Source organism: Colias croceus, chromosome Z (assembly GCF_905220415.1).
Source record: "Colias croceus chromosome Z, ilColCroc2.1".
Taxonomy (NCBI): domain Eukaryota; kingdom Metazoa; phylum Arthropoda; class Insecta; order Lepidoptera; family Pieridae; genus Colias; species Colias croceus.
In genome coordinates this window covers 15,175,813-15,399,165 of record NC_059568.1, presented here as the reverse complement: position 1 = coordinate 15,399,165, position 223,353 = coordinate 15,175,813, and the positions used below count along the sequence as shown (strand labels likewise).

The 223,353-nt window shown below is 35.5% G+C and overlaps 10 protein-coding genes across 17 annotated transcripts; 5 read left to right on the top strand and 5 right to left on the bottom strand.

Annotated features, from left to right (window-relative positions):
• The first annotated feature begins 3,643 nt into the window (after positions 1-3,643).
• Positions 3,644-49,575, top strand: LOC123705053 (F-actin-monooxygenase Mical-like). 3 transcript variants are annotated; one of them, XM_045653620.1, is made up of 26 exons: positions 3,644-3,725; positions 8,041-8,225; positions 13,417-13,593; positions 15,258-15,425; positions 16,000-16,084; positions 18,015-18,202; positions 18,447-18,617; positions 18,850-19,047; positions 19,292-19,496; positions 19,660-19,836; positions 20,363-20,557; positions 28,490-28,626; positions 29,367-29,436; positions 29,796-31,036; positions 31,633-31,905; positions 34,320-34,451; positions 34,532-34,606; positions 35,141-35,301; positions 35,582-35,815; positions 36,242-36,390; positions 36,879-36,985; positions 39,199-41,385; positions 41,721-41,750; positions 43,313-43,427; positions 45,617-45,701; positions 46,872-49,575. In XM_045653620.1, exons 2-26 carry the CDS (start codon positions 8,049-8,051, stop codon positions 46,903-46,905), a joined length of 6,771 nt encoding a protein of 2,256 aa, XP_045509576.1. In that variant the 5' UTR covers positions 3,644-3,725; positions 8,041-8,048; the 3' UTR covers positions 46,906-49,575. The 3 variants fall into 3 exon arrangements, with proteins under 3 accessions (XP_045509576.1, XP_045509577.1, XP_045509578.1); XM_045653621.1 differs by lacking the exon at positions 41,721-41,750; XM_045653622.1 differs by lacking the exons at positions 45,617-45,701; positions 46,872-49,575 and having other exon boundaries at positions 41,721-41,827; positions 43,313-43,409.
• Positions 49,576-61,715: 12,140 nt separating this feature from the next.
• LOC123705581 (sushi, von Willebrand factor type A, EGF and pentraxin domain-containing protein 1) lies at positions 61,716-100,092 on the bottom strand. Its single transcript, XM_045654435.1, has 11 exons — positions 99,924-100,092; positions 81,127-81,315; positions 75,365-75,577; positions 73,098-73,530; positions 68,436-68,644; positions 68,112-68,288; positions 67,721-67,900; positions 66,900-67,076; positions 66,067-66,395; positions 65,182-65,360; positions 61,716-62,001 (listed from the first exon to the last, which is right to left on the bottom strand). Exons 1-11 carry the CDS (start codon positions 99,964-99,966, stop codon positions 61,716-61,718), a joined length of 2,415 nt encoding a protein of 804 aa, XP_045510391.1. The 5' UTR covers positions 99,967-100,092.
• LOC123705311 lies at positions 81,569-82,360 on the top strand. The gene is made up of 2 exons (XM_045654045.1): positions 81,569-81,835; positions 82,103-82,360. Exons 1-2 carry the CDS (start codon positions 81,578-81,580, stop codon positions 82,352-82,354), a joined length of 510 nt encoding a protein of 169 aa, XP_045510001.1. The 5' UTR covers positions 81,569-81,577; the 3' UTR covers positions 82,355-82,360.
• A 6,753-nt stretch (positions 100,093-106,845) lies between the features above and the next one.
• LOC123705531 (SET and MYND domain-containing protein 4-like) lies at positions 106,846-123,523 on the top strand. The gene is made up of 15 exons (XM_045654357.1): positions 106,846-107,232; positions 107,881-108,139; positions 108,671-108,851; positions 109,156-109,303; positions 109,621-109,773; positions 110,035-110,172; positions 110,358-110,565; positions 110,883-111,078; positions 111,571-111,667; positions 118,612-118,795; positions 120,306-120,453; positions 120,770-120,907; positions 122,174-122,253; positions 122,367-122,443; positions 122,551-123,523. Exons 1-15 carry the CDS (start codon positions 107,087-107,089, stop codon positions 122,744-122,746), a joined length of 2,349 nt encoding a protein of 782 aa, XP_045510313.1. The 5' UTR covers positions 106,846-107,086; the 3' UTR covers positions 122,747-123,523.
• Positions 123,524-127,409: 3,886 nt separating this feature from the next.
• LOC123705530 (transcriptional repressor CTCFL-like) lies at positions 127,410-149,331 on the bottom strand. 4 transcript variants are annotated; one of them, XM_045654354.1, is made up of 17 exons: positions 149,231-149,331; positions 148,646-148,774; positions 148,155-148,282; positions 138,120-138,272; positions 137,418-137,516; positions 137,186-137,259; positions 136,859-137,028; positions 136,483-136,619; positions 136,140-136,290; positions 135,649-135,815; positions 135,246-135,382; positions 134,542-134,659; positions 134,032-134,148; positions 132,237-132,438; positions 131,883-132,034; positions 131,281-131,418; positions 127,410-130,315 (listed from the first exon to the last, which is right to left on the bottom strand). In XM_045654354.1, exons 2-16 carry the CDS (start codon positions 148,746-148,748, stop codon positions 131,287-131,289), a joined length of 2,040 nt encoding a protein of 679 aa, XP_045510310.1. In that variant the 5' UTR covers positions 148,749-148,774; positions 149,231-149,331; the 3' UTR covers positions 127,410-130,315; positions 131,281-131,286. The 4 variants fall into 4 exon arrangements, with proteins under 4 accessions (XP_045510310.1, XP_045510309.1, XP_045510312.1 ...); XM_045654353.1 differs by lacking the exon at positions 149,231-149,331 and adding an exon at positions 148,986-149,211; XM_045654356.1 differs by lacking the exon at positions 149,231-149,331 and adding an exon at positions 148,986-149,211 and having other exon boundaries at positions 138,129-138,272.
• An 11,522-nt stretch (positions 149,332-160,853) lies between these two features.
• LOC123705261 lies at positions 160,854-163,132 on the bottom strand. Its single transcript, XM_045653967.1, has 2 exons — positions 162,659-163,132; positions 160,854-161,148 (listed from the first exon to the last, which is right to left on the bottom strand). Exons 1-2 carry the CDS (start codon positions 163,026-163,028, stop codon positions 160,997-160,999), a joined length of 522 nt encoding a protein of 173 aa, XP_045509923.1. The 5' UTR covers positions 163,029-163,132; the 3' UTR covers positions 160,854-160,996.
• Positions 163,133-163,365: 233 nt separating this feature from the next.
• Positions 163,366-174,320, bottom strand: LOC123705337 (zinc finger and SCAN domain-containing protein 22-like). 2 transcript variants are annotated; one of them, XM_045654078.1, is made up of 2 exons: positions 174,154-174,320; positions 163,366-166,078 (listed from the first exon to the last, which is right to left on the bottom strand). In XM_045654078.1, the coding sequence occupies exons 1-2, from the start codon at positions 174,173-174,175 to the stop codon at positions 165,411-165,413; spliced, it is 690 nt and encodes a 229-aa protein (XP_045510034.1). In that variant the 5' UTR covers positions 174,176-174,320; the 3' UTR covers positions 163,366-165,410. The 2 variants fall into 2 exon arrangements, with proteins under 2 accessions (XP_045510034.1, XP_045510035.1); XM_045654079.1 differs by lacking the exon at positions 174,154-174,320 and adding an exon at positions 168,271-168,542.
• Positions 174,321-192,170: 17,850 nt separating this feature from the next.
• Positions 192,171-203,196, top strand: LOC123705296 (gamma-soluble NSF attachment protein). Of its 2 annotated transcripts, XM_045654032.1 has the most exons (8): positions 192,171-192,574; positions 192,871-192,936; positions 195,594-195,661; positions 196,422-196,576; positions 197,420-197,575; positions 200,805-201,023; positions 201,180-201,419; positions 202,354-203,196. In XM_045654032.1, the coding sequence occupies exons 4-8, from the start codon at positions 196,448-196,450 to the stop codon at positions 202,456-202,458; spliced, it is 849 nt and encodes a 282-aa protein (XP_045509988.1). In that variant the 5' UTR covers positions 192,171-192,574; positions 192,871-192,936; positions 195,594-195,661; positions 196,422-196,447; the 3' UTR covers positions 202,459-203,196. The 2 variants fall into 2 exon arrangements, with proteins under 2 accessions (XP_045509988.1, XP_045509987.1); XM_045654031.1 differs by lacking the exons at positions 192,171-192,574; positions 192,871-192,936 and adding an exon at positions 193,494-193,670.
• Positions 203,197-208,294: 5,098 nt separating this feature from the next.
• Positions 208,295-210,589, bottom strand: LOC123705371. The gene is made up of 2 exons (XM_045654117.1): positions 210,355-210,589; positions 208,295-210,010 (listed from the first exon to the last, which is right to left on the bottom strand). The coding sequence occupies exons 1-2, from the start codon at positions 210,485-210,487 to the stop codon at positions 209,598-209,600; spliced, it is 546 nt and encodes a 181-aa protein (XP_045510073.1). The 5' UTR covers positions 210,488-210,589; the 3' UTR covers positions 208,295-209,597.
• A 2,408-nt stretch (positions 210,590-212,997) lies between these two features.
• LOC123705580 (potassium/sodium hyperpolarization-activated cyclic nucleotide-gated channel 2-like) lies at positions 212,998-216,329 on the top strand. Its single transcript, XM_045654434.1, has 4 exons — positions 212,998-213,254; positions 213,826-214,939; positions 215,355-215,523; positions 216,203-216,329. The coding sequence occupies exons 1-4, from the start codon at positions 212,998-213,000 to the stop codon at positions 216,265-216,267; spliced, it is 1,605 nt and encodes a 534-aa protein (XP_045510390.1). The 3' UTR covers positions 216,268-216,329.
• The last annotated feature ends 7,024 nt before the right edge of the window (positions 216,330-223,353 follow it).

The following is a 223,353-nucleotide window of genomic DNA, read 5'->3' as shown; positions in this document are numbered from 1 at the left end:
CTGGCTATACTTTATAGGTACATACAATTTTAATTGGTATAGAATGATAGTTTTAAATAACTCTTGGCTACAAAGCCTGGATATGAACCGATATATAGCATTAACATCCTTTGTAAATAGAGGAAAGTTGTGTTTTGCATCAGATGCTGTTTACCAAATTGTAAGCTACTCAGATCTTTCTTCTTTCTTTTTAAACGCGTTGCTGCGACGGGTCAATTTCAAGCCAAAATCATCAAAGAAAAACTGTTTATAATAAACGCCTTGCACAACAAAGTTTATTTTTCAAAAGGTATTTTTTTCTGGGTCGTAATCCTCAGTAATTTTACCCTTGTTGGGCACGTATATATTTCTTTTTATTTTCCTTTTTGGAAAGCTGAAATACCTAAAACAAAAAATATGAGGTAAGTTAAAAAAGTATAAATTTCAATGTAAAAACGAACAATCTTAGAACACCATGTGAGTGCAATACCGATGTCGAGTGTTGTTTCATTACTAGTAAAAATCTTGAAAATGGTGTTTTAAATTTCATCATAATATTGTTATTACAATATATTCTCTTCACTATCCATAAAAACTCGTCATCATGGTTACCTTACTTGTTAATTTTGTTTATTGAAAACTTGTTGAAAAATGATAAAGTATTAGGAAAATAACAAATTTAACATGACTGCTTTCTAAAATGATGCAAAATTTTACAATTTTTGCCATTGAAATGATTCTAAACAGGTAAATGCAGCAGTATTGAGGAATATTGTAAATAACGTAAATTTACACTTGCCTGTGAAATTCTATGCCAGAATTTGGTGTCCAAACACTTCTGCAATTTTTCACAATGCAATACATTATTTATATTCGGAAAATATTTATTAAATACGCAACAATATTAACTTAAATATTCGAAGCGACGCAATTTTTTTGACACTTATGCCATATTGTCAAAGTGAGAGTTGCTACAATTTTATTATGGTAACTACCCATAATCAGGGAGTATCGCTTTTTAATAATTGGTCCGATACTTATTTTATTTAGCAGAAATAATAATTGTCTCATCCAACAATGCTTCTGAATGACGTTGTTGGCAATTTATCTCATCAAACTCATGTACAAAAACTAACCTTTTGCACAGAATATTACGGCATACATAGTAGCCTTGGGAAAACTTCGTATTAACAGTGGCAATACCAAGTTAGGTGTGAAAGTGATAAAACACAACAATTTTATTGTTACACGTCAAATGTTCATACCGAAATCTCCAGTGTATAGGGTAACGGGTACTAACCTTGGCACCCCCCCAGTGATTGGCACTTTGAGGTTTAACATGCAATTATTATGGTTCGCTGACTAATTACCAAAAATAAAATTTACCAAATAATGCCCCCATTATTTATGGGCAACACTAAATGGTAGTTATGAATTTTAATAACTCGTAACACGGAGAAAAAAAATCTTTTCTGTCATGGTTCCGAGCGCAACAACTTTATCGTGATTTTTTAACAAATTTTGCTAATACTGGGTAAGTTTGTAAGTAGTTTTTCTTTGTTACTAGATTAATAAATGATTGGTGTGTTGTTTGTACTTGTTAATGAGTTATTATATTACGGTTTTAAAGCAAAATTTGTCATAAAAATCTGTTGATTATTGAGTTCTTGGGGTGCCAATGACTATGAGCAATGTTTTGTATGAAAGTACAGTTTTTTGGCACGGGGGCCAATGAATAGATAACGGTTTAACAATTATCCATGTTAGATTTTGGACTTTTTATGACGTGCATTAAAAGTTCTATTCATAAAAAGCCATATTATGGTGATAGTGAGTCTGCATCCAAATTTTGGCAGGGCCAATTATTGTACTTTTAAGGCGATTGGCAGGGCCAATCATTATACTCGTATGGTGCCAATAATTATACCTACTTTTAATGAGGAGTAGTAGAGATGTGCTAACGTTCATGTGATTTATTAGGTAAATAATTATAATAACAATAACAGGCCTGATAGAAAGTAACATTGCCTCCTACGCAGAAGGTCCTGGATTTGATTTCTTCATAACAAAATCATGTTGTGTCTAAGGTGCTATAACATGTAGGTATATGTAATTAAAAAAAGGTATTTAATTTAGGTAGTAAACACAATGTTGGATGGTGCTATGTGAATTAAGCCAGATTTTTTTATTATTATTCAATTCAACAAAGATATTCAAGATAAATCATTTTACATCTTGCATTTTTTTCAATCTCTATTAGGAAGAGCGAGCACGTATATGAGAGGCGGACCAATCACGAAGCGAGCGGACGCCCATTTTCAATTCGATTCTTTAATCTTCATGGCTTATAACAGTTAATAGATACCTAGCTACTATTTGTTGCAGCATTTTATTATTACAAGCCTATTCCCAACACTATTTGTTTTCCGTCGTATTGATTGGCATACCACGTGTATAATTATTGGCAGTGCCAGTCATTGTACCTTTCACTATGTTAATCACTATACCACCGAGTGCCAATAATAGTGCCCTGGGGACTTTTTCAATATTTGTTTAATTTTATCATGTAAAGTCTTATTAATACAGCTAAATTTTGATTCGAAATGGTTCCTAATATATTTTACAATCAAATGTCATAAAGTGTAGGTCACTAGTATAAACGGTTGATTTTACACAAGCGTCAAAAGTCATTAAATTGCTTTAGGTGCCAATCATTGTACCTCTTACCTTACCTAAGATATAAGCTTCTTGGATAGGAAGAACAAGTTGACACAAAAAACGCTCGCACTTGGACCTTTTTGCTCCATGGTACGCAGTTTAGTAAAACTTCTTTGTATTCATGGCTAGCTAAAATCAAGCTAAAATCACAAGAACTCGCAATATGTGTAATGGTGTAATGTGTATTGTATTGTGAGCTACAACCTTGGCTACAACCTGTGGCTACAACATACAATGGGGGCCATTGAAAATCAGAACTGTGCTATTGAAGGCATAGCAAAATACTGAGTTGATCGCCTTTTTTCCAAAGCTAAAGGGCTGCCACATTTAAGTTTTTTATATTAAAGTGAAACTTTTATTACATCGCGCATCGTCTCAAACTTTTTGGTCTGTGTTGCGCATGTCGCATGACGCACGATACGTACAATAATTATCGTACAATTACGATAATTTTTAGTTAAATGTCTATAGTGTGAAAAAAAGTTTCACTTTTACCATGGTTTCATAAAACCACACAACATTATATTGTTTTTTTATACTGTTTGTTTTGTTTATTGACCTTAGGCAATGTATTTCTCTGTTCTTTTTTTTATAATAGCACTAGATTACATTTTTGTAAAATTATCCACATTTTCCACCTATAAAAACAATACAAAGGGTTTTGTTTAAAAGTTTTTTATAGTTACTTATCAACGCTTATAATTCGAAGAATTTTATTATCTTAATTTTACATAATTTTGTAACCACATTTTGTAACATAATAAACCATATTTATAAAATGGCAATGTATTCATTTGCCGCCGCGGCCGCGCCGTTTTAATTTTTGGGCGCATTAAGTCATTATTTGCGGCAACACTGGTCTGTTGTCTGTGCTGCGGCCTGCGACTATATTACTTGCTCTGTGGCCTGCGACAAAAGTGAACCATAGAGGAAGGATGTATAACTGAAAGTGAACTGTGAAGAGATTGGAAGAGATGATCGCGATGAAAGTTGGGTGGAAGAAAATTTGATTTATTTGTAATTTGCTAGTGAGTATTAAACAATTTTCTAAATATGGTTTAGTTGATAAATGTAACTTGTGTGTAATTGTTGTGTCGTGTTCATTAGTAATTAAGATGGTGTAACATGAACCTATAATTAACTATTTCTTTATACCCACCTACTTAGGTACGTTTTGATAATTATATTTCAATGTTGATATTTCTATTTATTGTTCTTATTGTTAGGTTTTATATTACAACGATGATTCATTAACGAAGATATAATTTATTCGTCAAGAGGTGATAAACAGATGAAAGGGAATTCACTATTCTATTAATATCAGTCCATTCACCCACTTGTAAGTTTTTAGACACCTACCTACCTACGTAATATTTATAAAAGCCGTTAGGGATACAACAAAATGTTATAGTTTAAACCAAGTAAAAATTTACGAAAATTTGCGTACATAAATAACTAGATAAAAGATATTAAAATACGACATTAAAGTTTGCATATTAGTATAAATTAGTATTGTTAAAATATAAACATCGACATTATCTTTTAATTGATACAATTAGGTATATTCAATGTTAATTTATAGTGTTGATTGCGAAGTTTTAATGTTGGTGCTTTTGTTGCACTTGCCCTTATTAAATATGTAAACTTGTAAACAATGGAACATGTTGTTGAACTTGTTGCCAAATTCAGATTAACGTTTTTGTTTTTTAATACTTTGTGTGATAAATAAAAGTTGTTTTTCTGATTTAAAAAAAGAAAAATAACTCCATTCCTGATTACATTTTTGTTAAACCCTTTGTTTGGAATAAAATTTTTTAAACAATCAATAACATAACATTGAGACAAGCATTATGAAAAAACGAAGTAATAAAACTTACTGCAATATTTTATTTTGTAATAAATATCAAAATATGAATTTTCATGCCAAATTAATTACTTGTAGTAGTTTCACAGGTAAATCATTTCATACAAACATGACTCACTAGTTAATACCTTTTTAACATAACAACAAATCCTTTTTAACATGCCTTCTTGAAATGTACCAGTATCTTTATCATAAGACTCTAATATTTATTTTCATAATACCTACATAACAAAGCAAAACTAGAAATAGACAGTCCATTATAGTACTACAGAAATGAAAAACACAACACATAGAAGTGTGCATCTTTTTGCTTAGAGAGATTTAATCCAGTATTTCCTTATTGTATAATACTTAAGCTTCTCTGAATCAATGCACTCATTATAATTTTTTTTTACTATTCACTTGAATGAAGGTGTCGTAGAAACTATTACATTGTTTATTCTATCTTTATGTCATGATATAACAACAGATTCTGGAAAATTCTAAAATACTGAAATTTATAAATAAGTTGTACTTACTTTTAACTTTTTGCGTCATTTTGATTGTGGAAAAGTAAAACCAGGCATAAATATAAGCTGCAATGTTTTGTGATAAATAAAACATAAATAATGTTTTTGTCATTCAAAATAAAGTAAATTCATAAACAAAAATAAGTACCTATTGCTTGAGATTATAAAAACAAGGAGTGGTACAATGACGTCTTTTAGCAATATTATTTCCAGTTTGAGAAAGTGATTGTGCTAGATGACATATATAGCGGAACCCGACATAACCCACACCTCCTACCCCGGAGGCCAAGGGTTATTAGCTATGCAAGATTTCCCCACTTAAAAAAAAAAGAAATATAAAGTTGACCTATATCACACTTCCACACCGAAATATATACTCCTCTGGACATCACTGTACAGGGGTAGATTTTATAATGACAGATCGGAGGTCCAAATTGTATAGGTACTTAAGTTCTAAAGAAATGTAGTAAAATGCTGTTGATCCACACACAATGTGCGTTTATAAATTAAATTTTGGAACAGAGAATAAAATGAAATAAAATTACATATATGTTTAAAAAAAAAGAAACATAAATGTTAATTCTTGTCTTTGTTAGAATTTAATAGTTTTGGGTTAATTAAAATAACGGTAATTAACATTTTCAGAATTATTAAGCACTAGCTTACCGCCCGCGGCTTCGCCCGCTTTGTCTAGAACCTAAAAAATTATAAAGCTTCCTCTTGAATCAATCTATCTATTAAAAAAACCGCATCATAATCCGTTGCGTAGTTTTAAAGATTTAAGCATTCAAAGGGACATAGGGACAGAGAAAGCGACTTTGTTTTATACTATGTAGTGAAGTAAAAAAAAATGATATGAAATTATTTTTAATAATGAAATTTTATAGCTCTAATGAAAGCTACTAAATGTATTAAATGTAAAAGTTTTAATACAATGAACTATTTTAACTACATGCTAATTGAACATAAAAATGTTGAACTAACTGTAACTTACTATTTCTATTTATTACTGTATACACAATACATAATACAATCAATATTTAACCACTTTTTTCTTAATTATGCCATTCTAATTAATTGAATACTTACACTTAAATAATGACTTATTATGAAGAAATGAATTGCAGAAATTACTAAGAGATGCATTTTAGAATAACTTTCTGTTACAGACTTTCACTGTAATGCAAATATGTTAATATTTTAAGTATAATTACGATTTAACCACCACTTTCTCTGAATGTTTTAGTTTATAATTTAATTTTGCAGAACATTTATCTTTAATGACAGTATGTATTTAATATAGAGTTGTCTATTTTTTAATTCTTGGATATCAATTAAAAAACCATTACCATTTATTATAATAACTAGGTCAAATATTTGTTCAAGTTATTATGATTTTAAATTAAACTAGTTCATGTATAGTTTAATTACAATGATAAATAGAAACATTATTAACATATTTTTTTAACTCAAACAAATGAGTAATATTTGATTTTAAGGTCACTATTAAAATCCAATTCAATTGTTTCTATCTGTTTAGTTTAAAAAGTATAATCTAGCCGCTCTGGAACCTATCTTTGTTTTTTTTTTAAAGTAGCTTTCTAATATTAAATTATAGAATTTTAACAATCCATCAATTTACTTTCGAATTAAATTAATACGGACAAACAACCTCATCTGTTAATAATCTATATATATAAAACTCAAAGGTGACTGATATAGTGATCTATCAACGCACAGCCCAAACCACTGGACGTATCGGGCTGAAATTTGGGATACAGATAGATGTCATAACGTAGGCGTCCCCTAAAAAAGGATTTTAGAAAATTCATCCCCTAAGGGGGTAAAAAAGGGGATGAAAACTTATACCATGAAAATTTATCTTTTCCACGCAAGCGAAGCTGCGGGCAATAGCTAGTGTTGTTAATATGTATGATGTATATTAGTATGGATAGCTAGATATAGCTACATTGGAGCAATATTGCACCAAGTTCCTCTCACAGCTGAAGGCCGTGTTACCTGATAGTAGTTATTGCGTTTCAGTTCATTGAGAATTGAAGGTCTATACTTAAGGTTTCAAGTCCTTAACCCAAAGTTCTGTTTACGTACTTAAGTCACAGTATTGAGTTTAAAATTAAGGAATTTCTGATAAAACTTGAGTATCTACAGTTTTGAAAATTTTATTCCATTTTTTGGTCAGGATCATAAATTTCATTAACAGTATACCTACAGGTATAAAGTACCACCATCTCGCGAGTAAAAGGAACTTCCATGTAACAAGATCTGAGCCTATTGTCATAATCCAATCAAAATTCCCAGCGCCGGGCTGCTAATCTGCCTGCCCGTCCTGTATATTTTACTCTATTTCCATTATACGCGTCCTCATTTGCAAGCGTTCTACCGCTTTTCAGCACTCATTTTTCTTCCTCCTACACGTTAATGTCGGTAGTCGGTACAAATCCGCGCTGTATAAATATCAAAATTGGTCTAGTGATTCACCCGTGTAATGATAACAAACGAGCAGAAAACGCACTTTCACAAACATTAGCATGAATGCCTGAAGCTGTGACGCCTTTTTTTAAGGAAATAAAGAGAAATGATCAGAGGTTACGTAGCTGAGTGTAACAACCGTAACGTATAGATATCCGTAATATGCTGTTATGAAAGTGGCCAATTTGCTCGTAATTGAATTACTAATGCTGGGTTAGGTTCATGCACAAGGAATGGAATGGGATAAGGTTGAGAATGCTGTTATTTTATTTCTCTAGTGAATTCGCGGGCCACGAGGAATTCCTAATGAGTAAAGGAATATTGAAAAAACATCTTGGTCCCTGGTGTATTTTATGAGTGTTCATTTTGTGACTGGGTTCGAAATTTCCTTTTTGAAAAACCGTTCTCTTGAGGTTCGTGATGTATACCCTCAGAAATATTATGTGCTCCAAGAGATTAACATTTATCTTTTTGTTCCAGCTACAGCCATGAATCGGGGGCCACGCGTGGAGCCCACTCCGCCCGAGTGCGCTCTCGCGGCGGAGATGTTCGACCACTTCTGCTCGGCGGGCACTATGAAACAGATACTGGCCCTACATAGAGAGATTTGCAACACGCTGAATTTGAAGCCGAATAGACTGCCGGATTTCTATCCTAAGTTAAAGGTGGGTAGAAATAAATACCACTATTGTAGCATAAAAAAATTAGTCCAACTGACAACTGTGTAATCAAACTTTAGGATCGATTCAGCTCCATTATGTGACACATGTTGTCATTTTAATTCATATGTAAGTTTAGCAGTACGCTTTTTATTTTTATTTCACGTAAGAATCAGTCAAAATTAAATATAGGTAGGTACCGATTTTGAAACGCAAAAGCGATTTTTCAGTAAATTAAATTGAAACTTAAAGGATAACGACATTCCTATTCCTAGTTGGATTGATTAGACATTATGTGCGATTCGCACGATCCGCTTCGCTTCGGTTCTGTAAAGCGTTTTAATATCTTTATAGGTGGACTTCCCTCTTGTACGACAGGTATACTGTGCGTAACAAACGCTGGATCTACTTATACGGTTGTAATGAATAATAATAACTCTTTCATCGCAACATTATATTTTATAATACTATGTTTTGCTCTATTTTCAAGTCTATATTATTCATTATCTATACTATTTGTATTATATACTAGAACTTATTTCGTAGGTACGTCTAATGTACCCAACATTAATACTATGTATATTATATTTGCATAAATAAAAATAAATTATATGAATATAGTTGCAGTATATTCACGACCTTCGTACTTAAAATACATAAATTGTTAACAAATACATAATCATAAGGAAAATACTTAAAAAAATGTATTTTTTATTTCGTAGTATTAACCTAGCAATATACGAATAAAATAATTATATGTAATAACAAGACATTTTTATTACAATTTGGACATATTCACAGTGAAGCATAAAATTATATTCGCGATACAAAGCCGATGACTTGCCAAGTTAAAGATTACACTCTTGTGTTACAAGAATTGCCCAAGTCGCAATTATATCTGGCTTATGTAATGAGCAAAAGATGCGACTGAATTCTGATATGGGTAAATGTTTTTTCGTCAGCAATTGTCTTACACTGCCTCCCACATTAAACAATAGTCGGCGTATTTACTCGTCGAGTGCTTGTCTGACTTTTATTAGATCTGTATTAGTGCCAAGGGTAACGATCGCCCTCTTTATAGGCGCCTTAAATTCACCGATATTTATATTTCAATCGAAGCTATACATCATTAGGCATCAAGCCAGCAATCGATTAATTATACGCAGAGTTTGTAGGCAACGCAAGGCTAATCTTTGCAGCGATTCATTTGGGAAAACTTATTTGTCAATGGTTGCAAAGTATTCCAAGTTTTATGTGATAATATAATTACGACTATATAATTACTAGGTTGATTGATAATGATACACGTGTTTAATTATGATTCTTACTAAGATGGATTTTATGAGAATGTTATATCCTGACTCCTTATAAGCATATACATAAGGTAGTCATCGCTTCACTTTGGCTTTTATAAAACGATCATTGAAGTAACCACTGCAGTGAGACCTCCTTTGTATATAACAATACGTATGTAATAGAGTTCAAGTACTAACTCCAGAAGTATTTATCCAATCTTTCTAAAGCGGATATCATGCAACATTGCAACCATGATTGTATCTAACACTTGTGTTATGTATTCAATCTCTCGAATATTCTAGGATACCTACGTTTTACAATATGTTTCATATGGAAGGAATAATAAAGTTGTTTAAAAGTGAATTTTGAAATTATCCATAAACAATAATTATGCATACCATTAAAAATGTAACATTCCATCAACGGTTAAATATTAGACGCAATCAAGGACGCAATGATACAAAGTGACTTTCGCTTTAAAAATATTAATATGGATGAGTTTAACTTGTGATCTTACAAAACTTGGTTCATGGTTGTACAGTGTTCACCAAGGCTGTAGAAATTTTATTTAATCAATGTTTTGCCATTTAAGTCGAAGCGGTCAATGGTACGACAGTAATGCCGTGAAAATATGGCTTTGTATTGCGATTTCGGTGGACGTCGATCGTATTAATGGTGCAAGCAACACACCCTGTGTTTGCGTGGATTCTTGTGTATGGTATTTTAAATGTTTAGTATAGACAGTTAGGTACTTACGTTTTTTTTTTTAGTGGAAAAATATAGTCTACTTTAGGAATAATTAGGTAACACGCATTCTAGTTTTTTTTTAATTTCGTTGTTGCATCACAATTCGCACGCCATACTACGTCTCAATGGGCAGATATAATCAACAAAATGTATCTTCATAAAGTATGGCCAATTTACATAAAATGTTTTTAATTGCCTCGTAAATCAGTCTGTATTGGTGAAAACTACGAAAATCTACAATAGTTTCTAAGCTTGGCGTGTAAACACAGTATTAAATTGTTTTTTATTAACTAAACACAAATAATAATTAATAATACTGACATGTATTTATATTTATATATTTCCGTCCGCGACGTCGCTCACGTAAACTTCTAAAGTCTAGTTTTTATATTTTATTTTCTGAAAGAAAAATCCTACGTCGATATTAATGACTAATTTATATTTATGATAACATTTATGAAGATCGATTGATCTATTTGGGTGTGAATTGTGAACACTTGCTTACACGCAAATACTTCTGAACCGATTACAATGAAATTTATCACACATATATTATATAGAGGGTAACTTGGATTAACACATAGGATACCGGAAATCCCACGGAAACGGGAACTATACGAGTTTTTCTATGAAAACGCGGGCGAAGCCGATGGCGGAAATCTAATCTAATATAAATAGTTTATAAAATCATTTCCAATTACGCTTCGAGACCGGAATTTAAATAACGTATCGTTTTGATGTGCTAGCTCTGAACCCGAGTATATTATTACGTATATAATATAAGGTTTCTAACTGTATAATATTATTTTGAAACTGATACTAGATCGTGTAATTCAAACGATTACGTATAAAGCATATAATCAATTAGATGACGTCGAAATGTATCGTATAGTAATTGTGGACTAAACAAAATATTTCCTGAATTTCCAGTTAGATAATGTTTGAAAAGAAACAATTATCGATAGCGATATGATTATACCAGCCTGTTGTGCTTATTAATTTTAATAATATAGGTAGTCTTTTTCGAGATAAAGAATACATTGTGTGTTGTATGGACAGGCTTTATTCATGACTTCCTATTTCGTATTACTTTAAATGTCCTGCATAAGGACATACAAAAATTCTTTGCCTTTAACAGAGTAGTTGTTCTGTGTAAGTGGGGATATTAATTTTTTTTTTTTAATCATCATCCAATGAAATATTTGGGTATTATTTGTTATTGTATGTATAAACCCGGTTAAGCCGTTAAATACGAGGTGTTTACACTTGCGACTGGTCCAGACATCGTCCATGTTTTGAGCCTATCTCGCCCTTATACCCTATTTCCTTCGCTAATTACATTTCGGACTTACAATATGAAGCATAGGTTCACTTGTTTATTAAACTTGATTCTGTAGAAATGTGTGCAAGTTTATAAATGAAAGCGTTTGGTGTTTATTTTTTGAGTAAAACTTTACAATATAATCTGTCTTGACTCAGTGTTGTAGGTACGATAGTAAATTTTGAAAGCACGTAGACTCGGTCGAATAAACTACATTGAATGTCAAATGAAGGATATTATTCCATTTGGAAATGAAAGGGCGTAACCGTCCTGGGAATAATTTTGTCGTACAGTCTGCAGACAAATATTTCGGACGAGTTATCGTACTTGTTATCGGTGATAATGATAATGCTAAACGGTAAACGTGAATGACTTTTAATTACTGCCAATTTCGAAATGGACTATCGCATGGTGAATCATTTGCGTTTTTAATTGGATTATTTCGTAATGACCTTGGGAATGGATTCTGTCAACTGGCGGTACATCGGTTAAATAAATTTATATCGTTACACTGATGATTCTTCGTAGCAATTAAAGGACTTGTTTTGTAGATTTTTGGAAGCCATATTTTCTACTATATTTAAAAGCATCACTACATAGTATAAAACAAAGTCGCTTTCTCTGTCCCTATGTCCCTTTGTATGCTTGAATCTTTAAAACTACGCAACGGATTTTGATGCGGTATTTTTTGATAGATAGAGTGATTCAAGAGGAAAGTATTAGTATATAAATTATTAGGTTTTAGACAAAGCGGGCGGTAAGCTAGTTACCTATAAAATGAAGAAACAGTAAAAAAATTTTAAAGGTAAAATTAAAAAGTTGACAACAGCTTAACTGGTTAAATACTATAACCACTAAAGGCGTATATCCTACTGTAATAAATAAACACTGCGACCGCAGAATACAGATGTGGTTAAAATGTTAATTGTTTATCGTTTATACGTTTGCCCGAAATTCAGCCTTATGTACGTGCGCCGGTCATTCTGTCACTTTCTAAAAATGGTTCTTAGGTATATATGTATGTTTATATTTCTGTTTTATTTATTCAAAATAAATACTCATTATAATACTTAACGAATTAGAACGTAGTGATATAATAATAATCTGCAGTTAGTCTTATCAACGTATATTTGTGTCACATTCTAAAACAATACATAATATAGACAAAATATAATGCAAATCTGGAAATCTAAAATAGAGTGCTTTTCCACCACTTTTCCACCAATAATATGCGAGGAATGTGTTTGTAAAAAACCTATCATATCGCTTGATTTAGTTAGAAGATTGGAGCGTTTGATGCGATACTAACTATTGGTTATTTACAAACACAGTCCTCGCTACACATCCAAGCACATTATTTGTGGAAAAACACCTTTATTATGATAGATATTATGTAATCCGTGTATCCCCTGTCCTATTGGTTTGCTTTATCAATAGGTACTCTAGATAAAAATTGTCAAAAACATATGATTTTGTACTTTTATCGACAAAATATTCTTAATTAAAAGTCATCTACATTTTTCGCACACACAATTTCCAACATATCTCTTAATAGAAAATAGAAAATAGATAACTGCGTTAAAAACAACCGACTTCAAACTTGCACTTGCAACATTTACAAAAACAGACAAAAATGCTCATAAAATAAAAACTACTGGGCCTGTACATACATAAAAAAAACATACCGGCCGAATTGATAACCTCCTCCTTTTTTTGAAGTCGGTTAAAAATAGAATAGTTCGTAATAGTTTAATTTGTAATATATAGTTTGTAATATCACTAGCAAAATTAAAACAAAACATTGCCTTTAAAGTATTTGTCCATTATTTCTAGGCGAAACTAGCGGCGTCATGGAAAGCTCAAGCCCTCTTCAAGAAGTTCGACGCGCGCGCAAACCACAAGGTGTACAATAAGGGGAGGATGTGTCCGCAGACCAAGGTGCTGATCATTGGAGCTGGGCCGTGCGGCTTGAGGGCTGCCATAGAGTGCCAATTGCTTGGAGCTAAAGTGGTATGTATTATGAACAAGTTATTTTAACAGTTTAATGTGGTGATATAGAAATTTATCCGAGGATTAAAGTGTGGACAATTGTTAATCTTCGGTTTGACGATTGTCATTGAGTGCCAATCACTGGCTCAGCTTCCTTTAAAGCATTGCTCTAATGAAAGAAAGGAAAGATTCACTTTTTAACCACTTGTACTGGTTAAAAGGTGAGTGAGCGTCTACTTAAAGTTTTGGTCATGATATTCTATCTATCCGGAGATAGAAGTGTTGATAACTAATTATTGATCATCAATTTGACGGTTGCCGTTGAATTTTCTGTGGGCTAATCCGAATCTTGGATAGACGGCCCCCTTAAATCAGGGTTTAAATATATGAGCTAGGTGTTGTTTTCCCTGGTGGAGTCTTAAGTCTGTAGTGTAGAAAGTGATCTCTTATTGCCCTACAATAAAGATGTGTCATAGTGAACCATGTACTTATTCTAAAGAATAGAATAAGTAACTTGCAATACTGTCGTTAATTTACGATAGCGCGCTAATATTCTGACCAAAGACTCTTCACTAATTGCAATATCACAGTATACTTTCGATTCTTAATATTTTTAGTACACTATCTCCTAGCGAATGAAACAATGATGTAAAATGTGTACTTAAATAATATTAGTTTTAACAGTGATTACTTGCATAGGTGCTCAACACGTGGTACGTGCCCCAATTCCGCTGAAACGTGCTCGCCTCCCACGTTTGGTTATAAATGCTATAAATAGTATAGTGAATATGACTTGTTAATTCGCATTCGAAATGTGCCAAACTATAAATACGCTTCCGTTGATATTATTATAATTTTCTATGTTGTTTACTTGGGGAATTGTTATTTCCCTACTGACCACATTTTATGAGATCTAAAAGTGATAGTGGTAGGGTAATGTCCACTTGTATGCTGGTACATTTAATTACATTTACTCGCTCATAAATCTTATGTTGTTAGAATGTTTGAGTCCAGACTTCTGTGTCATACCGAGATTACTTAATGCTCACTTCTAGGCAACTGCTCCACGACGTATATCAAATACTTTATCAAATTTTGACCAATCCAATCAACGGAGTGTTTTTATTTATAGCCAACAAGGAAAACATAATTATGCCGTATTTAATATTTGTTCCTGTATAATATCCATACTAATATTATAAATACGAAAGTAACTCTGTCTGTCTGTCTGTTACTCAATCATGCCTTAACTATTGAACCAATTTGCATTAAATTTGGTATAGACATATTTTGATGCCCGAGAAAGGACATAGGCTACTTTTTACCCCGGGAAATAGGATAGATTTTATCCCGGAAATCCCACGAGAACGGGAACTACCTATGCGGGTTTTTCTTTGACTGCGCGGGCGAAGCTGCGGGTGGAAGGTTAGTAATAACATAATTATGAATTAAAGTACAAAACAAATACAATAATATGTTAGGAGTTGCCTAAGAGTGTACAGACGAACGGCAAGTTGTGAACGGCAGAGGCTACTTCAGCCGTCGCCACATGTCGACCGTAGTAGTCGACGCGTCGGCGGCAGCAGTCAATTTTCTTTATCCGCGCGGGATATACTATTTAAGGACCCTGCAGTTTTTATTTATAAAAGGATAATGATAGTCATTATAATATTTTCCCTTTCCAGGTGATAGTAGAGAAACGGGACAGGATATCACGTAACAACGTGTTACACCTGTGGCCATTCGTCATACACGACCTCAAAGCGCTGGGCGCCAAGAAGTTTTTCGGGAAGTTCTGCGCAGGCTCCATAGATCACATCAGTATTAGACAACTGCAGTGTATATTGATGAAGGTAAATGGAATTATGGCTGATAAGCTGATAAAGGGCTCGATCAAACATTTTTGTATAATTTTTGTATGAAGTGACTCATGCCTGACCCTGACTCGGACGGGGCTTGGTGTTGAAATGTGTATGGATATTGTTTCATTTGTTTCCGGCCTTCGGCACGGTGTAGCGTGATTTATGGGTTATTCAATTTTAGGTAAAATATGAATTGAAAGTTGATTGCTAGGGTTGGTAGGAATAAAAAAAATAGCTTATCTCTCTGGAATACTTTTTTTTTATATTGTTGGATGAATTTTAATGGTAGGTTTAATTGAGTAAGGTCCCAAGATCGCTACGATACGATAGACTAGGATTTGAGTCCACCTTAATGATAGGATAATTCTTGATTTGATTTTTTTTATCTAAGAATTTTCTATAAATTTTCTTAAATTTTAATACAACAATGATATGAAAAACTGAAAGTAGAGCATTAGTCCCGTATAAAATATTTGTTTATTAAACTTAGAATATTTAAAAAAATCATAATAACCACTGTCATAAAACATTCTGTTTATTCTAACTCATATAATTGTATTTCTAGGTATCGTTGCTCCTTGGGGTTGAGATTCACGAAGGTGTTGGTTTTGAAGAGCTATTGGAGCCCACAGTGACGCGTAACTCAGAAAGTGAGTATTATAATTGTACTTACTAAAAATGCTTTGCGTTATTTTAATTTTGTGTGTTTCAGTTATACTATGCAATTAATCCATACTAATATTATAAATGCGAAAGTAACTCTGTCTGTATGTCTGTTACTCAATCACGCCTAAACTACTGAACCAATATTCATGAAATTTGGTATAGAGATATTTTGATACACGAGAAATGACATAGGCTACTTTTTATCCTGGTAAAATGTCGCAATCCCGGAAATCCCACGGGAACGGGAACTATGCGGGTTTTTCTTTGACTGCGCGGGCGAAGCTGTGGGCAGAAACCTAGTTTGTGTATATTTTCCTTATTAATTCTCCCATTAAACCTTTATTTGTCGCGTATTCTGATATGATGTTGCATTGCAAATGTTTATGTGTTAGTTTGTTCGCGTGAGCAATCAATTTTTTGGCAGCATGGCGATTTTGACAAAGAGCGAATCCATACTTCCATACTAATATTATAAATGCGAAAGTAACTGTCTGTCTGTCTGTTACTCAATCACGCCTTAACTACTGAACCAATTTGCATGCAATTAGGCTACTTTTTACCCCGGAAAATAGGATAGGTTTTATTCCGGAAATCCCACGGAAACGGAAACTATGCGGGTTTTTCTTTGACTGTGCGGGTGAAATTCTCAAATGTGTCTTAGTATGCGTGATTGTGTCTAATGTGTCTATGCTAAATTTAAACCAATGCTAATTCCCTACTAATATTATAAATGCGAAAGTAACTATGTCCGTCTGTCGGTTGGTCTGTATGTCTGTCTTTCTCTTTCTCGCTTTCCTATTCACGCCTAAACCAGTGACCCGACTTCGATGAAATATGATACAAAAGTAGACCACATAGGATAATTATATCCGCGAAATGTTTACTATGAATACGCGGACGAAGCTGCGGGTGGAAAGATGGTTTCAAAACATGTTTCCTTACTTACTTTAAATTTGAGGAGTTTGTTTGCATATTTACGAATACGTAGGCAAATTCACGGGCTTTTGCTAGTAAATGATAAGATAGTATACTGCTAATCTGTCATAATATTATCTGTGATGGCTGTACTGTGTTATAGTAGAGCCATTTTAATAGGCAACATTTGACAGTTCAACAAAATTCAACAACGTAACCTAGTAACGACGACATAGAATAACATGATATTTCGTTTTGTTAGAACTGCACATTTGCTTAACTTTTTTCAATTACGATTACATATTTATAATAATAATGACCGATACAAGTAATTTTAAGATTTCATTTTACTGATTAACCATCCTAAACATAATAAACAATTTCTGAATTGAAGAACTGACGTCGCTACAATTTTGTGTCAATAAACCTTTTTTCTTTTTAAATACTAGAGACGTTACTCTAAAAATCGAAATCTGACATCTAGAACCGAATGCATTGATTACTTGTGAATAAAAATCATCATAAATTAATAAATTCGATTGACAAATGTTTCAAATCCGTATCGATTAATACACTTTAATCGATGTTTTTAAGCAGGTTACCTCTCTTCGAAGATAAAATTGATAGACATCAAATGTTGCCTATTAAATTGGCTCGACTATAGAACTGTAATATTAGTTTAACAAGTTTTTTAGAGTGCAAGCTATATATTTGAATAAGTCCGCTTTTGCGAACGAAAATGCTTTGCAAGTGTATTCCGAGCGAGATTTTTCTTTGTAATGATTTTGTAACATATACAACATAATATTATTATTATAGTAAAATATAATATTGAAATGTGTGTGGATGAATTAGCTGATCCTTAAAAGATAATTACAACACTACACAACACGCACAACTGACTTGTTTAAATAATTGAGCTTTCAGCATACATAGTATTCATACATATTGCTCAGCATACATAACCAAATAAATTCTAACATATACATGGTGTCCCAGTTCTAGGCTGGCGTGCTCGTGTGTCTCCCCAAGAGCACCCTGTATCACAGTACGAGTTCGACGCGCTCATAGGAGCGGATGGGAAAAGGAACACCCTGCGGGGATTTAAAAGGAAGGAGTTCAGGGGAAAACTGGCCATGGCCATCACTGCCAATTTTATTAATCGACACACGGAGCAAGAGGCTGCGGTATGTAAAACGTTATGAATGATGGGACAAACAGAATATAATATAGAAAATAAACCAGTAATTGAAGATATTTTTTTAAACACTTGCAGTTTAAATAAGTTTTTATATTTTGTAGATTACAGTTGATTATCTGTCCGATCAAAAAATAAAATCTATTTACTAACATTTTAAAATCTATATATTTGATTTACAGTTTAATTAATTTATGTACTTTTATAATAATACAACATTGCATTTGTTACAGGTGCCTGAAATCAGCGGAGTCGCGTTTATTTTTAACCAAAAATTCTTCAAAGACTTGAACGAGATGACAGGGATCGATCTAGAGAATATAGTGTATTATAAGGACGATACTCATTATTTTGTTATGACAGCTAAGAAGCACAGTTTGCTGGACAAAGGAGTGCTGCTAAATGTAAGTTTTTAATTATTTTCTAAAGATTAATGTTATACTATCGACATGTTTGCGTTTGTATTGTAACAATTCAACATATTATTATGTACAACATTGTATGAAAAGTGCGAGCATTAATTCCCACTTTCGGTTATTTTGATAAGTTTAAGATATTATTTTTACATCATATGTGATTGAATTAAATGAAATTCAATCCACATTATATGAAATGTATATTGTATTTTTTTTTCAGGACTTCTCCGAAGTATCCCGTCTCCTCAGCGTGGAGAACGTGGACCGAGCCGCGTTGATGCGGTACGCGCAAGAGGCGGCCCGCTTCTCGACAGACGGCCGCTTGCCGCTGCGGGACTTCGCGCTCAACCACTACGGGGAGCCCGACGTGGCGCTGTTCGACTTCACGTCCATGTACGCGGCCGAGAACGCGAGCATTGTGAGTGTTGTGCAAGACGAGCGATAGTGTGCCTTGTGGTGTACGAGATAAGCGTCAATGTGGCCCGCCTCTCGACGGAAGGCCGCTTGCTACTAGCTAACAAGTTAGGTCTGGTAAAAGAAATGTTCCATTTCGTTTTAAGAGTTAAATTACAACAAATAAATTTAGTTTAGTTTATTTGGATTAAGGAGATCTATGTCTATATTCTACATATTTCAAATTATTAACCATACTTTTTCCGCAGGTATACGAGCGGCTCGGCCGTCGTCTGCTCTGCCAGCTAGTGGGGGACAGTTTATTAGAGCCGTTTTGGCCCACGGGCTCAGGGTGTGCGAGAGGGTTTCTATCCGCGTTGGACTCCGCGTGGGCGGTGAGGGCCTGGGGGCAGTCGCCGCACCCGCATCCCTTGCAAGTGATCGCTGAGAGGGAGAGCATTTATCGGCTGTTGGGTATGACTAAGTTTAAAATCTTACCATCATTAAGTGGGTAAAAATATATCTTGTCTAAATATTTAATTTTCTGCAAATAATTTAAACTCTAAGACATTGTAGATTGCATTTGTTTATTTCTTTAATATAACACGACGAATGTTAACTTGGTGTATATTATCAGCGCAAACAACGCCAGAGAACTTACACCGCGACTTCGGCGGGTACACGCTGGACCCGGGCACCAGGTACCCGAACCTCAACAGGACGGCCGTCACTCCGCACAGAGTTACGTCGTTCTACGATTCCGACGATCCCCTGTCTTTGGATACCTCTACGCTGCCCAAGAAACGACGTAGGGGTGAGTGTGCAATATTTGTATTCATATTAAGAAAACATTGGCATTTAACAAATAAGGAAATTTTATGTATGAGTGATTTTAATACATTCATCAATTAGTTTAAGAATAATCTAGTATGATTAAAAGCTTTATTTAATATTGGATCTCATTATGAACTACATATGATTATGCCTAAATTTCAGCATACATTTGTTGAATTTATGCCATTTTCACAATAAAAAATACCATAAAACTATGGTCATATTTCATTTATATTCTTACGTTCAAATAAGAATTTAGTGAGAAAACTGATAAAAAATAAATCGAATTCAATCATTTTTAGGTATCCATTTAACTCGAACATGCTTCATTTAATTGTTCCCCAACGAGTACAATATGGCGTATTCAAGCGTAGAGTGAAAAGGTACCTTCTAGGGAAGCGCGTTCCACCTTAGACCACATCTCAGCTTTACATCAGGCGAGATTATGGTCAAGCGCTTCCCTATTCAATATAAAAAAAACTAGCCTAACTTAAATTTTCCCACAGACCCAGAAATACCGGAAGAGGCTCTGATCGCGTGGGTGGGGTACCAGAAGCCGGGAATACGTGCGGCGGCTTCACCGGCCGCTCTATACGACCTGGTGAAGCGGTACAGGCCTGACCTGTTGGCCGACTTGTTGGTCGACCAGATGAGCGACGACGCCGAGTGGCCGATATACCACGTGCTGCAACGGGAGTTTGGTGAGATTTTGTGTTAAAATATATTATGTAGTACCTGTAGGGGTAGTGATCTTAATTATAAATGTGGTTTCATGTTCTGTGTGTGAGTGTGTGTGTGTACATGCGCAAGTGTTGAAATTTGTTAAATTAATTTTGAGCGTTCTTTTATGTCCGTACTCTGTGCAATAACACGCTCACCCTACAGGATGTATGGGATGTATTTCGCTTGTTTAGCATTTCTCGGCATTCCTGCCATAGCATCCATTTTTAGTCACTCTCCTATTTCTAATCCCGACGGACGGCTGTCCTATAAAACATACCATTTCGTTTTTTTTTAAAGCCTTATCCCGAAAGTCTTATAACATTTTGGTGGCATCGTTGGGATTTAAAAAGTAAATCCTCGGTCTGAATCGACATCGACGCGTGTGTATTGTGCGTGTAAAAAGTGAAAATAAAAACGTCTCTGAATCGACGTACATAATATATGTGTTGTGCGTGAAAAGTGAAAAACAAAGGTTAATCTTATTACACCAGTATTTTGTGGTAAATCTGCGTTTCTTCGAGTTACACGACAGGCAATTTGTGTTTAATATCACACTCCTAAGTCAAAACATGGTAGCGAGATAAGCCATCGGCCAAACCTTCAGGGACGAGATACAACATCCGGAGTCACATACATACTTCGCGAATAAAAAATAATATCATGTCTATCATTCTCTTAGTCTGCACTATCTAGTAAGTGGTTTGATTTGGTCATTGCGATTGATTTTTCTTTAATTGTGTATGGAATTCTATAACTGTGTAAAATTCCATATTATCTGTGATAATGTATGTATGATGTAAAACCTAAAATCATAAAACGTGTCAAACTTTCTAAATAGTTATTATTGTAATATTGTCCCTTTTTTATATACATAGACTATATAAATATAATTATACAAAATGACGGAAAGTAGAGCCGCGAGTCCGAATAAATTCATGTAACTGATACCGAGGACGATGGATTGTGCCCTTCTCTGTCTGGGCCTTCTACTCGATCAAAAAAGAAATACCCTGACAGTCCATCTATCAAATTAGAAATGGATTTATCAACTCTTTTAAAATTTATAAAACCATACGACGGGAGCCGTGAAACCTTAAACTCGTTTCTAGAAAATTGCAATAAGCTTAAGCTTAAGAATTTTCTTCAGAACCGCAGAAAGATATATTATTCAAATACATCCTTTGTCAGCTTCAGGGCAAAGCACAAAATGCTTGTTCAATAAAGGAATTCTCAAATTGGATTCAACTTAAAGAATTCCTCAAAACACAATTTAGAGTAAGGGAGCATTATGCTCAATTACTTACAGATTTACAGACTCCTGCACTTGCACTCGCAAGCAAGCATTCTCGGAACCCAATTTGCACTGAGAATAGAGATATGTTTATCTCAACTTTTAACTGAAATTTCAATTTCTCGTCATAAAAGTAGAGAAATGATAGGCCGAACGGCGGCAATGGAGGAGCTAGCCCTTCGGCCTTCACCATTTTCAGATAGGGTTGTTGCCCCGACTTTCAAATATTGTAAGGTGCAAATCAACAAAATCATTTCATGAAGCCGTCAATTTTGCTATATCATAAAAAAACAATCTTTTCTTAAACAAGGCCCATCGAGCTCGCAACTAGACAAGCCGTTTAACAATGCAAGACCTTCTCTAGCCCGGCGTAATGCAAATCCTAAATTTAACAACCAAAATTCGTTTAACCGTCAAAATTTATTTAATGACCAAAATTCGTTCAATCATCAAAATTCCACCAATATAATTTGTCGTTATTGCAAACACCCTGAGCAATGCCACAAAATTTAATAAATATTATTCGGTCACAAACCTCATATCCCTAGCTCAAATACTACTTACCCGGAATACGCAAAAATGCTACAACATAGAATGAAACATTCGAGAGATAAGGCTTTAGAGTTTATTAACAAATCCAAAATCAATTCCAATAATTACTATACACACACTCGTGTTGTTCAATATAAAGTAGGTGATTATGTGTTATTAAAAAAATCATTTAAGGCTCCGAAAAACCTTATCACCAATAAATGAAAAGTTTCTAACAAAGTTGTGAAAATTAACGGAAATCATTCACTAACATCTATACTAATATTATAAAGCTGAAGAGTTTGTTTGTTTGACCGCGCTAATCTCGGGAACTACTGGTCTGATTTGAAAAATTCTTTCGGTGTTAGAAAGATTTCATTTCATCCCATTTTTCGAGGAAGTCTATAAGGCTATATATCATCACGCTAAGACCAACTGGAGCGGAGCAATGCGGGTGAAACCGCGGGGAGCAGCTAGTTATTGATAAATAGGCCACGTAACCCATCATTATGATGAAGTCAAGCTAACTAATTGCCTCGGCGACGCGGACGTCTAAACCTTAGATCTTAATTATATCTTAGTTATATCAAAATATATTATTTTATCATTATGCGTAATTTAATTAAATCTGCGTGACGCATAAACGTACTTTATACTTAGTAATTAGATTTTATTCATCCTAGATATTAATATAATCGTCATAGATAAATACTAGATTTAATTATAAATATTAGACAATAGACAATAGATAATATTGTTTGTCTATAATTATAAATATTATATACTTTATTTCCAGTGCAATAGCTCATGGTCACCCCAAATATGTACATCGAATCAACTCCAATTCCGGTGTTTATTTTGACCCGATTGTGAAATTAAATATTAACGTAGGCTATTTAGATATAATAACTCCTTTAGATATATCTTATATGAATTAAATATAGCGAATATTAACTCATTTTAAGCACACTACGTTTCATATGCTACAAAATCCAGGCATATTATCCCAATAATACTGAATGTAGTTATATATTAGAACCTCTCAAAACTCGATATAATGGCATAGTATCCGAGTATTCTTTATTTTCTCATTTGATCAGTAGTAAGTTCAAACGAGGGGCTTGGTTTGCTTGTATTGGCACACTCTCAGAAACAATATTTGGTACTTTAGACGAAAATATTGCATTACAAGTAATAACTGCGTTAAAAACAACCGACTTCAAACTTGCACTTGCAAAATTCACAAATACCTACAGACAAAAATGCTCATAAAATAAAAACTACTGGGCCTATCCGAATAAAATTTTTATGGGACCAATTCGACACCATCCCGCATCGAACAAAAAAAGAATCACGTAAATCGGTTCAGAAACCTCGGAGTAATCGGTGTACATACATAAAAAAAAACATACCGGCCGAATTGATAACCTCCTCCTTTTTTGAAGTCGGTTAAAAATATGATAACGCTATACAAGCTGTACAGAATAATGAGAAAAAACTGAGTTCATTACTAAAAGAAAATATTTTAATCACATTCAAAATTTAATTCAACATTATGACATGAAAAGAAATGAGTTTCGCAAAAACATAGGATATATAACATATAAATTTGTAGATAGAACTCTGTTCTCAATTTCAAAATGTTTCAAATCTTTCAATTAACTTAAATATTAAATCAAAATTAATAGTTTAGTGGCTCGTCTCGAAGCGTCAATGCTGACGATATCATTCCGTGTAGAAGACATAACAAATTCCAATCTATTCAGAAAACAAAACATCTTACATACTATATTAACTCCCAAGCAATTGTACCAAGAGCTTGTCGATAACAATACTGACATATACCTGTAGATAGAATTAATTAATATACATTTGTTATTAAATATTTCTTAGGTCGTTTGTTATAGTTAATTTTAAAATAATTTTTGTATTACGTATTCCTTTATGCCCGGTTCCTATATTTGAAAAACGATCCGTTTTAGTTACGAATAGTAGTATAATTAACCAAGCGTAAGCGAAAATCGTTCCTATAAAAAACGTCTCGTCAAGCAACTTACCGACGGCTTCCTACTGACGGATGGGAGGGTTACTATTAACGAACGGTAAGCATATTGTATGGAGAAGACAGTTTATCGCGTTCCTATAAATATTTTTAATGTCATTATGCTGTCAAAGTTACTATTCGTATAGCATTTTGTTTACCCGTCGATTTCGGGCGGTTAAATTCTTACTATTTCATTGTTTCCGCTTCAATATCGAAATGTGGAGTTCAGATAGTGATAGAGAAGTGTTTAATATTATATCGAATTTCGGAAGAAGATAGTGGGCGTGAAAGAGTATATATTATAGAGAAGGAGTGGATTTTTTTGCGACCCTGGATTCTCACGAATTTCAATTGAGATTTCGACTTGATAAAGAATCTGTTGAACAATTACTTCTTGAAATTTATCCAGACGTACGAATAAAAGGAGCCAGGTTAGTTTAATGGAGGCATTAATATTATTATACCAAACACGTCTAACCTTATTACATACCTAATTTATGTTGTCATTTCAGGAATCATGGGGTATCTCCATAACATCAATTACTGTTGACGCTGAGGTTCTATGCTTTAGGCACAATATCGATATCAGTGGCAGACCTATTTCCCTTGGTCACGGCATCACGCGTGAACGGGTGGACCGATTTCGATAATTATTTTTTTATAATGTTCCTTGAAGTACGAGGATGGTTATTATGGAAAGAAAACATAAACATGTACCAAGGGCGAAGCCGGGGCGGACCACTAGTATATATATATGTATGTCTATGTTTGCAATGTAGAAATCAATTTTTTAAACATTGTATTGTAAATAATAAAAAATAAATAAAAGTACATAATAAAATGGAATAAAAGTTTTATTTCTTTATTACAGTTTAATTTTACATAGTAATATGTAACTACATAATATATGCCAAAGAACTGTCCTGTGATTCTTACCCGACAACCCTCCATCGATTATCATCTTCTATATTATATTCCTTAACGTTGTAATAGGCTCTCTGAACTAAATACATTTTTTACATAAGATTTACATTTAGCACTACCTAACAAATTATTTTTCTACTGTGTGTCTAGATATATTGCTTAATAATATACAAAAATTAATTAGTTATTGTGTGTTCAGTATTTCAAGGGCGAAGCCGGGGCGGACCACTAGTATATATATATGTATGTCTATGTTTGCAATGTAGAAATCAATTTTTTAAACATTGTATTGTAAATAATAAAAAATAAATAAAAGTATTTACATAATAAAATGGAATAAAAGTTTTATTTCTTTATTACAGTTTAATTTTATATAATAATATGTAACTACATAATATATGCCAAAGAACTGTCCTGTGATTCTTACACGACAACCCTCCATCGATTATCATCTTCTATATTATATTCCTTAACGCTGTAATAGGCTCTCTGAACTAAATACATTTTTTACATAAGATTTACATTTAGCACTACCTAACAAATTATTTTTCTACTGTGTGTCTAGATATATTGCTTAATAATATACAAAAATTAATTAGTTATTGTGTGTTCAGTATTTCAAGGGCGAAGCCGGGGCGGACCACTAGTATATATATATGTATGTCTATGTTTGCAATGTAGAAATCAATTTTTTAAACATTGTATTGTAAATAATAAAAAATAAATAAAAGTACATAATAAAATGGAATAAAAGTTTTATTTCTTTATTACAGTTTAATTTTATATAATAATATGTAACTACATAATATATGCCAAAGAACTGTCCTGTGATTCTTACACGACAACCCTCCATCGATTATCATCTTCTATATTATATTTCTTAACGCTGTAATAGGCTCTCTGAACTAAATACATTTTTTACATAAGATTTACATTTAGCACTACCTAACAAATTCTTTTTCTACCGTATGTCTAGATATATTGCTTAATAATATACAAAAATTAATTAGTTATTGTGTGTTCAGTATTTCAATTATTGTGTGTTCAGTATTTCAATTATTGTGTGTTCAGTATTTCAATTATTTCTTCATAATATTTGTCCATCATCCTTATTATGTTTGAATTTTTTGGTTGAAAATAAAAAGTTTTCCTGGTAGGTATTTGACAAATTTTTGCATTAAATGTGTTGGTCAACGAAGTCCAACATTCATCCTTTAATTTATTCGTAGAAGCATTAGTCTCCTTACTGGTTATAATAATTGAGCAATCTCGTCTTTACTCATAGCCTTCTTCGATTTCTGTAACAGAAATATATGTTTGACTTATTAGTGTCCGAAGCAAAAAGTAAGCGGCAGACGATTTTAAAGAAGAAATATAAAGGCGTACCTACTTACCGGCGTAATATCCATTGTTAATAAATATATAAACAGTGGTCGTTTGGTATTGTTATTCTTTAATTATAAAATGTTATAAAACTTGACAATGAATCATCAATCAACAATGAATGACAATAATTTGACAACTGACAAGCAATGCACGCATGCGCGAGAAAAACGTTCCGTTTTTGCTTTCTGTGTAACGCATTAGGTTGTTTAGAAGGAAAATTATCACGCAGATGTCTACAAATATATAGTTCTTTAGTATTAGTTCTTTATTAATAAGAAACTTTATTCTTAAAGTTTATAATTCGGCTGTATATTTAACTTATTTTGTCCTGAATTTTGTGTTATTTTAATTTCAATTTGGCTTATAACGAAACGCACATCTGTGAGTGAAGAGGGCTCGGTATTTTTATGACCAACGGATGTCCGTCGATAGCACGTCAAGAAATAAAATTGTGGAACGGTATTAACGACTCGTAGTTAGTTCTTGAAAAACGGATAGTAGCTTTGATACTATGACGATCCGTTGAATATAGGAACCGGGCATTAGTCGCCATACAAGATTACAGATTATTTCATTGTTTATTTAGCTTTGCCTACTCCGCATAATGGAGATAAGCCAAATCTTTTAGTTACGTAATTCCTAGTATTAAGTACATCGCAATGACCACTGACAACTTTTTATTCTGTGTGCTATTGAATATTGCACTGCTATAAAACCAAACGAATTCATATGTGACGTCACGAGTCATTCGATTCGATATTACAACTTCAAATCCCCTGTGTGAGAGCGAACTATAGACAAACGTCGTAAGTGCCCAACCAGTGCAGTGTCATACCGATTTTATATTCGGAAACATAACAATTTGGGAACCTATTTCAAATAATAACTGGATTTACGTGCAATGCCCAAAAAATAAACTAATTTTTGGGCATTGGGTAATTTGTAGAGTGCCGCAATAAAAATACTGTAATTATAAATATTTCAGGAACATCCCAAGTGACTGTACAGCTTATAATAAGAATATATTCGGCTTGTACCTCAGTTTAAAGATATTTTGTTAAATGTAACTTTTACTTATTCCGATTTTAACATAATCAATGACTCCTGTTGTAATATAAGTAAATTTAAATTAGAAAAGAATAATGAGCCTCCCATGGCATTAAAAGGTATAAATTTGGATATTTTCACAATTCAAACAAAATTAAAATTAGAAGCAATTTCGGATAACGTAGACAAAATTATTAATCAAGATCAGATCATAAAATACGAGACTCACTATTCAATTCTAATCATTGCAGTTGTTTGTGCGATAATTGTGTACCTTATTATTAAGGTTAACCTAACATTAGAATCAACGTTTGAGTTATCCTTCTTCCTAAACTTCAGGCTTTTCAACCCTGAAGTTTAGTCTACCTCGGGAAGGTGTTATGTCCGTACTCTGTACGCTAACATGCTCACCCTACAATCTAAATCCTATTCGCTTGTTCAGCATTTCTCAGCATTCCTGGCCTTTACCATAGCATCCATGTTCAGTCTCTCTCCAATTTCTAATCCCGACGGACGGCTCTCGTATAAAACGTAATATTTAGTTTTACAATAAAATTTATATAAATTCTAATATTTTTAGAGGAAAATACACAAACAGACAAAAATTGATTTCGCTGCTTGAAGTATTCTCTATTGCTGTTATTACACAAATTTGTGAACGTTACCTATTGTAATTTTTGTTATCAGGTATCCCTCCGTTCTCTACAAACCAGAAAATACAAGACGTGCCAGAAGCTAAGCTACGCTCGTATCTGACTCGTGTTTATTACGCGTTCAAGGGCGAAGTACCGCATATTCACCATGAGTCCAATATGTTTGATCAGGTATGAATAAATAAATATTTCAGGACATTTTCACACACTGCAAGATTGATCCCGTACTAAGCTCTTTGGTTGTTTTTTTGGAAACCAAATGGTGGATAAACATACATCTATACCATACTTACTATACTAATATTATAAAGAGGAAAGGTTTGTAATTATGTATGTATGTATGGTTTTCACGCATAAACTACTGGACCGATTTCATAAATTCTTTCACCATTAGAAAGCTGCATCTTCACTGAGCAACATAGGCTATATTGTTTTTTTTTTTTTTTTCAAAAAAATTAGAAATCTTTATCAAAAATGCAATAATGTAACCCAAGGTGTAAAAAATCCCTTAATAAAAATTATGTCATCGCGTGCGCTGCAGAATCTATTCCTCGAAGTACGAGAATGGTTCTTATCAAAAAAAAAAAACGTAAACATGTTGGTCCCACGGGTGAAGCCAGGGCGGACCGCTAGTATATTATTATTTTTAAATATATATTAATATAGATAAATAAGATCCAGACACAGAGCAAACATCGATGTTCATCGCACAAATATTTGCCCTGTGTGGGAATCGACTTCTGGCTTTGAAGGCAGTAAAAACTACAAAAAAAAATAGGCAGGAGATTATTTACTACATTACCATATTATAAGTTTTTAATGTTATCTGCAGATTGGATATAAAATTTTAATAAATATAACCGAAATATTTAATTTTCATTTTTATGACATGATATTTTTGTAAATTTTAGATAAAACAAAGCCAACAGAAGGATAAAAGCATACGCAACACAGCTGAACAGTCAATATCTGCTTATTCATGTAAGTATTAGTTATAATACTTACTTACCTTACTGTTCAATTATACCGTTACTCTTAAATCTAAACAAATAATAATATAGACCTTTGGACTATTTATTTATTTATTTATTTAACACTTTATTGTACAATAAACCAGGTACATAAAATAACAATTTACAATAAACAAAAGCACAAAGGGCGGCCTTATCACTATGCAGTGATTTCTGACTATTTTATTTTGCGCTTTTACTTGACATTATTATTTTATGCCTCAGCCCCCGGAATCACAGACACAATAGAAAATCTATTGTGTCTATTCCCGATCGGGCCGCTCGGTGGTCAATGGGTTATTTTGTTATTCATTATGATGTTTATTTCAGATGCCGCCGACATGGACAAATCGCACTCGACAAATAAGAAACGGCGCACCATTCACGTGGTTCAAGTAAGTAACGATCCAGCTGAGTACATTAGGAAACAGATTGGGAAGTTAGATCTTAATGATATCTCACAATTAGCTCGACTAATAGAAGGCCACGACGCCATATCGGACACGGAACACAATGCAGACAAACAAAAAGAACTGCAGGAACAGATATTGGCTTTGTTGGACCCAGAAGACTCACCAGACCCCACTTTGGTCAGGGCGTCTTTATCTCAATTACTTCAAGGCAGTTCTAAAATAAGAGTCAAGGAAACACCAGAAGAAGCTCATGTTAAACGATATTTTGTTAATGAACAATCTTCGGTGAAGAAACCTACACGTAAACTTAAAGGACTCGATCCGAGCACTATCGTAGTACCAGATTTTTCGTCCATATTCCAAAACGAATCTACTGATACAGATGACACGTTGATTGCAAGTAAGATGTCACCTAAAATAGGGCATACGAAACACGAAAAGATGCTTATTCGATCACGTTCTGCGGAATCACCAGATCTTGAACCGAGAAGATTGTCCGAAATCATGACACGCAGAAAAAATTCAGATTCGATGTTACAGTGTGGTCGGGCCAACTCTATAGGGTCTACAGAAACCGGATATAACATAAAAGAAATCACCAATTTGTTTGAAGGTCGCAAAAAGAGACAAACGTCCGGCTCGCTCACTCGTCACATGCGTTCTGAGCCTAAAGAAACACCAGAAAGGGTTTTACGCTGGCAACAAATGGCAGATATAATTGAAGGCAAGAAACAGGACACACAAGTGTATGATACCTCTAAACGGGTTGAATCCATTGGGAATCCGGAAATGGCGTTGCGCAGACAAAAGGTTGCGGAACTAATTGTAGGCAACAAACCTCGCCAAGTAACCGAGTCTGTGACGTCACAGCGAAGAAATTCGGGCGAATTAGCCTTCAGAATGCAGCGCGTATCAGATATGATGGAAAAGAAGAAGGAAGAAGCGAAGCGACATAAGGGCGGAGGTAAAAGGAAAGCGGCTCGGGAAATAATGAAACAACGATTCGAGAAAAGTCTGCAAATGTTAGCAGTTGAGCCACGTATGAACTTTACGCCGTCCACAGACTTAGAGAATGATTACGGTCTCCAGCAGTACAGAGCGAGCGCGCCGCAATTCGACGAACGCGTTAAAAAACTTGAGAAACAACTACAGCACTATGTGAGATTCGTGTGTGCGTGTTGCATGGACTAACGATATATACTTGGGAACATATACAGGATGTAAATATTCTACCCAATAAGCGTTCTATTTCGCAGAAGCTATTTAATATACCAACACCCTTTATGACGTGTGCTGTGCACTTTAAACACACATTTTCTTTTTCTAATGTTCGTTTTTTTGCACGATAAAACTCTTATTTCTTATAAAAAAATTAAAGTATAATGCATGTATTGAACGGAAACGAATGTCACTCACGTTTTTAACTAACTGTTTCTTTTTTAATTATGTTTTTTTGTTGTTGTATTTTAGTGCGTTTCTTTGACCTAAATTAAAATAATAAAACCCCCTTTCGCCATAGTGTTATATGTTTAACAAGTAACATTTTACATAATTATTTATAATGAAACCTGTTTATTTTGGAAGCGATCGAAATTTTTTGTGGATGGGTTTGTCTATTTATTTCAAGAGAATTTGTTTTTAGAATAATTTGATGTATAATCAACGCATAGAAAACCATTGACAGTTTCGATACCACGAAATGAACGGTTTCATTACAACAAATCATCCATATCTAAGACAAAACTATTTTTTAGGAGGAAGGCAAGGTGGTCAGCGGTAGGACTAGATTCTCAATAGGTGGTGGTGAGAGAGTCGCCAGGCTGGCCGCTGAGTTGGCGAACACAAGCAACGTGGCATCTACCCCATTACCCAAAGCTACGAAACCAAAAGATCTCATGAGATCCGTTGGCAAGATCAATAGAGAGGACTGGAATGTTAAGGAAATTGAAAGAAAAATAACTGAGAATAGGTTGGGCAGGCCCGAACCGAAAACCGCTGAAAAAGTGCCGAAGTGGGATAGAGAACAGGTATTTATTAGTTTATTTATTTGGGTTATGAGCATACATTAATGACGGAAGTTAAAATATATATTTAAAAGAATCGATAATAATGTTATACTTAATTTGAGTTCTATATTTAGAAATTAATAATTGTAGCGGCTTTATATGTTTCGGATAGCGGGAAATTAAACAACGGATTGACAACCTCTTTATATTGGAGCCAATTTAAGACTGAAGTACAATTAGTGACACAATACATATTAATATTATATGATGCATGACCTAATAAGTAAGCTGTAATGTGCTGACGGCACATAGCTTTCCCCTAAATCTGGAAAAAAATTATACATTGAAAATTTTTTTTTAACATTACTAGAATAATATAATAATCATCACAAACATAAAAAAATAATCTTTATACATCAATAAGCATGAACTTTAAATTTCAAATCACAAAATTGTAAAAAAAATCGAAAAAGGTATATAATAAAATGTATATAAAAGTGTATATAGCAAAAAACAACATACAGATAAAAATGTAAATAAAACAATAGAAATAAATGTAAAAATAAATTTGAAAAGTTAATATAAACATAATGCATTGATATAAAAAATAAAATAAACATGTACAATAAGTACTTCTAATTACAATTTAAATCTTACGACAGGTTTAACAATGCGCTGATCGTGTTACAGTCGGCAAGTTGTTTACATTAGGCGCTTGCGCTACCGTATTCGGACTATAATTGTCATCAATGTTTATTATAAAGGCTGGTTTAAGTTGATCAATACTAATTATGTTCTCTTTGTCTGCTTGTGATATTTTGAAATATTTATCATTTCTTTCCAAAACTTTGTAAGGTCCTTGATATGGAGGTGTCAGCGATTTAACAATTTTGTCACAACGTACAAATACGTGTGTGCATTTTTGCAATTCTGGGTGAACAAATATATTGCGTTTACTGGACTCTCTTTTAGGAACTGACGATTTGTTGTGTATTTTCTCACGCAGTTGGCTAAGGAATGTTTCATTCTCGGAAATATTAGGCTTTTGCAGCTGGAAAAAATCTCCGGGTAATCTTATTGCTTCACCATAAACCATTTCGGCGGCACTTGTCTGAGTGTCGTCTCGTAGACTTGCCCTTAGTCCAAACAAAACAGGTGGTAATTGTCCAACCCAGTCGACTGTATTACCTCTACACATAAGAGCTGTTTTTAATACTCTGTGCCATCTGTCTATAGCACCGTTCGCTTGCGGGTGATATGCACAAGTCCTTATCTTTTTAATACCCATTCGCTTTGATAAATTTGTAAATAAGCTTGACTCGAATTGTCGTCGTTGATCGGTAGTTATCCGTATAGGACATCCAAACCGACAAATCCATCCTGTATAGACAATTTCAGCTACAGTCTCTGCAGTTATATCTTTTATGGGAAAAGCTTCTGGCCAAGAGGTACTTCTGTCGATCATAGTTAGAATGTATCGATAACCATTGCAATATTGTAAAGGACCGACGATATCGATATGTAAATGCTCAAATCGGTCGCTTTTCGCGAAAGTTCCAGTAGGCGAAATAGTATGCCTATGCACTTTAGAACGTTGACACTCTATACATGCACGTGTCCAATTGGTAACATCTTTGTTTATAGATGTCCATATAAATCTGTCTCGCAAGTGTCTTCGTGTCGTACGTATGCTAGGATGACTAATTCCATGTATGGCGTTGTAAGCCGATATACGAAATTCTTCAGGCAAATATGGTCTTGCGTTCTGCATAGTTACATCACAATACACTGGCATGTTACTAGGCGGTAAAATTATCTTTTTAAAGTTTAGATTTTTCGATTGTAGTAATAATTTGAGTTCCTCGTCATTTTCTTGAGCTTATCAGCAATAGCTGCTAGTTTTTCCAAATTTTTCTCTTCACACACTGCTAAAACTGCTCGTACCGCTGAAGGAAGATGACCTTGCCATATTATCGATAACGTCTCGTCGCTGATATTTTCGTGAGCTAATTGACGCATACGGCGTAAAAGCTGTGAAGGCTTTTGATTGCCGAGCTGCATTTCATTCAATGTCTTCTGAATCTGGCTGATTTGTTGTTGCGAGTTGGTAAACATTTTTCAAAATTTCGGTTGAAGTCGAAGGTCACTAAATACGTTGCCAGGTTGTCGCTTTTTCGGGCGTTGTTGTTTGTCGGGCATAGTTGTTTGTCGGGTGTTGTTGTCGGGGTCACCAAATTGTAGCGGCTTTATATGTTTCGGATAGTGGGAAATAAAACAACGGATTGACAACCTCTTTATATTGGAGCCAATTTAAGACTTAAGTACAATTAGTGACACAATACATATTAATGTTATATTATGCATGACCTAATAAGTAAGCTGTAATGTGCTGACGGCACAATAATAAACATGTAAGTAACTTTGATTTGTTATAGTTTTTAGGCCGGCAAAGGAAGCTCAAAGAGGGAGATTCAAATGATGAAAAGTGGGGTGAGATCGATGAGACTATTCATAAAATCGACCAGCAATTGAAAGACTCTGGGAGACCTATGCTTGGAACGAAAAAGGTATACACAATTTATTTTTATAAGTGATATGTAATTTTATGTTTAAGTATGCAATAAATTTTAATAATTATGACTTTTAGGTAGCCAATTTAGCAACGAAATTTGTTAAAAAGGACGATCCTTCGCCTAATAAATCGCAGTCGAGTAGAAAGGAAGTAAGTAGAACCTTTTTTCTGTATTATTTATTTTGTCAAGTTTACGTATAAATATTATGAACTCTTGGTTACTTTTCAATGACCAGCCAAAATTTAAAATTAAGATCTAGATATTAAACCAAAGGTACATTTGAAATATTATTGTCGAATAAAAAAATAATAATAAGAGCATTCATTTGAAAATGTCTTAAAAATTTCCTAAATCGTAAACACGCGATAAGTTCAACGACCTCGCTCGTGCGAGCCGCCAGAATCAATGCACTTGTGTGCGTGCGCGCATCGCCAAATTTATGTGTGTGCTAACTTCTACCTATCTAGGTTGTTGAACTGAATTGTGCTTTTGTCCACACGTTCGCTTTTTAGTGGCGGACAGGAATGAAATCTAATTTAAAAAAAACGTTTTTTTTTTTCATTAGATCGAAAATGTTATCGATTCTGAACCATTTCTGAAAATTTGGCCGGTCATTGAAACTAACCGTGTATAAATAATACGAAACTTTTTCATTGAATTAAAATAATTTTCTGGTGGGGCAGTTGAAGGAGAAAAAAATATGGCGTGGGCCGACGTCCGCCGGCAAGCAGTGCACCGCGTGCGGGACGCGCGTGTTCGCTGCTGAGGGTGTGACAGCGGACGGGCTGAACTTGCACCGCGCGTGCTTCCGCTGCGCCGTGTGCAAAACGGTGCTGCGGCCCGGGTGAGTGCGCCCGAGACTACGGTGTGATGGGAGGACTGCCTCCACTAGTCGGACTTGGATGGGTGTAGTTAGATGCATTTTGATTTTGACGATCGTTTTTAACGTGACTCGGGTATATAGGATATCCCCTGGAATATATTGGGTTGAATGTTTATTTTTGCGAAACGTTGTGCCGTTTTTCAGGTTAAACAAATTTTTTTTAATAAAAATGGTAAACAGAAGGTCAGTTATAGCTACTAACATAATAATTCCAAAACACGACTAACACGACATTCCTCAGGAGTTACACCATGGAGCGTTACGGGACGCGGCTAGTGTGCCTCCGTCACTCCGGTGTGGATGTGCCCGAGGCCGGGTCGGCTGTGGCCACTAGGAACGAGTATAAATACGCGGCTTCCACGCCCGAGAGGATCAGTATAGAGCTGTCCGATGGCGGCGCGAGGGAGATCGACGAGGACGAGTGGACGGATAGGAACTTTTTAGCTTCGGAAACTTCGGGAGCTGGGGGATTGAGGTATTTTTATTATTGCCTTTTGCTCTTGTGTATTTCTTATTTTAAAGATGTGATCTTATTTATATAATCCATACTTAATATTATAAATGCGAAAGTAACTCTGTCTGTCTGTCTGTTACTCAATCACGCCTAAACTACTGAACCAATTTTCATGAAATTTGGTATGGAGATATTTTGATACCCGAGAAAGGACATAGGCTAATTTTTATCCCGGGAAAATGACGCAATCTCGGATATCCCACGGGAACGGGAACTATGGGGGTTTTTCTTTGAAAACGCGGGCAAAGACGCGGGCGAAAAACTAGTTAAGTATATTTTAGTTCCTTGATGGTTCTGAGGTGTTGGTGTCTTGATTTGTATGCTACATATTGAGATAGTCAAAAATTGTGGAAACTATTATATAACTTGTATAAAATTGTATAACAGCGACGACGACGACTCGAGCACGGACGAGTACGTGGACGTGGAGAGCGAAGCGGAGGCGGATCGTTCCGGCGAGCAAGCCCCGCCACCAGCGCACTCCAACATTTACTTCTCCGACGATTCCTTCGGATATGACGATTATTCGGATGATGGTAGGTCATTATACTTTAGTATTTGTGGAAATAACGTTAAATATTGTTGTTGTTGTATTTCTTTTTTATGTGTGGTATCGACGGTAAAATGAGGTCTAAAATAAGTACCTACTTAGTAGTATGAAGATGAAAAGTTTGTTTGAACGCGCTAATCTCAGGAACTACTTAGTGGTCCTATTTGAAAAAAAAGTTTTCGATGTTAGAAAGCTCATTTATCGAGGAAGGCTGGGCACAGTTAAGAAATAGAAGAAAGAACTTCATCAATATATTATATTTTTATAAACTAGTAGATTATTGTAATAAAAATCTAATTAAAGTGGAATTAGTGAAATGTGTTTCTTTACTATAAAATGCAGTTCCACAAAAAGGTAACAATACAAAGTATAAATTGCATTATATTTTTATTTAAAACATAAAAGTTTACACAAAAAGATATGAAAAGAATAAAGTTGACCACGCATAATAATACTGTTTCCACTGTCCCGTAGGCGGCGAGTCGTCCGGCGGCGAGTCGTGTTCGCGCATGCGCGAGGCCCGCGAGGCGCGCCGCCGCGAGGTGCCCGCGCACGCGCCGCCGCCCTCCGACAGCAGCGAGGTACAGGGCTGCTGCGTCTGCTAGGATAGGTAGGGGGTGCGTGCGTGCGTGCCCGTCGCCTTAACGACACTGACTAGGTGTAACTGCTGTGTAAGCGTGGCGGACCTTTTTAACCGACTTCAAAAAAAAGGAGGAGGTTATCAATTCGGCCGGTTTTTTTTTTTTTTTTTTTTATGTATGTACACCGATTACTCCGAGGTTTCTGAACCAATTTACGTGATTCTTTTTTTGTTCGATGCGGGATGGTGTCGAATTGGTCCCATAAAAATTTTATTCGGATAGGCCCAGTAGTTTTTATTTTATGAGCATTTTTGTCTGTAGGTATTTGTAAATTTTGCAAGTGCAAGTTTGAAGTCGGTTGTTTTTAGCGCAGTTATCACTTGTTAATAACTCAGGCCCCGGAACCACAGACACAATAGAAAATCTATTTCGTCTGGGACCGATCGGGCCGCTTGGGGCTCAATGGGTTATCTGACTTCTAAAAAAAGTGGATCTCAGTTCGGCTGGTAGCTTTTGCTGGGCTGCCGTTTTTTTGCTAGGATTCAAAGGTGTATAATGAACCCTATTCGCTATGGGCGAGTAGACTATAATCGGCTGTCATTGTAGATGTTCCTTCAGAATCGCTGTAATTCGATGTAATTGTGAACAGGGCCGGGATTTTGTTTGGCGATAGCATATTTGTTAGTGTATGTGGGAATTGTTGAAATCAATAATAATAGTTTCTTTAATTTTAAGCTATTGCATAGCTTCTATCGCGGGCCTTGAGCGCAGGGACCGAATCGAGAAATTCCGTAACGAAAAAACCTCACGCTCGCCACTCCTACGGGAATGACGACATTGAAGTTACTCATATTATGTGGTCTTCATTGAAAGTTATCAACCATTATATTAAAATAAAATTGATAAAACAAATCACATTTTAGTAATGAAAAACAAATAAACAAACGTAAAAGCGTTAAATAAATCAAATAGTCTTTTTTTCCAAAAAAAAGGTCCGCCAATACCAGAATAACGCTTTGTATATTTACGATACTCGTGTCAGTTTTAATCCAATATATATAAGTCATTCATTGTCACAGCATGAGTTAAGTAGAATTAACTTGAGGCGACGGCGCGAGGCACGTGAGTGATCCCACACTAACTTACTGTTTGTTTATGTTGTTTTATATCATGCAAGCTTATAGGTTACATAATTACAATGAATATGTCCATGTCTATGAAACGAATAAGAAATAAACATTATTATTAAAGTTCTGAGTTGGTGCATCTTCGACAGAAGTCAGAGTGCACAGCTAGTTTAATAAAGTGATTAATTAATTTAGTTGGACAGATTGGCACCTTGTGTCCCTGTATTCAGTATTGGGAACAAATGTGGACTGATATTGAAAATATTTAAATAATTTTTATTACTATCTATAAGCTATATTATGATGTCAGTTATTGAGACTCCAGTCTGGAACTCAAGGATATATGTATAATGAAATTTCCACATATTTCATATTGTATAAAATGAGTTAACCGAGTACATCACAATCGTTAAAAATTTTGTAAAAACAATGTGATGATGTTAAAATAATAAACAACAATTTTCTCTCTCTCACAATTTTAGGGTTTACCGTTACTACGTAATATTAGGAATATACCGTGTATTTTGCATTACTTTTTTAGAACAAAAAGCTTACAGCCCAGTGTCAATGTGTGTAATCTTCATAATTTGCTTAAAACATATTCAATGTGAAATTTAACGATACATCTTAACTTATAAATCATGTATGATATCTCTGAATGTCTTCGCCCGCTTGTTGCAAATATTTGGCGTTATAATTAATAATGCAAAATTAAACAATTAATTTACATTTTAGGTGTGCAATGGTAAGTTAGTGTGGACATTAAAACGCACCTTCCTAATGTATGTATTGTTATAATTAATGCTTTATTTACCTAGATATCAGAAAACTGGATTTGTTACTGCTTAGTAGTAACAAATACTGCTACGTTTAAAATAATTAATTATTTATTTTGTGGTAATCTTGATTTTATATTCCTAGAAGAAGTGTTATGTAGCTTTAAGTTACAATTTCGTATGTTTTTATAGTGATTTTATACCTTCAAAAATGTATTGAATGTGCCTTAGTTATAACCTATAGCATATTTTGTGTGCAAAGGTTTGTTCACGACCCAAAACTAATCCTTTGTCTAATTTCTGACTTTAGATCGAGTCTGATGAGGAGAGTGAGTCAAGTGATGAGGAAGTGTCGTCAGCGACTGAAGTATCCACCGATAGTGAGTTTGCTCGCGAAGAAAGTGCGCCGGTGCCTTCGCCCCCCGCCATATTGGTCACGGAGGCGCCGCCCCCGGCCCCGCCCCCTCCACAAGACTACCCCTTAAGCAGAACCAAATCAGCTGGCGGTCTAGCCACTAAACGAGCACTAGAACTCAAAAGGAAGTACTTGCTCGGGGAACCCTCGCCGCCAGCTGTCAGAAAATCAGACTCCACTTCCCAGCTAGATACCAAATTAGAAGCTTTTCGATCTAATATCACTGAATTCCAGAAAATGTTACACCCAGCGACTACGCCCACGCCACAAACGACTTCGCCCTACCTTTCCTTTCAATTTACACTCGACGAGAAGAAAGCTCAACCGGACATCCCAGATATAATCAAAAACTTATGCAATGATGTCCCCGTAGATTTACTCACGAAAGGTGATTCACCGATTTGTAAGAACGATTGGAGGACGCCTATCAAAGAAGATGAGAAACAACCAGATTTAGAAACGGACTCCTTATCAGATGACTCGTCTCATACGGAGACTCTGCCCAACCAATCTGTGCCGAGAGTCGAAGTCCACGACGAAGGTGGAGAGTTAATACAGTTAGATAGCTTAATTCTAGCCAATAATGAAACCGATGACGTAGATGAAAAAATATCAGGAACCGCCACCGCATCCGGCCCTACAGTTGTAGCAGTTGAATCGGAATCTTCCGAGTCATGTAAAGACGCGACCACTTTAGCCTTAACTGAAACAGAACTATCAGACTGGGCGGCAGAAAGTGCGGTGTTAGACGACTGCGGTATGGATGAAAATACAGAGAGAAAGAGAAATAAAAATCCTAGAACATTGAGCGGCCCTAAATTGATTCACGATGCCAAAAACATTGCAGCCATAGCGACACACGTTTGTGGCAGAAGTAGTCCCCCAGAAGTTGTTTATTCGAATGCGCCTGAACACTTTGAATTCGCCGATGAGGGAGATCAAGATCTTTCTATTGCGGCTCCAACTACACCTCGTAACGATGGTTACATGGAACTAGTAGATGATGATTATGAACCGTATTCCACGAGTAAAGATCGATCGATTAATTTCATAGAGAGAGCTTTTTCCGACACAACTATGAAATCTGATCCCAACGACACGTTAGACAAGATTACCTCAAACTTGTCCGAAACATTAGAATTTATAGACAGCCCCGATTCAAAATCGGAGAGTATATTGAATGACATCGAAGTTGTATCGAAACCTCCGTCTACTTCAAATACCAGTGAGAATGGCCAGAAAGCAGACTATATAGAAAACTCGAGCAGTATGTCTAATAACATAAGCAAAGATATCGAAGATAGTAGTATTAGTATGAATGAAGGACTGAATGTTGTACAATCCAAAATTGGCTCCCTGAGCCTGTCAGATATATCGCCACCGTTGGTGAGTATCGACGCTGATAAAAATGTAGCTATCGATAAAATTAAAGAAGACTCGATAGACGACATTTCGCCTCCATTGGCATCCGAAAAAGGATACAGTATTAAATCAGTGAATACTCCAAGAAAAATTACTCTACCGCCAAACTTAAGGACTTATTCGCCGGCTATATGTCGGTCTGCAAGCGAGACGTTCAATAGGTCGAACGTGCATATTACAAATTCGCCTTCGCAAAGTGTGAATTGGTCCCTATCTGGAAATTTCAGCTCTAGTCGATTGTCTCCCGAGACTCCTCCTATAGACGCCGGTAAAGTCGATAAGGTGCAAGAGTTGAAGCGTGAAAGAGAAGAACAGACTGAGGTGGTGAGAAGGCTGGTGCTGGAGAGACTCGGGGCGCCCAAGGTGTGCAGGAAGTCGACGCGGAGGAGTAGGATCTCGCCGTCGAGTTGTATCCCGCCGCCGGTGCCCCCGCCGCCCGTGATGGCCCCGCCCTCGCCCGTGCTGTCCGCCCCGCCCCCGCCCCCGCCCCCGCCGCCCCCCGTCTACCCCGAACTACCCCCCCGACCGGCTCCGCCACTAATGTCCTTATCCATTCAGTCTTCTTTTTCTGATCCAGAATTAACGAGACAGAGAAGGCCCAAGGGTTTCATGAAGAGTATATCCAATTATTTCAATAAACGCCTGGGACCTCGGCATAAGGTATTTTTTTCCATTGTTATCGTTTGAGTTGTATGAATATGAATAAAATTAACGTGCACAAGACATACCATTAATCGCAAACACGCATTATTAAAATATACATAAAAAAAGCTAATCGATTCATTGTGATCTCAATAATGTTAATAGTTTGTAAATAGAATACGAATTAATTTAATTTTAACATAGTATAAAGTTGGAGATGGTTGTAAAAAAAAATAACGAAGGTGTGTCCTATTTTTGGCGTTGAAATTGGGGATTATTTTGGGGGATTTTTGGCACGATTTGAAAACGAAAACGAGAGGACACAGGTAGACTAACACTAGTTGAATTTTCAGTGTGTATCGGAGCCGGACCTGACGACGCACGTAAGCAAAGCATATCAAATACAGTATCGTGAGTCGCATGCTGTGTTCATCTCTTTCGCACCAACCATCCGCTAATTGTACGTTGTCTTGTCTCGCTCAGTCACACGGCCGCCTCGCTTCAGTGTATTGCGATTCCTTGTTATTCAATGATGCTATTTTTAAAGGTGTTCAATTTTATTTCAGGCCCAGAAAACGAAAACGGTTGGATTTGTCTGATTTCAATTAAATTCATTTGATGACTTTTGGCTATGTTTTTGTTCAAAATCCATTTGTTTTGTGTTGTGTTATGTTGGGGGAATGCATGCTGTAAAATATAAATAACATTCAGTTCATGTTAAAGATCCTTAAAAACAAAAACAGACAAAACTTACGGACATTACTTTTATATTATTATATTGTAGCGTCAATATTGAAGAAATTAACAACTTGTTTATAACACCTTTAAATGCATAGTATCATTAGGGTATTTTGTTCCGACTGGATGATGAATGCTGTCTTTTATATTTGCCTTTTAATAATAAGTTATCAACAAACATATTTTTCGTCAAATGAACATATTTAACCCTAGAAAGATAATCATATTGAGTAGTACGGGAAAGATAGTCATGCGTCAAATTTACGCATGTTTTTTAGTTAGCTCTAAGTCGAGGTATATTGTTTTTTTTTTTCTATATATTGTAAGTTATTATATATTAACAGTTATATTAGAAAAATTAATATTACAAATAATTTATTTTTAATTATTTTTGTACGTATAAAATAACGAAAACATTAAACGTCTGCTTTAAATCTACAATTCTTGTAACACGTATTATCTGATATATAAAAATCAATGCCACTTTTCGTTGTAATTCCATAACTCGAGAACGGCTGAACCGATTTCGATAATTCTTTTTTTATTATATTCCTTGAAGTACGAGGATGGTTCTTATGTAGAGAAAACGTTAATATGTACCACGGGCGAAGCCGGGGCGGACCGCTAGTTTCTAATAAAAACTTATTTTATCTTTCTAGGGTTAAAGCACTATTTTTATAGCATACAAGAATTCACACAGTAGTGTGAGATGAGATATATCATATTTTGATGAAAAATATATCCTAAATATAAGTTTAATTTAAAGCGGTCCAGATATTGCTTGCTAATGTCTTGTCTTGTAGCAATCCAATCCACATTGGATAGATATTTGTCTAAAATTGCATGTTATTGGCTATTTTAATTATGCTAGTTTTGTTTACGAGCTCGTTCTTATACGCCACAGTAAATTGCATGATTGGCTTAAAATTTATATGGAATATTTGTTTTATGTGGTCTACTTTTTAGTAAACTATATAAAAAAAATGAAAATAAAAGAGATTTTAAGAGATATACATGTAAAACAATAATATGCTGTACATATATAATATATTATATAAATTTTAAAAACAGCAAGCGATATTATAACCAATAAAGAGACATTGCAATGGTCTAAAGTTTCGACAGTATATCTTTCGTATGTTCACAAGAGGTGTTCGACACAAAACTATTTTTGCCACAATATTAATACGTTCTCTTTCGATTGTAGCCCGTTAGTCATGGAGCTCATAAGTCTTTGGGAGCACTAGAGGCTCCCCCAGTGCCACCGCCGCCCGTGTGTTACAGTCCTCCTTGCGCGAGTAGGTCGCCTGAGAGGTCTTCAGGTAATAGAATAAACGATTTGACTCAAAATAAGTATCAAAAATAGTCCGAACTGACACACTGAACAGTACTGACTTTGTACATGTATATTAAACAGTTTTCTACAATAGACTTGGCTTTACTCTGCCACGAAATAAGGTGTTATTTTCAATGAAACTTGACATGACGCTGACATTTTTTGACGACCTTTTAATAGGCGATCGTGAGTCTAGTTTTTTTTTATTTAATTTCAATGAAATCTAACATATTTTATGTGCATGCTATATCGAATTAAATATTGCTATCTATACCATTTCAAATATTCATTTTTCCAAATGCAGTAATATCATTCGATTCATATTTTTTATTACTTTGCATTCATTTAAAAATAAAGTATTAACCGCATTTTATTTATGTTTATCGATGTCATGAGGTAAAGTGAATAATGATTAATCGTTAAGTATTTCGACTTAGCTTTAGTGTCAGACATCTGAATTTTCGCAATTTAAATACGCGTACAATAAGCCGAAAATTAAACGATATTATAATCCAATGTGAGAATTCGAAAACGTCGTCTACCGTCAGGGGCTCGACGTTTAACGCGATCGAAGTATTCACTTTACCTCCACCGCTCATAAGCTACGTATCGCTCGCATAACCGCATGGTCCCCAAGCTGTCGCGGCGAGCGTGGTGGTCGCGGCGGAGCGGGACGCGATGCAGCTGTGGTTCGAGGCGCGCTGGGCGCGGCTGGTGGCCCAGCGGCGCGCGCGCGAGGCGCCGGCCGAGCCCGCCGCGCGCCGCCTCGCGCGCCTCGAGCGCCGCCTCGCCAGGCCGCTCTCCGGTGAGACCGCGCTCCCTGCACCTTATGCCTCCGACCACACCACTCGCGAACTTCCTCGGCGAAGTCCGCGGTGCTACACCACACACTCGTTCAACTTCGCGAGGAGCGCATTCGTTCATATTCAGAACGCACAAAGGGTACGAAGTTACCCGAAGTGCGCAAAAACCGACAACAAACGGAAGTCAGCCGAGGCGAGGTAAAGTTGGACGAAGTAAGCCGAACTGCCTCTCTACGTTATTCTATTCGTCAACAACTTCGCGGGAAGTGTAGAGGAGACATTAGAGTTCTTACAGACGAACGGCAGAAGCTACTTCAGCCGTCGACGTATTAACTGCTGCCGCCGACGCGCCAACGACTGCGACTGTGGCGACGGCTGCAGTAGCCTCTACCGTCCACAACTTGCCGTTCGTCTGTCACAACGCTTAGTTGCTATCGTTAACGTCGACAACATTAACGCGTAGATCCTCGCGCGTAGCCAATCTCTTGTGAAACATGAGCGCTCACACTTTTTAAGTAGTAGTACCATCGTCTTAATATAACACTTCGAGTGTTACATTACCTCTAGGTCCATTTTCGATTTTCTTTTCGTCTTTTTCTAATCGTGTGAGTTATCGTGGTGGGCCATGCAGGGCGTTTTGTTTTCAACCAATCTCGATGTTAGCCTGAAAGGCAGCAAGGAAAGATATCTTAGCGTGTATGCTGGTAACGACTTGCCTAAAGGCATTCCCCCTAATTTTCGAAAAGTCTTGTCTCATATTTCTGATAAAGTCTTTCTTTATATCTTATATATCCTGCAGAGCAAATGAATTGTTTTGTCCAGGCGTTTTACCTGTGTATCTAAAAAAACAGAACAAAGCTTTCTTTTCCCATGTTATGTCATAATTCAAATTTATATTTTTTAGTTAAAATCCAAAGGTAAGTTTTCACTCATCTTTCCATTCATGTCATATTCATGATAATTTCAGAACTTCATTTATACGCTAAAATTGTTATGCCTCATTCACGCATGTATCGTTTGATTATTTTTGCAAACATTGGCTTGATAGAAATTTTATAGTATCTATTGTGACTTCGATTCCCTTATGGTGAACTGAATGTTTTGTTTTTCAAAAAGATATAATATAATGTATTATAATATATTGCACTATAAATTATATTTCTTTGGAGAATTATTCATATACATATATTTTTATTTGTGTCTCAAATCAATCACATAGTGCGCAGTGTTTAGTAGTATTTTATTAATTGTGATTGGTGGTTATTATCGAACCAGTAGTTCCTGAGATTAGCGCGTTCAAACAAACAAACTCATCAGTTTTATAATATCAGTACAGATTATGTTACAATAAATGTATTGGTGTCCGTTGCAGCGGAGCAACAGGCGGCGACAGTCGCAGAGATCGTACAGGTATCGGCGCAACGGGAGGCACATCAAGCACTAATGGCGGCGGACAGGTGGGTTCGCAAACATGTACATTTTTCTATATAAAAGCGTGATTTTTTTTTTTTACTATTTGCGAAAACTATTTTGCCATATTTTCTAACGGCTAACACGTGAGTACATCGGTAGTAGACATATTATAGTCTGCATATTTTTTTAATTTTTAATTCATTTTAAAATAATCTAAGTGACAAAACCAAGAAACCAAAAATCATTAACCGACTTCAAAAAAAAGGAGGAGGTTATCAATTCGGCCGGTATATTTTTTTTTTTTTTTTTTTTTTTTTGTATGTACACCGATTACTCCGAGGTTTCTGAACCGATTTACGTGATTCTTTTTTTGTTCGATGCAGGATGGTGTCGAATTGGTCCCATAAAATTTTTATTCGGCTAGGCCCAGTAGTTTTTATTTTATGAGCATTTTTGTCTGTACTCGATGACTTAATTGGAATGTAGCAAGTAACTTTGATTCACTTCCCGGTAACCGATTGAGCTGAAATTTTGTATAAGTGTGTAAATTGGATAGCGATTAAACATTATCATGACATAGAGCTGATTTGATGATGGAATCGGAAGGTGGCCATAGGAACTCAGTAATATATTGACTCAACTTTATCGAGTTTGGGCTCGTTTGATTCGTGTTGAAAATTACACTAAAAAGTATTAAATAAAATTAACTGCGTTAAAAACAACCGACTTCAAAAACGGAAAAGTAAAAAATAAAAAAGATTTGATATTATTAATTACTACATATTATTTAGATGTGCTATTTATTAAATAGGTTTGAAGTCGGTGCCAAACACTAAGCACTTAGTATTAAGCCCGTGCACCGACATCAAACCTATTTAATAAATAGCACATCTAAATAATATGTAGTAATTAATAATATCAAATCTTTTTTATTTTTTACTTTTCCGTTTTTGAAGTCGGTTGTTTTTAACGCAGTTAATTTTATTAAAACTATTCGGTTCGTTAAAATACTCGTTCAGCGTTCTTGAGTCATAAGTGGAGTAACCAAACTTTTTTTTTTATATTAATAATAGAAAATTACTTGACTTGTGGTTTCACCCAAGTCGTTCATGAATCATGATAGCCTAACTCAAGAAATGGACTGTCAACTAAAAACTGATTTCTATTCTATTTCAAAAATTAAAATAATTTTAATTATTGTTTTGCTTTTCCAGGAGGCGCAACGCTACAAACAGTGTGGGCGATTAAGGGCCAAGGACTCATCTGATATATTCATTCTGTATTTAAACACTCAAATTGTTACAATTGCAACAAAAGAAATTACGTCTCGGTGAAGCGCACGTATATTTTTGACGCAACCTGTTCAAATAGATGGAATTTCATTATGATTTATTTATTTTCAAAAAATGTCTCGGCAAAATGTAATACCACTGAGAGTTTTTGAAATAATAGAACATAATAGTAATATCTTTACGTTAGAAATGCATGATTTTTATTTTTAAGACTTTTTAATAACAAATTATATTATGAATATTTGACAAAATGTAACGTTGCTTACATGAAAAGCAGTTGACATATTGAATTTTTGAGATTTTTGCTTGGAAAATGTTTTGGAAGTATAAATGAACGTTTTAGGCAGACTGCTGACGCGCTTTGTGCGAAGGTGGCCAAGTGATCTATGCACTATTGGGTTACGTGACAATGCAATGTAAAACAAATATAAATGTCGTTCAATTTTGTACGCATATCTCTTGTGTTGCAACAACACTTGAATATGTATGTCGCCTTGTATTATAGAAATTATTAATGTTAAGATAAGTTTACCATTCAAATAGAGCTTTATTTATATTTTTTTAATTGATTAGTATGTACATGTATTTTTTCATGGTTAATTAGACGAGTATTAAATTGTTCTCAAATTTTTATTACAACCGCAACATCGACAATAGAATCGTTCGTTGAACATTTTTATACCTTTTTATAGTAATGATTATTTGTAATCGACAATGCTCCAAAGATACTGCACGCTGAGTTTCGTAGGGTCGTCGTGATCATCATAATATACTGAGCTAATCGTTTTATTTAGCATTTACAGTCTGTCTGTCTTCTGGTCCTCTTTCGGAATGCCAAAAGCTCATCGCATTTAAGTATTAATTGTTGCGGGTAGTTGTATGTGTAGGTACAAATTTTTGTCAGGTTTAACTGGGCGGTACACACGATCGGTTGGCTTCAGCGGTGTTAATTCATGTCACAAATCGAGATTCCAATGGAATTTAACGGTGTGCTAGATATGCCAAATAAGTTGCAGTGTTCGATGATTCATTCTATACTGGGATAATGGTTTGGGATCCCTTTTCTGTTCTGATGTCAATTATTTCATTTCTACCTTTTCTAATTGTGGGTTGGAAGAGGTCAAGGAGCTGTCTGTTTAACTCTCATGATCTGAGTTTCTGAAGTCTATATTCAGTAATTTGTCATAGCATTTTCATAGTTTTCATTTGCGTAGTTTTATAAAAATCGAAACTTGTAGTACAATTTCAAAAACAAATTATCCCAAACGTACATCATAAGCCATCGGACACTGCGATGTATGTAGAAATTAGTGGTAAAAATATTTTTGAATATAGAGTTGTATGTGCAAATATTTTCTGAATTGTGTAATATTTTTAATAATTATAGTGTATATTATGCCTAAATGCTTTCGCTTGATTGCCTAAGATTTATAGCCCTTTTTACATGTTTCGATCGAACTCGGTATATTAATGGAATGAAAAAAAAAATCGAAACTTTGATGTAATTTTAAAATTGTGCTTAAGCCATTGTTACGGCTCTGATTATGATTTTATCAAAATAAGTTAATTGGAATATACGCTCTCTTATTTCTAAGCAACTTAGTCAGTTAACAAAACACTTTGAATTTGAATGATTTATAATAATTGCTATATCATAACAGTGAATAGTTCGATACAATAACATTATAAATTTAGTGAACCGCGCGTTGTGACAGCACTTCAATTCGGAGTATTTTTATTTATATTAAGTATTTTATGGGGTACTTGGAAAAAGGGGATTTCTTAGAATTATTATTATTATTTTAGATTTTCCTTTTCTATCAGTAACAGAAAACAATTATTACCTTGGAACTATAATATATCTATATTACATAAGAGTTGCTAATAATTAATTTATGAGAAATACAACTTGTGAAATCGAGTTAAATAAACGAAATAATGATCACACAATAATATTTATTACTTTCTTATATCATTTTCTTTAAATAATAATAGTCTAAGAAATTCCCTTAAATAATTATTCAGTGAAAAATTAAGGCTATGATGTTTCTATGTTCGTTGAAATTTATATGGATAAGAATAAAACATATTATTATAATTTTATAAGTAATGGCAGACGTTCCTTACTGTAAAATATGCAATAATTATCAGAAATTATATGGATCCTGGGGGAAAACATTACTATAAAGTTAGATTCGAGTTTATCAACAAATTAGGCAGGCTAGAGTGCTGTCGGGTTTCTGGTGAAAGCTGGTGATGAGACATTATAATATTTCTAGTGTTTTCTATAGTGTGATGAAGTGTTGAAGCGAGGTTTACGGGCTTTGGTCTTCGTGTGCTCCGTTGAAACTTTATGAAAATATATTTTCTATTACAATTTTATGTATATTTAAAAAATAATGGACCGTTTGAAATTTAATCATCAACGTGAATTTGTACTCGTTCATATTTTGCATTTTCACTAAGTAATTTTAAGATATAAAAAAATTCTTGGAACTATTCTATATTGAACACACATTAATATTTTGTCCATTAATGTATGTGAATTATATAAATAATAAGCTGTGCATGTATATAATATTTTTCAATTATAAATTTTTATAATTTTATTATATACTAGCTTCCGCCCGCGACTCCGTCCGCGCGGATGTCGGTCTTCGCGTGGATGGTTTATTTCTCCATTTTGAGACCTCTGACAATAACATCTTATAAATATCTATTGGACCCAATTCCCAAATACGGTTAGGCCTATAATAATACGCAACGTGTGTTCGCGGTTCTACGGAACAACGTCTATGGATAAAACTGAAAAATTAAGATTAATTTTTTTCTACGTATTTTTCCAGGATAAAAAGTATCCTATTTTACGCCCAGGATAATAAGGTATAATTATACCAAGTTTCATCGAAATCGAACCACTAGTTTTCACGTGATGCCTTCACATACAGACAGACAGACAGACAGACAAAAATTTTTTTAATCACATATTTGGGTTTGGTATCGATCCAGTAACACCCCCTGCTATTTATTTTTTCAATATTTTCAATGTACAGAATTGACCCTTCTACAGATTTATTATATGTATAGATTCTTAAAAGATATAATTGGCTCAAGTTGATATGTATGATGAAAACGCAGGAAGAAATCATAAAGTTTGAACGGAGTGTTGGTTGATAGAGTGAATGTATATTTTTGTACTGAAGGGTCTGAGGGAGGTCATGTTGAGTCGATCTGTTCGTTGAAATTGTTGACTTTATTCGCATTTAACCGCACATTAGACATAATTTTTTATACAAGTGACAGATCGGTAGCTATTATATAAAACTACAATTTTCTTCGTTTCAACTATACCTTTCTATATGTTTTTACTTATATTTAAAAAAAAAGTCTCCTCACATATTTTCATGTTTTATATCTGGGAGTTCATACTTTAAGTTATGTCTTTCTTCATTTCTTGATCAAAACTTTCAATCCTTTTTTTTCTTTTTTTATGTTACCAAGTTATATTAAATCATATTTATTCCTGTAGATCAAAACATCACAGAATAACTATATTGTAGTTTTATACATCGGCGATGGCAAGATAATATGCGCAAGTTTTCTTAAAATTTTATTGCTTGACACGAAGGCGTTGTGATTTTTTTACTTTATACACTTCTATTATACGTAAAACACTTTTGGAAGTATTTTCAAATCAGTATTCATCATTCCCATGTTATTATTGTTTTTCTTGCAAAATTTCTTCCGATATGTTGTGGTCCATAAAATTGTTTACATTTAACATCAATATATTTTGCAAGTATTTTTAAATCACAATTATCAATTTTTAAACTTTGAATTAATGATTCGATTTTATTATTTGATTTATATATGATTCTATTAGGTATATTGAACTCTGCAATGTTTTCGCGTGGAGCGCAGCGTTTTATCGTCCTAAGTTGTCTTGTATTGTAACAATGCTATATTATAAACTTCGTATAACTCGCGGCAATAAAAAATCAAAAGGCAACTAACCTAGACCCATTTTAGAATTCAGTTTATTATTGACGCGGGTTATCTGTTTCGCCGCACAAAGTAACCTGTTTATTATGTTGTATTATTAGATCTACTGATGTTAGAATATTTGTTTTAAAATTCAATGCAACGTACCTTCTACTGTAATTCATAGACCATTTTATTTACTAATAAAGAAAAAATCATGAAACTATTGCTTTTTATTTATACTAATCCTTAGCTTACAAATACAATAAGTATAGGTATGCCCTCTTATATGTCATACAGATCGAAAAGCAGCAACGGCCAACGGCATTATAGAACGTAATGCCGTTACTGCTCATCTCATGCGTCATTGAATATTCTGTCTCATAATATGTATCTAAAATTCTGTCTCATAACATCCCTACTAATATTATAAATGCGAAAGTAACTCTGTCTTTTACTCAATCACGCCTAAACTACTGAACCAATTTGCATGAAATTTGGTACCTATGGAGATATTTTGATACCTGAAAAAGGACATAGGCTACCTTTTATTGCGTAATTGTACCACGAGCGAAGCCGGGGCAGACCGCTAGTCCAAAACAAATCTGAGGTATTTGGTACATAAATAGAACTTATATTAACAGAAAACACGTCACACAACATAGCATCGTCAATCGGTATTATAAATTTCTGAATGTTTCAAATACCCCAAAATATATCCTACCCTTGGGAACGAGTTGTCTCCTGGGCAAAAAGTAGTCGTAACTCGTAGTAGCCGCTCGCTGGCCTCTTAAATTTCTCGTGACACACGTTTTAGAGGTTCGAGAATTATAGTTACGTATATAAATAAATCAGTTGTCCTGGCAAAAGTAGTTCTTAGTCTTATTTTGTGTTCTTAGCCTTAATCTTATAATTTAGGGGAATTAAAAATAAATGTTCTACTCTCAATCCGCCTGCTCTCAATATGCTCACAAAATTTCATCAGATTCGGTAAAGCCATTCCGGAGAAGTTTTACTATTAACACCGCTACACGAGAATTTTATACGGGGTCACTTGATATAGGTTAATTTTAAAGTGATGAACGTATAGCTCATTTTGAGTAAAAAAAAATAATCACCCGAAACTTACATATTAGTTTCAGAAATATTATTATTTATTTAACTATATTTGAAAATTTAGGTACCAAATGTACCAACCAAAATGCAACTTGTTGTACAATGATGACACTTAATTCTGTGTTTGTTTAGCTTTCTACAAAGGTGTGAAGTACATATTATAAAAAAACATTAATAATTATTACTTATTAGAAGAAGCAAAATGACACACAGTGAGGGCTATAGAATGGCTAAAGGGCATCAACTGATAATCTATAATATAAAAATGAATCGCAAAATGTGTTGATAAGCGCATAACTCGAGTACAACTGAACCGATTTCGTTAATTCTTTTTTTATTACATTTCTTGAAGTACGAGGATGGTTCTTATGGAGAGAAAATGTAAAAATGTAGCACGGGCGAAGCCGGGGCGGACCGCTAGTCTATAATATAAAAATGAATCCCAAAATGTGTTGGTAAGCGCATAACTTTAGAACAGCTGAACCGATTTCTTTAATTCTTTTTATTATATTCATTGAAGTACGAGGATGGTTCTTATGAAGAGAAAACGTGAATATGTACCACGGGCGAAGCCGGGGCGGACCGCTAGTAATAAACGAGCAATAACTTGCAATTTAATTAAAACCGGACAAGTGCGAGTCGGATTCGCGAGGGCTCCCAAAAACCTATATTTTATTAATGTTGTTACTTTGAAAATTGTGTGCGTCAGGATTGCTCCGCCAAGTTATCAAATCAGAAAATGGTTTCAGCCAAAAATTTGTCAATATTTGTCAAAATCGAAAGAAACAAACCCCGTATTTGTCAAAGCAGAAATAAAGAAGTTATAAGCGTTTTAAGTTGGCCGCGCAATCCTGACGTCAAGGACTGCGCGGCCACGGAGATCTCAGCAACTACTTGGGATAGAGAAATAATTCCTTTTGTCAACTCAAGTCTGTATTTGTCAAGATTTGTCGAAAAATGAATCAAAGCTCTATATCAATATTATAATTAAATATTCGCCTTGAAAGTCATGGCCGCGCAGTCCTTGATTTGCTATTTTGTTTTTAGTATTTTTTTTTTATTAAAATTGAAGACTTCATATAGTATAGGAGTTAAAAGGAGAAAGGTCTTAATTTGTCGAAACTGACAAAAGCTTTAAAATACGACTAAAGTGTAATTAAACAGACGAAATCAATTTAAAACACAAAACTCGTGGCCGCGCAGTCCTGACGTTACTTTAAACCATGATATCTCAATAACTATAGTAGCTAGGATTTTGCTGTAGACGTCCATATAATCCTTATATTAACCCCATTAAAATGACATATCCTTTTACCCTCAATACTGTTTGGGACGCGAGTAATCTTAAGAATTATGTTACCCCATACAATGTTCTAGTAGAGTGACCATAATGTCGATTTGTTTTTAATCTTTGTCAAACTGGCTATGACAGCACAGTTCAAGGGCATTCTGTTCTGTTAGTCAAAAACTTAAATAAAATACTAAATAAGACGAAATAAAAAACTTGTTTAATATTTGAATATTTTTATTCATTGCACAAATATAAAGATTTCAAAAATCAACAAAATCATTATTCTTCAACTTTAAATGTTTTAATATTTTTTACAGATAAATCAGTAAAATTACTATTTTAACATTATTCTAAGTTGGTCTCTTCGGCCGCACTACAGGAGCATCGACGCGAGTTTGCCTATTGCGCTCTCTTTCTAATATTGCTTTTCATTCGCACAAAAATTGCTTTAAATTGTTTAAATAATTTCGCCGACATTGTAGACAAAAAGGAGAAAAACATTAAAAGAAAACGAGGTAAGACTAGGAAGCGAAAAATGTTACCATTTGAAAACAAATGCTGCAAAAAAGAAAAACCTAGTGTAACCAAAACGTTTTTAAATGATTCGGTATTCTCAGTAATTCCTACGTATGTTGAAAACTGGAGAGGCGAAGGTGTTCCTAAAGATGATTCTGCAAATAAATCTGTAAATATAATGTTTTTAAAAAATAGTAATTTTACTGTACAAGATATATCTGAAAAAAATATTAAATTAACAAACACTTGTGCATTTGATTCCGTATTTTTTTATTGGCCCACGGATTTAAAGAGTATTCATGCATACGCGATTTATTTGACAATAATTGCAGAAATAGGGATATAACAGCGTTTTTACAAATCCTCTGTAACTCTGATAATAACAGTTAAGAAGCAAACAAATTAAGAATAAGAATTGCTTCGATACATTTCAAAAACAATCATTATGATTGTGAATGTAACGCTGCATTTATTTATGAGCACGTCTTAAATGATATTATTTTTAGTGCTTCTTCTGTAAGTAACTGTTCAAATAGTGCGTGCATAAATTCTACCCCATCAAGAAGAAAACATGTGTTTATACCGTTAAATTTAGATATAATTAATATTTTCACCATCAGTAACTTGGAAGATTCTATTATTATTCATGATTGGGAAAACAAGCAATGCAGAAAATGCAATGAAGTAGTTCTATTTCATTATACCTTGTCAAAAATTGAACTACATTCGATTTAAATGGCACGCAAATGGTGTTTTTACATGAGGTACCTAAAAGTATAATAATTAAACAAAACATTTATAAATTATTAGGTGCCGTAGAATATGTTCCTCCAATACTTGGAACAATAGGGCATTATAAGTGTCATATTATAAGAAATAGCGGAATGCTTTGTTACGACGATAACAAGAGTAAATTAGAAGAGAGTACAAACGATTCTGTATATATCCATTTTTTAACTTATGTTTTAGTAGAGGTGTAAGAGCCGATGAAAAACATTTAAAGTTGAAGAATAATGATTTTGTTGATTTTTGAAATCTTTATATTTGTGCAATGAATAAAAATATTCAAATATTAAACAAGTTTTTTATTTCGTCTTATTTAGTATTTTATTTAAGTTTTTGACTAACAGAACAGAATGCCCTTGAACTGTGCTGTCATAGCCAGTTTGACAAAGATTAAAAACAAATCGACATTATGGTCACTCTACTAGAACATTGTATGGGGTAACATAATTCTTGAGATTACTCGCGTCCCAAACAGTGTTGAGGGTAAAAGGATATGTCATTTTAATGGGGTTAATATAAGGATTATATGGACGTCTACAGCAAAATCCTAGCTACTATAGTTATTGAGATATCATGGTTTAAAGTAACGTCAGGACTGCGCGGCCACGAGTTTTGTGTTTTAAATTGATTTCGTCTGTTTAATTACACTTTAGTCGTATTTTAAAGCTTTTGTCAGTTTCGACAAATTAAGACCTTTCTCCTTTTAACTCCTATACTATATGAAGTCTTCAATTTTAATAAAAAAAAAATACTAAAAACAAAATAGCAAATCAAGGACTGCGCGGCCATGACTTTCAAGGCGAATATTTAATTATAATATTGATATAGAGCTTTGATTCATTTTTCGACAAATCTTGACAAATACAGACTTGAGTTGACAAAAGGAATTATTTCTCTATCCCAAGTAGTTGCTGAGATCTCCGTGGCCGCGCAGTCCTTGACGTCAGGATTGCGCGGCCAACTTAAAACGCTTATAACTTCTTTATTTCTGCTTTGACAAATACGGGGTTTGTTTCTTTCGATTTTGACAAATATTGACAAATTTTTGGCTGAAACCATTTTCTGATTTGATAACTTGGCGGAGCAATCCTGACGCACACTGAAAATTTATGTTTTGATTTTTGAATATTTTTCTTTTATCATTGCTGTAACTTATAAGACGTGATTTTAATCAAATTTCAAGACTCTGTATTCACTAACTTGTAGATTTTGATTCTCCTGAAAGTGTCAAGTAGGTAGTTGCGACACTAGTAGTATTGTTATAAATTATCAGTGGCTTTATAATAATTCTTCTAATTCGTTGAAATAGAAGTTAGATTTTATTATAGCCTAAAGGTATTATAGACGAGATTTTGATGTGAATATCAATTTAATACATGTAGGTAGGCGTTCATTAGTAGAAAGGTTGTAAGTTTAAATTAGGATGTTTTTTATTTCATACTAGCTGTCCCGGCGAACTTTGTATCGCCCTGTCAATGAATGTTGTGTTACCTTTTAGCTGAACTAATTAAGGCTTTGATGAACGTAATACAATGATACAAAATAAATATTTATATGGGTTGATAGGTAATAGTATATTTTTATTTTATTACTTCAAACACGTCTCAGAGAAAAATGATTTAATTTTAATAAGTTGTGCAACATGGATTAACTCTTTTCATTCTTTAACTGTTGTCGACCACACCATCGTTTCGTTTCACTTTAGTTGTCATAATTCTACCATTATCATTGGGCGATCGACCCTGATACAGTGGGCAACCATCGTTGGCTGTGATGGTCTCTGCCATCAATTTTCGTGGATACCTTTAGGTACACTCGCTGTCAACCATGCATGGTGTTTGGTGGTTGATTGTTTCACACGGTCCATGATAACAACGTCATGTCGGTCTGGATCGGTTTCAGGATTATCAATCCCCGCACACTCATATATTTTATCTGCCCGAATCCTTTCGACTAATCAAATTATGTGCATGCTGCAAGCCAGATTGTTGTCATTCGATTGAATACATCCAGCGTTGAATAATCCCAAAGAATAATAACGTTTTAAGCAATTATTCCTTTACCTGTGTTATAACTTATATGACATTACTTTGTAATAAATTTCAAGATTCTGTTTTCATGGGAAGTATTCTATAGGTTTTATTTATTTCCTTGCGAATGTCGAAAAGGCTTCGAAAAATCTTTTTATCGAGTTTGATTTTTTTTACAGCATCAAGGGGGTTACCTATCTTAATCTCGAATTTTAATATTCCGAATATCATAATCCAGAAAACGTTTGGACATTTTTTCATAACCCCGAATTTCAAAATTTCGAAGTTTTGTTTGCCAAATAATCGTAACTCCGAATTTCATTTACCCATTTCTTCATTTGTACGACGTTTTACAATCCAGACGAATGAGTTCCAGACGTACGAAATCTAAATGCACAAAATCCAGATGACCGTAATCCATATGCACGAAAGCCAGATTTTTAAAACACAAATTTTTGAAATACAGTTAATTAAAATCCAGACAAACAATGTCCAGATTTTTGAAATTCAAATAAACGATATCCAGCGAAACGAAATCCTTCCAGGGGGTCACAGTTCAAACCTACCCTAACCTACTGAGTCGAATTTGACACTTAAGTCTTTCTGTAATGGGCAAGTAAAACAATAGCGAGTCGGTTCTGGCACTCGCCGGCCGCTGCCGCGGCACGCTCGCTTCGCTCGCTCGGCTCGTGCATGGGGGGTCACAGTTCAAACCTAACCTAACCTACTGAGTCGAATTTGACACTTAAGTCTTTCTGTAATGGGCAAGTAAAACAATAGCGAGTCGGTTCTGGCACTCGCCGGCCGCTGCCGCGGCACGCTCGCTTCGCTCGCTCGGCTCGTGCATGGGGGGTCACAGTTCAAACCTAACCTAACCTACTGAGTCGAATTTGACACTTAAGTCTTTCTGTAATGGGCAAGTAAAACAATAGCGAGTCGGTTCTGGCACTCGCCGGCCGCTGCCGCGGCACGCTCGCTTCGCTCGCTCGGCTCGTGCATGGGGGGTCACAGTTCAAACCTAACCTAACCTACTGAGTCGAATTTGACACTTAAACCTTTCTGTAATGGGCAAGTAAAACAATAAATTACCTTACTGACAATGTTTATTTTCAGTCGATAGTAAAGGTATAATCACGATTGTATGGAAATTAAATAAAAATATTATGAAAATCTGGCAATAGTTTATCTGTTATACGATTATATGGGAACCAAATAAAAAGATTATGAAAATTTGGCAATAGTTTATTTGGAAAATGGTACGATGGGAAACAAAAAAAGTATTCGGAGAATCTGGTATAATGAGATCTGTATTATGAGAATACGGGAAACAAAAAAAATACTTTTTAAGAATCTGGTTTTGGTGCATCTGGAAATCGATTCATCTGGGCAATTAAAAAAGGAATTTTAAAAATTTGTCATCCATTACATCTGTCTTTTAATAGTTCTAACAACCGTTTTCGGGGTTTTAAGATTCGGGTAATAGAAATTCGAGTTTTTAATAGGTTACCCATCAAGGGACCGTAGACTTGAATATTCTTTATTAAATTTCAGTTCGATACCTCCACACGTTCCTGAGAAAAAAGGGAATTGACAGACAGACAGAAGGACGTCCTAAGAAAGTAATAAGGGTTCCGTTTTTCCTTTAGATGTTCGGAACCCTAAAATTGCCCAATTCTCGTCTGATAGTGGTTATGTAACTGTTTTGGGTCTTCACTAGCCTATAGCTTATAGGTAAAGAATCAAACCCGTCTTTAGTTAGATTTTATACAAATAATTGGAACGGAAGCAACTGAATAAAGCAGTCGCTTTCTCTGCAAGATGTTTTGAAAACTTAATAAAATAAAAGGACAATAAAAATGCGTTTCCATTATCACAAACTTTTATTTATATTATGTGTACCTCAAAACAACATTATTTAAACTATATATATTTTTTGATACTTACAACATCACGTCACAATATTTCTAATGATACGAGCTAAACGATATTTACATAATATATTATAATTAACATTAAATAACGAAGAATGCTTACTTAAATATTTTTATCCTACATTATTCACTTGCCTGTTTAATGGCACATACCTACTTATAAAAGAGAAGTTTCTAGTTTTATAATTGTACTTACTCGACTCATATCAAAAGTTTATTTGTACCATTCGCAGGATAAATATGGACAAATAAATACCCATTTCGAGACATCGTTACTATATCGTTTGGAATTAAGAGAATTAGAAGTTATATTGGTAACATACATATAATTTTATTTGGTTTCAATGAAATAATTTTTGATAGTACACATCAAATAACTTTCTATCAATGATACACTTCAATCTTATCTTTAAATCTTAACTATTGTATGGAATTTTTCTATAATCAGGAGTTTCTTGGAAAATATGAATGTATTATCGCCTTTCGGCCGTGGTAGCGTGTATACTACCTATATGTTAAGTGTGTATTTGCAAGACAAGATCAAGGCGATCATAGGAATTCTATTAAATTTAATTTATATCAATTTTCGTCAGACAATTTTTTAGAGAATCACTTTTGTCTTGAAAACATGTCCAAAATATAATACTAATTACGAGTCATTATATACCTAAACTCTAAAATTATTCGTTTTAAATAAGTCTTTAAAATAATTACTTCGATCCGATTGTCGAATCAGTCTTTAATATAATTCGTATGAACATTCCGTGTTATTATTTATATTAACATTTTTTAAATATCGATTTTCTATCAAATGTTTGTCAATTAAAGAAAATAATACCTATTAATGAAGAGAGAGTAATAAGATCTGTGACGAATGAATGAATTAAATGAATGCATGCAAGTGGGCTACCCTATACAATTATACATGTTTGTTGTCCGAATTGTAATTCGGGCTCTTATTTTCCGCCATGTTGGACGTACGCGGTCTCAGGAAAAGTAAAGAAAAATAGAGAAGAAAGAAAAATGACAATTAGAAAGTTATTATATATCGAAATTCTTTTCCCGAGTCTGTCGTCATTTAAAGCAATATAGGCCGAAGCCTACTCTCAATACGCAATCAATCCGCATCTTATTACCTGTCATACCGGCAGATACTTCTCGAGAGCGAGAAGCTCCGGCTATTACATGAAATTAATAATTATATGAAATCAAATAATAATAATAATAATTAATCGAGCTAACTGAATATATTTAAACGCCCTCGTCTTCCATAATGCATGCACGTCAAAAGCATCGAGCTCAGCTCGATGAACAAAAAATAATTATAGTTACAACATTTTAGTCACGGGCCCCTTGGTGTCTCATAGCAGTATTTTAAACAGTGCTCCGAATAGGTCACTAATCCATACTAATATTATAAACGCGAAAGTAACTCTGTCTGTCTGTCTGTCTGTTACTCAATCACGCCTTAACTACTGAACCAATTTGCATGAAATTTGGTATAGAGATATTTTGATACCCGAGAAAGGACATAGGATAGGTTTTATCTCGGAAATCCCACGGGAACGGGAACTATGCGGGTTTTTCTTTCTTCTGCGCGGGCGATGCCGCGGGTGGAAAGCTAGTTGGTCATAATTGGTCAGTAGGTCCGACTAATTCGTCATTTATGCAGAAAATTACAAGGTCATCAAAAAAAATTTAACACCCCATTTTATCGTACAATCAAAATCATTGAATTGGTCACAATTTTTTTTATTTTTATTTTCTGTTTTTTTTTTTTACTTTTTATTTTTTTATATTTTTATTTGTTTTTTATTTTTTTGGTAGCGACATTCGCAAGGGCGTCCCCCTTTGACGTGCTAATTGGTCATGATTGGTCAGTACATTATAATAATTGGTCAGAGATATTAGCGGAGTTATTAGCAAAATAATGACATTCAGGGTCAACCAAATTTTGTTAGGGGCCCAAAATAAAAAAATTGCAATTTAAAAACTAAACTCTTATAGCTAAGAAGAATTGAAAAACCGTTTTTAACATTTGGTCGTGTACACAAAAAAATATATATATAACAGATTTAAAAATTTCAAGGTCATAAATTTGGAACCAAAATATAATTAGCACCCCATTATTAACATTTAGAACTCAACTGGGGGATAAATTAAATGGTCACTAATTGGTGATGATTGTAATATTTGTAATAATATTTTAATAATTATTGGTCAGTGTTATTAGCACAATTATTAACAAACTAATGACATTCAAGGTCGACCAAATTCAGTTAGCGGCACAAAATCTAAAATTTGTAATTTAAAAACTAAATTCTTATAGCTAAGAAGAATTGAAAAATTGGATCGAAGATCTTAAGATTTGGTTAAGTAAACAAAAAAATAAAGGGTTATAATTGCAAATTTATTAACAGCCCAATATTGAAATTTAGAGCTCCCCTGGGCATTAATCAATTGTCATTGAAAGACAATTATATTAAATATAGGTAATAAGCTCAGTGCCGAATGAATAAGCGCATGCAAGTAGGCTACCCTATACACAAAATGTCCTTACTGTACTACAATTCGGGCTCTTTTATGTCGCCATATTGTAATCAATATGCGCGTCAAGATTCGAAATATACTGGACGGTTGTTCATACGCGGTCTCAGGAAAAGTAAAGACAAAAGAGAAGAAGAAAGAAAAATGACAATTAGAAAGTTATTATATATCGAAATTCTTTTTTCGAGTCTGTCGTCATTTAAAACAATATAGGCCGAAGCCTACTCTCAATACGCAATCAATCCGCACTGATCTTATTACCTGTCATACCGGCATTTATTATGTACTTTGAAATTTTGTTGTACCTACACTGTATTCTTTTGGTTACTTGACCAAATGTGAAAATCTAAGTTTTAGATTTTGGGCCGCTAACCAAATTGAATATCATTAGTTTGTACACAAAAAATAATAATCCGCTAATAACGCTGACCAATAATTATTATAATATTATTACAAATATTACAATCATGACCAATTAGTGACCGAGTAATTTAGTTGAAATTGATCAATTAGGGATGGTAACTAGATGGAGCTGTGCCGGTGGTGGGCCGTGGGAGAGACGAGTGCGTCAGTAGACGAAGGGCTGCCGGGAGCTGTGGCCGAGCCGGTGGTGGTGGTGGTGGCGGCGCGGCTTGAAGCTGGGCTTGGGGTCCGCTACCTCCGCGGGGCCGTCCCTGGGCGGCGCGCGCTCGGGCGGCCCGTTCGACAACTCATTTAATTGATCCCACGCGTGTTGGTAATATTTGTTCAAACCGTTCCGGCACTCGGACGATGAAGTTTCTAGCGACACCTCTGTGAAACGGTCCTGGGCGGAATCGTGGTGCTGGTACCTATTGTCTTCATTGTGACGCCGGCTGTGGGGTACGAACTACTTTTAGTTTTGTGTTGGCGTCGGGCTCTTTCATGCGCCCCATAATCGTAGCCTCAAAGTATATACAAGATAGTTACTAGAAACAAGTATATTTTAAGTTTTATTTACAAGTAAGAGAAATGGGATGTGAAAAAGAATATGAACATGAATTCAGAAAATTTAAAAGTAAAAAAGAGTTTTAAGTTTTATTAATGCATTTAGGGCTATACAATAATTGGATTTTTGTTTCTCAGAAATAATAAAAATTTAAGATGTAAAAGAATTTCGCTAGAAAATACCTTATATGTACATATAATATATATATACAATGAAAAGAACCGTAAACAAAAATCATAAAAACCATCTCTTTGAAAACAGGTACATAGTGCTCAAATGATTCGAGGTGCTCCATCAATCGTGGTCAGTGCTCTGTGCTTTAAGCTTGTGAACTAATAACTTGTTTGTTCCAATGATCCGAGAAGCTGTGCTGTGTGTCCGCTTTCAATCATTTTCTGTATGAAAAATGATTATCGAATGCATGTTGATGAATGTATGCGTTGTGCTGTGTGCGATGAGGTGACACGGTGGCTACTCCTTCTACTTCTAATGTAGTTTGTATGAATGGGTTTGCTTTTTATGATTATTTTCCCTTTATTAAAATGTGCTACCATCTATTCCGTTAATGAATACTTAGCGCTTAATTAAAATATGTAATAATTAAAATATGTGCGCGTAATTAAAATATGTTATAAATTATAATCGTATTAAAAGTAATTTTAATTATTAATTACGTTAAAATGACGAGAGCCTTATTTGTGTACCGTAAAGAAGGAATAAAAATAAATTGAACTAACCAGTCCACATTATATTAATAGGTACGAGTTAGCCAAAAACAACATAATGTGAGGTATATAATAATTAATATTAAAAGCTTACCTAATATAATTTTACGCAGTTAGAGGTAAATTGTTTTTTTTCATTGGTAAAAGACTAGAACGTAAATAAAACAAACACAATTCTCCATGCAGTAATTTTGCTAAGCAAATAAAAAGCATGGAAGAATTGTGTGGTTTAGAGATTATAATATGGTATATATCAAGTAAATGGGTCGGTCTCGAACGTTCGAAAAGAGTTCCATAGGTTTCGCCACGTTTTCAAATCGAATGCGTTTCAAGAGCTCAGTCGAACTAATAAATACGTGCCGTTTATATCTTTCTAGGATACTGGAACTAAAGTCGGTCAGGGCGTTTGGTCACTAACAGTATTTACTTTCTAGGATATTGTAGTTAGAGTCGGATAGGTCAGGGCGTCTGCCGTCTGGTTGCTAACAAATATGTGATGACGATTCGAAAGTGCTTCTAAAAGAAGTCAAATTAAATATGTTTGAGTTTGAACAGAGATTCGGTTCGGCCACCGTGTCGCGGGTGGGAGTGTGGGGGTAGGGTGCGGTAAGTCGGTAGACGCACGCTAGAGCGGGTTGGAGAAGTGTCCGGCGCGCGTGTGGCGGGCTGCGCGGGCCAGCTCGCGGCGCCCCACTTGCTGGTCGGGGAAGGGCAGCGCGAGCAGCGTGCACCAGCGCGGCGCCAGCTCCGCCCGCTTGCGCTGCCCGAGCTGCCCGAGCTGCCCGAGCTGCCCGAGCTGCCCGAGCTGCCCGAGCTGCCCGAGCTGCCCGAGCTGCCCGAGCTGCCCGAGCTGCCCGTGCCGCCCGTGCTGCCCGCTGTGCCAAGCTCGCTCCGTTACACGTGTGCCGTGTGTGTGCTCTCTAAACCCTACGTACGGGCTAGCGACGTATACGTGGCTATGCAACAATGTAGTGTATTTGTAAACTTTTGTTTAGGATAGTCCTCTTTTTAAATTTACTAGGAGGACCCATCTGTCTGAATGGTGTGTATGAAATAAATACAGGGTTAGTTTTCAATGACCAGCCAAAATTTAAAATTAAGATCTAGATATTAAACCAAAGGTACGTTTGAAACATTATTGTCGAATAAAATAAAATAAAAATAATAGCATTCATTTGAAAATGTCTTAAAAATTTCCTAAATCGTAAACACCGCCAGAATCAATGCACTTGTGTGCGTGCGCGCATCGCCAAATTTATGTGTGTGCTAACTTCTACCTATCTAGGTTGTTGAACTGAATTGTGCTTTTGTCCACACGTTCGCTTTTTAGTGGCGGACAGGAATGAAATCTAATTTAAAAAAAACGTTTTTTTTTTTCATTAGATCGAAAATGTTATCGATTCTGAACCATTTCTGAAAATTTGGCCGGTCATTGAAAACTAACCCTGTATATTTTTCATTTTTTTTCAATGTAGTCTCTGTTGGTGTCTTGATCTTATCTGTATGTTGTGTTTATGACTCTGAGTCGGTGGGAATAGTTGTGTTGTAATAATGTTGAATAATCTGATAATTTTCAATTTATTTGAATTGGGGAAGAATGATTGTTGCGAATTACAATTGTCTTTTGTGATTTTGTATTGAGTGGAGATTTTTTCAACAATCCTTAGTAACCTAATACTATAAATTGTATTTTAATGTCTGGATAATATGACCAACACTGGACCTATTTGAGTATAATTAAAAAATACGTATATGAAATGAAAATGAATCGAACACTTTTTAATCTATGTCATCTCTGTTGGTAACCCTGTAGCTCAGGAATAAAGTACAGAGCACGGACACGATCGACATATTCTTATAACAAACATAATAACTAATATAAAATCCAAAAGCATACTAACTAAATGTTGATAAGCACAAAAAGTGATAAATGCAATGTTCTGGAAGCGTCATAGTTGATCAATTTACAATAATTATCTACTACACTATATTTGAACTCATGGAACTCATAATCCATGTCACCATTTAGGTGATCCAGAGGTCGGATCAACAAAGACAGCTTCCTAAACACAACAAAAGGATAAACCATACTATTAATATTATAAATGCGAAAGTAACTGTCTGTCTGTCTGTTACTCAATCACGCCTTAACTACTGAACCAATTTGCATGAAATTTGGTAGTTATATAGATATTTTGACACCCGAGAAAGGACATAGGTTACTTTGTACCCCGGGAAATAGGTTTTATCCCGGAAATCCCACAGGAACGGGAACTATGGGGGTTTTTCCTAGACTGCACGGAACGCTGCGGGTGGAAAGCAAGTTGAACAAATAAATGTACCTCTTGACCAACATGACGATGGCTACAATAATGGCGATGAGGAAGACAAGTGCCCCGAACGCCCCGAGCGCGACCACCGCGCCGATGTTGAGCCGCGCGCCGCGGGGGCCGTCCACGGGCGACGGGGCGTTCACGCGCGGCGTCTGCTCCGACCTTATGTTGTTGCCTGACCCGAATATCTGCAATTACATTTATAAATCTGTGTTAAATAAATTCGATTGAATTTTACGTGTTTTATTGATTTTACTCTAATAATAATTTTAATGTGCATACTATCAAATTTTAAATTTATTAATTTCACTAACATAAAATAAATTTTATATAGATCTCTGTGTCTAAAATAAATAAATTATTTATATATACATATATACGAAGGGGTGCGGTGGTTCTGTCATAAACTGAGTGGCCAGACGACTGGAGCCTAGAGCGATTGAGTGAGGAACCGATGAGATTTATTATTATTATTTAGGTATGTGAGGAGCAGGCTAACGAGCAGACGAGTCACCTGGGGCCGTATCATGACCCCTTATTTCCACAAAGTTTACGCCGTGAATTGAACTGACTGGCAAATTCAAATTATGATCGCAATAACCAACAAAAGTTAATTATGGTCAATTCAATTCACGGTGAAAACTGTCTGGAAATAAGGGGTCATAATACAGCCCCTGGTGTTAAGTTGTCGTCATCCACTTGTACCCACAATACCAGAGGTATGGCGAGTGTGCCGTCCTTAAGGTATGCTCTTTCCTTGTGCTTGTGTGTGCTTGTGCTTTTTAAAGGGCATTTAAAATATATCTCAGTTAAAAAAACAAATCTAATAATACATCCCAGCCATAAAAATAAATGATATTTAATAATTATTTTTCGTATAATGATGTTAATTACTTGATTCTCCTGTGGCAGGCTGGCCACTATGATATGTGGTACATGACTCGTCGACGAATTGTCCGAATCGGCGCCAGTCACTTTTTTGAAGGGCATCCTTGTCGTGCGTTCTGTTGTCGTCTTCGTTATGTTCGGTGTGACAGTTCTGGTCGTCTCCTGTTTCAGTTTGTCAGTGTCTGGGTACGTCGTAGACGGTTTCCGCCGTCTGGTCGGGAGAATCAGACGCGGTGTCGTCGTAATCGGCGCCGGAGTCGTCGTCGTCGTTGTTGTAGTGCTCGTTGTAGTTGTGGATGTCGTCGTTGATGATGTTGTAGTCGAAATTTCTTCCACTGAAATGCAGAGAATTGGTATTCAATAATACTACATAGTTAAAAATATAATCAAATAAGTTATTTATTCAGAAAATGGTGAACACAAGATGGCACATTCTGAAATCTCTAGAAATGTTTAATGATCTATTAATGCTTGAGACTTAAATATTCAAATATACTATTTAATAAATAAAGTAAAATACATAATAAAATCGTAGGAAAGTCAAATCTATATTGAATATTTTATTAAAAGTATGCGTGGCGTGATCTACTATCGATAACGAAGCCAAAAATACAGTTTAAAATTGTCCCAAGGTATGTAGGATACACCATTACTCTCTGGACAGGTAGTAATTGTATGTATCCAGGGGGGTTAGACAAGTGGCTTTCTATTAGCGTAAAGTTTGATAGAATAGATTATGAATGTATGAGATTGACGTAAGCTGGAGATACGTTTATCTACGAAACGAAACGAAGCCACTTGTCTAGAGGGGCTGTTAATTAATCTCCGGCAGTACTCACGATAGCAATGCGGTGGCGGGCTGTCCCACAAGCCGGACGCGAGGCACGTGATCGCGGCTGCTCCGCGCAGCTCGAAGCCGCGAGCGCACACGTACTGCACGACCGCGCCGTACGTGCTGCCGTTCATCATTATCACCCGCCCGTTGGATATGGTGGGCGGACGATCGCATTTGATCACTGGAATTAATTTTTTATTTATTAATTAATTAATAATTTCACAAATCAAAGTGTCTTCTCAGATACTTCTAGTAAAAACTGTGTAGTTTAAATTTTTGAACGTTTCATATAGGGTGATAGCGCGATCTATACATATAATAAAACCGTAGTCAAAACTGTACATTAATTAAAAGAATACTTGGGACGTGATCTACAATAAATACCGAAGCCAAATATATAATTTTTAGAATTTTTGTCTGTTGGTCTATATGTATGTCCGGGCTAATCTAAAAAAAATACTGCATGAATTAACTTCAAATTTGGTACACAGATATCTTAAGAACTAACTAAATAGGATAGGTTTTATCCCGGAAATCCCACGGGAACGGGAACTATGCGATTTTTTCTTTAACTTCGTAGGCGAAGCCGCTGCAGCTGGCGCTATCGCTACAAACCGTGCAGTTGACGGCTTGAAGCGGTCGCGACGGCTCGAGCAGTCCGTGTACGGCAGAGAATGAATGTCGTTCACCGGTCGCGGCTTCAAGCCGTCGGTCTCAGCTGCTTGAAGAGGTCTGTGCACGGCCTCGCACGCGTACTGCACGTGCGAGAGGTACGAAACAGAGCCGTTGAGCAGCGTGTGATTGTGAGTGTGGGTGTACAGTTACCGTCGCATCTCGGCGGGGGCCCATTCCAACGCTCGTCGATGTCGCAGACCAGCCGCGACCGGCCGGCCATCTCGTAGCCGGCCTCGCACGCGTACTGCACGTGCGAGAGGTACGACGCGGAGCCGTTGAGGAGTGTGTAGCTGCCGTGCGGGATTTCGGCGGGATAGCCGCAGTCTATACCTGTTTTAAGAGATTTGGTAAGATATATGTAGTATTAAATATATCAATTATTATAGCAAGATAGAACGGAATACATATCCTAGTGATTTTGGAATAGTTTCAATTTATGTGGATATTTTTATATTTTTCTGATGGAATAACGATCTATGATATTATAATGTTCAAATGATTACGAAAAGTGTGAGTAGAATTTGACAAAATAAATACTAACGTTTGCAAACAGGCGGGAACTCATCATAGAAGCCAGTTTCCAAGCAAGTACGGACCGTGGGCCCGACGAGCAAGTGCCCATCGTCACAGGCGTACTCAACACTCGCTCCCACTTCGAAATTCTCTGCCGTCATCGTTGAGTTCGGCGGTTGATCTGGTCTTCCGCACTCTTTGGGCTCTATGGACAATACATGGTTATGTAGACATGAAAATCGCCATGTACGCCGAATACATTAACCGCGAAGATTAAAAAAGAGAAATCGCTTGCCGTTCCAAATTCGCTGAGCATAAAAATCGCAACGCTATCATACCAAAGTGGACTTACGATGTTGGCAGATATAGTTCATTTTCGCGTGGCAGTCGGTGTCGGCCCAGAGCCAGCCCTTGCTGCCGTCGAAGCGGGCGCAGCCCTCGGTCCCGCCGGGCGCGTTCCAGAACGAGATGGTGACGTCCTTGCCGTTCACCCACTTCCAGTTGCTCGGCTCTTGCGGGTCTCGAACCGCGCCCAGCCAGTACTGGCTGCTGCTGTCGCTCCTGTTGAACATCACCCCGTTATACACCTATTTGCATACTACAACACAGTGTACAGCATACAGTAGTGCAACGCCGATAACAAATGGAAATGAAATGTCACAATTCAATAAAATCAATGACATAGTAAAACAAGCGCGCGGCAGCCTCAAAGTATCCCGAGCTGTGTGATGTGTCCCGACTCCCGATTGATATGTCTAAACGACTTTGTTGAGCTACTGTATGTACCTGGTGCATTCAATAAGTACCTAGCCTCATCACCAGGGGGCGCTATTGTTTCAAAATAGGTTTACCACAATGTAGCTCATTCTTTTTTAAGTATTTTTTTTAATTTTCATTCCAATCCCTTCATTTGTTTTAATTTGACAACCTATAGAAGCGAACGTATCGATCGGTTTTACAAAAATGGAAAAAGAGCAATATCGTTCGGTGATTTGATTCCTATTTTTGGACGGGAAAGAGCGTATCGAAATCAAAGGTCGCTTGGATGTTGTGTACGATGACTCTTCTCCATCGATAGCCACCCTCAAGAATTGGTTCAACGAGTTTGCACGTGGCCGTACGTCGGTTTTTGATGAACCACGTCCAGGTGCACCAAAAACAGCTGCTACGGAGGAAAACTTAAAAAAAATCCATGATCTCGTATTGACAAATCGCCGATTGAAGGTTCGGGAGCTAGCTGAGACTGTAGGCATTTCAGAAGGAACAGTCAATCATATTCTTCACGAGGAACTCGGCATGAGAAAGCTGTCGGCGCGATGGTTGCCGCATTTACTCACACCGGAAAACAAGCGCAACAGTGAGCCCACGTCGGAGACGTGTTTGGCGTTGTTTAAGCGGAATTCAGGGGAGTTTTTGCGTCGTTTTGTGACAGTCGATGAAACCTGGATTCACTGGTACACACCAGAGACCAAGAAGCAATCAAAACAATGGATCCAGACCGGGGAACGTACTCCAAAGAAGGCGAAAACTGTAAAATCGGCCACAAAAGTTATGGCCACCATTTTCTGGGATTCACATGGAGTTGTCTACATCGATTACCTCGAGAAGGGTAAACCAATTACAGGGCTTTACTATGCCAATTTATTGGACCGATTCGAAGCCGAATTAAAGAAAAAACGACCCCATCTGGCTAAGAAAAAGGTGCTGTTACACCACGACAACGCACTGGTTTACACGTCTGCCGTTGCCATGGCCAAATTGGTCGAATTATTCTACGAATTGCTGCTTTATCCACCGTATTCTCCAGATTTAGCCCCTGGTGACTTCTTTCTGTTTCCTAATCTGAAAAAATCCCTCGCCGGGAATAGATATGGATCAAATGAGGAGGTTATAGCTGTCACGGAGGCCTATTTTACAGAGTTTGAGAAAACATATTTTTCGGACGGGTTAAAAAAGTTGGAGCATCGCTGGACTAAGTATATCGAACTAAAAGGAGACTATGTTGAAAAATAAATTGCTACTCTTCCAAAATTTTCGTATACTTTTTCTAGGCTAAGTATTTATTGAATCTCGTATTATTACATTGTGCCACAAATATCAATATAATACAATCGTACAGCTGTATATTCCTCGTGTGAATCGTATTATCATTTATGTAATGATTAGAACAAATGTTAAGGTTGAATTCTCAGTGATTTCGCAAAGCAAAACAATAGCCGTAATTCAATGTAAGTCCGAACACAATGCAATATGTCGATTCACTTGTTTGAGAATGCTTATTATAAAATTTGCTTAATAAAAAAGTATCAATGTATTTTTTTAATATCTTAAAAAATTACACCATGTTAAGGTAAACAACACAAATTTAAAAATAATTAACGGCTTTGCGATTTTCTGAAATAAAAAACAATCCTTATAGAATAAATCATAAGCCACCATTCATAAATACTAAGTAAACATTAAACAATAAACATACAAAGTAATTGTAACGTTAGATTAAAAGCCACAACTACAGCAAAAATAACAATGGTTCAATTCTTATAAGCATTCGTATTATTAATAAGCTATAGATATATTAAGAAATTCCCAGAAATTAGCAGGTGTACCTCATAACTACTTCGTCGTCATTAATTGAATTTGATTACAACAATTACATCGCCTGTGTACCGGAAATACTGGGAAAAGCTTTTTATATAAGCACTTAATAGCTGTGTGCATTTATAAAAAATAGAAAGTTCGATGTGTACCTAAGTAGTAACAAAAATATTCAGTACATAGATGTAAAAGATTTGCTGTATACAACTTTGAATCTAAGATTATAAAAAGCAATAATTAATCATATCATAATAAACAAGCCGTCTGTGTGTCTATATGCGTAGATCAGCGTAGATCTTTAAAATTACGCAACCAATTTTTATATTTTTTTTCTAATAGATGGAGTGATTCAATTAGTCTTGTATTATAATTTATAAGATTTAAGACAAAGCTGGCGAAGCCGCAACCTAGTTTGTCTCTAGAGTATCCACAATATATTATAATATGACGATTGAAGTTTACTTTATGGAAAGATCAGTTGGCATACGTTTTAGTACTACCCTATACATCTACTAATGTAGGCAAATTCACCCTTGTAAACTTTCATACTTATAACTTGTCAATAGTTGTATTTAAATTACAATAAAGTACATAGTCATGTTTATAACAGCTATGTCTAACGGCGCACATTGAGTAACTGTGGTAGAAACCGAATTCACTCCAATCAACTTGCTGTTACGCGTAGCGGACCACAGATACTCTACTTTACTATACTTTCCAATAATTTGTCGTTATTATTGGCTATACAAGTATACAGGCTGTAATCGTAAAGTGTGCAAATGGGATTCATCCGTAACTTGAACAGATTTAAAAATCTTTCAACTGATATTGAACATAATATATAAATCTTATAGGATTTACCTAATTAGGTAGTAAAATGACCATATAATAACTTCTCAAAAATAAAACGAGATATGTTGAATTTATATTTTGGTTTTATGGCATTCAAATGCTTGATACTTAAATATAAATTTATAAAGAATAGAAAAAAAACGAGATACTTATATCCGAAAATTTTACATTTTTACATTTTACATTCTTTACAAAAAAATTTGCTGTACTTTCAATATTGAAATTTTACTATTACAAATAAATACTAATAATCACCTTTGCACACTTAACGATTATACCCTGTATAATTTGGCGTACTAGTTCATTTTTAAAAGATCGATTTAACGCCTTACGATGTTTTTGTCTTAAAATTTAGTTTTATAAACCTAATTTATCATCATATGTTTATAGTAAATGCCTTTATTTTTTATAGAGTTACTACTAACGCGACTAGTTAAGAATAACTGATTGGTGTGCAGTACAGACGTGTAACTTAAAATTGATCAATTCCCTTTAAATTCGTTGTCTTGCAATGTTGAAATGGAAGCAAGGTTTGAACGACAAGTGAATATTGAATGCGACGTGTTGCAAATGTGTTGCAAATGGCTGCATCTTCCCATTTGCTCTCGCAATGCTTAAGGTGTCTCCACATTGCGTTGCTACAGTAAAACGACAGGCAATTCCTGAATTGAGTAACTATTTCTTACGTAACTGTATGTATAGGACTGAATTTGCATATTTCGATGTACAGAATATTGAATTATTTTGATAAGTGTTTGAAAGGCTTTTCCTTTTTTACCATATTTTTAATGAAGAGTTGATACTGGATGGTTATTATAACTAAATTATAACTTAATATACTACTCAATGAAAAATAAAATATGTTCTACTCTATAATGATAATATTTATATTTGATGTTTATCATCGATGCTAGTTAACCTACTCAACATTGATTGTTTATAAATAATTCATAGATGAATAGAGATAATCTATTAAATGGAAATTAATAGGTTATCTCATGATTATGTCATTATTTGATGATAATCTAAAGTATTAAATAACAAATGAATACGAAATGAAATTGATCGATTCATATTATGGTAATCAATCACTCAACCATTTCATGAATATTCATCACCATATGAAAATATATTCCGAAAAGTCAACCTCCTTTTTTCATAGTCGGTTAAGTGCATCAACCCATCCAGTGTAAACAGGCCCTTACAAAAACTGTTACAAAAGCCTCCATCAATCACCATCACGCCATTACGCAAAGCTTAAGACATTCGCACAAGATCGAGTCATAACATGGCGGCGTGAGGCATCAACCTCGCATCAGCCGAGTTATTTGAAACAGTATCAAATTCATTGCAATCGAGTTGTAAAAAGACAAACGTGATCACATGGAAACACATACTTTAGACAAGCGAAATATATATAAAATCAAATTAAAAATATCGATTTTAAAACATATTATGTTATAGTTTAAACCCTTTACGCATTTTACCTAGTTGGAGATAATTGTAACAATTAGTCACAACTAGTTGTAACTAGGCTCCTGTAACAAACATTTGAACATAGACTCACCGGTGTCGCCTCCACAGCTCCCAGCTGATGAACCCTTGTAACGCGGGGTTGCTCTCATCGACCAGCGTCCCTCCCCTCGAGTGACAGAACGCTAGAGCATCTCGAAAGTTCGCCGGCTGCCGGTCGTAGAACACATAGCACTTCCCGTTATACGTGGCCGTGCTGCCGGGAGGCTGGTCTCTGAACTGAGGACATCTCTCTATGGGCAACGCTTGGTCTGTGTACACAAACGCCTCGCACAGCGATAACTGGCTTGGCACTGTTGACTTCAAGTGCACGCTCATGAACGCCCCCGGCATTGGAGGGTTGCAAGGCAAAAACAACGGCTGTCCCTCGATAAGGAAACCCGTGAAGCGGTTGCATATCGGATTCGTTCCTAGGTCGGGTCTATTGTTGCCGACGCGCACTTCTACTACCGCTGGTTTGTTTACTCCTGGAATGTGAAATGTTATCACTAGTAAGCTAAAAGTTAGAAATTAAACACTAACAGATTTTAAACGCGACTGATTCGTTATATTGGTCTTTACCCGTAACCACACTCGCTGCAAAGTGTACGAAACGTCCAAACAACAACAACAACAAATCGCGTTTAAAATCCGTTTAATTCTTTAATTTCTACTTGTATAATAATAGAAAAAAGCAAAATCAAGCAAGCAAGATAAAAGTTATCTGTAAAAAATGGTATTGAAAAGGGCACAATCAATATACGTTGGTGTTTTATAAGCTTAACAGAGATTATTTAAGAAAGTGTTGTATTTCGTACATTAATGTTCGTTGACCTCTTGATATAACAATAAAAAACAATATAAAAGTAAAAACTTATTCAACAACTTTTGCAAACAGACTGTTGTAGGTGAAAGTTAATATGTCATCATTGCATTTCTATAAACTTCAAAATCCATAGAACAAACTTTTCCTACAATCATCTAAATAGGGTCTTTGAAATTCAATCAATGCATCTTTAGTACAACTAACATAGAATTCGTCTCATTGAAACATATTAGAATATCTTTCAATTAAATTTGCACCTTTACCCGTCCAAGAAACATAGAATCGATCTCTTATCTAAATTCTAACTAGTAAATACTTATATATTATACTAGCGGTACGCCCGTGGTACATATTTCGCAATAAAAAGTAGCCTATGTTCTTTCTCAGGGTCTAAAGATTGTCTGTGCCAAATTTCATCAAAATCGGTTCAGTAGTTTATGCGTGAAAACCATACATATACATACATAATTACAATCTTTCCTCTTTATAATATTAGTATGGGAGTACGGTGTGAGAGCGGCGCGTTTTTGCAACGCTCGACACGACTCGTTACGGCCCGCGTTTGTTTGATTGTCTCAAACTTTCATCCCAAGGTTTCATTTGTAGTTACTGAGGCTGAACCGCTCCGTTTATAGTTCTATTATAAAATTATGGGGATCTCACATTCAATTACCATGGAAAGTTGGAAACGTTATTATAGTATTTATGAATTATTGTAAACGTACTGCATTATTTAAAAGCGATAGTGTTCATTGTTGTGTAATGAAATAGATCAGCCATTTTGATAGCAAATCGAAATTTAGTCGAATTATTTCAGACGGTTAAATAATAAACAAAGATGTTTTTACAGAGTAAAATTTGACTTGAGATCAATAGACGTGACCCCTGAACCGAAACTTCAATCATATATTTTAAGCTAGTTATCTTCTAACTACGAAACGGTAGGAAAATTAATAACAAAGAAATGAGCGACCGCTCCACTGCGTAAATAGGTAAGCTCGATGGTTGATCTTGATACGAGCATGTTCAGTGAAATAAGCGTTATCTATGCAGCATGCAGTGATTCCCGTACACATGAGGAAATACTGATACCGTGAATTATATAATCGCGTAAATGATTGTTCAGTTTCACTCATAATCGATTCTAGTTTACGCACTTTATTGATTATTGACCTAAATAACTTTTATGACAATCGACATCGACAATTGTCACTTTACTCATTATTTCAAACACCTATTAAAACAGTCTCCGATCAGCTAAAATAATTATAATAAACCTATATACCTACTATTTATATTATAAAAAAGATATCACAATGTTTACTATAAAAATGCCGAAAAATTCAAATTTCAGAGCTCAATAATTCATAAACAACCTTGAATTAATATTCAAGGTTGTTTAATATAACCTTCAAAGCAATCATTTCACAAAACTTAATCATAAAACAGTCATTAAATGCAATTCTAACGAAAAAAACTGGCCAAAATCCACTCACCACAGCAAGGCTTTCCGAAATCCAACCGCACCAGCTGAACCATGTACGGCTCCAGGAGATTCACGTACCACCAGGGCTCGATCTCCTTCTTAGTGAAAGTGCAGGTGTCCGCGCTGAAGGCCCCTGAGGTGCTGCCGTCTAAAGCCTTTTGGGGCACGCCCCCGTCCTCGGTGGAAACCTGCATTGGAGCCTTGCCTGCCGCTACGTTGAGAACTGCAAATGTATGGATCGTTAGAACAAACTTCAAATATATTATTGCTAATTTGTTTGGACGCGCTTAGTTCAAGTAATCGAAAATAAATGTTTTCATGATATACGAACGTAATCTTTAAGCGTATTGTATTTACCTTATTATAGTAATAAAGAAGAACTTTTATTGGTACTTAATTGTTATGTTGAATGAGATAGTAATTATTTACATGCAACAAAATAATAATCAACATTCATCAGTAATTTGTAATCTGCTGCACATGAAATTCATGCCAAAGAAAGATATAACACAGTCTCTGCGTAATGACTCGGGTACCAGAATACCTACATCACATTGTTTATGTCGTGGTTAGGGTTTGTGGTCATGTACACGTAAACCCCTATTTTGCGCCAACCACGAGAATCAAAGCAAGCAAATTTCATTACTTACACATCGCCTGATCACTTATACTTGGTATCTTATTAAAATATAACAATAATTATAATAGGTATGTCACAACGTACCTTCTATCAAACTGTTTCCATCATATGTATGATATATTAACCGAATCTAGTATAAATGAAAACACTTGTTATCATTGTCAGTTATAAAATACATACATATTTATATATTTTTGAAACCCGTACCTACGTGATCAGCGAAATGTTTGCGAATAAACACTCAGCGGGGAGTCCGCAGAGTGTGTATGTTGCGATATTCGCTACCCTCAACATTTTGATAATTTTGTTCTATCGCGCTAAATCTATACCTAGGTACTTGAATTAATTTACCTTTGTGGGTATTATTTGTTTATTACATATTATAAAATTTAGAACATAAACATAGCTTTGAATTTAAAACCTGATGAAGACGTAATTAAATATCAAAATAATTAAAAAATAATACAATGGATTGTAATTTAATTTTAAAGAGGCTTAATTCAATCAAACCAAAGGCTTTTACATACGACACTTGTAATTAAGTAATTTAAAAAATAAGAGTCTTATAGGTACCTACTATCATTTCGGTAATGTGTAACATTTTTGAGGAGTAGGTAATGCTAACTTACGGAAATTGAAACAGCAAATCGGATCTTCACGGTACGATATTCGCGGTCGAGGTAATCGTACAATTTATGATGCTCTAAGTGAAATATATCGTCTCAATTATCGTGACGGTCGTTCCGCACTACATACAGACACGACACGACGTTGCGACTATTTGTGAAACATTAAGTTCGCATTGTCACTTCCTTACTGTGTAGTGTTATTTTTAATGATTTGTGAGGAGATTTCGTTAGTGTTCTGTTGTTATATTTACCTTTCGAATTAAGTTTTTCTAAAAAAAAAAAGGAATCTGTGAAAACATCGATAACACAATATCCTGAAATTAATCAATCACAAATGGTTAACGTTTCATCAAATCGATATTTTCAGGTCAGATTCGTTTCGCAAGTTTTGTTACAGTTAAAGCTAGTAAGTACATATTAACAAAATATAAAAAAGTTTACTTTATTGACACTTTTATTTATCATCCGTATGTGATATTTACCAACTCGCACCTGTGTGGCGGATTTAGCCTAATTGTACGTCTATTGTATTGTTAGTAAAATAATAATAACAAGGGGCATGATGCTGAATCCAACGACTTTTCCCAATATCCAAACAATAACCTCAACGCATTTTCAAACAAACATTGATACATAGCCGGTATATAATATATAGGTGCGCATAATATAGGTTCCTTAACTTTCGACCAATCATAACCACGTCGAGTATTGATCAATTACCTGCTAGGGCGACGCGAAGTACCAGGCAATCATAAAACGTAAGATATAGGTAGTTCGACGCAGTCTATTTCTAAGGCACGCGCATGTCCCGTTAGACCGCTGACCGTGACATCTAAATTTGCATGCAATTATCGACTATTACTATCTGCTGCATCGCTGGTTGTGACGTGTAATAATCCCTTTACCTGACAAGCCGCAGTGAATTAGATAAATATTATTTGACCTGACATGTATATTTAAAGGGCCTTGGCATGGTGGTCACACAGCCTCTTAAAAGAAAGCATAGGTAATTGTACAAAAGAAAATAAAAACTAATTATTATGAGAATTTCCTAGATACCTACTAGTACCTAATTATTATTTGTTAAGGTCTATTAATCTGAACATTTTCATAACGTTGATATAATATAACCAAAGTTGTCTTTAACGTATGCTTTGCCCTAGTTCATTTTTATTTTATTTCTAAATTCGAACTATTTTCCCCTTATTTTCCCTATCTATATCCACCATGGTATTAAAATTAACAAATGAATGTCTTCCAATTAATTTTTAAGTATTTTTATTGCTCGTATTGAAGATAAATGTTGTCGAAAGCCTTATATCGAGAATGAAAGTGTAAGCAGCGGACCGGAACACATTGTGAAAAATACAAAAACTCAGGTGCATGGCCACTATTTTTAATTGCGTTATATCTGCATCACTAAATTATGTGCACAAAATCAAATTACATATTAACTATCTACTATATATAATAAATATCTCAAGAAATTATATTGTCAAAAAACTAAAAAAAGGTGAATTTTGGAGGGAAAACTGACAGTTTATTTTTTTATCAAGAGTATCATAAGAATGTGAAATATATTCATTTCGGAAGATTATAAAAAATTAATACTGTATAAAAAAGTTTTAAGATGAGTAAAAAAATAACAGAAATCACGATTGTATCAAATCTCCAATACCAAGAACTAGGTCATAAATATAGCTGTTAACTTGTATGTTAAATGAAATGTTCGTTATTTACCGCTAGAAGACACGGTTCAATCTTGAGTAGATTAAGTACTCAACATAAAATAGCATGACTCGATAATAGTAATTCAAGTAATACAATTTTAGTGTTAGTTTTCGTTCCTAGAAATAATCTAACCATTTAATTAAGTCAATAATTATGAAAATGATATATGCCTTATCATTTAATACGTTGTACTGTTTACAGTCTACATAATGGGTAGGTAATAAATTGAAATGGCAAAAAACAGGTATTTAAACTTTAAGGCAGTGCTCATTGCGCATCGTAATAAACAAAACATGATCGTGCGTACGCGCCTTCTTTTTAGGGCTGGTTCATAGTAGATGTAGCTTATATGATAGGAACAGTTTATTGAGTGTTAAAATAGTAAAGATTTTCTAGATCAATTTGCATAGCAAATCAAATTAATGTAGAAAAGCGAAAGACGATAATTACATTATTTACCTTCTTATTAAATCCTAGATTTTTTTAAGTGAAACTTATTTAGGGCTTTGGCGCATTGAGAGTAAAATTTCAAGGTCGCGTCATGGCAATAACATAATCATTATAATCATTAATATCGTTACGTCCTGGAGATTTTGGTATCTTTGAATCATGCCAGAGAAGTTTCACTTCTAACACGTGTGCTTGGCACAGAAGTTCTTTTTTAATTCATGATTTGCCAGCGAACATGAGCATGTTTTAAATGTAAATTACATATAATATATTAAATGGGTGATAAAAAAACAAGGCGTAAGCAGCCCTGAAGGTAACGGCTCGTAAAAGTGTGCCAGTGGCAACGCGTAACGGTGACGTTCAACTCGTCTTGCCGCTGCGGCCGTGTCATCGACACTCGATCGGGCTGATTTACATCTCGCTAAGGAATGTTTCTATTTTTGTATACTATGCCTAGGGCTGCCACTTCAGAAAAAGTGGGACGACATTTTTATAGAATACAAAATTAAATTAATTTGTTAAGCTTATATATAAAATATAATTCTATGTGCACATCTTAAGCACAGATTAATAATTTATAAACAATACATAATCACAAAACTTCATTATTTCTCACAGACAAAATTTATATATCTCTCGTATTACCACTTTTTATGAATCGAATTTTTAACGGCCTCTAAACACCTGTACACAATGAATTGTTCCATAATCGACTTCTTAGCATATCATTATAATTTGTTTACTAGTACAACAATAAGCTGTTGGATTCTAAGCTTTATTCTCAAGGCTAGAAGATAACAAATATTTTAACCGATTAAAAGAATAGGCTTAGGAACAATAATTTATATCCGAAACGCGTTTTACTGCTAAAGTAATAGTAACCCAGAGACCTTATAATCTTTGCAATGAAACCAGCGCTTCTTGTGGTTTAAAGTGGGTATGCTAAATAGAGAGAAGCTGTCATTCAAGATATCTTGTGTTTATTGCGGGAGGTTTAGAGATGGAAGATAAAATACTTGCAATAATATGTAATTTATAATATGACATTTCATTTTGTGATGATTAATGGTAATCTTGATTCTTGGAACAGATTGGGGAGCTTTTCTATGCCACCGACATTTTACGCATATTAATCTGACGTGATTTAGTTAGGATGTACGTAAAAAAATGACTGCCAGTGATGTTTTTATATCAAGACACGACCGACACAATATGTTGTAACTAAAACTTTTTTTTTCAATACAAAATAGGCATGTTCTTCTAGATACTAATTTCTACAAAACAGAATAATTATTGTTATTCGTCACGTCATAAACCGGCAACCAAAACGAACTCTATCCTATTCCATTTTATTCCTATTATTCATGGCCCATGATGCTACGATCTGTGTCAGTATATCAAAGCCACCTGTGCCAAACACCTGACGCATCTACAGACGCGCGCGGCGCGATCGTACCGTTAGTTATACCAGTGATAAGCGAATGCCTATCATTAATTCCCGAAGATTATACTTTTTATTAGCAATCATTGATGTATTGTTGACTGCGTTGTTTGTTTTTGTTTTAATATGATTTTTGTTGTTGAAAAAGCAAAATTTATTTTTATTTCAATTAATTAAATCTATGGATATCCCATGTTTTTCAAGCATATTCCATATCTATTATCTACACCAAATAGGGACATAAAAAAATGTTAAACAGAAACTAACTAAAACTTTAAATTTTAATTTAACATTTAAGTTGCAATATGTACTGGCAAAAAATATGAATATGAATCACAGATATGAATATTTAAAATTCGAACATATTATGCACATGAGCGAGATGAACTTGAACTCTTTACGCTGTCACAGTCGAAGCAACTTTCCGCGGGAGAGAGTCGTGGGAGTGAATGACAATGACTCTTCCGCTTTTTCGACTCCATTCACGGCTCATGTGAAGTAATTTCTCGACGAAGAAAGTAAAAGTGGGTCAGTAGAAGCGTTTTCGTGCGGAAATACGGCGCATAACATTATGGATTTTCTCGTAATACCTACTGATAACTAAAATATTTTTCACAACTGTTGTTTTGTACGATAATGCTATATTTTATCGTTACTAAATTCTCGAAAAGTCGCAAAAAAGTATTGTGAGACCAATTCTAAAAAATATCACATTTAACAGTATTTAGAGGTCGTAAAAAGGTGATAAATGATAGATACTATAGCACACGGCTTTCCCTGTGCGTCTAGCATAAGATTTTATTGTTAAATGTATGATATAAAATTCTAACGCCCCACATGCATATATACAATAATACATTATTAATGAATCATACACATACCACAAAAGGGGATTCCATCGGGCGTCCAGCGTCCGTGATCATTGCAGATACGTCTAGAAGGGCCGAGCAGCTCGAAGCCCCTGTCACAGGTGTAGGTAACCACGGTGCCCTCGGTGTGCACCTCCTCCGAGAACGACACGGAGCAGTGCGCTGGCACTCCGGGGAAGCCGCATGATGATACGGCGGATGCTGGAATTAAATGTCATTTATTAGTTTACAAATGTAAGTCATAAGATATGGATAGAACCACAGATAGAACCAATTCGTTAAAATATTAAGCTAATTAAAAATAAATATGTAATGATATATATATGTATTTCATAGTCAATTCAGCAGACCCCTGTATCCTGTGCCTGTGACATTATATTATCTATGACCGCATTGACAATACGAAAAAAGATGCTTCAAACAAACTTAACATTGAAATCAATGTCGTATTTTTTAAAACACAATGATAGGAAATGAATCTCACAATGTAGCTTTGATGGACAACACGCAGTATGGGGAAGAGGCGAGAGGTTCTCTACTGGCTTTGAGATTGATCACATTGATGATCATGGTGTCTTTGCTGACGCTACACTTGAGGTCGTTGAAGGTGTTCCGGTGGGAACTGTCGGTGTCTGGAGGTCTGTTGGTCACGTACTGTATAGCTGCCTTGGGACTAGCCTTGTGTGCGGGTGCCGCTCGCTGCGGGGGCAGTGCGTTGCAGGTATTTGACGTTCAAATGTGATTTTTATACCATACTAAATATAATAAAAATTGTCGTATATGGCAGATTAAAAGTTAATTTCATATAGTAATAATGCGTGTGTTTGATTTTTTTTGCGTTCACGAATTAATGTAATTTTCTAAACATATGAATGTAATTGTTATGGTAGGATATACAAACTAAAAACATACTTAATAAGAAAATTAGCAATGCTTTTGCTATTTCTTCAAACACTACATTTTCGCACAAACCGGCTGTCATTTTCAGACCTATTTGTGTGGCGTTGGGTCTGCATTGATGGCGATCAACGCAGCGGTGTTGTGGCAACGGTGGCGCTACGCGGGTGAGCTGACGCGAGTCGTGGCCGAGTTCCTCGTGGCCTTGGGAGTACCACTGCGACGACAGATTCTCACGAAAGTGATCCTTAGTTCAGCTGTTTCCTTTACGCTCTTACTGGATCTAGCGATTGTCCCGTTTTTAATTAAATTTCGAAATATGAATCAGACCAAACATGGCTAACGAATATACTTAAGTACTCGACAGAAATATATTTTTCTAGATTTTTTTTTTCAATTTCCACTATGCACTCATATATATTTTTTTATCAGTTGCAAGCAAAAGTAACATTTTTTTCAACCAACGTAACGAACTGATTATTATCATAAATAATACAGTTATTAAATGTTATCTACCTATATACATCTTATATCCTGCCGGCTGTTTCTGCTAAGCCCCACATTGGACTCGTTTAACCCACCTCAAGTGACTAATGACGCACCGAAAAGGCAAGTGATTCAGATGAAAGTCGTGACAAAGAAAGGCATTGCATGACGAATTAGTTAACGCGTCATCAGCGTTCAGATTTCCGTGAAACCTCTCAAATTCGAAATGATCAAAAATATACCGTGGTGATTGAAATTAGCGAAAGCGCGAACGGTGGTAATGACTTGCTCCGGGTTTTATAGCCTCGGCGTCTCTTAACAAGCGTTCAGATTTTATTTATTCCTATTAAATCCTGATCTAATTATTCGGTTTGATTAGTGCTGTAAGCAGAAGTTATCAATGTTCAATATTGTGCTAGTGTTTGATATGGGTGTATGGATATTAATTATATTTTTAATTACCAATACTGGGACTGAGTGAAAATATAAACAAGTTTTAAATTTACATCGACAAATCACTGACAATTTCCTATTTAAAAAGCAAAATTTAAAACGATTCATACCAATACAATACAAGCTAAATGTTCTATTGAAAATACGCATAAAATATATTTCTCGAAATGCTATTTGCTTATTTCTCACCTCAATATACATATAGTGACAAAAGCTAGAACAATAAAGCTTAGTCACTTGGAAGCCGAGCTTTACAAGCTCCGGTCAGATGTTAGTGAAAGTTGACCCAATGCATGACTAAACAACATTGCTACAATGCAATGGTATACCCATTGGTATTCTTCATTCTAGTATATTTATTGACTTAACTATAGATCTAAGGGTGAAAATGCTTATTATAAGGATTCAGAAAACTATGCAACTATTTGTATTAGATACTGTATCTTATAAGTTTGTTAAAATTATTAATGAAGCGGGAGAAAATTAAAAATGTATGTATTGTGAACATAATTACAAAATATTTGAACAAATCTTTGACGAATATAACTTTGTCAATAAGGACTGTACGAAATTAAAAGAACATCAGTCTTGCCTTTTAAACAATAAACACTATGAATTTTAACTACAATACAACCTTGTGTCGATTAAGAACATCCTGGCTGTCAGTGATATGAAGTCGAAAGAAATGCAATAATGAGCGCTTATCTGTCACTAGAACGCAATTACGTAGACCAAGAAAGCGTGGTGACCCGCACGGCGCGCCTGCTACGAGCGGATTCAATTCAGTCTATCTAACTAATAACTGCGAAACTGTGTGAAAATTTGTTACTTGCCTTCATCTACGCTTTGTATAGCACAAAGGCTAATATAGATATGTACGTAATAGAAGACATGGTGCATAGGCTATGAAATGTGTTAGGTATCTTTATAGTTTGGTAATGATAGATAGGTATGTAACAATATTAATTATTCAATAATAAAATAGATAATCGCATGATTAATTATAAAGTCAACCATGCGTTTCCACAGTGATAAGTTTATAGTTTTAAAATAAACATACCTCACAATAACAATTTACCCCTCTGTAAATGCCGTCTAAAAGGATTTTGTTTGAACTGCGTATCGGTCGTTCACCTTTTATTGTTAACAACGTAAAAATCATGAGCGGTAAGAATTGAGTATACCAAGATAATATTATGTACCTACCTATTAACTTAGCGTCTTTTTTACACGCCCCTGCAGATAATCAAATTATTTTTTATTATCTGCTACCTAACTACAAACAAATTATTTTAAAATAAAATAAAAAATTAATAATCTATGAACTTTTTATAGACTACACTGAATGCCACTTCTACTAGTTTCTATTGCTCATCATAGCTACATATAGTTAGATTTCTCTCCGTTACACTGTTACCACAAACTATGTCACAATATACAATGTTAGTAAACGATTTCAGGCACCTGTTATCGCCGCGGTACAATGACCCACTATTTTTTAATTTAAATTTTTCACCTCGAGGTAGAAAGCTACGAACTTTAGCATTAAGCCTTTATTAATTGTGTGTCAGATCAATTTTATCTTGTTTTGTGATCATCGAAAAGATTAATGTCCCTACATTGAAATTGGACAGTTTTGTTTGGCGCATTGAATAAATTAAAATATATACGTGGGTGTTGTCGATTGTTGATTAAACATTATTATCATCGGGACGCGATGTTAGAAACACGTTTAGAGTGATAATTATTATGTTCCGTTAACAGAGTTGTTTTCGCATAGTTTTGGCAGGAGTTATTAGAAATTCCGTTGCTTACTGCTATACTGCTAACATTTTAATATAAATAAATGCCTATAAGTTGTAAATATGTAAATCGATTAAATTAACCTAATAAAAAGCATAGATAAAGTACTAATCTTTAAACATTCATTATCTTAGTTATACTTTATAGTTTATACGATAGCGCATAATTAAATGTCTATGTGTTAGTAATAAATATAATACACCTCATACATCATTAATAGGCTGTAATAAATGATATAGAACCGTACACGATACGTTATCTGTACGAATTCTACAAAAAATAGGTATGTTAATATAACCTCCCTTTATTCTGAATATCCCCATACAATCATCGGGTCTTCCACGCAGGCCTTCACAGGCCTCGGGGTAACTGTTCGGGGCGACGGCCCCTTTCAGTGGTGGCAACGCCGCCTGCAACTACAGGCGGGGCACTGGGTGGGACCTATAGTGGTCCGAGGTGTCGTGTCCGGGAGGTGTCCTGCTGCAGTGCGATCGAGCCCGCGTGTATCGCGGGCGATCTGCTAGCTGCTGCAGGGAGGAATGTCCGTGGGTGAAGCCACCCGCCGCTTAGCGAGGTCGAGCCCGCCGGCGAGGTGCCGGGAGGCGCCCATCAGCCAGCGGCGAGGAAGCGGTCGTGTCCTAGGAGACTAGGTCACGTGGTAGGCCTCTTATGTCCGGCGGTCTCCGATGGTATGGCGCGATGCCCTGCAAATGCTGGGATCGCGCTCCGTCGGCGCGCGCGAACATAGAGGAACTCAGGCGACGAACGAAGTCGTCCAGGCTCTCCATGCGCAGGTCCCTGGAGATGACCTGATTCCGTACGAAGCGTGGTGCTCCGGAGATGGTGCGGAGCGCTAGCGACTGCTGCGCTCGCAGCGACTTGCGGTCTGTCTCTTTGGTTAACGCGAACCACGCTGGGGCCGCATAGGTGAGTCGCGTGCGAACGTACGCCTTGTAGATGCACAGCTTCGTACGGAGAGGCAGGTGAGATGCTAGCATGGGGCGGAGTATGTTCCGCACGGCACGCGTCTGGGCAACTACGTTCTTCACATGGGGCCGCATCGAGAGCGTCTTGTCAATGGTCACACCAAGGTACTTGGCCGTCGGTGACCATTCGACGTTCTCGCCCATGAGAGACACCGGGGGCGGCAGAAGGCGCGCCCGCCCGATGGAAATCGCCTGAGTTTTACCCACGTTGACCTTGAGTCTCCAGTCCTCCAGCCATGAGGGAAGCGCATCCAGTGCTCGCTGCATCTTTACCGATGCGTGCTTGGCGTTCAGCGAGGTGGTGATAAACGCAGCGTCGTCGGCATACAACGCTAAAATAGCTCCGCCAGCGACTGGAATGTCGTCCGTGTACCTGCTATAGCAGACGGGCGACAGGCAGCTTCCCTGGGGCACACCGGCTCGGATGGGGCGCTCTGTGGACAAAGCGTCTTCAACCGCCACTTGAAAACGCCTGTCTTGCAGGAAGGTGGCCACAGTCTTAACTACTCGACGCGGAGTAGTAGACGTGGACAGCTTGTAGATGAGTCCGGTGTGCCAGACGCGATCGAACGCCTTCTCCATATCAAGAAGTACTGCGACTGATTGTTCTCGCTTGTTGTAGGCGGTAGCGAGGTGGTGCAGTACTCTCGTCACTTGTAAAGTGGTGGAGTGTTCGGCGCGGAACCCGAACTGTTCGTCGCGTGGCTGAAGGTGGGGCGTAATGTGCAGCAACAGTAGTTTCTCGAAGACTTTCGAGGTCGAGGACAGAAGAGTGATGGGGCGATAGCTCTCAGGCAGCATGATGTTCTTGCCTTGCTTGGGAATCAGGATGACTCGGCCGAGCTTCCACGGGGATGGAAAGTGCCCGGTACGGAGGATTCCATTGAAGAGCCGCGTCAGCGTCGCGATGGCTCGCGGGGGTAGGTGACGCAGCGCTTCGTTGGTGACTCGGTCGGGACCGGGGGCTTTGCGCAGTTTAGTTCGGCGAATCATCCTTTGGACTCGACCAGGGGAGAACACGACGGGATCTTCTGTCGGCGGTATCGGCAATTCTAAGTAGTCCATCACATGTCGCTTGATGGTCTCTACGTGCTGCACATTCGCAGTCGGATTAGGCGTAAACTGCTTCTCCAGGAAGTCTGCGAAAATCTCCGCTCGATCCTCGGCGCGGTAACGTGGGGTTCCGTCACCGGCCATGAGGGGTCTAATCGGAGAGGGCTTCCTGGAGAGCTGGCGGCAAAGGCGGTGCATGCCGGACCAGTCATCGCCGGCTCGCTCGATGGCGGTGTGCCAAGATTCGACTGCTACCGTTTCCAGTGCGTCTGATATCTTGGCTGCCAGGGCGTTCAGCCGCGTCTTCATGGCCGGGCATCGCAGGTTTTGCCATAGTCTACGCAGCTTCCTCTTCTCCTCTAACATCGCTAGTATGTAGGCAGGAAGCTGGGGTTTTCTACGAGTAGTTGCAGCATCGAGTCTGGACTCTTGAAGCGCATTGGACATGACTGCGCTGAGGTCCGTTGCGAGTCGATCGACGTCTGCAGGGCTCTCTACTCTAAAGGACGGCGAGTGTTCGGCCATGTGTTTGGCGAAGATTCTCCAGTCCTGGCGATGCTTTGGAGAAGGCAGCGATGTCGTCAATGGAGTCATTGTCAGCGTCAGGAGGACGGCTTGGTGGTCGGAAATGAGGTGGTCATCCAGGACGTCAAGTGACGGTGCGGCAGCGAGGCCGCGGGCTACTGCTATGTCGATGACGTCCGGAGTGTGGGCTGCACAGTACGGGTAGTGCGTTGGGACCTCTGGTCCTAGCACTTCGTAGCCGTGGCGATCTGCATCGTCCAGTAGGCGTCTACCGTCCGGGCTCACGGTGTTGGAGTTCCACGCCGTGTGTTTTGCGTTGAAGTCGCCAGCGAGGATCGTGGGCAGTGGCGAGTCCAGCAAGGTTCGGACATCAGCCACTGCCAGTCGATTTTGCGGCGGCTTGTAAAAGGCGAACACACGGATGGGCTGGCGGTCTATGCAGATTTCTACGCCGAGGGCGTACGACGACTGCAACTGAGGTACTGGCAGCAGTTGGTGGATGAGGTTCCGACGGACCAGGACTGCTAATCCCCTGTAAGCAGTCCCGATCGGCGAGGTGTGGTCCTCCCGGTAGACATAGTATCCGGAAACCTTCAACTTGTCTGCTGGTCTGAGGTGTGTCTCGTTTACCAGGCCGATGTCCACCTGACGCTGGGAGAGCAATGTTTTAAAGAGACGGGCTTTTTGAGTTGAGAGCCCGTCGGCATTCCAAAAGGCGATACGGAGCTCAGCCATAAGAGGCGCAAAGCTCCGCGATACATCCCAAGATCAGCGGTACTGGGTCACGCTGCTCTTGGATGGCTATCAGCACCTGGTTAAGGGTGCTGATTACTTTGGTCAATCGGGGGTCCAGTGGCAATACTCGCTTCGCCTTCGTCCCCCGTACGGGGGCGGCGACCACGGTGGGCTTGGACGTTTTGCTACGCTGGGTAGGTTGCGGCGCGGCGGGCGGCGCAGAGCTTGGCCTAGAGGTGGGTGCTGCAGGCGGTACACTAGGCGGTGCAGTGACTGGCGCTGCAGTAAGTGGCGCGGAAGGCTGTGCAGCTGGGGGCCGCTTTTGTGTGCGTTTGCCACGTTTACGGCGGCGTTTGCCCGGCGGCCCTGGCTGATTGGCGGCAGCCATGAGCGAGCCAGGTGCATCGACTTCTGTTGCGGGCGCACGGGCATTTGTGGCAGTCCGTGCGACGGTGCCTGCTCGGCGGTTGCGCGTCTCCTTTCGGAAGATGGGGCAGTTCGCATTATTAGCCGTGTGGGCGCCGCCACAATTGGCGCACGTTGGTGGTTCCTCGCGCGGACGTTGACACTCCTTCGCCGAGTGGTTCTCACCGCACCGCACACAGGCTATTGGCCGGTGGCAGTTTTGGGAGGAGTGCCTAAATTGCTGGCAGCGATGGCATTGCGCGGGCCCCTTTCTGCCGCGCCAGGCCTCAATAGTGATCCCAGGCATACAGAGCAGTTCGCTCACCTCATAAATGCCTGGGATGAGATCCGGGGTCCGCTGCAATTGCGCGAACATTAAACAGCCCGGCCTACCTGGACGAGCGGGGATTGCGCGCACGTGCTCTGGGATGAACCCGAGCTCTCGCAGCTCTGTCTCCACTAGTGCCGGTTCTGTGTTAGCCGGCAGGCCGCGGATCGCTACTTTTACGCTTCTTTCAGCGGGCAGCGAGTAGCAAAACCAGGAGATTCCGGTATTGCTCTCCAGTTGCGTAAGGTAGCGCTGGATGAGTCGGAACTCCTGGTCCGTCTTTGGTATGAAGCGGACGCCCTTGCCAAATGGACGTCCGTTTGGGGTATGCCCGAGGACCTTCTTTAACTCTCTAAAGTGGGTGGGCCAGTCGGGCAGCGTCTCCACGATAAGCGGGGGGTAGCGGTTGGGCTGTTTGGTGGGGGGCGCGGCGCTTGTGGCGCCGGCAGCAGCAGAGGTGGAGGCATAGGCAGTAGTGTCGGTCGCAGTCGAGGTAGAGTTGGTCGCGGCGGGCGCAACGGCGGCGGAGGAGGTGGAGGGTGTAGGTGCTGGGGATTTTTGAGACGCGGCCACGTTCGCGTATGAAGTGCCGGTTGTCCCGGTTTCCATAGGAGAACCCGGTGACATCATCGGCATATTCAGCGTAGGCGGAGACGAGGATGCTGTGATGGCTTTCTCTCCTACTCTATGTGGAGGGGAGGGAAAGCGTCCCACGGGAATACCCGGTAAAGGGGCGGGGAAGCGCGGAGTGCGCGGCAGTGGTGCCTGTGCGGCGCGCTTCAAAGTGCCCGGCATTAGAGTGGCGGTGCATGCCGGGACCTGTCGACGGCTCGGTGTGATCGAGCGAGCACTTGATGTAATAGATTCGGTGGATCGGGCCGGCGACAACGTCAGTGGACTCGCCAGGAACGATTCATCGCCAGCTCCTGACTGAGGTTCCGACACCAACACAGGAAGCCGGCCGGTTGCAGTTGAACGGGCCACAATTGCGGCCTGGCCGGAAGCGGCAATGGCGTCCAGGCCCATTTCAAGTGCGGCAACCGACCGACTATAGACCCTGCGGCCCAGTGCGCGCGGACGAGTCGCGCGTCGCTGCGGCAGCGGCGGCACGCTCGGCGGCGGCATGACTGTAGGATGTGTTTATTTACATCCGGGGTTGCAATCGCAACTTTTAAAATTTCATAATTCAGAAATAAATAAATTATTTATTTCTGAATTACCAAATTATTCAATTAATTGATTTTAATTAATCAATTAATTAATTATTTATTGATCAGCGAGCAGAACGCTGAGAACGAGACCAAACGACCAAGAACAAACAACCAACGAATTCCTGAAAAGTCCCTCGCTATATCCCCATACACAGAATCACAGACCCTTATTAATACTGGAAAACATTTCGATAGCGCGATTTAAGGGAGCTTAGTGCCATCTAGTTTGTTTGCCTCATATAATGTAAAGCCCTCCGTGATGCCAAAGCCTGGAACTGTACACGAAGCGTCTTTTATTTCTGTATAAGTTCCTTTAAAACTGAATTTTTTATAACGGAATGTTATAAAATATACCCAGTGACCCCAGATGGTTGAATTGTTTATAACCTCTCTTTAAAAACAAAATCACTAAAAATAAACCGAACATTAACAATTAGTTCATTATCATTCATTCAAACAGAACAACTAAAATTAACGATTAATTATATTAATTCAGCTATTTACGATTCAATCGAGTTATCATCGATGCTAATTCGTTTAATTTACATATCAAGCTCAACGTATACGAGATGTTTGGTCGAGCGGGTCAAATGGCGACCCAGTTGTAAGGTTGGGCGGGAAAACGTGAACGGTAATACCATGTAATATTATAGCTTCACGTAAACCACTGCCGTTGGTACAGCTACGGTCGTTCAGTGTGTGTAAGTGTGTTGTATTTCCCGTAATTATATATTTATGGCTCAAAGATAAGTTAAATAGAAAAACCCTTGTTCTTAAGAAAAGCTTAACTTAAGTTATATACAAAGTAACAGAAATATTTTATACTTATTTAGGTATTTAGCAATCACTTTGATTTCTGAATGCAACAATGTGATAAATCGTCTGCTTTATACGATCAACCTGTATCAAATCTTTTAATCTTAGATGCATTAAACACCTCTGCACACTAGCCAATTATCCACTTACCAGACTTCGATAGTATTTTCCAATTATCAATACAAGTTATGCCACGCGAATTTCATCTATATATAATGAATAATAGAGATCATGGTAATAGGTGTGCACGTTTTTGCAACTCTGAGAAAGCGCTTTCTCGAATCACGCCTACTTAGTGTCATATTGCGTCAGTCCGTACCTTTTGTAGTTTTCTTGAGGAAAGTCATCAATTGAGATGGTGCTGTTTGTACATAATTAATAGATATGAAAGTGTGCTCGTTTGTCTGTCCTTACTGCAATTAAACTACGTAGATACTGATAATAGGTGAGATAGCATAAAGAAAAAAGTAAATTATTATGAGGGCTGTACATCTAAGTCTTTAGGAAATTAAACTGGTAATAAAATTAACTGCGTTAAAAACAACCGACTTCAAAAACGGAAAAGTAAAAAATAAAAAAGATTTGATATTATTAATTACTACATATTATTTAGATGTGCTATTTATTAAATAGGTTTGATGTCGGTGCACGGGCTTAATACTAAGTGCTTAGTGTTTGGCACCGACTTCAAACCTATTTAATAAATAGCACATCTAAATAATATGTAGTAATTAATAATATCAAATCTTTTTTTATTTTTTACTTTTCCGTTTTTGAAGTCGGTTGTTTTTAACGCAGTTAATTTTATTTAATACTTTTTAGTGTAATTTTCAACACGAATCAAACGAGCCCAAACTCGATAAAGTTGAGTCAATATATTACTGAGTTCCTATGGCCACCTTCCGATTCCATCATCAAATCAGCTCTATGTCATGATAATGTTTCATCGCTATCCAATTTACACACTTATACAAAATTTCAGCTCAATCGGTTACCGGGAAGTGAATCAAAGTTACTTGCTACATTCCAATTAAGTCATCGAGTACAGACAAAAATGCTCATAAAATAAAAACTACTGGGCCTAGCCGAATAAAATTTTTATGGGACCAATTCGACACCATCCTGCATCGAACAAAAAAAGAATCACGTAAATCGGTTCAGAAACCTCGGAGTAATCGGTGTACATACATAAAAAAAAAAAAAAAAAAAAAAATATACCGGCCGAATTGATAACCTCCTCCTTTTTTTTGAAGTCGGTTAAAAACTTTAAAACATTTTGTACATAACATGTACACTGATATAAAAGTGAGCTACGCTATACGGCATACACTCCATTGTAAAGATTGCTCCGTAATCCCATTTCATAGGTGATCTAGCGGACGACATTCTCTAACCGTTACCCACATCTTACAATGCGCAGTTACTTTACGTATAATCCAATTGCCTCCAATAAATGAAGTAATGTACGCCGTTTTTATGTAAGACATAAAACTGAGATGATCATGCGAAAGTTGTAACGGTCTATTACAGGTTCAAGGAAGTTAACAATATATAGACGTCAGTTTGTCTCGTATTGTTCGACTTTTTTGTTGTTTGTATATATGTATTTATATAATATATAAAGGTGGTATATAATGTATCTAATCTTCAGTACGTACATACTGAAAGTTGATATTTTTAAATATTGTAGAAATAAATATAAATTTATGAAGAATAGAAAAAATCATTTGAATGCCTTAAAACCAAAAATATGAAATCCATTGTAGAAATAATTTAAAAAATTCAAACTACTTGATATAATACTGAATTCTTTTCTACTCTTTAAAACACTATTAAATATATAAGGGTCTAAACTTAGGTATTTATGTGGCTAGTCTTTATAAAAGTTCATGGATTTCTTAAAGATCAGAAGTATTTTAAAGTAATAGAACTTATTTCATGAATAATATTCTTAAAAATACTAAATAAGGCCCTTCGAATGAATTTATAAATTGGTATGGTCAGATTTAAATTAAATTTTACTGAAATTTAAAAATAAATATGAAATTTATAATATAAAAAACATAACTTCAAAGTTCAGGCTCATCTTCGCAATTATTAACATTATATTACATAGGTTAAATTACTATTTATTTATTGAATAATTAATCGAAGTTTAAAATACTAAAAACATGTTTTAATGATAAATTCAAATAAATGTCTTCATAAACAAAGATAATAATGAATTAGTTCTTTCAATTTAATTACGTAAATTAAGTAACAATTTGCTTCTTTGCCCAGATATTATATAAATAACTTTAAAACTTATGTAAAAAATAAAAATATAATAGCTACCAGAAAAAGACCACACCTGTTCGAGTCCCTGAAATGTTGATTTCCCAATATGTTCTTTGGAAAATGACTTTAATTTACTTTCGTTTCTTAGCATCAGATAACACATTTTGTTTGTTTAGATATATAAGAATTTAGTGTAGCTTAAAAGTTATACTTCTATACATACTTCTACACTATAATTATCTCCAATATTATAATTTATAGTTATTTACTCTTTGTCTTTGAATGTTTTTACGTATCAATATTAAAATAAAGCAACATATTCAATTCAAGATTGTCTTGGACACGGTTAAGTTGATCAAATTAACCGTTATCCACAACATATTATGGTCAATTAACACATACGTTGTAGACCACTGCAAGCAACGAAACGATTGAGTACATTTGACATTACCTTTTTCTTCTGAGTCATCATATTAATATTATAAATACGAATTTTGATGAAAACTAGATAAAGAGTATAGACTAGCCATTATTGTGCATAACACTAATGCACTTTCTATACCAATTTTTTCATAGGTCTATGGACTGGAAGATCCGATACAAAACATAAGACATTGTAGGTATAGGTATATACATTCAACTTATAGGTACCGTGTAGTTTTAGTTTTACGTTATGGCTAAATGATAAATAAATAACTATATTATAATATTAGAGAAAAATAGCGAGTAATCAAAACTTTCACCCCACTGGATAGATTCACTTTTACTTCTCAACTATAACAAAATGTTCATCTACTTTATATCAACAGACGACACAAAAAGCTGATTTAAATATATGTACTATGTAGTAGCTAATTGTAATGACCCAAATATATATTGTGATCTACACACAACGTTTACAAACATTTTACGCTATTAAAAAATGTAGTTTCAAATTAAAATGTTCTATAAATTCTAAATAATACCTAGTCAATATTAATCGCTGTATAATTTTCCAAACGATGTAACTGTATGAACATTTTATTTATTGTTATAAGTACCTATAATTGCCTGTGATTTTTTATATATAGTTAACTATTTTGTTAACTTTACTATAATAGGAAACATACATCTTACTATGAATAATAGCAAACTGAATCAAACAAACAAACTGTTTAAACTCTAGCGAGGATACGCCTGAGGGCACATTGTGTGGAATAAAATTAACTGCGTTAAAAACAACCGACTTCAAAAACGGAAAAGTAAAAAATAAAAAAGATTTGATATTATTAATTACTACATATTATTTAGATGCGCTATTTATTAAATAGGTTTGATGTCGGTGCACGGGCTTAATACTAAGTGCTTAGTGTTTGGCACCGACTTCAAACCTATTTAATAAATAGCGCATCTAAATAATATGTAGTAATTAATAATATCAAATCTTTTTTATTTTTTACTTTTCCGTTTTTGAAGTCGGTTGTTTTTAACGCAGTTAATTTTATTTAATACTTTTTAGTGTAATTTTCAACACGAATCAAACGAGCCCAAACTCGATAAAGTTGAGTCAATATATTACTGAGTTCCTATGGCCACCTTCCGATTCCATCATCAAATCAGCTCTATGTCATGATAATGTTTCATCGCTATCCAATTTACATACGTATACAAAATTTCAGCTCAATCGGTTACCGGGAAGTGAATCAAAGTTACTTGCTACATTCCAATTAAGTCATCGAGTACAGACAAAAATGCTCATAAAATAAAAACTACTGGGCCTAGCCGAATAAAATTTTTATGGGACCAATTCGACACCATCCCGCATCGAACAAAAAAAGAATCACGTAAATCGGTTCAGAAACCTCGGAGTAATCGGTGTACATACATAAAAAAAAAAAAAAAAAAAAAAAAATATACCGGCCGAATTGATAACCTCCTCCTTTTTTTTGAAGTCGGTTAAAAAAGTTCTAAGCATGCCTCACGGATTGGGTCACGCACGCGCCAAAGAAGGTATCACGACTTCACAAACTATACATATTTTGAAGTACCTGAAGAGCAGAATGCAGTAAAAAATTTGAAAAGTATCAAGAAGTCTAAGTTTAACTAAAATATAATATCCGTTTAGTTAAAAATTGTGTGAAATTTAAAATACTAAAAAACATGTAATGATAAAGTCAAATTAATGTTAATATTTTTAGGGTTCCGTACCGAAAGGGTAAAACAGGACCCTACTACTACTGAGACTTCATAGTCTGTCTGTCTGTCTCAAGGCTGTATCTCGTAAATCCTGATAGCTAGAAAATTTAAAAAAGGGGGCGTTCCCATAGTACGGGACCCTTAGTGCACGAGTCCGACTCGCGCTTGGCCGGTTTTTTTAATATTATTCAGAATAATAAGATAAACTCTTAAAATAAAAATTGTTACCGACCCTTCATAAATGTACACAGTTTGAATTAAATCTGTCTGGTGAAGTGGGTCAAATTTGAGTCTAAAGCAGTTGTTTTCATACAAACGTACAGGTGAAGCTAATATACATAAGCGTGTTGAAAACGATACAATTTTGATCCAATAAACAAGGTAAAAAGGTAGAACTATTCCATTACCATAAACTCCTCAATGAAACATCTATTTTAAAATCGCTTCAAAAATATTCAATTGTTACCTTCTGTATGTAAATGTAAATTAAATTGGAAGGTGTTGGAAATGATGTTAATGACCTAATAACAACTTTGGCAACTTCCCTTAGAAATCTGACCTGATTTGTGGAACGACCTCTACGTATGAAGAAATGTTAAATAATAATTGCCTCAGAGATTCTTGTAAATAGATTACAATATGGTTAACACGTATTACTTTCAATAGCTTAGGATTATAATTGTGTATAATTCGCTTCCAAAAACATCTCCTATTTGATAACGTTTTTTTTAATTGTTTTACCTCTAGATTATAATCATTTATCTTCAATTTCATATTAAAAAGCAATTCTAATAAAATATGAAGGTGCCTATTGGCACTAAACGAGATAAGAAAATTCTAAGAGCTCAAAAAAATTTTCTTTATCTATATCTACTAATATTATAAAGCTGAAGAGTTTATTTGTTTGTTTGAACGCGCTAATCTCGGGAACTACTGGTCCGATTTGAAAAATGTTTTCGGTGTTAGATAGCCCATTTATCGAGGAAGGTTATAAGCTATATATCATCACGCTTCGACCAATAGGAGTGGAGCCAAGGGGGTGAAACCGTGCGGAGCAGCTAGTGATATATAAAATCACGACTCTTTCCTTTCTCAACTTCTAAAAATACAAATATTTAAGACACACATATAAAAACAAAATTTCAACTTGAGTATCGTTTCAGCTCGTAATAAATAGTTTAAAGTTGGTACATTTTCAACAAAAAGTAACCATTTTATATCATCTAAATTGCTAGACAGTTTTTTTTTTAAATATATGAAGTTAATGACGCAAAGGCTGCACGTATGTGGCCCAGGTCTCTCGTGAAGGAATGCAGCCTCATTACCTAACTTTCACTTTATACCTTTTTATTGCTTTTTTCACACGTTTTTGTCACATTTAATAGCGTTAAATTTAGACGTCGTTAGGTTTTTTGCGATGTAAAAGTCTAAAGCGTAAATAAACAACGTAATACAGACGGTACTAAAAGTTAAAAAGATTTAATAACTGTTTCATTGATTGAATAATGCACACAATATTACTAACTAGTTGGTCTTAGCGTGATGATATTGATGATATAGCCTTCATCAATAAACAGGCTATCCAACACCGAAATATTTTTTCAAATCGGACCAGTAGTTCTTAAGATTAGTGCGTTCATACAAACTCTTCAACTTTATAATATTAGTATAGATATAGATGGGCTTAAAACGGTTTGTATTTACTCTAAGTATGTACAATAATGTTATGGACTAACTCTTACTGTGTTTAAAAGGATGGACCAATATACAAAATCGAAGGTAATTTACTAAAAGCAGGCACGACTGTAAAACTATCCCATAATGCATTTACACACATAAAAACTACATTCCTTGAACGTCAGAATGATTGCCGCACCCTATACAACTCATCCTAATGCTACATTTTTTGTTACAACACAAGCTTAAGCGATTTTTTTCAACAAATTCTTAACAATAGGCCTGTATCATTTTGATACATTCATCCTTCTATAGTTTTAGAATATTATACCGAATTAACGATTTGAAAAAATAAATGCAATTCGCTATTACTCTGTAAGTATAAACTTTAACGAAATATTATAATATGATAGATGTTACATAAAAATGTAACTATTATCTGTACTAAGAAAGAAAGAAATAATTAATTCATGCTCCAACTTAAAAATGAAAAGTACAAAATTGTAATACCTACTTGTAAATAAATAAATAAAAATTAGCAGTAATTATATATAATATAGCCGTATCATCAAAGTAACTTGTAAAGCTTGCAAAGGTAATATCGTGAAGAAAACAAATATTTAGTTATTAAGTATTTAATAAACGTTGTTAATAATTTATATGTACTACTAGCTTACCGCCCGCGGCTTCGCCCGCTTTCCCTAAAACGATTTGAGATTTAAACTATCCTATCTCTCAAGTTGGATCGAATTGTACATGGTGTGCGAATTTTATTATAATGGGTTACGTGGTTTAGGAGTCCATTAAGGACAAACATTGTGACACGAGATTTATATATATTAAGATAATTTATTACAGTAACATTTGAGCAAATAAACATGGTAGCAAAGCGGATGGGGACTAACTTCCGCTGCAGGGAGGGGAAGCCCAAAAACTTATAAATTTATAATCGTACAACACATGTCATTTTTAGGGTTCCGTACCGTAGGTTAAAACGGGACCCTATTACTGAGACTTCGTTGTCTGTCTGTCTGTTGCCGCTATAACAAGAAATAAAAAATATATATATTAAGGACCCCCCTAGTACGGGAACCCTTCGTACGCGAGAGTCTGACTCGCACTTGGCCGGTTTATTTTAAGAAAATTATCACACATTTCGTATTGTATACGAGGCACCTACTGTAAATCATGTGTTTGATAATTTAATAGATAATAATATAAATAATCGGAGTAAAAGTATAAGGACTCGTAAATCTACACACACCGGCACAATTAGCGGAACAGAAACCTATACGCGAGAACATCATCTGGGATTTGAACGAATGGCAGCAGGTTCTCTTTACTGATGAGTGCAGAGTTCTTTTAAAACAGATCGATTGGAGACAGCGAATATGGAAACACAGAATAGAACGCCAAATATAGTCTAATTTTGAACACACAGTGGCTTATGAGCCCAGACGAATGGAAACCGTAGGTAATCAGAGCAAGAGGGGGAAACACTCGTTATTAATTTTAATTTAATTTTATTGTCAAATCATTTAATGCTTACTTTTTTATTTTTTTGTGATGGTTCATAATCATGTAAAAATTTCACTTATTTCAAATTTCTTTATTTTTCAATAAAAAATAACGAAGACTTTTCAAAGTCGTTGTTAAAAGACGTTAATCAACTTGTTATTTTGTGTCTAATTACATTTTCGTCAAATATATGCGTTATTATCTCATAGTCTCACTTTTTTTTCTGTTCCGCTAATTGTGCCGGTGTGTAGGTTGTTTTAAAAAAATATTGTAGCATTTTCACAATAAGAACTGTCAAAAAAGTAGTCTGTATGTGTAAATTAAGGTGTAAATGTAATCTGTATATGTAAAAATATTTTCAGTTCATCCTATCATTAAATTAAAGCGTGTAATACCTATTTAAAAATATGATCATGCTAGCTTTCAGCCCGCGGCTTCGCACGCGTTTTCAAAGAAAAACCCGCATAGTTCCCGTTCCCGTGGGATTTCCGGGATAAAACCTATTACATGTGTTAATCCAAGTTACACTCGATATGTGTGCTAAATTTCATTGTAATTGGTTCAGCAGTATTTGCGTGAAAGATTAACAAACACACACACATATGACATACACATCCTCACAAACTTTCGCATTTACAATATTAGTAGGATGGTAGAAATAAGAGGGTCAAATATCTACTCAAAATGTTTATCTAATATCTACTCAAATAAACGTATAAAATATCATGCACAATACGTATATCACTACATATCAACGCACATTATATTGTCAAGGTTTAATGGTCCGCCCCGGCTTCGCCCGTGGTACATATTTCTCAATAAACGGTAGCCTATGTCCTTTCTCGGGTATCAAAATATCTCCATACCAAATTTCATGCAAATAGGTTCAGTAGTTTAGGCGTGATTGAGTAACAGACAGACAGATAGAGTTACTTTCGCATTTATAATATTAGTATGGATTATTTGGCTGATATTCTAAAATAAACGGATTAGACGTTAGATAATTCACGCATTACAAACGCATGTAGAATAACCATTTGTACCAAGTCATAATCATCTTAGGTACCATGCAAGCGCAATAATATAGTCTTTCCTACATTACACGTGGGTAAATAAAAACAAATTAGTGAAGCAGTAAGTGTATTGCCCGGCGATGCACGCGATGCAAACGGAATTAATTTTTCCATCTCGAAAGTCGAAATATAAAATATTATACTATGAGGGTATCTTTATATGTTCCAACACGACACCTCGTGGTTAAGTATGTAAAGTATGTACATTAATATTAACGTAAAACGCACAATAGATACGAAAATTCATAGTAAAAGCACAGATTACTACGTGTAAAAGCATAAATTTCAACAATACAGAGAGAAAATCGTCGTAGGTTTATAAGATTGCTCTGAAAGTGGATCATCTCAACGCGAGAATTTTTACGTAGTAATTAAATAAATCGTTACATACCTTGCAGTAGAACGAAGACAGCAGAAAAATATAGTCCATCCATGATCAGGCGTAGTTCACGTTAATTTCACACACGTGGTTCGTATCCGTTGAAAAGTAAGGTCATGGCGCGTGCAGTACTCTTGGAAGATCGTGTTCGACTGAGGTGAGGTCTGTCTGTACGGGTCACGGTGCGCTGCGGAAGTGCGGACAAGTGCGCCGGCGCATCGCAGGTAGGACCACAGAGTAGAGCAGTACGGTAGGCAACGCAGGCCACAGAGTAAGTATACGCTGAAAACTTTCGCGTGCCTAATAATAAATTACAATCGCCCGCGTCGGTCGCGTCGCGTCACTCGCCCGTAGTACGTGTTATGCGTTACAATAATTATTGTCATCTACATAATATATCTGGCTATTGGGCCAGTGGGTGAATACATTTATTATTTATGATTGTAATTATGCGTGTCGTTTAAACATGTACAGAGTATTTAGTTAAATGTAAATATTTGTTCATGCTTTGTAAACGTAAATAATGAAAAAATTATATTAAATAGAAATAAAATATAATACTGAATACTGATCTTATGAACTCACCTTTTTATAAATTTCGTGTGTCCAAATCATTATATCTGTATTTTTCGTAAGTAGATAATAAATAATATTTTTATTTTTTTAAATTATTGTATGTTTAATGTAGTGTTTATATAATATTACATGCGTGTTAAAATAATTATATCCAATTTCTTAATTAATAAAATAATAAGCAATAGATTTTCGTACAAAATTTTGAATTTGTTTCATTTTTCATTTTCCGAACGAACGCAGTCATAATATCCTCACAAGAATAAAATTCTAATAAATTACCCGCATTTATTCTTTTATTTTTTAATGTCAACTTAAGTAACCCATTACATTATATTATTTTAGAATAAGTCAATTGTAAAGTTTTTTTTTAATATAGTTCATACAGTCATACACACCCGTTGAACTCTTTTGAATGAAAAATAGACTAGATATTTTTAATTTGTGATGTTTTAAATGGATTGTATGTATTTTTTAAGTAATAAGTAAGTATTTTCAGGTGTTTTTATGAAATAGAATAATTAAAATATTTAGAAACGTCATGCGTTAAATATCACGAAATAATAGTGAAATTCCGGCCTTATACGAAACATTGAGGCCGCCATAGAACCGATAATGGTCTCACAGAACCAAAAATGATATGAATGCCCCACAAATAACTTTGACAAAGAGTCATTGAGTAAAAGTGGATGGATTAATTTTAGGTGTCGATTTCCTGTAGAGAAATAGACACTACTATTATTATGTGACTTCAAAGAACGACCGAAAAAAGGTTACGCATCCGTATTTACGATTTAAAAAATGTGCTTACGCTTCATCGTAACTTTTGTTATTATTCTTTAACAATACTAAACATGCGAATATTTAAAAGGACATTCAAGGTATTTTTCTGCCATAACCTAAGGTCAATAACTTAAAATAATCTAGATGGATAATAACTACTACATGGATTTAGATACTTCATTAAAGAGAGATTTGGTACAGATAGCTACATGCAGATACCTAATGAAAGACTTAGTTTTATCCCACGGGAACGGAAACTATGCGGGTTTTTCTTTGAAAGATAGTAGGCTGTAGGGATGCAACTATTACGATTTGAGTAATTCTGAAATTTTCAATTAATTAAGCAGGTTATATCTATACATATAATAAATCTGTAGAAGAGTCAATTCTGTACATTGAAAATATTGAAAAAATAAATAGCAGGGGGTATTACTGGATCGATACCAAACCCAAATATGTGATTAAAAAAATTTTTGTCTGTCTGTCTGTATGTGAAGGTATCATGTGAAAACTAACGGTTCGATTTCGATGAAACTAATTACATCTTATTATCCTGGGCATAAAATAGGATACTTTTTATCCCGGATTTTTCCGGGAACGTAGAAAAAAAACTTAATTTTTCCGCGCGGACAGAGTCGCGGGCGGAAGCTAGTCTGACATAAAACTTATATACAAAATACATATAAAAGTATTGTAGTTATAATAGGAATAACAATAATTATGCATATTTACGCGAGAAAGTTGGTTGGTTCACGGAGAATTTAAAAAGCAAATAATAATTCTAATACATGAAAAGTTATTTAAATAAATGTATATTATTTTTGTTATGGGATAAATAATAAGTTTAGCTTTCTTATTTATACATGCGTTACATTTATATATAGTTCATAACTATAGAGTAAAGAATAATAGTGACATAAATCAACATCGTATAAAATTATTCAGTTTTTCCAGTAGCGTGTAAAAAATGTAGTATGTATGTTTATTATTTTTTTCTTTCGTTTATGTTTAATTGTATACCTACCTTTATTATTGCGAATGTTGTGTACACCTATAATTGATAAATATATTATATATACAATTATATAATTAGATTATGTCTTCCTATATACATATAATGTTATATGTATTTATTGATGTGTGTTTCATAAATAAATAGTAAAAGGCATACCTAATATACCATTCATAAAATTTTAGTGTAGGTTTGAACTAAAAAAATTGGACACGTGGAAATTATTGGATAAAAAAATAATTTTAAATATTTTAAGTAGTTTAAAAAGCAAACAAAAAATCACTTTCGTGATAGAGTCAACTGAAATATTTTTTTTATTATTGTTTTTACTATTAAGGGCTGATTTTTCAATCCTTGGTTAAAATTCATCCGTCCAATAAAGTATTACACGAACATTTTGAAATGTCACCTGTAAACTGTCATATACGGACAATTAGAATACATTTTTGAAATGGTAGTTTAATACGTTATTCGATGATTAAGTTTTAACCAAGGATTAAAAATCAGCCCTAAGAATAATAAGATAAAATGAAATTGTTGTATTGTCACCAGTTAAAAGTGTGTAAATAATTGAAATCGAGACTAAAGGGGTCTGTTATATTATAAAACAATAAACATTTAACATATATAATATACATGTGAAGTTAATATAAATGTGTTCAAAATTAGGTCTTCTTTAATAGTTTAAGTATTTCCTTTTAAATCAATAACTTGCGTGCAGAGGATATTTTTTAAGAATAATTTGGGCGTGAGCCAAAATAAAAAAACATAGAATTTTTGTCTGTTTGTCTGTATTATGTATGGGCTAAACTCGAAAAATAATCCTTTGACTACGCGGGCGAAGCCGCTGATTGAAAACTAATCTTAAATTTTTAAATATTGTTCTTATCAACATATATTTAGATTTTGCCGACGTATGTATGTATAATGTATTGTGCTGAAATTGTAATAATTAATCTCTACGGGTGTAAATATACTTATTTTAAAAATGTTACCTACTCCTAATTTAACGTGTTAACTACATTTTAAAATTAATTTGCGCTCTAATTAACAGTCATTGAGCTAGTATTCGTCGTCAGTCCCTCGTGATATCAATATATGCCTTAAATGGAACCGTACATGATTGATCATGTACGACATTCCTCAAAAATTGAATAAAGTGTGCCTTCATAATGCCAGACTGTATAGTGTCAGTGCCAATCCCAGTGCTCGCACACGGCAGTTATATCTTGTCGGAAAAAAATAACATTCGCGTGATTTACGAGGCATCTGATTTCAACATGTGTCCTCTAGAGTTGCCTCATGTAAATTATTTCGTGCACAAAACATTGTTACCTTTGACCACCTTTGACCTTATAGCGATTTAAATAGATTTAACGCCATCTATTTCAGCCTAATGTACAATATTTTGTCGTTGTTTAACGCCATCTATTTCAGCCTAATGTACATCGTTTAAAAAGATGCTGAAAGACTACTATGACTGTATCTATCTATATAAGTACTGTCTATGTATATTATGTTTATGTATATAATATATTCAATAAGTATGTATGAATAATATATTTAGTATAATATATATGTTTAGTATGTTTATGTAGGTTTATACTGTATATGTATATATTATATTGTAGTTATATACATATAGTGTTTTATGTATTATGCTTTGTTTTAATTCAGTTTTTTTTTTTTATAAGTTATTATTGCTAATTGGCTACCTTAAGTTATAATTTGTCCTTTGCCTGAAGGTTGCCTGGCAGAGATGGCTTTGAGCCATAAGGCCGCCATTTGTACATCTTAAATGGTTGTTTTTTTATGTACTTTCATTTTAATATGTTGTACAATAAAGAGTAAATAAATAAATAAATAAATATTTTGTAAGGTTCTGGGAGGGAAAACACTGTTTTATTTCTTCGAATATAAATGTTTTTTATTATGTATAATTATATTGGAAGTGTATGTGGGTGTATCAATTTTATTTTATGCTAGCGTTTGCCCGCAGCTTCGCCCGGCGACTCGCGGACTGCGAGGTCAAATAATTTTTTGTGGATATGAAACGCGGTAAAAAGTCCGCTACAACAATCTCCTTACCCTTTCCAGTCATAACCAAATGTTTGCGATACCTAGGAACATTACTAATATTTATTGTATTGCATACTTTTTGTTTTTATAGGGCGCAATAACGTTAGAACTACAGATTTATTAACCAATAATAAGAATATTAGAATATACCCTAAGCCTCAACCAAATCCTTTAGTTTTTTTTCACCAACATATCCAAACTTAATGTCGCGGCCACACTATGCTCCTCGCGCTGCTCATCGCTCTGCTCATCGCGCTGCCGTTATTCACCGCGACATTGCCCTATCTGGCCAAACCCTGCTCTACTCGCACGATTAATCGCGACGCTCCTAATTTCGCACTCGTATTGCCGGTCCTTTGACTCGCGCGCAAATACCGACAAAATAGGGAGCAGTGAGCAGGACGATGAGCACGACGAGTGGCACGACGAGTACGTGTCCACACTATGTCTCTGCCTACCTACTTAAAAAAAAACTCGTTACTTCCCATACCACTCGTCGAGTGTGTGGCCGCGCAGTTACAAAGCTCTTAACATTCCTGCGCATCGTGAAAGGATACATACACGTGTCACTGGCAATAATCAACACGAAAATGGTTCGTCACAGATAATCTATAATGTCCTCACCAGCTTTCACGCCATACCAAACCCTAAATCTAAAGAATAAAGCATATTTTCATTCTGCAAATAAATATTTGACGAGAACACGTATGGAATGTCGCTATATTTTAATACCGTCAATTTAAGGTAGGCTAACTTGCTAACTGCTAAGGTCCATAAACTCAATTGTTCCATGGGCTGATAGCTGTGAAAGCTATCCGCCTATTGTGTACAAGTACACGAAGAACAACTTGACTGCTTAAAATGTGTGATCAGGTTTTTAATTGTTCTGGATTCTGGCTAGCCGAATCAGGTGATGGTGAAAACTAATTACCGTACTTCTCAAAAAAATTTAAGGGGTGATGGATAAGTTAATAATGTAGAATCTAAATTATCAACGACATTACGCATCACGAAAAATAATCATAATAATAAAAAATAATATATACCTAATAACTGCGTTAAAAACAACGGACTTCAAAAACGGAAAAGGTTTCATGTTGGTGGTCTAGTGCTTTGTGTTTGGCACCGACTTCAAACCTATTTTATAAATAGCACATTTAAATAATAAGTAGTAATTAATAATATCAAATCTATTTTATTTTTTACTTTTCCGTTTTTGAAGTCGCTTGTAACGCAGTTACTTTTATTTAATAGGTACTTTTTAGTGTATTTTTCAACACACACTTAACAAAACTCGATAAAGTTGAGTCAATATAATATTATTACTGAGTTCCTATGGCCACCTTCCGATTCCATCATCTGATCAGCTCTATGTCATGATAATGTTTCATCGCTATCCAATTTACATACGACATACGTATACAAAATTTCAGCTCAATCGGTTACCGGGAAGTGAATCAAAGTTACTTACTACATTTCAATTAAGTCATCGAGTACAGATGCGAGACAAAAATGCGCATAAAATAAAAACTACTGGGCCTATCCAAATAAAATTTTTATGGCACCAAGACGAAACCCTCCTGCATCGAACAAAAATATAATCACGTAAATCGGTTTAGAAACCTCGGAGTAATCGTACATTGTACATACATAAAAAAATATACCGGCTGAAGTGATAACCTCCTCCTTTTTTTTAAACTAGTTAGTTAGGTACCTATATTATATACCTAGTTTAATACCTGTAAAAAATGATGAGTCGTTAAATTAAAGTTTATTGACTAGACTATTGTTTTTCTTTTTCTTGTTTTGTACCTAAAGTTTATGAACTTTTGGCGAGTATGTACTTACAATTTTGGGGGTTCTAACCCCCTTCGAACGGGATGCCTTTATTCTTGCTTGTAATCGTTTAAGCATTTGCAATAAATTAATGGACAAAATAATACCTTTATTCAGCTCGATGAAGGTCATTCTGAAGAGGATTTAATATTAACTTTTTGGTTCAGACGTTCTCACTTTTCATTATTTTCTCAAAGAACAGTGAACACGCAGACCGCAGTTCGTCCATGATAGCGATTTTCTTAATTATTCCTTTTTCTTACACTCTTTTCAAAAAAATTTTGGCGCCATCCGGTAATCCACAGATAACGATAACACTTACAGCATTAATTAAATCATTGGCTCTAGTATTCATAAAAATAAAATCCAACAATATTTTGATAAATGCTACAGCCAAAAATCTGATTATTACTGTGATGATTATTATTTATTATTCAAAATATTATATAACGCGCAATTTGCTTCAAAAATATATCTTTGGAACCATAGAATAAACACACGGGAAATGGAACGTTCCCGTCAAATGTAGTTATAATGCGACCAAAACAAAGAGTCTCTCAAAAAGATTGAATCTGGTTAGGTTTATTGATTACTTCAACTTACATGTATAATTCTAACCTCCTGCCGCCTGCAATATTTTAGCTGATTTTAGCTGAAAACATTATTTTTTTATGTATCAAAGTTGCAATGTAGACAAATAAATACTATTTTAAATCAATTTTAGGTTTCGTTCTAATTTCTATATTGACATCGAGTTCGTCATCGGTTTAATAGGATTTAAGAAGTTTCAAAATAGTGTTAATATTTTTCGCAAATTCATAAAAAAATTAAATACTAGTAGACACAAAACAAGCTTTCAACGTTGAAAAATAATATTTATAGGTATAATAATATGAGTAGCCCTAGTTTACCTGCGGATTGTTCAAAGCAATGGGAAATTTTGTTGTTGTTGTTATCGTCAGAAGAGAAAAAAATCGATAGAACTACAGAAAATGAAATCGATACTATGAATTATTACTACAACAATGAAGGTGTTAAGTAAGTAAACAATTTTTAATTTTCACACAGATATGATATTAGTTTATTAATTAATAATTAATTTGTAAATTAAAAAATTACCTACCTATGTTGATAAAATTATGAACAAGGTATAGGTTACACAGCTAATTTGCACTGTCTCAAACAGTATTTAATAGTCCGAGTATAGTAGGTATTGTTTTGTTTAATTATAATAGCACATACTAAGTTGTAGATGCTAAGTTTTACTATAAAATACCATGATTTCTTAAAAATAAAAACAACCAAATAGATGTCTTGATTTTTAGTGTGTAAATACTTATCCCTGTGACACAGTAAGTACTTCTTTACATTTTGAAATAGAACTTCATAGATAACTTGAAATCAAATTGAAACACAGTGCAATATTTTTTCAGATTTAAATTATGTTTACATGCATCGGAGCGTTCACATATTACGTAACACATTTTATGAATATTTTTGGGCCCCCTTCTCTTCTTGTAACGCACTTTTCTGTACCGCGATATTCATACATATCTCTAGACAAGGCTAAAATAATAGTGATTACCTAAAATAAAAAAAATAATTTCCAAATAATATATGTTAAAAATAATACAGTAGTCTTCACACAGTTCATAAATATTAACTAATTAAAAATACATTCAACAGGAAAATCCTATCTCAGTGGTTGCAGCAAATGAATTTAAGCTATGCCAGGAAAACAAGTGACAGCGATACAGCTTTAAAATGTAACCATGTGTCATTGCTCTGGAGGCAGAAAGGCAACGACAAATATCACGAAAATCTCATCGAAGAAAGCTACCAATGTTACTCAAAAAGTGTTATATATGCCAAGCAAAACGAAACAGAATATGCTTTGGCACTTGCAAATAGATCGGCCGCACTGTTACGGCTAAAAAGATTTAAGGTGATTTATTTATATGTTTTAATATATGTAGATATAGAACATTTTAATGCACTAAAGAAATTTTATGTGTGGAAGAACAATAATTATGGCAAATGTGCAAATTCAAATTGTCTTTATTTGCTGAATGTAGTTACATAGCTGAGGTACAAATTTTATAAGTTCTTAGACATTCTACTCGTAGTTGAGCGTGCAAATTGCCGTGCACTAATACATATACATACTTGTATTTCCATTCATGAAGTAATTCAATTTATAAATAAGCAAACTTTAATTATTGTTATATGTATATAATGGTGGATTTACATCAAACAAACAGAGACATAAAACTAGAGCAAGAGAACTCTTTCATGATCTTTAAATGTAAACAAAAACTTGTATTCAGTATTGTTTAGTATTAGAACATTGCTTAAAATATTTTCAAATGCACTACAAACAACGAAACAATGCTGTATAGTGGTGATAGAAGGAGCATTCGTTCGTCTGATGCAAATCCACCATTGCATATTAAAACAAATGACTTAACATTCGCAGGAGTGCCTCTCGGACATCAAACTATCAGTCAAGAATGGGTACAAGAGAGAACTCCTGCACAAGCTTATGTTACGTCGAGCTGATTGCTACATCGAACTTCGCCAACGAACGGAGGCCCAAGGGTCCATCAATGATGCCTCAGAACATGCACATTCGCTTAAACTATCAACTTCACAGATAGGTCTGGAAAGTAATCCATAAGCTCAATGTACATATTATATCTATACTAATATTATAAAGCTGAAGAGTTTGTATAGATGTATGCATGATTTTTAAGGAGAATTAATTTATACGCTACTCACTCAATCAAATAGCAGATTCAACTAGATGACTGCAACATAAGTATACATATTTGTGTAATCACCCCACTGATATGGTTTCTAATCCAATAAATATTGTTATAGTAAAACCCTTTTCTTATTATTTAGCTTTTATTATATTACAGCCTACGTCATTGATAGTAATTGTTATATTTATTTTGGTAGCCGAGTTTGAGCGTCACGTGAAGATGTTAGAGAGGAAGTTACTCGCTATAGAAGGGAATGAGGACGAAGATGATACGGTGGTGCTGCCTGAGTGCTACCAAGGGCTGAACCCTGAGTTCAACGCTGCCTCCAATGCTATTGAGCTGCGGTATAATTGCACTAATTTATAAACGCGAATATTGTCTTGGATGTATGTGTGTTATTCGAGCACTCGAAAACGGCTGAACGAATTTTGCAATGCAAATAGCAATACTATCAAATGTTTTACTTATTACAATATTTTTAAGGATTGAATCCTTTGGAAGCATAACTTCCCTATAAAGTATACAGGTCAAAACAAAAAAATATGCATTTCTGTTTTCATTTGCATTTAATAAGTGTTTTTTATTACAATATATTTAGATTGTATATTTATGCATTTAAGGATTAATAATATATTTTTTTTACATTATGTATCATTTTCAGACGCAGTGACACAGTGGGGAGGCACGTGGTAGCCAAAGAAGCGCTAAAACGCGGCGACGTGCTGTTCTCGGAGGAGCCCTACGCGTGGGTGACTCTGCCCTCCGAGGAGCCGGTGTGCGAGATGTGCTGCCAGCCGGACATCAACCCTCTGCCGTTAGTATTTAGAGCTAGTTTGCTTTGTAGTGACTGTCTCTTTGGTACAGTTATTGACGCGTGATCGTAGGACCTGGGTTCGATTCCCGGTGGAGACAAAGAAAAAAAAATGTCTCTGTCTGGCAGGGCACAGAAGGCTGATCACCTACTTGTCCCTAAAAAAATCGATCAGTGTAAACAGATGTATGAATAATGCATCTGCCCTTTACCCCACTTGGGGCCTGGGACTTCTTATCTGTTCACTGTGTTAATAACTTGCAGATGCAGCAGGTGTTCTCGCAGTGTGTATTGCAGCGAGGAATGTAGATCAAAAGCATACGCCATCTTCCATAGATACGAGTGTGTTGGGGCGCAGAGCGATCTGTTCCCTACTATCGGGATCGCGCATTTGGCTCTGAGGTGAGGGGAACAATCAAATAATCAATCAATCAGTTTGGTTAGATTGGTTGTTTGATAGGATTTGCTTTAGTTTGCTCTATTCAAATAATAGACGAATACAAAAAAGAAACACTTTGTAACTGAAAATTAAAAAGCTGTTTAACTTATCTAAGTCTCTTATTGTTCTTTATTATTTCTTAATACAGGGTGTTATTAATAAGCGCGTACAACGGCTTCCCCGCTCCACCTCAACGCTTACCGAGTTCGACAACCGCATCAGAATTGTTCAAGGGTTACGGGCGTGTGTGCAACATACAGATATACAAGAGCGACCAGCCAAACTTCTACAGGATGTTCAATTTGATCACCAACTTCGATAAGATGAACAACACGGATTATATACAGTATGCTCTGGTTAGTTGAAGGTTTATCTATACTAATATTATAAAGCTGAAGAGTTTTTTTTTTTTGTTTGTTTAAGCGCTAATCTCAAAAACTACTGGACCGATTTCTAGAGCACGTCTGCCTAGAAGAAGCCTATTCACTCTAGTCCTGAAGAGCTGCAGATTATAATGGTCCGGGAATACCGATAAGCTAAAACATTACATGGGCATAAAATGGTCAAATTCATGCAATTATTAAAATATATTAGTTACTCTTCATCTTCCTCACTTTGACTCTTTCCCTCGAATAAATTATTTATTTATTTTAAATAATTTTTCCATTTCCAGACAGCGACAATGCTAACGCTATACCTAGAAAGGTTCACGACATTCTTCGAGAGCTTTCCATCTAAAGTTCCGTGTACACTGAGCGAGTCGGAACTACGTTTGTTCGCGGCTTCTATTGTGTTGAGGAGCTTGGGCCAGCTTGTGTGCAATGGACATGCAGCTTTAAGTTTGAGTACTACGAGCGAAGATGGTAATGGTGAGTAAATCTATACTTAATAATATTGTAAAGCTCAAGAGTTTGTTTGTTCGTTTGAACGCGCTGATCTCGGGAACTATCGGTCTGATTTGAAAAATTCTTTCAGTGTTAGAATTAGCCCTTTTATCGAGGAAGGCTATATATCATTATGCTAAGACCAACAGGTACGGACCCACGCAGGTGAAACCGCGGAGCGCAGTTAGTAATTAATATATTATGTAGTTTAAAAAAAAACACGCTTTTTTTAGTTACATACAAACATGCAAGTGAAGCTAATAAAAACGTGTTAAAAATTAAGAATGTCTGTTTGTAATATAAAATATTCACATTTTACTAAATTGATAATATTCTAATATTATAATGTATATAGATAATAAATTTGACAGTTTTCCTTATTCACTACTTTATAACTGACAATAATTATATTATGAAATAAATATGTACTTATCTTATATAGAAAATATATTTATTATCTTACATTTATCTGTGTAGGTCGCACTTTCACTGAGCGAGAAGTGAGACGCGCTACAGCTATATACCCGTCGGCCGCCATGATGAATCATTCCTGTGATCCTAATATTATTAACAGGTACACACATACACATAACAAAGAAAGAAGAAACCTTTTTTTTTAAACGCCTGGAAGGAGTGAATCACACCGGAATGGCGGAAGACGCGGGTTCGAATCCCGCCTTATGATCGAATTTTTTCATAAATTTATATTTATAAAGCATTTGAATGCCATAAAACTAAAATATCAAATTCAAAACGACCTTATTTTGTAAAAGTAATACGCAGAAACGTAATATGAAGAACAGATAGACTATTATGTATACAGGGTGTAATCGTTAAGTGTGCACAGACGATTATTTCGTAAGTATTGCAGATATCAAAAATCTTTAAACTGATATCGAAAGCCTACCTAATGAATAAAATGACAATAATAACTTTATATCGATCTTAACAATCGATAATAAAATCTTAACGATTACACCCTGTATATAATGGTTTTTACAATCTCACGGTGGCATATGTAAAATAGGACACGATTTTTGTTATTATTTATATATATATATATATATATATATATATATATATCTCCACGGGCACTATGTTGATCAAACGTGCCATATAGTTAGTAATTATTTGATCCGTTTTCACTTGTTGATCCGGTTGGTATTTGTGGATCCATTGCCACACCACCGTCCGTATGTGGATCCGAACGGAGCCACAAGTGTCACCATCAGTAATAATAATAATTACGTGCTTTTTATACAAATCCACCTTTTTTGCGTTTTAGCTCTTGTTGATCCGATTCAAATGAGCCAATCAGAGCCCACCGAGCTCAGCCATTGGTCGCTTGCGGCCTTAGCCATTTGAAGGTTTAAAGACATTTATTCCCGTTATAGAAACGTATGTTGCCGTTCGCCTTCCATAATTTGTTCGGATCTTCGGGAGGGCAAGATAGCTAGCTCGTCTATTAGGATAGTGGCGATTTGATGTTGAGAATATAATATTTGTATTTATGTTTTTATGTAGCGCTTTGCGGATGAACATACACGTATTATAAAAGTATAATTATTTTAAATTCATTATTTTAGTGTCGTCGTAGATTTTTTTTAGTTAAAAGAGGATAGTAAAAGATAGTTTTAATGATTTTATTTTGTATAATTTGGAGTGGCGCTAATTTATTTTTGTAAGCACTCCCCCATACTTCTATTAAATACATTAGGTGCGGCTTTACTAACGTGTTGTAGATGGTGTGGCGTAATTTATGAGGAATGCAAGAAGTAATATTACGCAGAGATCTAAGAAGTGCTGATAATTTATTTTTTAGGTGGTCGATGTGATGATTCCATTTTAGAGAGCTGTCGTTTCGCAAACCTAGTAGATCGGGAGTCATTGACACAAAATTTCGAGTCATTTGTAACAGGATGGTGGTTCTACAGGGGTCTTAGTACGCAATGACAGAAAGAAAAATGATGGTGTGAACGCTGGTACCGGCGGCTTAGTCGCGTGGGCGTTAGTCAAACTCGTCGGAAAAATAGCGAAAGTCAAACGATTTGTAACACAAAAATTTTAGAATTTACCGATAGCCCATAAAAAAGATGTAGACGGTAGTGTCAGGCCATACTTTTCCGGTGTAACATAAAGCCCGCCATACCGACGCGAATGCGTTGATTTAAAAAAAAACAATTCAACCATTGTATTGTGCAATTCAAATCGTATACTTTTATTTTCTTAATCATTTACTTTGTATCCTTTATCATTAGTCACTAAAATTTATTTTGTTAACTTGCCAAATATAATGTAACATGGAATTTGCAAGGGAAGGCACTGCCTTCTGAGATATAGGAATTACCTAGTTCAGAAGGCAGAGCAATATTGTAATGTTATATTTGAAGTTACTAATAAATTTTATTTTATTTATTATTTTATTGGTACCAGGCTAACTTTTGCACAGGTAACCATCGTCGTGCAGCCATTTACGAAAATCACCATGCATCGCCATACTTTTCAGATGATTCTAAATGGTCGCCATACCGCCGAAATTATTTTGTTTAATTGAATGAAATGTTGAAATGAATGTTTAATTGAATGAATTTTGTTTACTATTTGTTCATTTGAGCATACATATTTTTCAAATAATGTACTAATACGGCTCAACTCCGACCGAATATCCTTCATATCATCATTACATCTGCAATCTTGTTCTAGCGGTTGTTTCCGTTTTCTGTAAGTAATTTAAGTATCAGTTGGCGTAGAACTCGTAGAAAACGAACTTAGCTTCGATAGATCGGGATGCGATCCACCGGCAGTACCCACTGCACCACTGCTAGTTAAACGTGTTGGCGATCTGCGTACACTCATATTTACTCCGCAATGGATAATTTGTGCAAGAATATGAGTCGTCATTTGTTTTTGACCTAAATCTAACATTTTAATTATTTTATCAGATTGATATCAGAATCAGGGCAAAGGCGAACGCTACACGTCAATAAATATTATGATAATTATCTTGATATTTACTGATGTATCTTGGGAGGGATCACAGCACACCCTACACCATCAATACGTATCGCGTCAGTACTGAAACGTTCTTTGTATGAGCCAGACGTGATGACGGCAAGATAAATATTGCGATGTAGGTCCTGGGATCAGACCACAAGGAGTTCCAGAAATCCAGCGATATACAGGGTTAGTTCTCAATGACCAGCCAAATTTTCAGAAATGGTTCAGAATCGATAACATTTTAGAACTAATGAAAAAAAAACTTTTTTTTTTAAATTAGATTTCATTCCTGTCCACCACTAAAAAGCGAACGTGTGGACATTACAAAAGCAACAATTCAGTTCAACAACCTAGATAGGTAGAAGTTAGCACACACATAAATTTGGCAATGCGCGCACGCACACAAGTGCATTGATTCTGGGGGTGTTTACGATTTAGGAAATTTTTAAGACATTTTCAAATGAATGCTATTATTTTTATTTAATTTTATTCGACAATAATGTTTCAAATGCACCTTTGGTTTAATATCTAGATCTTAATTTTAAGTTTTGGCTGGTCATTGAAAACTAACCCTGTATTTTGATCCGTCAATACACTACCCTACACGTCAATAAATATCGTAATCCGATAGTAAATATTGACGGATCACAATATGGATCTTACGTGTAGCGTTCGCCAAAGAGTTGCCCTGATTCAAGAGGTAGGTTGTTATTTGTAGGCTGCATACTACTTGAGAATTATCACCGTCACTGTATGACGAAAAGTTCGTCCAACTTTTAGGGTTCCGTATTTTTAGTTTCACAACGTTTTCTATAAGTTTCAATTGAATTACGGTCGACTTCTTCAACTTCCATAAAACTCAGGGGATTTTTTGGTAGCCCTAATTTCATATCCCCATGTCAATGTCATGCAAGTGCATATAAATGGAACAGATCAACATGCGACTTATGATTTGGTATATATAAAACGGAGTCAAGAAGTATTTGAGCATTTCAAAATTTGAACCGTTACGAAGTCGAGTTCGTCTAGTCTAGGCGGATTTAGCAATGTATGGAACATTAACTAACTATAATATGTTTGTGTACGGAGCCAACAAATACTGTAGAGTTTACGAAAAATTAATCTACGTTACTTAATATACAGTTTCGTTTTGTCGGATCAAATAAAGCTGTAATTTTGATAATATAAATGATAATGATCAACATACGACTTTGGATTTGGTATATAAAACGGAGCCAACAAGTGTTTATGGGTTTCTGAATTTCGGCCGGGCAAGATCTATGCAACCACGCCGTTGCCCGGAGTGGCAACGGCGCAAATATTTGGGCGATGTTGCCAAACGTATTCATAGAGAAATTGATATACTCAACATTTTTATTGCTAAGATCTCGAACTGAATCGACTCCGTAACGGCCGAAATTCAGAAACCCATAAACACTTGTTGGCTCCGTTTTATATACCAAATCCAAAGTCGTATGTTGATCAGATCCATTTATATTATCAAAATTACAGCTTTATTTGATCCGACAAAACGAAACTGTATATTAAGTAACGTAGATTAATTTTTCGTAAACACTACAGTATTTGTTGGCTCCGTACACAAACATATTTTAGTTAGGTATAATGTTCCATACATTGCTAAATCCGCCTAGACTAGACAAACTCGACTTCGTAACGGTTCAAATTTTGGAATGCTCAAACACTTCATGACTCCGTTTTATATACCAAATCATAAGTTGTATGTTGATCTGTTCCATTTATATGTACTTGCATGACATTGACATGGGGATATGAAATTAGGGCTAGCAAAAATCTCCTGAGTCTTATGGAAGTTGAAGAAGTCGACCGTAATTCAATTGAAACTTATAGAAAACGTTGTGAAACTAAAAATACGGAACCCTAAAAAGATAGATATTTGGACGAACCTTTCGTCATACAGTGCCGGTGATAATAATTCTCAAGTAGTATGCATCCTACAAATTACAACCTACCTCTTGAATCATCAGTTAATATCTAGATAATTATCATAATATTTGTTGACGTGTAGCGTTCGCCTTTGCCCTGATTCTGACATCAATCTGATAAAATAATTAAAATGTTAGATTTAGGTGAAACAAATGACGACTCATATTCCTGCACAAATTATCCATTGTGGAGTAAATATAAGTGTACGCAGATCGCCAACATGCAGTGGGTACTGCCGGTGGATCGCATCCCGATCTATCGAAGCTAAGTTCGTTTTCTACGAGTTCTACGCCAACTGATACTCAAATTACTTACAGAAAACGGAAACAACCGCTAGAACAAGATTGCAGATTTAGTGATGATATGAAGGATATTCGGTCGGAGTTGAGCCGTATTAGTACATTACTTGAAAAATATGTATGCTCAAATGAACAAATAGTAAACAAAATTCATGAAAACATTTCTGAGGTAAAAACACAAATTACCGAAATTAAATCGTCCAACGAACAATCTTTGAATTTAATTCGCCAAAATACGAATCAAATCAATGAAATTAAGTCATCAGCATGTATGATAATTACTGAACAAAACATATTGAAGAGTACTATTTCTCAATTAGAATCCCAGATAAACCAGGGTGAGAGTAAACTAAAATTACTGAAATTAAATCTTCAATCAATAAATCAGTCAGCCATGAGCCAACCCATCGGGTTTTACGTCTAAAAATCAACTTCATATAAATTAAAACTTAATCAAGGAACTACGGGACAGAAAGAGCCGCGAAAAAATGTAATTTTTGCTGGTTTCCCAGAATTGACATCTTATAAATCAGAGAAGAGGAAATCTAAAGACAACTACGAAATTTTAAAAATTACCTCACTAATAAGGTTCAGACCTACCGAAGCCAGTAAAAATATATAATTATAAATAAGCTTAAAAACATACTTCAAACTGTAGTACAGGTCTTGATGGTATTACTACAAAAGCAATTAAATTCATCAAAGAAAAATTAAATCATACCTTAAGCGACTGTTTTAACCAAGCCATAATTCAAAGACGTTTTCCGGACTCGTTAAAAATAGCGAAGGTAACTCCTATCCATAAGAGTGGCTCAAAATTTGAACCTGGTAACTATAGGCCAATTTCGGTTTTGCCAGTATTGTCAAAAATATTGGAGAAGATTTTACACACGAGATTAGAAAAATATTTAGACTCATTTAATTTTATTTCAGTGCGTCAATACGGATTTAAGCCAAAAAGTAACACTCTGTCAGCGACTATGGACCTAACTATTAAAATAAAACAGAACATTGACGCAAACAATATAGTTTTGGGAGTTTTTATTGACCTACAAAAGGCCTTCGATACCGTTTCTCACGAACTTTTAATAAAGAAATTAACATCCATTAACATTAATGGTAAAGCACTAGATATGCTGAAATCATATTTAAAAAATCGATAAATATTTCACAAATAGTTAAAATAGATAACCACGATAGCATTCCCTTACCAATTACATGTGGCATACCACAAGGTTCTGTTTTATTTTGTTCCCTCTATACATGACATGAAAGCGCAAGCACAAAATGAATTAAATAAATGGTTTCAATGCAATCTCCTAAAAATAAATATATCTAAATTCAAAGCTCATAACAAAATTATTCCACCATACGCTCCATTTAAAATTAACCGTGTTGTATTAGAACATAAAACCCACGAGAAATAACCTAGATTTGCGAATCGGCAGCTCTCTGAAATGAAATTATCACATCGACCACCTAAAAAATAAATTATCAGCACTTCTTAGATCTCTGCGTAATATTACTTCTTGCATACCTCATAAATTACGCAACACCATCTACAACACGTTAGTAAAGCCGCACCTAATGTATTTAATAGAAGTCTGGAGGAGTGCTTACAAAAATAAATTAGCGCCACTCCAAATTTTACAAAAAAAAAATATCATTAAAACTATCGTTAACTATCCTTTTTTAACTTCTACAAATAAAATCTACGACGACACTAAAATAATTAATTTAAAACAATTATACTTTTATAATACGTGTATGTTCATCCGCAAAGCGCTACATAAAAACATAAATACAAATATTATATTCTCAACATCAAATCGCCACTATCCTAATAGACGAGCTAGCTATCTTGCCCTCCCGAAGATCCGAACAAATTATGGAAGGCGAACGGCAACATACGTTTCTATAACGGGAATAAATGTCTTTAAACCTTCAAATGGCTAAGGCCGCAAGCGACCAATGGCTGAGCTCGGTGGGCTCTGATTGGCTCATTTGAATCGGATCAACAAGAGCTAAAACGCAAAAAAGGTGGATTTGTATAAAAAGCACGTAATTATTATTATTACTGATGGTGACACTTGTGGCTCCGTTCGGATCCACATACGGACGGTGGTGTGGCAATGGATCCACAAATACCAACCGGATCAACAAGTGAAAACGGATCAAATAATTACTAACTATATGGCACGTTTGATCAACATAGTGCCCGTGGAGATATCTATATATATATATTTAATTCGTCCAGGTTCTACAAGAACCGGCTGATAATAGTGGCGTCGCGCGAGCTGGCGGCGGGCGCGGGCGTGCTCAACTGCTACGGGCCGCACCGCGCGCGCGAGCCGACCGCCGCGCGGCGCGCCGCCCTGCGCGCGCAGTACATGTTCCACTGCGCGTGCGCGGCGTGTGCGGCGCGCGACCCACCCACCAGCGTGAGTGGGGGAGGGGTCTTTGTGGGTTTCTTGCGGAACTATGCTCTGTCCATATTATTTGCTTTTTGACAGCTTCACGCCTATGAAGGATTGTATTGTCTATGTTAAAATGTCATACAAATAATTATTGTACTTCATGGACAGGCCCCGCCCACTTAGTGATGTCTACACAGAATTATTCAATGATGGGTCGATAGATTATAATAATCGATAGAAACACTCTGAAAAATATATCCGATACAGAAAAACTCTTCTATTATGTTGTATAATTTAAACATAAAGACAACCAAATTGTAAGATAGAAACCAATAAATAATAAAATATTAGTTTAGTTTAGTTTTAACATAAAATGCATCGATATGTGGTCTTATTATTACATATCTCATTAGTACGTTTACGTTGTAATTATTATTTACGTACCTGATTCGATTTTAATAACTCAGGCCCCGGAACCACAGACACATTAGAAAATCTATTGTGTCTTGGACCGAGCAAGCCGCTTGAGGCCCAATATGATAATATTTTTAATGATATCGCAATCGATAATCATTTGTACATCACTTCTGGTATCACCCGTCGAGCTGTCAAGAAGCAATTCTTATAGTGGACAAACTATAGTAAGAATGAAGTGAAAGGAGAGGTCGATCTGGACAATAGAGCTAGGGCTCAGCGGTCTTTGTGAGTTTCTTGGGAAACTAGTAGGAATCAAGTGAAAGGCCAATCAGTCGAAATAAACGAGTCGACGTTGGTCGATTGTTTCTACCAGATAAATCAATCGATGATAGATCGATGGAAAGAATCGAAGGAACTGATGGAGTATAACTGGGGGCATCGATGTGGGTTTTCCGACCGTTGATCAATTAAAGCTTACCAGCCGAACAACCTCGACCGACGTCGGTGTAGATTGATGATCAATGGTTCGGTCTTTTAAAGCCGGCTCCTCATGTACCTGCCGCAGGGGCAATATTCGAACAATCTCGGTTGTACGGCGGTCAAAGTAATTTTAGCTGTTCTCTAAGTTGCCCCTGCTTGCGTCACATCACAATTAAGGGTGCAATTACAATATTTTCCCTGTGGCAGGTACGTTAAGCCCCTGCCGCAGGTATGTTGGTAGCCGGCTAATCAGCCAAAGGTGTAAGAGAATTCGCAATACTGCTTCGAGCGATTCTAACTCCACGATGCGATGACCCACGTCTCGTGGCGATGAGAGTAGAGAAAATATAACACAATTGTTAGTTAGGGTTTAGAGAGTATAATAATAAAAAATGTATGCGTGTACTAGTGTACACACGTAAGAAGTGAAACTTCTTTATGACCTTATTTTTCAAAAAATAATTTACTATATGCAACTTTACAGAAATACGTCGAATCACGAGTGGTATGGATAAGAAAAAGATGGCACGTAACGGAAAAATGTTACACTAAATTTTTTTCCAACCCTGATAAAGAAGTTTCACTTCAATAATTCCTGTAACAAGTACAAATGTATATAATAATAATTCGTATGCAGTTGGTGTTCAGCGCATACGCGTGCCAGTCGTGCAAGGGCCCGGTCTCGTGGCAGGGCAAAACGGCCAAGTGCCAGCAGTGCCATGCCGCCTTCCATCCGGAGAAGGCGCTGGCTTTGCTCGACCGCGCTGAAGAACTCGCTGTGCAAGGTGATTTATTTATACTTTATTGGAAGTTGCAAGAAAACGACGGTTATCTAACGACGATAAACTTTATGTTGACCAGCCCCCCTAGCCAAATAGCTACAAATTTTTAAGTAACTAGTTTTGCTAGAGAATTATAAGAAAATAATAATTTTTAGCACATTTATAACATAAGCTTGATGCCTATGAGTCTAGATATTAGAAATTTGTAAAAAAAAAAAACTATTTTTTTTTTTCTTACACATACCTTATAACCCTCAACAGACCAAAGTTTAACAGTTTAGTTTACAAGTTAAAAAAATATTCAAATGACATTTTTCAGCGGACAACTCGTCGAGTGCTGAACAGCGCTGCGAGAGGATGCACGCGTCGTTCCGGCTCAAGCAGCAAGTGTGGCACCGGCACCACGGCTCGCTGAGAGTCGCCGCTGACAGACTTGCTAGGATCTATGCGGACGTTGGTGAGTCTTGTAATCGGACACGCGCGCACACACACACACACACACACGCACACACACACACAAAAAGAGAAGCGAGAGAAAACAAGAACAAAAAAACGACGTGTATCACTCGGGGACTGTCGCGGTAAAGCTATTGCATGCTATGCCTTCAAGCCACACCTCCGCCCGTCGGAGTGGGGAGCGTGAGGTTTTTTCGTTACTGAATTTCTCGATTCGGTCCCCGCGCTCAAGGCCCGCGATAGAAGCTACGCAATAGCTTAAAAAACACCCAAACACATGCACACACGCATCCATACGCACGCACACACGCACGCACGCACAACACCTATACGTGCATACGTTTCGCATTTACACTAAGCGCACACACTTCTCAATGCGTACTCGGCGTAAATTCTACCTTACCCTAAATAGGTACATTTCAAACTGTTTTTTGCATAACTAAATATAAAGAGATAGGCCAATCCTCTGCGTAACAATATCCTGCATAATTTTTAGTGAATAATGTTTTTAACTTTTGTATCTTTTTTTATGCATCGTATTTCATTTCATTTTATTTTATTAAATGGAATTGTAGGAAATGATAGGATGATAAATGAAAGAGCATAATTATTTTTTATTCTTCATAATCTCAACAAGACACATATAAAAAATATGAATGTGTGTCTTATTATTATTTGTTAATGCATTGTGTGCTTTTGTTGGTTTGTGGACACGAAGATTTCCTAGAAATTCATTGACCTATCCGATCTTATATTTAGATATCTAAGCTCTATCTATAATATAAAAATTAATCGCAAAATGTGTTGGTAAGCGCATAACTCGAGAACAACTGAACCGATTTCGTTAATTCTTTTTTTTATTACATTTCCTGAAGTACGAGGATGGTTCTTATGGAGAGAAAACGTAAAAATGCACCACGGGCGAAGCCGGGGCGGACCGCTAGTACTGAATAGAAATGGAGATAACAATAAAAAAGAGATAAAGAAGATTTTTTACAGCACAATTGCAAATAAAGTCAAATACAGTAAAACAATCGTTGCAATTATATTTTAGCACTAGCTGTTCCCCGCGGTTTTACCCGCAGTGCTCCGCTTCTGTTGGTCTTAGCGTGATGATATATTATAGCCGCGATAAATGGGCTATCTAACACCGAAAGAATTTTTCAAATCCAACCAGTATTTCCCGAGATTAGCGCGTTCAAACAAACAAACTCATCAGCTTTATAATATTAGTATAGATTAAAATATATTACATTTTTGTCAACAGGTGAATTTAGCAAAAGTGTCGAGCTGATCAAGCAAAATATCCAAAGCCTCGAGTATCAGTTTGGTTCTTTCAGTGTTGAGGTAAACTATATACATTGAATATTTATCATCTGTATGAAAACCATAATAAATTTATAAATAAAATAAATAATATTAATTATTATTAATATAGCGATGAAATAATCATTTTTCAGGTGGCGCATGAACTACGCAAACTCTCCGACGTGATGTTGGAGAGAATCATACACTCGCCAAGACATACTGACTACAGGTAAATTATCTAACTTATGAACTTATTTGTTAATTTGTTAATCTTAATACATACGACCTTATGGGGCTAACATGTCCCTGCAAAAACCATTCTTATAATAATTTCAGAGACTGGTGTCTAGAAACGCACAAAATAGTGAGAAAGGCGATCCAACTGATGGAACTGAACTATGGATCGTGGGAGCCTCTCGTCAAACGGCTGAAGAAGCAAGAAGCATTCGTAGCCTCGCTGGTCGCTGACACCAGGTCCAATGACACTACAGACTGTATACACCACAACTTTCATTATAACCTCAAAATATAAGCTTGTAAAAGCGGTTAAAAGTAGCCATGTGCTAATTCAGACTATTTGTACCAAATTTCATATAGTTCTTATTCTGGTTTTTTGTAAAAGAAAACAAAATATATATATATTTATTTCTTACATACTTTCGCGTTTACAATTAGTAGTGGTGTTGTATCAGAATAAGGTTGCAATTGTTGTCTGGGTGTTAATTATCTATATAAGTATTTATTTAAAATTATAAATGTATGTTTATCAGCCAACTGGTTTCCATAACACAAGCGAAAGCTTAGTATGTAATCAGGTCGTGCCGTGTGTGAAAATTGTCGTGAAATATTTATATTTTATAATATAGTCGTAATATTATCCCATGTTGTGTTGTGAGTAAGTCGTAGAAAATACTGGAGGAATTAGTTTTATCTCAAAATTCCGCAGTGAATAATTGCCTCAGGAAATAAAGGAAGAAATATTTGAACTTAATATGCAGTCTTTAGAAGCACATTGCCTTTAAAGTAAAATATCAGAAAGGAAATTTCCGATAGTTACCTACAATAAAGTTAACTATCCCATGTTTTAACATGGAAAATACTAAACGTAACGGTGACCCCAGAAACCTGAATTAGAGAATTCCATTAAGGCTTAATGTAATTATAGAGAGATGTTATAAATTATACTGAATCTGTTTTATTGAGTTGAATTGAAAAATATCAAGCAATAAATCACTAAAACTAAAGGTATTTCTTAGATTTATGGCCATTGTTTTTTTACGCAATATTCAATGTAGATATTTAAAGAAGCAAAAAATGAAACACAAAACAAAGTTCTAGTGGAAGCGGGTAAGGCGAAGAATCAAATAAAATTGTAGCAAATGACAAGATGATAAATGGGTTACAATATAATTTAATTTTTGCATTATTTATATAATTTCTTAATCTTTTTCTTCATTAGTATCGTCATATTACATACATTTCAGTGTTCATGGGACATTGAAAAATATAGTGTTTGTTTTGGAGAAATATAACTTAATTCATTAATCATTTCTTATATTAAATAGACGGACAGTGAATACATAGAGTAAGTCTTTATAAATTTGTAGTGAAATTCTAGATGAGGTAGCTATTTTTAGAATTATTTTTGATTAATTACATTTTTATATTAGCTTTAAATAACTACACTTGTCGAGAGATATTGACAGTGTAACTAAACGCAACAATACGTATATATTGGAATTATTGTCTACGTGTGTTGACCTAAAATGAATCAGTATAAAAAAATGTTAATTTTCGAAATATATCGAAAAAATATTAAAATTGATCGCACAATTTACTAAAATGTTCATTAATTAATTGATTATATGTATTAGGTATACATTGCAATAATGTTGAGAAACAGCAAATAATTATTATTAAGTCGCCAATTAGGTACACTCTATATTGCCTTTCAAGTGTACAAGATAAATTAAGTGAGACATTTTAAAACTATACATTTTATTAAATTTTATTAGTGTTTTAACTGATTTAGTATATGTTTTAGAGTGCTCATAGATATAAGGTTTCTATTCGGAATTTCATCAAAGTGTGAATTTACGATGCTTATTAATAATAACAATCTTGTATGCAATTGACTTTGGCTCATCTATTAAAATGTATAAATGCAGGTTACATGCATTGCAACTATATTCAGTCATAAACATTGAATACATATTATATTGAAAATATCAGCTTTAAATGTATCAAAATAATATGTACTAAACATACCACTTTTACATTTTAATCATATCTACATCAAAATCTATCAATTTTTATCCTTAATACTATAACGAAAGTAAAATTATTGCGGTCCAAAATTATACGCACTGTACCTACGTAACTATAGCTTTTAAATTTTATTATTATATTATGTAGAATTACAAACAAAATTTTAACCTGTTTTTAAAATATATCGTTCATATTGATATATTTATTTCAAATTGAAACCTCATTGTATATAGAAATAGTTTAAAATAAATATACAGGGTGTCCCACCATCGGTATTCTAAGCTCAATGGAGGTTACAGTTTTGCATACGCTGAGTACGTAAAAAATACTTATAAAATTTCAGATTCATTCTTTTTTCAAATAGATCAATTATTAAAACTCTTTGTGTACACCCCTAACAAGCAACCCTCCCAACTTTGCCACCCGCACGTGAGCTATCGTTAAAGATTGTTTCATAGACAAAACGCTCACATTAGCGAAGCGGTATATGCCGGCTGCGCGAAGCTAGAGAAGAAAACATGAATTTTAAGGAAACATTTTTGGCTTAATTTTGTTGTTTAAGTATTTTTACTGTGATCAGTGTATGCAAGACTACAATTCCCTTCGCGCTTAGTATACCCATAGTGGGACACCCTGTATATACATATATATTTGATATAATATAATGACTATGAAAAATTATTGTAACTATGTAAACCGTGCCAATAATGAAAAAAAATATTGGCATAAAAGTGTGAGCAATAATAAATAATAGTTTCATTATTGACCCGGGTTATACTTATGTAGAAAATATGATATTGTTAATTTATTTGTCTCGCATTGATACAAACAGGCTTGTGATGTTAACAGCGAATAAGCTTTTCATTTCTTAACTATGTATTCTATAAGCAATACTTTACAAAATATAAAATGTGGTCGTGTAGTTATTACTCATTTTGGATTTTATTAGGTTTTTAGCTTATTAGATTAGATGTGACAGGTATGAACTAAAAGCTCGTTTCTGTGGAGAGCCTTAATATATTTTTTTCTGTCAACGAGTCAGTGAGATTGCAATGATATTTAATAATAGTTGGTAAGGTAGAAGTAATTAGTGTAATTCAACCCTTTTAATGGGATGACAGAAACCATGTCATCCCTTCAGTGAGATATTTATCCAATTTATAATGAAAGTTATTGAAAATATATAGTTTTTAAAATTGTTTGTTTTATTTTAAAATCCCGCTCCCTTATTTTTTTAACTACTATACAACATACCGAACGTACTCAGGTTCCTGTAATCTGAAACTCGCAACTACTTGCAAGGAAATCAAAACCTACAGGGTACCTCTCGTGAACACAGTCTTGATATTTGGTAAAACTCAAGCTTTATGATGCACAAGATAAAGGAAAAATTGCTAAAACATACGTTTTAAAGTAACATAATAAAAAATAAGTTTGTTCGGAGCCCTCGGTGCGCGAGTCCGACTAGCATTTGGCAGGGTTTTTTTTTGTCTAATTTGACCGGTCAACAATAAATAAATATTTCAGGACAATTTTCACACATGGACGATCTGATCCTATACTATAGCTTTCGCTTGTGTTATAGTAACCAGATGGATGATAAACATAATAATATTGTATAATTTTAAAATAAATACAGTGAAACTTGGTTAAGTGGGACCTGGATAAGTGAGAAACCTCCATAACTGGAACTCATGCTTAGGTCCCAACACTTTGGCACTGAATTACCTCTGTTAGTGGGACGAGGTAAACCTCTATATCTGGGATTTGTTCTTTCGATTTATCATCATAGTTACCTCTATAACTGAGACAGCGAGTAAATTTTATATGCATAAACCTCTGTAACTGAGATAACATTGTTTGTTTACTCATTCTTATTGTACCCACAAATTCCACCCGTAATTCCAAATACGTAAGTACAAATTTTTAGCTTCAATTACCTTCAGTTTTAGTTTCGCTTTACTATCATATAGATGTTTTTTTTTAATGATCGCACTTGTATAACTGAATTAACCTGTATTCTCACCTCTATTAATGGAACCCTCTGTAAATGAGACAGATATTTATTTATACCTGTATATTTGAGACACTGGGTAAGTGGAATACCTCTATAAGTGAAACGACATTGCAGGTCCCTTGATGTCTCACTTAACCAGGTTTCACTGTACTTATATAGATAATTAATTAACACCCAGACACAGAGCAAACATCTATGTTCATCACACAAATATTTGCCCCGGGTGGGAATCGAACCCAAGACCTCTTGCTTTGAAGGCAGGGCTGCTATTTTTGTTATTTAATTAAATCATCTTGCTATTCAGTAATTCTCAGTAATATGTATTGCAATCATCAAATCGACATGACATTTTTTAGGTCAGCTTTGGTTCGTCAATCGCTTAGATTGCGCAGAATTAAAAAAAAATAAGGTTTAAGAGTTATTTTTTTTAATAAATGTATGACGGGCGCGACAGCCTGACAGTACTCATGCAAAGTAATCCCATCCACTTAATTTCTCTTGTCAGTTACTTGCCGCCTATTTATTATAACTATTATTTTAAAAATTAGTATAGACATTGCAAATTAACCTAAATTAACATACTTTTTAGAGATGATACGCTTTTCCTTTTTGTATAGATACTTGTAGTTTCAAATGCAACAATGAAATTCAGCAGTCGAGAGAGCACGTTATTCGTGAGATTGTGGTAGTTTTTAGTAGCATCTAAAACAGTTTATCTCCAACATGGTCAGTAATAAACTTTCGCAATTGCGGTATAACATATGCATATGCAAACATGTGCATAGTTGGTAAAGGAATCTTCAGACGTTTAGAAGCGTTGGTTTCAGATAGCAACTACATTATCGAGGTTACTCGAATTATTAAAAGTAAAGGAAAATGTAAGGATTGGGTTATATAAATAAAACACAAATTGATATTTATTATTTAATCACATCAATATGGGTGACGTCTCTCTGGGCTTCACCTCCGCAGTAAGTATACAACTATACAACAAAAATTTACGTAAGTGTAATTTTTTTTTTAATACAATTAACATGGGTGCCTTTACGGAAGTTTAAGAACTCTCACTACGATAATACAGACATTAAACAACAACAAGAACAGAGTCCTTTTCGAAAAATAGTCTGTCGCAGAAACGTATCGTAAGACTGTGATATATTTCAAGAGTCTCTAGACCAGTACTATGAATTTTTCAATTAAATTAAGTACTTAATTAGCAGTATAAAGTCTTTTCGCATTGTATTCATTATTTAAACTCAGAGAAAGAATACATCACCAAGTTTATATTTTAATATTAATCATAATAATGTTATGTTTTTATATTTAATTTTTATATTTAAATATAAAGACATACAATACTCATTAGCAATTAATTCGAAGGGTTTACCCTGAATTTGTTTTTTTTTAATTTGTTTATTAATCGACTTTTCTTGACGTTCTATTAATTTTCGTTTAATTTATCAAGAGATGCTATTTGACATAATAGATCAATCATATTTAAAATCCAATACATATAAAGTCTTAATTGGCAATTCTTCAGCCAGTATACACATTGTTCACTATCTAGGTGATCGATATAACATACATTATATTATATACAATCTTACTAATAGATATACATATAATAAAATAATTTTTCATGATTTTGAAAAGAGTGAAGTCGAGCGCGGTAAGCTAGTTGGTTTTATCCATTATAAAACCAACGTGAGAACTATGAAATAGTGAAATAACAAATATTCGAATTAAATTTAAATAATTTCTTTAAGAGATACCTGAAGAAGAAAAACAATAATAATTTCGAAATAAACTTATAAAATTATTTCCATAATAATTTCAACTTTAACTATTATTAACTTATGTATCAAAAATAGGGGAATTAGCTGGACAAAAAATGATGCGTTTAACCGTTTGTACCGCTACTTCTCTCGTTTGAATCTAAACCTAAGTACTAAGTGTAAATGAAACTAACTAATCGGTTGCTTTTACACCTATGCGATCTGAATATGGAATAAGTGCATAACTTAATTTTGCTAATTCAACTTAAATAAGAAATAGTGCACATTAAGTTTCTATATGTTTAATGTAAAACGCGCTTTAAGTAATATTTACATCTATGTATTAAACGTCGGAATTACGAAATGACTGGATTCTATAACATCTAAACTCATCATTTATCTAAATGGATCTTACCGTTACATATTTCTATATAATAGTTTACTATTATAAATGTCACGACTAGTAAATTACATAATTGAAAGAACACTATGAATATTAATAATAACTTGATAAGGTCAAATTCACATTATGAGAATTACATTATCTAGAGTCGAAAATTCTTAACGGGTACTGTTATTAAGTGGTATACAGAAAACATGATGGTTGTTTTTAAACTATTTACTTGTTACCGAAACAAGTAAGTACACAGAACTTTCAATATTTAATATCTAAGTGCTATTTTGCATGTATTTTCATATAGAAATGACTAAAACATCGAAATAACACTTTTATAATTTTTATGATGGTTTTAGGATTATATAATAAAAAAAAATGAAAGGATTCTTAACGACTGATTCCTGACGGTGGAACCCAACCTCTTGCACGGAAGTGTAAAATGTAAAATATATAATTATATTATAATATATAATATAACGCAAAATAAACAGTAGAATAAAGTTCACGTAAACTTGGCATCAGAACATAACACATTCACATCAAGTGAACGTTTAAGCGTCGATTATTTCGCCGTAAGTATAACCTAAATTGTAATAACTACGCGTTAAAGCAAAAAAAAGCAGTTAATTTTTACATTTTTCACAACTTAATGTACTTTACAATAGTCCTATTAAATTAACAGGTTATTTACATACATCATACCCAAATATATTGGGATAAACGATTATGACGGCTTCCAAACAATATGTATATATACTTTATCTTAATTTTAATTATTGTTTGCATGCTTTTTTTTTTTTTGTTAAATCATACAATTTTAAAATAAATCTGATTTCCGTTTTATGTGGTATATAAATGTATTGAGAGAAATCGACTATTAAAATAGACGTGTTAAATGTTTAAAAACACTCCAAATACATATTATAACTTATTATTTGAAAAATACAAATAATAATACCATAATCGAAATTTGTAAGTTATCTAAAATTTTTAAGATTTTTTTTTTTTGTAATAACTCAGCCCCCGGAATCACAGACACAATAGAAAATCTATTGTGTCGTGGACCGATCGGGCCGCTCGGGACTCAATGGGTGCGTATTTAAATAGTATATACATATTCTTTAGAAGCCTCAATAAATGCACAAATAGAACATAACACACATAACACTTGAAATAATTATTACGTTCATAATTTAAATGAATTATACTGTCTCAGATAAACATAATTAATTATGGATTTCTAATTGCAACACAAACAAAAACGTATACAATTATTTAAGATCGTGATTATCACAACACATAGTCTTGTATTTGGTAGGGGAGACATCAAAATCCTTCATTACGACAATACTGCTACTTTTAAACATTCGCCAGTTTCACAACTTACAGACATTCCGCTTATCTGTCAGTTAAGATGACAGTTATCATATGGATATTAGTAAATTGTATTAGATAGACTATCAGTGAGTTTATCTGCTAGTTGTGAAACTGGCCCTTAAATTTCACCACATATAATAACCAATTAAGTTCCACAATAATTGGATTAATCATTTCACTAATATATAATATATTACTATGTATGCGTATTCGTTCCTCGCGGAGTTGGATTTTCAGGACTTAATATCGCACGATATTTGCTGTAAACTGTGAAAATAAAAAAATAAAATAAATAATTAGGAAACTAGTACATCTAATATTGTACTTCACAAGATGCAAACATTTATCTTGCAATACTTAATTAGTTTCAGGCTTCTGCTCGGGTTGTCGCTTATTCATGCAAAATTTTAATAAACTTAAGTAATTTTTAAATTTATTCCGGACATAATTATAAACAGACACAAATTTAAAACTATATTTTTGGCTTCGACATCGATTTTGGATCACGCCTAAGTATTCTTTTTGAAAGATATCTAATGTAAATTTTGAGTTTCATACGATTTTATTATATCTATACTAATACTATATTGCTGAAGAGTTTGTTTGTTTGAACGCGCTAAACTGGTCGGATTTGAAAATTCCTACGGTGTTAGATAGCCCATTTATTTAGAAAGGCCCTAGGCTGTACATAATCTCGCTAAGACCAACAAGAGCGGAGCAATGCGGGTGAAACTGCGGGGCGCAGGTAGTCACTAGTTTTTATTTATTTATAATTCCTTATTTTACAAAATATGAGAAAACAATAGTATGCATAATTCACACAAAATGCGACCTTATTTCTCTAGCTATTAATAAGGCGCGAGTACCTTTTTCTAGTGCTCGAATCAGTAAGAAACATTGCGTCGTAAAATGCCATACAATATTTTAAATGTGCTACGACGATAAGTAACTACTTACGTCGTGCGCATCGGCTTTATCGTGTTTTATTTTTGATTTCCTGAAGCCTTACTTTTTGATTTCTCTATAAACTCTTTTACAATAAGGTAATCGAGTTAATATTTTTCATTTTTGTTATTCTCTGCCTAACCTAATTTCTATTCTTGTACTTCGACTGTTTCCTTTTCAAATAGCTATGTTGGGTGGGTTGGGCACCGTGACAAAAAACTTAACGTGCGCCGTGAGTTAAAAAATATTGGGAACCCCTGCTATAGTGTATAGACATATTATCTCACCTCAGTTTACACGAGCTGCAACACAAGCCGCTCGTTGTACGTGACGTCATCGTCCTCCTGCTCCATCTCCTGATCCTCCTCCTGCTCCATCTCTTGCTCCTCCTCTTGCTCTTGCTCCATCTCCTCCTCGTCCTCCTCCTGGGGGTTATAGCAGTAATTTAGTGGAAATTTATACAAGTAACGATACAAAATATAACTTGTTTGTATAAAATAGATTTATATACTCTACAATCAGAAACGGTGACCAAAACTTGCAAGGAGGCATGTTGCACATTATTATTTTAGTATTATCTATACTTATAAAGCTGTAGAGTTTGTTTGTTTGAACGCGCTAATCTCGGGGACTACTATTCCAATTTGAAAAATTATTTCGGTGTTAGATAGCCGTATCGAGGAAGGTTTAAAAATTTATTATGGCCATTTTACTCATTAGGTTAAGTACTTTCGATATCAGTTTAAAGTTTTTTGATATCTTCAATAGTTACCGAATAATCGCTTGTGCACACTTAACGATTACACCCTGTATATCATCACGTCAGGACCAACAAGAGCGAGTGAAACCTCGGGGCACAGCTAGTTAGTTATATCAAGTAAGTTCTCACATCAAACCCGAAGCAAGTATCCACATCCCTCTCCACCTTGATGTCGCGCTGCATCTTCTGCCTCATCTGCGCCTGGTATATCACTTCGCGCTGCTTCTCCAGCGCTTCCTCGTCCTCCTCCTCCTCTTCTTCTTCCTCCTCCACTTCTTCTTCTAAGAAATAGAGAAAGAAAAGTTTAACACCACACACGTCATAACAAAAAGAAATTAAAATACAAACAATATAATATTAATAAAAAAATAGCACTTTTTCCTAATCAGTGTGGTGATAAAAGAATTCTACGAGATTACACATAGATTACTTTAGTGTCATGTACACGGCTGCTCTAAGGAGATATAATAGCAAGGAGCGTACCTTGGTGCTCCTCCATAAAGTCCGGAGCAACCACGGCCACCTGCTGCTCCGAGCCGTCCTCCAGCTGGATCACCTCCAGCACCACGTACTGCTGGCCCTCTCCATCAGCCATGGTCACCAGCTCACCCCGCTGAAGGTCACTGTTCGACAACTCCAGCTTCACAATGTCGTGCTCGCCACGCTGCTCTCCTTGTTCGGGGACCTGTTTGATTATAATTTTATTTAAAGTATGGACTTTATACTGCGATGACGGCGCACTGTGGACGTGTGACATAGGGGTCAAAGGACACTGAGTCAAGTCAATCATAGTGTTTATATGGGAAACTTGTATCTAAACTGTAGATACATCTGTTCATAATTTGGTTGATCGCTTATGTCATTGTGTTTTGAAGCTGCACACAGATGTAGTGCAAATACATTGTAAATTTTTCGCAATGCGGTATTTAAGACATTCGCTTGGCTAAATTATTATTATGTATTGACAGTGCTGTGCTATTGAATAGTGATAGTTTTCGAGTCTGTTATTGTTTATTAATAGCCAATTGTACCAACTCCACCCGGGTGGTTACGTTTATGTAAATTTTTCACAATTTTTACAATTGTTGTCTAATCAAGCAGATACAAATACCAAATAAAAAAAATTTAAAAATCCATTCAGTTGTTCTTCAGGTGAAAATTACTTGTTTGTATTAGAAATATATATTATATAAATATATCTATACTCTGTTTTAATGACACAAAAAATAACTACTAAAAATAGAAAATTCGCATTATTTTAGCCAGTCAGCTTAACTGTAGAATTGTCAATGTATGCATAATTTTGCCAATAAAATCAGAAATCCAGAAAAACTTGCACAGCATTAAAAAAAATATTTTTTCGATTGCATAAGTAAATTAATCAAGTCAAAAGAAAATTCGCATTGCAACTTTTAAAAATAATAAACAAGACTAAGGGCCGATTTTTCAATGCCCAGATAAACAGCTAGATAGACTTTATTCTTCAGTTAACAAAATATTCAATTTTTCAATAGACGAATAGGACTTATCTATCGAATAACTACGTTATTTGAGGAATAAATCTATCTGCTGCTCCAACGGCCAGATAGCGTGCTATTCGACGATTAGACGTTTGAGTTGACAACTGACGCGTCAAATTTGGGATATTTTCGTATGTAATAACATAGAGCGTAGAATTTTTACAATAAAGCCTCTTTCTATAAAATAATTATCAATTAAAATCATATTGAAATTGATGTTTTTGATAGTACCTACTGATGATCATGCCATTGAAAATTTGCCAGACGCTGCCTTTATGTCGTTTCCATCGTAAAATATATAAATTTTAACACAAATTTAATCAAAACTCTTTACTCGAATCAAAACAATAATCAACAATCATAGAACACAAGATAAACTTAAAATGCACTCCTGACGTGAGTCATAATGACGGTTGTTGACATATTGCAAGTTGACTCTATCCCGCTCTAACCTGACTAATTTAATATGTTTGTTTCGCCACTCCAAGAGCAGAGCTGCCAATATGGAAATATTTGGTCAGATAGTTATTCATCAAATAAATCACGATTGAAAAATAGGCGAGCCGTTATGAGTTAGATAAGCAATTGAATAAATCTATTCGAGGGGTAGTTATTAGACTGTTTATCTGGGCATTGAAAAATCGGCCCTAAGGCAGTTAAGACGGCTTAGGACCAAGATTATCTTTTCAGGCGAAAAATGAATACTCAAATAATTATTGTCTTTTAAATTGGAGTTAAGAATAGCTAGTGATACGCACCACAACCTGTCCGTCCACGATCTTGACCTTCTTCTGCCTGCCCAGCTTGAGCGCCAGCGCTTGCTCGTGGTACCCAGACTCCGGGTCGTGCGTCGCCAGGTGGCGGATCAGGTTACCCTGCAAATAATTAAATATATAGTTTATTCGCAAGTGAACATCCTATATAAACGTGTATGCATTTAGTACTACAGCACGTTTAGCAGTCATTTAACAGCATAAAAATTTATATGTCATCTATACAATATAATAAAGTCGTAGGAAAGTTTAAACTGCACATCGAATATTTATTAAAAATACTTGGGGCGTGATCTACAATCGATATCGAAGCCTTCAATGAAGATTTTTGTCTGTTTATCTGTTTGTCTGTATGTATGTCCGGGGCCCGGGCTAAACTCAAAATAATAGCATGGAATTAACGGGAAATATGCGAAGTCAAAGAAAAACTGGCGGCGGAAAGTTTAATTCTATTTCTATACAATCAAAACTACTATTTCATTTGTCATTACATACCTTGTGCGCGAATGTGCGCTTGCACTCGTGGCACGTGTGCTGTTTCTCTTTGGGCGGCTTTGGAGTGTAGTTCGGGTTGTGGTAGAGGTTCTGGTGCCGCCGGAGCAGTTGTTTCTGCCTATGAGTATAAGTAGTTTGGTTAATTATTTGATGAGGTAAGATACATCAATGTAAAACATTTTAATTTGTTAAGGTAGCTAAAATGTCGCTTGATTAGTTAAAAAGCTAAAATGTTAGATCAGTTAAGCAGCTAAAATGTGTATAGCTAAAATTACTTTTAAATACCTAAAACACATTGATAAGTTTTACATATTATATGGAAAATACATTTCCGAATTGCCCGATTGGTAACTATTAGAGCATAATATGATAAATGTTCAAGTTTTCCTAACTTAACTTTTGTGCACGGGAATACATTTCAGCATTAACAACTATTTTTGTTAAAAAAACATCTGCTAGTGGTAATAAATTTCAGATTAAGCTCTCTGTATGTTTTTAAGGTGGAATAAACTTTTATGGTATTACCACAAAACAATTTAAACACAGTCTAACTTTAGACCAGAGATCTGTCACTTTAATAGTCTATGTGAAATACGACAAATCCTGGTTAAAGAGAACCCGCGCTTAAAGTTAAACCCGGTTTAAAGGTTTTTGTGGAAAGGCAGTTATTTTCTTTCTTTTCTCATATACATTTCATACGTTACCTAAACGACTGGTTGCACTGGTCGCAGACGAAGGGCTTCTCGTCCGTGTGCTTGAGCATGTGCGACTTGAGGTGTCGCAGCGTGGTGGAGGCGTACGGGCACAGGTCGCACTTGTAGCACTTCTCGCCTTCGTGCGTCTGTTTTCAAATGTATATTGTTATAAGATAGAACATTTTGTCATGCTTTTATTTTATATATTAAAAAAATGAATTTGTTTTTCATCGTGTAAGGATATGAATAGGCCATGTAAGACCAACAGGAGCGGAGCCACACGGGTGAAACCGCGCAGCGCAGCTGGTATAATATCAAAATCAATAGCAAAATTTTTTGGTAAGAGCATAACTTAAGAACGGCTGAACCGATTTCGTTAATACTTTTTTTATATAATAACACAACAGCTCACCTTGTTGTGCATCTTGCACGAGTAGCGGTCGGGGAAGGTCTTGCCGCAGCGCTTGCACTTGAGCGGCTTGTCGGATGTGTGCAGCTTTTGCACGTGGATGCGCAGGTCCGTCTTGCGGCCGCACTTGGCGGGGCACAGCTCACATGCGAACACTGGCTTCTCCGCCACTGTTGTATGGACATTGTGATTTATGACTTTTTTTGGAATGGTAAGTTAGTAATGGAGATACATCAAAAAGAACGCCCAAATTTTTTTAAAATAAAACCTCGCCATTACAATTTAAATTAAACCAATCTAAAAATGAAACCAATCTAAAACCGTTGTTGAACTAAGAGGCATGTCGGCATCACACAAGCGATACAATATAATGTGGCACACGACCTTATTGAGTTGCCGTCATATTTATTACCTTATACTATAATAGTAATATCTAAATGCAACAACAGTTCAACATGTCAATCTTTATGGGTACACTACTATATATAACTCACCATTATGTATCAGCTTGTGCGCCTTCAGCGAGTTGGACTGCGTGAAGCACATGTTGCAGTGCTCGCACTTGTAAGGCTTCTCGCCCGTGTGCGTGCGCAAATGACGCTTCAGCTTGAACGTGTCCGGCGACGCGTACGTGCAGTTCGGGCACTGGGAAATGAACTCGTGATTAGAATATATACTAATATTATAAAGGTGAATAGTTTGTTTAATGTTCGCTATTGTCAGAAACTATTGGTCCGATTTGAAAAATTCTTTCGGTGTAAGATAGCCCATTTATCGAGCAAGGCTATATATATTACAGTAAATACATGTACAGAACATAGCATTCAATTAACTAACTTGATAGGGCCGCTCCCCGGTGTGGCAGCGAACATGCCGCCTCAGTTTGGACAGCTCCACGGACGCGTAGTCACACTCGGTGCAGCGGTGTGGCTTTTCGTGCGTGTGCCTGTAGCGCACGTGTCTCACTAGCTCACCTGTTGGCAGTCACATACTCATGAGCAAAGTTTATTTGTAGTAAAAAAAAGTAGTAAAAAACATTATTTTTATTATTTTACTATTTAACAATTTTATGTACCATAACAAATATAAATATATAATATTAAAAGAAAAGGACACACAACATTATTAAAATAAGTAATATAATTTTAAAAAACTCACTTATCTTATATGAGTATACTATACATAATTTAAAAACATAAGTAAAAAGTTATACCTGAAGTAGTGAAGGGACTACTGCAGTACTTGCAGACGTGCGGTTTCACACCATTGTGCATGTTCATGTGATTCTGTAGCGAGGTGACAGTCTTGAAGCCCCTCTCGCACACCGTGCATTTGTGTGGCCTTTCGTCGGAGTGCGACTTCATGTGGCGGAGGAGGAGATACCTGAAATGTATCGTATAGTTTAATATTATGTGAGAAGAGGATGTAAACAGTGCAGATTTTCAATAGATAATAAAATCATATTCTTTCAAAGATTTTCTTTAATAATTATTTAACAGAATACTCTATTACAAGAACATAATAAACTATCGATACTCACCTCCTGTGACTCACATAGTTACAAAACGTGCATGTGAAATGTGGTCTAACATATTTGGAGCGTCTTTGCTTCGGCTACAAAAAAAAAACAAAAAAATATCATTAGTATTCAGTTTTTAATTAAACTTATCATCATTTGTTATTAAAATAAAGGCATTACCCATCTATCTTTCAAGAGCAGGCACAAACAAACCGGATAATTCACCATACAAATTAAAATAATGAATGAATACCTTGAGAGCAGCTTCAGCTGTTGTCTCTTGACTATTCTCCTGTGGAGCGTCTTCATCTTCTTCATCGAATTTATAAACATCGTTATTACCTTTCTCCACCTGAACACATTGATAAGTTATAGTGTGATATAACAGAGAAATACATTTATTGATAAGCGCTAGCAAATTATAAGCAAATAAAGCAAAAAATTAAAAAAAAACTTTATACTGCTATTGGTTTCTCATTATTGCATTTGAATGAAGTAACAAACAGGTTGCGGCGGCCCATGCCTTAATGGTAAATACATTGGTGACAGTTGACAGTATCCACACAAAAACTGTTTAAAATATAAAACAGAGTTGTTTAAGTAGATATGTAATACCATTTCCTGATTAAATCATTACACAAATTATGAAAAACAAACTAAAAAATAATCTGGTAGTTTATAATACCTATGTTTAGTTAGCTAGCTGGCTTAGTTTTAACATAATATGATTCCACAATCTAACTGACTTTATTAACTTGAAAACAAATACAGGCAAAATAAATTCTCATAATGAAGAATGTAATTTTTAAGTTTCGTAAAGTATGAAACAGGGGTACAATGTTTAATTATGTATAATAGGTATGTTTCTTTTCCAACCTTATAATGTAAAACTAACAAAGAACCAACAGTATAAACCACAACCGAACCAAGCAGGCCACGCGTATCTAAAAATTACCTGATCAACCTTTATATCAATGTTAACGAGTGGTTTATTCTCATCTTGTACAACAAGTACATAACTGACTTCTCCGGACCCTGTTTCCGACGGTACCAGGGTGACAGTTTGATAGTTCTCCCCGTCCACCAGCAGTTGTGTCTCCTCCGCTATCTAGAAGATTATTTTCATTCAAAACCTATGTAATGTTATACGAAAACACTTGCGATGTATAAATGTTTACAAAGATCAGTTCTGAATGAAATCCTATCTCCCATTATCATACTAATATTACTGTATGGATGGATGGATGTATAGAGGTTTTTTTAACTTTACAAGAATATAGGTTCAGAACACGGTCATCAGAACCACACATAAACTAGTTATAACAGCATGATACAGCTAGTAACAACAGAAATAAAAACTCATAATTTTATGCTACCTTATACAAAAAGGGTTGTATGTTTAAGTTGTTGGTTTGTCCTTTTTCATTGATTGTTTATGGTTAAATTATTTTTGATAGTTTTGAAATCCAATCCTCTACCAGCATTATAAACAACATTCAAAGTTTGAATGTATCTTCACATGTGAGGACAAGGATGAATGATGAGAAGAGGATGTTTGTCTTCACAAGTATCAACAAAGCCATGTGAGGACAATTAATGTACATCATTTTTTAATTGAAATTAAATCCTCTACTATCATTAACAACCAACAATCATCTATTTCATGTTATGCAACATATATTATTTTCTCTACAAAAGTATATTCAAAAGTACAAACAAAGAATATATGTAACTAGGTTTCCGCCCGCGGCTTCGACCGCGCAGTCAAAGAAAAAGCCGCATAGTTCCCTTTCCCGTGGGATTTCCGGGATTGCGTCAATTCTCGGGTACCAAAATATCTCCATACCAAATTTCATGAAAATGGCTTCAGTAGTTTAGGCGTGATTGAGTAACAGACAGACAGAGTTACTTTCGCATTTATAATATTTTATATTAGTATGGACGTATGGATTGTTAAACAAACATTATTTTCATTCAAATTTAATCTTACATTGTTGTATTATAAAATGTGGATGAGTGGATGTAATCAGGAGGTTACACTGACAGGCTATTTTTTAATTTATTTAAAAAAACAAAGAGAATCTTCTGATTTTCAAATAAACTGTCTTTTTTTGCTTTGTTACCTTTGAAAGTTAGGCTGGGGGACCAATAATTCTTTTTTATTTTATTAAAGCTAGTGCCTACAATGTATCCCATTAAAATTTTGGTTAAGTTTTGATAATTTGAAGGTGACTTTTAGTTTTTTTTTTTTATATGAATTATTACCATAGTGTAATATCTCATACTTATGGAATTGGGTGAAAATGAACTGAAGGCTTGAATATGAAGATGGATGTACGGGTGTTTAGTACACAAGGATTGATTGAGATTGGCTGCTAATGCTGATATTTGTTAAAAGAAATAACTACTTGGATATTCAAAGAATTACATTATGCAAAATAAAAAACATAATATGGCTAAGATAAGATCATTTACAGTTCCTATTATAGTCATAAGTTTATGAATATGAAATAAGCAATAAACTTTATACATAGGCATTCAGTATAGAAATTGTTTTTACTATTCAACAGTTTAAAGATAACAGAATTTTGTATAGGATTAAAAAAGTTGATCAGAATATTTGACTCTATTGTATTAACATGGATTAGTAGTATAACAATGGCAGTAATAACTTATAATCAAAAAGCTTGTTGATAACCTAATAAAAAGAGTAATCCATTTTCTGACAATGGCATGTCATTAACCAAGCTATGTATTGTATAGATTGTTTTTATTATTTATTGTTTGTGCACGACGAAACGTAAATGTAAAGTACACAACTCATTTAATTAGTATAGAATAAGATAACGTATAAACTCCTGAAGGCTTACGCCTGAAGGCTTATTTTTAGTATGAATAAATGTATGTCTTATTTGAGTTCTTAAATGTAAAGTTTTATATGTTTGGAAAGTAAAGTATTTAATCTGTCTAGTATTAACGTAGAGTAAGCTCCTGAAGGCTTATGCCTGAAGGATTATTTTATAACTAAGAATAGAATAGCGAATTTATATGTAAAGATGTTTGTTAAATTGTTATTACGTAGTCATAATTAGATAGGAAAATTCATGAAAGACTATGACTGAAGACTTATTTACTTGGAATTTAAAATATTTATGTCTTGTTTAATGATAGTAAATGTTTATGTTTGTTTATTGAATATTGAAAATGTCTTTGTTTATGTGTTGCCTTAAGTATACGATAATGTTTTGTCTTTCTTTGAACTTACTATTGTAGATGTTAATATTTAATGATTATGTAATGATTAGGATATTATGTAAATTTAATGTTTCTTTTCCCGACAGCATCACGTCCGCGACTGCGCGCACAAACCGTTCCCCGCAGTATATTTATACACCTGAAGCGGGGGACGGGGTAGTATAAAAGTAAATTTCGGGAAAATCGTGCGCGCAGTCTAAACGGGGCGTTGGCGGGATATGTTATGGATGTAGAATTAATTAGTAATGTAATAATGAATGTAATGAAAACGTAGAAAATGTAAAATTGTGTAAAAATAAAGAGAATGAAAATAAAGGGTGAGGAAAGGGGCGTGGCCAGCCGGAGTGGAGGGGATAACACGTAGAGTATAAATATCGACGCAAAACCGGTTGCGTCATGGCATTCCAGTTGCTCCCGCGCTACAAGAAGAAACTAAGGAAATAACTCCGCTCCGGCTTGGCACCCTGGCCCTCTGCGTATGAAGAAATAATTGTTTGTATTATTTACAAACCCCCCCGCCACTACAGTCCACTTGAGAGGGCCTGCCGCCAACATTGGTCAGCTTCGAACCGGATCAGAAGAAAAATGAACACGAGAAGCCGGAGCGGAAGAGGAGCCACGCCATCGGTATCCGAGACGACCGCCACCGCCACAGGAACGTCATCAACGAACACATCGGAAGAAACGAGCGGCACGACGGAGACATCGGAGACCTGCACGACCGCGACGAGAACGACGAGGACAGAAGAAAAGAGCAGCTCGACGCCACCTACGCCGAGCACCATGCCCGCCGACAAGTTGCAGCCAGCGCCGTCACCCGTCGTAGGATACACAAACGCCGCTTTCGCGGCGCCAGCCGACAACGCCGACGCGCCGACGACCGCCGCTTTCGCGGCGCCAATAAGCAACGTCAATACAAACGCCGCTCTCGCGGCGCCATCGAACGTCGCCGTCGGGTCGCCAGCACGCCGCTCGAAGACGCTCCGCCAGGCATCAGAGGTGCGGTCGCGGCGCTCCGTAGCCTCCCGCAAGAGACTCCTCGCGGAGTTGGAGGCGAAGGAACGCCTAGCCGAACTAAAGCTGGAAGAAGCGAAGGCCGCAGCAGAACTAGAAAAGGCGCGGTTAGAAAGAATCCGCGCTGAAGAAGAATCAACAACGGAAGAGGAAGAAGAGGACTACGAACCGGAACGACGGGTCGAGTCGTGGTTGAAACAGCATTCAAGCCAGCCACTGCCACCCGCCGCCAACCCGACTCGCGAGCTCTCACCGCCACGCTACATAGCGAAGAACACCGACAACAAGGAAGACCGAGGATGGGGGGCCCGCCAGGAACAGGACGACGGGCAACGGGAACCGAAGAAAGACCCGCCCACGCGGTCACCAGAAGTTGCGGCAATTGTAACCGCCTTCAACGAAGTCGCAAGAAGCCAAAGGAAAGTAATAAGATACGGCGGTGAACTACCGACGTTCACCGGCTCCAGCAACGAGTGGCTATCGTTCAAGGCATCGTATGAAGAAACTGAAGAGGGATTCACCGACGGGGAAAACGTCGCACGATTGAGGAAGGCGCTGAAAGGAGCAGCCCTAGAAGCCGTCACCGCCCTACTCATATCACACACCGGACCCGAGAAGATCATCGAAGCCCTGCAGAGAAGGTTCGGCCGCCCAGACGCGCTCGTTTTGGGTGAAATGGAAAAAATTAAATCGCTACCACGAGTGTCGGACAACCCCCGGGATGTTTGCATATTCGCAAACAAAATAGCGAATATCGTCGCCACCGTCGAAATACTAGGAAAACCAGAATACCTGCACAGCCCGGAAATGCTGCGGCAGGTGCTCGAGAAGCTCACACCGATCATGAAGAATAAGTGGTACGACTTCGCCGCCGACGAACGAGACAAGACACCGCTACTGAAAAAGCTCGCAGAGTTCCTGAATAAAGAAGCAGACAAGTGCTCCAGTTACGCTCCGTTAGACACAGAGACGGAGAGGATAACAAGGAAAAGGACGGAGCGCGCCTACGCAGCAAGCAACGCGAGCGAGCGAGAAACAAGATGCCCGGTGTGCGAGCGAGAACACAAGCTTATCGAGTGCCGACAATTTACGAACAGCGACGTAAATACACGATGGGAAATAGCGAAGAAACATCGAGTGTGCTTCCGCTGTCTGCGAAGCAAACATCAACGAGCAACATGCCGCGCTCGTCCATGCGGCCTCAACGGGTGCACCATGAAGCACCACAAGATGCTCCATCATACAAAGACAGCGGAAAAGAAAAATGAAGAAACGACTCAACCGCAAGCCGAAACGAAGAACGACGAAAAAGTCCTCGTGTCGGCGATAAACATCAACAGCGCTACGTCGGAGCAACCTACGCGCCGCCGCGCGTATCTGAAGATCGCCCCCATCACCATCACGGGGCCGAAAGGAAAATGCGACACGTACGCGCTGCTCGACGAAGGAAGCACGGTGACCATCATAGAAACGGCGCTTGCAGAACAGCTGGGTCTCGACGGGCCACGCGAGTCCATCACAATTCAAGGTGTGAATGGACACGAGAACGAGCACGAGTACAGCAAGAGAGTGAAGGCACGAGTACGAGGACGGCATGAAGAAAAAGATTACGTTTTAGACAACGCCGGCACCGTGCACCAACTCCACGCGTTCACGCAGTCCATCCGCGAAAGTGACATCGCCCGCTGCAACCATCTGCACGACCTGCAAGACGACCTGCTGTACGAGAATGCAACACCGAAGCTGCTGATCGGACAAGACAACTGGGAGCTCATTATAACACGTAAACTACGGCACGGCAAGAGGAGTCAGCCCGTCGCATCGAAGACACTGTTAGGATGGGTACTGCACGGCTGCCGTTCATCGAACAAGCACCCAGTTTTGTTCTGTTCTCATCTCTCGGAAGCGGAGAAGTCACCCGACACACTCGAAAATATGATGAAGAAATACTTCGAATTAGAATCCATCGGCATCGAACCTAAGCGACAACGCAGCGACCCGGAGCAGCAGGCACTCAACATACTGGAAAAGAAAAGTCAACGCCTGCCGTCCGGCCGATATGAAACCGGACTCCTATGGAGAGACGAGTCCGCAGATACACCGAACAACTACGGCGACACACTGAAAAGACTGAAGACATTGGAAAAGAAATTGGACAAAGACGGAGAGCTGAAGAGACAATATGAGGAAAGAATCGAAAATCTACTCTCGTCCGGCTATGCAGAGAAGGCGCAGACTCCGCCCACCGGCGGGAGAGTGTGGTACCTCCCACACTTTCCAGTGATCAACCCGGACAAAGCGAAGATTCGTCTGGTGCACGACGCGGCCGCTAAGTCACACGGCCGCTCTCTCAACGACATGCTGCTGCCCGGGCCCGACCTACTGCAATCTCTGCCCGCCGTCATCATGAAGTTCCGTCAACATCCAATCGCCGTGTCCGCCGACATCAAGGAAATGTTCATGCAGATAAAAATTATAGAAGAAGACCGCGACGCGCTGCGCTTCCTCTGGCGTGGCGACCGACGCGACGACGGGCCGCCCGATGAATATCGTATGACATCGCTCATCTTCGGCGCCTCTTCATCACCGTGCACCGCGCTCTACATCAAGAATAGAAACGCGCAAGAACACGCGAACGAGAGTCCGGCAGCCGCACGCGCGATTCAAGAGAACCATTATATGGACGACTATATACATAGCTACGCGACCGAAGATGAAGCAAAGGAGATAACGGCGCACGTCGATCGCATACATCGATACGCCGGCTTCGAGCTACGTGGGTGGGCGTCGAACAAAGAAAACGCGATAAGAAACTTTACGAACACCGGGGCGACCACCGTCGAGATCGGCGGGAGCGAGACAGAGCGAACATTAGGGCTACTTTGGCATGTGAAGCAGGACTACATAGGCTTTCGTGTCAACACGAAACGTGTACCACAAGAAATAATCGAAAATAAGCGAACACCTACGAAGAGAGAAGCCCTCAGTCTCATCATGTCGGTCTTCGACCCACTCGGCCTCATCGCGCCCATCCTCACACCGGCGAAAAGGATAATGCAGGATACGTGGAAGTACAACACCGGCTGGGACGACCCCATTCCCGACGCGCTACAACACCGCTGGGAAAACTGGGTGGCGAATATACAGCATCTCGACGCGCTCCGCATCCCGCGCTGCTATGACTACGAACCCGCTGCTGAGAGAGAGGTACACACGTTTGTGGACGCCAGCGAAGAGGCATACGCAGCAGTCGTGTATATCAGAGCGACGCGCGCCGACGGATCAATACACATCGCGATCGCCGCCGCGAAAAGCAGAGTCACGCCCACGAAACCGGTATCGATTCCACGTCTGGAGCTGCAAGCCGCCCTGCTCGGAGCACGCCTCACACGAACAGTCGAGGAAGGCCACGACTTTGTCTTCAAGAGAAAAGTGTATTGGAGCGACTCGAGAACAGCACTCGCATGGATACGCGGCGAGCCCCGCACATACAAGACGTTTGTAGCGCACAGACTAGCCGAAATAGAAGATCTCACGAAGAAGGATGAATGGCGCTGGGTTCCCACGGCGCACAATACGGCGGACGACGCTACACGCAACACCCCCGCTGACTTCGACCCGCAACACCGTTGGTTCACCGGTCCAGACTTCCTCCGCTATGAAGAATGCGACTGGCCGGTTGAGAAGAAGGAAAACATCACCGACACGGGCGAAGAAAAAGAAAAATGCGGCGCGTTGAACTCGTCGGACCCCGCCCCCGCGTTCATCGACCTCGAACGCTTCTCAACATGGACTCGGCTAGTGCGCACAACGGCCCGCGTACTGCAATTCATCGAACTCTGTCGTCGCCCCAAACAACTCGTCAACGCAACACGTCGAAAACGTACAAGAAAAAACGAAGAAAAGGACGCGACGTGGAAAAGAAATACGAAAAAGAACAAAGAGAAAATCGTCTCGCGTCCGAACAACGAAGAAAGAAAATATATAATACTGAGCGCGCGCCACCTACGCGCCGCGGAAAACGTGCTTGTGAAATTAGCACAACAAGCAACGTACGGAAAAGAGATAGCGATACTACAGCGAGGAGACCCGCTCACTGAAAAATGTCAAGGTCCACTAGCGGGATTAAGTGTCGCATTGAACGAAGAAGGAATACTGAAACTACGAGGAAGGGTGAATGAAGCCAGCGCGATCGAGGCAGAGGCCGCAAACCCGACAGTGCTCGACGGAAAACACAAGTATACGCAGCTCTACATACAGCATGTACACGAAAAGTTACATCACGGCGGCGTCGAAATTGTAGTAAATGAACTAAGGCAAAGACTGTGGATAACAAGAATACGACCCGCGACAAAGGAGGTGCTAAAGAGCTGCCCGCGCTGCCGCCTGCTGCGCGCCAAACCCGCGCGCCCATCCACCGGCGACCTGCCTGCCGCACGCCTCGCGCATCACGCGCGCCCATTTACATTCACCGGACTCGACTACTTCGGCCCGCAAGAAGTAACCGTCGGCCGCCATCGAGAGAAGCGCTACGTGGCCCTCTTCACGTGCTTAACATCGCGCGCAGTACATCTAGAAGTCGTCGCCTCGCTCAGCACCGACTCAGCGATCAACGCGCTGCGCCGCTTCATAGCGCGGCGCGGCTGCCCGGCCGAAATATGGAGTGACAACGCGACGTGCTTCCGCGCGGCCAACCGAGAGCTCACGGACGCGTGGGCCGCACTTGAAGAAGAAGCAGCAACCCGCCGCATCAGCTGGCGCTTCCTTCCGCCGGCCGCCCCATTCATGGCCGGCGCGTGGGAGCGCATGGTACGCACCGTGAAAGAAGCCCTACGCCACACGCTTCACGAGCAGCACCCCAGTGACGAGACGCTCGTCACACTCCTCGCCGAAGTAGAAGCCACCGTAAACTCACGCCCACTCACTCATGTGGCCGTGACCCCCGACGTGCCGCCCGCCATCACACCGAATATGATCCTGCTGGGCTCCAACTGTTACGTGCCGCCACCCTGCACCATCGAAGAAGACCAAACAACAGCGCGCACACACTGGAAGCGCGCGCAACAGCTCGCCGACACCTTCTGGCGACGCTGGGTGCGAGAGTACCTGCCCGTACTTCAACAGCGGCGGGAGCCCCACGCAAGCGGCGCGGCCCCCAAGATCGGCGACCTGGTCATCGTGTGCGACTCCAATCATCCGAGGAACACGTGGCCCCGAGGACGAGTCATCGCCACGTATCCCGGCAAGGACGGCGAGGTACGAGTGGTCGACGTGGAGACCAGCGGCGGCAGAATCCTCCGGCGGCCCACCAAGAAGATCGTCGTGCTACCAGTTCGAATCGCAGAGTGCGACGGCGGGAGAAATGTGCACGACGAAACGTAAATGTAAAGTACACAACTCATTTAATTAGTATAGAATAAGATAACGTATAAACTCCTGAAGGCTTACGCCTGAAGGCTTATTTTTAGTATGAATAAATGTATGTCTTATTTGAGTTCTTAAATGTAAAGTTTTATATGTTTGGAAAGTAAAGTATTTAATCTGTCTAGTATTAACGTAGAGTAAGCTCCTGAAGGCTTATGCCTGAAGGATTATTTTATAACTAAGAATAGAATAGCGAATTTATATGTAAAGATGTTTGTTAAATTGTTATTACGTAGTCATAATTAGATAGGAAAATTCATGAAAGACTATGACTGAAGACTTATTTACTTGGAATTTAAAATATTTATGTCTTGTTTAATGATAGTAAATGTTTATGTTTGTTTATTGAATATTGAAAATGTCTTTGTTTATGTGTTGCCTTAAGTATACGATAATGTTTTGTCTTTCTTTGAACTTACTATTGTAGATGTTAATATTTAATGATTATGTAATGATTAGGATATTATGTAAATTTAATGTTTCTTTTCCCGACAGCATCACGTCCGCGACTGCGCGCACAAACCGTTCCCCGCAGTATATTTATACACCTGAAGCGGGGGACGGGGTAGTATAAAAGTAAATTTCGGGAAAATCGTGCGCGCAGTCTAAACGGGGCGTTGGCGGGATATGTTATGGATGTAGAATTAATTAGTAATGTAATAATGAATGTAATGAAAACGTAGAAAATGTAAAATTGTGTAAAAATAAAGAGAATGAAAATAAAGGGTGAGGAAAGGGGCGTGGCCAGCCGGAGTGGAGGGGATAACACGTAGAGTATAAATATCGACGCAAAACCGGTTGCGTCATGGCATTCCAGTTGCTCCCGCGCTACAAGAAGAAACTAAGGAAATAACTCCGCTCCGGCTTGGCACCCTGGCCCTCTGCGTATGAAGAAATAATTGTTTGTATTATTTACAAACCCCCCCGCCACTACAGTCCACTTGAGAGGGCCTGCCGCCAACATTGTTAAATATAATTTTATGGTTGTAATCTTAAGAACTGCATGTAGTACTGATGTGAAAGATAAGTAAAGAATAATATGAATTGTTCATTTGAAACAAACATATCCTTTATTATATTACTAGCCTCATATTACAACTGCGGCTGACCAATGATATAAATGAAATGAAGCCTACATTACTTCCTAATTACTAATGTAGCTTTCTTTTAGTGAAAAAAATCATTAAAATTGGCACCTTTGTAGGCTATCCAACACAAACAAAGAAAAAACATCTCTAAAATTACTATATTAGTGTATATGAATATGTTAATGTTAATAATTTTATAAGGAACTCACCTCCTCATTTTCGTTTGCAGTGGGTATAGAGACAAGATTCTCGCTGTCTCCCGATGGCTGGTAGTAATACCTGCCTTCTTCGTCCACAAAGTATGTTACAGTTGAGTCTTGATCTTCATCTGTATTTCCTTCAAATTAGTGGTTTAAAAATGAAACTTAATTTTACCTAAGCTATTAACAAAATGCGAAGTACCTAGTCTAACAACAAAGGAAAGAAAAATTCACAAAATCTATGCATGATTACCTTGTTACCTTATTGATACTATCACTACATAGTATTAAAAAAATGTCGCTTTCTCTGCCCCTATGTCACTTTAAAACGAATTTTGATGCATTTTTTTTCAAAGATCTAGAATGATTCAAGAGGAATGAGGTTTTAATATATGATTTATTAGATTTGAGACAAAGCGGGCGAAGCTCGTCTATCATAAAACATAATAATTTGAAAGAATTAGAATGAAGAATGAAGAAAGAAAGGCGTATTTCATTACCTGTAAGTACTGAAGCATCCTGGGCATGTTGGTCCAAAGAAGACAAGTAGGTTTGAAGTAAGGCCTCCTTGCCCTTCATAACGTCCTCATCCGGGGGCGGCATGGTAACAGCCAACTGATATTGTGTATCTATAAATTTTCCAAAAATTTACACTCTCAAACACCAACACGAATACACATTACAAATGTTTCACTTTGCACTAATAACTAATTCTCTTTAGAACGCTATAACATAACACCAATAGATACCGTCCGCCATCTTATTGTAACATGGTTTATTCAAGCCTTAGGTACCTAGGTACTGCTTTTTCGATTTTATATATTTTAGAAATATGTATACCTTTTGAAATCGTAACCAGGTAATCAGCACCAAATTACCGCCATACACTGAGTAACAAAACTAGTAAAAGATCACAGACGGCGCTGTCGTCAGCGTTAAATAGATAATTACGAAAGGAAAGACATTTAATTCCACATGCACTCAGATCTTAAAGATACAACTACATTCCCCGTTTTTTGTTTAAATAGTTGTATCTGCTTTCTTACTACACTTAATTGATATTTTAATAACAAAATAGTTAATACCTGAATATGAGAGGAAGCTTCTAAATTTTCTCAACGAGGGCGTTCCAGTCAATTTTTTGCGATTGTGACGCTGTAATGGCCGCCACGAGAACTAAAGAACAGTCATTACCAGTTGAGTTACCAGTCATTACGCTCATTAAAATATTAGTGTTGCCATCTTAAATAATGAATATGTATTGATTTCTTGTCATTACGAACCTTTTACGAACATACTGCGCATGCTACAGATGAAAAAATGCATGTAATGATTTTATTTGAATGGAATTTATATATATGTAGATATTTTCAGTCATTCGTAAAAAACGAAACTTATCTTATTAATAAAAATAAATTATTTGCATAGTACAGTTTTTAAAGTTTATATCAATATTGTAAACCTAAAGTTGCGTAAAATACTTAATGTGTTTTATTTATTTAAAAAATAATATATTTACGTAGAATAAAATGAATAAAATAATGTTTTAGGACCCCGTCCATAGAATTTTGTGTCAAAAATGACCTTAATCGATAGGTCTCCGTTAGGTCCTTTAAGGTCCCACAATTTTATTACACTTTTGCACCTCATCCATAGCAAAATTGGCAAATTTTATCAAAATCGTATTCTTTACCGTTAGGTCCGTATAGGTCCGTATGGGTCGAAAATGATCTTAACCTATCGATCAAGGTCATTTTCGACCCAAAATTCCATTGATGGGGTGCTAAAGTGTATTTTTTTAATAACCAAAATTTAAAAAAAATTTAAAAAAAATAATGTTGTGTGGTTTTATGAAACCACGGTAAAAGTGAAACTTTTTTTCACACTATAGACATTTAACTAAAAATTATCGTATATGTACGATAATTATCGTCCGTATCGTGCGCTACACAGACCAAAAGTTTGAGACGATGTATTTAAAGTTTCACTTTAAAACTAAAGGAGACCTAACGAAAAAATTGTGGGACCTTAAAGGACCTAACGGAGACCTATCGATCAAGGTCATTTTCGACCCAAAATTCCAATGATGGGGTGCTAAGTTTACGTTGGTGGCTAAAGTGCAAAATTTTTATGATTTTTAATTAAAAAAAATTAGGACATCATTGTAAGAATGTTCCTTTCAATGTGCTTTCAATTGGCTTTCAAACTTCATACCCATATATTCATACCATTAAACAGCTGGCAATAGATGGCGATACTAGATAATTTAGAATTACGAGACGTACGAGCTTTGATCAGTGTTCGGAACCGTACGATAATTATTGTACAAACACGATAATTTTGTGCCTACGTACGATGTACGATAGCATAGTATTATCGTGCGATAATTTCTATCATGCAAAATTCGAGTATTTATATTATTTCACCCATACAAATATGAAATTTTGACGTGTTTCATATCGAACTTTCATGGGAACAGTGAAATTTTGTCAGATTGAATTTTAAACTTGGCGCGTTTATTGAACATAAAGTGGAAATGGAATCGGTTCAGGTCTATAGTCTGTACCACACGTAAAACCAAAGAGCACATAATGAATAGTAGGGCACAAGAAGCTTATATCTGTAGGGCACGTAAAACGTTTGGGTTTCAGTGTCCCGTTGATTTGACAGCGGTAGTTAAACAAAGATTAACTATAGGGACTTGCATACTTATCAATATTACAATTTATATGATTTATTGACTTAAAATTCACTTTTTTCAAAAAAGTACGATAATTTCGAACCATAAACGCCTAATAAACGATAATTTTACGCCCCTGGTACGATAATCAGCTCACTTCAGGTTGCTAACACTGGCTTTGATCAGTGTGAGAAAGCATGTGTAGCGGCTTTATATATTTAGGATAGCTGTGAGGATAGCGGAAATTAAACACCGGATTGACAACCTCTTTATATTTGAGCCAATTTAAGACTGAAGTACAATTAGTGACACAATACATATTAATGTTATATGATGCATGACCTAATAAGTAAGCTGTGATGTGCTGACGGCACATAGCTTTCCCCTAAATTTGGAAAAAAATTATACATTGAAAAAAATTTTTTTAACATTAATTAATATTACTTGTATAATATAATAATCATCACAAACATAAAAAATAATCTATATACATCAATAAGCATGAACTTTAAATTTCTAATCACAAAATTGTTTAAAAAAATCGCAAAAGGTATATATAATAGAATGTGTATATAAAAGTGTATACTTAGCAAAAAACAACATTATACAGTTAAAAATGTAAATAAAACAATAGAAATAAATGTAAAAATAAAATTGAAAAGTTTATATAAACATAATGCATTGATATAAAAAATAAAATAAACATGTACTTCTAATTACAATAATTTAAATCTTATGACAGGTTTAACAATGCGACTTGCAGCCGGAAAAAATCTCCGGGTAATCTTATTGCTTCACCATAAACCATTTCGGCGGCACTTGTCTGAGTGTCGTCTCGTAGACTTGCCCTTAGTCCAAACAAAACAGGTGGTAATTGTCCAACCCAGTCGACTGTATTACCTCTACAAATAAGAGCTGTTTTTAATACTCTGTGCCATCTTTCTATAGCACCGTTCGCTTGCGTGTGATATGCACAAGTCCTTATCTTTTTAATACCCATTCGCTTTGATAAATTTGTAAATAAGCTTGACTCGAATTGTCGTCCTTGATCGGTAGTTATCCGTATAGGACATCCAAACCGACAAATCCATCCTGTATAGACAATTTCAGCTACAGTCTCTGCTGTAATATCTTTTATGGGAAAAGCTCCTGGCCATGAAGTACTTCTGTTGACCATGGTTAGAATGTATCGATAACCATTGCAATATTGTAAAGGACCGACGATATCGATATGTAAATGCTCAAATCGGTCGCTTTTCGTAAAAGTTCCAGTAGGCGAAATAGTATGCCTATGCACTTTAGAACGTTGACACTCTATACATGCACGTGTCCAATTGGTAACATCTTTGTTTATAGATGTCCATATAAATCTGTCTCGCAAGAGTCTTCGTGTCGTACGTATGCTAGGATGACTAATTCCATGTATGGCGTTGTAAGCCGATATATATACGAAATTCTTCGGGCAAATATGGTCTTGCGTTCTGCATAGTTACATCACAATACACTGGCATGTTACTAGGCGGTAAAATTATCTTTTTAAAGTTTAGATTTTTCGATTGTAGTAATAATTTGAGTTCTTCGTCATTTTCTTGAGCTTTAGCTAATTTTTCATAATCGATGGGCGATGGCATATCTATTGTAGCTATCCTTGATAAAGCGTCAGCCACTACATTTTCTGATCCGCTTATATGCTCGATCGATGTACAAAATTGCAGTATGAAATCGAGATGACGTAATCTTCGCGGCGTATCATTTTTGCTGATTGTATTGTTTTTGAATGTATGAATTCTGCCTTCGACCATATATCTAAAATATTTTATAGCCATGTACATAGCTAGCAACTCTCGATCGAATGTACTATAGCGCTGTTGCGCTTCGCTTAATTTTTGTGAAAAAAATCCGAGAGGCTTCCATGAGTTTCCTTCTCTCTGTTGAAGTACTGCACCGGCACATGTGCTAGAACAATCGGTCATGATAGCAATAGAAGCGTTTGCTGCGGGAAATGACAATGTAACGGCACTTTGAAGGTTTTCCTTACATTGCTCAAAGGCTGTTGATGCTTCATCAGTCCATAGTATCGGAGTTTTATCTTTCTTGCCCGAGTTATGTATATACTGATTAAGTTTTGATTGTATTTCTGCAGCATGAGGTAAATGACGTCTATAGAAATTTAGCATTCCTAGAAATCGTCTTAATTCTTCGACTGTTTGTGGTTTTGGGTATTCTTTTATGACCTTGACCTTATCTTCCAATGGTTTTAATCCTTGTTGTGAAATGTTAAATCCCAAAAAACTTAATTCCGTCTTGCCAAATTCACATTTTGATAAATTGATGGTGATTCCAAATTCGTTCAAACGTTCGAAAACCATTCGTAAGTGTTTTGTATGGCTCTGGTGTCCTGATGATGCAATGATGACATCATCGATGTAGGAAAATAAAAATGGAACGCTTTCCTCGCTTTTCTCGCCATTAAAATTTTCGGAATCAGTTGGAAAATGAAGGTCACGGAACACAACATTGTTTAAAAATCGTTGGAATGTCTGCGCTGCATTTTTTAGACCAAAAGTCATTCTTTTGAATTCATATAAACCGAAGGGTGTAGTTATAGCTGTTTTCTCAATATCTGATTCGGCGACACCAATATTATGATAGGCACGTTGCAAATCTAGCCTTGAAAATATAGTTTTTCCTGCCAATAGGTATGTACAGTCTTGTATACGCGGTATGGGATATCTGTCCGGCTTAGTTATAAGTATATTAAGAAGAGCTGGAACGTCAACACATTTACACATTGCACATGTTAGGCCGGGAGATACTGACACAAAATTTCGGGTCATTTGTAACAGGATGGCGGTCTAGAGGGGTCTTACTTATCCGACGAGTGTGACTTACGCCCACGCGACTAGTCCGCCGGTACCAGCGTTCTGACCATCATTTTTCTTCTTGTCATTGCGTAATAAGACCTCTGTAGAACCGCCATTCTGTTACAAATGACCCGAAATTTTGTGTCAGTATCTCCCGGCCTATGTATGTGTCATATTTTGCAATTGTTTATAAATACAGGGTGATGTTATTGGTGTAGTACGAATATCTAAAAATCTATGAAGAATTTTGTGATACAGTAAATGGAAGAATTATAGACTATTTTACAGTATTTAATAAAATCATTTAATTTTTTGTTCATTTTCATTAGAAATGTCAATTTTTCTCACCAATGTGGAAATTTGGATGATAAGGATCTTGTTAGAAAAATATAAATTTTGACTAAAATCGGCATTTTTTTTTTCAAAATCAAATTACTAATTAATAATCAGAGTTATCACCATTTACATTAATTTACAAACGTTATCGGTTGTTCTTACTTAAAATTGAATACCAATGTCTTATTGCGGTATGTGTTCTTTGGAAGTGTTCGTAAAGTTGTTGATCCGTAATTAAATTTTGCGGAAAATCTTTTAGAGCGCTTAGTTGTGACATATCCTAAGCATATTTAATAGAATTAAAAGACGAGCGAATATCCAGAATAAAACACAATACCTATTCTTTATGACATTATTTAAAAAAATACGCCAAACTATACACAATTTTTACTTGATGCAATCCTCAAAGATCATGGACATAGTGTATTGCGCCTTCCACCATACCATCCAGAACTCAACCCAATAGAGTTACTATGGGGCATAATTAAAGGGAAAGTAGCATCACAAAATGTGAACTTTAACTTGAAAACTGTGGAAGAATTATTTAGAAAGGAAGCAACTGCTATTAGTCTGGATATGTTTAGTGACGTTTGGAGAAAGACGCGAAAACATGAGGAAAAATATATTCAATTAGAACCAAAAGTAGATAATTACACTGACTCATTTATAATAACATTAAGAAATTCCGACGGCGAAACATCGAGTTCTTCGAGCGATGAAAGTTTCAGTGAAGTAGAAGATTACGATTATGATTAAATAGATTCTTCTTCTTCTCTATAGATACTGCTTTCTGAATTGGTGGTAAATGTTAAAACTGTTAAACTGTTATGACGATTCAAAAGTGCTTCTAGAAGAAGTCTAATTGTATAAATGTTTGAGTTTGAGTTTAAAACCAATAGTGTGAAAATTATACAATAAACATGTAACACGTATTTGTTAGCGCGTATTGGTAGGTATTACGTACTTACTACAAATATAATATTTCTTAGATATTTTTACTCGACCAAAGTCAGGACAAGACTGCTCCGCAACTGCAGAAGACGTCCGTCATTTAAATCATTATCAAAACTACCATCCGTGTGTTGGGACTTGGGAGTGAGCGCACGTGTTATTTGTATTGTTTTTATGACCTGAAATTTAATTATTATTTGATAATTGAATGATTATTAATACTTTTATCCAATTGATTATTTTTAGAATAAATAATTAAGTTCATCAATTGATTTACATTTAAATTATAATTTTACAGGTAAATGAAAATATGAGAGCTTTCATAATTATATTTGCATATATTTATCTACAACGCACCCATTTTACAATTCAAGTCTAAAATGAAACTAGAGTCGCATTTATTTTTGAACATACTGTAAGTGAAATTGCATAAGTGTGAGTACTGTGAACATGCCAGCTTTCCATAATTGACCGATATAGCATTTAAGCGTCGATAATCTCCACAGAGTCTAATATCTCCGTTCTTTTTCACTTGTAAAGGACCACATGTAAAGGACTGGCCCAGCAACTTTTTGAAGGTTGACAAATCCCCATCTCTTGCATTCGCTGAAATTCTGCGCGAACTTTATTGTATTTGTCAGGCGGTAGAGGTCGCGGTCGCGAAAATACGGGTGGGCCGCTTGTTTCGATGTGATGAACTATAGAATGTCGTGGAGTCTCTATGAAACGCATTGGCTTAGTTATGTTCGGAAATTGCGATAACAGATCACTATATTTATGATTAAAGTCGATTGTGTTCACTGGTATATGTTTACTCAAAGTTACTGAACCGATTACACATAAGTTTGTAACTGTATCAATTAATTTTTGGCGATGAATGTCCACTAAAAGTTTGTAATGTCCTAAAAAATCAGCACCTAATATTGCTTGTTTCACTTCATCTATAATAAAAGTCCACCGGTAAGGTCTACGTAATTTTAAATCTAATGTAAGTGTCTTTACACCATAAGTCTTTATAACACTTCCGTTAGCAGCGTATAACTCGTAATTATCGCACTTCGGTCGCTTATGCAGAGTTTTAGTTACAGGTATCACTGATATATTTGCTCCCGTGTCAATTAAAAAATTTAGTCCCGATGTTCTATCGGTAATGTTAAGGCGGTGCGATGGCTTAATAGTGCAAATCTCCGCCTGCGATTGCACTCTTTTTAGTTTTCCTGCTGTTTAGTTTTTTTATTCCAAGCACACGGCTCTATACATTTGTTAGCTCTATGATAAAATCGCGCGTGGTAATAACAAAGACTGTCGGCGCTCCGCGGCTCACGCCGTATCATGTTACGTCCCCGGGATCTTGAACTAGAGCGTTTACGGTAATTATAATTTCGTTTTTTATGTTGCAATCTATGACTGTTCTGTAATTCCATCACTTGCAGAGTCAATTGAGCTATTTGTTCTTGCAGCACGGAAACGGTATCAGCTGACGTCGACGGTTTGCTACTAACCTCCGAGGACGAAGCGTACTGCGGCTGGAAGATGACCTTGCCACATGATACTCAGCGTTTCATCAGGAATTTTTCCGCGGGCCAAATCTCGCATGCGCCTCAAGAGTTGAGAGGGTTTTTCGTCGCCAAGGTCGATTTCGCTCAAAAGTTTTTGGAGTTGCCGGTTTTCTGATTCTTCATACACTGCTAATAATCTTGCTTTTAAGGTGTCATATTTCTTCGTTTGGGGCTGCTGAAGTAATATGTCGCTTACTTGTTGAATGACGTCTTTTCCTAATTTCGTGACGACTAAGTTAAATTTCGCCTCGTCGCTTAGTTTTTGAGGTGTTAAGATGGCTTCACACTGCACAAACCATAAGCGAGCTTGATCGCACCAAAATTCCGGTATTCTAGATGATACTGTTACTGTTGCTAACTCGGACGCTGGGCTTGATGACGGAGCTCTATTTTCAGTTGTCATTTTTATTTTTTCTTATGGCTTCGTGTAAAGTCCGGGGTCACGAAATACGTTGTCAGGTTGTCGTGTTGTCAGGCGTTGTTGTTTGTCAGGTGTTGTTGTCGGGGTCACCAAATTGTAGCGGCTTTATATATTTAGGATAGCGGAAATTAAACACCGGATTGACAACCTCTTTATATTTGAGCCAATATAAGACTGAAGTACAATTAGTGACACAATACATATTAATGTTATATGATGCATGACCTAATAAGTAAGCTGTAATGTGCTGACGGCACACTGCGCGATTCAGAGCGAGGTGTGCTGTAGCGACACCTCGCTCTGAATCGCGCAAGCGAAATGTTTCGCTACAGAGCTATATATACAACTTTCCGACATCATCCATTGGGGCCTTCACGGCCGGCCAGTCGAGTAGACTGGTCGAGGATCCTCCCTTTTTCGATGGAGGAATTCCACCTTCCTTCCTCCACAGTGGTGACCCCTGACAGTTCACAACTCCTTCTGTCCATTCATGATGTCCATGCTCACCTATCCCTTCCCCGCCTACGATCACCGCCCGCCAGCCAGCGCACTCGGCTTCAAATGGAGTCCTGTCCACTACCATGTGCGATCGCGCATGCTTGGTCAGCTCCACAGCCATCCTCACTGCACACTCCAACTCACTGGAGCACTACACGCAGCATCACCCCACTCAGTTCCGACTCACCGTGAACTAGCGGCTTCCTGTTCCGACTCACTGGAACATACCTGGCACTGGCGAGGCAACTCGTACTACGACCTCCGGTCTCGGAGGGGAGTCCTGTAGCGACACCTCGCTCTGAATCGCGCAAGCGAAATGTTTCGCTACAGAGCTATATATACAACTTTCCGACATCATCCATTGGGGCCTTCACGGCCGGCCAGTCGAGTAGACTGGTCGAGGGTCCTCCCTTTTTCGATGGAGGAATTCCACCTTCCTTCCTCCACAGCATGTTTAATATAATTTCGATGCCAATAATAATTATTTTAAGTACATGAAATCCTTAGCCCTTGAGTTCCCAGGCTTTATGCCATTGCACAAGATTTTCTACATAGATTTTCCATACCTAGTGTAAAGTTCTTGTTCTATGGCCTATGCGAACCGTACCTACGTAAGCGTGAATATAAGTCGACCTGCAACGGCGTGATAATCGAATGAGACCAATTTTATAATAAATTTACTTAGTGTATTATAAAATGTATTAAAAACGGGTCGACTGGGAAAATCTTGGACAGGATATTTTTTCATTAATAATTATTAAAAAATCTTTTATTTTCATTTTTTATTAATTGCAGTTTCGACTTTCGAGATAATAAAACAAGGGCCTTAGACGGGGCCAGACAAAGTATTAGTCAGTTCAATAAAGAAACGAATCTTCAATGGCGGCCAAAGCTGACTTTGACAGATGATAGGATCAGCAAAAAAGAAAATAAAAATATCGTAAATTGATAATTATTTTATTAATTATTTCAAATTGTTTGTTGACAAACTTTTTGTTATTGTATTTGTGTATATTTATAATGTATATGAATTATCATATTTACGTATACAGAATGTAATAAAATCCCCATAATACTTGTAATAAGCCCATAAAACTGAACAACTTTTCCCAAAGAACATATTTTGTCAAATTCCAATAAAACATTATTTACTTTCGCAAATGCATAATTGTCATTATAAATTTATGATAAAAACTATTATAGGAAAAATCAAATACATTTTAGTGATTTTATTTTTCCCTTTTTTTTTGCATACCGTACGGTCGTGTGTGAGCGAGAGGGAATGATAAGCGCCGCCATTGAAGATTCGTTTCTTTAAAGAACTGACACTTGTTTATACCTGCCAACCTAGCCGTTTGTCCCGGTAAATATTAGAAAACGACTCTGCACATTCTGTAGGATCATAATGTTTTTTTTTTATTCATTAAAAATGTCCTGTCCAGGATTTTTCCAGTCAACCCATTTTTAATACATTTTTTAATACCTACACTAAATTTATTATAAAATTGGTCTCATTCTATTATCACGCCGCGGCCGTTGCCCGGCCCCTTGCAGGTCGACTTATATTCGGATCTTAGACCATGACTGAAAATACTGCTGGCTTAGACTGCTGGTATACTTTCTTTTCTTTATTCAGGAATATTGAAAGAGATAATCTTTATTTATAAAACTCAAAGGTGACTGATATAGTAATCTATCAACGCACAGCCCAAACCACTGGACGGATCGGGCTGAAATTTGGCATGCAGGTAGATGTTAGGACGGAGGCGTCCCCTAAGAAAGGATTTTGATCAATTCTACCCCCAAGGGGATAAAATAGGGGATGAAAATTTGTATCTTTTTTATTTATCTTTTTCACGCAGGCGAAGCTGCGGGCAACAGCTAGTAATCTATATAGTTATATTAAAATGAAACCCTTTCCGCGTTGTCACGGCATCACGTGTGAACGGCTGAACCGATTTAGATAATTCTTTTTTTATTATATTCCTTGAAGTACGAGAATGGTTCTTATGTAGAGAAAACGCAACTATGTACCACGGGTGAAGCCGGGGCGGACCGCTAGTACATAATAACAATAATACATATGCAGGGTTGATTTTTGAGACGGATCGTAAATGGTTACAGCTACAGACTTCGTACGCGATGTGCGGTGATGGTGAAGTGTGGTGGCTTAGGTACCGCAATTTTTCAATTACAAACCATAAATTGTCCAATCAGGTGCGGGGATTTTGGGGCAGGACACACGTGATACGAGGAAGAGTATGCAACAGTTTTATAATTACGCGCGTAGGTAATATACACCCGCAGACAAAAGCATGTATTTCTAAACTTTAAAGGCAATTATCATAAAAATCCATTCAGTTGTTTCTTTTCGTGAGAGAGTAACCAACATACAACATATGAACATAGGTTTACATCCATACAAACATCCATTTGCACAAACTTTCGCCTTTTTAACTTATGTAGGATAGGAAAACCATGATTATACCTACCTATAAGACATTTTATACTACCTATAAACCTTTGCCCCACAGTGAAAAAATATATCTAATAAACAACTAAATAGGTAACGTTTCACTTTTCACCTGTTTCGTTTCGTACGTACCCTTTGTCCCTTTTAACATATTTATTAAAAGAAACAAAAATCTTTCTAGGTACATATATGATTCCAATTATGTAAAACTAAGCCATTACAGACAAAATAATACCTATGTAAAATTTATAAAAATATGGGGTGTTCCCCTTGTGGGTAAAATTTAATTGAAACATCATAGTCGTCATCGTGGATACACTACACTGTAGTTTGGGATATCGTTTAAAAGATCTGTCCGTGATAGAGTTAAATAATTCTCAAAATTGATTAATAATATTTACGGTTATCATAGGTAACGCGCATGGTAACAATTTGCTTTTCATGCCAATATAAATATTTTATCTACTGTTAGAAGTAAGGTATATTAACACATACATTTAGAAAATTCACGAAATGAATAGTATGTATGCCTAAAAAAAGAAATCATAACTAATTATGGTGATCAATTCTCATTTAGTCAACTGTACATGACTTTTCTGTATGGGGAAAGGGAGTCAAAGGCTTTTCATTTTGTAGACTCTGAAAATAAAATAAAAATAGTTTACCTATTTCGTTTCATGGAGCAGTTAATAAGTATAACATAAATACTGTGTCAGGAACTCTTTTTTTTTTTTTTTTTTTTTTTAAAGGCACCCGTCATCACAGGGTGTTCGCGCCACCTCTGGATTATAGTCCAGAGACATTTTTTGCTTTTATTTATTTTTTTGTATGGATAATATTAAAATACAATAAAATACAAATAAAAAAAAATACAATATAACATACTACTTTAAACAAGATAAAAAAAAATAAAAATAAAAAATACTGGATTAAATTACAAATAAAATGACTAAAATGTACCATAATTGCTTAAAATGCTATAAAATTAAAATTATTATAAAAATTCGGTAAAAACACGGCACAAAAACACTCAACTTAATCCTATATCACAGTAAAGAGCTAACTAATATCACACACTATTCCTTTGGTTGACTACGACAACAATATTTCTACAATATTGAAGGAACGCATCCCTACACTTGTCCCCCAGGGCAGAAGGCAGATTCTCACCCGTCATCGCCATGCCCAATTTTTGCTCAATAGCATATCTATTGCTTGCAAAAATTGGGCACTCGAGTAACAGGTGAGGAACCGTCTCCTCAACTCCAGGCTGACATAGACACGACGGATTATCCTTCAGCTTGAATCTGTTCAAGTAGAAGGCGAATCCGCCGTGACCAGTCAGTACTTGTGTGGTGTGGTGTGTGATGTCTATTTTCCCGACTACCTTGTATGCAGCAGCAGCGCTTGGGAAAAAGAGCTTCGTGACTCCGGCCGTTCCTCCTACATCCTATCTCCTATCCCATTCGCTGATCGTATCCTGTCTCAAAATACGCTTGACGAATGAAACAGGACACAGATCGTAATCCGGTTTCCTCCTCAACCCCAGAGCGGCCTCCTTGGCTAACTCGTCTGCCCGTTCGTTCCCCTTAAGCCCTGCGTGCGCCTTAATCCAAAACAGGGAGACTTCCCGCCTCTGCAATGCAGCGTTTCGGAGGGCCGCCCGTGTTTGCACAGCCAGGGGATGACGGGAACTCAGGGTAACCGCCTGGAGCGCCGATCTGGAGTCGCTGAAGACACCGACCTTTGCCGCTCCGCTCTTGCAGGCTATATCTACTGCTCTTTTGAGCGCTAGGAGCTCAGCCTGATAGACGGTACAATACGGTGGCAACGCAAGCTTAACGGCCTTTGTCTCGGCCTCACCTTTCCATACGGAAAGGGCGGCTCCGACGCGACCCTCAATCTTGCTGCCGTCCGTATAGACCCTGTGGACGTGGCTATCAACCACGTCGGCATAGGTGTCCTCATCTACCAAGCCGAACCCCAGCTCTACCTGCTCTGCCGGATGTGGATCCTCAATCGCGGGTGCCATTCGTTCCACCTCCCTGTCCCTCAACACCGCCGGGTGCGACACGCCCCTCCCGATCTCATAAAGCCTCGAAGCTTCGAGTATCCTGAGATCAAGAGGGAGAATCCCAGCCAACAGCATCGCAGAGTTCAGGGAGACAGTCCGATATGCTCTGCAGATCTTCTGGGCAAAACCCCGTTGAACGGTGTTAAGCCTCTTTTGGACCCCCATCTTTTCCGCTGTGGGTGCCCACGCTGCTGATGCATACAAGATAGTCGGTTCTATAACTGCGATATATTTGCGGGCTTATTTTGGGCAGCAAGTAGAACCTGAGTCGGGCGACCAACATCTTTTCGAAGATTTTGCCGAGAACAGGTAAGAGACCGATCGGTCGATAGGCTTTCGGTACACGGTATGATTCCCTGCCCGGCTTTCTCAGGACCACCACAGTCGCCCACTTCCACTGTTTGGGGAAGTAGGCGACAGTGAGGCACTTGTTCAACAGCGCAAGGAACCACTCCGGGTTACAATCTACAGCGTGCTGGCAGATGTCGGCCGTGAGGCCATCCGCCCCGGGGGCCTTCTTGGGATTGAAGGACCTAACGGCTCCCTTCAACTCCTCCATGATGAAAGGAGGATCGTCCGGACCCATCGGCGGTTCGGTGTCCAAGGACTTCGCCCGCCGGCGCGTCAAACGATGCTCTTCACTTTCACCACTCTCCAGGTCCACGGGGTAGAAGGTCTCCGCCAACAGTTCCGCAGAGCTTCGGGCATTGAGGGTTTCACCGCCCCTCGTAAGGGGCAGATCCTCCACTCTCCCTGTGGCCCTGTTCAGCACCCTGTAGATGCCCTCCCAGACCCCCTCCCTATCCTGTTTCCGGCAAAACTCCTTCCAGCTCTCACATTGCGCATCTTTCACCGCCTTTTCATACTTCTCCTTTTGTTCCAAATACAATCCAACAACGCGGTCTCTGCGTACAGGTGCTGCGTTGCGGATCCTACGTCTCCTCGTGGCAACTTCCTTTTTCATCTGCGCGAGCTCATCATTCCACCACGACAAGGTGAATTTCTGTGTGTGTTTTTTGGTCGGCATTGTGTCTCTGCATGTGTGTGTGATTGCTTGTGTGTATCTGTCTATTACCTCGTCTATTTGTTGTGTGCTGTGTATTGTGTCTATGTCGTGTGAAGTCCGTCTGACATCAGCTGGGTCAGTTTCTCATGAAACTGAGTCCAGTTTGCCTTGCGTGTGTTAAATATGCGTGTAGTTCGTATTATGTTCGTGCCTGTGGATTTCTGTTGTCTGATGCCGAATGATATGCCGTTGTGGTCCGAGCTCGTGAGACCCTCTGTGTCAGGAACTCAGGAGTGAGGAGGTAGGTACGGCTCTTCCGTAACTTTAAAAAACAAGGTGATAAAGTAAATAGACAACATTGAATATTTTAATCTTTATTTAAGTTCAAAGTTCAATAAATAAACACCTTAGATATCTATTGTTAAGACGACATAATATAACAAACGGAATAACTTTGAATATAACACTCTCTATCACAGTAAAATACACACAAATATTCATGCTTTTTCTTATTTATAACCATAAATAAAAAAACAGAAATATGTATCTACTTAAAAAATAAAATAATATATAAGCGATAGTTTCGAGTGAAATATTATAATAAGTATATTCTAGGGAATACACATTAACATTGAATCTACAATTTAACTTTAAATATGTACTATAACAAGACCAGAAAAATCAAAGGTGTTAATTACTTGAATTTAAGACTTTTCCAATAATCAATTAATCAATCGAATTAGATCCCATAAGTAATTAGAATGAAAAAAAATATTAGTATCCAACGTTTATCAAAATGGGAGTTACGTTTTTTGATTATTATAAAATTGGAAAATGGAAACGGTTTGATCGTTTTTTACGGAATTTTGTATAAACATGTAGTGAGTAGGTATCTGTAGGTATCGGTCTTAATAATTCTTTTTTAATCACAATCGATAAGGGTAGCCTCAACAAGTTATGTACCTATATGCAAGAAACTTGAATGCACATAATTTTTTGTTGGTAGTTTAATCAATACTTATCTAATAATAGTTACTTATTACTATTAATCACAAAAAATCCCTTCTGACATCTATTTCTAAAAAATAATGCAACGAAATAAGCCGATAACTTCTCACAGATATTTACCGAACAACATCTAATATATAACAATAATTTATCGTATAATTATATTTAATTACATTAATAATATATTATAATGTAACGCCAGAAATACAACCTCTAATAATAATTAAAGTATGCACGCCTTAAATACTATTTGGTATTTCGCAAAACCTTGATCTAGAAGTTCTGAGACGCATCTAAAGAAAATATACAAGCAGAATAAGCCTCTATTTTTAAATACATCTATATTCTTAAAATTAATTTACTAACATAATGTATTTAATTATTAAATACCAAGTAATGTCTTTAAATAACAGGATGAAAAAGAAAAAAATGGAAGGAACTATTTACGGATAAAATGCTGAATTGGAAACCAAACATTTTTTACTATATGTAGGTACCTACTGGCTACTAGTACTTGTAAGTTGTAATAAAATTAGACATTTATAAGACTACGACTAAAGCTACGAGTATGTACCTAGTTACGCATTGTTTTTTTATGCTACTAATGATGTGAATAACAATGTACCTATATATCATCTTCCTACACATAGAGAAACATGTATGTAATTTTAAAAGAGGTTGACATCACACATATTTTTTTGTATTTTTAATACAATAATATTTTTCAACAGGTACTTACATGCAACAATCCTAAATTATAGTATTATGTATTAACGTATAGACTCTTATTTACCTACGTTGCAAAAAAAATTCCTCAAAGAGAACTTAAACAGCGCTGAGCAATTAAAAAAAAAAACAAAAAATCAAACCATCAAACGTTAATTATAATAAACACAAATAAAGATACTCAAACATCTTATATTTTTGCTTTTAAGCAAAATATAGTAATAACTAATAATTAACAATTAAATAAAAGTAACATTGCAAAATTGTTTCTTCGTAAACCAGACCTCGAAGTAAGTAAAGTCCTACATTTTTGGTTTATGCTCTTATATACCTACTCTTTAGCGAATCAATGTGAGATCCAATTTTTTTCCTCGTTTAAATAAAGTTTACTTCGAAATCTGTTCATTGAAGGAAATAGACACATCGCATTGCAGATAAATAATGAACATTCGCAGAAAAACAATTTGCATTGAAATCTAAGTTTGTTGCAATGTGATATGTCTTACCGAAACAAGATGGGTAGACCGCCATCGGATCCTTCGAGTCCTCCACCTAATAACCGATACAATTAAATTAATCATCTCAAAAAAATATATATAAGAATAAATTAATAAACTTAAATAGGTACTCAAAACCGATAATAAAAATAAGAGGGTATATTGAGTGCGTTTAGATTTCGGCGGGATGGGGTCGTCGATTGTGAGTGCGCATGTGCCTAGTTATCATATCGCGGCGGCAGGCCGCGTATGGGCAGGACGGGCAACGGTAGGGCTTCTCTCCCGTGTGCGTGCGCTGATGAGTGGCCAGATGATCAGAGCGCGAGAACACTTGACCGCAAGCGGAGCAAGAGTACGGCTTCACGCCGCTGTGCAAGCGAGCGTGGCGCGTCAACATGTCGGAGCGAGCGAAGCGACGGTGGCAGATCTCGCACTCGTAAGCCCGTGCAGCATCCGGGGCCTTATTCCTGTGCCGGGACGCGACGTGCTTGGCCAGACGATCGTGCATCGTGAACGTCTGTCCGCATATTTCGCAAGCGTGCAGGGGCGGCACAGGCGGCTTCGGCCGCTCGGATTTTATGGAGAGGTCGAGCGGTGCGTCCTCGGGCGCCTTGACGTCGTAATAAGAAGTATCGAGCATTAGCCAATGTGGAAACGGATAATTATTATTATTATTATTTATTTGCACCGTGAGTTTGTCGAGCAGTTTTGACAAGCGTCGTCTCTTGAACATGATCCGGGGGCTGTAAGTTTCGGGAACAGTTTCAGCCATGCTTCCCGTTCTGTTTGGCTGGGGCGGTTCGTCTCCATTCCTTTCCGGGTCCAATGCTGCGTGCCAACCTGATAAAGGAAATTCTAAATTAGTCAAAAATAAATATTGTATACTCTATTTACTGTTTTGTCTCTAATACTTAGTAACTATAGAACATTACAGCAGCTTTTACGTGATTTAATAACCGTTTCTAAAATATGTTTCCATATAGGTACTAAATAAAGCCTTCACAGTAAAAAAGTGGGAAAATAGTGTGTACAATATTCCCGCCGAATAAATTGTAAACTCTATCTAGTTCAGATAATATAATAACTAGATTAGTCTTCACTAAAATTTTGAAGCGAAACGTTGTTTTAGATTTTAGGTATCCTATCCATAGATAGATGTTACTGCTCTGGGCTCTATCGGATGAAGTTTTTATGCTGTAGGCACACTTTTAGGCTCTTGTTAGTTGTTAGTTGTTACCTACTAATCTAGACTAATATTATAAAGCTGAAGAGTTTGTTTGTTTGTTTGAACGCGCTAATCTCGGGAACTACTGGTCCGATATGAAAAATTATTTCGGTGTTAGATAGCTCATTTATCGAGGAAGGCTATAGGATATATTATATCATCACGCTACGATCAACAGGAGAGGAGCCGCGGGGGTGAAACTGCGCGGAGCAGCTAGTATTTTATATGCGAAATTTGTTGAAGTATGTATGTAAATGTTTGTTACTCTTTCACGAAAAAACTACTGGTCGGATTTGAATAAAACTTCATAGTAGGTACATAGAAATACTTGATTTTGCCAGTGGCTTAAACCGCGCGGTACAACTTGCTAAACTACAAATACCTAGGTATTATAATAATAGCGTAGGTATTAATGTATAGTACGTAACCCCTTATCACCAATTTGTGTAATCATTAATGCTTTTTTTATTTATTTTATACCTTCGTATGTAATTTCCAATGATACAATTAAAGTATAATTTAAAAATATTTTTATTTTATTACTAAAAGGCAGGTGCTGCGGTTTTTTGCTCTTATTTATTTTGCGAGATGTCAGGCATAAGCAAATACTGATAATAAATTGCACCTTTAACGCATCTGTCTTTTGACTATAATGGGCGACCCTTATCCTAATCATGCGATTGGTAAGACGGTAAACTTTTTCAACCAATGGGATGTCTTTGGGACGGTACAATAGCTACTTCCCCTAATATTTTGAGAAAGACGCGCGGGTACTGGATTTAGAATGATTTTTTATGATCTTACAAGGCGTTGCTAATGACAAGTAACAAGCAATGATAGAGGGGGTAACAATACAATACATTCTACGGGCTTGTATTGATGCCGTAGCGGACCTAACGAGGCTTTGCAGAAATGTGATCAAGCAGATACCTACCTAGGTAATATATTTTGTATGCGTAATTTTTGCAGAAATTCTATGCAAGAATTTTGCATACGCCGTAGGTATCATTTGATTAAGTTTCAACGAACTTGTATCAATCCTATGATATTAAACTAAATATAGGTATGTAGAATGCAATCTCGTATGGAAATGATTGAATTTCATGGAAATGGACGATAGGTTTAACTTCAAGGTAAGCCTACGACGTACCTAAAGCTATTATTTTAACTTTATAAAAAAGGTAGGTATTCTACCACTGCTTGATTTGTAGGCAATTGTAGGCCGAAGGATTAAGAATTTATAATAAAGGTACCTGTACTTTGTGGTTGATAATAACTACAATAATACCTACCTACACAATTATGAATTACAGGATAAGGTTGAGAAAAATTTGGGGTAAACTTTAAAAATTTCAGTCTTAATAAAAAAAAATTCGCTGGCAATAATCATTTGGGAAGTTGAACAACTGCAACTGGGCGGTCAGGTAGGTACACGCTTTCAACGAAGTGAAAATGTAGAGCTTAATGGGTCTTTAATCAGGAATTATTGATATAAGAATCCACAGAAGTGATGAAATATTATATTTGCACTTCCGTGGAAATTTCATATTTCTGTTCTAAGAATTATCGTACTAGGTAAGGTATCTGCGTTTTTTCACAAAAATATCGGAAAGCAAAGAATAGTTTGTTAACTTTTGCAGAATTAAAGAGGTTGTACTTGATTTCTCCACATTCCTGGAAAAACCGATAGAACACCGTAGAGCAATTGCTTTTAAATGGAAATATAACACGTATTAAGCTGGAACACTAACAAAAAGTAAAACTATGTAGGTATAATTACACGAAACTTAAACAGAATTGAACACACATGATTTACATATCCAAAGTGAGGGTCCAAGTCGATAACACGGTTATACACATTCACACAAGCACTAGTTCGTTCCGTGCAGTTATAATCCACTGCATTTTTGGTACTGGGATGCGCTTAGAAGCGTGAGTGTTGCGTAGTGAACGGTAAGTAAGGTCGGCGGGTCGGGCGTGCGACCGTCGACCGGTCCAGCCGCCCCCGCGCCTCGTATAGGCATACACATTTACACACGATCGTAATTCAATGCACTTTAACACGTCTGTCTCACAGCACGCCTCCTGTCCGACTGACAGCCGACAGGCGGAGCGCCCGCGCCACCCCCGCTACACCTGCCATGCGAATCGCTGCAATGCGCACACGCACCGTATACACACGTACCACTATAAATTATAATTCTATATAACCTACGAGGCTTTTCTTTGTTATTTTCATTATATTAATTTTTAAAAACGATGTAACTTTAATTGTATGCTAATATTAACATATTGAAGCAGTGGTGGCTCAGTGGTGAGACCTCGGACTTCGAATCGATAAGTCCGTGGTTCGAGACCAGGCGAGCGCGCAGGAAATAAATTGATTTTTCAATTTATCTGCGCATGTTGTAACATCACCACTGCTCGAACGGTGAAGGAAAACATCGTGAGGAAACCGACATGTCGAAGAATTAAAAAGTTCGACGACATGTGTCATCCGCCAACCCGCACTTGGCCAGCGTGGTGGATTATGGCCTGTACCCTCATAGGAGGCCCGTGTCCCAGCAGTGGGAACGTATATGGGCTGATGATGATGATGATTAACATATTGAATACTCACTATTATGAGGCCACGAAAGTCGAAACTGTTATAAGTTATAACTAATTGTCAATTTTTAAAAGATTTTCACCTACTACCTATTTGCATTCGTGTTCAGGTTCATCCCTACGTCTGCGACCGAGATCAACTATACTTATTCATAGCATCTAGGTAGTAGTTAGGTATTATAAATATTTTATGGCTATTATTTGATGGCTGTATCATAAGGTAGGTAGGTAGGTATGGGGTTGTATGAATCTCATTTCAAGATTAAATGCAATTGAAGAAAAATAACTATAGGTAAATAACGTCTGATAAAAAAGTTTTTAACTAGGTAGGTAGGTACTCGATAGATTATTTTGAATAAAAGAATATCGAAATAGATAAACATTTATTTATTTCGACGTCCAATATATAATTTGTTTTTTAAATTAAAGTAAATAGGTATTTACAAGATTTGATACTTTTTTATTTTTTCAAACATTATGATTTTTTCAAACGTAATGAAATTTTAATTCAAAGGGTTATTCTAAAAATTTAATGGTAAGTATATTTGCATGAAAGTTTCAATAAAAGCGTGCGAATATCAATAAAATGGGGTTGTTCACTAGACTCTAATAAAAATCGACTCGCTTCTGATTGACGTGGTCAAAATTTGTATACTTATATTTACCTTTTACAAAACGCGGTCGAAAATGCAAATAGAAGTTTCAAATTAAACACTAAGCTCAAACTGAAGATTCACTGAAAATATGCAAAAAGTGTTTAAAATTTTAATCCTATAAGAATCTGAACGAATCATTTTAGTAGCTGAGTAGACCTACATAAGTATAAAGCAAAACTATAATAGGTACCTACTACCTATACGATTTAAGCTAGAACCTCTTTATACTATGATAGAACGGACAAGATTGGATTATTATGTGAGGCATATTATGATTTTCAATACTCGCTAGAGGTACCTATACAGTCGATTGTATACCTAATCGTATATTGTTTAGAAAATAAATAATGTTAAATAAATAATCAGTTAAGTAGGGTTTATGATTTGTGAGCATACCATACCCATGTTGATTCATTAGAATTTAGATTATTTATTATTATACTAGCTGTTGCCCGCGGTCTCACCCGCAATGCTCCGCTCCTGTTGGTCTTAGAATGTTGATATATTATATAGCTTATAGCCTTCCTCGATAAATGGGCTATCTAACACCGAAAGAATTTTTCAAATCGGACCAGTAGTTCCCGAGGTTAGCGCGTTCAAATAAACATACAAACAAACTCTTCAGCTTTATAATAATACTAGCTGCTCCGCGCGGTTTCACCCCCGTGGCTCCACTCCTGTTGCCCGTAGCGTGATGAAATGCAAATAACCTCCCTCGATAAATGGGCTATCTAACACCGAAAGAATTTTTCAAATTGGAACAGTAGTTCCCGAGATTAGTGCGTTCAAACAAACAAACAAACAAACTCTTCAGCTTTATAATATTAGTATAGATTAAGTATAGATTCATATTTCTTGGTCTAAGTCATAGAGATAATATGTACATGGTCTAAATAGGAATATTTTTACAATATAAAATCTATCACTCACTTTTCCGCCTACTTAACTATTTAAACTTCGGAAAACTATCAGAAATTAATATTTTCATATTCATGGTAAATATCATCTATATTATTTACAAAATATAATCAGTATTAAACTGAAGCTCGGTTTCGATTTCCGCGTAAATTACCTTCTGTTTACAGAATAAAAACTGAAGCGCATTAAATTCATAATATAGCTTATTGTATTCATATTATAATAAAACTGCCTGTAAGTATTTTGTTACATGAGGAAATAAGCCTCCGGTGATATCATAGGTAAGGAATAAGGATTAACTATTATTCAAAAATGTTTACATGGTTCAAAATCGAATGAGCAACGATAAGTTTTCGATGTAGGTAGGTTGTAATTTTATTGGGTATGCTCAGAAAAATATTTTAATTTTGGCACAAGTTTGGCACATTCTTTCTTTCATGCAAAATATTTGTGAGGCAAAGGAAGCGACCACAGATCACAGAAACAAAAGGAAGCGGCTTATTGACAAATGATTGATTTTTTTTTCAAATACCTAACGCATTCGCGTCTGCATCGCGGATTCAGGATTGTCAGCACACCGGAGAAGTATGGCATGACACTACCGCCTATTTCTTATTTATGGGCTATCGGAAAATCCTAAAATTTTTGTGGAACACATCGTTTGACACTCGTAATTAATTATCCGACGAGTTCGACTAACGCCCACGCGATTGGGCCGCGGCCGCGGGTACCAGCGCTCTCACAATCATTTTTCTTTTTGTCATTGCGTACGAAGACCCCTGAAGAACCTTCATACTGGTACAAATGACCCAATAATTTCTGTCAGTATCTCATATGAATGCTACTGTGTTTCGTTCGGTGACTGGGGGAACCGGAGGCCCGTTTCCTTTTCTTTACCCATCCTACTCCTTTCCTTATCCCATGCCTTTACATATAAGTCAGCAAGCCATTTGCAGAGGCGGAAGGCCTCTGCAATAATTAGTCTTACACCTGTGCAAATGTTCACGGGCGGTGGCGGTGGCCACCACCAGCTCCTTTGTCGATAAATAAAGAATATTCTCCCTCATATTGATCTGTTGTTTAACTAAGGCAAATGCGTATTTATAAAATATTTGGAGGTTTTTAATTAAGGAGAATTTTTATTTTCGATAGGCTTAATGCGTACGTACCTACGTATGCGTAGGTAGGTTCCTACTTAATATATCTTTAGAGTGTATTTATTTGTATAATACTATTGAGCACGTATAATTAGTGAACGTTCGATAGATTCTATCTACCTACATAAAATTGCTAATACCTAATAAATAGCAGATGCTTAAAATATGCTGTATTGCCGTGCTATTACAAATTGCAGGAAATTCAAAGTGGAAGGTAGAGTTTCATTCTACATAATAGGAATTATATTTGAAGCATCTCCGATTCAAATCAATTTAACATTTCTTCGTACCCGGTAACAGACAGGATTACCTATTACCCTTACAGATAACATAGCTCAGCGTAGGACTTTTGAATTTATAACTAATTAATAATTAGTTGTAATTCTATAATATTATTTTAAGATGTCGTTTGCAATAATATTTTATTGTCTTGACTAGTGATGATTCGTTTTTCTAATTATTAACTGGGAGGTTATTCAACACCTTCAAATTTTTTCGTTTAAATTGTTTGGTTAATATGATTAGGTATAGTAGGTACTCATTGTTCGTAATGTTATACACTTATACATATTAGTACCTAGAGTAGGTAAGTATGTATTATGTAACTAATTGTAATTACTAATCTGAATATCGAATAGCAATGGCCGTTTATATTTTAAACGTAGGTAAATACCTACATACCTATCGTATAAACTATAAGTAGAATAGGAATATTGAATTGTATTATAATTGTATACACATGATATTATGTACTAATTATATAAAATTGGCGTGTCGCGTGATATCACGGAGTTTGCTACCAAACTCCTCTGAAACGGCTAAGTAGATCGATTTTTACGTTTGTGTGCATATCGGGTATGTCTGAGAATGCGCCGATATCTGTTTTTAATGCCCCTAAATAATAAGAGTATCCTGACAGAAAAACTTTTGTCGAGTAAGCTAGTAATTTTATGAACTACCTACATGTGTCGGCGTCGCGTCGCCGCGGCCGGCGCGGCTTCAACCGCGGTCAAATGCGCGGGCAAAGGCAAGAATGGCAATTTTTATAGCTGAATGCATATGACGTGTATTACTCAGGTAGATACATAGTTTTTCCGAAAGGGGAACTTACATAGGTACATATACATTCATGCATGACATACAATAATCCATACTCACAAACTTTCACGTTTGTAATAATCGTATTAGTACCTACCTAGGTAATACCTACATAATATAATTATATTTCATTTGTGTGCTTTTTGTTTGAAATTCATAAGTACTGAAACTAGGTACCTACTGGACCGATTTGAAAAATAATCTGTTACATAGAGTAGGTAGGTATATATATACTAGCTGCGCTTCGCGGTTTCGTTTCACCCCCGTGGCTCCGCTCCTGTGGGTCCTAGCGTAATGATATATATATATATATATATATATATATATATATGTATAGCCTTTCTCGATAAATGGGCTAATGGACACCGAAAGAATTTTTAAAATCGACCAGTAGTTCCTGAGATTAGCGCGTTCAAACTTCAAACAAACAAAACTCTTCAGCTATAAAATATTTTTAAGTATAGATGAAAGGAAGAAAGAATATGCAAAAAGTTAAGATAGGTAATTATAATTAAGTAATGAACAGTGATCTCTTTTCTATTCATTAAAGGTATTTAACTTTTATTAAAATATGTAGGTAGGTATTATTTTTAAACGTATTCTTGCAATCAAATTTAAATACCTTTTCTGTCGTTGTATCACAACCTTAACTGTTTGAACCGCAAACAAATTGATGGAACTACTTCGTTATGACAAAGGTATTCTTATATCTTCAAGGATGTATTGGAAACATGTTCAAATGTAAGGATAAATATGAAACATTATTCCGTACCTAATGCATTGTAAAAATGTCTCCACTTGAAGAATACCGAGCTATTCAATTCAACAGGTTGGTTTGATTTTACGCCAAGATACAATACCTACCTACCTACTTTATGGTTACTTCAAACGAATAACATAGTTAGCAAGCTTTTTTATGTACCCACATGATTAAATTATATACGTAAATTATTACATAATAGGTATCATTAAAGTATTATTACGCGCGGAATTGCAATTAATAGAATATTTTAATGAAATGTAGGTTATCACTTATTATTGAATTATGACTAAAAATTGCATTTTTTTATTAAAATGTAAAGTCTGAATCGATATTCGATAAAAATTCGGTCACCAAATTGTTAAAAAGTTTGTTTTCTTTATCAAAATTTGTTTAATGTGCAAATATAATATCAACGGTTTAAATTACCTACCAATTACAACAAAATACGAAATCAAAAAGTTAATTTAACACTATAAAAAGTTTAAACATACCAGACAAATCCATGCTGCCCATATCAGGTGATTAGGAAACCAATCAAAAAGTCCATGTACCTATCTATTATTAGAGTTGAAAAGTTAAATAATTTCACAACACAAGTTGGCAACTGGTAACTACGTCACTGGGGAGTCAACGGGACAAGAGGTCCCGCACGCACGACGTCTTACCGACGAATGCGTATTGCGTACCGTTTAACCGTTGCTGTAAAATCAGAGCTGGGGTAAAAAATAATAAGAAGTTTATTGCGTAGTCTTGGAGGGAACGACTCAGGGGTTCGCGTGAGAACGGGGGTGGCTTCGTGTACCAGCTGCCTAGATGTATGGACCTAGGTGAAGGGTAATCTATTCAATTCTAACGCCTACTCTTGACCTTGTTATTGTTTCGGTATCGGATAAGATCACGTTTATGGGGTATTGCTATGCGATTTTAAGGATTTTGGTGATGTCTTGTTGTTGTGTTTTTAATATTAGTGGCTTTAAATTGTTATAGTTCAAGGGTTGATGATATTATGAATTAGTATGGATATAATCGTGTATTGGTAAAGATATGAATTGATTAGGGATTATAAATCATATTTTATCCGGTAGGTATAGATTTATTATTATGTGAGTAACTACTATACCTACCTACTATCGAGTAGTAAACGTAGCATTTTTTGTTGTTGTCAAAAAGCTCCCTTTTTATTGATTAACTTTACTATGCAAATAAATAGTTTTGGTAATTATAATATAAGTGGTGTTGGTTATTCCTGTTGTGAGTACGGGAAATGCAATACCTACCTAGGTATATCAACGAAGGAATAATACCTAGGTACCTAAAAGGTATTATAGCTTCGTACCTAAGTACATTCGTAGACCAAGATTGGATACGTATGTATACTCGTAGAACATGGAGTATGATTAATTTATTGTGAACTAAAGCTATTGATTATTGATATTTGATGAATGTGTTTAAAACGTGATATTCTAATAATAAAATAGGTTGTACTCTGTTCAGTTTGTAAAATACGACTTACAAACTAGGTAGGTACCTACTTAGTTAGGTAAGGTTGGATATGGGTAGGATAATCGAATTCAAAAAAATATTTGACAAATGTTTTTTTGAATCGAAACCTATCCTATTGTCCCGGGGTAAAAAGTAGCCTATGTCATTTCTCGGCTATCAAAATATCTCTATACCTCATGCAAATTGGTTCAGCAGTTACCTATGAGGTGTGATTGAGTAACAGACAGACAGACAGAGTTTCTTTCGCATTTATACTATTAGTATGGATTTATAAAACAGATGTTTGTTCTTCATACCTAATATCTTTCTTCTTCATATTAAAATTTATTTTGCTGACCTACCAAATCGTATCTAGGTACCTATCTATTTATCTAATGTACCTACTGGCTACTGCAATGCAATGTAGACGTAGGTAATTCAAGTACTCATGTGTCAAAAAATAGAAAGCAAGTCTACAAAATCTACTTAAAAAAATTAAAAATTGAATAACATGAACACGTTTAGCTTATATACCTAAATTTGAAATGTTTAGTCAATTTAGATTTATAAGTTAATTAGGTACCTACCTACTTATTTACAATTTTTTTTGTTTTCTCATAGATCTCAACGTAAAAAATATTTAGATGTAAGTTACTAAACTATCCCTGTTTTTTTTTTAACTTATTATTTTCTAATTAATCGTTGTACCTAGTTATTGTCATAATGTGTAACCGTTTTATTAACCGACTTCAAAAAAAAGGAGGAGGTTATCAATTCTGTATGTACACCGATTAGGTACTCCGAGGTTTCTGAACCGATTTACGTGATTCTTTTTTTGTTCGATGCGGGATGGTGTCGAATTAGTCCCATAAAAATTTTATTCGGATAGGCCCAGTAGTTTTTATTTTATGAGCATTTTTGTCTGTAGGTATTTGTAAATTTTGCAAGTGCAAGTTTGAAGTCGGTTCTTTTTAACGCAGTTATCACTTGTTTCGCATGTGGTGTTAGCCTTTAAGTAGTTATTACATTTATTTAAGTAATTTTGTAACCTTGTTTGCATTGATGTAAATAACTGTTAGCTGACCTTAAATAAATAAAATAAAAAATAAAATTGAAAAATATTATAGACTAGCGGTAGGCGTAGCGGTCCGCCCCGGCCGCGGCTTCGCCCGTGGTACATAGGTATTAACGTTTTCTCTACATAAGAACCATCCTCGTACTTCAAGGAATTTAATAAAAAAAGAATTATCGAAATCGGTTCAGCCGTTCTTGAGTTATGACTTATGCGCTTACCAACACATTTTGGGATTCATTTTTATATTTATATAAAAGATAGACCCCCCCTTTTGATGAAGTTTATTATCGATAATTCTTCATGAATATTCAGAATATTACGGGCCGGGCGGTCACAACTCACATGCGCATGGGCGACATTGTAGGTTGGTACCTACAGTCGACTCTCGTCAATTCAAACCTGCGATAATTCGAACCTCTCTATAATTCAAAGTTAACACGAGGTCGCTACAAAATCTCTTTATAATTCATGAAAATATCATTGCTATATAACAAAAAGACGCGTTAATTCGAACTCATCGGCGTCCAACACTCGACAATTCAAAGTTGCAGAGAGAAAGAGGCGAAAAGGTTGTAATCTATACATATAATAAATCTGTAGAAGGGTCAATTCTGTACATCTATACATATAATAAATCTGTAGAAGGGTCAATTCTGTACATTGAAAATATTAAAAAAATAAATAGCAGGGGGTGTTACTGGATCGATACCAAACCCAAATATGTGATTAAAAAAATTTTTGTCTGTCTGTCTGTCTGTCTGTCTGTCTGTCTGTCTGTCTGTCTGTCTGTATGTGAAGACATCACGTGAAAACTACCGGTTCGATTTCGATGAAACTTGGTATAATTATACCTTATTATCCTGGGCGTAAAATAGGATACTTTTTATCCTGGAAAAATCCGTAGAAAAAAAATAATCTTAATTTTTCAGTTATCCATAGACGTTGTTCTGTAGAACCGCGAACACACGTTGCGTATTATTATAGGCCTAGCCGTATTTGGGTCAGATAGATATTATTTATAAGATGTCATTATCAGATTTACTCAAAATGGAGAAATAAACCATCCACGCGAAGACCGACATCCGCGCGGACGGAGTCGCGGGCGGAAGCTAGTAAGAACTAAGAAGTCAGGTAGGTAGGTACATTTTGCGACAAGTTCAAACTTGTTCAATGAGCCGTTGTTTTTGTTATGATTAGTTTGACTTTACACTTCTCACGAATTGGTACCTATGTTTAGTTATCATTCGGTTTACGGTTACTGTAGAATAGCATTTAATAAATAATAAAAATTCGAAGTTTTATTTATTTTCTCCATAAAAATTTCGAACCATTTGTCCTTTGAGTTTCGAATTAGCGAGAGTCGACTGTATATAATATTATTATTATTTACCTATATACATAAATTATATAAATGCATTATTTATTATATTTATTTATGTTGATATATTATTAATTTTAAGATAAATTTTGTAATGTTTTTGGCTGTGGTTTTTGGCAATAAATTTATTTTCATTCTTTTTTTCTTATTCATATTATATTATTCATACACACACAGACACACTCGTAGGTAAGCCATGCACGACGGACTCATGTGTGTGTGAGTACTGCAGCGAATAATCCTTTTTAGCAATCGGAGGATATTGTAAGTGAAAATGTATGTGAACTAATTATTGTAGATTTAAGCATTTTATTTTATATGGCTATTCTTGACGTCGAATAGACAATGGCAACGTTACCACGAATAAAAAGCGGCCTTAAAGTCGGATTTATTCTTTATTTAGCCCTGCGTTTTACTTTGCTTTATTCAAAACTAGCTGCTCCGTGCGGTTTCACCCCCGTGGCTCCACTCCTGTTAGTCGTAGCGTGATGATATATAGCCTATAGCCTTCCTCGATAAATGAGCTATCTAACACCGAAAGAATTTTTCAAATCGGACCTGTAGTTCCTGAGATTAGCGCGTTCAAACAAACAAACAAACAAACATACAAACAAACAAACAAACTCTTCAGCTTTATAATATTAGTATAGATATATATTTTATGTACTAAATGATAGATATAACCGTGTCAAGAAATAGTATACTATTATTACTTATTTTATAGTAAAAAGTAGGTTAGTGCTATGCTACCTGTTGCTATGCGAAACATTGGGATATAGGTATTGTATCCAGGATAACTGCTAAATGTGTCGAGATTGTGTAGGTATGTGAGTAAAAAAGGGCCCAATGTTATTTGTTTATAAGATTTATATCTAAATTCACAATTAATGATTTTTTTATGCACTGTTAACTTTAATAACAAAAAAAGTTTTGAGATGACTGCTGCTCATCTCATCACAAAGCCTGGGTACCAAATACCAATCAATTGAGTATAAAAATTGTTCTTTTGGCTGAACATCGGCCAGAATGTACCTACCCACTTCATGGAGAATTGCAAAGAGCAGCAGATAACGCACAAGTCTGGTACGCTTTTGCAGCCTAGTCTATGCTACAAGTATGTAACGCCAATACCTACCTACCTACCTACAATCTACATCCTTTTCATTCCATTACTCGTATGATTTTTGAGGGATGAAAGTAATGACGTAGGACCGATAACGACACGTGATTCTAAGGCCCGAAGGTGTTCCAATTATACCAGGTTCCCACTCCAGTTATAGAAAAAATCCAATTACTTTTAATGCCAAGGTTATGGAAAATGAAACCGCCTTTGGCCACCCACTCACACCCACGCACGAAAAACAGTAGCATTTGCTTGGTACTCTGCTGTGGGGTGTGGTACCGTCCCCCGTAAATACTTATATGAATTCGTACCTGCAACCTCTCGGTGTATAGCCGGATATGCTCACCATTAGACCGACCGCAGCGCGGGGCGACGAATTTGAAGTAGCTACTAGGTACCTAGTTATTATTCTGTGACGAAGTCAGATAAATTTGAATACCTATCATGTACCTAACATACAGGTGTTATGAAAATTAAAAATGCCTTATTTTTGGATCTTGAATCTTGAACGTAAGACTGCTGTTGTTACATGTTAAATACCTAACACTGATGAACAATGAAATATTAAATTTACTTCTATGGTTTTTTTATATATATATATTTTTAATATGATCGAATTTTTTCCGTGTTTTCGTTCTTGAAGTACCTGAATAACAAGTCCCATTTGTTTTGCCACAAGTAAATTTTCCAAAAAGTAGTCCTAAGAACTGCAATAAGTATAGGTAGTCCTAAGAATGCACTTCCAACTTCCAAGCAACAAAATAGACAAACATAAAATTTTCCTTTTTGTATCAAAATAATTCACAACATATAAGTATTTCTGCAACTTCTATTTAATATACCTACCAGTGACATCCGCATGTGCAATTTTATTATAGGTATTGATGCGTAAGCAGCTTGTTAGTGCTGGATTAAATCGAATTTTTTCCTCGGACGGTTTTGTAGTTATAGGGCATAAATAATCCGCACGTCTCCTATGACTACCTAACTTCTTTTACGTAAATGTAGAACTTCAACTTTTAATAAAAATATACATATTAAACATATAGAATAATTATTGATTTGATTCAAAAAATTCGGTGGTTTTATTGACTTGTATTTTCCTTTTGTTACTGACCTTTAAATCGTACCTACTCCTTTTGAAATTCCACTAACCAATACACGTGTAAACTGTAATCTACCTCATTTCTAGACTCCTTCAGTCTTTTGGGACCTGGGAATAAAATAGTTAATATAAAATGCTAGTAGAGAATGCTATCTATAGGTAATACAGGCCAGTACTCATACAACACACCTGTTGAATATAGGCATATACATATTTTTTACTTATAATTCCGGACTAACTCATTATTTTTTAATTTAGTACAAATATAAATCGTGTCCTTTTAAGTTCCCAGGAACTATTTCAAAGCATTTAACGATGGTCCTGTAATTGTAAACACGCAAAGACAAAGAAAATTCTGTCTATTAGTGCAATCGTGAAATCAGATTCTTATTAGAAAATAACTGACTGACACTTTAAATAACATTTTATTTTCCTAAGGCAAATTCATTTAAATTTAACGCAGTAGTAGTGAACGTAGGTGTTGTCTAAGTGATGTTACTCAAAAATATATTGACTCTTATAGCTCAGTTCTCTTAGTACAAACTTATTTAATAAGCTAGGTATCTACCGACACGTACAGACAAGTAGGTAAAACCCGATAGCAGATAGACTCATTCGACAAGCTTCGATGTTGTAAATAAAAAAAACTGTTTATTATTTTTTATGCGCTTGTATTAAGTACCTTATGTACTATAGTCTATAGGTACCTGTCAGGCTGTTCTGGGGATGCCTAAAGTAAATTACCTAGTTTTTTTATTGTTGGTAATAAATTCTTATTTTCGTTAAAACTATATTTCGTTCAATGGATCTTTATTAAGCATCAAAAGACATTGAAATACCCACAGTGAAAACGGGTGTTACCTACCTACCTTATATGTTTAAAAATGTAATATTCAAAATATTATCGAATTATAAATACATTTTCCGTGGAAAATGCTTAATGCCTCTCATAAACTGGAGATTTTCTTTGTAAAATCAAATCTAATGAAGTAGTGGACGAGACTCGAAACGATTCTATGAAATGAAAAAACATTAATAGTTAATACCAGTTAATACCTTCTAGCACATCGTAATGAAACTCAACAATCTACACTTCTTATAATAATATTATGCTATTTGAACGCGCTAATCTGAAGAACTGTACTACTACATTTAAAGCACTATCTCTACTAATCCCTACTAGTACCTATATCTATTAGTACTTATTAATATTATAAATGCGAAAGTAACTCTGTCTGTCCGATTTTTAAGAAATTTGGCACAGACAATCTTTAGACCCTGAGAAAGAACCTCTTTATATGTTCTGTGGAAAGAACATAGGATAGGCTACCTTTTATTGCGAAATATGTACCACAGGCGAAGCCGGGGCGGACCGCTAGTATGTGAGCACTGGACTGATTTCAAAAATTCTTTCAGCGTTGGATACCTAAAGCCTTCCTCGATAAATGGGCTATCTAACACCGAAAGAATTTTTCAAATCGGACCAGTAGTTCCTGAGATAATAGCGTTCAAACAAACAAACTCTTCAGCTTTATAATAGTATAGTATAGATTTAATTTCAATAAAGATGTTATACCTAAATTATAATAGTATGTTAATTTTAATTGACTCCTTTAGACTTAATTTTCCCCACTAAAAACGCTGATGTCTTTCAAGCTTTTTATAGTAGGCATAGTACCTCAAAATCAATATCGTTTAGAATCAACTTGGAACAACTTGGAATCAACCATATTATTTCTTGTTCTATAGACAAAATAAACGTCTATAGTAGTTTCTCTATGGGTCTACGGTTCCTATAGACTCATAGAGTATAGACGACCATTTTCATCGTTTTTATTCCCGCGTTTTCCAGCGGTGTTATAGTAATAATTTTACAAATAGAAATATAGGTAAACTAAATAAATTGTACAAACTGTTTAAGCTCCGTCTTTCCTTTTATATCGCTGATTCATGACTAAAAATAAAATTATATTGGCTTCCTTTTTGTCCCTATTACGGCATTACCTTTATTTTTTGCGGTTCGCTCTGAAAGAAATTGATAATGATTGGCGTGCTAAGACATTGCACTTATTTTCTAACTTCCTTTTCGATATTGGAAAATTTAACTTCCGCACATATATTTGATACAATATTGGTTACAAATGATACGAAGAGTCAGAAGTAAGACAAATAAATTTTGAGAATTCCATAAATGATAACCCTAACAAAGTTGAACCACGTTTTACCTAAAACTGCCTGTAAATTAACAACATATTGATCGTTTATTATTATTTATGTCAATCTAATTATTTTCTTATCTATATAAATAATTAAATACATCATTCATTTTTAAGACGTCATGATGCTTAAACATAATTATCATCCCCGTGACATTGAACACATATAGAACCGTGTAGGCACCGCCAAAAGGACATTATCAAAGTCATGAAATAATTGTTGGGGCGTAAAATCAACAATCGCGATTGATCTTACGGCTTATTATCTCCTCCGTGCTATGCGAGGGATTGCCTGAGATTCTCACGAGTGACGAGCAGCACCTGGTATAGTCTCGCGAGTGTTGTGGGGGACCGGACGGGGTTCTAGCCCGGTGCGCGGTACCCCCGTGCGATAATATCACAGAAAATATAGGTACCTAATTATATTAGTATTATCACCGTCACACCCGGTATTACTTTGAAAGTTAGTTCGAACAAAAAGTGGATTTTGGAAATGTTGTAAAAATTGCATGTAGGTTGTAGATAAGTAGATCTACGTGTTATAACAACTGACGATTTTTTTTTAAATTTCGTTTATTAATATAAAACACTACATAATGTAATAAATTGAGTCGCTACTGTAAAGAATATAAAATCAATTTATATATGGTTATATTAATTTAATGATAACAGTAACACCCAGTGAGAAATCAAGGCAAAAGTACAAAGTGTTACTTTTGTACCCGGTCTCCCCTATTATGAAATATTATTAAAATACTCAGAAGTATTTAATAAGGGTTGGGAGGAATTAAAATATGTATTACATTAGTTATCTTTAATACAGAAATTAACACAGCGCTTGCTATAAAGCACCTTATATATAATGTGGTACACCTTATTGCACCTCTACTAATAATTAAAGTAACCATAGAGATCTAACCATATAAATATCTCCCTTTAGTTTCTGTGATCTGTGAATGTAACTATTTTACGATATGATCATATAATTTAAGTATAATTTTGATCATTTCATGAAAAAACCGCGCGTTTAGTTGGCCATATCGAGTAACGATTTCTTATCATTGATCTGCTCATAAACACTTACATAAACGTAATATTGGTCTACATATTTAAACAAGTTGTGCAGTAAAACATTATCCAAATACTAACTCTTTGTTTATCTACTCGATAATTTTGCGAAATATTAATTCACATAACTAGTTACTTCTCGAAGCCATATCTGCATCGATGCACTTTGTTTGCAACTAACTAATACATATTTTTATACCTGAAATAAAACTTGATTCCTGAAAATATAGTAGACAAACAAGTGATATTTTACTGCAATAAATATCGTAAATGCTCTTCGGTGAAATACTGAAAATAGTAATACAATTTTCTTTGAATCTTTGCTATCGATAATGTTTTATATTAAAAAATCATAAAGCTCATTAGTCTTTGATGAACTTCACATGTAACGATACGACTACGACGTGACTAAGACTCATACGATCTACGTGTCGAAGATATAAATTTTTGAAACATTTTTGAGAGAAATTTAACTTATTTTTTCAATGTTATAATTTTATAAAGTTATAAGTCTAGTCGTTTTCATTAACAGGTAGGTCTCCTACTAATATACAATCAAACGAATTGGGCATTCTCGAGCGCGTCAGATATTCATACTACGTATGCCCCAATTGCCTCTGATAACAACGGTATACTAATCTGCCGGTTTGCGTGATGCTAGGCATATAAATTCGTCAAAAATGCACCAAAAAACAATTTACTCGAGCGCGTCAGATTTTCGGAAGGGGTGTTAAGTAAGCCCCAAGGAAGCTCCCCTGAAAAAAAACTGACGATTACGGCGTGATTTTGTTTAATTAAACTTTTTTTTTTTTGGAAAAAGTAAAGTTCGCGACTTGTATGCTGCAATGCGTTTTTCGGAAGACGAAATGGCTCCTCCAGACTTCCGGTCATGCGGAAACCGGCAGATTTTGTATTTTTAGTAAGTTTTAGATTATATTCTTCAAAATAAAAAAAAAAAAAATCGCGCTCGAGAATGCCGGATTAACGTTTTTTTTTACATGTTCGCGACCCTATAACTCGGCGGCGTCAAGGACTTATGGTCAGATTAGTTAAATTTAGTCTTAAAACACTAAAATCAACCCCCAATATCTTAATCTGACGCGCTCGAGTATTTCAGACTATCGATTTTTTTTTACTAATCTGATCGTCTATCCTAGGCGCGCGTCACTACTCACTACATATAGAGCTTAATAGTTAACAAGGTTGTTCTATTAGGTCTAAGGTATTAGGTATATCTCATATCTTAAACTGCCACGCTCGAGTATTACAGAAAATTCCCCTATTCGCCTCCCTATCTAATACCGTTATATCATATTGACTTGACAAACGGACAATTGATTTTTGTTAATCTATAATCTTCTATAATATAAAAATGAATCGCAAAATGTGTTGGTAAGCGCATAACTCGAGAACAATTGAACCGATTTCGTTAATTCTTTTTTTATTACATTTCTTGAAGTACGAGGATGGTTCTTATGGAGAGAAAACTTAAAAATGTACCACGGGCGAAGCCGGGGCGGACCGCTAGTTTGTACAATAAAATTAACTGTGAATTCGAACCTCCTCCTACAATAGCGCGAGATTTCTATAGACGCAACGATTAAGAATATAAAGAAAAGAATCACAAATAATATCCCGTGGGAATAATCAACCCCGTAGTCTTGCAAATTTGCCCTCCGCCTGCCAAAATAAATCCTAGGTAAGGAAGGGAGAGCTTTCTCACGAGTCACACCTGCGCTCGCGCTGGCGCCCTCCGCCTAAAGAAATAATAATTTACAATTACAATCATCTGACCATCTGAACGCTTATAATACTCTTTGTTATTTATTAAAGTTTGATTTTTTTTTGTATAAAGATTGTCTTTTCTTGTACCCAACTTGTACCACACTCACAGACTAAATACTACGTAGGTAGTATTCCGTCATATTGATAACACACATTTTTTTATTTCTTTTTTTATGACATGTTGAGAGGCCTTTGCGTTATGATAATGGCTGAAAATAATGATTTCTTTGAAAGTATATATAAATGAAAACTTTATAAAGCCTGTCTGGCCGAACCGCGAATGCTGTAAATGATTCGAATGTCCGCAGGGCAAAGAGAAACCGCTTTTACATTATGCAGTATTTTAAAACCTTAACATATTAATCGAAGTAAACATAATATTAACTTTATAGTTTATAGTGAAATGATATTACGTAATACAGGCTGAAGTCTGAACTAAAATTAGATAATTTTCTAAAAACAAAAACATAAAGGCTGGTTGCAGAGCTTGACCGACCATCAGTACGTACCGTCGGTCCTGACTGATTTTTGAAAGCTAAAAACTTGTAATAATTTATTTTGAAATTGTTTGTGTTCATTTTTCTGCCATATAAGATAACAAAATATTCGTTGGTTTTTACGAAGACACAACATTGGTACGGGAGCCACGTGCAAATTTGGTTCATTATTTCCTCTCAAGAGATAATTCGTCAGATGCATCAGAGTATAGTATTATAAAGCCTCGTGAACGTCAGCTGGCGCTCGGTTGGGGGGGTGAGCGGTTGTAGCCTCCCACGCACGTAGGAAAAAAAATACATTCATTCATATCCTCTCAGCTAAAAAGAACAATGCCCATTTTTCACCTGAACATGTATAGAAATGAAACAAATCTTAAAATTTAGCTTATTTTATTGTGAACTCATTACGCTTATCATTTTTTTATCAGAGACGTAGGAAAAAAAGATTTTTGTTATTTTTCTAAACTCGTACAAACTTCTTAAAAAATGAAATTATGGTTTTTGAACGTTATCTGTAGAGTTGCTACGTTCCGTTTTACTTGCTGGCGAGTGACGACTGGAGACTGACTTTTACTATTTTAACTAGTTTTATTACTGTTTGTTATATTTTAAGTACTTAATTCTTTTACCTAAATAGTAAAATATTATGAACATTTATTAAAGTCAAGTAAAAAATAATACGAACATTATCAGTTTACGTTTAATTATGATGATGATAGAGTGAAACGGATTGTTTTGACGTTTGACAGCCGCCTGTCATATTCGAATCGGCGCAGTCTCTTTCGTTTTGCGTTTGCGTCTCGTTGTGTACTGTGCGATTTTGTTTTGCGTTCCTGTTTTTTACGACCCATTTTACCGCCCATTTTACCGTACCTTGGATGGGCTAGATACGAAGAGAATATATCTGCTCCTGCTTAACGGTTGGATGATGTTGTAGTAAGAGATATAGATTTCGATTTATGAATAAAAATATACCTTCTTATATTAATGTTTCATTTATGATTCCTGTTTTACCCAGATAAGAAAGTTGCTTTACTGTAGGCAAGACTGTAGGTCAGTATTTGATCCACATTATTTTCTTCGCGAGCGAATAACTAGTTCAGAATAAAGTATTGCAATCCTTTTAGTGATTACTCATAAAAATATATTTTTACTAAAAGTAGGTAGGTTCTTTACAAAATGTAGTGATTACCTAACCTACATACTCATTGGCACTACCAGCATAGGTACATTTTGCCTGAGTGAAAGCTCTCTGTAATTAATAGGTAGAATGATATAATTAATTAACTTTTAAATACCTACTTGGTACATAATATGTACTGCCTACATATTTCCATAGCTATTTGTGTTGATAATTTGCCCGCGACAATTCCTAACCTACAAAGTAGTAATTCGTATTTTTTAAAATTCCTGGCGTTTAACTGGTAAAAGTGAAAACAGGGAATTATTCCCTAATCAAGCACGCAGTATTCCTGCTATACTTGCGGTCTATACATAAACTTTCTTTATCAGGTTTTCAAATGTATGGAAGGTGGGCATTGTCCTTTGTCAAATTGTAGCTAACCCAATATCCCAACGAAAAAAAATAATCAGCTGGTCACAACATGGTGTATTATACGTCAGCTGGTGACTCGAACATGAAAAAAAAAAATATTTTCCGTGATTTCCTCTCAAACAAAAATTTACCTGATGATAGCTTATATGTAACTATGGATAAATATATAGGTCAGCTGGCTGTATCTTGGTGGAAAAACCGTCAGCTGATACTTTGAAAGTTATTACATAGGAGTTAGACAGAAGCATCTATTGCCAATTTATATGCATCAACTGACTAGGTTTTCCTCGACGTATTGCTAGCTGATTTTTTTTATTTATCGCATCAATATATTAACAATCAGCTCACAAATTTTCATCTGGGAGGAAATGACGTATCTTTAATTATTATAATCGTTATTTTAAAAATTCAAGCAACACACGCTAGCATAATATAGACAGTAATAAGGTACGCTTGGAGGTGGTTAGTTGTGCGCATGATCGGGGTACTACGGCCCTTTTGTGTAAAGCATTGTGAAAGATTTTTGGGAGAAGTAAGAAAGAAGGGGACTAACGTGCGTTTAGTATAGACGAGCATACGTAATCATTCGAAAAGAATATTCAAGAAGCATTATTGAAGAAGCATTATTAGTTCGTCAGTGATTGCTCGTATGATGGGTCGTGTCGATACTTTACTATTTTATAGGCAAAGGCGTGGCTTGCATTCAGCCACATCGGTAAACATGTTTTGACAAATATTATAAACTGCATTTAAAAATAACTATCATATCATCCAATTCACATAACTACCTAAAAGTGTAACAAATATGAAATAACCCACTAAACACATTATTTAACTATAATTATTAAGAAAATAATAGTAAAATATATCTATACATATAATAAATCTGTAGAAGGGTCAATTCTGTACATTGAAAATATTGAAAAAATAAATAGCAGGGGGTGTTACTGGATCGATACCAAACCCAAATATGTGATTAAAAAAATTTTTGTCTGTCTGTCTGTCTGTCTGTATGTGAAGGCATCACGTGAAAACTAGCGGTTCGATTTCGATGAAACTTGGTATAATTATACCTTATTATCCTGGGCGTAAAATAGGATACTTTTTATCCTGGAAAAATACGTAGAAAAAAATTAATCTTAATTTTTCAGTTCTATCCATAGACGTTGTTTCGTAGAACCGCGAACACACGTTGCGTATTATTATAGGCCTAGCCGTATTTGGGAATTGGGTCCAATAGATATTTATAAGATGTTATTGACAGAGGTACTCAAAATGGAGAAATAACCATCCACGCGAAGACCGACATCCGCGCGGACGGAGTCGCGGGCGGAAGCTAGTAATTAATAAAGTTATTACTTATCTTTTACGGGGACTTATGTTGATGGAATTCCACGTATCTCGATGATTTTGTTAATGTCTCATTATATTCGAGACACCAGCTGACGTATAATATACCATGCTGTAACCAGCTGATTATTATTTTTCGTTGAGATATTGGTTTAGCTACAATTTGACAAATTTTTAGCTGAGAGGAAATGAATGAATGTATTTTTTTTTCCTACGTGCGTGGGAGGCTACAACCGCTCTTCCCCCCAACCGAGCTCCAGCTGACGTTCACTAGGCTTCATAATACTATACCTTGATGCATTTTACTAATTACCGCTTGAGAGGAAGTTGGTCATAAAATCTGTTCCTGGCTCCCGTACCAATGCTTATCGGCTAAGTTAGTAGCCACTAGCCAGTAGGTGTAAGCGTAGGTTCGATTCAATGATCTGATGGAAGCAAAGACGAATAATGTTTTTTGTATGCAATAGAAAATATAATGGAACCTGTGAATGGAACACAAATTATTCACAAGGCGATATAAAGTATCTCTAATACTTTATTTTGTAACATGATCACAAAATTTATTATCATACAAACATTGGAAAAGAAATATTTAACACCTTACAAGATGTGAAAGTTATGTAACTACTTATTGATAAGTTTGTTATCGTTGTAAACAGCTATTGTTGAGTTTATATAAACACGAATAGGTACTTAATTCTTGTTTGCTTGCAACAAGGAAAATAAATCTTTTTCAGTTCAGATTTATATTTTATAAGTACACCGAAGGAATAAAGTAACGAAATGTACTTTAAAAACACTTATGTAAAAGTTAGGTAAGCAAATTAGTCATGCGCTCTAGGGATTTTTCCGATTCTTAATCCTAAAGAAGGCGGAAACAAACGAACAATTCAGGCGTTTTAGACTTGAAGGCACTCATTTTTTATTTGATTGGTTGCGACACAAAAAGACGGTTCCTAGATTTTATGCGTAGGTAGTTAGAAAGCTAATTTTAGAATTTATACCCAACTATATTTAGTTCTATATTTATTTTTGGTTGCATTAATTATATTTACAATCCCTAACTTTAAAATTTCCCCTTTTTTACCAATACTAGGTAGGTATATAGTCTTCAATCGACCTAACATTTTTTTATTTATGTACTTATTCAATTTTCACATTAAATTTAAGTAGGTACCTGAAGGGTTAAACTGGTTAAGTGCTTGGGGGAGATTCGCACACGTGTTTTTTTTGAATGGGTCTTTATCCCATTGTGCGATTGAAGAACAAGAATTTGTTTATTAATGTATCTGCCCAACCTCTGGTTTCTGGTATCCATGGTAATAACTAATAAGCATGGTAACTGTTGAAAGGCTTACGTCGTTACGTAGGTATTAAGCCGCGTTTCCATCTGCAGGTGGATCGGCCTTAGACTTGCAAGTTGCTGTCACTCTGTCAGACAGACTGTCGGCCGTGGTCGGCCTTTTCTTGCGGAAGTTTTCTTGCAGATGGAAACGCGGCCTTATAATACATAATTACTGTAATTAGATTTTAGAAGTATCTAGAGGTTGCGGGAGGATATGGAGAGGAGTGCTAAAAAACTTCAATATCATGGATACAACAGTCCATTTTGCCGTTTTCACCTAATAAGGGCCCTTAATAAATCGTCTATAATTGAAATCTTAAAAAACATTTCGTATACAGAAATAATCTCCCGGCTACCTATAAAATGATGAAGATACCATAACTACGCTGTAGATTCGCGTAGACACTAGACAGAGCGGTGCCATAATTATTATTCTACAGTTGGAAACAAAAAATAATTATTGAAATCGACATGTTTAAATATCATATTACATGAACGCTTAGAATAATCGAATGAACGTGAAGCTTATCAAGTCATCATATCAGTACATTATCGTGGGAATTTTAGATTTATGTAAATACAATTTTTTTATTAGATTAACATTAAATTATTGGTGTTACATAAAACAAGTTGTTTATTGCCTTATTGGCCATATGTATAAAGTTAAAATAGTGTGATTATTAAATAATTATAATAAACTAGCTTCCGCCCACGACTTTGTACGTGCATCCCCGTTTTTCCCCGTTCCCGCAAGAATTTCGGGAAATCCTTTCTTAGCGGATGCCTACGTCCTAACATCTACCTGCATGCCAAATACAGCCCAATACGTCCAGTAGTTTGGGTTGTGCCGTGTGCGTTGATAGATCACTATATCAGTCACCTTTCAGTTATATATATATATATATAAAATAGCACAGATAATAATTATTATTAGTTACTTATCAATTATTATCGATGGTTTCATTAAAAAATATTATTATTGAATAACTGTACCTAGTTACCTACATAAATCTGAACACATAATATAAATTATATTTAAAGGAATCCTTCGAAAATCTTCATTATATTTTGTAAGTGCATAGGTAGGTATTATCTTAGAAAATATTTAAAAAAGAACTTGGAAGCAGTATAAATTCATAACTAATAGACTACTCACTGCAGTAAGTTAACGGGACCACAGATTCAGAACTGAAATAACAATACCGTTACTGCATTTTCTTTTCAATCTTCCCCCATGTCTTGCGGGGTTGAGCGGCGGGGGATCGAGGGTGCGCGCATTCCCACGTGGAAATATCGCTATTATTATTAACAAACAATAATACATACGTGTACTAAAGCTATGCGCAATCACACCTGCGTGTCCCGTTCATTTTAAACACGATGTAAATACGGGTGGACAATATTATTATGCTTTATGGTTATTTTTGTTTTTTTTACAAGCGGTCCATGATTGCGTCGAAATGTCCACAAAATAACTATGATTTTTTTTTCATTCTTATGTTTTTTTTTTAATTTCAGGAAACTATTAGGTATTCGAATTATAAATACATATTATCTGATATTATGTACAATGTAAATATACTTAGTTAGTTAATTAAAAAAAAAACGACGTTCTTAAAAATGTTCGATGAGGGAAATGTTTTCTGTAGATAACGTTGTTCGTGTGTTTGTTACAGACGCTTCTTATCGTTGTTTTCGTGTGTCTTTAGATGGATTAGATTGAGTTGAGACTCAAGAATAGTTTAGATTTACATTTCGTGAACAGACTTAAAAGCTATATATGCTTTAGCCTAAAAGTATTTTTTATTAATAAATCATATTTTCGGTTTAGAATTTAAAGTATATGTTACTTTATAGTAATGTATATGTTATGTTAGTTTAAGTTATTTAGATAATATAGATAGGTACCGTTTATAATATTTTTAATGAATATAGGAACTCAATATACTTATTGTTAATGCGTAGGTATTTATGAATCCAAGCGATCTATTTTGAACATGTAGGCATTATGCATAGCTCTTTGGTATAACCAAGTATAAGAACATTCAAATTCCATGCCTTTTTGGTACAGACCATACTTGTCTAAAAATAACTAGAGGAATGGTCTAGCCAGACAATTATTTCGGTCCACAATTCCAAACCCGCCTACATCGCACTTTATATTCATCAAGAACAGATTTATTTCGACATTGTCGGTTCTAAGATTCTTAAACACTTGTTCCTTATCATGGAATGTAGATTTTACTGGTAACTTCGGCCATAGTCTTATCATAGGTTATCATAATGCATTTTAGAAATGGTATAGGTAGCTTGTTAGTATAACTTACCTAGTTCTAATACTTATCATTTGAAACCTGTGTTTGAAACGATTAACTTGGCGATATTATGTGGACCCGAAAGATTTTTTCCCTTATTGGTTCTTGTTCGGAATAGGTAGAAATAAAATAAAATGTTGAGGGTAATAATAATAAGCCTGTGACGCGATATAGGTACCTATTCAATTCACTGGATATAGTAATCACGCGCGGATCGCGTATTTTTGATTAGTTACGGATTATCAAAAGCACTTCTCGGGAAGTTTTGGTGGCTTATAATTGTTTTATATTTTTATTGTACATAACGCGAGAATTGTTCGATAAATGAAACGACGTAGTGTCATGCCTGGCTGTATTGGTCGAGTCCAGTAAAAAGAACGCTGACGGTTAAGCTGCGCATTGGCGATTTATCAGTCTATTTGGTGTTATGAGGTGGTATAAGAATAACAAATAGACCGTACTTGTGAAGCCACGATTCGCCAGCCTAGTTCAATAATAAAATAATCGGCACATAGCTTTCGTGCAAAACTCGATCCATGCGCAAACACACCCCATCACTTTCATCCAGCGTTCTTTTTACGTGACGCGTACCTTACAACGGTGGTGACGTATTATATGGTATATATTTTGTTCTATTATTCCCGTAAACATAGATTTCCCCCCCCCCCCCCCATGGGTACCCTTTTGTCTTAGGCTGGTTGCAGAGCTTGACCGACCATCAGTGCGTACGTCAGTCGCGCTTGTCATAATATGTATGGAAATTCATAAAACCGTTCATAGCTAGACCGACCATACGCACGCTTATTGTCATGTGCATTAGTGTCATAGTCATACACGTCATACAATTGAAAAAGAAAGACGTACGCACTGCTGGTCGGTCAAGCTCTGCAACCAGCCTTATTCTTTTAATATAGGTATTAGGTTGCCCGACCGACACACCACATAGGTATCTATGTATTTTCTACGAAACGTGGTAACAGGTATGTACCTACCTAGGTTTGATTTTCAGTAATATATTTAATTAATGTTATTTTAGAAAGTGTGTATCAACGGCCGCCGATCCGTTTTTTGTGATATTATCTTGTGTTGTAGGTATATCTGATGATGACTTAGATGGGTATTTTTTCCAATCGATTTATGACTTAATTAGGTAAGTATATTATTATTTTTTGTCAGCGTGGTAATTTTATCATCAGAAAATTTCATTATTTTAGTTTTAAAATGATTTAAAAGTTCAAAGAATACCATCGTGGTACAAGAACTCGTTATTATCACATCTATTATCATTATCATATCAATATATATACTTTATTTTTTTAATTTCTTAAGACTCAAATTTAAATGACCTGGTAATCCTAGAGATTTCATTGTCTTCAATTTTTTTCTATGGACTTCCGTGGGACTTCCCAATTCCAATTTCCGCGAGTTCGGTTGCTTGTTGTTCAGTTTTTCACTTGTTATGTCACTGTCAAAGACCGCGCCGGCGTTTGACATTCCCATTGACATTCCCGAACAGTCATTGAATATGTCACAAATTGGTCACAAAGACCTACCTACCTATTGATTTTCTTGCAAACTAGAGTCTAGAAAGAATAAGACTGCAGACATAGGAAAACCGTTAGTACTGATATAATATATTATATTGACAATAAATCCTTTTCAAAATGTCCAAAATAATGGAAGCATTGGAGCACTGCAGGGCAGCAGAAAAATTGTAAGCAAATTTTTGGATATTTCCTTAGAATTTACATAATATGCTGCACTTATGCTGTTGTATTTAAATACCTTATTGTCATAACCAAGGAACGATATAAGGGCATTCTGTATATGTATTTTATCATGAATTCCAAGTGATATATTGTCATCCATTACCTAGGTACCTACATATTGTCTACTGAATATGTTATGCCTACAACAAATGCTTGCGAAATTTTTTATTATACATTCCAGTAATGTTTGAATATGTGCAAGCCTCCATGTTTTAATGCAATGCAATGTTTATTTTGGCGCTTTTTATTTTTTCATTATATTCATGCTTGAATTTTCTAATGATGATCCACAGTTCTCATATAAAGGGAATTTTTACCATGCAACTATCCATCCCTATACTTATAAATTTCACCTTGTTAGGTATAAAGAAAAATTTTGTGAAATAAAAACAAAAAAATATCACTTGTAATATTGTATTACTTAATTCTAGTGTTTAATCCTGTATTGCGATATTGATTTATTTTGTTTCTTGTGAAAGCTTGTGATGGTTTTCTTAAGCTACCTAGAGCAACTAGCAAATGCAATGGTATTAATAGTATTGTACTTTTTTTTATTTATTTATCAATAAAAAAGACATTTAACATAAATTGACATGCCAAAAACCACATAGATTTGTCGTACATTTGTGTAAGACAGTTGTCTCAAAGCAATTGCATTTATTTGGGCAGTATAAAAGTTATCTTTATTGCCGCTTATTTTTGCTCTTTAGTTGCCTTATTGTTCAACTGATTGTATTTTTTTATAAAAATTGTAAGTTATGTGTCATAATATGGTAAGTTTTAATATCTATGGATCTAATTTCAGCACAATTGGTGCTTTTGAACTTCATTTTAGGTTATACAGAAAAAAAAAATACATTTGTAATATTCTATAAAGCCAGGCCTATGCATTTTGTGTTGATATTGGTATTCATTTTACAAAATATATACAACTAGCGGTCCGCCCCGGGTTTGCTTGTGGTACATATTTTGCAATTAAAGGTGGCCTATGTTCTTTCTCAGGGTCTAATGATTGTCTGTGCTAAATTTAATCAAAATCGGTTGAGAGGTTTAATTGGGAAAGCGTAACAGACAGACAGACAGTTACTTTCGCATTTATAATACATATTATTAGTATGGATGCTGAAGCAATTGCTTTAAGTGTACTTAAAAAACCTATTTCACCTATCATTATAAGTTATAAACAATTTATTTTATTTATTTTGCAAGCAAAATATTGTCTTTTCTTTGCTGTTGTATTGCATTGCTTTGTGTTTAGAACAATGCTTAAGCGATTGTGACGGTAATAAACATACTATGCAAATTTTTACTGACTTTCATAAAATAATGTTTTAACCCATTGACCACCGAGCGGCCCAATGAGACCACGACACTATAGATTTTCTATTGTGTCTGTGATTGCGGGGGCTGAGGCATTAAGTTGAAAATGATAATATGAATATTATCAGATTTAGATATAATTTCAACATAATATTACAAAAGTTATTTGTTAATTTTAAAATAGGGAATAGAGTTTAAAAATATAACTATTTTTGGTGTCATTTTTACTCCCTTTTAGTTTTATTTGGACCATATTTTCTGCCTCCTTCAACTACATCAATTGCAAACATATTGCGAATTATCAATTGCACTAATAGAAGTTACACTTACTTTGCACATTATGATCTTTAAATGCATACAACATTTTTTTATATTCTAGGAAATTCATTTATTAAATTCAAAGCATAAGAGATATTTGTAGTTGTATATTGTATAATTATTTTATGAACATATTCAAAATGGTCCAGCACCACAAGTAAATTTACAATGAAAAAATCCAGCAAATTGATTTAATTTAAAGAAAATAAGTATTTTCTATTTTATTACAGCTTGAAGACTGGCTTGTTGAAATGGAAGCCAGATTTGGACTCTGCTGCCGACGAGTATAGTCAAGCAGGTATGTAATTTTAATTGTTTAGATGTTCTTTGCCCGGGTCTTTCAAAGCATGAAAATACGTCTGTAAAATATGAACTTATGTATGTATGTAACGCGCGTAAGAAATTGCAAGCAAAACAAGTACATCTTCAAAATACATCCCGTGATAGAGAAGCAACTATACATTCATACCTTATTACTAACTTAAAAATATTATTAGCAGTTCATTTTATTGAGAATAAAATATAATAATGGCTATGTTTTGTGTAGGTTGTGTTTAAGTGTTGTTATTTTTAAGTCAATTAGGAATGTTTAGTCTTCAATGCCTCCTTGAGTATTTTTCTTTTATAAGTTTTTGAAGAGGATTATACAGTCTGGCTGTAAGCTTATACCATAAATATTTACAAATATGTTGAAACAATATCAATTTGTATCAATAACTCAAACATTGAAAGAATATTTTTTAACCGACTTCAAAAAAAAGGAGGAGGTTATCAATTCGGCCGGTATATTTTTTTTTTTTTTTTATGTATGTACACCGATTACTCCGAGGTTTCTGAACCGATTTACGTGATTCTTTTTTTGTTCGATGCGAGATGGTGTCGAATTGGTCCCATAAAAATTTTATTCGGATAGGCCCAGTAGTTTTTATTTTATGAGCATTTTTGTCTGTAGGTATTTGTAAATTTTGCAAGTGCAAGTTTGAAGTCGGTTGTTTTTAACGCAGTTATCACTTGTTTAGTAATAAGTTGGTAGGATTTTAATAATTTCGGTTTTTCAGCACAATGCTACAGGATTTCTCGCGAAATGAAAAAGTCGATGGAATGCCACATGAAGGCCTCGGAATTGTACGAAAAGAACCGTGCTTTCTTCCATGCGGCTAAAGCTATCGAGAATGCTATCATCGTCAGCAAGGAATTGACGTCACCTGAGGAAGTATGTGTCTTTTTGTTTTACATCTGGATTTGTTAATAAAGTCCCTCGCAATATAATATTGTGCCTCTTTTTCCTAATACAGTAGAACCTCTATAAGTCGAATACCAAGGGAGACGCCAAAAAATTCGAGTTATAGAGTTTTCAACTTATGGAGGATTTCGACTGAGGCGGATTTTGAATCGACATAAAGAGTTTGAGGTTTATTCTTATAAATTTTGAATTCACAAAATCAAAATTGAACACCTGACACCAATTAAGCAAACACGTGTTTACGTGAGTCATAGATTTATTATCGTATACTCCTAAAATGTTTTCTAAGAAACAATAGTGTACTTTCATTGTCGGCAAGTTCTTAAAGTCGGTATTTTATTCTTGTTCGAACAATAGAGGTAATAAATTCCTAATGATCAAGTTGTAAAGGTATTAAAATAAAACGTTGCTATGTTCGACATTCAGAGGTCAAATTTAATTTTTCGAGTTATAGAGTGAAAATATGTACCAAAATAGCTTGGAGGGGCTCGGTGATTATTTCGACTAACAGAGGGTAGAGATTTCAAGTAATGGAGGTTTTGGTGTTTGAAGGGAAGGGAACAAAACATTTTTTCGAGATTTGGAGGTTTTTGACTTATCGAGGTTCGACTTAACGGGGTTCTACTGTATAAAAAAAATATCTTATCCAAACTTTCACACTTTGTAATCAATTCAATCTTAAGATATTCAATTAAACCTTGTGATCAACATTAAATTTATTTATTAATCATAAATTCCTTAAGTTAGTCAAACCCACAATTAAATACATTTGTTATTTTTATGATACAACACTAAAACAATTTGATTTTCCAGTTGTACAACATGGCATGCAACTCAAGTAGTCTGTATCAGCAACATGGTTCAGGGGATGCTGGAGCCAATGTTCTGGACAAGGTCGCTAAGATCATCGAGGAGAGGACTCCCGAGTTGGCTGTGAAGCTGTTCCAGCAGGCTGCTGATGTTTCTTCTGTAAGTATTGCTATAACATTTCGTCAAAGTGTGCCTTGAATTCAGTACGTCAATGTTTAACTGGCCAGCTATGCCAGTATTGTCAATAATCTTAATTATTCTAAAGAATAACCTTTTCCTTTTTTTCGAAGGCCTTTAAAAATAGAAAATAAATAAATAAAAAATACTTTATTGTATTTTTTATTCTTAGAATGATGTACATTAAAATTATTGTGTGTAAGACGATTTTGTTGTGACTTTTGTATGTACACTAGTTTGAAGCATATTTATTAACATGTTTCAGTTTACATAGATATGTCGTGGCCATATCGTAGATTTGCTCATTTCATGATATGATTGATCATTTCACGAAATGGTCGCATTTCATGAAATGGCCAACATAGTTTGATCATATCGTTAAATCGTCAACGTTTCACGATTTGGTCATCCACATTTGGCCAGATCATATAAAATATAGAGTGTCCATAAAATATTAAAAAAATTCAGAATATTCTAAGAACTTGTTTATTGTCATTTAAGTTAGTGCCGCGGCAGAGGCCGGTAAATGCCAGAAGCGAATGGTTTTTGCAATAGAAAACAGTTAGGTTAGGTTAGACTTTGATAAACAACGCACGAGCCGAGCGAGCAAAGTGAGTGCCAGAAGCGGATCGCTTTTAAAAAAACAAACAATTATAATAATATAGTAAGATATATAAATATATATCCTTAAAGAAAAAATACGTCTTAAATCCCTTTATTTAAGAGGCCGGCGGACGACAATTTTTCCATACAAACGTAATTCCAAAATAATTTTCAGTTTGAGCATATTTCCACTTTATTGTGCTGTTATTCGGAATAAGACAGTATTTATCTAGGTTCCCATATTATTTTTATTGCAAAATACTTAAATACAACGAATTGTAAACGATTTGTATTTCTCACATTTTTAAAGTATAAATGATATGTTTTCTACTCATCCATTCTGTAATAAAAACGGCAATATTCTTAATGTAATGTAATTCGAAACATGGTTTACATTGTTAAGTTACACAATATGCAAAAAAAATTGGAAAAGCATTGAGTTTTCATTCATCGTTTTTGGTATTACGGCACACGTTCAAATTAATCACAAATTATCATCGGTCGTCGTGCTGTCGCATCAAGCACAATATACAGATACATACAGTAAACTTCATAGTATAGAAAAAAGTGTATGTGTTGGTAATATTTTCGATGTGTGAAAACCACGTCACCACTTTGTCAAGCACAAGCCTGTCAAACTATTTTCTTTTTCATCCTAAAACAAAAAGGTGGAGGTTCTATGCTCGTATAATAATAATTTTAATTTATTTTTGCATATTTTGTGTTTTTAAGTTTAATTTAATTTATCGTTTTAAATATAATTAAGTAGGTATACCTAGATACAAGTATTGTTAATTCTGGTTTAAAATAATTACTTTAATAATTATTTTAATTAAAATAATTTGCGCCTGTAATCACTACATATATTAGCAACATAATAAATTTTCTAGTGTATCAATTTTTTTTTCTACGAATTTATTTAGGTAGCTCAGTCGGCCGCGAAAATCCCAATATTTTAAATATTTTTTTAAAAATCGTGTTTTTAAAATAAAACTCTGGGTGTTCTACTCGTGTAAAGAGAAGCTCCAAAGGATGTCACTTTTTTGCGCCTAAAAGTAAAAACATATAGTGCATTGTGCGTGCGTATTTTTTGCCAATTGTATTGTAATATTTCTGACTAGCTTCCACCCGCGTCTCCATCCGCGCGGATGTCGGTCTTCGCGTGGATGGTTTATTTCTCCATTTTGAGTTACTCTGACAATGACATCTTATAAAAAAAAGAATCCACTGCGGGTAACGCAACGTGTGTTCGCGGTTCTACAGAACAACGTCTATGGATAAAACTGAAAAATTAAGATTATTTTTTTCCACGTGTTATTCCAGGATAAAAAGTATCTAAAAGTATATATTGTATGCCCAGGATAATAAAGTATAATTATTATGCCAAGTTTCATCGAAATCGAACTGTTAGTTTTCACGTGATGTCAGCATACAGACAGACAGACAGACGGACAGACAAAAATTTTTTTAATCACATATTTGGGTTTGGTATCGATCCAGTAACACCCCCTGCTATTTACTTTTTCGATATTTTCAATGTACAGAATTGACCCTTCTACAGATTTTTTTATTATATATGTATAGAGTATAGATTATATTTGCGAAAAAAATGTACCCTGATTTTTACAGCTACATTTTTTTTCTACAAAGCCTAGATGTTGAGATATTATTGAAGAATAGATTTTCGCCCGCGGCTTCGCCCGCGTTTGCAAAGGAAAACCCGCATAGTTCCCGTTCCCGTTTTCGGGGTAAAAATCCTATGTGTTAATCTAAGTTACCCTCTTTAAGTGTGCTAAATTTCATTGTAATCGGTTCAGTAGTTTTTACGTGAAAGAGTAACAAACATCCATACATCCATACAAACTTTCGCATTTATAATATTACTAGTAGGATATAAGTGTTGTAGAGAAATTTCCTTAAAACGCATTGCTATTCTGCACATACACTTACGATTGCCCAAAGTTTGCTGCAAAAATAAAGTAACTATGAAACATTATATTCCTAAATAAAAAGAAATGCGTTTGTCAATATGAATGAATGGTACACTCACACAACTACACACTATTCACACAAATTCACGCGCGGCTTCGGCGGGAATTGTGCAACAGAGACAACAATATTCGAGCGTATTTTGCCTTCACTTCGAATTGCAGTTGGCAGCGGCCTCCGCCGGACTCTTAAGTCGCATTTTTTCTTCAATACATATAAGATATCCACATTTTCCATAGTACTCGAACCTCTTCGTCGTAAATTCTTGGCCATGACTTTCTTCATATTATTATTAAACGAATTATGAAGTTTTTAACTGCAAATAATTAAATTTTCGCCAGCGGCCGCCATCTTATCACATAAACACAGAGCTTGCAGCGCCTCTACCAATAATTAATGTAACTATTTTACGATATGATCAAATAATTTTGATCATTTCATGAAAAAACCGCGCGTTTAGTTGGCCATATCGAGAAACGATTTCTTATCATTGATCTGCCCAAACCACATCATGATGTGGCCAATAGACATTCGATCATTTCATGAAATGCGACCATTTCACGAAATTAGTAAATCTACGATATGGCCACGACAGATATAAAAACTTTCAACTTTTCAGGTGGAGAGCAGCCAGCACCAAGGCACGGAGTACATCAGCAAGGCGTCCCGCCTGCTCGTCAAGTTGGAGCGTTTCGACGAAGCGGTGGACAGTCTGCGACGAGAGATCGGCTTCCACCTGGAGGGCGGGAATACTGCGGCTGTGGGCAGGCTCACAGTGGCTATAGTTATGGTGCAGCTGGCCAGAGGTGATGCGGTGGCTGCAGAGAAGGCTTATAAAGTGAGAAGTGTCTATACTAATTATGCATGCTTCTTTGTCAAGAAAGTTCATATACTTAAATTTTAAAAGTGGTAAAGGTAATATAACTAAAAGGAAAATAAAAACCTGTGGTCTACATACACCAGAAATTTATTAACTAAATTTTAAACCATCCAGGAGTGGGGCAACTATTGTGAAATGCCCGAGATGCAAACCCTCGAGATGCTACTCCAAGCGTACGATGAGGAGGACCGTGAGGCTGCCATCCGTGCCCTGGCCTCACCGTTCATCCGCAGCATGGACGTGGAGTACGCGAGGCTGGCCAACAGCATCCCGCTGCCGGAGAGCATCGAGCCGGTGCAGAAGGCAGCGGTGAGGGAGAACGCAGCTCCCTCGTACGTGAGCTCGGCCCCCGAGGTGAGTGTGTCTCTCTGTACACCCGCACTTGCACGTGCAATACGCGAGGCTGGCCAAGAGATTAAAATAGTCCACAGACTGATAAAACACTAATGTTTTTAAAATGCTTTTATAAGCTTCACCTATAATGTATATGTCTCCTTTAGACTCGATTTTGACCTATTTTACACATAGATTTTATTCAGACTTTGACCACTTATCAAGACAATGACAATACAATCACTACTTCATAAGTAGACATCGGATTATATGCACTAACAAAATGCCAAAATATGCATGCAAATATGCACTAAAAAAGGCCGAAATATGCACTTAAAACGACTGATATGCCTAAAATATGCACATATAAATCAAAAAAACCTTTATTATTTTTATATATTTAAATCAAAGATTGTACAAAAACATTGAAATTTTCTTGAAATTGAGTATAGTTTTTGTGCCAATATACAATTAAGCATTTTTACCAAATTTTCGAGCGCAAATTTGTGACGTTTGTCACCCGCGAGCCCAGTGTTGCCACCGTAACCCTCTCCGGGCTAAATCTAGCCCTTTTTTGGAATTCAACCCGTGTTTTAGGTTTTTAGCCCCAAAAGGGTAATCTAGCCCTATTTTGAATGGCTCAAAATTTACTTAAAATGGAGCCCATTTTGTAATTTTTTGCCATTTTACCATGCCAAAATAGGGTTTGTTTACTCGCTGAGCGTTCTGATTGGCTAATAAAGGTTAGTCGACCAATCAAAACTCCCGTTACTTAACGATTTATGCACGAAATATGCACGATTGGGGAAAAAGGCTAAAATATGCACTAACGCCGTAATTAGAGAGTTTTATGCATTTGCATATGCAAATATGCAAATGCATATAATCCGATGTCTATTCATAAGTTTTAGCGTGTGTTTTTTTAGATTTTTTTGAAACTATTTTTTTATTACAGCCCACAAAGTCTATGGATGTGGAAGAGGCATACAATCCATCAGAGGCGCAAGATGCAGGATTCGCTGAAGCTAAGAAGGAAGATGATGAGGACGGACTGTGTTAAATATCGATTACTCTAAACTATGGGAAAATGATTTAACGGGTCTTTGATTAATCACTTGACGTTCTAACAACTTACACCTCACTAAAACGTATTTTTTTAAGTTACTAGCCCTAGTTGGTTAGCTGGGCGACGTTCTGCAGTATTCATCTCAATAGTAAGTTAACGATACCGTTCCAGGTTTTACTAATTATTGATAAAGGTAAATTACAAGCAAGAAATTATCATTTTTGTTTTATTTACGAAAAAATATTTTTCAGAAAAGCAGTATGGCACTTTTACGGCTTTGAATACGTATATCTCGTCAATTATTTATTTTAGCAAAAAACCGCCTATTAATTTTTAAAGACCTATCCATTGACACCTCATTTAATACAAATTTCTCGAATTTATTTTTTATCCCCGTTGGCATGAATATTGCAGTGCGTCGCGCTAGGCGCTAGTATGGGGATATTGCGCGCTTCGCCATTATAATACATGTAGCTTCGAAACTTCTGCGATGACCACTCTAGAACTTGGCATGAAATTTAAGCATAATATGTGCCATTTATTTAATGATCTTAATTTTTTTTTAAATATGCTAAGTTCGTAAACAATTACAAAGAAAAATATTTTTAAATTTTTCTTAGGAATTTAAAATAAATTCGAAATTCAAAATATAAGGATAAAAAGGTTTTTTAATGGGGATTATTATTCAGTCATCAATTTATTAAAAAAAATCCTTTTCTTGAGCTGAAGTCACGCATGCCTCGCGCTTGCTGACATCTTCAAAAACCTGTATTTTGAAAACTAAGCTTCTAAATGCAAAAATATTTCGTATACATACCGAGGATATAGACAGGTGTAACATACTAAAATATAACCGAAATCGGAAACCTGACCCCGAAATCTGTGTCCGCTTCGCGTGAAATGCCCCACTATTTAGTTACTTGTATAAATTCAAGAAATAAGAGAAATTTATGCCCCAAAATGATTGTAAAATTATTTAGATACTTCTTTAGTAGTCCCGCAAATATGTAATGTATTTTTACCAAATTATTCTTCATAAATTATACATATTGACACGAAGATACTTTTCTTTTGAAAGAAATTTCTTCTATTGAAATTTATAATAGTCAAGTGATTAATAGAGAAACTGAATTGGCAGAAGTAAAGCGAACCTTATTTATGGTACATGGTATTACATACATGTTTTACTATCTTAAGATATATCCACTAGATTTAACTCCACTAGAGTTAACTAGCCAGTCTTATTTGTTACACCAAATTCCTACTAATTTATAACTAGAAGAAAACATCATTTTTGTGATTTGTATATTTAAAAAGGAGTTTCTCTTTTTTTATTAGTTTTGGATTATTTCACTTTATTAATGGCATTTACTTATTTTGTATGATGGTTAGCATGGTGGACATATTGAGAATATTTTTTTTGCTGTTAAATTTACTTTAACAACAGTCTTTTTATCATATCTAAGTTCAGTATGAGTTTCTATGTTATATACAATGCAGTGCAATATGGTAGCGTGTGCTATTTATACTTTACATCAACAGTAATCAAAATTGAACAATATAGAAAAGAAATATTATGTTATGATAGCATTTATTCGAAAAAAGACATTTGTGAATTCTCAATATGTCTTGAAGTGTGTGTTTTTTATATTATAATTTTAGTTTGTTAATTGCATTAAAATGTATAAATAGTATTTTGAGGTTCTGGTTTAAAATTAAAACCAAAAACAATAATTTTTGGGTATTGTTGTTTATATTATCTAGAATTGGCTCTATGTGTCTGGTAGGAATGTGTCAATTCTCTAGACTCGTTTATTATAACCCATTATAACAGATCGATGTAACTTTAATGTCGTATTTAGAGATTTTAGAACTGATTTTTGAATGTCTAAATAATTATTCGAAATCAAAATAAATTTTCATCTCACATCATTAATTCTAAAGGAAAGGAGATGGTTAGAAAGTTTATAAACGTTTTGTATTAATTTATAAAACAATTATTTTAATTTTATTTAAGTGAATTATAATCAATGTAGCACTGATTTAGCTCAAATCATTATATAAAGATAAGCTAGTCGGTCTATACCAAGCTTTTTAGATGTTCTAAATAATAAGCATTTTCAACGAAAATTTGTGATTTGAAAAAGAATACATTAATTTAATAACTTTGAAAATCAGCATGTAGCATGTAGTTTTTTATGTTTTTTTATATTTCAAAATATATTGAGTATAGTTTTTCAAATGCTCACGGTTTTATGTAGTGCAGTAAGAAAAAAAAAAAAAAAACTAAATCCAAGACCCCATATTAGCAGAGATAAAACTACATAAAATTTATTGCATTATGAAGTTCATGCATTTCCATACTTATATAGATGATAAAATAATATTTATTAAGGCATGTTGTACAGTCTATAATGTGAAGGATTTTTTGTAAAATTTAAAATGCTTAATTATTTGACTTGGCGTATTAATCACAATTGTTGCTTTTAAATTGTAAATAGCTACGGGCTTTGCTTTTAAAACATATTTTTTTAGATACTTACGTATTTTTAAAAAATAATCTTGTTTTGAAAGTGAAGCAATAAAATTTGACTGAATTGTTCATTTACTAATTAGGTATTTAAGTGATGTTTTGGATAATTATTATTAATTAGTTAAAACTATGTTTTAGCGCTACACTAAGTTGGGTGAGAGTGTGTTGGATTCGGCCTCTTTGAATTACCCATAATGATGACATACTAAATAACTATATCTAAATTCAGTTTAAGTTGAAAATTCAATGGATACGTTTATATCAACCTAACTTATTTTGTTATATTGGCAATATGCTTCTTTACAGATACATTATTTTTTGCTGACATTACATTGATTGATAATATTTCATGTATTTTTTAATCTACGCATGTTTTATTTTACAATCATTTTGATGTTATCTTAGAACTTTTAAAACTGGATCGTCTCGTCGTGTGGGTAAATAACTATAATAATTAATTCGTCTTTAAATCTCATCCACTTATATATCTCACACGCCTTCGTGAAGTAGGTATGTTATAAAGGAAAATATCACTATTTTAATGTGTAAAGTGTTAGAGTAGAGGGCCTTGTTAATTTTAGACAAGTTGAATGATATACAGTTGAGTCTATGGTAGGAGCGTGGAATGTTGATGTTCAATATTGTTTTTCGCTATTATGTATGTGTAAAAGACATTATTTTTTATAGGAAGTATATCCGAACTCCTCGTTAATGTACATAAGATATATATAATTTTTGTTGATACTAGAGCTGTTTTTATTGACATAAGGGATATTTTCGCTTGAACGTCACTTCACTACTTTTTCATACCCTTACTACTTGCTATTCTTTAGTAATTGTTACAATGACGTGGATTTTGACTATTTTCTCTTTTAAAATAAGGGAATTCTATAGGCGCATATAAGAAGATAAAATGCTTTCGATGTATTTTTAGAATTACATATTGCACGTAATTTTTGAACTTGACAATTCTCTGAAACTGCACATTTACTGACTATGATTCAATTGTTTTATATGAAATTATAGTGCTTTGCTTTTTTATAATTATACTAGCGGTCCGCCCCGGCTTCGCCCGTGGTACATATTAACGTTTTCTCTACATAAGAACCATCCTCGTACTTCAAGGAATATAATAAAAAAAGAATTATCGAAATCGGTTCAGCCGTTCTCGAGTTATGGAATTACAACGAAAAGTGGCATTGATTTTTATATATTAGATAAGATTTAATTCTTCGTCACAATAATATACATATTTATATATAATATCTATATAAGTGATGATTAGTAATATAATTATATGATATTATGCTTCTGTTCTACATTGAGGTCTTGGTGAGTGTTTCAGTCTTATTTTTCGTAAATAGAAAATAGCGTACAATATTTATAAGATTTTTATTTTTTTTTTGTTTCTATAAGATAAATACTTAATAGTTATTAAAAATAGTTAACTACATCAATGTGTAAACATCTTACTGTGTGGTCTGTATTAATAAATATATGAAATTAAATGTATCAATTATTGACATGAAATTCTATGAATGTTTAAAATTTATTGAATGTGTCCTGATGTATTTTTTAAATTAATAATGACTTCATGCTGTTTGAGTAGCAGATTATATTGAATTTTCTAGTAATATTTAAGGAAACTATGATGTATTCTCGTTAAAAGTAATAATATTGTTAACAACTATTGATTTGTTTCGAGAAACAAATCTAATGTTTGGGATTAATACCCATTTAATAAATGTTAGGTTTAAATTAATTTAGTTATAATAAGCTCTGTTCGTTTAAATTATAGAGAATATAATATTGTATTTCATATATAAATTAATTTATTTACTTGTAACGTTAAGTATTTGTAACATCGGGAATGTGGTTTAATACCTATATATATTGTTGTTTTAGAGCTAGCGCGCAAGAGCAACTTTTGTCTCCGCAACTATTTTGTCCCATCAACTCTATGGGGAGTTGCGTCGCTACTGGGGCGCACTTTTTTACTAGCCCATAGAGTTGATGAGAGAGACAAAATAGTTGCGGAGACAAGTTGCTCTTGCGCGCTAGCTCTTAGACTATGTTACATAGTTCAAGGATGTATAATTATGATGTTTTGCTAGTCGCATTCATTCATCTACTCGTATATTCTATGTTATCAACGTATCAGGCCAATCTATGCTCTTTGTCAATTTAGAAGAGTATGTATTGTGTGCTTATATGAATAAATTGGAAAATGCATCTGATCTTTTCTTATCTCCCCAGTCCCCACTCGGTATTGACCTATGAAGTGTGCAAATGTCATTCATCATATAATAAAACGAACATTGCACGCAGCTTCGCACCTAGTAAAAGAAAATTTTATCTATACATAGTTTAATATTATAAAGCTGAAGAGTTAGTTAGTTGAGCGCGTGACGCGCTAATCTCAGGAACTACTGGTCCGATTTGAAAAATTCTTTCGGTGTTAGATAATATAGCCCCATTTATTGAGGAAGGCTAACCATCACGCTAAGACCAATAGGAGCGGAGCAATGCGGCGGGTAAAACTGCGGGGCACAGCTAGTAATTATAAGAATAAATCACCGAAAAAATTAGCCTATAATATTAGTCTCTAGCTTCCTGTCTCCAGGCACAGAATTATATCTAGAACAACAAAACATAAAATCAAACTGTAAGACTGTATAAAATTGTCTGTATAAAATTGTCTGTTGTCCAGTTTTCCAAAACATAAAATCAAACTGTTAGACTGTATAAAAGTGTCTGTATAAAATTGTCTGTTGTCCAGATTTCCAAAACATAAAATCAAACTGTTAGACTGTATAAAAGTGTCTGTATAAAATTGTCTGTTGTCCAGGTTTCACGCAAAAGATACAGGAAGGATTTTTGTGAAACTATTCCATATATAGCTTTTATTTTTAACAATTTAGGTAATTTTAATATACGCAATCACGGGCATAGATAGTCAAAAAAGCAGGATAAAACGTTTAGAAAATAGTTTTTGATCTACTCTCAGATCTACTGAATATACACAATCTCATACAAATAGATCGAGCTGTTTCGAAGCAGTTTATAGTTACATAATATGAATTATAATTTTTATTCCTGAGTTGTCTTACTAAGAGTAAGACTCATAATTGAAAAGTAGATATTTTGTGTTTACTCAGCACATTTGAATTGTTACATTGTATGGGCATAGATTTGATCAAATATCTGGATAAAACATGTTTAAATACAACAGCACAACATTCGCAATTCATGAATTAAGAATCAAAGTAGGTTATTGAAATTACAAAACACAAACACTATTATTTACTATTATACTTTTATTTTCTTCATCTCAAAACTTAAAGTCATATTGCTTATGAACACTTATTCTACACGCAACATTGTTAGGAAAATGTTTTTCACTTGAAAAAAAAAATTGCAACATACATGTTACATATTGATGTAATTTGAAATATAATATATGTGAAATCTATTTAATGAAACAAAATTTAATTAAATACATGAAAAACCGTTATATCAATTGATATACATACATATGTAAATAACAGCCAATTTAATCGTCATTAATGTAATTTTAACGGGCACAATCTACTAGAAAGAGTATGTATAATTATTTATCTTATGGCAATACAGGCACAGCCTTATAATTTTATTGTACTACCGAAAAATAGAGATCCCTACAACTTATGATTACGTAAGGCTTTTTAATGCTCAGTAACTTGAGATTCTTTTCAAGGCCCAACTACAAAATTTCTGCTCAATTTCAACACATTACTTTCTTGATAATATGATCTACAATGCTCGTAAATCATATATATTTATGTTCTATTTTTCTTACCATTTCATAATACAATTAATCATAGAGTGGTACATTTCTGTTTTAAATGTTACCCATTTCTATGCAAACATTTATCTTTGCAGTTATTTTAATGATCATTATTTTACGTCTGATTTTTCAATCCTTGGTTAAAACTTATTCATTGAATATAATGTATTAAACTACCATTTCAAAAATTGTCTGTATTTGACAGTTGACAGGTGACATTTTAAAATGTACGTGTAATACTTTATTGGATGGATAAATTTTAACCAAGGATCGAAAAATCAACCCCTAAAGTATCTAACTGGCCACAAATCGCTACAAGTCATTTCAAAACACTATTTAACCCACTTAAATGTATACAGCCCTAAAAATATTATCAAAGGATAAAATGTACCATCAATACTGAAAAGCTATTGAATAAACCATAATATATCTTATACTTAACCTAGTGATAACTAAGAGATCTGTACAATATTACTGATGTATTAACTGCACCATTTTCAAATTTTCAATGAGATATTTCTTAAAATAATAGCCAACAACTGTGAAAAGTTCCAATATACTAAGAATGCGAGATTCATTTCAGATATGGTTTTATATGGAATCAGAAACATGTGTAAAAATTTATCAGAAATCTTATAAAATATAGACTGTACAAGCTATTTGATTAAAAAGTATATATATGTAACAGTAATTCACATACTGTACATTTCGCAGTGCTATTCATCACATTGTTACTAGATACCCCGTATAGAGTAAACATCAGCGTTTACAATCTTATGATTGTATGTTCTTGTGACTGAACATGGAGTGAATATAAGGAGGGACCATGGGTGGAACTGACGTCGTCGCTTCAGGAATAGGTTCTTTCTCTTTATTGTTCTTTGTTTTTCTGAACTGGAAGCCATTTTTTCGAAGAATCTTCCTCAATGTTTCCCTGGACCCTTTAAAATTTATTTCTTCTTTCAATATCTGTAGTAGCTTGTTTATTGTAGGCACTTCCTTTTTGAAAGCGTAAAATTCGTGAATCTTTCTACGTATCACTTGTAGGTCATATTCATCAACCTCTATTTTGCCTTTTGTCCGCACACGTTTCTTAGGAGTCTTTTTTAAAGTTTCTGGATCTAATAGACCTTGTTCTACCAGCCTAGCTTCTTTGACTATGTTTAATACTGTGCGTTCTGACACACCTATAAAACAAATACTGTTTTAATTTTTTTGCAGAATTCACATTGCGAAAAAATAGCAATCTAGTCACACAACAAAGCTAATAATAAAGATAAAATAATTAATATTAATAAGATTTGTTATCATACAATGTATTTTTTAGGACTAGCAGCAATTAGCAAAAATAGTACATAGTCTAATCCTTGATTATTTGCAATATTTATGTAAGATACATTTAATAAAAATATTCTGGTAGTCAATTATGAGTCCGTGAAAGTATAAAAAAATAATATATATAATAAAAAGGCATAGAATTTGCAAAGTATTTCAGACAAGAAACTTTATAATATAAATTAATTATACGTACCAGTCGCGGCCGATACTCTTACATACACTTTATTGAGAGGAATAATAGGAACTTGCATTCGTTTTTCTTCGTCCATAAATTCTTTTACTTTTAATATTATTTCACGTACTTCACTAGTTATATTTTTCGGCATTTTGCCTATTATGTTTATACTTCACAAACAAAACAAATTGAAAATACATATGGCGGACATCGCTAAATGCCATTTCGGGATTCGGGAGTGGACAGATAACAGAAATAAGAATGTCAAAGTCGCAGAATATTGTGTCTATGGTAAATAAGTACGTATAATTATTGGTGTACCTTCTTGGTGTGCACAGTGTACTATATTGTGTTATTTAGAACAGTGTGTTGAAATTTGAATTTGTAAGGGAAATGAAAATATTAATTAAATTTTCTGATCATTGTAATTGGATTTCGTTTAAAACTAACTGCTTTAAGAAGGCTTCAAGCCAGACCTAGGGTGCGCACCACGTGCGCACCTAAACACACATAAACCACAGGTAGCCAATCACATAGCCCATACATTTTTGACATTCTGTTAAAAAATTACACATGATTACATTTTTGCTAAGAGCAATTAACCTATAGAGTTCTTATATTAAGACAGAACAAAATACATATTTTCTAATCTACTTACTCTTAGTCAATAACAGCATAAGCCAGATTGAGATAGCGATAGAGTATCTACACTGTCTTCAAACGTAGCGCGCCGGCAGTCAGTTTGTTTTCCAACCAGCTGGTGGGCTCAGTGCGTCAAGTGTTTATAACGAAATATTTAGAAAATATAAAGTGTACAGTGTTTCTTTTTATTTGTCAGTGTGCTAAAATAACTATTGTATGTTTAGCAACCGGCTATCACTAGTCGAATGGGAGTTTTGGATAAAAACAATGTAAAAATATCTTTCCATCGGTAAGTGATTTTCAGCAAATTGATAAATATTTATGTTTTAAACCTATTTGAAGGTTTTATCAAGCGCTTTTTTGTAATTTTATGTTGTAACTGTAACATTTACCCACTTTATGGGGTTGTGGAATATAAAATAATGAAATTATTTTTAAAAAACGTCACAATAATATCACGTTTGGCATTTTGTTTACCACCGTAGTGTTGTAACACATCTAGCGTATATTATCGATTTATGACAAAAAATCTATTTCATATTAACGTTGATTTATTTATTTTGTTTCATAAATCAGATTTATATGTAGTTGTTGTTGCAAATAATAGATGTAAATTTTTTACCGCAGGAAAATAAAACATAACACGTGGTTGTTTTATTTGCCCTATGTGTTTTAGTTTTCGTTTGTTGTTTATTAATTTCTCTTTCAGATTATTAATAAATTCATTTTGTTTTAGATTTCCTCAGCTAAATAAAAAATGGGTATAAAACGTGAGACATGAGTTGATTGGACGCCGCCACAATTTGCAATATTGTGTTCACTGCATTTCGAGCCTACGTGTTATCAAGATGGATACTCTAGAAGAATTGTGCAATCTTACGCTTACGTTTTTTTTTTTGTTCCTGCAGATAATAAATACATTTGATTAAAGAGAGTGAATTTTTATTTTGAAATTTTTTACACATAAGTTACCTACTTTAAATGTGTAACTATGTGAAAATTAAACGGTTGATTAAATGACAGTTCTCATAGATGAGAAACTACTATTGAAATACATACTTAATATACATGCGTTTTCAAAGAAAAACCCGCATAGTTCCCATTCCTGTTGGATTTACGGGATCAAAAGTAATTTTTCCAAATTTCATTGTAATCGGTTTAGTAGTATTCGCGTGAAAGAGTAACAAACATCCATCCTCAGAAACTTTCGATTTATTAGTAGGATGTTAGGAAAATGTTTTCATTAAGACTGTCCTTTTATTAACTTGTTAAAATGCTGCATGATTCCTTCATGCTGACTGTGCCTTTCTCCTCACTCCTTTAACTTTATCATCATTTCCTTCTTTATTTTAAATTACATTTCAAGTTTTAAAATTTCTTTTATAATGTACTAACTTTCCGCCCGCGTTTTTAAAGAAAATCCTGCACAGTTCCCGTTCACGTGGGATTTCCGGGATAAAACCTAACCTATGTGTGTATGTACAAAATTTCATTGTAATCGGTTCCGCAGTGAAAGAGTAACATCCCTTCTCACATAATTTCGCATTTATTATATACGTAGGATTAAACAAATAATGTATTCAACTGAAATTAATTATAAGTTTTGTTTTTTTATTATTTATTATTTCACGAAACCGTAAATGCAAAATACATTCACGATTTTATCGATTGAAGCACATCCCATCACTATCACCTTCTATCTATCTAAATACGTACCTATAGTAAAAATGGTGCCATGACTATGTTGAAACGTAGCTTGTTGTCTATAGCTGTCTCATTCTTTCATACGACGTTTTCTTTAGATAGAGAGAAACAAATATATGTAAATTGTATACGCTCGATACAAGTACTCTATAGGTTAATTGCTCTTAGCATTTTTGAGTTTTATTATGGGCTACGAAAAAAATATTTAAATAATTTTTAATATCATCAGCATCAAATAAATGTTTATGTTATTCCATAAGTATATTTCTATTAAAAAATTATAATAATTAAATAATTATTAGGTACCTTGGCAGTATGATAATATCAGATTTTGGAGAATCATATTACGACCATGCATGTCTGATTATGCACGAAAAAGATGTTGTAGATCTCGAACTGAGTGGTAAACGTTCTATGACCAATTTACGAAAGTGGTGGTATGATTGGTTTTTACTTTCGTACACAGATGAAAGAGCTCAAACGTTTTATACAAGCACTCATGCTCTAAGGATGGCGAGAGCGAAACAGTATTACATATACAAAAGTTCTATACACCCTCTAAGTAAATTCAGGTTCATATTTTTTTGACACAGTATCATGCGCTTGTACTTTCAATGTGCCCTTGAGCTGAATCATTACGTTTTGCTCAGTGGCTGAATCACATCGAATATAGGGACCTAACAGCATAACATTACCGTCTTCTATCTTAGCTATTGGCACTTCAGAATTATTTCATTATTTCATTCGAAAATTCGGGCTTTAAAGCAAGTGCAAGACGTAGTAAATTCATTTTTCAATTTATTTGGATATTCACATGACCGCAGCTGCTCAAAGAGTAGTGAGTACCTACATCGTGTGCGGTGTGGCCTTGCAGCTGTGGGAACAAACATGGGATGATGATGTTCATGATGTAATTCGTAAACCTATACTTTACGTTTGTGTTATGTAAAACACTGAAGGTTCAAGATCATTGTGTTCAAGATTATTTATCATAATTAAGCAACATGATTGTACTTACCTAAACCTGTGGCACCTAGAAGTTTAGAATTCGTGTATCGACATAAATATAGTCATTTCTCAATCTAAATTTATATCGCTATATTAAATTAAATTTGCCGAACATAATGAAAATATTTTTTTCAGAAAGTTTTGGGATTACTTCATTGTTCTGGTCGTGGTGGTCAATATGTTGATGTTTTACCACAGTACTTCAATAACCTATGGCAACTGGGAATGGCAGACGTATATCTATAATGTCGGTTTGGACTTTGTTCTGTTTCTGGACATATACATAAATATGAGAACTGGTTACATTCACGATAACTCCAAGAGAATTATATTAAACAGCAGAAAAGTGATGATTTATTATGCTTCAACCAAGCTGTTCGCGCACGCTCTTGGTTCCATTCCACTGGAAGGAATTCTCTTCCTGCGATACGGAGCTAACATCAATTGCGCAATTTGTAAAGCCAATAAATTTGTGGCCGTCTTAGAACTGCTCTGTATATTTCGCTTTTATAGACTGTTTGATGCGACTAGCCGTTGGGGCATGGATAAAAGATGTATCAAAACATGCTGCTGCTTGAAATTTTTACGCATATCCATCTTAGGTTTTATCAGCATGGTTATTTTTATGCACGTATCTGATATAATTTCTGTCTTGACTGTGATACAAACGGGTAAATTGGACAGTCGTTCATATTACGCTTCTGTTTTAGATATTAAGTATGGCGGTGGAGTATCTGAAACTCCACCGCCAAATAGTGTATTTTACTGTTTAGAGTTTGCGAGGATTTGTAAGTCCTTTCTATTATTTAGCTTCAGTCTCATCCCGCGTACTTATTTTCCGGATAAAATGACGGCACTAGTTGCGTATTTGATCGCGATGATATTTTACATGTGGAGCATTGTAGAATGTTATTTAATTCTCAGTATTAACAAGTTTCCACAGGAGCAAATGCTCACTTGTGTAGATAGAACTATGACTTTGGTGCGCTGGCGGAAATTGTCGGATAGCTTTAGTAGGAAACTCATGAGATACTTTCGGTTCAATATGACGAAACTAACGATCACGGAGAAACAGAACGGTATTTACAAGAGCCTTCCGAAGAGTTTGAAGAAGGATATCGCTATTAGTTGTTATAGTCGAATGATAATAAGGATCCCCTATTTTGCTGAATGGCCTACTGAAGTGATAGAGGAAATGGTGATGTTGCTTCAGGAAGAAATTTATTTGGAAGGTGATATGGTCGCAGAAGTAAGAATAATATTGCATTATTTGTAGGTAATCATTTATGTGTAAATATATAAAACTGCTCAATTTAAATAAACATAATTAAATATTGTAGGTATTAAAATAGCTAATTGATTTTTAATGCTAAATGAGGCAGGTGTAAAATAAAACTGCAGCTATTTTATTTAAAACGTCTTTATTCGAACGTGTTGTAACTAAGTTCCTTTTACATTTCGTAAGAAAAAAATAATCGTAAAATATATTCAATTGTTTTTATTTTTTTTTTTTTATGTATAAGCTGGGAAACGACCTTGCGCGTCACCCATAGAAATCTAAATAGGTAACACTTGTTATTTAGATTTCTATGGCGTCACGGGACAGAAAGCGATGATTGGCGCCGCCCATGAACATCCACAGACTCTGGAGTTTTGCTTTTCAGGCTTCAGTGCCAAGCGATGGACTCATTATAGTAGTGGTTGGTGTTCTAGCGATATACTCTATCCGTAATGAAGAAATGGGTCACTTGATAGACGGAGATTACTTCTGCGAGCTATGCCTGGTCACAGACAGGGAAATTCGTATGTCATCCGTCGTGGCTATCACTCCTTGTAAGGTATTGTATTGCTGAAAAAGTCCTTAGCCAAAGCTCGTTGGCAATTTTGTTAATTATTTTTAAATGCATAGTTACTTAAATCCATACTAATATTATAAATGTGAAAGTAACTCTGTCTGTCTGTCTGTCTGTTACTCAATCACGCCTTAACTACTGAACCAATTTGCATAAAATTTGGTATAGAGATATTTTAATACCCGAGAAAGGACATAGGATAGGTTTTATCCCGGAAATCCCACGGGAACGGGAACGGGAACTATGTGGGTTTTCTTTGAAAACGCGGGCCAAGCCGCGGGCGGAAAGCTAGTAATTAATAAAATAATTTTTTTTCTCTGGTCTAAGCAAAAAGGAAGATTTACTAATAGATTGCCATTTTTTTGTTCCCCATGTTTTTAGATAAATACGTCAATTATATTTTAAGACTTATATTTTAAAAGGAGAAATTTTAATACTTATACATATACTAGCTTACCGCCCGCGGCTTCACCCGCTTTCTCTGAAACGATTTGAGATTTAAACTATCCTATCTCTCAAGTTGGATCGAACTGCACATGGTGTGCGAATTTTATTATAATCGGTAAAGTGGTTTAGGAGTCCATTGAGGACAAACAGTGTGACACGAGATTTATATATATTAAGAATATATATATACATATTATATATTATTCTTACAGTTATTGTTCTTAGAGAAAATTACCTTCCGAAAGATGATGAGAGAATATCCAGATCTATTTTATGACCTCAAGAAAGCCTTGAATGCAAAGTATAGGTCACAACGTCGGGCTACTGTGGATCCTATGCCTATAAAATATATTTAACTTTTAAGTAGAGCTTTAATTAAATAAAAATTGATTTTCATTATGTTAAAATAGTTACATGCCTTTTTACTCCTACTATAATATAGTATATAGTTAGGGTATACAAAATGATACGTTTACGTGAGTTTCTTAACATGTTATTTACAGCAACATATAAATTTCAGAACTAAGGTTGTATTATTAATCCTAATGCTTACGTAGTACCTAGGTAACTACTTAGAATTTACTAATCTGTTTATCTGTGCCAATACTTCTTTTCATATAGGATTTGCTTGTTTCTTCATTTTGGTTCAGAAATGAAAGTGCGCCAAATTTTAGTTACTTCGCAGCAGTTATCTGCTTATTACTTAATATTTAATTTATAATACCTATGAGTGTTTTGAATAAATGAGAGACGGGAAGTCTGTGAACCGGTGATTTAATGCCATTACTTTCACTGGCCTTTTAACGTACCTACCCGTGAAATCGTATGTTATTTTCAGCAAGGGGAAGACTTAATATTCTATACTAATATTATAAAGATGAAGAGTTTGTTTGTTTGTTTGAACGCGCTAATCTCAGGATAGGAGTGTTTGATAGCCCATTTAATGAGAATATTATATCATCACGCTGAGACCAACAGGAGTAGAGCACTGAGGGTAAAACCGCAGGGCACAGCTAGGATACACTATACGGCTGCAACAGGTCCAGTCCCTCTTTCAATTTTACAAAATTTTTAACATTATCATGAAAGCTATGCATTAGTGTAATTAACACTACTTTGTTTATTTATTTGTAAAGATAGGTAAGAAGGTGTAAGGTTTTGTGCTTATCTTATTAATGTACTAATAGTACAAAGAAACCTCAATATATCAAGTGCTTTTTTTTTATTACGTAGGTAACTCATTGAACTGTAAGAAAGTAAATAGGTACTTACATATTTCAGGACTTATTATTTATTTAAGCATCAATTAACCATTAAATTAAGGGACATGAATACAATGACATGAACCTGTGACCTTAGGTGAAAAAGGATTATGTAGATTTATTATGTTACTAGCTTCCGCCCGCGACTCCGTCCGCGCAGATGTCGGTCTTCGCGTGGATGGTTTATTTCTCCATTTTGAGAAACTCTGACATTGACATCTTATAAAATATATCTATTGGATCCAAATACGGCTAGACCTATAATAATACGCAACTTGTGTTCGCGGTTCTACTGAACAACGTCAATGGATAAAACTGAAAAATTAAGATTTTTTTTTTCTACGCATTTTTCCAGGATAAAAAGTATCCTATTTTACGCCCAGGATAATAATGTATAATTATACCAAGTTTCATCGAAATCGAACCGCTAGTTTTCACGTGATGCCTTCACATACAGACAGACAGACAGACAGACAGACAGACAGACAAAATTTTTTTTAATCACATATTTGGGTTTGGTATCGATCCAGTAACACCCCCTGCTATTTATTTTTTCAATATTTTCAATGTACAGAATTGACCCTTCTACAGATTTATTATATGTATAGATGACTAGTACTTAGTATGGATAATATTTAAGATGCCTACTAAGTAAATGTATTGTTAAATTATAAAGCTGTGCAACTGTTCCATGTCGAAAGTAGCATCATAAATGTTAATTGATATCAAAAGGCTATAATTTTCATAAAAGTCAACTAAGTATTACCAATTACCATACATCTAAATTATTGTAGTAAACAAAAAATCTAAGTTAGGTCGTATATAATACTAGCTGTTCCCCGCGGTTTCACCAGCATTATTCCGCTCCTGTTGGTCTTAGCGTGATGTAGCCTTCCTCGATAAATGGGCTATCTAACACCGAAAGAATTTTTCAAATCGGACCAGTAGTTTCCGAGATTAGCGCGTTCAAACAAACAAACAAACTCTTCAGCTTTATAATATTAGTATAGAAGTGTTTTAAATTAATTAACACTGTATTAATAGCGGTTACATTAGTGTATTTAAATAATTACTAATGTATTTCAACAGGTTGAAACAAAGATCTGCGATAACGTGACCAGAATGTTCGGTCAGTTTTGCTCAATCCTGGTCAAAGCAGGCCAATATAGAAATAAGGTTTTATGAGCGAGGTGTAGATTCCGCGATCGTGCTCGTCCGCCGGCCACGTGGGGAATGCGAAATAGTTTTTTCCTTTAAATCGATTAATATTCTCGCGAGATACTCGTTGCGACACCGAAGAAATGAAATGTTCATTGTAGTGGACGGTGAATGCTATTTGGATTACATTAATCTGTTTGATAATGCTTGTTTATAATACACAGTGCAGGAAACGGCTACGTTCCGTATTCCAAAAGTTTGCTGCGGCAACAAGCATATGCAGTTATACTATATATATGGCATATAGTCAGTTAGGAATAGGAAAGTTTTTAAATAGGTAACTCAGATGACTCTTTTTGGCGATGTAAAATTAGTTCATCCGCAGTGTCGGCTGTCATCCTTTGTACTGAAACATAAAATCATACATAGACCAACGCATTCACAAAAAACTTTCGCCTTTAGTATACATAGTATTACTATGGTATTGTGAAATTGTTTGTTGTTTCAACATAATTATCAGTTGATATTTTTTTATAGTAATAGGCGCAGTATCTATCATTATACTCCATTATAATAATTCTATTTCGTTGATCTTTATTGAGATTACGCATTATTTCCAAATGTAGGCCACGAGGACTACCTATTAGTTTCAGCCTGCAGCTATCTATTATAAAAGGTTGTACAGATTTTGAAGACGACCATTAATAAACGATCAATAAATGATCGAATTTAAAATTATTTTAGCATTACAAAGATTCATCACTACTATGAATAGAACCAGGATATATTTATTTCGTTATCCCGGGTCAACTCGAATTTAGTTGTATAATAAAACCAAAAACAGTGAACTTGCGAGTCACATTCACTCAAGGAAACGTAATCTACATAACCCAATTTACTATATAAAAGTGACCATAGTATGATCAGAGAGCAAGTAAATCAGGTTCTAAATGAGGTTTTGCGTTCAAACTCGGCTTGGATGCACTTCCCGACTTGACGGCGCACTTTCATTATGTGATCGTTACGTTTGTAATTTAACGTAAGTGAAATAATATGGCAGGCATGGCTATGTCTGCCCATTGGTCGCAAACACTACAAGTGGTGGCTTTTCAAACTACTATATTTTACTGTATACTGTATAGTTCCTTATAGTATTTTTTTTTGGGTTGCGCTTCTTTTCCCTTTCCTTCAAAAGGAAGGCACCTTTGTATTAGGTTTTTCCTCCTTTTTTGGTTCGTGGTAATCAATACTTTCTCTCTCTTGTCTTTCATTGCCTAATTTTTTTTCTTCGCTGTGTTTTGGGTAAAGGTCAACAGTACGAACAAAAGCAAAGCTGACATCAGAAGTTTTTAACTAGGGCTATCAATTTATTAAACTGATGAAAAGAGTTTTAAAATGAGAATAGATTTATGAAGGCGTTATAAATAACTGTTTCTTTTGTGATGTTCATAATGTCTGTAGGTACTGTGTTTGGTGGGCCTAAAAATTGTATACTTAGGCCGCGTTTCCAACTGCAAGTAGACTTGCAAACTGCTGTCAGACAACCTGTCGGACATTTCTTGCGGAAGTTTTCTTGCAGATGGAAACGCGGCCTTAGTATATTGAAAGGACTGCAGATTGAAGTGTTTGCTTGGTCAACCCGTTTCATGGATCTCATGTCATCATCATACGTAACTCATCATTTCTCTGATCTGACATGGGTCTGATGAGATACGAATAAAAAGCATTAAAATAAGTATGTAATTGATTATGGGCGCCTCATGCGATGTTGTTTACTATCAAGTAATATATCCTGTATTAAAAAAGCCAAGTGAGAATGCAGCATTAAACTATTACGTATCATGGATGTTATCTAATGTAAGTAATAAAAATTCTTTTTACATAATTTCTAGCACTCATAAGGACAAGTGATTTTAAGCAGTTGAGATAAATGATTTAATTACAGTAATCTTGCACAAGTCATTCTTATTAGTAGGTAACACACATTCGTATGAATAAATTGTAATTTGTTATCTATGTTAATATTAGAAAGCTTAAGAATTTGTTTGTTTGAACGGGCTAATCTCAGGAACTACTGCTCCGATTTGAAAAATAATTTCGGCGTTAGATACTTATTGAGGAAGGCTTAGATAGCTAAGACCAACAGGAGCGGAGCAATGCGGGTTAAGCCGTGGGGCATATCTAGAGTAGGTAAATACTAAATATAAATAGCTAAAGATTACAAGAATTATTATGAAAATTATTTTAATTTAAATTTATTCTTAAAAAAGGCTCAATGCGATGATTTTATCAAATTGAATCTAAAGACTTTGACTTTGACTTTGAGATTGAACGCACTCGGATCAACATTTTTATTGAAAACTGGATGGAAATTTCCAGTTCAATGCCACCACCATGTACCATCACTACCATCTTATATATACCGATATTTTCTTAGCTTCACTAGGTACATACCTAGTATAAAACAAAGTCGCTTTCTGTGTCCCTATTTGTATGCTTAAATTTTTAAAACTTCGCAACGGATGTTTTGCGATTTTTTTAATAGAGTGAATCAAGAGGAATGTTTGAGTATATAATTAATTAGGTTTTAGACAAAGCTCGCTTTGCCGCGGGCGGTAATCTAGTTATAGATAATTCTAGAATCTAGATGTATGGTGTGGTTATTTACGAGAGAAGGACATCCTGTGTAACGACTCCTGACATAATATTTTTCGCTCTTAGAAATTTAACTAATTTCTAATACAATAAGTAAAACACATGTTCCATGATCATGTATCTTTGCATTAAACATGTGCCTGCGGTCACGTCGCAGTGTCACCGGGATGCAGTGCGAATGTTAATCGATTTTTCAATACTTTTAAATATTCTTGTGTAGGTGTCAAATACTGCTCTTGCACTGTTAAATACGCTACTCTGTGGTTTTCGCGACAGCGATGCAATACAGTTTAATATAGTTTTTTTTTATTAAAAAAAAAACGTACAAAAAAGCATACAAAAGTTTGAATAGTTTTTATTTTTTTTTCTATGTTAGGTTATGATTATGATGATGCAGAAAAGAAAAATATGAACTCAATAAAGCTGCACTAGCTCTTGACCTATGCATATACTTCCGCATAACAATGAACGGTGAGTCCATTCAGAAATAGCAAGACACATCGGCCACATAAATAAGTCTTCAGAAAAGTATTTACAAAGTGTTACAATGATCTTAAATCATAATATTATCTAGTTAGTGTTATTGATTAATCAAAGTTCAATTATGTTTTGTTAAATTCACTACTGGATTATAAGTTTATAATGTAGAACGATCTTATAACATATTGTAAAGGAGAACGCAACAAAGATAAAGAAATTGTTTCATCGTATCCCTTACATTTTAAGCAATACGATTTAAATAACAATTAAAAAATAAGCACATGTTAACGATTTAAAAGTAATACCAACAATATCGAGTAACACGAGCAATTAAATTTTGCTAATTGCCATAATAATTATTACATAAGAGTGAAACTGATCCGTCTTATTTACCCAATTGTATGCAATCGGTATAAAGTTTCAAATTAGTGTACACAGAATAAATTACATAAGATATTTCTACATTATTACAGTCTAATAACTACACATACTGACGCGAACATTCTATGAGCCTATCATTAGTCTGTGACATCTGTGGTTTCCGTGATTTTTTTTTCACTTTCTTTAGTGGAATTCCTTTATACATTCACACTGTACTTAAAAACGTTAACATTGGTGGAAAAATTCATTGAGGACTAAGACAACAAAAATGAAAGGATTTAAAACGAAGCCTTGTTATTTTTTTAGGGTAACCATACCTAATATAATATTACGAATACACAAACTATACGTTAAATTGTATTACAGTATTATTACAATACTAGCTTCCGCCCGCGACTCCGTCCGCGCGGATGTCGGTCTTCGCGTGGATGGTTTATTTCTCCATTTTGAGTAGGTACCTCTGACAATAAAATCTTATAAATATCTATTGGACCCAATTCCCAAATACGGCTAGGCCTATAATAATACGCAACGTGTGTTCGCGGTTCTACGGAACAACGTCTAGGTATGGATAAAACTGAAAAATTAAGATTAATTTTTTTCTACGTATTTTTCCAGGATAAAAAGTATCCTATTTTACGCCCAGGATAATAAGGTATAATTATACCAAGTTTCATCGAAATCGAACCGCTAGTTTTCACGTGATGCCTTCACATACAGACAGACAGACAGACAGACAGACAGACAGACAAAAATTTTTTTAATCACATATTTGGGTTTGGTATCGATCCAGTAACACCCCCTGCTATTTATTTTTTCAATATTTTCAATGTACAGAATTGACCCTTCTACAGATTTATTATATGTATAGATATTCTTGCAATACAGACATTTGCACTTCGGTAAGATTACATTGAAAAAAAAAATGCAACTCAAACTGTAACGTCATGCTTGCTTACTTTTTTAACCAAAATTTGTACCCTATAACATGATCAAAGTTTGAATACCTATAAATATAAACTGTGAATATAAACAACTAAAGTGTTTGTAAAACAATAAAAACAAAGTTCGATCTATTCTTCTTGAACCATTAATTTAATGTTACAGCTGTGACGTAACGTAAATAACGGAATATTTTGGATTATGCAAATTTAACGTAATGTGTGAAGTTACTTAAAATAAAACATATAATTAGAGCTTTATTGAAACATTATTACTTATTATTTTATTAACAATGAAATTGTATTATTTATCTAGCTGAATTAATATTTAGTTGTTTATACTTTGTATTGCTATGCTGTGTAACCATGTATTGTTATAAGGCCACGGCCTATCAAGAACTTTTTTATATTTTTTATACATCATCAGAACTATTGTTTCAACTAGTAGATTTGAGTTAGGAGTGCCACATAAATGCTTCATTATTT

Excerpts from the sequence above, each read along its gene's own strand:
- LOC123705053 (XM_045653620.1), top strand. The coding sequence starts at position 8,049 with ATGAATCGGGGGCCACGCGTGGAGCCCACTCCGCCCGAGTGCGCTCTC. Across the intron at positions 18,203-18,446 it reads ACACGGAGCAAGAGGCTGCG|GTGCCTGAAATCAGCGGAGT; the intron begins GTATGTAAAACG and ends CATTTGTTACAG. Across the intron at positions 35,302-35,581 it reads AAAACGGTGCTGCGGCCCGG|GAGTTACACCATGGAGCGTT; the intron begins GTGAGTGCGCCC and ends GACATTCCTCAG.
- LOC123705311 (XM_045654045.1), top strand. The coding sequence starts at position 81,578 with ATGATAGGAAATGAATCTCACAATGTAGCTTTGATGGACAACACGCAG. Across the intron at positions 81,836-82,102 it reads GCGGGGGCAGTGCGTTGCAG|ACCTATTTGTGTGGCGTTGG; the intron begins GTATTTGACGTT and ends TGTCATTTTCAG.
- LOC123705581 (XM_045654435.1), bottom strand. The coding sequence starts at position 99,966 with ATGGATGGACTATATTTTTCTGCTGTCTTCGTTCTACTGCAAG. Across the intron at positions 65,361-66,066 it reads GCCTGCCACAGGAGAATCAA|ATATTCGGGTCAGGCAACAA; the intron begins GTAATTAACATC and ends ATGTAATTGCAG. Across the intron at positions 62,002-65,181 it reads ATCGTCATGTTGGTCAAGAG|CCGGCGTCACAATGAAGACA; the intron begins GTACATTTATTT and ends CGTACCCCACAG.
- LOC123705531 (XM_045654357.1), top strand. The coding sequence starts at position 107,087 with ATGAGTAGCCCTAGTTTACCTGCGGATTGTTCAAAGCAATGGGAAATT. Across the intron at positions 109,304-109,620 it reads TCCAATGCTATTGAGCTGCG|ACGCAGTGACACAGTGGGGA; the intron begins GTATAATTGCAC and ends TATCATTTTCAG. Across the intron at positions 120,454-120,769 it reads TGAAGAACTCGCTGTGCAAG|CGGACAACTCGTCGAGTGCT; the intron begins GTGATTTATTTA and ends GACATTTTTCAG.
- LOC123705530 (XM_045654354.1), bottom strand. The coding sequence starts at position 148,748 with ATGCCGCCCCCGGATGAGGACGTTATGAAGGGCAAGGAGGCCTTACTT. Across the intron at positions 136,291-136,482 it reads CCGGGGAGCGGCCCTATCAA|TGCCCGAACTGCACGTACGC; the intron begins GTTAGTTAATTG and ends TTCATTTCCCAG. Across the intron at positions 132,035-132,236 it reads CTTTATGGAGGAGCACCAAG|AAGAAGAAGTGGAGGAGGAA; the intron begins GTACGCTCCTTG and ends TCTATTTCTTAG.
- LOC123705261 (XM_045653967.1), bottom strand. The coding sequence starts at position 163,028 with ATGCCGACCAAAAAACACACACAGAAATTCACCTTGTCGTGGTGGAAT. Across the intron at positions 161,149-162,658 it reads GACCTTCTACCCCGTGGACC|TTGCAAGCAATAGATATGCT; the intron begins TGGAGAGTGGTG and ends AGTGCCCAATTT.
- LOC123705337 (XM_045654078.1), bottom strand. The coding sequence starts at position 174,175 with ATGGGCAGCATGGATTTGTCTG. Across the intron at positions 166,079-174,153 it reads GGGCAGCATGGATTTGTCTG|GTTGGCACGCAGCATTGGAC; the intron begins GTATGTTTAAAC and ends TTCCTTTATCAG.
- LOC123705296 (XM_045654031.1), top strand. The coding sequence starts at position 193,621 with ATGTCCAAAATAATGGAAGCATTGGAGCACTGCAGGGCAGCAGAAAAA. Across the intron at positions 193,671-195,593 it reads TGCAGGGCAGCAGAAAAATT|CTTGAAGACTGGCTTGTTGA; the intron begins GTAAGCAAATTT and ends ATTTTATTACAG. Across the intron at positions 195,662-196,421 it reads CGACGAGTATAGTCAAGCAG|CACAATGCTACAGGATTTCT; the intron begins GTATGTAATTTT and ends TCGGTTTTTCAG.
- LOC123705371 (XM_045654117.1), bottom strand. The coding sequence starts at position 210,487 with ATGCCGAAAAATATAACTAGTGAAGTACGTGAAATAATATTAAAAGTA. Across the intron at positions 210,011-210,354 it reads AAGAGTATCGGCCGCGACTG|GTGTGTCAGAACGCACAGTA; the intron begins GTACGTATAATT and ends TTTGTTTTATAG.
- LOC123705580 (XM_045654434.1), top strand. The coding sequence starts at position 212,998 with ATGATAATATCAGATTTTGGAGAATCATATTACGACCATGCATGTCTG. Across the intron at positions 214,940-215,354 it reads AAGGTGATATGGTCGCAGAA|GCTTCAGTGCCAAGCGATGG; the intron begins GTAAGAATAATA and ends TTTGCTTTTCAG. Across the intron at positions 215,524-216,202 it reads CGTCGTGGCTATCACTCCTT|TTATTGTTCTTAGAGAAAAT; the intron begins GTAAGGTATTGT and ends TTATTCTTACAG.